Below are 260,608 nucleotides of genomic sequence, written 5' to 3'. Positions count from 1 at the left end.
ATGATAGGGTCCCAGGATGGGTCTGAAAATTAAACTGACAAAAGACAGATTGACAGGAAAAATCATACAAAAACTTTTTCAAGTACGCTTCACACCCAGTGCAGAGCCCAATGCGGGGCTTGAACTCATGACCCTGAGATCAAGACATGAGCTGAGAGGGGCGCCTGGGTGGTGCAGTCGGTTAAGCGTCCGACTTCAGCTCAGGTCACGATCTCGCGGTCCGTGAGTTCGAGCCCCGCGTCGGGCTCTGGGCTGATGGCTCAGAGCCTGGAGCCTGTTTCCGATTCTGTGTCTCCCTCTCTCTCTGCCCCTCCCCCGTTCATGCTCTGTCTCTCTCTGTCCCAAAAATAAATAAACGTTGAAAAAAAAAAATTAAAAAAAAAAAAAAAGACATGAGCTGAGATTAAGAGTTGTACGCTTGACTCACTGAGCCACCCAGGCCCCTCCAAAATTATGCAACTTTTATTAAATTTTTACATGCACTTGGAAGCCTTCGCAGGAGATAGAGACCTGAAGAAGTGAACAGAACACGAAGCTTTATACCTCTCAGACAAAGAAGCAGTAAATTTGTAAGGATTTGACAAGACAAATCCTTAGGCTAGGGGTAGTAAATGGTGAAGAAATCACGAGGAAGATAAGGGTTAATTTAACAAGGTTTGTTTCCACAGATTTCTCAGCCCCAATCCCCTGGCCTATAATGATAAGAATGTCTTCCTTCCTCCTGGTACAGGGAGGGTACCTTTCACATGGGGGTTTTATGACCTGTTTTAGAGAAGAAGGGCAAGGGCCCGGGGGCGGTCAAGGCAACCTTCCTCCTTCCCCTGTTTCCTCAAACTCCTTCAGCCTAAAATATTCAATCTGCCAAGGTGCTGTGTTTTGGGGTCGCATGTTCTGAACACAATCACTTGCCCACACCTCTGTCAGGGGCCCTTTTGCTAAACTCTCCTCAATTACCCCATTAGAGTATCTCCTGCCGGGCACTGACTGACAAGAACAGAAACCCTTTGGAGCCAGGAAGACAAGAATTCAAATCTTGGCCTTTTTTGCTCAATCGCTCAGATGGGTTCATCTCTCTGAGCCTCCCCTCCTTCCATGGTCAAGTGGAGATAATGACATAAATGGGCTTGTGGGGTGGATAGAATGGAAGAGCAAACGTGAATGCCCAGCACACTGTGTGTGCCCAGTAGTGCCAATCCCCTTTCTTCTGCTGAATGGAGCTAGTCTTTGGTCCCTCTCACAGCCTCCGTTGGCTTCTCTGACTCTGCTGCCCGTGACTACTTAGAGTGCCCAAAGTGGTGCTCCATCCCTGGTCTGCTCAGCCCTCATAATCCACATCTCTTCCTTGCTACCTGAGTAGCCCCAGAAGCATCCTCGAAGACCCCATTGAAAACCAGTGCATCCTTTTGTCCCATTCCTTGGGAAGTCTTTTTGCCCCTAAAGTAGGTGAAAACATGTTACCCAACAAACTCATCTCAAACTTTTTTCACCCAAACGTTACAATCCCAGGTAAGGAACTGGCTTGACTCTATTAAAATTTACAGCTCCTTGAAGTTTGAGGCTGAAAACAAATACTCAGGACACTTGGCTAGGAATTTCCCCATGGGCTGACCACTTAGCTTCTGGAATCCTGGAGTGGTGGGAGGCAGCACGGCAAAGAGCCAAAGCTGAGAGTGTGGCTTCTGGAGTCAGTCTGCCTGGGCTTAAATGTCAGCACCCCCACTCACTAGTTGTATGATTTAGGCAAAGAACTAATCCTCTCTGATACTAAATTTCCTCATCTATCAAATCAGAGTATACATGCCAACTTTGCGGGACTGGGGTGGCGATTACATAAAATAATCCAAAGTACTCTGTACATTGCTGGGTACACGATTCATACTCAGTGAAAGTTAGCTATTAATAATTTCATTTCTACTCCACACTACTAAGGACGATCCATGAGTGCACAGCTGGAGACAAGGGCTCCAGGCAGATGTCTTATCTATTGTATGTATGTATGTATGTATGTATGTATGTATGTATTTAAGAGAGGGCACAAGTGAGCAAGAGGCAGAGAGAGAGAGAGAGAGAAGTGGGGCTCACTGGAAGCAGGGCTTGAGCTCACCCAAAGGGGCACTTGAACTCACCAGATGTGGGGCTCGAATTCACGAACCGTGAGATCATGACCTGTGCCAAAGTGAGATGCTTAACGACTGAGCCACCCAGGCGCCCCTATCATATTGTTTTTAAATCTTTTTTTTTTTTTTAAAGTAGCCTCCATGCCCAGTACAGAGTCCAACACAGCCCAACACAGGGCTTGAACTCACAACCCTGAGATCAAGACTGAGCTGAGATCAAGAGTCAGACACTTAACCAACTGAGCCACCCAGGCACCCTCATGTTGTTTTTAAAATAAGATTCTTTTTTGTTTTAAAAGTCATGACTATTCATTGTGTAAAGTTTGGAAACTAGAAAAATATATAAAGAAGAAAATAAAGGTCACTTGTAATCTTACATACAATTACAACCACTAATTGTTTTTGGTGCCTTTTCTTCCAGATTGATATACATTTATGTATATCACATGTATTTGTATTTATAGATAGTTTTTATATACCAAGAATCTGTATACTGATTTAATCACTGCTGTGCCCTTTTCCTTGTGCCATTGGTCTCCTAAAACATGATTTTTAACTTAAAACCATCTGTTAGTTTGGTTGCACGTACATCTTTAAAATCATATAGTGTATAAAATAACATTCTAAGGGAGGAATATGGCTTTTTCCCACACTCACACTGCATGACATAATTCATTTGAATTCTTCCCATGTCTCTTGCACGTTATGATTTTAAAGATCTTTTCTCCCCAGAGCCACTTTTTGAGTTCTCTGTCAGTTTTCTAGAGGGTGTTACCTTCCCTTTCATGTAAATTGTTTGCGTTTCAGCACTTTTTAAACCTATTTGCAGTCACTGGAAATTTTATCCTAAACCACAAGTGAATATAGTTAGTTCTACCTAAAACAATTCAGTTTTTCTTTTTGAATACAGGATTCAATAGTAGAAGGTAGATTTTTCATGTGCTGTGTGATCCCTACAACATAACCATTTAGTTTGTTTCCTTTATTTTTTTATAGCTCTTTAAGAGTTTATTTTTAAATAGTCTCCACACCCAACGTGGGCCTCAAACTCACAACCCCAAGGTCAACAGTTGCCTGCTCTACTACCTGAGCTGGCCAGGGGCCCCAGTTCGTTTCCTTTAAATGTTACATTTCTAACAAGTTTTACATGATACAATATTCAAAAGGAAAGGTAATTTTTCATTGACATTTAATTTTCCTTCTTAAGACAGAATATTACCTACTTAAGCTGTTCCCTATTAATGGATACTTAGAGTGTTTTTTAATATCTCATGAAGCTGATTTTTGAAATGGCTTGGCGAGGAACTAGGAATGGGGAAGAAGTCAAGATCCACTTCAAGAGAGAACCTATACTTTTGATTGTACTTAGCAGCATCTCTGACTTCTCTGAATACTAAGCAAGTTCCTTCCACCCCCTTTAGAACCAATACTGTTCTTTGACTCTGGCTGGTGTTCAGGGGGCTGAAGCCCCAGGCCCAGGCGCCTCTGACAGGCAGGGAAGGAAGGCACAGGATGAGATAATTCTTCAACCAGCCCCTGTTTGTTCCTTGCTAAACTCCAGATGCCTCAGGCTCTACTGGCAGCAGGGACACAGCCCAAAGGATACGCCTTCAATCCAGCAGAGAATTTGGCCATCAGGCCACCTGCTCAAGCCTACACACCCCATGGTTTCTGCTGGCCAGTGCCCCGCCCCTTTGCCAGTTCCTTATATTACATAAATCAAGGCCTGAGACCAGCTGAAGACAAGTCAGGACTGAAAAAGGAAAGAGAATTAGAATAGGGGTAGCCAAACAGAGGCCTCTGGCCCAACAATGTGACATCTGGTATTGGAATTATCCCAACAGACAAATGCACCTTTGGTGGGCGACTACGAGAGACATTGACAGTTGATACTTTGGGGTCTGGGGATGTACAGAAAGAAAAGACCATTTCTCTCTCGAAAATTCTACCCAGTTGCCTAATACCTCAAGAAGCTACCCAGTTGGTTTTGCAGAAGTCATCCAAACCTGGCAGAGGGGTGAGTTTTTCTTGGTGATTGAGAATTCAGAATGTTCAGAATGAAGTTAGAGGCAAGAAACTGCTGAAGAAGTTGGGTTCCACCCAGTGGTATGCTGGTAAATGTTAACAACAGGTTCTCAAATGGGGGATGGGTGGGCAGCAAGGAGCCCTGATCAATAGAGTCTCCTAGTTTCCATGGTGTCACTGAATGCAGAGTTGTAAAGGTGTGAATTGAAGAGTATTTCCACCATACAGATACAATACATAGAAACAACTTCGAGAGCATAGATAATAGTATTGAGTAGTAAAATAGTTAAGATGTGATGTTTTAAGTAGTTATTTTACTCTGCTTTCAATATAATTATTTAATTGCAAGCTTATGTAATTTAATGTTTAATAAGTGTTTAACTGATGGCATGTAAAATTCCTGAAAATAAGTCAGCTTTCATAAGCCACTATAAGCCAGCAAATCATTAAATAAATAAATAAATAAATAAATAATCCAGCACACCATTTGGACTTCCAGCCTCCCCTGTCACTGACATGACCTCTCGGTCCCCACTCCAATGTAGAACTAGCAAAGAGACCTTGGGCAGAGTAACAAAGCCGTGTTGAATTTGAATCGCATTTGAACTGTTCCCTCGTTTCCCCATTTCTCTGATGACCCAACCTATATTAGTCAGGGTTCAACAGAGAGACAGAGTCAATAGGAGTTGAGATAGGGAGGGAGGGAAAGAGAGAGACAGAGACAGAGAGAGACAGAGACAGAGAGAGACAGAGAGATTATGGGAACTGGCTCATATGATTATGGAGGCAGAGTCCCACAAAAAGTTGTCTGCAAGCTAGAGAACCAGGAAGGCCAGTGATATAATTCAGTCAAGAGTCCCGAAGGTCTGAGAACCAGAATCTCTGAAGTTCCAGGGCAGGAGAAGAGGAACATTCCAATTCTGTCTTGTAGAAGAGAGAATTCCTCCTTCACCTTCACCTTTACTTCCATTCAGACACCCAACAGATTGGATTAAGCCTGCCCACGTTGGTGAGAATGGGTCTCTTCAGTCCTCCAATTCAAATGCTAATCTCTCTCTTCACAAACACCTAGAAATAATGTTTTACCAGCTATCTGGGCTTCCCTTTGCCCCGTCAAGTTGACACATGAAATGAACCTCACACAACCCTAACCTTTCTTTAAAATTTGTTTTAATGAGGGGCCTCTGGGTGGCTCAGTCGGTTGAGCATCCAACTTTGGCTCAGGTCATGATCTCGCACTCTGTGAGTTTGAGCCCCGCATTGAGCTCTGTGCGGACAGCTCAGAGCCTAGAGCCTGCTTCTGATTCTGTGTCTCTCTCTCTCTCTGCCTCTCCCCTGTTCATGCTCTGTCTCTCTCTCTCTCTGTCAAAAATAAATAAACATTAAAAATATTTTAAAAAAATTGTTTTAATGATAACATTTGGCAGATGTGCATATAAGCAAGGCATAGACATTACTATAATGAGCACCTGTGAACTATTCAGTTTGAAAAGTAAAACATTACAGATTCACCTGAAGTTTCCTGTGTGTCTTCTTCATTATGTCCCCCTCCCTCTTCTTCAGAGGTGACCACTGTCCTGAATTTGATGTTTACCATTCCCATGCTTATCTTCCTAATTTTAGTAATATGTATTTATCCATGTGTTTTTGTGCATATGTGGGTGTTTACATATGTATATGTGTATATGTATTGTTTCCAGTCTCTTTACAGATAGGAAAATTTAAAACACTCAGACTCCAACTTGCTTGAATAAAATATCTTTCTCATTATTACTTTTTTTTTTTTTTTTCTGTTTCTGGCTCTGAAGAATGAAGATCACCAAAAACAGGCTTATGGATAAAACTGGCCTCTTTATTTCTAGCCTAAGGATAATTTAGAAGGATGGGTGCATGGCTGGCCTGCAGGACTGGAATAAATGCTAATGAGCAAAGAAAAGTTGTTGTTGTGGGGTGCGGTTTTTTTTTTTTTTTTACTTCCAGATAATGGTCTGTCTTCTGTTTCACTGTGAATGCCATAGGTAGCAAATCATGGTTGTCACTTGAATTTCCATCTGGCTTTTCCTTGTCATTCTGTATAAATGCCGCTGTGAAGACGTCTTATTCATTGAATCCTTTACTAACCATAATTTTCATCCAAGAGTTTACATAGCATTTCTATTTTACCCCTTTCTTAAAATGACAAATATTGACAAACATCAAGGCAGGGAGATATTTTTTACGCAGATTGTCGTAAGCTAAAAATCACAAGATGGAGATTTGTGATTCTTTTTTGAACTTGATTATAAAAGTTTTTATCGAGCACTGTCAGACGCGTAAGCTGGGGAGAGACTTCAGATTTATAACTTGGTCCTAAATGGGCAACAGCAGATATAAAATCTTGGAATTTAATATCAGCTTTGAAAATGTTAAATTGAGAGTTCGAGCCGTTTTTACTTTATGAACTGGCACATTGTAGAATGCACGGGCTGTATTGATTTCTGACAGAAGAGGCTGTCTCTAAAATGGATTTGAGCCTTTTCATATTCCATTTCATCCTAAAGGCACATTTTAAGCGATGTCCTCTTCATTTCCATTTAGTGTGTGCGACTTAATTGAAGAAGAAAGAAAACAGCTTTACAGAGAAGGACCTTTTCCAAGAGCCTGTTGGGGTCACTACAGGGGTGGAGAATAAAATTAAGGAAATCTGCTAAATGACCTGAAGTTCACGCCATGGATTTTTTTTTCCCCCAAGTATTTCAGTTCAAAGCAGATTCAAAACCATTTCCTTGGGCTATTTTTGAAACAGAGCGACAAGAGGAAAACAAAGTCCTTTGTGTCACTCCTCAATTTTTTGGCCCACCATCCCTGCCTGGAGAGGTCTCCTCACCACCTCTGCCTGCCTTTCTCACTTTCTGGGAATGCAGTTCTGGGCTCAAAAGTCTTGGAGATGGGGACCCCAAGCAACCTTGACCTGGTAAGCAGTGAAGGACAGGGCTGGGAATATGCTTATCAGGGCAGAAACCATGTTAACATCAGTTGCACATGTCATGGGACAGTTAACCAGGGTAGCTTTTACACTCAGGATTCCAGCCCACTGGTGTCTGTACAAAGACCCAAGATCGGTTGGCAAAAATGCCATCCTAAGCAAGTTTTGGTATAGCCTGTGATTAAAGGTTGTTGGAAAGGAGCCTCTGCCCCAAAGATATACTCTGTGTTGATTTTCTATGATTGCTGTTACAAATTACTGCAAATTTAGCAGCTTAAAACAACACAAATTTATTCTCTTACAGTTTTGGAGGTCGGAAGTCTGAAATGGGTGTTGTGGGGCTGAAATCAAAGTCCATGTTCCTTCTAGAGGCTGTAGGCAAGAATTGTCACCTTTTCTAGCTTTTAGAGGCTTCCTGATGTCTTGGTTCATGGCCCCTTCTCTTTCAACTTTAAAATACATCAATCCAACCTCTGCTTCTGTTGTCACAGTTCCTCTCCCAGCTTCTGACCCTCCTGTCTCCCTTATAATGACCCTTGCAATTACATTCGCTCTATCTGGATAATCTAGGATAATCCCCACATCTCAAAACCTTTAATTTAATCATACATGCAAAGACCCTTTTTCCACATAAGGCAACATATTCACAGGTTCTGGGGATTAGGGCGTGCGCATCTTTGATGGAGGCATTATTTAGCCCACCGCACTTAACCAATACTAAACTGAAATGCTGCCTTTTGAGAGACTTTCTTTCAGGCCTTACATTTTGTATATTTAAGAGTCTTTTTTAAAATGCAAACACTCCTGGTAAAGTGATGGCAAGACAGCCATCTTGAGAGAGCCCTGGCCAGCTCTTGAGTTCTTTCTGCCCTTAATTCTTCTATCTACTGGGGCTGACTTATGTTGGTTTATGGAAGCCCCTGTGAGGTGCGCCTGCCCTAGCCCTAAAACCATGAGAAAACAAAGAAAATAAGATTATAAGATTACATTTATGAATCCATCATTTACCTGATCAGAACAGAGATACCTAGAGTCATCTGAAAGAGAAAAAAATAGCTCTCACAGCTGGAAGAACACTGAGTAACCAGATGAAGGGGATTATTCTGGATGGTCTCAAGCAGAAGCAGGGTGGCCTGGAAGGAAGTGTGGGAAAGAAAAAGCACAATGCTTGCAGGCCCATGTAGCAGGGATCTCTGCCCATCTAGAGCTGTTCTCCTTCTTCCCTACATTGCTCTGTGACCCGAGAGGCTGGCCTCCACAGATTGTGACCTAAGAGGCTGGCCTCCACAGATCGTATCAAGCTCTCTGGCTTCTACTTGGGTTCAGCCAATGGGAGGCACAAGCAGAATCAAAGGACAGGAGGCGCGAGAAGCCCAAGTATTTCTTCCTCAGTTCCCTCCCTGCTAGACAGCTTTGGCAATGATGTGTTTCTTCCCATACCGAGGCCTTGGATCCTGTGGAACTGCTCTCTCCCTCAGGGCCGCAACTACCGGCTTCTCCAGCTTCTGACAACTGCTTCTTCCTTTTGCCCTGGAGATGGTAATTACTCCCAAGGTTGCCAGATTGGGGTTAGATCAGGGGTGCTTCATCATCTCTTGTTGGCTTCAAAACACATTGGAAAAGAATTCCTTCTTCAGCTCTCTGCAATCACTACACTCTTTGGAGTATGCTGTTTATCTCCTGGCCTGATGCCTGCCATATTCCAGCACTGCCCAGAAGAGAGTGAGTATGCCGAGCTTGATGGGGGCATACGTCCAGCCGTTCTGGCAGGTACTTCTTTCTGGTAAAAGTGGTGGCCCCAGACCTTAGTACTCCATGCCATTAAATTCTGGGCTTCTCTGCCTGACACCCTCTCTGCACTGATTTCAGAAGCCCTGAACAGCCAGTTGCTGCTTTGACTTCATGCAACTTCTCATTCTGTGCGAGACGAAGCACTGAGTGGGCTCCAGTCACTTCACCAGCTTTATGTCTTATTGTACATTAATAAATTGGCTTTTTTATTTGTATTGCTCCCTGAGCTTTGTTCCTATGAGTGATCATCGCTCATCCAGTCAAACTGAGGGCATGAGACAATGGAGCGTGTGGAGTAGCAGGGCTGGGAACAGACCAGGTGCTGGACCATAGTGAATGCCCCAAGGTAAATGCCACCTTGCCAGGCTGCCTGGTGGCCAGGCCCTCTGGCATCTCTTGCAATATCTGTCCCAGCACACACTCCTTGCAGACTTCTATAACCTCTAATGTCCTCCACTGGGCCAACATTTCATGATCCTCCCCCAAGCTGTTATCGTCTAACACCTTGCAGGGATTATGACAGCTGGCTCAGAGCCAGAACACGTGGAAACAGGACACGGCTCAATGCCGGAAGAGGGTGGGATGTGGGAGGGGGACAGGTGAGGCGATGAGGCAGGAGGAGGTTGACAACAAGGGGGCTGTCAGCTTGACCTGCTTCACTTTTCTGCAGCTGCCCCAGGGAGCTCTCATTCCCTGCATGCCCTCTATGGGTGCAGGTTCTGGTCTCAGTTCTGCTACTACCTGTGTGAACTTTATCTCCTCTAGATATCCGTTTCCTCAACTGAAAAGTGAATGCTACAAATCCATGAGTCCATTCCACCTGCATTTGTCATGTATGTTCAAGTATTGCAAAACACATGCATATCCTAGTGGCATTTAGCTGGGAAGTAGAGATTCAGTCTGAAGTGGGCTCTTAAGGCTTTAGGTTTAGAGCCCAGGAGGTCACATGAACTTAGGCTTAGAATCCAGCTCTACTACTTATAAGGTCTACTATGTGACCCTAGGCAAGTTATTTAACCTCTCTGAGCCTTAATTCCCTCATCTGTAAAGCAAGAACAGTGCTGCCTACCTTACACAAAGGTAAAAGATTATATGAGATAATATATGTGTGCCCCAGACCTAACCCAGGGTCTCCCGCCAGCCAGTCTCTGCATGAAGTTACATTTGAAGAAGACAGTCCTAGAGGCGAATGTAATTCGTCCTGCTTTCTGATCACAGAAGTATCACTCAAAGATCGTAAGAGAGGGTCCAGTCTATAACCCACCGTAACCTTTCATAAAATATCTTTTATTCTTCTGCCCAATTGCCCTGCCCCCACTAGAAATCTCACAGAACTCTCCCAACGGCACTTGACTTACCGAGTCTAGCCAAACAAAACGAAACAAGCAACAGAAAAGGATGCGCAGTTTAATTTGATTTTCAGATACACAACAAACCTTTTTTTAAGTACTAATATTTCCCATGCAATATTTGAGACATACCTATACTAAAAAAACATACTAAAAAAAAAACTAAAAAAACATATACTAAAAAAACATATACTAAAAAAACATACTAAAAAAACATATACTAAAAAACCATACTTACACTAAAAAAATTACTGGTTTACCTGAAATTCAAATGAAACTGGTGTCCTGCATTTTATCTGGCAACGCTCCCTAACACCCATCTCACAGATTTTGTTTTTCTGTTCTTCATTCCTCCCCATCCCATATTTGCGACACAGGTTGACGGAGCTAAGTTTCTCCCACTTCATTTTCAGATTTTCATCTACGCTCTGCCCGGCACCGGCATCCTCCACAATGAGGGAGAGCTTTGGAGGGGGCCCAGCAAGAAGAACCCTTCCCTTTCCCCCTGCTTCCCTGGTCCTCCCTCTACAGCCACTCCCCCAGTCCTACCTTTGCAGAAGCTCAGTAGCCAGGAGGACCTGAAAGGGTAGGAGAGGAGAGAAGCTCACCGGCAAAGACCAAATTTTTGTTAGTGTTAGGGAGTGGAGGTATCGCTCACACGTTAACAAATACGGTACTTAGCTCAGGCTCTGCAGTACGGTAAACACAGACGGCCTGCTCTTCGTCATCCTTCTCCTCCTCGATATTCGGAGCGAGACCTCCTTTCCCAGCCTCCTAGACCAAATCCAAGGCCTCATTCTCCATAAACACTCCAGAGACCTTAAAAGAGGCCCGCCCACCTCGGGGCTCCTGCTGAGATGCTGCAGGAGTCCCAAGGCCCCTGGGTCTGGATCCACACCAGCCCGTGGTAGCCTCCGCTCCAGGATGGTCTCAGCTCCATTACTTTGAAGGCCCAGGTGGTCACAACATCGCTTTGTTCTCTGGGTCACGTGACCCACCCAGAAAGCTCAAAATTCCCAAAGGCCCCTGATGAGCCAAGGGGTTCCTTCTGGGAGAGTGGCCTTGGTTCTCTTTAAAGGGGCCGCTGGGCCGCTGTTGCCAAAGGCAGTACTCTTCCTCCATCCTGGGGCCACCTGAGGGAGTTAAATTCCCATTTCAAAAACAAAGCCCACTGAACTGGAATAGTGTTGGTCCTGAGTGCCAGCAAGAGCCTTGCCTCATTCCCAAAGGGGTACTGGGTCCATTAAAGCTTTTCACAGCTGATTGCTCACCTGTTCTTTATTTTCCACTTCACTCGGTGCACTAAACAGTGTCCCGGAGAGAAGGACCCAGCAGAACACATCAATAAAATTGAACATTTCCCCCTCAATCCTCTTTGAGGCAGACCCTCCAGGCTGTCTCGATGGGGAGATACAGCTTCATTTCTTCCCTTTTTTTTTCCCTTCTTCTAAGAGTGGGAATCCAATCTGGGACAGATCAGACCCAGGGCTTTAAAAAAAAAAAAATGGCACCACAATCATTTCTCCTTATAACTACCAAGGGGTTTCTCCGCCGTTCTTTCTTCCTGTATCATTGCTACTTCCCAAAGAGCATCACATAAGAAACAGAAAGAACAAAAGAAGAAGGCTGGGTGGCATGGTACACTTCCTAATTTCAATTCATTTCAGCAAACATTTGGTCTGAGGAACCAACCCACCACAGGGGATACAAAGCAGGGTAAAGCCAGAGCCTGCCCTCCTGAGGCCCACCGTGTGGGAGACTCAAGACATAAGCAGCACGAAAGCAGCACTGAGAGGGGCTGTGTGCACAGGAGGAACAGGGCAGGACGAGGGATGGCTAGAAGGTCTCAAAGAGACCTTCAGAGAGGAGCAGCGCTGTTGTTTGTGTGTGTTGTTATTGCTGTGGCTTTTGTTTTTGTTTTGTTTTCTCTCCTTTTCTATCCCCCCTGCGCCTTCTAATCAAGCCCATCCTTAGTCTACTGGGTTGGCTGAGCTTGAACTTGGTAATCCTCCAAACCCTTCAGTATTCCTCCCACCGTGACTCTAGAAAACAGACCGTTTTGTCTAGCTTTTCCTATAGATGTTTCTGTCCAGAAGAAGTGTAGCATGCAATATATATATATATATATATATATATATATATAGTTGTTGTTTTGGGGTGGTTTTTTTTTGTTTGTTTTTTTAACTGAGCATTTACTATGGTAAGCACTAAGAAAATGGTTCTGGAAAATAGTCATGAGCAAAAACACCTAGAGACTCCCCCCTCGCTCCCCGCCCCGTTCATGGTGCTCACAGAGCAGTGGTTCAGCATGGAGTTAAGATTACAAATGCACATACTTTGGAGGTGAAAAGAGCTGGGTTGTCTTATCGTCCATGAGACTGTAAGTTAATTAAATTCTCTGTGACTCAGTTTGCTGATGTGTAGATCACGGACAATACTACCCGGCTCATAGGTTTGTCATGAGGTGTTGGCAAGGTGTGCAAGGTGTGGGCGCATGGCAGGAGCCCCCGCTAGTGGTAGAGATGGTATTCTAGTGCCACACATTTGGCACCTCGTGATAACACTGACGACACTACCGTGCTTTGCTGTTCTCACATTGTGTCCCATGTGTCTGTTTCATTTCACCCACAACATCATAAGCCCCTTGAGGACATAACAACAACCGAGCAGATCATAAGTGCTCAACAAATAGCCATTGAGTTCGGATCGCGGGAGACTGTGGAATTTTTCTGCAAAGCCACGGAGGTTTCCATTTTAGGCAAGAGCGAAGGGGGCCGGAGAATTTCCATGGCCGAAATGCCGAATGCACTTGCTCGGCGGATAGGGCAGAGGGAAAGGCAAAGTGAATTTCGACGGTGCTGTGACAGCGTCCTGTGACAGAGAGCCTGCAGAGCAGAGGAGAACACAGCTGAATAAACCCGGGGCATAGAGGCGAATGCAGCTCCACAGGATGAAAGATAGCAGGAGGTCCGTATGAGACTGAGAAGGAAACTGTATTACTGCCCAGAGAGAGGCCAGGGCCGCTCTCTAGGTGGGTGGTGCTCGGGGAATCCCACGATGTGGGATCAAATGGAACAGCCATTGGGGACAACCACCAACTTGGAAGGCAGGAAAGGTAGGTGATCAGTAAACGAGTAATTGAGTCAAAAGATGCTTCTCTCCCCCCCACCCCCCTACCACCTCCGCCCACTGGCCCTGGAGAGGAGAGATCCCTACAGGTTAGCTGGCAGAGAGAAAGTGGTCAATAAATTTTTGCCAATGATTATTTGAGTTCTGAACATCAGAAGCCTATAATGTAGCATTTAAAGGGGATTATTTAGGCCCATCTCTTTGCTTACATGTCTGGAAACCAGTCCAGAGAAGTGAAGTGACTTGCCCAAGGCCATACCGGTAGTAAAGAAGTTGGGAATCCTTGTTCGGATCCCCCAGGACTGGGCTCATTGTTCATTCTTTTTTTTTTTTTTTCATTGCTCATTCTTTAGGCAAACCAGTCTACAATGAGTAGCAGTTCTGTTTCTTGTGGTCAGGGCCCCAGCCACACCTTGACCTCCATTCAAGCTCAGATGACTTCAATGTGGAATTTTCTTTTTCCCAAGTTCTCTTCCAACTGAGTAATGTGGTTGCGTCAGCCTTGTTTTTTCTCCTGTAGTTCTCAGCCTTGTTCTCTCTCCTGTAGCTCTTTAAAAAAAAAAAAAAAAAACACAAAACTTTTTTTAATGTTTATTTATGTTTATGAGAGAGACTGAGACAGAGTGTGAGTGGGGGAGGGACAGAGAGGGAGACACAGAATCTGAAGCAGGCTCCAGGCTCCGAGCTGTCGGCACAGAGCCAGACGTGGGGCTCGAACCCACGAACAGCAAGATCATGACCTGAGCGAAGTTGGCCGCTTAACCCACCAGCCACCCGGGCTCCCCTCCTCCCCCGTAGTTCTAAATATGTCTTTCAAAGCTAGAGAAACCTCAGCAAGGAAACCAACGTGACTGTCTTCAGACGACAGAAGCCTTAGTCAGGCTCAGCTATTATCAGTTATTAATATTGTCATTAACATTATTTGGTCGCCAACTGTTGGCTAGGCCCAGGCGGTGACAAACCAACAGCTAAGGTGGCCCCCATGGCGCGCACCTAGAGCAGGCCTGCCACTCTGTCCCTTGTCAGACACCGCAGGTCTCCGGCAAGCCCCCACAGCAGGCACAGGAAGAAAATAAGCAAGTTGATGCCGGCCTGAGCTGAGTCATCAAGGCTCAGATGGGAGAGTCTGAGGGAAGGTGGCTGGAGCGTCCTGGCTCTGTGAGCAAACAGCTGAGATGGAGGTTGTAGAGAAATCACTCCCTACCCCTCCCATGGCCGGAGCGCCCCCCCTCCCCCTGCAAGTGATCCGCAGAGCCCAGGGTGAGCCAGGGCCCCTCAAATTGGCATTTTATTGCTGAATTTTAAAAGGTATCGGTCATTGCCAATCTTCTGTTTTGTATCTTTTAATCGTTTTAAAATTGTGCGTTCTGTGCCCTGAGGCCATTTGAACACCAAGGGCAGCACTTTATAAAACAAATAGATAATGAGCTGTATCCCCTTCCCGGCAGGATGGAGACGTAGGCAGCAGGGGTGGGGTAGGAGGGGACACAGAGAGAAGCCTTCTGAGGGTTTTCGGCCTGCAGGGCCTCACTCCTGCTGATCAATCCTTCCCTTATTCCTCCTATGGTTTCACGCTGGGCTTCTGAGCACCAGCAGGAGCCAGAAAATTGGAAGCAAGGAAGTTCGGTGCTGCCCAGGCCAGCCTGGCAGAGCCAGCTTGAGAAGGCGGGATTCCTGCAGGGACTGTGTCTTTACAGAGTTGTAGAGAACACAGCCCCACAGTCACGGGGGGAGAAATATGACTGAAAGGAAAAATCGAGATCTGGGGGCTCCTGGGTGGCTCAGTCAGTTAAGCATCTGACCCCCCCCCTTTTTTTTAATGCTTTTATTTACTTTTTGAGAGAGTGTGAGAGAGTGTGAGTAGGGGAGGGGCAGAGAGAGAAGGGACAGAAGATCCAAAGTGGCCTTTGCACTGACAGGCCAACAGCAGCGAGTCCCATGTGGAACTCAAACCCACGAACCGCAAGGTCATAACCTGAGCCAAAGTCAGACACTCAACTGACTGAGCCACGCAGGCACCCTATAAACATCCGACTCTTGATGTCAGCTCAGGTCATGACCTCACGGTGGTGAGATCGAGCCCAGAGTCGAGCTCTGCGCTGAGCATGGAACCTGCTTGGGATTCTCTCTCTCTCCTTCTCTCAAAAAAAAAAAAAAAAAAGCAAGAAAGAAGGAGATATCGGACAACAGATGTCCATAGCACACAGGCACACAGATTTGGCTACTGTGTGTTCTGGCAGGATGTAGGAAAGAGAAGTGAGAGCCAGACAAAAAGTCCCAGAGAACAACCACACATTTCACATTTGCTTGGTGCTCTGTGGTTGAATCAACACTTCCCTTCCCTGGAAAATTCTGCCTAAGTAATATGGCTTCAGGGAAATGAAGTCCCAGGCCATTTTAGGAAGGGAGACCTATGCTTGCTGAGAAACACAACTGTGAGTGATAAAGGGAAAGAGAGCCCTATTTCCTGACTCATGAAGGCAATACAGTATTTAACAAATACCATTTGCTGATGAAGTTCTGACAAGGCCACTCAATAACCCATGATTCTGACGACTCCACTTAAGAATCTGCTTGAGCCCAGACTTCAGCTGCTATTAATAGAGGTCATGTTGTTGGCAGGCTGAAGCAGGTTCTGTGCACAGGAGAGCAAATACCAAGTGGGGGACCCAAGACACCACAGGTATTTCAATCTAAGTCACGACATCATTTCAGCCCAATTCCACTGCCCTCGGGGGCATGGCCGACTTCCTGCCATCCCATCTTCATTTCTACCTCCTAAATAATACTTCTGGTGCTGTTTCATTAGATTATGAAAGGAATATACATACTTATTTCAGGAAACTCAAATAAAAGGACAGAGTCCCCATATCCTGCTCAACCTTGCTGCAAACCCTCATGTCCTTTTCTAGGCATATATGAATGAATATTGTACACGATTTTTAAGCGGAATTATACTGTTTTATAACATACATTGAAAAATACCTCTCTATGCTTATGATACACTTCTATAGCATCAGTTTTATTAAAATCAAGGGTTTTTAAAAATTATATGGATGTACCATAAAGTATATTTACCCAATCCCTTATTGTTGGACAGCTAGATTGTTTACAAATGTTATTATTATGGGGTTCTCTGGAGTCATGTCAAGGTAAAACAAACACACCCCTGGATAATGGGGTTACTGTAGGGTAGTGTAATGGCAGAATGTTAGGGTAAGAAACAGGGGCACAATACAGAAAAGGGGCTATGAGAGAGAAGAACTGCCCTCAGAAAAATATTATTTCTGTCTGACATCATGCAGACCACAGCTGGAACCCTGGAGTTTTTCTGGGCTCTTCTCCCAGTTCAGTGGAGATTTTGCCATTTGAATGACATAAAGAAGCCTTATCCATATGGGTCCTGTTGTTTCCATGTGGTGGTGGTAGATGGGTCACTAATTCCATTAGCTTTGATTATGTATGTTTCAGTAAATAACTAGATAATAAATCACCCCACAACTTACTGGCTTAAACCAATCATCATATTTGCCTGTGATTCTGTGGCTCAGCAAACAGGGCTGTATCGGGTAGTTATTCTGTTCTACAAGCCATTTTCTGGGGGCAAGCACTTGGCTTCCTTTTACATGGTGGCTGGGCAGTAGGTCTAAGCAGAGCATTCATATGTCTGGCACCTCAGCACTTCTCTACATGACCCCTCTCTCTCTCCATGTGGTTAGCTTGGGCTTCCTCACCACATGGAAGTCTCAGGGTAGCCAGACTTCTTACATGGCAACTGTTTCCAAATAGGACAAAATTGGAAGCTACTGATGTCTTTAAGGCCCAGCCTTAGAAGATACACAATGTTACTTCCAATGCATTCTATATGTCAAAGCCAGTCTCAGGGTCAGTCTTTTCCAAAGAAAAAGGAAATAGGCTCTGCCCCTGGATGGAAGGTGAGGCAAAGAATGTGCATCCATCTTAACCTACTACAGTAAATCTGCTGAAGACAAAAGGGTTACGAGGTTCTTGCGTAATTAAGAAACAGAACACTATGGCGTTGCAAATCACTAAGACCCAAGTGTGGACTCATCCAGCGGGAAGAGATTCCCCCAGTTCTGAGCAATAAACCAAAAGAGACCATTACCAGATGGCATGTGGGAAATGGAATCTTTGGCAGAACTCACAACCAGGAGACGGTAGTGACGCCGATCCTGCCCCACGGCCCTCACCCACAGTGCTGGAGGAGGGCTCTTCAGCCCAGCTCCTTCCTCTGCTATGGAGCTTACTTACTCCTGGGTTCCAGCAAGGCACCTGCTTCTCCTTTTGCAGATTCCTCACTCCTTAAGTATAGTAATTCTTTCCCAAGCCTGCATTATATGGGTTTTGAGATCTTTGCGAGATCCTTTGCACTGAAATTACAAATACTGGTTCTGCAAATGTTGATATGCTTCCTCAGACTGGCAAAAGAAAAGAAGACATAGGCTGCCTCATGAAAATAGTGAATTTACCGTGTAAGAGTTGATCATTTCTTTTCATATGGGGGCCTTGAAAAAGCTAAAATCCCTCGCCCGTCTTGGGCTCTAGAGGTCTGTGTAAATCAGCCACTCACTCAGGGAAAGACCCTGACTGCCCCCCTCACAATTACTGTGATGCCACAGGGAGTTTCTTGGTCACACCTACTCCCATCTGATTGTTGGTTCTATAGTTTCTTACAGGCTTGTCCAAGTGCTGGGCTGGCCCACACTTAATATCAAGTCATTCATTGCCTGATTCCCACTGGACTGATAAAAAAGATGCTGCCATTTGGGCAGTTCCTTGCCACTTTATCTGAAATGAAGCCATCTGTGGGATACTATGCAGGCAAATGGGCCACATCATGGGCAGGAAGTTGCATCGTCTATTGTCATCTACACACAACCTTGGGCCAAGCCATGGAGGTCTACTCTGCAGAAATGTACAGACCGTGGCCTCTTTAAAGGGGGCTTAGACTTGGGGCGCCTGGGTGGCTCCGTCAGTTAAACTCATACTCTTGATTTCTGCTCAGGTCACAATCTCACGGTGTGTGAGTTCAAGCCCCGTGTAGGGCTCTGTGCTGACAGCAGAGATTCACTGTCTACCTCTCTCTGTTCCTTCCCTGCTTACTCTCTCTCTCAAAATAAATAAATAAACTTTAAAAAGGGGTGGGGTGGGGGGCTTAGACTTAGTGTCTGTTTGCACTCCAAACTGATCAGATAAGGGCTGACCAGCTCTTTAATATTTAAAGTTTCTTTTTCACAGTCCAGCCTGAAGCCTTGTGCCCATTCGATTTGTACTGCCACATACCTGGCTGATGCTGGTGAATTGAGACAAATATCATCTATTCAGAACTGAAAATGACTCCATTTTTCCCTATGCCTCCCTCCAACCATAAGGCAGTGCTCTAAAAGCTGGGGGTGGGACAGATGCCTGCTTCCCTGGGAGAGGAGAATTCCACCCCCCACTGCAGTCCCTTAGGCTTCTCTTGTTATATCGTCCCTAGACCATTGGGAAGGAATCAAGACATTACTTTATTCGATCAGGATCATTTATAAATAGCAGAACCACTTTCTGCTTCACTGCAGCTCATGATATTGAGATGAGTGAATTAAAGTAAACGGCTATTAGAGAAAGTAGGGGAGTGAATTTTAATGTAACGTATGGCAGACCTTCCTTCGGAATCTTTGCATATTGTAACCATTGTGTAGGCAACGGGGTAAGCACTTTGGAGCTTGTATACCTGGTCCTCGCACCTGGATGCAAGGCTCTGGATGGGCCAGACCAAATGCAGGCGGATGGGGCACTGGCCTCACGTCCCTCCCCACCTCACCACCTTCTGAGCCTGAAGTTAGCAGGTTTCCTGCTGAGTCCTGAGTTTCATCTGTGGCTCCAGAGAAAGAAAGTGCCCCCTTCTGCAGAGAAATGTTTTGTCTCTGATAGAAGAGGCCCTTTCACCAGGTGCCAGGGTGTCTGGAAAAAGTCTAGGAAAAAAGAGGAAAGAGGTGTGTGTGTGTGTGTGTGTGTGTGAGAGAGAGAGAGAGAGACAGAGACAGAGAGAGACAGAGAGACAGAGACAGAAACAGAAACAGAGACAGAGATTGGAAGGGACGGAGGGATTGAGAAAGAACATGAACTCAGTCCTGGGCTTTCTTACAGTGTTGGCTCTCTGCCCTCACTGAGCTGGGTCAGTACATCCTGCTGAGAACATGCCCTCCCTTCCCTCAGAAACCTAAAAGGACACTTTGACTTCATTCACCGGTCTGATTTGGACATTGCAACAAATACGCTTATCCCAGCTTTCTGTTTGGCCTTTTGTGACACCCTTGAGGGGGTAGCTGCGTCTTTTCGCTCTCACACACACCCCCGCCTCCTGCATTAAGGTTGGATTCTCTTGCTTAACGCAGAGAGCCGTGAGGACCTAAATACTAAGGTGTAGCATCAGAGTGAGGGAAAGAAATGAGGGGGAAGAAAATTCACTCAAAAGGACTTTGCGTATGCAGATGGGGCTATTTTTTTTAAACTTTATTTTGAATTCGTTTCAGGCTACGGAAAAGCACAAAGTTTTTTTTGTTTTTTTTTTACAGAAAACTACAAAAAGTGCAAAGAATTCCTGTATACTCTTCATCTCATTTGCTTATCACTTTCTCTCTTTATATACTTTTTTCTGAACTAGTTGCAAATAACTTGAAGATATGATGCCCCTTTATCCCTAAATACTTAAGCATGCATTTCTAAAAAAAAAAAAAAAAAAAGAAGAAGAAGACATTTTCTTTCCTAACCCCAATACATTATCAAAATCAGGAAAATAATATTGATATAATACTATTATCTAAACTACGTATCTTTTTCAAATGTTGTCAGTTCTTCTCACAATGTTCTTTATAGCAAAAGAGAAAATTGTTTTGCTCCAGAAGCCAATCCAAGATTACCCATTATCATGTCTCTTTAGGTTCCTTCAGTTAGGATACTTCCTCAGTCTTTGTCATTCGCGACGCTGATATTTTGAAGAATCTAAGCCATTTATTGAATAGATTGTCCCTCATTTGGAGACTGATGTTTCCTCACAATAAGATTCGGGTTGTACATGTTTGGCAGGAATACCACAGAGGTGATATTATGTCCTCCTTAGCACGTCACATCAGGAGATACAGGATATTGATCTGTCCCCTTGTGATGTTAACTTTGATACCTGATTCGGGCGGGGTCTGCCAACCCTCTCCACTCTCAAGCTATTATTTTTCCCTTTGAAATCAACAAGCATTTTATAAGGAGACACTTTGAGATTGTATAAATATACTGTTTCTCATCAAACTTTGACCCTCTATACATCCATTGCCAGTTCTTGCCTGAATCAATTATTGCTACGAAAGTTGCCAAATGAGAATTTTCTAACACTGTTATTTCGTCCATGCTCAGTAGTTGAAATTTTACCATACGAAAGGGCTTTTTCTTTTCCACCATTTATGTATTCGTTTATATCAGTATGGATGTATAGTTCTTATTTTATTCCATAGATTTTAAACCACTACTACTTTTTTTTTCAAAGTTCAAATGGTCCCAGATTTGGCCAGTGGGAGCTCCTTCCAGCTGTCTCCTTTTGTCCTTGTGACATGTCCAGGCAGGGCTATTTTTGAGGGCAGATGCTCCAGAACTCTGGCCCAGAATATTTCTCTAAATTGTGGAAGTTTAAGTCACACACAAGAATGTCATTTTTTAATATTATGATAAAACACACAGTATATGCCAGTGACGTTTCGAGTTCCAATGGAGTAACAAAAGGCTTATGAACATACATTTCATTGTCTTTCTATACACCAGACTCATTTTGTAAGTCAAGGCTTGACTCCTTCTCCCACCTCCTGGTCTCAATGTGAGGCCAGTCCACTTCATAATAAACCCACTAAGGAAATAGAGGAGAGAGAAGAGTCAGGGAGGTGGAGAGAAACAGGAAAGGAAAGGAGAGCAGAGGAGAGGAGAGGAGAGGAGAGAGAAAAGCCTTTTTTCTCGTCATCCTTGAGAGTCGTGTGGCACCTGCAACTTCCTCATGTCCCCTTGCACACTGACCCCTCTAGGGAGCAACCCTCTGCTGTCACAGGCATTAGTGTGGACAGAATGCAGGACATTTCGTCAGAGGTTAGAACAGTCACCTTCATCTCCAGAAAACAGCCTGGGAGACAACACGGGCTGTGTGGAAGGAACTCAGGTTTCCTCACCACAGCAACACCCCTGGAAGGGATGGAAAGAAAGGAGAGAAAACCCTGGGTTTGTGATGTCCCCTCCCTCTCCTCACTGGGTCTCGCACCACGGGCTGGAGGAGCTTCCGGCAGAATTGAGTGCTGGGGAAAGCCTGTGATAAATCAGCTCTGTCTTCACTAGCCAGGGGGTTGCTATGGCAATAGGAATACACTGTGGGTTTTAAGAGATGTAATTTTCTGTGATTCACTGTATATTTTTAGCCATTTTTCTTCCTGTATTGTCTCCCTGTGGCAATTGCCTATTAATGCTGGCCTGCACCAAGATTGGACTAAACGGTCCATTCTCAGAAGTGATGAAAGCCCTGGAGATCAGTAAGTACAGGAGGGTTATGGCCCGTGGATTTAAGGGTAACCTGGGGAAACAACCGGCTTGGTCAGGACACGGATTAATTAGCTTGGGCCATGCCGCATCTAAGGAAGAGTAAAGGAGAATGAAAAGCCCCAGAAATACGGTGCCGGGTTGCTTGGAATGGGAAACTGAGTCACGCTCCTCACTGCAGTCAGGGTGCTCACACGGTGTCAGGGGCAGTTCCCTAGCAGCAGAAAACCCCCTGAGCGAGGGAAACGAGGACCCAGGTTTCTGAGCAAGGAACTCTAAAAGCATACTGACCTCCTGTTGATTTGTCATTCTTTCCTTTTCTTTCATCCCTTCCGCTTTCCTTCCTTCCTTTAATTTTCTCATCTTTTTGCCTTAGAATTTGGTGGAGGGACCGAGCGGAGGTGAACATTCAGTCAGTCCACTTGGCTCTTTGTGAGTAGTTGTCTCAGGAGCCTTTCCATCTGGAGCAGCAGAAAACCCAACCTAAACTGTTAAGCACAAAGAGAACTTACTTTCTCTCATAACTGAAAAGTCCAAGGGCTGGTCTCAGGCACAGCTGTTCACGGGGGCCAGTGACATCATCAACATCTGGGCTCTGTGTCACACCAAGTTCTACTGATGTCTTGGCATTCGGGCTGTCATAACAAAACTCAGCTAATGGAGGCTTCCGTGAAGTGCGGTTTATTTTTCTCACGTAAGAAGTCCAGGGAGAGGGGTTTTTTTCCCCCGCATATAACAGGTAGCCCAGGATAGCCACCCATGACATTACTATGCAGCAGCTCATTAATGTTACCAAGAACCCAACCTCTTTCTTCATTTCAATTCCACCATCGTTAAGGTCACAGGAGGACTGCTCTGGCTGCAGGCATTCAAGGCAGAAAGAAGTAGCTGTATCTGATTCTTTTATCTAGAAAAGCAAATCTTTCCCCAGAGCCCCCAGTCGATCTCTGCTTCCAGCTGATTTGACACATCAGTACCACCAGAAGGCTAGGAAAGCATATTTTTAGTTTTTCCTGGCCCCTAGAGTGGAGGCCATTTTTTGTTTGTTTGTATGTCAAAGAGAAGCCATACCCAGGAATGTGGGATGGGTCAGCCCCTTCACCAGAGGGTCTGCTTTGTTACTCCACTGTTGTCCTTTCCCAGCTGGGAGGGGAGAATAGAAAAGCAGGGCAAGAAGCTTCCTTCTAAGGCTGTGATACAGAAGTTTCGCTCATCATCTCTTCTGCTCCCGTCCCCTTGGCCAGAGTCTAGTTACGTGGTCACAACTAGCTGCAAGGGAACTTGGGAAATGTACAGTTTGCATAGCCATGTGCCCAGCCAAAACGTGGGGAGTTCTGTTGCTAAAATGAATAAGGGGAGGAGTATGGCAGGACAATTAGCAACCTCCTCCAGCACAGTTATTGGAGAAAGGATGTGCATGGGTGTTGGTTTAGCCAGCCAACCTCTTCTGCATCGGCCTCATTCTCAGAGAGGCTTACCTTTGTGGAGATTAAGACAACTTCAGCAAACCAGCCTCACACCCTCCAAGTCCCTTAGTGAAAGAGCCCGACGTCTTTGCAGTTGGCCCAGTCTCATTACATCGGATTGGATCTTCTGCCCATCCTTGAACCCTGGGGATGCAATGCAATGCTCTGATCTGTCATACCAGAGTCACTTGCTCCACCAAATCACAAGACCTTTCTGAGCCTCAGTTTGCTCATCTGTACAACAGGCATAACAATAGAAGCTACCTCACAGGGTCGGTGGGAGAGTGCCTCCAGTGGCCATTGTCCATAAATGCATCCTCCCTTGACCCTATGACCAGACTCACCTTAACAGTGTCATTTTAGAAGATATAACTGCTACAAAGCAAAGGAAAGCAAAGACTGTTGGGTGGCTGGCCTGCATTTCATCTCCTAGTACGTCCCAAAGTAAAAATATCTATCTAGCACTTGCGAGGTGTTCAGCACTGTGTTGAGCACTTTCCTAAGTTCCATCATAATCCTCAGAGTAGCTCCATGGGAGAGACACTTTCACTATTTTCACTGAACAGGTGAAGAAGTTCCGGTCCTTGCCCTGAGGTCACAGCGCAGTGATGGAGCCACAAACCTAGGACTAACTGAAACCCCACGCTCTGCTCCCTCTTCTTGTGTAGAAACATGTAATATCACACATTTATGGAATCGCGGGAATCTGGCCGGCTGTGGCAGCCATGAGAGAGCACAGCTTAGGTCTCCCTTGGAGAGAGGACGTGCTACAAGGGTGTGGTGAGCTAAAAACTGCCAGCCATGGTGCCTTGGGGATCCCACTGAGGCCTTGCTCTCCCTGAGCACAGCAGCAGTCCGAGAGCCCAGCCAGGCCTGCCCAGTGGGGACTCCCCGGCTCTTGGGCTTCCCAGCTGCCTGGCCATAACTTTCTTGGAGCTGCGCTTTCTTCCTACCCAAGCCTCTTTCATGTCCTCTCTCCTCTGGTGAGTGTGAGGCCTGCATGGCTGCCTGAAGGCTCTCTTTACCTAGCCCTCCTCCCTCACCCTTCAGCCTTCTCAGGTGTTCTTCCAGGTACGTGTATTGCATACCTACTTTCACCTCGGCATCTCTTTCTCAAAAGACCTGAAATGACACACTTCTTGGACCCGCCTTGACTCACCGCATGGGCTAGGCCGCAGGTATGTATGTTTCCGAAGGTTCTTGAATGTTTAAGAACAAATGAGCAAGGAAAACACTAACTCAGATTGTGGGGGTGGGGAGATCTAATGTAGACCAATTAGGAGGCTTCTGGCCTGGCACTTAGAGAGCGGGATCTCCTTCTCTACACAAGACTCCAAATAGGAGAATGGCACTGTTGGTCTTACAGGAGTGGAAACCCAGTTGCATAGTGTGTTGGAGGGAGAGAGAGTAGGAAGGGTCTGAGACTGGTCTGGAGTCACATGACAGGGTTGCAGATAGATTCCAGTCATTCTAATCCTCCATCCAGAAGCATCCAATGCTACTTACACAAGGAATTGATTCTTTACAGAAAGAGCAAAGGCAGCTACTTAACTCAGCTGAAGGGAGAAAATGATCAATTGAGCAAAATACACTGGCTTTAGACAAGGATCTCCAAACTGAAGTGGGATTACTCTTGCTGCTCCTGGGAACACTGCCCTTGGGCCACAACAACCTGTCCCACCCCCAGGATGGTGTAGGCTGAGTACTTTTTGTAAATTGTATGCAGTGATTGCTATCTGGTGGCCACAGAGCCGGATACAACCTACAAACATGTTTGCTTTAGTCCCCAGAGTGTTTTTTTATAAAACCTAAAATTCGTTGACAAGATTTATCGATTGGAATATTTTACATAAAAATCTGGAGGCCATAGGGCGCCTGGGCTCAGTCGGTTAAGCATCCAACTTCGTCTCCGGTCATGATCTTGCGGTTCGTGAGTTCGAGCCCCGCGTGGGGCTCTGTGCTGACCTCTCAGAGCCTGGAGCCTGCTTCAGATTCTGTGTCTCCCTCTCTCTCTGGCCCTTCCCCTCTTGAGCTCTGTCTCTCTCTCTCTCGCAAAAGTAAATAAACATAAAAAAAATTTTTTTTTTAAATCTGGAGGCCTTGCTTTTCCTGAAAAATCAGCAAATTTAATCATACTCTGCCTGCACGTCCACTTCCTGCTTCAGACAGGATCCGAATCTCCACCGCTCCTATCTTATCACACCTGAAGTCATTTGAATTCATAAAGCCAGGCTTAAACTCCCCAGGACAGCCAACCTCCCTGATTTTGAGCCCTCGGATTCAATCATGAGCCCTGGAGAGGATGGGCTGCAGGTAACTGTAAGCTCTTTAAGAAAAGTGAGTTACTGGAGCACCTGGGTGGCTCAGTCGGTTGAACGTCAGACTTCAGCTCAGGTCATGATCTCCCGGTTTGTTTGAGCCCCACGTTGGCTCTCCTGTGTCAGCTCAGAGCCCACTTCTGATCCTCTGTCCCCCTCTCTCTGCCCCTCTCCCGCTTGCACTCTTCCAAAAATAAATACATCCTTTTTAAAAAAAAAAGTGAGTTACTAAGCAAAGTAATAGCATAAATAGGATTTCAAGATGGAATCCTTTAAAAAGTGGTTTTTAAAGCACTAACAGGAACGAAGAGCATTATTAGCACAGGAGGTTTGTCAGCAGTGACAGCTGGGCACGGGTAGCGGCCAGAGGCAGAGACCCTGAGTTGAGAAAGATGGGCCTTCTGTCCTGGCTTTGCCCTTACTGGTGATATGACCTTGAATGTTTCCTTCATGTTCAGATCAGGTGCCTGGTGTTGTGACAAGAACCATAAGAGCTAACAGCTGCAGAGTGCTTATTACCTACAAAGCAGCCTGTTAAGTGCTTCGTGTGCATCCCTTCATTTCATACCAAGCCCGGAGGTCAAGTACTGGTGTTATCACCAGAGCACAGGAAGGTTTTGTGACCTGTCCAAAGTCAGAGAGTCAGGAATTGCGGAAGCCAGAATCTGAAGCCCAGATGCGCTGACTCCAGAGCACACACGTGTATTTATCTTCCACCTGCCTGGCAGGATCCTCTTGAGAATTACACAAGGTGATGTCGGCCAAGGGCTTTTTGTAAATTGTAAAGTGGCCCAGCAATGTTCACTGTGATCACTTGAACACTACAGTTTTTCCCCCAAATTGGTGCTTTGTCTAAAAATCACAAATTTAATTTTTTAATTCTTTCAAATTCACGGATTTTGATTCTTTGAAAGAGAGCGTAGAAGGAAATTGGGGCTCAAGACACATCATTAGTCCTGCAGCGCCCCCTGCTGACAAGAGTCATGAAAACTATGCAATTCTAACTGCAGGTGACATTGACCGCTCTGACCCCTTGAACAACTATTTCTGGAGCACCTTACTTTGTCCTGGGCATTGCACTAGCTGTCACATGGTCTAGAGTATAGGAATGGAGGACAGGGAAGGTCCTTTTCCAGCCAAGCCTGGATTTAGACATAAGAAGATATAAGCTGATACAAGGCTTAGTTAGATAGGAGCCTCTGTGACTTAAATATAGGAAAAGAAAAGCAGAGAAACCACAGGCAAGGGTGACCCCACTTCCCATCATGACATCACGGAAAGGAGACCAAATCCAGGTGCTGTTGTCATCATCTCCTTCAAAAGAGCACAGGATACCCCAAATCATGAGGTCATGGTACTCCCGTTCATGGGCATGTGTGTAAATGTTTAACAACCAGCTCTCTGACACAGGGAAGCCATGGTCTGTAGTGTTTGCCAATTTCCATGGTGTAAATACTCCCACTATGACCAATTTCAAGCTACCAACATGATGATTCACAAGGTTCTTGAAAATTTAACAACTGGCCTTGCACGAACTGGTAGGAGCTGGCTCCATCATACCACTTCTTTTATGTCTAGAGAAAATACACCCTCTCATCTTCCTTCCCAATCAACTAGACTCCAGAATTCTTCCAGCTGGTGCACATCAATGAGCAGGGACAGATCAGCCTCCCCCCCCCCCAGCAAGGCTGGCCCCAAACAGAGAATGAGGGGTACCAGCCAAGGTCCCCTCAACATCTACAGGTGGCTCCAGCCAGAAGTCCATTTCTCCTTCCATTCCATCCCTCCCTCTTTCCAGGCCTTCTCATTTCTTTTTTTTTTTTTTTCTCTATAACTTATTTTATATATAACAACTTTAAAATATTTATTAAGTATATAATCAGTTCAAGTCACTTCAGGGTAACAAAATGAATCAGACCTGTCAGGACTCCTACCTTCGAGGTAACAGTAGTCTGGTAGTTGGATAAATGTCTACAGATTATTCAAATGCAAGATAAAAAGTGATACATGAGTCACAACTGACAACATAAGATTTAAAAAGTGTGGTTACTAAATGCAATGTAGTATCCTGGATTGGATCCTGAGACAGAAAAGGATGTCAGTGGAAAAACCAGTGGACTCTGAATCAAGTCTGTAATTTAGTCAATAGTATTCTACCTTTGTTAATTTCTTAGTTTGGACAAATGTGCCACCGTTATTTAAGAGTTAATCTTCAAGGACACTGAGTGAGAGGCATGCAGGCATTCTCTGTAATGTCTTTGCAACTTTTCTGAAAACTGAAAATCATTTGCTTAAGAACTTGATTACAGAGTGCAGACATTTAGATAAGAAAGACCCGGGCGGAGGATGGCTATAAGGGAAAACATCACGGAGCAAGCATAATTTGTATTGAGTGGATACAAAATTAACACACAAAACCAAAGAGGAGGTATATTTTAAGCAGAGTGAAAACATTTACAAAGGAAAAGAGGTATAGTTCTGACTAACTGGAAAATACCAAACAGCAATAGCTCTTCCACAAAATGGTTCTAAGTGTAGTCTAGATCCATTTCCCTGTTAGTAATTGGGGGACCAATTACTACATCTAGGTTTTGCATCATGTCCCAAATTTCTTGTCTATCACTCAGCCCAGTTCTCGCAGAGACTCAGGCTTTCTCATTTCTAATCAACCAAAGAAAGAGGGACTGCCCTGAACATCATGACCAGCCCTGAAAGAGAACATCCTTCTGACATCACCTTCCTGTCTTCGCCTCCAAATTCCCTCCCCAGAGACTGGATCCGCCTCAGCCCAGAAGCTCCCACCCCAGCAGAGGGCACCTCCTGGCTCCTGGCCGAGCCCTGGATTTTCTGGTGTGAGGAGGGTGGCCTACCCTGGACTACAAGCCACTCACTTTTTTTTTTTTTTTTTAACGTTTACTTTTATTTTTGAGAGAGAGAGAGTGCGCGCGAGCAGGGAGGGTCAGAGAGAGAGAGGGAGATACAGAAACTGAAGCAGGCTCCAGGCTCTGGGTTGTCAGCACAGAGCCTGACGGGGGGCTCGAACCCACAGACCATGAGATCATCAACTGAGCCCAAGTTGGATGCTTAACTGACTGAGCCACCCAGGCGCCCCTGCCACTCACTTTATATAAAGCCCAAGGAAGAAGGCCTGTCTTGGGCCCAGGAAAGGAGGAGGAATGCGTGGGTCCACGCATGGCCTCAGGGAGCAGCTCTCAAATGTCCCCAGCTAGAGAGGTAAGCCCAGCTAGCTGCCAGGAGCCCCAGAGGACCCAGCTGCTGAGGGCGTGCTTTCTTCTCCTCCTCCTTCTCCTTCTCCTTCTCCTCTTCCTCCTCCTTCTTCTTTTTAATGTTTGTTTGTTTTTGAGGGGGGAGTGGCAGAGAGAGAGAATCTCAAGCAGGCTCCACACTGTCAGCACAGAGCCCAGTGCGCGACTTGAACTCACAAACCTTGAGATCATGACCCGAGCTGAAAAGAGTTGGACGCTTAACCGATTGAACCACCCAGGCACCCCTTAAGGCATGCTTTCTACTCATCCCAGAAATAATCCTGGAGCCCACCACATAAACCCCAAAATCTCATGACCCCAGCTATCTGAACACCAGCCCCAAACCTCCACCTCCCATGAGATTAGCTGTTCCCCTTCCTTTCTCCCCCAATCTGCCCTCAATTTCTGCCTGCAGCCTCAGTCCGCCCATTCCAAGACCCTAGTATCTGAGCAGACAATAAAACCAAAGGAAGAAGACTGGCTTCCATTCTGACTCAGCCACTTGGAGTTGTATGCCCTTGAGAATGTTTCTAAACCTCTTGAGGCTTGTGTTCTAAAGCCTAAACAGAAATAGTCATCAGTGCTGTCGAGAGAACGAAATTAAAATGTGTGCAAAAAAGACTTCATAAGTCAGAATGTTAGATAAATGGTTATTTTCCTGCTGCAAAGAGGTATTTACTCTGTTTTTTCTCCTTTTAAAAAGAACATGAATTCTTTGTGGACAACTTGAAAAATACATTTGAATAAAAAAAATAAGTAAGAATCACTCAGAGTTCACCGCTATGCACATTTGGTATTTTCCCCAGGTCTCCTTTTCCTATCTGTATAGCTATGCCTTGGTTACCAGAGAGGGTGGGGGCACTTATGGCTCAGGGCAGTGTCCTCCTCTCTAACCTACCCTCAGACCTGCTACAGTATCTCTCTCCATCCAGGCCATAGGAAAGAAGGCAGACTTAGTCTCTCACTAGAAACAAGGCAGAGGGGCCTGTTAGCTCCCCAAATGAGGAGATCTTAGAAACAGAACCTGTTCTTCCCGATAGAGACCTTCAAACTTTGTACTCTGCAAACCAATTTGGAAAGATCATACGCACTTATGGATCACCTTGTTTGCCCGGCCTCCTTTACAAAATAAATTTTTAAAAGTTAAAAGACAGGGGGTGCCTGGCTGGCTCAGTTGAGTCTATCTTTGTGCATGGTGTAAGAAAGTGGTCCAGGTTCATTCTTCTGCATGTCGCTGTCCAGTTTTCCCAACACCACTTGCTGAAGAGACTGTCTTCATTCCATTGGATAGTCTCTCCTGATTTGTCAAAGACTAGTTGGCCATACATTTGTAGGTCCATTTCTGGGTTCTCTATTCTGTTCCATTGATCTGAGTGTCTGTTCTTGTCCCGGCCCCATACTCTCTCGATGATTACAGCTTTGTAGTATAGCTTGAAGTCTGGAATTGGTTTTCTTTTTCTGGATTGCTTTGGCTATTCAGGGTCTTTTGGGGTTCCATACAAACTTTAGGATTGTTTGTTCTATCCCTGTGAAGAATGCTGGTGTTATTTTAATAGGGTAAAATAGAATGGTTTTTAAATAAAAGTGATTTGAGATGAAATAGTAAACATCTGTGCTGATAGCTCAGAGCCTGGACCCTGCTTTGGATTCTGTGTCTCCCTCTCTGTGTCCCTCCCCTGCACGTGGTTTGTCTCTCTTTGTCTCTCAAAAATAAGTAAATGTTAAAAAAAAATTTTTTTTTAAGTTAAAGGAGGGAGGCTTTTGGCCTAGTAAGGCACCCACTGCTACAGCCGTATTATTAAACCGCTTGTGTTCAGGCCCTTTACAACGTGGAACTGCATTTGCTGTAGGAAATACTTTTGAAAACCTCACACATCTTTCGGTGGCTGGCCCATGAATCACCAGAGGAACCCATGTAGAACAAGAATGCAAATTTGCTCCTCTGGGCTCTCTCGGTATCTGACAAAATGTCATCTTTCCATCCACGTTACCGAGATTACCTCTCGCTTCTGCCCTAAAACAGGTGTTTCTTGGCTGTCAGAAACTGTCTGGGTCTCCTCTCGTCTGCAATGACGGTGGCAGGCAGCTGGCGCCTCCTTCCTGAGCCCACCTCACCCTCACTTCTTCAGTGTTCCAGCCCAACCTAGAGACTCAGGTCTCTGAATCCCTGGGCAGGGGCAGATGCTCATGGGACTTAAAGTGCATTGTTAGGAGAATGTGTCCTAGGAGCCGAGTCCCAAAAGTCACTTCTGACTAGGTGCTAGCCGAGCTTGTGGTTAAATATTTCCACTCCAGATGTTTCAGGCTAGATGGTGATGAAAACCAAGGGTGAGCCCTCTTCCCTTAACTGCGTATGACAAACAGGGGCACCTGGGTGGCTCAGTCGGTGAAGCTTCCGACTTTGGTTTAGGTCATCTTGCAGTTCATGAGTTCAAGCTCAGAGCCTGGAGCCTGCTTCGGATTCTGTATCTCTCTCTCCGCGACCCCCCCCCCCCCCACCGGGTCCCGTCCCCCCATTCACACTTTGTCTCTCAAAAATAAATAAACATTAAAAGAAAAAAATGTTTTTTAATCCAAAAAAATGCGTACAAGTGCAGCAGCTTCTCACCACTTCTCTCCAGATGCACTTAAGTGCAAGGGGCAGAGAGGGACATCCATTCCGTTGGTCTTCTCGCTGCTCAAGAGAAAGGTCTCAGTGACTCCTGTCTCCTAAAGGAGGGTTCAGCCCCACCCAGAGGACAAGTCCAGTCGTATTCCTTGAGAGTCCGTCCTGTGTGTGGGAGGTCACTAGTGTCCACAGTAGAAAACCTGGGCTTTGGACCCAGGCTGACTTCAGCTTGAATCCCAGCTCCATCACTCCCCTGGAACTTTGGCCTCAGGCAAGTGCCTCTACCTTGAGCTTGAGGAGGGGGCTGTGTGTTCCGAGGAAAAGAAAGCTTTGCAGGTGCTTAAGGAATGGTACTGAGAGACCAGGAGCTCCTGATACAGGGCCACACTCAAGAAAGCTGCAGCAGTGACAATCAGCTGGGCTTGGCAGAGATGGTTCTCGTTGGTCTCCTACCCCCCTCGGAGGCCCTCTCAACGTTTATTTATTTTTTTGGGACAGAGAGAGACAGAGCATGAACGGGGGAGGGGCAGAGAGAGAGGGAGACACAGAATCGGAAACAGGCTCCAGGCTCTGAGCCATCAGCCCAGAGCCCGACGCGGGGCTCGAACTCGCGGACCGCGAGATGGTGACCTGGCTGAAGTCGGACACTTAACCGACTGTGCCACCCAGGCGCCCCAAGGCCCTCTCTTCTCTAAACTTCCATGGTCCTGCAGCGGCCCTCCCAAACTCAGCGCCCACCAGCCAGGACCGCCCTTCCCTCAGCGTAAGCTAGGCTTCCACGTGGCTAAACCCGAGGCCTTTTCCCATCTCTTGACCAGGATCCCCTCATCGAGTCTTCCATCTAGGTGAGGTGTTGGGCCCTCTCCGGCTTTTGACGAAGCACATCACCTTCTTGTGATATCGTCTTTCTCTGTAGGCTCATGTCCCAGCACCCAAGAACAGCATTCTCTGATTCCAGTCCAGGGCTCCAGAACCTACTTCAAAATGGGACAGGATCCCTCCAGCTCCCCCACCATAACCATGCACACAGCCCTCCTCGTCCAGGGGCAGAAGTCAATGTAGACACAGAAAACCAATCGAAGGACAGAGACCACCGGGATAATTTAATTCTGTTTTTCAGCGGTCACCACCAGAACCCAGGATGTCCAGCTCATCCCTTATCTCCAATTCTCTTCTTTGTACAGCTCAGATGTCACCTATCAGTGAGGCTACCCCTGGAAAAGTACAGCCTCCCCACCATTTCCTCCTACCCCCGCCCTGCCACACCCTATTGAATGCAGTCTACTCTTCCGCCAAGAAAAGTTTCAGAAAAGCACTTCTTCTCCCAAATTCTCTTGAGATGTGACTCAGACAATGTCACCCTGCCAACTTCTTGGAGTCCTTCCTTCAGGAAACCAGACTTCCGGCCCCTCCCCCAGTTCTGGGAGCCAAGGAGCTCTGTTGGGTCAGTAGGATCATTGTGGGAAGCAGCCATCATCACATCCCTCACGTGGGGGCCAGCACAGCAGTTAGGACAAGGCAATTGTCAAAGATCCCCATCAGCCAAATTCGGAGCCCCTTGGACGCTTGGAATAGTAATGAGGTATAAACCTCTGCTTGTTCCCCCAGTCTCCAGCCCAGGTTACAGAGGACCCACAGACCTGCGGAACAGGAAAGCTGCAGAACAAGGGAAGCAGCTTCTGATTGGGAAAGTGAAAGGCACCACAAGCCAAAAAGCTCCAATTACTTGTAGGGGCTGGCCTGGGAGGCCACAGCCAACTGCTTTCAGCTGGGAGACATTGGAGAGCGTGTGGAGACATGGAAAGTGAAATCGGACCCTTCTGTCCCTCTGGCCTCCCACGCTGTTGGCTGCTGCTCATTCAGTCACCCACCCCAAGGAGGAAGTCACCTGCTGCCCCCGCCACAAACACTTCCTAGACCCAAGGATCACAGAGTAAGACCACCACTTCTTCCAGGCCTGCTCACCTGCTGCTGAGAAGGGGCCTCACCTACCTCTTTGGCCCCTTTTCCCTGGTGCCACCAGAGCCCCAGGCTGAAGGCTTCAAGCCCAGTAGGCACCCGGGCACTGTGGTGGACATTGCCAGGCTGCTGATGGAGCAGGAGGAGGCAGGGTCCTTGCTCTTCAAGGTCCATCAGAAGCACCTGGAGGACATAAAGCTGTTGGCAAGCACCAGGAGGCCCACACTCTGCAAGATTTGCCCAGCCAGCTGAGCAGAGTGAGGGTCCCCATTCACATGGGTCAGCACACATTTGGGGGAAAGGGATAGACTAGGGGGTCTAAGCTGGAGACAGGTAGAGATAGGGGAGGGAAAGGAGGGAAGGAGGAGGAAGAATGGAGGAGGAAGGAAAGGGCCTCTCGAAGGCAATGCCCAGTGTTAGTGGAGTGGAATGCTTTCCAGCATAAGCCACCAGAGAGCTGCCCATCATGTTCACAGAGTTATCATTAAAACCTTTACAGGAGGGGCACCTGGGTGGCTCAGTCGGTTAAGCATCCGACTTTGGCTCAGGTCATGATCTCGAGGTCCGTGAGCTCGAGCCCCGCGTCAGGCTCTGTGCTGACAGCTCAGAGCCTGGAGCCTGCTTTGGACTCTGTGTCTCCCTCTCTCTCTGACCCTCCCCCGTTCATGCTCTGTCTCTCTCTGTCTCAAAAATAAATAACCGTTAAAAAAACATTTTTTTTTAATTAAAAAAAAAAAAGCTTTACAGGAGAAAGTCATTTTTCAGGTGGCCCAGTGGCTGAGGGATCCAGAGTCTGTAATACGTAGGTTCAGATCTGTGCTCTGTATCTTCCCCTAGGAGTCACCTTAGATAAATGTCTTACCTTCTATAAACCTCCATTTCCTCATCGGTAAAATGATGACAGTAGCTCCTACCTCTGAGCGTTGTTGTAAGGATTAAGTGAAGAAACGTTTATAAAACCCTTAGCACCTTGCCTGCCACACAGTAAAGTCTCGATAATTACTCCCCTTTTAATTTATTGCCATTGTCATTAGCGGTGGCTAAGCATCTGCCTTATAACAGAGCCTCACTTCCCACGGCCAGCCTTTATGAAAGATGCGTGTCCAGCCCTAAAACAACCAGATCTAGAAAACCGAATTCAAAAACTGCTAATGGTGGTGTACTAATGGTTCCATTTACGGGGTTCAGTGGACACTTCTTGATCTAGGAAGTGTGTAGCCAGACCCACGGCCAACATGCTCCATTGTGACAAAAGCAGACAATTTGATTTCCCTATTTCTTCGTTCTTTCTTTTTTTCCTCATGGTAAATTTTCTCTGCTTTCCTCCCAGATGGGATCTGCAAGGACTGGGGAACCTTACTGAAAGCGTGGGGAAAGCATGGACACAACATGGCCAGTTCCCCAGGCCTGCTCATGGCTGTACCTGGGGCATAAGCCTTCCTGCTCCTCCCCGAAATATGCACAGAAGTCATGAAAATGCCACAACACATTTCATGCCTCGGGGCTGAACTGTGGGGTCTGGAGGTGGGCCCAGCCCTGGCCCCCTGAAGCCCTGCCTTTGAGCTCAGTGTTCACAAGGCGACCTTCACATCTCCCAACTGGGAGAGGATTGCAGTGTCTCGAGCTCTACAGTTGGGATGCGGCAAAAAAGGAGCCCCAAGCTCTGTGGCATGAGTTCTGAGGTGCTGCAAGGACTGCTCCCCAAATCTCCCCTCCACACCCTTGTCCTGACACCCAAAATTTAGACCAAAAAGGTCACTCTTCGGGTTACAGGGCTGACAAGTGGGTTTCACTGTAAGCGCCAACTCCAAACAATTGAGAGTAGGATTTTTTCCAGAAAGGTTCTGAGACCTTTTCTGGGCTTAGCAGTAGGATGTTTGTGATCAGTTAGCACTGTCTTTCGTGGGCACTGGAAAAGAAGAGCCAGGGATTTTGCTACAGAATTGTTATCCTTAAAATTTTTTTTCGACATTTATAGTTTCAGCTCTATAGCCGGGAGAGAACACACAGGAACTTGTTATGACTAACAGCCATTATCAGCAGAGCCCTAAGGGCATAAGAGTCAGGACAGGGAATTTTCTTTCTTTTATTAAAAAAAATTTTTTTTTAACATGTATTCATTTTTGAGAGCGAGGCAGTGTGTGAGCAGGGGAGGGGCAGAGAAAGAGAGAGAGAGAGAAAGAGACAGAATCTGAAGCAGGCTCCAGGCGCTGAGCTGTCAGTACAGAGCCCGACATGGGGTTCAAACTCATGAACCATGAGATCATGACCTGAGCTGAAGTCAGACGCTCAACCACCTAAGCCACCCAGGCGCCCCAGGACAGGGACTTTCTGATGAGGGGGTTTGAGGATGGCAGGCTGCCTGAGAGCTGGTGTTGCCAGTGAAGGAAGACAAGCCCAGATGGGGTGCAGATGGGAAGCTGGGATGGTCTTGGAGCAGCCCCATTCCTTGGGTTTCTTGGGAAAATGGAGCGCCTCCAGATGGGTCACCAAAGCAAATTCTAGTGCAGCCCCGTATTTCCTGCCTTTGAACCCTATCCTCCTGCCAGCCTACAGCACTCCCATGCCCTTTGCCTGGAGGGGATTCTAACTCCAATGTTAGTAGCAAGCATCATGCACCTTCTGTCTACCAGCTTTAAGCTTGATGTCTTCACACACATTTAATCCAATCCCTTATGGTAGGATTTTTTAAGTTCTCTAACTTTATATAATATTGATGTAATTATTTTTAAAAATCACGTGCTCATAGTTTAAAAAAATTCACATAGTACAGAATGGTCTAAAGTGAGGAACATCAGTACTCTCCGAGCCCTGATCTCACTTTCCAGAGATAACTACTCTTAAAAGTCTCTTAAAGGAAACCCATATTCACAGCAGCATTATTCACAACTGCTGGAGAGGTAGAGGCAACTCTAGTGTTCCTCAACAGGCAAGGGGAGAAACAAAACGTGGCATATACGTACAAGGGAATATTACTGGGCCATAAAAAGGAATGAAATGCCGACACAGGCTGCAGCATGGATGAATCTTGAAGACATCATGCTCAGTGAAATACGCCAGACACAAAAGGAAGTGTTGCATGAATTCCACTTTGTAGAAAGTCCCTGGAATAGGCAAATCCATAGAAACACAGAGTAGAAGGGTGCTTACCAGGTGCAGGGAGGAGGGGTAGAGGGAAATGAGGAACTATTGCTTATGGAGTAGAGCGTTTGTTTGGTCTGATAAAAAAAAGTTCTGGAGATGGATAGTGGTGATGTTTGCACCACACTGTCAATGTAGTTAGTGTCATTAAATTGCACACATAAAATGATTAAAATGGTAAATTTTATGTCATGTGTGTTTTAGCCCAATTTAAAATAACAGGAACGGCAACCACAAAAGTTGGTCTGTTACGCACTTTTCCATGAGGAAGTACAGGAAATCCTCCTCCCCAAAAATGGCCACGTAAGCTGCCACCATTCCAGGTGACCTCAGTAGTCAGTGGGAAAAATTATAATTGTTCTCCGACCTTTAAAATTTTTTTGTTGCCAAAACACGAAAGGCTCTCTTACTATCAGTTTTAAATACAGAGGAATTTTTTTTAAAACAGTAATTCTAAAAAAATAGTAACACTAATACTTACATGGTACATCAGTTATTTAACAATTTTTTTTCAACGTTTATTTATTTATTTTTGGGAGAGAACAGGTTCCAGGCTCTGAGCCATCAGCCCAGAGCCTGACGCGGGGCTCGAACTCACGGAGTGCGAGATCGTGACCTGGCTGAAGTCGGACGCTTAACCGACTGCGCCACCCAGGCGCCCCGGTACATCTGTTATTTAAAACAGTAGGAATGTTGGGAGTAATGTGTTCTATTTCTTTATAAAGAATTTACAAGAAGAGTTTGAACAGTGCTTGCCTTCTTCTTCTCCTGCAACTCACAACACAGAGCGGGCATCATTTATACGCTTGGTAACTTTTCATGTTCCTTTGGATCTTAACCTCCCTGTACCTCAGTTTCCTTACCCAGTAGAAGGGGGGGAATGGTACCTGGTTCTGAGTGGCTTTGTGAGAATTAAATATGTTAATATGGGAACTCAGGGCAGTGCCTAGGGCACAGCAAGCAAGTCCTCTATATGGTCGTGGCCCTGAGTTCTCACCCGGTGCTGAATGCTGATCTCACCATGCGGATGAATTCATTTAACCCTGGAAAGGGTCCTCAGTATTTCTGCTTGGCGTGGGAGGAAACTGAGACCAACCCACGTCTCTCACCCCTAAAGCAAGGAGGGAGACTTCAGTTCCAGCCCCCAGACCCATGCTTTTGCCACCACACTGTATGCCACCAACATAAGTGGCCTACCGCGAGACAGATGCCCTAAAGTAAAACAAACAAACCCTTGCTTCTTTGTGGCCTCACACCACACCCCGTGTTCACCCGGTAGTGCCTCAAAACCCCTTTGGTTGCCTCGATCCAATTGCTTCTCAGTATCAGCTGCCACTTTTTTATTTCAGAAATATCACACCCAAGTGTGCAGGCTGCATTGGAGCATGGGGACCAACACAGTATTTGGACTATGGGTGAAAACAGGAAGAACCGATGAGAAAGGGAAGAAAGGGACAGGTTCAAGAGATACTTAGACAATAGAACCTAGTGACAGGTGCACACGGAGCTTGAAGGAGAGGACAAATGCCACATTTCTGGACTGAGCCTGAATGACTTCTGTATCCTCAGTGAAGTAACAGGCGAGTCAGTGTGGAGACTTGGGTAGGAGACCTAGACTGGCGGCTTGCCCCCTGCAGAACTGTTACCTTGCTATACGAAGAAGGTAATCTGGATAACTTCTGTTTTAAATGTTTACTATTTCATCTCAAATCACTTTTGTTTAAAACCATTTTATTTTACCCTATCAAAATAACAGCAGCATTCTTCACAGGGATAGAACAAACAATCCTAAAGTTTGTATGGAACCACAAAAGACCCTGAGTAGCCAAAGCAATCCAGAGAAAGAAAACCAATTCCAGACTTCAAGCTATATTACAAAGCTGTAATCATCAAGACAGTACGGTACTGGCCCAAGAACAGACACTCGGATTAATGGAACAGAATAGAGAACCCAGAAATGGACCCACAAACGTATGGCCAACTAATCTTTGACAAAGCAGGAAAGAATATCCAATGGAATAAAGACAGTCTCTTCAGCAAGTGGTGCAGGGAAAACTGGACAGTGGCATGCAGAAAAATGAACCTGGACCACTTTCTTACACCATGCACAAAAATAAACTCAAAATGGGTGAGAGACCTAAACATAAGACAGGAAGCCATCAAAATCCTTGAGGAGAAAGCAGGCAAAATCCTTTTTGACCTCAGCAGCAGCAACTTCTTATTCAACATGTCCCCACGAGGGAAACCAAAGCAAAAATGAACTTTTGGGACCTCATCAAGATAAAAACTTCTGCATGGGGAAGTAAACAATCAGCAAAACTAAAAGGCAACTGATAGAATGGGAGAAGCTATTTGCAAATGCCATATCAGATAAAGGGTTAGTATCCAAAAATCTATAAAGAAGTTATCAAACTCAACACCCAAAAAACAAATAATCCAGTGAGGAAATGGGCAAGAGACATGAATAGACACTTTTCCAAAGAAGACATCCAGATGCCAATATGCATGAAAAAATGCTCAACATCATTCATCATCAAGGAAATAAAAATCAAACCCATAATGAGATACCACCTCACACCAGTTAGAATGGCTAAAATTAACAACTCAGGGGGCACCTGAGTGGCTCAGTAGGTTGAGAATCCGACTTCAACTCAGGTCATGATCTTATAGCTTGTGGGTTCGAGCCCCACGTCAGGCTCTGTGCTGACAGCTTGGAGCCTGGAGACTGCTTCGGATTCTGTGTCTCCCTCTCTGCCCCTCCCCTGGTTGTTCTCTGTCTCTCTCTCTCTCTCAAAAATAAATAAATGTAAAAAAAAAAATTTAGGGGGGCCTGGGTGGCTCAGTCGGTTAGAGCGTCTGACTTCGGCTCAGGTCACGATCTCACAGCTCTATGAGTTCGATCCCGGCATCGGGCTCTGTGCTGACAGCTTGGAGCCTGCTTCGGATTCTGTGTCTCCCTCTCTCTCTGCCCCTAACCTACTTGCATTCTGTCTCTGTCTCTCTCAAAAATAAATAAACATTAAAAGAAAAAAATTTAAAAAAAACAACTCAGGCAATAACAGATGTTGGCGAGGATGCGGAGAAAGAGGACCCCTTTTGCGTTGCTGGTGGACAGGCAAACTGGTGCAGCCACTCTGGAAAACAGTATGGAAATTCCTCAAAAAAGTTAAAAATAAAACTACCCTATGACCCAGCAATTGCACTATAAGTATTTATCCAAAGGATGCAGGTGTGCTGTTTCGAAGGGGCACATGCACCCCCATGTTTATATCAGCACGATCAACAATAGCCAAAGTATGGAAAGAGCCCAAATATCCATTGATGGATGAATGGATAAAGAAGATGTGGTATATATACACAATGGAGTATTACTTGGCAATCAAAAAGAATGAAATCTTGCCATTTGCAACTACGTGGATGGAACTAGAGTGTATTATGCTAAGCAAAATTACTCAGTAAAAGACAAATATATGATTTCACTCATAGGTGGAATTAAAGGTGCAAAACAGATGAACATAAGGGAAGGGAAGCAAAAATAATATAAAAACAGGGAGGGGGACAAAACACAAGAGACTCTTAAATATAGAGAACTAAGGGTTGTTGGAGGGGCTGTGGGTGGGAAGATGGGCTAAACAGGCAAGGGGAATTAAGGAGGACCCTTGTTGGGAGGAGCACTGGGTGTTATATGTAGGGGATGAGTCACTGGATTCTATTCCTGGTATCATTATTGTACCATATGCCAACTAACTTGGATGTAAATTTTAAAAATAATAATAGTAAAAGAGATATGGCAGAAAAAAATTAAGAAAATAAAAAACTATTACAGCCACCGGTTATCGAAGATTATGTTCTAAGCATCACACCAGGGTGGGGGCTTTAATATTTTATTATATTCGGATTAAATTTCAAAAAAAAAAAAACCATTTTGTTTTAAATTGCCCATTAACAGGGCACCTGGGTGGCTCAGTCAGTTAAGCTTCTGACTTAATTTCCACTCAGCGCATGATCTCACAGTTTGTGAGTTTGAGTCCCACACTGGGCTCTGTGCTGATGGTGGTGAGCCTGCTGGGGATTCTTTCTCTCTCCCTCTCTCTCTGCCCCTCCCCCATTCTTTCTCTCTCTCTCTCTCTCTCTCTGTCTCAAAATATATAAACTTTTTAAATAAATAAACAGATGAATAAATAAATTACAGATTAACTCTTAATAACAAATGATAGCCAAAATTTTCCTCATAAGTTATTATCTTTCCTAAAACAGCCCTTTGTCATGTCAGCTACCAAAAGCTTCAAGAAGACGATCAACACTCTCAAGGTTTCTCTCTAAGCATTATGTTCCTTAGTATTTGAGTGACTGCTATGCATAAGACTTTGAAGATAAACTGAGGCATGAGAGAACTGACCTCAGCCCTCAATCTTTGGTGTAAAATACTTCAAATCGAAAGAATAGTGTTTGAATAGTAATACCACCAGTCCCTTCCACTGACTCTGGTTTATATCCGGTGTTTGGAAAAGTGATTTATCTTAGGTTATAACTATTAACAAATCTTCAAAGCAGCTTCGGGACCTTCTGGATATAGACATTTAAGGGTAAGAAGAGTTTCATCTCTTAGGAAAAGACATGACTGAAGAGGTTGGACTTTGCAAGCAGATAGACATGGGTTTAAAGCAGGGCTCCAGCATTTACGGGCTCTACGTATAAGTGCACCCCATTCTGAGTCTCAGGTTTCTCATTGGTAAAATAGGGAATAATCCACCTCACAGGATCAGTGTGGCAATTAGGTGAGATAACACACAAGAATGACTTAGAATGCCTGACACTTGGAAAGTATTCAATAAACAGTCACTGACATCAATCATTTATTCCTTATTCATTCAAAGCCTTCAGCCTGGACAGGTGAACTAAACTTAGTTACTGCCTCCTATTCCCCATGTTCTCCATCACTTTGTTCAGATCAGAGCCAGGTTGATCAGGCAGAAGAGATTCTACCCCCCTTTGTCTTGAATTTTTTCCTGTAAATGATGCATTATATATTCTTTATTTGGTGAGAGTGCCTCCTGGCATATGACCAACTTCTCCCCCCAAGTCACATGGCTGCTGAAGCATGAAGTAGGAACCAGAACTTGAGCTAAGATCTATTACCATCCTTGTTTGCTGATTCCTGTCATCAGTGATTAATAGTGACAAATTAAGGGAGCATAAGACCATAGTTAGATTTCCTTTTAGCATAGAGAAATGCACACAGTAAAAATTGACTGTTAAATTTCCCCAGATGATTTTTACATATTTTCAACATGCTTCCCGTAAAGCATAAGTCATGCAATGGGGAACCCAAGTGTTGGCCATCTGGCTGTCTCCAAACCCTCCACTTGGCTCTGGTCACTTGCGTGACTGGAAACCCAAAAGGTCCGCATGCTCCCAGTGGGACTATGTTCTCACGGCCACCTTTCATCCGATTCCTTGTTTATGCTGAAATCTGAGTCTCGTTCTAGCTTTGCCTCCTTACTACTGTTTCATTCCCTCAGCTGGCATAAACCCAAACAAGGAAAGCAGTCCCTTTTGCTTTTAATTTGCCAAGGCAACGTCTGGCCCAACACAAGGCTGTTCGTGCAGCAGCTTTCTACCAAGGGTATGGAAATAAAGGTGTGGGGACGTTTTCTTTTAAATAAAAAGAAGAAAAGTGATTATGCGTCAGGAGAGCTGGGTTCATGGGTATGCAACTAGTGAGGTTTCACAGGGCCTTCTGCTCAGAGGGGTCCCGCGCTTGGGGTTTCGGGCTCCATTGCCACTATCTTGAAGTCTTCATAGTTTTATCTTTGAATTGGTGTTTGTAAGTGAAGTCTGATAGGTCAGTGGAGGGTGTGCCCGGGACTCAGGCTCCGTCTTGCCTGTCACCAACTCCCTGCCTTTCTGGACCAGGGAGACCTTTCTGGACCTTTCTCAGCTGACCCACAATGATCTTCCATCTCTGCCTGGTGTCCCCAGCCTCCTCCCCACCCTCACCCACTGACCTGCCCTCCACCTCCTACCTCTCCTCAGTCCACCATGCGTTGGGGCAGAGGGGCACCTGGGAAAAAGAGATGCCTGGTCCGACTTCCCCACTCCTGCCTTGGGCGTGACGCATGTGGGTCCTGAGGCTGGTGTAGGGGGAGCCTTCAGTCAGTGCACTTCGCGCACATGCACCACAGTCCCAGAAGTGGACCCCTGCTGCCAGCAAGCATCTGTGTTCGTGGTTTCCCTATGCCCGACTTGACATTACATAGCAAATTAAAAACAGCATGACAAATAAAGAAAGAGATTGTAGTTGAAAGGAAACAGCTTTGTATTTTGGTACCTCTAACGGCAACCTTTGCTGCCTTCTGAACATTTTCATCTTGCAGTGGGCTCCACCAATTATCCAGCCAGTCCCCGCCATCATCGTTCTGATGTTCTGTAGCCCTCTCTGCCCCCGTCGGGAGTTTCTGGTCCACTTCCCTGCCAGGTTACTTTGATGCTTCCCAAAGTCCCATAGACCCTCCTCATCTCCCTCTTTTCCTGTCCTGTTCACCTCTCAAGCCCTCCTCCTAGGCTAGCCCCGAACTCCAAATCACCCCCACAGCGCTATGCAGAATTACTTAATGCTCTCTTTGTTTTCGTTTTCCATCTTCCAGATCAGCTCCTGGAACCTAACGTGTCATGACCAGATGACCCACTAGAGTGCTTTATGAAACAAAAAACAAGGTTCCCTCTGACAGAAATTCTACTACGAGTTTGGTTGTGTTTGTTTTGTTTTTTGCTTGAAATATCATTAACATACAGTTTCAGGTGTACGATATAGTGATTCAAAATTCTGTACATTTCTCAGTGCCCATCATGATAAGTGTACTCTTAATCCCTTCACCTATTTCACCAATCCTTCCCATCCACCTTCCCTCTAGCAACCATCGTTCATTCTCTGTATTTCAGAGTCTGGTTTTTTGCTTATCACTTTTTTTTTCTTTGTTCATTTGTCTTGCTTCTAAAATTCCACTTATGAATGAAATCATACGGTATTTTTCTTCCCTTGACTTATTTCACTTAGCATTACACACTCTAGATCCATCCGTCTTGTTGCAAATGGCAAGATCTCTTTTCTTTATAGCTGAGTAACACTTCATTATATGTACGTATATATACCACATCTTCTTTATCCTTTCCTCTGTTGATGGACACTTGGGTTGCTTCCTTATCTTGGCTATCATAACTAATGCTGCAAGAAACTTAAGGGTGCATACATCTTTTTAAATTAGCGCTTTCAGGGGCGCCTGGGTGGCGCAGTCGGTTAAGCGTCCAACTTCAGCCAGGTCACAATCTCGCGGTCCGTGAGTTCGAGCCCCGCGTCGGGCTCTGGGCTGATGGCTCAGAACCTGGAGCCTGTTTCCGATTCTGTGTCTCCCTCTCTCTCTGCCCCTCCCCCGTTCATGCTGTGTCTCTCTCTGTCCCAAAAATAAATAAATGTTGAAAAAAAATTTTTTTAAATAAAAATAAAAAATAAATTAGCGTTTTCATTTCCTTTGGGTAAATATCCAGTAGTGGAATTGCCGAATCATATGATAATTCTATATTTAATTTTTTGAGGAACCTCCATACTGTTTTCCACAGTGGCTACCCCACTTTGCATTCCTACCAACAGTGCACAAGGGTTCCTTTTCCCCTTTTCCCCTACATCCTCACCAACACTTGTTATTTCTCATCCTTTTTATTCTAGCCATTCTGACAGGTGTAAAGTGATATCTGCAAGATTTTTAAGTAGCAGGATTTTTCCCGATTGTCTAGATGGAAATCACCAATACTTTTCAGCAGTATTTATTAATAAGTTACATTCCCTGATGGGGTTCCTGGGTGGCTCAGTCAGTTAAGCATCCAACTTCAGCTCAGGTCATGATCTAGCAGTTCGTGAGTTTGAGCCCCGCATCGCACTGTGTGCTGACAGCTCACAGACTGGAGCCTGCTTTGGATTCTGTGTCTCCCTCTCTCTCTGCCCCTCCCCTACTCACGCTCTGTCTGTCTCAAAAATCAATAAACATTAAAAAAATTAATAAGTGATATTCCCTGAAGCATTAGTCCCACAAAAGAGCCCACCAAAATAAAGTGAAAGAAAGAAAGAAAAAGAGATTCCATAGCCAATAAGTTTGGGAAACACTAAATACTCTGCTTTCCTCCTTCCTGACACTTTTTGTCGATTTCCAAGTCGCATTAGCTTTTTTTTTTTTTTTTTAATTTTTTTTTTCAACGTTTATTTATTTTTGGGACAGAGAGAGACAGAGCATGAACAGGCGAGGGGCAGAGAGAGAGGGAGACACAGAATCGGAAACAGGCTCCAGGCTCCGGGCCATCAGCCCAGAGCCCGACACGGGGCTCGAACTCACGGACCTCGAGATCGTGACCTGGCTGAAGCTGGACGCTTAACCGACTGAGCCACCCAGGCGCCCCCGCATTAGCTTATTAAAAGGACTGTTTTTCTTTTTTATTTAAAATAGTATCTCCCAACTTATTTGTCCATGGAGCTCTTCCTCCTCCCCCCCCCCCCCCCAGGGGATAGCTACTAACTGCCCACTTTGCAAGCATTCCCATAGAACTGGCAAACTTTTTCTGAAAATGGCCATTGTAAATATTTTAGGCTTTTAGGGCCATACATTTTCTGCAACTACTCACCTGTACCCTTGTAGCTCAAAAGCAACCATAGACATTGTAGACAATGTATAAGCTGGCTGTGTTACAAAAAACTTTATTTATGGACACTGAAATTTGAATTTCCTATTATATTCACATGTTACAAAATACTCTTCTTTTGATTTTGTTTCAACCATTTAAAAATGTAAAAACCATTCTTAGCTCAAGGGCCAAACAAAAACAGGCAGTGGGTGGTTCTTGGCCAGCAAGCAGTAGTTTGCTAATCCCCAACTTAGAAGAAGACCAAGGAAAAAGAGTTACTTGGAAACACAAGTTGGATACAGTTTTCTACCTTAACTGTTACTGATTTTGATTTTTTTTCTAACTAATCATTTTATATTTTGGTAATTTTTTTTACAGCATTGTTACCATTTCCTGCTCAGATGGTTTCAGCTCCTGGTGGTTAATCTTTAATTATCTCATGTCTGCTGCTATCACTCAGCACATTCCCTCCTGGTCAGAGCAGGATAGCTGTTTGGACGGCCTGCCTCTGCCTTTCATGTTCCCTCTTCATTCTAGCCCTGGAGCTGCTCTGTTACTTGTCAGGAATAGAGTCTGGATGCTGCAGAACTAGTCTTGTTCATTGATCTCTCCCCATTTGCCCATCTAAAGATAGGCAACTCCCCGAGAGCCCAACACCAGGGCCAACAAAGCAAACCACAAGGCAGACAGCCACATGCTTTGCGGAGAACTCGCTCATTTCCAGTCTTTTCGTAATTACGCCCACAGACACGTGTTCTTGACTTCATGACACATTCCATTCTCCTCTTAGTAATACATGGGCACATCTATTTTTGAACCAAAATGAATTAAAATTAATTTTCTGAGAAGTTCATAATTAAGATGATCCCCTAAGATAGCTGGAGATGTCCTTGAAGTTGCACAAGCTCAGTCTGACATTACACTGCATGATATACACTGTAAAGTGCTTGAGTACATTTATGTTTTCTCTCATTTTAATTTCCTTATGGTGGGCATGTGCTAGGAATAAAATCAAACACAGAGGAAATTATAGGGCAGCATCTTTGGGCGGGGTGAAAAGGAAAGATGTATGTGATTGCCTTAGTGTTCATGCAGCATCTTATCTCTATTTTTATTTTATTTTTTTTTAACGTTTATTCGTTTTGGAGAGACAGAGAGAGACAGAGTATGAGCAGGAAAGGGGCAGAGAGAGAGGGAGACACAGAATCTGAAGCAGGCTCCAGGCTCTGAGCCGTCAGCACAGAGCCCAATGTGGGGCTTGAACTCACAGACTGTGAGATCATGACCTGAGCTGAAGTCGGATGCTCAACCGACTGAGCCACCCAGGCGCCCCTATCTCTACTTACTTTAGACACCAACAGCAATTGAATGACAGAAAGTCACTCGTGAGTTTGAGAAACTCCATCAATTCCTGAAGGACGCAGAACAAATCTGTCCTGAGAGGCATTCACAAAGCCATTTTAAGAAACCAACATGAAAATGTGAACAAAGACTTACATGAGAGGTGTCTCCTTCACTGCCCGCGCTCAGTCAATAAAGTCTTAAAGGAGGGTGCACTGGGGGACTGAGAATCAGGGTGGCAGCAGTGGGTGGGTGGCTGGCTGGTGACACTCACTATCTTTAGGCAAGCGTGTGGTTTGGCTGATCTGTGGAAAGATATATGAGGGAAACCATCAAAGCAATACTCCAGGAGGGAAGCCATTGGTATTATCCATGTTTAAAGCTCCCTGAAGAACTTAGACCTCACTCGAAGGAAGGAGAATTTGAATACCTGACTCTTTGATCACTTTTGACATAACACTCTCAGAATAATTACATCTCAGCACAACCACTGCTGTGATGAGTGGCTGGGGCACTGGGTGGTGAATCTGAAGACAGAGACTGTCACCTTAACCGTGCCACTAACTTGCTGGCTAAGCTTGAATTTCCTAAGATGCTTATTAGCATATCAAGGCCCTGTAGCTCAGTGGTGGAGAACATGGGCTCTGAGCCAGACAGGTTCCAAATCCTGTCTTTCACCTACAAGCTGGGGAGCCTTCTTCACATTACTCAGCCTCTGTCTCTGGGTTTGGTTTTGCTCTTCTGTAAGCATTTGACAAATGTTAGTTATTCTTGTGAAGATTAAGAAATGCCCTCCTAGCCCTACCTCAAGGGGTAAAGAGAGAGCCAGGTCTAGCCCAGGTGGAATGAGGATCTGGGAATTGGGGGGATGCGAGCAGAAAACTCTCATTAGATGCAATGAAGACACTGACAACAAGGAGGAGACAGCGTGCTTACTGAGAGTTGATGATATTCCTTTGAGGGTGGTATTATGTGCACAGAACAAACGTGTGAGGGCTGTTGTTCTGATTCTTATCAGCTCCATTTTGCAGATAAGAAAAACAAAACTTGAAGAGATCAGGCAAATTGTTCGATGTCCCAGAGCCGGTAAGGGGCAGAACCAGTATTCCAGCTGGCGTTCTCTGACTCTAAAGTGCATTCGCTTAAACCCTACACAGGCTAGGGACCATGCCAGGGTTGGGAAGTTATTGCCTAGAGGGTACAGAATTTCTGTTTCAGGTGATAAAAAAGTTCTGGAAAACAGTGGTGATGGTTATACAACATTGCGAACCTACTTAAGACTACAGAATTGTTTACTTAAAAATGCTTACAATGGTAAATTACACATCACATATATTTTACACAAGCATACACAAAAAATGCCAGGCAAGGGGTTGAAAGGGTTTCTCAACAATTTGAGGTCAAAGACAGATATGGACGTCAGGAACCAAGCTGGAGTTAGCAACTGAGAAAAACGAAAACCAGAATGTACTTTTGTCCCTCCCACGCAAAGAAGATAGTTTGTAAAACTCCGGAGCAATAATAAACTTAAGTTTTTGAAGAAAGGTTTTTGCGGCCTTGGAAGCCCAGATTCAAATGTACCACATTTAGGAGCCATTTCTAGAACTTCATAGAGAAAATATATTTAAAAAGCCGAAGAACTATCAAGGAGGGAGAGACCCCACCTTTTAAGTTAAGAAAGCCTTAATCAATACAAGAAGAGCTGTGTCTGTTGGACGCTATTTCTTTCTTATATAATTAAGACTTAGAATACGCAATGTACTTGCAGAGTAATGAGGGAAGTTAAATAAACATGTGAAAAAGGAAAATAGAACAGATAACACCTCTGCAAATCCCACAAGAGAAACTTACAATAAGCAGGTTATTTCCAGTCATAAGAGAGACTATGAAGCAAAGGCACAGGATGAATGCTGGTTTACTTTGTTACGAAGGCTGTGGATTATCTAGGAAAAATCAGGGGGTCTCATGCAAAGCAAGCCTGGGGTTGCCACTAGCAGCTACCTGAGCCTAACATGTTTTCTTTATTTTTAATTTTTTGCTTTTTAACTTTTTGTAATGTGTATTCCTGAGAGAGAAAGAACACAAGTTGGGGAGGGGTGGGGAGAGGGAGACACAGGGTCTAAAGCAGGCTCCAGGTTCTGAGATGTCAGCACAGAGCCTGACACGGGGCTCGAACTCGTGAACCGTGAGATCATAGCCTGAGCTGAAGTCTGATGCTTAACTGACTGAGCCACCCAGGCGCCCCTGGCTTTTTATTTTAATTCCAGTTAACATACACTGTTATATTAGTTTCAGGTGTACAATGTAGTGGTCCAACACTTTCATACTCATCTGGTGCTCATCACAACAAATGCACTCCTGAATCCCCATCACCTGTTTCGCACCACACTTTGCTCCCCTCTGGGAACTATCAGTTGGCTTTATAGAAGAGAGGGAGCATCTTAAATAGGTATTGGCGGGGGCAGGGCAAGGGGGAAGGGCTGTGGTGTCATCAAGATGTCATAATTGCTTTTGCTTCCCAATCTAGAGAGTGAAACAGTCTGAAAATGAACAATTAGGCTGGCAGGCTGCAATATGATTAACAACACCTCCCTTGTCTCCTTTCCATTTAAGGCATCAGACCGGATTCCATAGAACTTGGGAATGGCCGTTGTTCCACTGGAGTAGTGGCTCTAATCCAAGGTATTGGTCATTATCAGCCGCTGGAGGCCTGGAGCTGGTAAGAAGATGGTTCACTGAATTCCTTTTAGACTGGTGTCCATGTGGCATTGAACTCTGGACCAGGGCCTCCCTCCGGACTTCTTCTGTGGGAGTCCAGAACACATGAGTGTAAGAACCTGAAAACTGTGGTCTCCACAGAAGAGGAGGTTCTGGAAGGGGAGCTGTTTATTCCTGGCAGGGACTGCCCCCTCTGGCCCCCTCTCTGGCCCTCCATGGGCAGCTGCTCTCCCTCAGAGCCAAAGAGATATGCTCATCATATACCCAAGACCCAGCCCTCTCTTCTAGAAAACAAACCCAGAATTTCCTGCCCAAACTGCCCTGAGCCTGCTTCCAGGACCTGCATTCACCCCTTCTCTGGGTCTGCTCTTCTAAGGATAGAACTGCACTCGAGCAAATAGTCCCCCAACCCAAGGCCACCAAGTGGTGGCCAAGGAGCTTGGACATGTAGGCTGGGGTGTCTACAACACATGTACACAGGCCCTCTCACAAGGCAGAGCAGAGCCAGGACGGGGTGGTAGGGGGGAGAGAAGGAGGTGGTGGTGTAGGACCTGGGCAGGCACTCCCTGGGCTGCTGTGTCCCTGTGCAGAATCCTGAGAAGTCCAAGAATTGTTTCCATTTGAACCTGACCTTCTAGGTTGTTATGAAAGTATCTGTGGCATAAATACGTGTTATTTTGTGAAGCAGGTCGCCGGCTTGATGTATAACTTTTAAAGAGGTAGACATATGGTGTGTGGGCCCAGAGAGGATCTCTTGCTCTGGGCCCTGCAAATGTGAGGCCGGGGCTGTTCCTCGGTTGCACCCCTCTCTTCCGTATGCCATTTCTGGGAGGCAGAGTGTTCAGTTTGCCTGTCTCCCTCTTATACCTAAGAAGAAAATCAGCTCATCCTTCATTTTTAAGAGGTTCTCCCAGGGGTGAAAACATTTGAGCTAAACCATTATTTCCCAAGTTACTGGGCCAGAGGACCAACACTTTGGAGTAAACAACTGTGTCAGAGCAAACAAGTCAGTCATCTCCTGCACAAGTTTGAAGGTAATGAAAATTCCTGCTTGCTCTTGGGGTGGCCACTGTTGATCTAGAAACAGAGAAGGGAGGCCAGACTTCTCCCTGCAGCTGGGAAGCAGCCCTGACTTTTTTTTTTTTTTTTTTTTTTTTTTTTTTTAACTCTAAGGGAAGATACATGTGGAAGGCACCTGTTGGCTGGAGCTCAAAGCATTTCCCTTTTTCTGTCCCTAGAGATTGCTCAGGATAACAAGCCCGGTGAAGCTATCTAAATGGGCACTAGCCTGTGCTACTTATGGAAGGGAAGGGGAATAAAATATCTGGCAAACCCTGGAAATGAGGACAGGTTTGACAGTAGTCTGATGCCCTGAGTATGCAGAGAAGGCTCCAGGCAGGCCTCCTGCTCACATTTCTTACAATCCCAGAGTGTCCCGAAACCCTTCAGAAAAGCACCTAGGTTATTCATACTCACGGTGAAGAGGGACAACGCAGGGAATCAGGCCCAGGGAGAAGGAGCAGTGAGCAGTGGGTGCGGGCACAGCGGTCAGGCCGAGCTGAGCCGTTGGCCTCAGGATGGCAGTAAAGATCAAGCCTGAGAAAGACTGGCTCCTGAGGACTCAGCTAGGAGAGGAGCCAGAACCCAGGGGACGTGGGGCACTTGCCCAACTCCCAGCAGTGAACACCTCCTTAAATTCCGTGCCCTAGGCACCCTGCTTGCCTGCCCTTGCCTAGCAGGTGTTTCTGGGACCCTATGCTGACCACACACCCCTGGATTTCCCAGGTGTGCCCTCTCCTGCGAGAGGAAAAGGCACGGCTGCCGCAGAGAAGCAGTCCTCTGACAGCCAGCGGCTCCTGGAGCCTGGAGCAGGCCTCCCTCTCCGGAGGAGCACTCATCGGGCCACAGCCTTGTGGGACTCAAGTCTGCTTTCCCAAACTGACCTCATCCCTACTTTCAGCTGCCTGCCCAGCACTCCGTCTGCTCTTCTCTTCCCAGGGGATGTGATCCCAGCCCCAGAAACAGCCAGTGTGTACCTCAAGTGGTGGGTGACCTGAGCAGAATGAACACAGGGGCAGCCTGTCCGTGCCTTCCAACCCGCAGTGCTACTCCGGCTTCTTTGCCCTCGACACTATGGGGTCTCCTCACATAGACACTCCTAGGACACGGAGGTGGCCTGTGGCATCTCCTGGGGGCTTGGCATGGTCAAAGAACCTGTGTATCAGAAAGACTGTTTTGAGGCACCTTGGTGGCTCAGTCGGTTAAGCGTCCGACTTCGGCTCAGGTCATGATCTCACAGCTTGTGAGTTTGAGCCCCGCGTCGGGCTCTGTGCTGACAGCTCAGGGCCCGGAGCCTCTGCAGATTCTGTGTCTTTCTCTCTCTCTGCCCCTCCCCCGCTCACACTCTGTCTGTCTCTGTCTCTCAAAAATAAATAAACATTTAAAAAAAATTAAAAAAAAAAAAGAAAGATTTTCAACTAAAACCTGACGAAGCCTGGGGTATAGGGCTCCACGGAGCCATTATCTGGCTCTCACAGACCTCCTCACTGACATCTTCCCAGAAGACAGACCCAGGAAGACTCCAGTGTCTTTGGACTATGAAGGAAGCTACAGGCCATTCTACAACGTGGAGAATTTCACCCTCGTCTCCACCTTCTCAGCCACATGTACTGAGGAAACCCTTCCTTTGTTCCGGTTGCCTTCAAAAGGCACCAGTATCAAAAAAAAAAAAAAGAAAAAAGAAAAAAAAAGGCACCAGAATCACCCTCTGCTCCTAGAAGGAAGCCACTTCTGAGCATCTCCCTTCCAGAGAAGCTCAGGGTGTGGGTCACAAGCATCCGGGAGCTGCCCTATCAGCCATCTTTGCTGTTGCCAGGAGAACATGAGATTTCTATTGCTTATGGGACAATTTGTGTCACTGGCAGCAAAGCAGAAATAAAATGAGCAGGACACCCCTAACCACGCAGCTTCCTCTATTTTTCTGTGGTAGTCAGACTTCTCAGAGCCCATTCTTTTCTTCTTTCATCCTCACCAAATGCCATGTAAAATCCCACTTTGATCTCTCAAATAAAACCCAACTGACCTGCTTTAAAAATTCTCTTCCGAACAGTGGCAAGGAGAGTAGGTGAAGACAATTGTGTAGCCACAGAAAAACCTTTATAACAAAGGCATTATCAATAACCATGTTTAATGCATACCTGCTATTTTCATAGCAAGATGTGATGTGGTGGAGGGCAAAAACTATGACTGCGTTCAATATAGTGTCTTAAGTCTATTCCAGACAGACCGAACCACGTGAGTATACCACCAGCTAATAAAGATTTTTCTTTCTAAGTTTCAAAATATGTACAGCTGATATGTTCGGTGTGGCTTTTTTTAAGGACTGGCAAAATGAGAGGCACTGTCCGCTCTGGTCTAGATGGTGCTTTCATTTCCATTTATAGGAATAAGGTGGGCATTATAGAACCTCGAGACAAAGGCTGATCAAAATGTATTAAATGCAACATCCACACTGTTCTCTGTCCCCTGCCTGAGGGTGGGATTCTTCCATTACCTGCACGGTCCCTGGTCCCAAAACTAGGCAGCTCACTGGGATTGGGGGTGGAGGACAAAGGGGGGCAGCCCATACCTGTCAGGAGGGGAGCTGGTCTGCCTCCACTTATCACTTTCCTCAGAACAGAGATTGTCCTCCCATGGTGACTCTGTCAAACTCTCACACCACATTGGGACCTGACAAGCTATGAGTGTCGATTTAAAATATAAGGCATGTATGATGTCTAAGCAAAGAGCTATTTTAACAGGAAATTTGTGAGACATTGTTTCTCTTTTTTTATGGCAACTATCAGCCTATCTTCTGGGAAGGGCATTGAGCTCTTGGAGTTCATGTTCAATCGCAATGGATAGCACCATAACATGATGCTTAAACAACATAGACTCTGAAGCCTGACTGGACGGACTGGATTCAAATCCTGGCTCGGCCATTTGCTGGCTATGATATTTTGGATACGTCACAAGCTCTCTGTGCCTCACCTGTATGGAACTAATGACAGTCTCGCCTCAGAGGGCTATTAGAGGTTTGCATGAGCTACCATTTATACAATTCTAAGCATATAGTTAGTACTATAAAAGAGTTTGTAAAATTAATATATAATTGCAAGTCTATTCATATTATATGCCTCCCACAATAAGATTAAAATCATTTCTTGGTAGTGTTAGGAGGGCTCGGGCCCCATAGGCGATTTCCTAAGGGTCTCCCATAACAGAAGTTCAAAGACATAATGTCAGCATCACAGAGCTGAACAAAGTCACAGAGTTAAAACAACACCTGATGTAGACCTTCATCTTAGAAAAAGCTACGCAAAAATTACCCTCACATAAGCCCTGTACAAATTGAATTACTCCCTGAAACTACTATAAACAGTAATTATTTTAACAGAAGGAATTTAAATTAGTTGTACTTTGAGGTGGGTTTTACAGATATCCCTATATTGATTTGGACATGAACACAACTGGGTATTTTTTTAACTAATTTATGGAGATGAAATTCACACGATTGTTTTTTAATCTTTAAACCACCTCGTTGAGAAAATTGCTGGAAACAGTATCTCAAGCTTTCACTTGCTTGCAAAGCTATTCCCAATCTGCCCAACATGAGCCCTCCAGGCAAGATTTCACCACCTCACTGGGTAAATGAGAATGACCATCTTGTACTATAAATATAGTAATTCATACTGTGTGAATTGGATGTTTACTATGCAGTTATTACCATGTTGTGAAACTGTAATTGGCAGATTTTTACAAGACCCTTCCTTGTGTATTGAGATTATTTGAGTGAATCATCTCAGAAGACCTAAGTAGGAAGCACTTAAAGATGACCATCAGTATTGCCAGACAGCTCAGCTGTGAACTAGGTGTGCCCTTATTACTAACTTGTACTGAAAGAGAATGAGAAGCTTCTAGAGGTTCCGCAAGGTTGGGTTTATTGGAGCTAGAGTTTGTCCTTACGTGGAACCAGATGCATTTGTTGGACCAGTTTCCCTGGACTAGGAAACAAGATGGCGACCACAGTGACCACATGGCTAAGTTCAGACAGAGGAACTGGGAGGAGAGGAAGCCAAACTAGATGCCTGCAAAGTGATTCTAAGGCCTTTAAGAATTAACATGACATTATTTTAAGTGCAGGAAACTTTTGGCTACGTACAAATCTCAGATATTTTCACAGAATTTATTTAGAATAAGAAACAAGACATGGGTGGCTTGTTTTTATGTTGTATTATCAGACATTATTTTCTTTATATAGTACCTTGTTTTTTTATAAAAAATTTTGTTCATATTAACTCCTTCAGCTCTATTAAGGGAGTTTTGTCCATGCTTCCCTTGGAGTGAAAGGGGTGCATGTTCCCTAGGGCCCTGAACAGTAGGGAAGGAGGAATAAAAAATGAGAGAAATTAAAGAAAAGACAAAAACTGAAGAAGGAATCTGCTTATCATGTCCCCTAAGGGTCTCCCTCTAGCCATCCTCCTGGTTCAAACCTCTGATCCAGGGGCCTAATCCCCAACTCTCAGGAAACAGTCTTCTCTCTGCCTCCTGCGATCCCTTCCTATTCAAAATCCATCTCATAACCAAGACCTTTCCAGTTGTGCCTTGTTTGTTCAGTCCTTCTCAGTCCTCCCATACATCTTTCTTCCTTCTTATATCTTCAAACATTTTTTAGAGCTGCAGTTTGCCTCTACATTTGTGTTTTCTCTGTGTTGTTTTTGTAAGTATTCTGTGCCACATAAATAATTTTTACACTGTCCTATTAGATTTGAAGTTCTTTGAAGATGAATAGCTTCTATCTCCTTTGTAAGTCTCTGCCACATCATTTATGTTAAAAAGTTTTCAAAAGTAAAATATCTTATTGTTCTTTTTAAAAATGCATCACTGGGGTGCCTGCGTGGCTCAGTTCATTGGGCGTCCAACTCTTGATTTCAGCTCAGGCCATGATCTCAGAGTTCGTGGGATCAAGCTCCTTGTAGGGCTCTGCGCTGACAGCACACGGCCTGCTTGGGATTCTCTCTCTCTCTCTCTCTCTCTCTGCTCCTCCCCTGCTCGTACTCTCTGTCTCAAAATAAATAAATAAACTTTTAAAAATAAATAAATAAAATAAAAATTCGCAACTCTTGGGTACCTAAGTGGCTCAGATGGTTAAGTGGCTCAGATGGTTAAATGTTGAACTCTTGATTTCAGCTCAGGTCATGATCTCAGGTTTTGTACTGAGTGTGGAGCCTGCTTTAGATTCTCTCTCTCCCTCTCTCTCTCTGTCCCTCTCCCGTTGGTGCACGTGCACCTCCCTCTCTCTTTCTCTATTAAAAAAATGTGTCACTCTGGGGCGCCTGGATGGCTCAGTCAGTTAAGCATCTGACTTTAGCTCAGGTCATGATCTCATGGTTCGTGAGTTCAAGTCCCACATCAGGCTGTGTGCTGACAGCTCAGAGCCCGGAGCCTGCTTCGGATTCTCTGTCTCCCTCTCTGTCTGTTCCTCCCCTGCTCATGCTCTCTTTCTCTCTCTCTCTCTCAAAAATAAATAAATATTTTTTTAAAAAAATGCGTCACTCTAAGAAAAACCCAAACAGAACAAAAAAGAAGAAAATTCATAATTCCAACTCAAAGAGATACTAATCTTTAACATTTCAGAATACATTCCCTTGGGGGCACCTGGGTGGCTCAGTCAGTTAAGCACCTGACTTCAGCTCAGGTCATGATCTCACAGTTCATGATTTCGGGCCCCACGTCAGGTACTGTGCTGACAGCTCTGAGCCTGGAGCCTGCTTTGGATTCTGTGTCTCTCTCTTGCTCTGCCTCTCTCCCACTCAGGCTCTGTCTCTGTCTCTCTCTCTCAAGAATCAATAAACATTAAAAAAATTAAAAAAAAAAAGAATACATTCTCTTGGTCTTTGCATGTACAAAAGTTGACAGAAAAGGGGTCTTGCTTCATATTCTATTTTACGACTTTCTTCTTTTATTTTTATGTTGCTACACAGACCTACCTCGATCTTCAGAATAACCATATAATATTCCAAGGCACAGATGTTTCATAATATTATTGATCTATTAATAGATACTTAGATTACTCCAAGTGGACTTTTAGGTTATAAGAAAGCTGTGAAGGATGACTCCCTTGTTTTAAGCTTAAGTTTCTGGGTAGATAGATAGATGACAATAATGCCAATTAAGATATAGAATACCAGAGAAGTAGCAGGTCTTGAGTAGACAAATTGCTTCTTTTTCCAAACTATCTTCTCTTTACAATATTATAACCATTAAAATCACAAACCAATGTCAATACATTACTGTTACCTAATTCTCATGCTCCATTCAAGCTTCACTAATTGTCCCAATATCATCATTTATAGCAAAGGGACTCAAGCCAGGATCGTGCATAGCATTTAGTTACTATGTGTCTCCAACTTGCTTCAATCTGAAATTGTTCTCCAGTCGTTCCTGGTCTTTCACAGGCTCAAAACTTTTGAAGATTATAGGCTAGCTGTTTCCTGGAAAGTTACTTATTTTGGGTGTGCCTGATGCATCCTCAAGATTAGATTTAGATTATGCATTTTTGCCAGGGATATCATAAAAGAGATGCTTTGTGCTCTTGATTACATTCTATCACAAGTGCTTAAAGCCCATTCGTCCCATTACTTGTGATGTTAATCTTGATCACTTGATTAGGTGCTATGTGCCAGACTTCTCCATCGTAAATTTACCCTCTTTTTCCTTCTTAATCATCAAATATTTGTTGGGAGGTATTTTGAGGTGATATAAATCATTCTTCACTCAACTTTCACCCAGCATGCATTTCATGAGGGTTCTTGACTGAATTATTTTTATTATTTTGGTTGCCAAAGTGATTTTCTAATTCTATCATTATTTTACATTCATTAGTTGGCATTCCATGATAAAGGAGAGCTTTTCCCTCTCCCTCTTTATTATTCATTGACTTATTTCAGCATAGACTCACTGATTTCCATTTTATTAAATGGATTATGATCTGCAATTATTATTATTTATCTTGATGCTCAAATTATTTCAGATTTGACAGGTGGGAGCCCCATCACACTGGCTTCTATGTTCTTTTGACATATCTCCATTATTCTTCTAGAACTCCTTAATTTCTGATGCAAAAACATATTCCAGACTCATCTTATACTTTCCCTGCCCTAGCCCTTAAATCAGTCACTTCTCTAAAGAGCCTAGGTTTCCTTTGGTGGAGAATGTTATTTAGAAGTCAAGATCTGGGTAGTAGGTATGCTTATTCCTTTTGGGATGTTACTCCTCCCAGAGGTGCTCTGAGGCTAGAAGCTCGGGAGATCTATACTTCTGCATCTATTGATACATGTGAAAACCGTAAGTCTACACAGTTACCTTCAATTCTATTCCAGTACCACAAGATTCATTCATTTTAGTTACCTTCCTCTCCATATCATAATTGCCTTTTCTGATAGAGAAACACCTATCTTTCATTATTCTCAGTATGTTTATTTTATCAAGCCCCATGTGTAACCAATCTTCTGTTGTTACCATCATAGCCCTGTACGGATGCCCTCATCATCTCACCTACTCTGGGCCCACCCTTACCCCTTCCCCTTGCATAGAGGGCCCTCCTCTCTCAACTAAGTCCCTAACAATCCTGTTGGGCCCTCACCACTCCAATCCATTGATGTGCCTCACCACATTTGGGCTCCTATGTCTATGACAGGTCTCTGAAACTCCCACTCCCCACTGATGAATACTTTGTTTGGCACAAGCTAATGGCTTTATACTAAATTATTCAAAAGTGCTGAAAGGAGGAGAGGGGAAAAAGGTCCATGGCAACTAAATGGACTGTGGAATCTTAGACAAGAATAGGGCCATTATTGGGAAAGTGGTAAAATTTGAATAAGATATATGAATTAATTAACAGTAATATATCAATGTTATTTTCCTGGTTTTGATGATCATGTACAATGTTAACATTAGGAAAATCTGGGTGAAAGATAAATGGGGAACTCTCCATACTGTTTTTTTGCAATTTTTATGTAAGTATAAAATTATCTCAAAATAGAAAAAAAAAGTTTTAACTATTGCATTCTCTTTAGGCAAGATTCAAATAATGTAGAAGTATTCAAACTAAAAAAATGAGGAAGAAAATAATAAAGAAATAGTACCAATTTTACAAACCCTCTCAAGAAACAGAAGAGGCAGAACACGTCTCCCTTCATTATCCTGATATAAAAACCAGAAAAAGATATTACCAAAAACTCTGAGATAATATGCTTATAAATCTAACCATGACAATTCTTTTTTTTTTTTTTTTTGTAGGTTTATGGTTTTAGTAACACAAATACGACATGCACATAAGCTGTCTGATCATTTACTTTGCTGCACAGCCTGGCAATGGGACCGATGGCCAACGGGGCTGCTCTTTCCACCATGGCTTCGTGGTTCTTGGAGGAGACATTGTGAGCAATCTGCACAGTAAGATTTGTTGCACGTCAGTGGCACCTCAAGCTCCTTGAGGTTATGGACTAAAAACTTCCAGAAACCACTGGGCAGCATGTGCTTTGTTTTCATGTTGCTCCCGTAACCAATGTTGGGCATCAAGATCTGGCCCTTGAATCTTCTGCACACTCTATTGTCAATGCCTCTGGGTTTCCGCTGGTTGCGCTTGATTTTGAGCTATCAGTCTGGTGCCAGATGAATTTCTTGGTCTTATTTTTAAGAATCTTGGGCTTCACCAGAGGTCTGAAGGCAGCCATGATGCCTTCAAGAACGAGGCAGAGATGGTGTCAAAGAGTGCTGGAAGGAGGCTTTCCTGCTCAGGGCTTGAACATTGTTGCAGAGAGTCTTCCAAACACCAGCTACAGAGCAAGCTGGGAATGGAATGGGTACCTCTGCCAAGCTTGTTTTCCCTCTCATCTCCAAAGCTGGCAGAATACCAACCACTCTCCAGACATGATCGTGGGAGGTCTAAACATAACAATTCTTTTTTTTTTTTTTAATTTTTTTTTTTTTAATTTTTTTTTTCAACGTTTATTTTTGGGACAGAGAGAGACAGAGCATGAACGGGGGAGGGGCAGAGAGAGAGGGAGACACAGAATCGGAAACAGGCTCCAGGCTCCGAGCCATCAGCCCAGAGCCTGATGCGGGGCTCGAACTCACGGACCGCGAGATCGTGACCTGGCTGAAGTCGGACGCTTAACCTACTGCGCCACCCAGGCGCCCCTAATTTTTTTTTTTTTAATGTTTATTTATTTTGGGGACAGAGAGAGACAGAGCATGAATGGAGGAGGGGCAGAGAGAGAGGGAGACACAGAATCGGAAGCAGGCTCCAGGCTCTGAGCCATCAGCCCAGAGCCTGACTCGGGGCTCGAACTCACGGACCGCGAGATCGTGACCTGAGCTGAAGTCGGACGCTTAACCAACTGAGCCACCCAGGCTCCCCTAAACATGACAGTTCTTAATAAAATTTTGGCAAATCAAATCCAGGGAAAAAACATATATATTTATCCAAGCAGAATCGATCCCTGGAATGCAAAGTTGGTTCAACATTCAAAGAAATCAATAGTGTAAAGTCACCATATCAGTAAACTAAAAAAGGAAAAAACATAGGGTTATCTCAATAGATTTTTAAAAAAAGCATTTGCCAAGGGGCGCCAGGGTGGCTCAGTCGGTTAGGCATCCGACTTTGGATCAGGTCATGATCTCACAGTTTATGGGTTCAAGCCCCACATCAAGCTCTGCTGTGACAGCTCAGAGCCTGGAACCTGCTTTGGATTTTGTCTCCCTCTCCCTCTCTGCCCCTCCTCCACTTATGTGCATGCATGCATGCACACGTGTTCTCTCTCTCTCTCTCTCAAAAATAAATAAACTTCTCACACACACACCAAAAAAAAAAAAAAAAAAAAAAGCATTTGCCAAAATCCAGAACCTTTTCATAATAAAAATACTCGGGTAAGTAAGAATAGAAGATGACTTTCTCAAGCTGATAGAGGACATCAAACTTAATGGTGAAAAAAATACTTTTCCTTTAAAATTAGGAACTCAGCAAAATGTCTGTTCTCACTGAATCAGTGCTCTTTAATAGTACAATAGGCAAAATAAAGAAATAAAAGACATATACTTTAGAAAAAAACAATATTATCATCCATGTAGAAAATCTCAAAGAATCTATAAAACAATGAATAAAATAAGTGAGTTTAGTAAAGTCAGAATACAAGGTCAATATACAAAAAGCATATTTCAAGATACTAACAGTAAACAATCAGAAATTAAAATTTAAAAGATAACATTTACAATAGCATCGGAAAACCATGAAATTCTTAGGAATAAGTCTAAGAAAAAAATGTAATACCTATTGCTGAAAACTGTAAAATATTGCTGAGAAAAATTAAAGAAGACCTAAAAAAAAAAAGAGAGAGAGAGAGAGATACTATGTTCATGAATCAAAAGACTCAATATTGTTAAAATGTCAATTCTCCCTAAATTAACCTAAAAATTCAAAGAAACCCCAATCAAAATCCCCGCCTTGCTTATTTTTTTAAGAAATTGACAAGCTGATCCTAAGATCTATATGGAAATGCAAAGAATGTAGTCAAAACTATTTTGAAAAAGAACAAAATTGGAGGACTCACATTATTGCATTTTATATCTCTTACGAGACCATATTAATCAAGACAGTGTGGTTTTGGCATATGGACAGACACATAGATCAATGAAACAGAACAGAGAGTTCAACATGACTCACACATATTGGTCAATTGATTATGGACAAGGATGACAGAGTAGTTCACTAGAGAAAAGATAGTCTTCAGCAAATGACAATGCTGTAACAATTGGACAGACATGTACGAAAATGAACTTTGACCCTTACCTTTACCATACATAAAAAGTAACTCAGTCGGTAAGTCTATAGAGATAGAAAGTCTAGACCTAAGAGTGTGGGAGGAGAAATATGAAGTCACACTACTAATGGGTAATGACATTTCTTTTTGTTTTGATAAAAATGTTTAAAATCAGATTATACTGATGACTGCAACTCTAAATATACAAACAAACATTGAATTGTACACTTTGAATGGGTTAAATGCATGGTATGTGAATTATATCTGTTTAAAAAGCTGTTAAAAATGAACACAAAATGAATCATAGACCTAAATGTAAGAGCTAAAACTATAAAGTTCTAAGAGAAAATACAGAAAAAAAATATGTCATATTGGGTTAGGCAAATAGTTTTTTTTTTAATTTTTTAATGTTTTATTTATTTTGAGAGAGAGAGAGAGAGAGAGAGAGAGAGAACAAGTGGGGAGGGGCAGAGAGAGAGGGAGACACAGACTCCGAAGTAGGCTCCAGCCTCTGAGGGATCAGTACAGAGCCCAACATGGGATTTGAACTCACAGACTGTGAGATGGTGACCTGAGCCAGAGTCAGCACCTAACTGACTGAGCCACCCAGGCACCCCTAGGCAAATAATTCTTAAATAGGACACAAAAAGGACAAACTACATACAAAAAAAAAAAAAAGAATAAATTACACTTCACCAAATGAAAAACCTTTGCTGTTCAAAAGACAACATTCAGAAAAATGGAAAAACTAGTACAGACTGGGAGAAAATATTTGCAAAAACACACTTCTAATAAAGAACTTATATCCAGAGGCGCCTGGGTGGCTCAGATGGTTAAGCCTCTGACCCTTGGTTTCAGCTCAGTTCATGATCTCATGGTTCATGATCTCACGATTCGAGCCCTGCATCTGCACCGCCCCCTGCCCCCGCCACTTGTCTCTCTCTCTCTCTCTCTCTCTCTCAAAATAAATAAACTTAAAAAAAAAAACTTATATCCAGAATATATTAAGAACTCTTACGGTTCCATATTAGGAAGATAACTCAGTTTTTTAATAAATGAAAGATTTGAAGCACTTCACTGAAAATAATATACACATGGCAAATAAGCACATGCAAGGTGTTCGATATTATTAGTCATTAGAAAGATGCAAATTAAAACCATAATGAGATAACACTACATACCTACTAGAATGACTCATCCAAACAACTGGTAATAAATAAAGCTGATGAAGATGTGGGGCACTGTGGGAATGCAAAATGGTACAGTGACTCTGAAAAATAGTTTGCCACTTTCTTATAAAATTAATCATACATTTAATATATGACCCAACAATCTCACTCTTAGGTATTTACCCAAGAGAAAACTTGTATCTACATAATGACTTGTACAAAAATGTTTACAGCACCTTTATTTGTAATTCGCAAAAGCAGAAAACAAGCCACATTGGTGAATGGATAAACTATCATACAATGGAATACTAATCAGTATGAAAAAGAACTAACTGCATGGCCAAATCCCAAATCATTAAGCTACTGAAAGAAGCCAGGCATAACAAGCTATCTGCATACTGTATGATCCCATTTATTGCCATTTAAAAAAAAATTTTTTTTTAACGTTTATTTATTTTTGAGACAGAGAGAGAGAGAGCATGAACAGGGGAGGGTCAGAGAGAGAGGGAGACACAGAATCTGAAACAGGCTCCAGGCTCTGAGCAGTCAGCACAGAGCCCGACGCGGGGCTCGAACCCATGGACCGCGAGATCGTGACCTGAGCCGAAGTCGGACGCTTAACCAACTGAGCCACCCAGGCGCCCCTACCATTTTTAAAAAATAAGATCGATGGTCACTTGGGGCAGGGAGTAAGGGTAGGAGATTGACTGCAAGGAGGCAGAAGAGAACTTTCAAGGGTGATGGAAATGTTCCATATCTTGATTGGGATGGTGGTTACATGACTGTATAGATTTGCCAAAACTCATGTGACCACACAGTTTGAAAAGAGTGTTTTTACATATATATGTATAATTACTTGGTAATTATATATAAATTTGACTTCAGTAAAGCTGATTTTATTTTCTTTATAATTCTTTTTTTTTTTTTAATCCAAGTTAGTTAACATACAGTGTGACAACGATTTCAGGAGTAGAATTTAGTGATTCACCCCTTACATAGAACACTCAGTGCTCATCCCAACAAGTACCGTCCTTAATGCCCATCTCCCATTTAGCCCAACCCCCCACCTAACACCCCTCCAACAACCCTCAGTTTGTTCTCTTTATTTAAGAGTCTCTTATAGTTTGTCTCCCTCTCGCTTTTTATCTCATTTTTCCTTTCTTTCCCCTTATGTTCACCTGTTTTGTTTCTTAAATTCCACATATGAGTGAAATCATACGATATTTGTCTTTCTCTGACTAATTTTGCTTAGCATAGTACCCTCTACTTCCTTCCACGTTGTTGCAAATGGCAAGATGTCATTCTTTTTGATGGCCGAGTAATATTCCATTGTCTATATATACGCCACATCTTCTTTATCCATTCATCAGTTGATGGACATTTGGGCTCTTTCCATAATTTGGCCATTGTTGATAGCTCTGCTATAAACATTGGCTTGCATGTGTCCCTTTGAATCAGCATTTTTGTGTCCTTTGGACAAATACCTAGTAGTGAGTAAAACTGACTTTAAAGAAAATACCAAAGAAAATTGGGGGGAGAAAAGCAATGCATTCTCTTTAGGAAAAATTCAAATAATATCGAAGTATACTCAGTAAAATAATGAAAATCCCCACTCTGCCTTCTTTAATCCCATTTGTGTACGTTCTTTCTGATAATTTACCCATGCTCTTTCCTTTGTAAAAAGAATCTACATGTGATGCTATGCCATGTATTGTTTTGTAACCTGCCTCATTGGAATCACTTTTCACTGTGGACATCTTCCCGTTATTCATCAATACATAAAAATCTCTATCGTCTCCCACCTCAGCACATCTCACTGTGAAGGATAGAGTGGGCTTTCCAGAAATGTCGTTGACCTTCTCCGCTTGCTATGAGTCAACTGGCCAGAGAGGGTCGGTCTGACCGTCAAGAGGAACAGACTTACTCCAGCAGCTGTCAGCCTCCAGAGGACACTGTGTTCTTTGGACCAGTTACCAAACCAGCCAGGTCAGTTTCTCCTCCTATTTCAAAGCAAATTTCCTCTCATTCTCCTTGAATTGCCACAACATTTGGCTTGTAATCATGCTACAGAGGTGGGGGAAGTGTGGCCTAGAGGAATACCTTTCTATAAATACAGAACAATTGTTCACACATTATCATTTCTATTTATCTATTTATTTTAACCAGTATGCTTGCAGTCTGAACTATTCAATTGATCCTCGAGAGACTTGTTCAAGGTCACACAGGCCCTGGCAGTGACGGGAAGGAAGAGCGTGGGGTGACTGTGTTGTTTTCAGCCAGCAACAGGTTGTGCCAGTCACTGCCATCCCTACCAAGCCCAGAGCAGAATGCCAGAAGCACGGAGTTCAGCGCTGACATTTGGAAGAAATGGTTGGATTCTGGAAAGTTATATGACAGCCCCAGCAGCATTTTCCCTACTCACCCCTGGAAAGAGCATCTGAGTGCTCTAGATACCTCAAGATCTCCTTCGCAGCTTCAGGGAACCAGCATCTCCAACTGCTGCCTTTCAATACCCTGACACCCCTTGAACGGCCACCTCTGTCAAGTGCATGACAACTTCAAACTACACTGACCACGGAAGGGGTCTCAAGCCACACAAGGAATTTGCAAGCCTTTGCAAGCCGCACTTCTCCAACTCGCTATTCTACGAACTGGAGCCAGCAGGGAGTAACTTAATAGAGATAACGGCAGCTATGCTATTGTTGATTAAAAGGAATGGTTTGGGGTGCTATGACTAGGTCATTTCCAAGGTTCCTTTCCATTCTAAAGCTCTCTGTTATGTTCCTAATCAAGGCAGCAGTGCTGCGGTGAAGAGCACACATTTCGGCATCAGAGAGACTTGGTTTCAGACCCTGGTTCTGCCACCTACCAGCTAAATGACATTGGGCAAGTTACTTGACCTTGCTCAACTCCAGCTTCTGTCATGTTCGCTGGGCAGGGCTTAGCACCGCACCCAACTCAGCGGAAATGCTCGGTGCCGTGGCTATTACGATCTCTATTACACAGTAAGAGCTTCATCTTTCTGGGAGTACACACAGAAAGTTTTTCTAGTTGCAAGGATCCTTTCTTCTAAAACTATCCTGAGTAGAATAAAGGAGGATGTGATCATCTGAAGGAAAGGACTGGTCAGTTTCTTTTTATTTTTTTACTTTAGGAGATCTGAGTGGCAGCCATAAGGAGCAGTTGTCAGAGGTAATCACTGAAGATAAGTGAGGGAGAAGTTCAGGGACTGCTCAAGATCACAAAGCTAACTAATTTGCCAATCCATTCTTAGCCTCAAATTTCTCCTGTGTCCCAGATAAGCATCTCATTTGAGGCACCACACAGCCTAACTCTAGCCCTGCTCTGAGAAAACATTGGCATTAGAAGTATCCCTTACAGTGTCTGTGTTGTATCAATATTAAGCTATCATTTATTAAGCACTTACGATTTGCCTGCACTGTGGTCTAATCGTTGTTCATTCAGTCCTTAAAACACCCTGTGTGTATCACTTCCCTATTTTATGGACGGAGAAACTTAGGCACAGAGAGGTTAGTCACCTTGCCCAAGGTCACACAGCCAGTAACTGATAGAGTCACAGTTCCACAGTGAATTGATGCTGTGGGTCTGAGGGGTTAGAATGTGTGATTTACAGGGTCCCTGTCAGCTCTAAATCACAGCTAAATGGCCCTTAGGATTCCAAGACACTCTGAGGCAACCAACAATGAAAGGTTGCCCCCCTAAAACTCTGCCTCCTTGTGCTTCTGTGTGGTGGCAGGAATGGACCCACATCAAAGCAGGAGGTTGGGTGGCTCAGTCGGTTGAGTGTCAGACTTCAGCTCAGGTCACGATCTCACAGTTTGTGAGTTTGAGCCCAGCATCGGGCTCTGTGCTGACGGCTCGGAGCCTGGAGGCTGTTTCGGATTCTGTGTCTCTCTCTCTGCTCCTCCCCTGCTCATGCTCTGTCTCTGTCTCCCCACTCTCTCTGCCCCTCCCCCACTCACACGCGTGCTTGGCCCTCTCTCTCTCTCTGTCTCTCTCAAAATAAACATCAAAAAATTTTTAACTAAACTAATTTAATTTACTTTTAAAGAAGCAAGAGCTGGAGAGGGAGAACCAGCTCCAGCTCTTGGCAGAAGACTCTTAGCCTGACCTTCTCAAACTGGAAGGGAAAGGTCATTCCATTGGACTTTGCTGCATTCAACGGCAAGAGGCTTTCGTCCCAGAATATTCTCCAAAGAAATGACGTGTGACTTATAGCATGATTCGGAGGAAGCTGGGAAGGCTGAGAGCAGAGGACTGAGCCTGGTAGGGAAGCCCTGTGGGTTTGGATGGAAAGAACAGCAACAGAAAGGTCTAGAGTTGCCAGGCACAAAACTTAAGTTCTGCCCAATGTTCCTGGGCCCGGTTTTTGTGTGCAAGGAGAAACAGAAGGGAGACTCTGATGAACGCTAATAACTAGTAATTATAAGGAGCTAAAAGGCCAGCATAAGGGAGCAGTTTTTAGGGTACAGTGTCTGGAATCCAATACACCTGGATTTTATTCCCTGTTAGTTCTCATATAAGCTGGGTTGCTTTTGTTTGGCATGTTGCTTACCCTTTCTGGGCCTCGTGTCCTGACCTGTAAGGTGGAACAATAAATAGGATCGTTGTGAAGATTCCCGTAGAGCATGAAACCCAAGGCCCCGGGCATGGTAAGGGCTCGATAAATGTCTGCTAGCGTTAACTGTGTTCCTAAATAAACAATATTCTTTGTAGCATTTGCTCCAAAGACTCAGTAAACCTTCTCAGCTGATTTCTGTGGGTTCTGTGGGCTAGTTTGGCAAACAATTCAGAGCTGTCTCTCAGTTGCCCTTCTCAATCCTGGGGAAATTGCTTTCCACCCGCTTTTATAAGTGATACGTAGACATTTTTATTCTTCAAAATGTTGTCATACACTCATCCATTGCTGGGGGGGAAGCAAAATCGTACAGCCGCTTTGGAACACGGTTTGGCAGTTTTTGATACAGTTAAACATACACATACCATGAGACTCAGTGATCCCACTTGAAGGTATACATCCAAGAGGAACGAAAACTGATGTTTGCACAAAAACCTGTTTGCAGATGCTTATGGCAGCTCTATTCATAATCAAAACTGGTCTAAGCTGGAAACAACCCAAATGTCCTTCAGTTGGTAAAAGGCTAAACAAACTAGTGCCTCTCTCAGTGAAATACTACCTAGCAGTCAAAAATATGGGCCAGTGACCTATGCATGAATGAGTCCCAAATGCAAAGCGAGAGAAGCTAGAGCCGACAGGCTACATAATGTATGATGTGATTTCTGTGACATTCTAGAACAGGCAAAATTATAGATACAGAAAACAGGTCAGTGGTGGTTTTCAAGGTCTAAGGGGTTGACCAGGAAGGGGCACAGGAGAATTTTAGGGGGTGATGGAATTATTCTATCTATTGATTGTGGTGCTAGGTTGCATGACTATACCCATTGTCAAAACTGACAGAAATATATGCTAAAAAGGGCAAATTATACTTTATGTAAATTATACCTCAATTAAAAGAAAATCAGGTGCACCTGGGTGGCTCAGTCGGCTAAGTGTCCGACCCTTGGTTCCGGCTCAGGTCATGATCTCACAGTTCGCAAGATCGAGCCCCTTGTCAGGCTCTGTACTGACAGAGCTTGGAATTCTCTCTCTCCTCTCTCTGCCTCTCCCCTGCTCGTGCACGCACTTTCTCTCTCTCAAAAATAAATAAACTAAAAAAAAAAAAAAAAAAGAAAATATTGGTGCACACATATTCTCATTTTATTCCCACATCCTCATCACCTGGGCCAAGTTCTCTCATTTTTGCTGCAGGAAGGTGAGGCTTATGTAGGGAGGTGGAACCAGGACCCCAGGGCTCCTTCCTTGGAACTGCTTCCATTCTGACTCGATCAGACGCCTCAGTGCTGTAGCCCCTGTATGTCTCTCTCTCATCCTCCCTTTCCTATGAATGTCTAATGTTTTAGGCCATCCACTTAAATAACGCCAATGATTAATCAATGGATTTGTTAATTAAAAGTTTGGCAGTGGGTATCTGAATTCCACAAAGCTTCAGAAAAACGTATTTCTTCCAAGGTCTCTAATTTTGTCACGGGGAAGAGACCCAGGACACCCTTTGGAGGACCCACAGGCCCGGGGGCATGCACGGTCCCCTGAAGTAATAGGAACCCGGGGCTTATAGGCAAATACTCTTGCTACGGTAAGCGGCAAGCGAGCAGCAGGATCAAAGCTGCAGAATCTGTCACACTGAAACACTGACTTCCAAACTACCTCTTGGAATACATTTTTGCCTTTTGGAGCGTGTCACAATGGAGACTGATTAAATTATTTAAAATAGGTTATTGTCCCATTCAACCTCAAACGTCTCCATTAAAAACCTGTGATTTTTGTTTGTTTGTTCTTTGTAACTGGGGCTTTGATTACATGATGGAACAAATAATATATGTAAAATCGTTTCATTATATTAAAATTTCTCCTAGAGGATATAAACCCTGAAATCATGATATATGAAAATTGTGAAATAACGAAAATGGTGAAGTCCTGTATATCGCTAATAGCAGCCAAAATGATCAACGAAACGAATTCCAATCAAGGAAAGAGCTTCCGATGTCAACGAGGAGGCTAACCCTGGCGCGAAGGAACAAAACACCCCCTGCTGGCTCTTTCTTTTAAAAGCTATGAACCAATGCCTCTGGTTTCCTGACAAAGGAATCAAATTAGTTCAAGGACTACAAGTAAAGTATAGGCTAAACACAGACTGGCCCTCGACATAATCTCCTCCTCTCCATCTTGACCCCTAAGTCCTCTGAATTGTTGAACGCATTCTGAGAAGAATTCAGAGCCAGGCATTATTAGCAGGGACCGCCCTGCCCCAAGCACACTGTGTGGAGTGGAGACCCAAACAGTCTCTTCGTTGTCCATCAACCCAGGGATGTTTAGGTCAGGTGGGGAAGCTCTACGCAGCCCCCAAGGCTGGTAATACAGATAGTACAATCTTCGTGATTTTTTTTCTCAGACACTTCCAAGAGTGCATTAACATTTATCCATGTAGTCTATAAAGTATGATGGGGTTGAAATAAATTATTACAAGCTTCAGTTCCCACACTATTTGTTGTACCCCCCCCCCCCACCACCACCACTCACCAGCTACGGTGCTGGGTGCTGTGGATATGCGTAGGAACAAAATGGGCATGGTCCCTGACCTCATAAAGTTTATAGTCTAGTGGAGTGAGAGTCCATAAATAAGTCAACAAACACCAAATCAAAACAGATAGGGGATTGTCTTAGTCCATTCGTGCTGCTATAACAAAATACCACAGACTAGATGGTTTATAACAACAGACGTTTATTGTTCCCCGTTCTGGAGGCTGAAAGTTCAAGGAACTGAATAGTCTAGTCTACAGGGAAGAAATGTATGGGAGGAATACTCTGGCCTTTCTACTCCCTCTTTTATTCCCCCTGGGAGGAGGAATGACTCATGGGCTTGCAGATTGAGAGGAGAAACTGGCTGCCTGGTTCAGCCCAGTCTCCTAAATCCAGCTTTTCAGAATCCAGGAAGACTTCCTAAAGGAGGTGTTGGCTAAGCCCCAAAGGATGAGAAGAAAAGGAGGGTGAGTGGTAGTAGTTTAGGGGAGGCAACCCTCAGGGCAGAAGGGGCAGTATGTGGAAATCCCTGGATGCAGAAAAAAACATGGCCCTTGGGGGAACAGGCAAGACATTCTGCATGGCTGGATTTGTAGAGGGTGAGAGAACAGGAGCTAAGAGATGAGGCTGGCAAAGGAGCCAGATCACAAAGGGACTTAGGTGCTAAACTACGGAGTCTAAGTTTATCGTGAGGTCATGGAGAGGGATAGAAAGGTTTAATAGAAAGAGTAAAGATACTTCATTTCTGATAGATCCATCTGGGCTGTGGAGTGGGGAATAGGCAGGAAAAGGACTGGAGATTCCAGCCCTCTCTGAAATTGTAAGAAGAGGAATCAAGTGTCCTTTGCAGTGTTAGAAACCTTTGTCTTGGGGCGCCTGGGTGGCGCAGTCGGTTAAGCGTCCGACTTCAGCCAGGTCACGATCTCGCGGTCCGTGAGTTCGAGCCCCGCGTCGGGCTCTGGGCTGATGGCTAGGAGCCTGGAGCCTGTTTCCGATTCTGTGTCTCCCTCTCTCTCTGCCCCTCCCCTGTTCATGCTCTGTCTCTCTCTGTCTCAAAAATAAATAAACGTTGAAAAAAAAATTAAAAAAAAAAAAAAAAAAAGAAACCTTTGTCTTGACCTTCCAGATCCAGTTGTCCTGGGCCCCGGGTCTGAACTCCTTTCAGAGGGCCCTCTTCATACAGCCCCCATCCCAGCTCTGATAACCACTCATGCTCTCTCCCCTACAGGTCTGGGGTAGGCACCCCAGGGGTTCCGTGCAATTCCTTGTGGTTTCTTTACACCCTGCCCACATATTTGTAAACAACCTTGTTATTAAAAGCTCCTTGAACATCCTAATTTGAGTGTGCCAGCTGGTTCCTGCTGAGCCCAAGGTTATACCCTTTCCCCTAAATAAGGAGAAAGCAAGCATAAGTGACTCGGGAAAAGGATGGGACAGTCTTCCTAAGGATAATGGCTTGAGAAGTTTGCTGTTTAGGAAAGATAACAGACCTTCCGAGATAGTGGTTGTCTTTTAATAGCCCTACCGTTTGAATGAGAATGATGCCGCTCACTTAAAAAGAAGAGAAAAATCATCGGAAATCCCACCTCCCGGAAACAAATGCTATTAAATGTTTGCTGGCCATCCTTCTACACATTTCTCTACAGATATATACTCCTACAGACAGGTTCGATTTTGAGTGAGTCATACTCCAAATGCTGTATCAAACCTACTTTTTCTCACTCATCCATAAGCCTCAAGTTCTGAGTTGCCTGTGGAATAATCCAAGTAGATGCGTCCAGAAACAAATTGAAAATAACAATCTAAAGTTGAAGAGACTCAGTCTTGGGGTCACCATCAGAGAGATGACCGTGAAAGCCGCAGGAGGCGGAGGATCCCATGAGGCAGAGGGTGGGAGGGGAAGAGGGAGAGCCACCAGAGCCACGGTAGAGCCGCTGAAACTCAAACAACAGAGTGGGAGGAGTCAGAGGAGGCAGATAAGGAGGTTTGAGGAGGGGGGTAGTTCTTGGCCTTTGAGAAAGAGGAGTGGTGGATTTAGCAATACAGGGTAGCTGGTGGCCTGGATAAGAGTGATTTTAACCAAGTGATGGAGTGGAAGCCACACTGTGGAAGAGCTCGGGAGAAAATGGAGGTAGTCTGCCCTCCCCACTGGCTGACCCCTCGTCCCTCATCAGAGCTTCTCAGACTCTGCTGTGCAGATGAATCACCTGGGACTATTGTCATATTGCAGACCTGATTCAGTGGGTCTGGGGTGTATTTCTAGTAAGTGCCAAGGTAATGTGGCTTTGGCTGCACATTGGAATCACCTGGAGAGCTTTAAAAAAATACCGTTGCCCGCTTCTTGCCCCCAGAGGTTCTGACTTAATTGGTTTGGGGTACAGCCCGAGCATCAGAATTTTTAATAGCCCCAGAGTGACTTTAACTTGTAGCCAGTGCTGTCCTATAATGCTTTGCACATAACTGGCACCAAATAATTGTTTGTTCTAGTTTCTAATATGAGTTAGCCCTTGTTTCTAATATCCAGCTAATTAACTCACCCAGAACTACCTTCCCTGTCTGCCTTACAGCCCCTCAGCTCTTACAAAGATCTGCTTTGGTCTGTATTCCCCCACTCGATGTGAAAGGAAGACTAGGAGACCAGAATATTTAGAAAAGATGAGTTTAATTGCAAGGATATGCAGACTTCATTAGGATTGAATCACTAAGTAAAAAAATACAACAGCTATTTAAAGGAAAAATGTAAAGGGAAGATTACCATGTTGACAACTGTCTTTTAAGCACTGATGATATGCTCACATGGGGAGATATGTCACATATCTCCAAATTTCTGGATTCAAAGGTTAGTGATAAAATGGTTTTCATTAGGGAATCAGTAACTTAACGGAAAAGCTCGAAATGTCCTTCATTTTGGACACCGGATGTACAAGAGTAGTTCAGTTACTTTACCTCAGGATTGAAAAGTGTCTTGTTTTTCCTTCCTGTAGGACTTGCTGTACACTCTTTAAATGATGGTGCCGCAGTATTGTTTTTGTTTCTATAGATGTGAGCTGCATGAAGTCAGGGACCCGTCCAGTTTCATACACTATGACATCCCCGTGCTGGCACATCGTAGGTGTTCAATATGATTTTAACTGGATAGAGTGCGGTTTCCCGTTTTGATACTTTTTGCAATTCTTAAATACGGCACTCTGAACTGTGCACTCCCTAATCTACGTGGGCGACAACAAACTCAGAAGGGGTTTTACTTCCAAGTAAACGGTTGATGAAGGTCGGGGGTCAATGAATGCAGGAGCCTCACGATGAGTAGCAGGCATGGTTACCCCGCGTGAATGAATACAAGATTCTCAAGGCTGGGAGCGGTCCGTCAGCAAGGCCGGTTATCCTGCCTGTCCTGTAACACCACTTAACACCTGCCATTGACACCTCCCCACAGCCAGATCCCAAAGGTACGCACGGGCATTCGGAGCCGCGCCCCCTAGTCTGCAGCAGCAAGATCTGCACCCCCCTCCCCTCCCCCGCCCAACCCCGGCCCTAGTGGGTTACGCCCCAGGGCGCAATGCAGAGCAACTCAGGCACCAAAAAGACAAAGTAAAACTAGTCGTACGAGGAGAGGCATCGTTATTTAGGCAGCCGGCTACTCCCCCAGAGCCTCCACCCTGCCCCCTGGGCCCGGCGCCCAGCGCTCAGACCATGCCCGGCTCCTGGAGCCCCAACTCCCTCCACGTGTCCTATCTTCCCAGCAGCCTCCTCTGCTGCCTTGGGAAGAAAACCTCCTGACAACTCGCGGTCTGCGGACTACGACTCCCAGCAGGCATCGCGCCGCTTCTCTCTCCGCCCCCTCCACAGGACACGCAGGCGCCCTGGGCTCCGTCAACAGGTTGGGCTGGCGACGACTATATGCAGTTCCTTATGGGATTTGTAGTTTTACTGGCTCCAGCTGGGCCGTCAGTCAAAGGGACGACAACTACAAGTCTCGGCGGCCCCAGCGTGACGGGCCCGGTCACGTGGCAGGGGGCCGACCGGGCGTGCGTGCCGCCGTTGATCCGGTGCTGCAGTGAGGAGGTGGTTCTCGCCCGTGTTGTGTGTGTGTGTGCGTGTGTGTGTGAGTGTGAGTGAGAGAGCGAGTGAGTGAGTGAGTGAGTGTGTGTGTGGGGGGACTCGGCTTGTTGTTGTCGGTGACTTCCCCCTCCCCTGCACCCCTCCCCTTTCCCCGCCGCCGCTGCAGTGGCCGCTCCCTGGGCCGTAGGAAATGAGCGATAACGATGACATCGAGGTGGAGAGCGACGTGAGTCCTGGGGCTTCTTCCTTCCCGTACGGGTTGTCAGGCGGGGACAGCGGCCGGGGCTCTCCGCGGGGCGACGGCGGCAGGGGGTCGGGCAGCCTCCTCCTCTTCCCCTTCCCCCCCCCTCGCCCCCCCCCCCCCCCCCCGCCCTTGACTGGGACCGCCTCTGTCGCGCTCCCGGCTCGCTCCCCTCCGGGCTCCTAGCCGGAGCGGCCTTCTGGGACTGGAGGTGGGGAGGAGACACGCGGCCTTTGGGACCCCCACCTCCCCCCGTGGAGGAGGGTGCTGCGGCCTCCCGCTCCCACCCTATCCCGCTCAGGATCCGGGGGACTGGGACGGGGTGCGCCTGGGATCCCATTGTCCGGATCCCGGGTAAGGGGACGACGCTCAGGACCTGCCCCCTGGGTCCGCGATCACCCTCTTCCCGTGACCCGCGGATCCTGGGGGGTGAGGGAGAGCGGACAGGGGTTGGGAGTGCCCAGATACCCCGAGCTGGGTGCGAGGGGGAGGAGACAGTGCTCTAAATCCCCTCCGGCCGATGTCGGATCCTGGAAGGAGGGGCGGCGCTCGGGACCCCCCTGCCCCGCTACCGGATCCCGCTGGGGTGATGTCGGCGTGGGGTGGGGAGGGAGGGAGGGGGGTCGGGCCGACTCCCCACCCGCCGCTTCCTCCGCCGCCGGCATTTTCTTTCTTATTATTGAATGTGAAGTGTAAAAATAACTTCTATATTTTCTATTTTTTTTCTCTCTTATTCCAGGAAGAGCAACCGAGGTTTCAATCTGCGGTACGTCTCCTACTCTCCATTTCATTTTCATTTCCGTTCAGTTCTAGTCCTTTTTGGGGTCAGAGAGAAAAAGAGATTGTTCTATTATTTTTAATATTGTAGTAAACTCTCCTGTTAACCGCTAAGGTGAGGCGGGGCCTTGTTCTGGGGTTCTAGGTGGGGGGGGTCGGGTTTGCAAATATCATCATTCTAGACTCAGGTGGTAAGTTTCAGTGGACTGTAGGTGAGTGAAAGGAGCTGTTTGCAAAGAAATGAATCGTTCAGTAGTTTTCACGTGGGTGATCTAGCTGTCACTTTGTAAGTGTAAAATGAGAAATGTGTCATTCTGAAGTAAATTGTATTATTTTGGGTCAAAGTTGTCAGATTTACTTTGGAACAAGTAGGTTCTAAACAATACATGCGTAGTTGTGTGAGGCTGAAGCCACATGCGAAAAATCATCTTTAACCAAAAGTCATGTGATTTCTATAGGCCTATAGAGTCTAGCACAACCTGGTATTTTTCTAATGCAGAAATTAGAAATGTAGAGGAGCCAAAGGTTGAATAGGAAAGTGTCACAAACAGTTTATTGTGGTCTATTTGCGGTGAAGGAGAGGTATAAAGAAAATAGAAAAATTGTTGAGGAAAGCGTGGCATTGTAGAGACAGATTTGCTAAAAGGTGGCGGTTGAGATCATACAATGTTATCAGTAATTTCTCAGGGTTTTGATATTAATGTTCTCAGTAGATGTTCTGTGGATTTAGATAGACACTAATCTCCTGCCTTTCCAGTCTGGGACAGTGTGGTGGGTGTTCCATGAAGAGATTAGAGAAAGAAAAAAAAGAATAGACACAAAATAAATCAGAGTCAGAGGAAGAGAAGTACATGAGAGTGTCTTAACATTTGACAAATGGGAACGGTACAGAGTTTATAGAATGGGGGGTCAAAAATTCAGATGCCTCTGGGGGGCCCAGGCAGTAAGATCATCAGGAATAAAGTAGAGAGCAGAGGTGAGGACTAGGGCTCTGGACAGCACATGTCTTTACTGAAAAGACAGCCATTAAACTCCAGTGGGTTGTTGTTATGTGGGAGTGAGGGCTCACTGTTGCCAGATCTTCCTGTTTTGAAGAAAGATTAGAAATCCAGATTTTTTTACTTTTCTGATTGTTGACATGATGTTTGGGGACTTGTTAGAATTTGCAGGATGCCACTTTGATGCTTCTGTTATCACAGGATAAAAGCACGTCCACTGCCTTGTACCTACTGTACAGTAGAGCAGGCAAAGTTTCTGCAGGTTCTCCAAGCAGATAGGCATTAAGAAAAATGTTTATTGAGAGCTAATATTTCCGTAAAATCTGGAGTATGAAGTTGTTCCATAAGATTTAAAAAATTATCCCTGGGTAATAGTCACAAAAAAGATTTTGCTCTATTTTTCCTTGAAGTATTGTCAGATACTTACCTTTACACATGTATTTGGAAATTCAGTTCCTTTTTTTTAGTTACTATTACCCTTAATGGTGTGAATGTTGAGTTTCGTGTTTAGAACCCAGTCTTTTTAAAACATTCCCCCCCCCCCCCCCCCCCGCCAAGTTTCCAGTTATAAAATGTATTCCAGGGCTTGATCACGGTTGGAGGATAGGGATTGGTTAGGCCTCCTTTGCAGAATCATTATTTGAATTAGAATTACATTGGCTTTCCAGTGAGAGAGTTTTCTTTGTGAAAGTTTGGCTTACAGTTCTTGAAAGCTTTCTGCTTTTCAAAATATCCATCCACATGGGTATTGATGTAAATTGCTTTATTAAATTATTAAAATGTTTCCACTCTCCTAGAATGCTAATGTCATTGTTTTTCTTAGATATTTTTAGTTTGGTGTTAAGGTGCCTAAGATCTTTCTCTTTGATTTTGGAAGGTGGGCAGTGGGAGTGGATTTGATTCTGTTTTTAATTTGACACATCTATTTGCTGAAACTTTTTTGTTTAATTTTTTTTCATGTTTATTTTTGAGAGAGAGAGAGAGCGCGTGCGGGTTGGGGAGGGTCAGAGACAGAGGAAGAACAGAATGTGAAGCAGGCTCCAGGCTCCACACTGTCAGAACTGAGCCCGATGTGGGGCTCGAACTCACAAACCGTGATATTATGACCTGAGCCAAAGTCGGACACTTAACCAACTAAGCCATCCAGGCATGCCTTTTTGCCGAGACTTTTAAACATTATCTGGCACAAAATAATCATAAGAGCATGGAAAGAAGAAGCAACAGATAAATTTTTATGGCATATCAAACAGTTATCATGAACAAATAGGGTAAAAAGGATTTCGGGGTTCTTTTCTCTGTGAATACATCACTTTATTTCCTGCCGTTTAGTATAGATAATACATTTTTTTTTTAATTCGGAGGGAACTATTCATAAGCTTTGTATTCAGAAAAGGTTGTGGACTGTGAACAACCAAATATTCAGGACTACAGAAGAACTTCTAACAAGTTATTTGGAAGGTTCTGTGGGTCCTGATGTAAAAAGAGACCCTCATTTGTCTTTTATGAGGTCACTACAGTAGATACAGCCTTACTGTGTGAGAAATTTAAGATTCTCTGCAAGAATAGTTAGGAAGTGAGGTTAACTCTAACAGAAAGTGAAACTGATTTGGTGAATTTTTTTTTCTGTTGCCTCAGTGCAAACGGAAAACAGCTTCTCCAGTGACCAGTAAGCTTTGTAAAGGAAATAATATTTTTATTACTAAATTTTATGCATCTCACAGTCCCACTGGTATTATCTTACTCTTTTTTGGAGGGAAAAATCTGCATTTTAGAGAAACTTTTCTAGGACGGGTATGTTTCATACGAAGTAAATCCTTTTGTTTTATTTCTGTTTGGGAAGTTACTTTTGGAAAAAAGTGAAAGTAGACGAGAAATGTAGGGTTAGTGTGTTAGGAAACTCAAGGCTTATTATCCGTATCAGCTGGATGTGTTAGAGTTACAGTATATCTGTTAAGGGGTATAGAAACAGATCTGTGCAGTTTCACGTGTGGGTCTTCCTCCTATTAAATATTTTTAACTTCGTAGTGCTCTGTGCTTTGTTGGGAATTACAGTCTACTTAGAAGGGAATGAGCTTGGTCGTCTTTGAGATTCGAATTTACTTGGAAGCCACTGTCTGTTTTACCTGGAATTAGTTGCGTAGAAGTGCTGCACGCTGCATGTAATTTGTGTGTGCTTCAGAGTGTTGACAGTGGTACAGAAATGCCAGGCTTGCTTCTTAAATACGCCTGTTTGTTAGAGTAAAAGGTGTTCTTATGTTTTAAAGTCCTTTTTCAAGATGCCCGTAATGGCGAAATTGTTGATCGTGGAATCTAACTTGGTTTTCGATTAAAATTTCATGACCAAGGCATTTTTAATTTCTCAAATGGCTGTAGTTTGAGAGCATATTTGGATAATAGCATTCCCAAGTTCTTTTAGGCACCAAATGATGCCAAACAAAACAAAACAAAGCAAAAAACAAAAAAAAAAACCCTCAAAAACACATGTATTTAGTTGAGTTTAGAAATGTATAGTAGGCATTTGGCTTCTAGCAGGAGAGGTGTTGGGAACTTGAAATTTATATCTTCCTATTAAGGACCTTAGTGGTTTCTCGTCACAGCTGCCCATTATTTCATGTTGCAGTTTTCATGTTGATTAAAATGAGTTAAGTTGCTTAGAAATTCAGTTTTATTTCTCCTATTTGCTTCCCATCAGAAGTAATAAATAGATCTTTTCTGATGAGAATTTTGAACTGTGTATTTTCCATGGTTGTGTTTAATAAGAGTAGCTTATTAACAGTAAGCAACATTATCTCTCCTCTAAAATGCAATCTTTGAATTTCTTAAAGGCAGTACGTGTTTAGTGAGCAACTTTCAGTATATGCTGAGCATTCTTTGTATTGGAGTTAAGAAGATTCTCCTTATAGGTGGGGTTAGATGTCAGATAGCCCGGAAATGGCATCGTTCTCGAAAACCTTGTGCATCCTTGAATAATGGAGCATTTATTTGCCCCTGCTGTTTGCCTACCTAGAATTTGTAGGAAATGAGGCTGCTAACTGATGTAAGGCCTTGAAGGAAGATACATTCTCTGTGCAGTAAGTTGGAAGGAAATAATTTAAAGAGATTTCCCTCGATTTTGAACACACCTCCTTAGCTTGAATGACCTCCTGCCAGTTTAGCAACTTCTTGGCTAGCAAAATAATGTTTGCTTTCAACATATAATAACACTTAAGATACACGTGCTTGTTAGTGTCAGAGGTGGACAAATTGTAGGTGAAGATTTTTACTCTGGCTGCCAGTATGGAAAGTTTGGTGGAAATAAAACTGAGAGGCTGGATAAAAACCTTGGCAGAGATGTCAAAGCTGGAAGCGATTTGGTGCTGGAGTTCCTGTTGAGCATCTGTGGGCCACTCTTCAGTATCGCACAACCCTTTAGGATTTCTGTTAGCCTGGGATGCCCTGAAGGAAAGGTTTTTTGGCAGAAACTGCAAATTGAGTGTAGTTGAAGAGTGGCAGCGTCCAGCCACTGCTCCTATAGGATGTAAGGAGGAAGGCATTTGCGGGCCAGCTGTGTAGCCCAGGAAAACCTCTGCTGTCTTCTAGAATTTGTTTGGTCCCATTCATCTTCATTCTCAAACATCTCAGTATGGGCAACAGAAAGCTGGCTGATTTCTTGAGTTGAGCTTTATTTAAGACACACAGTTGTTTGGCCCTTCCCGCACCCCACTCCCACCCCCTTGTTTTAAACTAGTTTTGAGTTTGTGGGAGGATCTCAGATGCTTTACACTGGAAGTCTTTACCCTGTTTTTCATTCTCAACTCTGAAATCTTGGCTCTTTCGAAAAAGGTTTCCAGCAAGTGAAGACTGTTAACAAAGCAGTGATAAGCCTGGCAACTGGCCCTCCATTTGGATGATTTGGAGCGGGGGGGGGGGGGGGGGGGGGGGGGCAGGGGAACATTATTATCGGGCTGGATGGATCTCTGTGGTTTGGAAATGTTTCCTGAACAGAATTCTCAGCATTGTGTAAAGGTTTTTCATATGGTCTTTCAAGCCACTAGAGGTATCATTTAGTCTAGAGTTGCCTGGAGTTAGGCATGTTAGTTCTGCATATTTTTAATTTGCTCTTTCAGATGAGGCCTAGGGAGGAGACAATACATCATTGCCATTGTCTCTGAGAGCTTTGAAATTGACTCTGGTTAAGAGTAACTGCTTGGGATGGACATGGCAACAGGGATTGGTCTAAGATTCTACCCTTCTGCTAGTTAAATTGGGCCTGGAACCACCACAGAAATTCCATCCACTACTTCGAGAACAACAGTCCCCAGCCTAGGCTTTCTACCAGGCAGTGGACTGCTGCCTTTCCTTGTTGAGCCAACTTCTCAAACTTGGCTGGCTCCCCAGATAAGAAGCCAAGATTTCTGCTGATGGTCCACAGCCAAGTTCACTTAACAATCCTCTAACCAAAAGACTTGTCCATTTGAGTCCTTTCAAGGCTCAGTGAATGGGAAGGGGTAGTGCATTGTGGGGATGATTTTGGTGTTAGATTATACCTGGCTCCACCTGTCTAGTGCAGGCCTGAGTGAAACCAAGTTCAACTTGATTCTAACCTTTTGAGATATGTAGGACTCTCCCAGAAAGAAAACAGACAATTAGGATTTTATTTGTATCAACGAGAGGAATTGTGGGTAACTCTGCTGTCACTGCTTCTGTGCACAGCTCTTAAGCCGGGAGGAGGGCCAGGAATCAGGGTGATTTAGTAGACAGGAGTATCTTGGGCTGCTGCTGGAGACCAAAGCTGTGCAATTAATTTGCATGTAAATAAACCATCTTAGGGAGTAGGTAACAAATGCTAGAGAGGCAGATGTCATCTCCACCTTCTCAGTGCTTTAGGTAGAGTCAAGGTTAGAACCCAGCCCACCTTACCTGTGTAGGTGACTAGAGGGGACAGTAAGTTAGGAAAGGACTGGGTACTTAAATATGTTCAATACTTCCAAGTTATTTCATACTGCTGTTAGAAGGCATCGGCATTCTTGTTCTAATGCTGTGTGGTGCAGCACACCTACCTCTAGCCTTAAGTTATCTGGTGTCCAAGCTTGATCATTCCCTCAGTGTCCCCCTAGATTTCATATGTCATTGGAGTTCAGCAAGCACTCACTTTACCACGAATTCAGACTTTAACAAGGTTAGGAGGGTGTTAGAAGTGCCCAGGCATCTGCCCTGAAGATGAGTTGCCATGCCATGTAGAAAGAACCATGGCCATGATGGGAACCAGGTGTCCGATTCAGCAGAGCTAGAGGTGAGGTGTTGTGCTTGAGACACCAGGAAGGGACTTTGGTTACCACAGCTCCTCCCAGCCTCCTCTTCCTCTGTAATGACTCAGACTTAGGCTTATACAGTAGAATTCTAAGTCCTTTCATTCCCATGACTTGTCTTTATAGATTTTTGCCTGTGCATCTTGTCTAGTACAAGGATTCATTTGAGGCATTCTTGTCTAAGCCAAGTTATTTACTCTTGTTGCTTCATATCTAAAGTGCCCGGTGCTCTGTCTGGGTAGGTTAAAGCTACCCGAAATTTCCATATACAGACTTGCTCTTTGAGTAGCTCAGCGCAACCTTGTGTATTCAGGGTAAATTCTCAGAGTATATTATTCTCCATAATTCCCAAAGTGTGGAAGTGATCAAGGTTCTTGCTTTAGACTAAGTTAAGTGTCTGTGTTCCATTTGGAGGAAATGCTCTTTTATTAGGGACCTGCTGAAGCTCTCTTGCAGTGCTCTCCAGCACTCTCTTTTGCCTGAAGCCAGTGTATTTTGCCACTTGTGATTTGTCACCAGTCTTTGTCGCTCTCCAGCTGATAGTTCTTTGTGATTCTAAGCAGGACAGGATAAAGACTTCGGTCCAGTCTGTGGGTATTTAGATACTGCCAAATAAGCTTGACCTGCCACAGGTGCCTGAGGAAATTTATTCAGAGCCTGTGAGTGTCAGATGATTTGCTGTCTAAGAACAAACTTTCTGGCATAGCCTGTGTGAGGGGAAGCCCTTGGCAGGATGGCACCGTGGATCCACTTTAAAAAACAGGAACTCAGAATGTACTTGGTGTCTTTATCATCTCTGTCATAATCTCAGATTCACGCATCTGGCTTTTCTAGAGGTTTTAGTTTCGATTGTATGATTTGGTGAGCAGGTCTTAAACTAGTCCCTTTTAGCAAGCTGGAGCCCAGAGCAGACTCATGGTGATCGGTTTCACATGAAAAGCACTGCACCAGTGACTTTACTCCTTTCCTGGGCACCCACCATGAGGAATCTCTTACAGTGGGGGTGATCACATTTTATGAAGGGGCCCCTCTGGAGCTTTTCCCTGGTCACTTCCTAACCATGGACTGGCGGCTGTTCTGTCACATAAGTAAGTTGTGGGGGAAGACTGATGTTGCAGGAGAGTTGCACTTTGTCCCCATGAATAACTTTTATTTTACTTATGCATGAGCTGGATGCATCGAGCTACTTTGGATGTTCCTGTCGCAAGCCTTGCTCACCCCTTTCTCCCCCTTTAGCAGATCCTAATTCTGGAGACTCCTAACTGCCCACCTCGACAAATCCTTCCCAGCCCAATCGCCAGGGACAGCGCTGACAGCATATACTTCCAGGCTATTCCCCACCCACCTATACCAAGCAAAAGGAACGACATTGCTAATGTGCTCTTTTTCCCATTCTTCTAGGCTGACAAACGGGCTCATCATAACGCACTGGAACGAAAACGTAGGGACCACATCAAAGACAGTTTTCACAGTTTGCGGGACTCGGTCCCATCACTCCAAGGAGAGAAGGTGAGTTTATGGAGAAACTGATGGCCACAACTAACTTGGAACTTGCTGTGGGGCTTACCAGGCCACTCACCTATCTGGAAGGAAATTACATGGTTTCCTTACTTTTTGATTTTTGGGGTATCATTACACACCTACTCTGTCCTTAGCAAATAACGACAGATAAAATGGAGCTGCTTGTAAGACATTAGTAGGAGTTCTCTTTTAAAATCAGTATTACTTGTAAAAAAAAAAAAAAAAATTACTCCTTCAAGAATTTATTATAACTATAGTATAGGGAGCAGCCCATAGAAGTTTGGGATAACACTAAGGATTTCTGAGGTTAGTGATTCCCTAGACCTCCACGAGAATTTCTTTTGTATAGTTTGAAGTTAGTACTTCTTTTAAATGAGACCTCTCAGGAATGTATGTGAACCAACCTGGACACTAGTGATCTCCCAGTTCCAACAGCTGTTATTTCAAGGCGTATAAAGAGCATGTTAAGCCATGGGACAAAAGACTTAAGGAAAGAGACATGTTCATACGAAATGGAGGGAAAATAGTAACTGATCTTCTCCTGCTTCCCTCCGCCCCACTGATGGCCTTCCAGAAACTAATGTTTTCCCTGGAGAGGTAGGCACCAGCTGTTTCTACATTTGAAAAACAAAGTTGGAAGCTTTGAGTAAAAAGCGTATGGGTTGGGGTCACTTCTTGGAATTTGGAGAAAACATCTGTTTGCACAGTTAGTTATATCCTGAACACAGAACGTAGCCAGCTGCTCTCTGCAGCAGTTCAGTGGTAGAAATGGCGGACTGGAAAGAGGACCTGTGTATTTCTGTTTAGTGATACAGTGTTTAAAAAAACAGCTGTTTTAAGAAAAATCATTGCTCTCAGGTATACTTTCCGTAGCTCTCCTGATTCAGTTCTGTGGGTGGGGGTCCTGAGTTTGGTTATCCAGAGCCAAATTTGGAACCATTATAGTTTCACTTTGTTTATACTGTCACTCTGGTAAATCATGTGCTTTATACCTTATCTGAGGTGTGGCCTTGTATGTGGCTGAAGCATGGAGTAAGTCTGACCTTTATGAAAAAACAAAACAGGCCAGTGAATACCTAGTATTGCAAAACCAGAATTTGTCATGGGTTAGGCCTACTTAACGTGGACTTGCTTTAAGTGTCCTTGAACTAAGGTGCTTACCTAGGATAACAGCATTCCTAGACACAACACCGTCTAAGCAAGACAGGAAATCTTTATGATGGGGAGACAGACTCATTCTTTTCGTCAAAGTACACACATGCAAAGGATTATCTCTTGTGTTTGTTTGAGCTGTTGACAGTCAGTGCTTACTCATATGCCATGGTATCGATTAAAACGACTTTGGTGAATTAAATGGAATGAGCTCCCTTCTCTTAGGTCTCTCACATCTAACCAGGAGTGGCACCTAGGCAATGTTTCCCAAGAAGTGGCCTTTGGATCACTCATGTCAGATTTACTACTGATTCTTAGACATTCTTAAGTTTGAGGACACTTTGGGAGAGGTTGGTCATAGGAGCTCAGCTGTACCATTTTCCTTATCCAGCCTATTTTGCATTACCATAATAATCTTCCTTAAGTCCTTAAAATCACAGTATCCTAAATCCTCTTGTCTCCTTTCTTCAATGAAGTTGATGATTTGAATTTGGTAGCCTCTTAAACTGAATAGTCATTCATTGTGGCCAGTTCATTTATTCACTCAGTCTGTTCATCGAATGCTTATTTGAGGTTTTTCTACATGGCAGGAACTGTTCTAGATGCTAGGGAGACAGCCATGAACAAAACACACAAGCAGAAGTGCTTATTCTGGTGAGGAAAAGACAGAAAATGAGCTAATAACGTAAAATATATATAGCCTTTCAGTTAAGTGCTGTGGAGAAAATTAAACAGGGAAGGAAGTTTTGCAGTTTTCAATAAGCCAGACAAAACTCACTGGCAGGGCAACATTTGAAGAAAGGTTTGAAGGAAGTGTGAAAGAAAGAACCATGTACCTATCTGGTGATGAGCAGTCCAGGCCAAGGGAAGGCAAGTGTAGTAGCCATAAGGCAGGAACCTGGGAGCACTGCCGGGCCTGTCCAGAGCCGAGGCCAGAGTGGCCAGGCTGGAACTGCAGGGATGGTGACAGGAAATGAGGTCAGAGAAGTAGCAGGAATAGGGGAGAAGAGCAGTCAAGGGGCCAGGTTATGTGGAGCCCATTAATAAAGCCCTAGTGTGGGAATTTACCAGGTGCCTTTTTAATTTCAGAGTCCTGTTCTGTGTTCTAATCCAGATATTTCACACGGAGCATGAGTAAAGTAACCCTGAGCCCCTTCGCATCTGAATTCCACCGTCTACATTGTTTTCCTTATCTGCCAGCATTGTTTCATAGATGCTGTAGGGAGTCTAGCAGGAAGAGTGCTTTGTCTCTCAGTCTTCCCTGTGCTCATTAAATGTTGTAATTTTTTAAAAATACGGTATTTGAACCTAAAGGAAATTGGCTAATTCTTGATTTGGATTGCAGTAATTAAGGTTGTGACATTGTGTAAATAATCGTGAGTTTGGGTGAGCTTCAAGTGGATTCTTGCAGGAAAGCCTCCAGGCTCCTTTGATTTGAGCATTTTTAACTTCCATGTGACTTCTCACTTAATATTTGAATCATCTGTCACGTGTCCTAAGCCTTTTGATTTTTAATGCAAAACCAGTACTGAGTGAATTGGATCCTAACCAAGAATGGGGGATACTTGTATTAAAAAAATAGCTTTAAATGTGAGACCCAAACTCTATCCTCGGCTTCCTTTATTTATACTGTTATCATAAACATTATAAAAAATGATCACCTTCTGTGTAAGAAAAAAAAAATCAGTAATCAACATCTGTGATGCAATGTAAAAGTAAGCACAACAGTTCTCTGAGGTACTATGCTAATAGAATTGGACGTTTGCTATTACTGCTGTTCCTGCCATCATTACTGTGTCAGACATGAGGAAGCAACTTGAGATCATGGTCCCTGTCTGTAGCTGAACAGGGACTAGAACGCGGGATTGCCAATTGCCAAGGTCAGTCTTTCTACCATATCTTGTCTTTACGTGGGAGCTCCCTCAAGGTAGAGCCGGTATTCTTGGCAGTATGTCATTCAGGGGCTATTGCTAGAATACTCTCCTCTGAGGTGGTATATGTAGGTGCCACTGAAGTGCAGACAGTTGAGGATCATTTAACTCTGTACGTTTTTCTGAGTCCACATAGCTTCTCTGAGAAATAGACCATTGTAGTTGGTGGTCCATTTGGGTTTTGCCATAGGTCGCAGCGTTAGCAAGTAGACTCTTGAACTCTGTCGTGTAAGTTTCTTGTTTCCCATGTAGTTCTTCCACTGGACATCCCACAGGGAAAGGTGAGATGGAATTAGAACCATCAGCCAGTCAACCAGAGTAAGGGAGTAACGACTGTTCTCTGGGAAGACATTACTTTTCTGGAACAGAATTATTCTTTGTTTTAAGGGCAGTAGGTTGGGTGCTAGGGAGGGTTACCCGATGGCTTGCTGGCACTGAACTCATCCTGTTGATGTGGATTCAAGACCTGGTGGCCAGCCCATTAGTTTGCCTTCACATGGGGATATAATTCTTCCCTCCACCCCATAAGTTAGCCCCAGCATCCAATCACACTGTCTCCTTAGCGTGGTTGACTTTAGTGATAAAAGGTTCTATTGCAACATTGCCATTTGTAGCTGTATGGTGGTTTATAGAAATTTCTCATCTTTTAAGTCTCTTCCTAAATGTGTTTATCTTAATGTTTATTGGTTTCAGGCAGTTGTGCTATGGATTTCTCCTTTCTGGATAGAGCTGTGTTAAAAAGAGAGAACATAACCTAAGATGAAAATAAAATCGGGGTTTCTTTTAGTGAGCATTAAGTTCAGAATTCTTTCCTTTTGGATGAGAACATGAGGGCACCGCCCCAGTCAGCTCCTGCCATAGACTCTGGCACGTGGTAATTCCCAGTACGTAGCTGTGGAGTGAGAGTGCCAGAGGAAACCGTGGGCTTGCTCAGTCCTTGAACAAAAGAACATCAGCCAACATGGTTGTGCTCACCTGTTTAGTTAAGACCCAAGACCTATGTGAGTGCTGTAAAGGTTTAAAAGGTATAATAGTGTCTTCTCTTGAAGGTCTTGCTCCCTTGTTGGGAGAGAGGATTATATGTAATACCTAGCAATAATAAGGTAACATGCTGAGCATCGAAGGAGAGGTTAAAATACTGAGCTAGTCTGTTTCATTTCCATGAAAGCCCGCTTCCTTAACATGTTAAGGCGTCTGTCAAATAACTCACTTGTAACCGGGAACCTGACAGTTCTTATAGCTGAAGGTCAGTGTCCTGGTAAAGTCACTCAGCACTGTGACCAGGGCACTTACCCCAGTTCTAATTGTTTGTGTAGCTACCCGGTGAATGTCTGCCCGTCCTCCACACCACACCATAAGAAGTACCACGAAGGCAGGGAAAACAGCTTCTGGTCGTATTGCTTCCCTCAGTTCCTGGCACAGGAACTGTGCAGAGTATTTGTTGACTAAAGGAAAGAGGCCCCCTGTCCATCCACTCCGGCCACGTTATACTGGGAGAGGCTCATTCTGGTGGGCGCCTCTTAAGGCGTGCAGTTCATTTGGCAACACTGTTTCTACATCATATGGGGCTGTTGAAGGGATTATGTTGTAGATGAAAGTAAGGCACATCCCTGCCCTTTTCACCACCTTACTCATTATTACCTGACCAGACTCCAACCTGTGCAGTAATTTGCTTCACAACTAGGTTTTTCAAAAATTTAATTTTCTACCTTAAATTTATTGTCCGTGGTTGCCCGAGTCTCCATTAATCCCTGGGTTCAGCAAATGTAAGTGTACTGATTTATTGAATTCCTTGTAAACTGTTTCTGTGCTACTGAAAACCTTTCCAGGGCATTTCAGTGCCCCTCAAGGTAAGGATTGGTATTTTATGTTCTCTAAAGAAGGTGCCCACCTTGCCCTCCTGCTTTTTCTCCCCCTTCCCTGACTGTGGAGCAGTGTACACCCTCCTCTTCTCCCCCAGAAATGTCATCTGTTGGAGTTCCTTCCTTCTCTCAAGACCCAACTCCAGCCTTACCGCCCGGATGACATCAGGGTTTCACAGTGAAGAGACCCACTCACAAGGGCCCCCCAGCCTGTGCACTCTTGGCTGCTGGAGTGCCTCCATGTTCTCTTTGCCGGGGCCTGTCTGCCTGCCTGCCTTCACGGCTCATATCAAGCAGTTCACCACCCAGAGAACCCCACAGTATTGCTCCCCCATCAGCCCCAGTGGTCATGGGCTTCATGGGGCCTTGCCTATGTCTCCCTTTTCTCTGTGACCATCTTATCACCTAGCTAAAGGGTGTGCTTCTCGAGGGCAGAAGCCTTGTCCACTCTTCTGGAAGTGTCTGCAGTGCAGAGCAGGGGAAGGTTCACTCCTATGGAGAGGACTAGAGAGCCAGGAAACCGTACCTAATGCTTTTCCATCTCGAGATTTGAAGGATACCCAGTTGGTTTCCAGGGCTTCCCTTCAGCATTTCTTTCCTTGCAGCAAAATTACAAAAGTTTAGGAAAAATGGGAAGAGGAAAACCTCCCCTTCCTCCAACCTATAGCTTTCTTTTGTTCTAAGATTTGAAGAGAAGTGTTGCCCAACAGATGTTTAATGTGAGCCACAGATACAATTAAAAAATTTTTTTTTAATGTTTGTTTGTTTTTTGAGAGAGTGAACAGGGAGGGGCAGAGAGCGAGGGGAACAGAGGATCTGAAGCAGGCTCTGCACCCTCAGCGAGAGCCTGATGTGGGGCTCAAACTCACGAACCGTGACATCATGACCTGAGCTGAAGTCAGACGCTTAATTGACTAAGCTATCCAGGCACCCCTACAATTAAATTTTCTAGTTGACACAGTAAAAAAGTAAAATAACAGATGAAGTTAATTCTAATAATATATTTTATTTAACCTAGTATGCAAAAATAAATATGACTTCAACAAAATCCAGTATATTTTATGCTTACAGCACAGCTTAATTTAGTCTAGTCACATTTCAAGTGCTTATTAGCTATTTGGACGACCATGCACTTTAAAGGCCTGTCTCCCCACTGGACACCCCACTTTAATATGACTGACATTGGGTGCCATCTTAAAGTGAACGTCAAAAGAAACTTGCCTTTTTTAGTTCTCCCCCAACAAGCTGCTATTATGAAATCCATGGAATAATTGATGGCATCTAAGAAGCAAGGAGATGATGGTATCACCAATCTGTGTATTCCCTTCTGGTTTCTTCCTCTGCACGCCTTACATGGGAGAAATGTTACAGCTTGCTGTTTTCACGTACCATGCCTTTTGCCCAGCTGATGATGTATTCATATATTTAGTCATTAGGCATGTTTCTGTTGGCCATTTAGGTTGCTTTTCATTTTTTGATTTTATAAATAATGTAGTGATGACCATTTTGTTGCAGGTGACTGTTTCCATAGAGTCGATTCCAAGAAGTTGGATTGCTAGGTCTAGGAGTAAAAACATCTGGGTTTTGCCATTTGTTGCCAGAATTCCTCTAGAGAGGATTGTTTTCATGTCTTCATTCTTTCCTTTCTTTTTCTTTAAAGCAAATTCAAAAGACTAGTCTTTTAGGGGCGCCTGGGTGGCTCAGTCGGTAAGTGTCCGACTTCGGCTCAGGTCACGATCTCACGGTTCGTGAGTTCGAGCCCCGCATGGGGCTCTGTGCTGACAGCTCGGAGCCTGGAGCCTGTTTCAGATTCTGTGTCTCCCTCTCTCTCTCTGCTCTTCCCCCACTCACACTCTGTGCCTCTCTCAAAAATAAATAAACATTAAGAATAAATAGACACCTTATTTAAAAAAACACAAAAACAAAAACAAAAGACTAGTCTTTTGACAGTGTTTTGAAAGTACTAGTATTACCATCACTGGAATTTTTTTGAAGAGGGGGAATTAATTTAGTAGGCAGAGTTAGTAATTAATTTTGTATTTTGTTTATTACCTGGAAGATTAAATCCTTTTCCATATGTTTACTTACTAGTTGTACTTCCTCTTTGGGGAATGTGTGCTCCTGTCCTTCATGGTGAAACCTTGATGAATAAGTGTCACACCCTCATCTCAAACTACCAAGGGCACAACATGTTTGAAACATGATTTGTGTTGACTCTTAAACAAATGTCTGACTCCTGGCTTTAACTAAGCCCCGTAAAGGGTATGATGCCTTCCCATAGTAAGCCACAAAATAGTCTAGGCTGGGGAGGGCTTGGTAGCAGGAAGCTTTGAGGGTGGCTCTGATCCCACAGCCTCCCTTGTTGGCATTGATGGGGGTTCCATTTTGGAATGAACCACTTTAATGCAGGCCCAGATTTATTGTGCAGATTCTTTAATTTTTATTTTCAGAAGATGACTATTCCAAATGGAAATGTATATAGGCTTTTGCCCTAGCTTTCTCTTTACCTTAATATGTGTAAAAGGTTGTGCAAGGTGTCAGAAAATAAAGGTTTTATGTCTCCTAAAATATGTAGTGCAAAACAAATGTCAGTTAGTGAGTAGTTCTTTTTTCATTCCCCAGGATGTGGCATTTTGGTTCTTGAGGGAACAAGGCAGTGGTAACATCTGATTTTGACAGTGAGGAGGGAGGAGGAAAGGTGATGAATACGAAGGTGATTACTTCTCGAGTCAGGGTTAGAACCCCAGGGAATAGCAATGGTGTTCCTAATGTGAACATTCTAGCACTACTCTTCTCTTCCTTACCTCCCTCCGCCTGCTTTCTAAAATAACGTGGCTTTTTACACAAATCCAGATTACTGTAATAAGCTTTACATCTCCAGAAACATGTGGAACTGTGCCTTATTTAAAAAGTTTTGATTTAGTAACCTTGGATTTTATCCGAATGTCAGTGTTAACTACTTCAAGAAACATTTGGGGCCTTAAGAAGGTTCTAATTAGAATGAAACTCTTGGGTTTGGATCCTTTTGTAAAATAATGTAGTCACTTCTTGCAACACATGAGGTGGGTGCACTGTGTTCCCAAATGGAGTTCTAGTCAAGTGGGTGCCTCTCGAGGCTGAGTTGACCCTTTCTTCTGTCTCCTTATTGCTGTGGCACAAGCTGGAAAAGGGGCAGGAACCTGCTGGGCCCCTTGGCCACACCACAGTGGGTCTTCTTTGTCCATATTGGTTTTATCCTTGTTAGGTAACGAGGCTAACCGCACTGTTGAGGCTGGTGTTTCCCCTCCTCCGGGGTCAGGTTCAGTCCTAGATAGATGCAAGCTATCTTGCATCCTTAGGCTTTTTCTATTTGTCTCTTCTCTGCTAGAAGCCTGTTTGGTTTTTACTTGTCTTTAAAAGAAAAAGAAAAACAATCTTCCTTCAATGCTGCTGTTATTACAAGCTACTTTTTTTTTCATTTCTTTGTCAACCTAATTTTAAAAAACTAGTCTTCAGCTTCAGCTCTATCCCTGCACTCATTAACTGTGCAGGGGTGATTTACCTAAACTCTGACTCCTCCAAGGAAACCATCCTCCCTGGGTCTTTATCGACATCAGTGTGGACAAATCACATGACTCTTTCGTAGTCCTTTCCCTCCTGCTCAGACTCTTCTCTCAGACCATGCTGTCAATGCATTTCTGTCCATCTTTTTTATTAGTTCCACAGTTTCCTCTGTGCTCCCAAAATAGAGGTGTCCTGGAGGCCTTGGTTCAAATCCTGACTCTACTACCTGCTACTAGGCAAGTTAGAGCGCTGTGCCTCTGTTTCCTCATTTATAAAATAGGGGACGTAATACATCAGAAGGTTGTATGAAGACACCTGGCATTAAATAAGTGCTCAGTAAGTGTTAGCTGCTGCCATTCTTATCATCGTCATCATTTGTACTGCTGTAATGCAGCTGGGGCTTTGGAACAGGACCTGGCGGGGCTGTCCAGTGAATTTTTGCATGGCTCCCACAGGTGAAGGAGGAACCCGAGGAGCCACTTTACATTGACTCGCACGGTCACATAAGAGGCCCAGTACCTCTTTGGTCCCCCCAGCCACAGTGTGTGCTGTCTCAGGGCTGTGTCCAGACCATTAAAGAGATCGGTTTCTGCTCAGAAAGGCGGAATCAGAATTTGTGCCTCCTAACTGTAAAACCTAGCAGGGAGAAAATTATCCCAGTTCCTAACAGGTATCCAAAGGCAACAGTCCATCTGTGGACACAATGACTTACCAAGTTCGGTCTGCTCAGTCACTCACTCACAGATTGCTGACTTAGCTAACCCTGCATTTCAAAAAACAGAAACCGAAAGCCCTGGGCCATTCCATAGTCCATGCTCTAAAGCCTGGGGCCGCACACAGTCCTACCATAAAGCCCAAGGTTCGTGTCTGTTTCTTTTTATTGTTCACATAGTAGAAACTCCTAAAGGCGCGAAGGGCCTGCCCACACCTTAATCTTGTGGCCAGGCATGTGATCATATGGTTTGGAAAGTCAGGAAGAGGGGATTTTAGATGTCTAGCATTTTCTCATCTCAACCTTTTGCTGTTCCTCCAGCGCCAACCCCCACCCCCCCCCACCCCGGACTAGATACCCATGTAAATTTGGGGGAATTCTGTATTCTGTGCTTTAAGTTTTCTCTCGTTGGATTTTACTTGGTGAGTACTCTGGGAAGGGCACAATTAATAAATTAATTGAACCATTCTTTTGGACTTGGCTAAGAGGTGGCCTGGGACGCTTCTGCCTTCAGGGGATAATGGAAGGGCTGTGCTTAGCCCTCTGGAGGCCTTGAGCCGGGTGTATACCAATCCCACCTTCTTTGGGGACCTCTGTGTTCTGAGCATCTGTGAATTTTATCTTCATGTGAAAACTGCCCTGGAATGGAAACTTGCACCACTCATAGGATCTTTTTCCCTTTTTGGTTTGTTGTGCTCTGCTTACTGCTCACTTTCACTTCATGGTTTCATGTGTAAATATGTGAAGAAGAAACTGGTCGCACACAGGCTGCTACTCAGTGTGGTATTTCATTAAGAGTCCTCACCAAACATTTTCAATCTTGCTTCTTTCCCCTCGTCCCAGCTGCAAATGAGTAGTTAAATAAGGGCTAGTGTTGCTTTCTGGGAACTGTTAGTGGGAAAAATAGGCAGACTTAAAGAGAGACTGGGATGTGAATATGCACAGCAACTGGATCCTGATGGGGTGCATAGAATTTGGAAGGCTGATTGGGGTCTCAGAGAATTTCTAGTCAGATAAGAAACAGCCACAGAGAGGGGCGCCTGGGTGGTTCAGTTGGTTCAGCATCTGACTCTTGCTTTCAGTTCAGGTCATGATGTCACAGTTCCTGGGATTGAGCCCCGCATCGGGTACTGCACTGACAGCATGGAGCCTGCTTGGATTCTCTCCCCGTCTCTCTGCCCCTCCCCTGCTCACACTCTCTCTCTCTCAAATAAATAAGCTTTAAAAAAAAAAGCCAGGGCGCCTGGGTGGCGCAGTCGGTTAAGCGTCCGACTTCAGCCAGGTCACGATCTCGCGGTCCGTGAGTTCGAGCCCCGCGTCAGGCTCTGGGCTGATGGCTCGGAGCCTGGAGCCTGTTTCCGATTCTGTGTCTCCCTCTCTCTCTGCCCCTCCCCCGTTCATGCTCTATCTCTCTCTGTCCCAAAAATAAATAAATGTTGAAAAAAAAAATTAAAAAAAAAAAAAAAAGCCACAGAGAGAAAGATTATATCTGCAGTCACAGAGCACATTAATGACAGAGCCCAGAATGCAACTGTCTCCTGGATGCCTAAACTCTTCCTTGCCACTCTGCCACCTTTCCTACAGTGCTACTTCTAAATTCCATCTCTAGGGGCACCTGGGTGGCTTTAGTCGGTTAAGTGTCTGCCTTCGGCTCAGGTCATGATCTCGCAGCTCGTGAGTTCGAGCCCCATGTCAGGCTCTGTGCTGACAGCTCGGAGCCTGGAGCCTGCTTTGTGTCTCCCTCTCTCTGCCCCTCTCCCACTTGCACTCTGTCTCTCTCTCTCAAAAATAAACATTAAAAAAAAATTCCTTCTGTAGTATCTAGAGAAGCAGAGTATTTTCATTACTCCTTTCTAATTATGTGCCCCCTTTTTTTTTTCATTTTATCCCCTAATAATTAGACCTAGTAAGTCCCCTTCAGCAGAAATGGGGAACAGCAACTGAAGTAGCCTTGCAGCCAGAGTTGCAAGCCCCGGTGGCACGGTACTCTCATTCTTCCTACGGAAGGTGCCCTATTCAAGAAGCACACCTGGCTCAGTCTCCACTCTCATGCCTATGCCGTGCTGTTCTCCCTGCCCAGAGTGACCCGTTCCCACAGATGTCACCCTGGGTTAGACCAGGCTTCACTGTTTCAGATGGGAGCGCGCACGTGTATGCCTGCGCACACACAGAGGCCGAGGCCCATGCCTGGCACACAGTAGGTAATCACCCCAGCCAGAAGCCATCTTTCCCATGGCCTTTCTAATCTGTGCTACTCAAGTTACAGTTGCTGGTGCTGCCCTGTGGTTTGTCTGTGTATAGATATATTTATCTCCTCAGCTAGAGAGTAAGTAAGCTTCTGGGCTAAAGAAGTCATGACTAATACATTTTGTTTCCCCACAGTGTCTGCTCAGTTCCTTGCATATAATTTGCACCAGATAAAAATGGTTGAATATGAACAATTTCCTTTTGAGGAAATTGCCTTAAGCATGCTATAAGAGGAAAGCCTGGAAATTCTAGTACTTGTGAGGACTGGTGAATAAATCCAGGCCTTGCAAACTTCTCTGATGCCCAGCCCAGCCCGAGGTATATAAATTGAGATTGTCAGGATTTAATACAAGTGGATTTAGTTTTGCTATCCTGAGTGTGGATGTTTTCTCTGCCTTTTCCCCCCTGTTGTGTTCTGGTTGTCAAGGACCCGCCAGGATGGTAACACAGAATTGTCGAGTACTGCCCTACCCCGAGTAAGAAATTTTGCTACTCCTCAGAAGCCTCGGTGGCCTGAATGCCACACTCAACTTCTAGACTGCCCTGCCTTGGGCATCAGTCCTCTTGGCTTTGTACCATTCTACCTGTTTGGCTAGTTGGCTGCTTGGCCATGAGTAACTCTGGCCATGCTTGCAACCTGGAGGGAATCTTCCAGGCATGTTTGGCCTTCAGGGGCAGAGTAACCTGACATCCATTTTAATGGCTTATCAACTTGTTCCTCTAACAGGGCAGTGCCTAGGCTGCCCACGGCTGTGGTAAAGGTGTGGTTGCTTCCTGAAATGGCCCAATCTCATGCCCTTCCTGTGTTGACATCAAGCTCTGACAGCTTTCACAAAAGCCTCTTTAGCCAGGAAGGCTGAAATGGTGACACAGCAGCACAGCTCAGTTGGAAATAGGTAACACAGTCAGGGTTTGTCTGAAATCTAGGGACCTTGGGGAAAAATTTTGAGCCTCCTCCAACTCCCGAGCTGGCTCCCACCGAGATCTTGCTCTTGTCTCACTGGACCAGCTGTCCGTAGTCACACCCTAGCAGAGAGTGAGTAGCCTAAGCTCTCAGCTAAGTAGTAGTTCAATGTTTTCAGACATGGCCAGGCCGAAAGTTGGAAGCAATCTAAAGAACCAAAGGGGATGGGGGGAGTACAAATTCAGGAGTCAGATGGATCCGAGTTTGAATCCAGGCTCTGCCACTATCTAGCTGTTGACTTTGGCTAACCGAGTAAACTTCTCTGAGCCTCGGGTCCCTGGTGGAGCCGCCTCTCAGAGAGTGCTGCTGCATAAAGCACTCGACGCCTTGACTGGCACAAAGAAGGCTCTTAGCAGCGATTCCTGTGTTTCCTCAGCCTTGTCCCACCTCACCCTCCAGCTTCCATTCCCCCGTGCTGCTGTTGCAGAAAGGCATGGTTTCCTCACCGCTTGGACTAGGTCTTTATTTTGTCCCCTTTGCTTTTTTTCATATTGCAACAGGCATCCCGGGCCCAAATCCTAGACAAAGCCACAGAGTATATCCAGTATATGCGAAGGAAAAACCACACACACCAGCAAGATATCGATGACCTCAAGCGGCAGAATGCTCTCCTGGAGCAGCAAGGTGAGCACGTGAGCCGGTGGGGCAGCCGGCCCTGCTGTGCTCCGGCCAGGTCAGGGCTTCGCACCTGGGCCTGCAGAGTCAGAACCAGTCACGGAGTGCGTGCTCATAAGCAGCGGCAGCCCTGCTTCTTGGGCCTGAATAGTTGAGTGTTAGAACCATCCTGAGGAAGGACCTGAGCCGCCAGTGAGGGAACAGTGGAGTCTAGGGGTTGGACATTTGGAGACTTTTTTTATGACCTGACCTCTCCCCTTCTTGGGGCTCAGGTGCTCTGCCTGCGGTAGGGGTCACACCTGGCATCAGGTGTCTCAAAAGAGCTTTGAGGTCCTTGGATTGGAGTGTGCTTTGTAAGTACCAGAAACTCCAGGTGTTCAGGGACAGTGAGCCCTCCCCATTGTCAATGGTAGTCCAATCAGGGCAGCCTATGGGCCAGGCCCATGCTGTTCTCCAATGCTCACACCCACCTTTTCCTACAACCACAGGGGAAAGCGAGAGCTGATCAAGTTCTTTGTTCCTGGGGAATTCACTTCTCTTCCTCCCTCATGGAAGATGCAAGTAAAAGGAAATGCAAGTAACCACCTGGGTTAGAACACCTCAAATAAAATAAAATAAAATAAGATAAAATGAGTGGGTTGACCTTCCAGGCTCAAGATGAGCTGAACCCCGAGGGATGGGCAGTGGGGGGCAGTATCGGGTTGGTTACTGGGCCACGCAGCCTGCATGGAGGGGCTGTGTGTCGAGAGGCCCAGGTATGCTGTGTGCATTGGCGACTTGCTTCCAAGTGTCCAGCTTGTCTTTCCAAGTGGATCTTGTACGAGAGAGCTAAGCCAGAACTTTTCTTTGGCCGACATCTTATGTCATCCTTCCCTGCTGTTGTGTGGCCTTCACACCCTTGTGGAGCCTGGCATCGCCAGGCCATCTTCTCTGTCATTGTGCTGCTGGGTCCCACAGGGAGCGTATGCTCCTGTCTCTACAGTCGACTTCCGTGGCAGGATGGTGACATCACAAGCCTTCTCTTTAGGGTTGGGAGGCATTGCAGAGTGGCTGGCCATGTCCACTGGGCCCCCAGGTCTGGCTGGGAAAGGAGGAAGGAAATGAAGTGTGTGGGTGGAACAGGCACCAGAAGGGAGTTACTTCTGAGCCACCCTGAGCCTCGGGGGCCAGCAAGCCCTTCGGAAGAACAGGCTGGACCCTGAGCTGAGACTCGGTTGCTTCCCTAGTCTCCAGAAGGCTGTAACCCGCTCGCTTGGTTGCCTTTCAGTCCGTGCACTGGAGAAGGCGAGGTCGAGTGCCCAACTGCAGACCAACTACCCCTCCTCAGACAACAGCCTCTACACCAACGCCAAGGGCAGCACCATCTCTGCCTTCGATGGAGGCTCAGACTCCAGCTCGGAGTCGGAGCCCGAAGAGCCCCAAAGCAGGAAGAAGCTCCGGATGGAGGCCAGCTAAGCTCCGCGGGGCAGGCCAGCAATACAAACTGTCTGTCTCCTCCATCGTCCCATCCTCCTTTCAGTTCATCCTTAGAACCCTCAGAACCATTTAAGAGACTCTTGTTTTCCTCTTTTCTCTTTTTTTTTTTTTTTTAATTTTATTTTTACGTAGAAGCTCTTGGACAACAGCTCTCGTTCTCCTTCCCCATTTCCACAAGCTTTTTTTTAATGTTTCCCTTCAGGGATTCCCTGTCCCCACCAGGAATTTTTAAACCAAAATACCCCAACTTGGCAGCTTTTTCTGTGGAGGACAGACGGCCGGCCGGACCTCTGAGCACATGGTGTCCTGACCACCCACCAGCTCCTCCAGCCCCGCCGGGCACATGCCCGGAGGACTCCTGCCCCTCCCAGGCCTTTCCTCCCAGGCCACCCTCACCTCCGTTTGATAGACTTTGTGAATCTGTGGACTGCTCTACTTTAAGAAGATGACCAGTTTGGAGTAATCAGAATTAATCCCCCTTCTTTTTAATTTTTTGTTTTTGTTTTTTTCTAAAAAGCTATTTATCGCTCCTATTGAAAGGCCAGATCCTTGAAGAAGTTTGTGGTATAAATACAAGTGGGGACAGATTTGCAGCACAGAGTCTTTGGCCTGTTTCACTCCTGCTTCTCCCAGCCAACCTTAGGGAGGGCTGCGTGACACTCGTGTGGTATGTGTGGGGGACAGCGGGCAGCAGTGAAGTGGTAGCCGCCAGGGGGTGGTAGGGGGTGGGACAAGGAGGGAGGATCGGGTCGGGTAGAGGTTTTGTATTGAGGGCCAGTGATGATGTTTTGATATTTATTTCCTGCTACTGAAATTTGAATCTGAGTGAATTGTCCCTATTTCTGATGACGTCGGTATTGCAAAGCGACAGATTCATAAAGTAATGATCAAATCTTCCTTTCTTTCCGTGTGTATTTCTAAGAAATAGAGCCAACTGATTTTGTATGTAAATACCAAGAGCAATTTACCTGGTACTAAACCCGCACCCCAGTGCGGACCCTTCCCCACCCTGACCCCATTCCCGTTCCAACTGTCCTGGACCCCGTTCCCATTGTGTGATCCAGCCCTGGTCCTGGCTGCGGTCAGCAGATCCCAGTGAAGGGTTTTGTGTGTTTAGGCCTCATTTCTTTGTCTTTTTCCTACTCCGTTCCTGGCATTTGCTGATTTCTAGTGTGTACTCTGTAGTCTCAGTCCGTGTTTGATTCCATTCCATGGAAATAAAAAGTATGTTGTACATACTGCCCAAGAATTGTCTTGCAAGTTAAGGCTTTCCCCTTTACTATAAGACTATAAATAAAAACTTATTTTATCCTTCTTGGTGGTGGTGTCTTCTTGCCCTTGTAGAGGCCAAGACGGTTAAGGAAAGAGCCCTCTGGAGGCCATGGGGGGGGGGGGGGGGACCTGAGAGAGAAGCAGAGGTCACTTACGTGGGCTTGCAGAATGAGGAGCTCCTCTAAGCCAGAGCACCCCCCTTTTTGTTCTCAGGGCTCAGCTCCGCTGGGCCGGCCAGGGAGTGGGTAAACCAGTGGTGGTGACTTTGCTCATTGGATAGAAGCTTTTTTAGTTCCAACAGGGATGGGGTTAACCAGGGCAACATTTCTAGATACAGCTCCTGCTAAATAAATGGCCCTTGGGGAATTGGTAGCCCAGAGCTGTGTGTTTGGGTTTCTCCTGGTAATGAATGCCCAGTTCAGAAGTGACTGGTGTTCTCCAGGTCCTTTGAGTTTCTAGAGAGTTCCACCACAGTAAGAGGAGGCAGCAGAGCTGCCAAGCACTAGTGGTAAAGGAGGCTTCAACAGCACCGAGTTAGCTCTACTCGGCCTAGGGACCAACACTGGCCTCAACTCGTTTGACCTCGAAAGGAGAGTTTATGGCCAGAACACAGCTCAGCTTTGGTTTTCCTGTCTGGCTGACAAGAAATACTGCTATTCCTAGACCAAGGGAGGGAGTGAAGTTAAATCAGTTCTTCGATTTGTCCCTCTCTTTAGAATGGTAATGCTGGGGCTTCTGTCAACCAGATGTCAAACTCAGAGTATCTCTTTTTAGTTAATGGGAGTTGACACGTAGGCTGTGTTTCTACAACAGGCAGTTTGGAACATGACCAAACCAAGCCCCCAAAACCATGATTGCAATTAGGAAACCAAGGATACTGGGAGGACAACATCCCATTTATTAAAGGCACCCCTTTCTAAGATAGGAAAGAGACAAGAATAAGAAAATGGGAACGAAGTTGAGTGATAAGGTCGAAGAGGCTAGTAAGCCCTCTAAGTTAGGATGCCTTCCTTTTTTTTATTGCCCTTTACCATATCTCTTTATATGTCCAGCCTTAATTATAAATCTCAGACACAGCTAGCTTGGTCAGGGTGGGCCTTAGAAGCAAGCTGCAGGTGAAGGAAAATGTGGTCCCGACATGGAGTGAATGTGCAGCTGGGCTCCTAGGAGGTGGGGAACAGGACGAAGACCAGTCGAGCCAGCACGATGATAGGTGATGTCCCTGAGAGCCTGGCTTTCAAAGAAGTTGAGTTTTAGGCTTCTCAAAATTTCAGTAAACCAGTTGGAAGAAAAGGGCCACAACGGATAGCTGGTTCCGGGGAAAATTTGATCCAATTGACTGACATGCCGAGCAGACTGGCAAATGGTGGAGGAAAGCCGGTGCCACTGGGAGCAGCTGCCTGGAAAGGAAAGCAAGGTAAGAGACCCAAGCTGCTCGCTACAGGGGATGACCCAAAGTCCCAGCCAAGTTTCTTCTGGTCTGTCTAGGAAACCAGTGTATGTACCCCCCCAGAACACCGACGTTTGATCACGGGTTGCTTTCACAGTGCCAGAGAACCTGGTGACCTGCCTGGTCACTGCAGCAGGTGGCTTCACTGAGGGTCCTGTTGAAAGCCACCCCTTATTCTTTTGCAATGGTAAGCTTGATATTTTCCTACCTTTACGATTGCCCTGAGTGCAAGGGTTTTTTTTTTAAATGGCCCAGTTTTTAAAATTCTTTTTTTTTTTTAATGTTTTCATTTATGTTTGAGAGAGAGAGAGAGAGAAAACGTGAATGGGGGAGGGGTAGACAGAGAGAGGGACAGAGGATCTGAAGCGGGCTCTGTGCTGATAGCAGAGAACCCGATGTGGGGCTCAAACTCAGAAACCGTGAGATCGTGACCTGAGCCAAAGTCGGACGCTCAACCAACTGAGCCACCGAGGCACTCCCTCAAAGTTCTTGGTATGCTAATCCCATATGTAGAGTAGTTGTGAGTTTAGCAAAGAATTACCTCAGCTCGCAGAGTTCTCATCTTAGCTGGGAGAGGTTTGAAGAATGAGACTAAGTGGATGATCGGAGTGGAGCTCTGACCCTGGCTGAAGAAAGCAGAATTCTGTTTCTAATAAGAGAGTACTTTATGCTTGGGTTCTGAAGGCAGACTGCCTGAGTTCAAAATCCTGGCTCTGTCCATCGCTGGTAGTCTCCGGGGAGTCCCTTCTCCCAGCCTCAGTGTCCTCATCCATGAAGTGAGGAGAATAATAGTGCTACCCTCACAAGGTGGCCGTGAGGGTTAAATGAAAGAATGCTTCTGATGTGCTTGACCTCGGGTCCACAGGAGCACTCAGGTGCTGGCGGTCATTATCTCCTGCGGTCAGCCTCCCCTGGAGTACGTGAGGGTGGGTATCTTGGTGTCCCCCCCACCCCCAGATGTGCCCTGTCCTTACAAGGTTTGACTCCCAAAAGCAAAATAACGCAGAGAACGAAAAGAAGCTGTTGAGGAAAGAGGCAGAGCCGAGCTGAATTAGCCAAGTGGGTGTGAGGCCAGGCTCTTTTTAAGACTGCACTTGGGAGAAAAGCGGGGGGAAGGAAGAGGGGTTTGGGGAGCCACCCACCTGACAGGACTGCCTTGATGATGTTGCCCTTGTCCCACTGGGGCTCTACACTCTTGAGGGCCGGCTGAGGGCTGTCTAGCCACCCACTTTTGAAGCCCCGAGCAAAGGCGATGGCACGGGGCCACACCCGTTTTTATGCCACACGCTGGCGGCCGCCTCTCTGGTTGCCGGGCAGGTCTACAGGCCAGCCAGAGCAAGGCAGTGTCTCAGGACTGTTTGCCAGGCTCCGTTCTGGACAGCCTCCAGGAACACGAAACTAGAGCCTTTCTTTGTTCAAAACAGTTTCTCTAGCCTGAGGAGGAAACCTGGGTAGGGAGCGGGAGTTTGCCAACCTCTACATCGGCCATACATGGTGAGACCTGGGCCCCTTCTGAAGGGTCCTGAAGCGTGGATCACGAACAGGCAAAGACAGACGTCCTTCAGCGTTTGGGGTTTTACTAAGGCACGGACTAATTCGTACAGTGCCGGGCTGTCCTTGGGAAGGGGACAGACAACAACAACAAAAATATTTTCTAGTTAATTCCTGAGGTAGAAGTCAAATTGGCCAAATACCCTATTCCTGGACAAGTTTGGATAAGCAGGCTTAACCGTACCCAGGACCAGAGTGACGGCATCAGGCAGGCCCCACTTGAGTTTTGGAGGCTCTCCCAGCAAACCATCACCAGCTGCTAAGTGTCGTCACTGCTTCATCAGGGTCAGTCAGGGTGGGGCGGGAAGCCCGAGGAGCTTCAGGGCTAGCGCCTGACTGGCTAGGTTAGGCCACAGGCTCTGAACTTGCCCATCTGGATTGGCTCTGGGTGACACTGCCCTGGTTTCCTGAGGCACAACATGAAGACAGCAGTGGCACACAGTGCCATTGTGAGGCGTAAAGGCCTAAGTGTGAAAGTCCTTGAACTGTGCCTGGCGCTTGGTGAGTACTCCGATGTACTTAGGTCTGGCTGCCATCACAGGTCCTGGGCCGTGCAACCATTTCTGTTTGCGTTTTGTTGAAATACGGAGTGAATAAATTCTATCTTGCAGCGCATTAAAATCCTTAAAGGAAAGTAAATTTAAATTTACTTACTTAAATTTAAGGAATTTAAATTCCTCAAAGGAAGTAAATACATGTTGAATACCAAGGGGTGACTTCTGATGGAACTCTAGCAACACCACAGATCTATTCCCTGTGGAAAAAATCTGGACTTGGGAAATGAAATATATCCTTGCTGGCTGGATCAGAACCATTTACCATTACCATACCGGTTACTTCTCCCCATTCTCCATTCTGGTTTTAATTTGGATTTCTGCAGTGCCTGCTGGCCCACATCATGCCACGCCCAGAGATACTGCAAAAGCCCATCTTGTGACTGCTGGATGTTTCCTGCCAGGGCCTGGTTACGATAGTGGTTGAGCCCTTGTTTTTCAGCCTTCCCTCCCAGGGCACCATGAGCAGAGCTGCCTGGAGGGGTGAGGTGGGCACAGCCTAGCCTGTTGGCTCCACGTGGTCTGACGACTAGACCCCAAGGCCCACGGGCTCCAGCTCACGCTGGCTGACACGTGTATACCTTGTGCACACACACACACACCCAGCAGGATGGGCGTGTCTAGAAAAGAGCCGAACAGGTGGCCCTGGACAGTTCACAACCAGCTGGGCAGGCTCCCTCCTGTGCCCTGTGCTGGATGCCAGCTGCACCAGCAGGCCTGTTCTGACTGCCAGGCCCCATTTAGGATTGTTTTCCTCTGATGTCCATGGCAGAAGTAGGGTCCTTTCATACCTATAGAGCCTTCTCTGGGCAAAATTGTCCAGCACAGTGTCTATTAATTTTTCCCAGTAAATTAAAGGCCGTGGGCGAGGGAGGGGGGAAGAATCAAGGATCCAACGTTGAGAAATCTGTGCCAGAACCTTCCACCCCAGTGCCGAACATGGTTAAGAGTTTGAGCCTCCCGCCAAGAAAACCAGAAAGCTGACGGCTACCATAGCAGGCCAGTAGAGAAAGGTACATACTCCGTAAGCTGGCTCCTGCAAGGGCCCAATGAGCCGTGCAAAGTCTGGTTCAAGAAATAACCAAATGGGCGTGCAGAGCTGCCGCCCACGCCCTCCCTCCTCACCAGCCGGAGGAGTCCAGCTGGCAATGTGGCTCCCACGCACATGCTTGAGAGCTTCATTGTTTCTTATCTCCCGGTGCCATCAACAGCTCGGAGGTGGCAGGGGCAGATCTGGGGCTAAAGGACAGTGGCCGATGGCTTTAGGCCAAAGGCCACGGCAAGGCCAGCCAGCTGAAAGAAGGAATGTCACGTCCACAGCAAATACCTACCACAAAGCCAGCGGGAGACTTCAGCTAGAGGAACTCTGGTTCAAACAGCTTGACTAGGTTTCCCTGCAGGAAATGAGTCCGGGGCCATGAACACTTAGGCAGGCATTTCCAACTGGGGGCTCCCATGAGGCCAGGGACTGGTCTTAATGCTCGCCGCTGCACCCCTATCACAGTGCCTGGTCTGTCACTGGATATACTACAAATACACAAATGAGTGCATGCCAAGGGACTCCAGCCTCTCAGTATACGTTCATTTCTGCACACTTTTAGGTCACTTCTGGGGTTGCCTCTACCTGAGTTCAACCCACAGGTGTTTGAGCAGCCCATATCCTCAGCCCAGCACTGTGCCAGGCACTGGGGAGACTCAGGCAGCTAATGAAGCCCGGGCCCTGCCTGCAGAAAGCTCAGAGGAGGTAGAAACCAGACTCAAGCACATGGATACCAAAGGAGTTCTGAAGCTGGGCCCTCGATGAGAAAGTTGGCATGTGGCGGGACAAGGAACAGGGCCAGGCCATCGCTTCCCAAGCTCTGGTGTGCCCCCCTTCCTCCCTCCCCACAAGAGCCCAGCAGAGGCTTTGGGTGAAGGGAAGGTGGGCCAGAGCCTCCACTCTGCGGGGACAGGATCACCCTTCACATTCCACCACATTCACTGGCTAGCTTGGCATCCAGACCATGGCCGCCACTGCTCCCAAGAGGGAGGGGAGGACTTGAGTGGATGAGCCAGCAAAGCGTCAGCCTTCCCGGGAGCACAGCATAGCTCTCCTGGGTACCCATTCCATCATACCATTGTCATCCCCCTCTGGGGGTGCCACTTGCAGGACCCTCCCCACCTTCCTGCCAGGCACTTAGTCCGCACGCCTCGGGGGCAGATCCCCCTACAGTCCCAGGGTCCCCCCTGGCCCTCCCCTTGAGAAGACTATGACTCTAGCCTGCTCTGACTTGGGAGCTGAAGTCCTAGGCTTCTGTCACCACCTTTGTCCTATCAGCTCAAGCCATACACAGGTACAGCAGATGGCACGAAGTCTCACATCCAAGATCACCAGCGTGCAGTACTTTTTACTCTGGACAGAATGTAATGTGACCAAAGATTGAAGAGCATAGTATACTGAACCCCAATGCACCCGTTATCCAGTGTCAACGATTATCAACAGGCCCATACTTCTTGAAAGAAAAGGGATGACAGAATGAGGATATGATGATGATGACGCTATTTTATAAGGAAGTGTGGAGATGTCAAAGGGACACAGGAACCAACTGAAAGAGTTAATGGCCAAAGCTGGAATAATTTGAGCAATAAAATAAACAACATAGTATGGAACATAACCCAAAGCGTTAAATAAGTATTCACAAGTCCATACCAATATAAACAAATGAGTAGAAAAATAAATAAATGGAGAAAAGACAAACCTCCCACAGAATTCCAAATAACTTATGTAGATACCCTACCTTCAAGGATGTGGGGCATAGCTCTCCGCTCCTTAAATGTGTACTGTGCACGTGGACTTCCTTCTAAAGGGCACAGTCTGGAAAGGGGAAGAAAGAGGAATCTTGCAGTGCAATAGCCCGACACATGCTTTCAGCCAGGTCTCAACATTAAAAGCCCCCGGGACAAGCCATGTGGACCACACATACCCTTGATAGGATGTGATGAGAGGGCACCTGGCCTCTGTGGCCTTACCCCCAAAACGCACAGCCCTACCCCGATCATGAGAATGTTTTCATGCAATTTCCAAGTGAGAGGCCATCTACAAAATACCTGACCGGTATTCCTCAAACTGTCAAGGCCACCCACAACAAGGAAAGCCTGAGAAACTGTCACGGCCAAGAGCAGCCTAAGGAGAGTTGACTGAATGTAATGAGGTGTTCTGGATGGGATCTGGGGACAGAAAAGGGGCATTTAGGTAAAAACTAAGTTATTCAAATAAACTATGGACTTTAGTTAATGGTAACGTATCAACATTGGTTTATTAGTTTCGACGAATGTTCCATATTCACGTAAGATGGCAACAGTGGGGGAAACTGGCTTAAGGGACATAGGGATCTACTATCCTTGCGATTTTTCTGTCCATCTAAAACTATGCTAAAATAAAAAGGTCGTCTTTTTTAAATGCATCGTTATGATTATTTTGCAGGAGCGGTGTTTATGCAGGAGGGGCAGAGGGCAGGGAAAGTTTTCCATTAAGCCGGGCGAGCGATGAGCACTGTGTCCCCGCCTGCCTGGCTGTTCTTGGACGTACACAAGCAGAGCAGTGGGAGGGGAGCATCGGCCACCTGGCCTCCTTCTCTGAACCTCCTGCACCAGCTGGTGAAAAGCAGAGTTGCCGGGAAGTGAAAGAGGATGTCCAGTCCAGGAACCGGTTAGGCAGGCCGGGCCAGGCTGCAGGGGGCGGGCTGTCTTCAGAGCTACCAGAAAGACTGACTCACCATAGCCTCGCTCTGCACTGGGGTGGCACCCATTTGGTGTGGGGATCGTCGCTCTATGCTGAAGACTTGGCAGAGCAGGAGACGAAGACCGAAGAGCGAGGCCAGCCTGCCCTGGCCACTTGCTGTCAGCATGCTCGTCCTGGTAAAAGATGGGGGCCGGCCTTCGGGGTCTCTGTCATCCAGCCCCCGAGGTAACCCACACACGTTTCGGTACTGCCTCCATCCCCGAGACCACGCACTCCACCTTCCTTTAGACACCTGGGGGGATGGAAGCTCCTGGGCAGCAGGTCTGGGTTCAGGTTCAGACTCCACTCCTTGATCGCCAGAAACCTTGGGTGATTCACTTAAGCTCTCTGACCTGTTTCGACAGTTGTAAAACGCAGATACTACGGCTGCCTCACCCACCTCATGAGGCTGAGTCAAGGATCAAATGAGGAGAGGCAGTAGACCAGGAGGAACTCTCTTAGGGGTTATTCTTCGGGTGGATGTGGCAAGGGTGATCCGTGCCCTTCAGGCAGCAGGTAAGAACTTTCACGGATAAGAGTTTTGTATGTGTTAGGATGCTTTTGGTTGCGAGTCAGAGTAAATCCACCGCAGGTTGGTTCACATAGCTGAAAAACCCAGAAGCAAGACAAACTGCAGGAGAGGGGTGATCAGGGTTCTGGCCATGCTTCTTAGTGAGTCAGGGAGTCTGTGTGTACTGGCTTCTGAGACTGGCTTCCTTGTAGGTAGGAAAATGGTTGTAGGAGTCCCAGGTCACACATTCTACCATCCCTAACGGGAGAGAGGTGCTTTTCCTCTATCATCAAATGTCCTGGGCTTCTCTCCGGTTTTTGTAGGCCACATGCTCTATTCTGCATCAATCAATGAGGCCAGGGCAAGCCCTTTGACTGGTGTAGGCTTCTGTTCTTGCCAAAGAGGGATGGATTAAAATGATCGCCTTAGGCCAATCAGGGCCTGGTCCTGGAGGTCGGAAGGAAATCACATTCACACGAGACTATTGGCTGCCACAGTTGGGGAGGGGAGGAATGGATGCCAACCGTGTCCACCACAGGTTTCTATCCCAGTAATAATCCACTGTTGTAGACAGCGGTGGTGGTTTGTCTCTCTAGCATCCATTTCCCCGCTTTGACTACAACCCTAATTTGGACTCGGGGCTTCGTTCCTTCCCCATTCTTAGACTGTGTGCTTCTGATGGAGCCCCATTTCCCACTCATGCAAGAAGCATGTGATCAAGACTTAGGTCATTCAGTGCACTTCAATCTGGCCACTGGATTGCTTCTCAGAAAAGCACGTGGCTTGATCAAAGGCAGTGAGACGCAGTGACACTTGCTGGGAAGGAAGACTGGGACAGTGCCAGCTGCTCGTGTCTGCTGAACTTCACCCTCAGAGGATGTACGGTCTGCAGCTGTTGCTGCTGCCATTTGACAGTCACATGGAGAGAGCCTGAGGTTGGAGCTGATACAGAAAGACCGAGGAAGCTGCTAAAGCCATAGAGCCAAGCTAATTCCTGGACGTCTCAGTTTAAGAGTCAACACATTTCCTCTTTGTTTTAAGCAAGTTGTAACAATGTCTTAAATCATTCAGTTCTTCCTGTTTCGTGGCAGTGAATGCCCGAGCAGCACACGTGGGTGGCTGGAATATTTGGTACAAACTCTACCAAGCACATTTGCCTTTTGAGACTAGTAGTACATGGACATAGTATTACATTACATCTCAGCCATGAAAGATGTGGAAGAATGCTGAATGAATATGGATGGGATTTGGTCTAGAACACAGGTAGGCACACTACAGCCCATGGGCCAAATCTAGCCCACCACCTGTTTTCATAAAGTTTTACTGGAACACGACTGCACTTTGTCTATGGCTGTTTTGTCCTACCATGGCCGATCAAAGTTGAGTAGTTGTTTGCAAAGCTTAAAATACTTACTATTTACAGAGAAAATTTGCTGCCCCCTGGTGTAGATGGTAGACTAATAAATAAAACATTAGCAAATATTCCCCCCACCCCCAAGTTATTCCTGGGCTCCCAAATGGAAGCAACATTGAGTAGCCCTCCATCATAGACTTCTATCTGTATCATTAACCTCAGGCCTGATTATTAGCATTAAGAAAGAAAACTTTCATTGAACTGGATTTATCCCAGACAGTGAATGACAGACATCGTACACAGTAGTCCTGGCCAAAGAGTGCCTCGGAAGCCTGCAGACATAAAGAACATTTCTTTCCCCACCCCAGACCATTACCCTTCTCTCAGAGTTGGGGTGCTGAAGCTACTGGCGAATTCCTGCAGGAAGCCCAGTGACCTACTTCCATAAGGAGGTTGGATGAATGAAAACCTGGTTGGAAGATGAGACCAGTTCTTCGTTTTATAATGGAATGTCAGCATCGTTATCTGTACATCTACCATCTGAAGCCAATGGATTCCACTGCTGCCAACAATATGGAGCACTCAGAGCTCCACCCTTAATTCTATCAAGCTCCTGACACAAGTACAATAGATGGTTAACATTGATGCAATCGCCAAGGTCACATAAGCAACCACCTTGCCAGGAGTCTCTAACCTCCATCTCTCTGCTAAGTTAAGTCACCAGGAAGCAACATATCAAGATCTAAGGCTAGTCCTCAACGGAAGGCCATCGTGGAGCTGTTACTTAATATTATGGCATATGCTTTTGTGGGCGGTCTTCATGAGAAGTGGCTTCATCAAGTAGAGTACAGCATTGCCCCCAACACAGTGGCCAGAATCTGACTGATGGCTTCTAACTCAGAAATGATGCTGCGAAGAGAAGGCAGTTTAGGAATATCATTGACTGGTATTGTTATCTCGGGGGCGTCTGCTTATCCAGGAGGCTCCCCTTCTGCTCACACGAGGATCTAGCAGGCCTCCCAACTTACACAGGATTCAACGTGGGTCTGAAATGGGTCCAAGGGGGCAGTTGGGGTCCATCTGGACATCTGTGGTAGTTCTGTATTTCTTTATTGGTGAGGGAGATATTTGGGGTAACCCATCTTGAATGCTACGTAAGTGCCTTCTACTTAAGGATACACATGATAAATCTGTTTATCTGAGAATTTATCTCCAGCACCCACTTTGAATGCTGTAAAAGTCAAGAAATCCTCCAGACCCAACTGGGAGCAGAAAGGGAGTCTCATGGTTATGCCAGTGTAAACCCCCTGAGACAAGAATGCCAGGGCGCCTGGGTGGCTCAGTCGGTTTGGCATCCGACTCTTGATTTTGGCTCAGGTCATGATCTCACGGTTCATGAAATGAACCCCATGTCACGCTCTGTGCTGCCACGCAGAGCCTGCTTGGGTCTCTCTCTCCCTCTCTCTCTGCACCCTCAATAGTGTCCTCTCTCTCAAATAAAAATTTTTTAAATACCAGTAAATGACCCTCTCTCCTCTACCTAGGCAAACTTCACCTAATCCTGGGGCCAGCTCAAACCCTCTCCCCTTGGTATAAAGCCAACTCATACCGAAGCAATCCCTTCTGTCTCTAACCACATCAATTACTACAATTAATCCCCTAATACCTTGAGGCTGCTGGTGTTAGAGGGTTTGGCCTTTTGTTACAGTCATGGGAAGGATGCATTTCAATGTGCTGCTTTGTGGCCCAAACTGTTTTGTTATCTGGGCAAAAAGAGCACGGGGGCAGGAATTATATTCCAAGATGAGGATACCCTCTTCTCGTTCATGGAGGGTCAGGACACAGAGTATCTGCCTTGTTGGCCTCCCTTGAGAGAGAGTCTCTCACCAGATGAGAAGGAAAGCCAGGTGACCACAGGATTCTGGCCCGTTCTGTGACAGTCCCCCCGCCTCTGGTCAGGACAGCCACCTCCACCTGTTGCTGAATTCTTGCCTTCGGACTCAGGAGCACAGTCTCTGCTCAGAATCAGACAGACACACAGACACCATGAGACGTGGCGTACAGAGGGCTGGGACAAAAGTAAACAGAACTGGTTTGGGGAGCTTGGGAGACAGAGCTTCTCCCACTGCTTGTTGGGCCCACGGTGGCATCCACTGGAGCAGCTGTCTGAGGGTAGAACCCAAGTCAGATCCCTGCAAGGTCTGAAATGTCACACACACATGGGAGACCGGCAATCCGCGAGCAATCTTCAGTAACTCCCAACAGTGGACACTCTGAGGGAATGTTCTTGGGACCAGTCACAAATGAGAGACATCAGAGAAAATGTTATTCTTTTATTATTTCAAGGAGGTAATACATAGCCCAATCCGCCAAAGCAATAGGGAATGAGAGGCAGCAGTCGGCCAGAGTTTTGAGAAGAGCCTCGTGCCGCACCTCCAGGCTCCTGTCTGCTCGCAGTCCGGGGCTGCGTACATGAAGGCCAGGTCAGCCGCACGGAGTGTGCCGTGACTGTAGCAGCGGACAGATGGCCCAACTCAACGCCCCGCTGACCGAGAAAGGGTTCCCCGTGAGCAGCAGAGGCCCTGCCAGGCTGAGCACGCCGGGCGGCACTCAGCCCTGCCACAGCTGGCTGAGCAGCCAGCCTATCTAGCACTTGATTTTATCTCTGTGAGACTAGAGTGGGCAGGATGTGAATAAATCCTGAGTCAAATTAAGGTGAAAGATTTAGTAGTGTTAATACTCCAGATGAGAGAAGACAACACCGTCTCTGAGGGTGATGGGCTGGGAGTCTGAAGGAAGAAAGATGGAAACACGCACAATGGCCACAGGCTGCGGGTGCGGCCTTGAGGACACGAGAAGGGTATTTCACATACATGATGGGGGGCGGGCACTGGGGCTGCTTCCTCGGACACAGAAGTGAACTAGAGGTTCATTTTCCACTCATAATTGGTTTCCTGGGTCTAAGTCACCACCCCTGTGGCTGAAGCGAGTCCCGCCCTGGGGAGAAGCGTGGCTCAGTTCTCCAGTGCGGAGGGGGAGGGACTCACAACTCAAGGAGATCTTTCTCCCCCACCCCCAGCTCCTTTCCCTTGCAAATGACTGAGGTGGAAGGTGAGAGGTAGGGCATCTCCTAGTGAAGTCCCACCATGATTTTTTTCTAGAGAATTCACTGTGATGGGACCAAAGCTCCCCCTCTCCCCCTCGGCACGGAATAGACTTATTTCCACTCAGGGGAGGGCACCTTCCTGGTGACTTAATGGTGGCGTGCAGGGGGGAATCGCAGCAGTGACTCATAGACACCGTTCATTTCAGTACGACTGTCCGGGCCGGAGAGCTGGCGGCGAGGGACTGGTCCTGCCCAGCATGCACCGTTCCCCAACAATCCTGGCCAGGCCAGAGCCGGGTTTAGATGCCGCACGGGCTGACAGATTTTTGGTTTGATGGAAGTGGAAAGAATTTTTTAAAAACCACGCCACTATTTTCTCCAAACCCAGGACCATCAGTTTTGTTTTGTTTGACAAGAAAAGGACAAAGGACCACAGCTCCCTAGTGGCCAAGGCTTCTGCAGCACGGAATGCAGTATGTATCGAAATGTATAAAACTGGGTCTGACCGGGGAGGTGGGTGAACATAGAGCCAGGGGCCCTGGGTCTTCTAGTCGGTGGCAGTCTCTGCTGGTGCCTCGTCGTCATGTTCCTCAAAGCCTGGGACTGGCTTCTGCAGGAAGTGCATGGTGGCCTGGATCACCTTATCTGGTCCAATATTGTACACAGGGTGAGTGGGCTGCTGCAAAGAGAACAGATGCCGATCAATCACCCCAGTGGTCCTTGCGACCGTGCACAGACTTGAAACCTTTACATGCACTTGTAAGAATTTATCAGAAGAAGGAATCATCAGAGATACACAGGGAGGTTTATCACCCCAGGCCCTGATGTTCAACAACAAGGTATTTGTAAAAGCATTTAATGCTACAAGGGATACAAAGGAATATTACACAGCCGTTTAAAAACATGCTTTCAAATGTTTAATGGTAAGGGCAAATGCTTATAACGTATCATGTGAGGAAAACAGTATATACAATGTTATCCCAAACTTACTTTTTGAAAATGTGTTTGTAGATGTGATTTATAGGCAGAAATTGGACATATGCCAAAATCAGTCCCGTGATATTTTCTTATACTTTTGTATATATTCTAATTATTAAAACGTACATGTCTTTATTTACATTTGTAATCAAGGAAAAGGACCACAACGCTATGATGCAGTAAAAGCATCAGGCCATATTTAAACTCTTTTATAGTAATCTACTACATCATAGAAATCCAAAAGAAACTTTAGGTCTGAGACAGGGCACAACTGGAGGCCAATATTCAGGACTCATCCACTCTGGGAGAATGAAGGAGGGGACAGAAATGCAGGAGAGGTTTTAAAACTACTTTTAAAATACTATGGGGGCGCCTGGGTGGCTCAGTTGGTTAAGCGTCTGACTTCGGCTCAGGTCGTGATCTCATGGTTCATGAGTTCGAGCCCCATGTCGGGCTCTGTGCTGACAGCTCAGAGCCTGGATCAGGCTTCAGATACTGTGTCTCCCTCTCTCTCTGCCCTTCCCTCAATCACGCTCTGTCTCTCTGTGTCTCTCAAAACTGAATAAACGTTAAAAAAAAAAAAAAAAAGAGAGAGAATACTATGAGCAACTCTATGCCAAAACCTATAAAAGTACAGATAAACTGAATAATTCTATAGAACAATATAAATTTTCAAAAGAAATTCTTTAAAATTTGTATGAATACATTTTTTTAAAAGTTTTTATTTATTTAGTTTGGTGGGGGGAGGAGCAGAGAGAGAGGGAGAGAGAAAGAATCCCAAGTAGGCTCTGTGCTGTCAGCACAGAGTCCAATGCAGGGCTCAAACTCACAGAACCATGAGATTACGACCTGCGGCAAAATCGAGTCAGACACTTAACCAACTGAGCCGCCCCAACTTGTATGAATAAATTAAATCAGTAATAACAGTTGCTTATTCTGCTCCACCATTCCTCCCCCAAAATATCAGGCAGGCCTGGATGGTTTCTCAAGCAAGTGCTACCAAACCTACAAGAAACATAATCTCTAACTTATATAAACTTTTTCAAAGTCTAAACAAAAGGCAGGGGTGGGGGTGGAGAAGAAGTACCCATCTAATTTTATGAGGCTGTGATATTATCCTGAAATATAAACTGGAAAGAGCAATACAATAAAACAAAAATTCAGATCAGCTTTTCTTATGAATACCATGCAAAAAAAAAATCCTAAATAAAAATACTAGTCAGGGACACCTGGGTGGCCCAGGTAAAAATACTAGTAAAATACTAGTCAGTCAGTTAAGCATCTGACTCTTGGTTTCAGCTCAGGTCATGATCTCGTGGTTTCGTGGGTTTGAGCCTCGTGTTGGGCTCTGTGTTGGTGGCGCAGAGCCTGCTTGGGATTCTCCCTCCCTCGCTCTCTGTCCCTCCCCCACTCGCACTGTCTCTCAAAAAAAAAAAAAAAAAAAAATACCAGTCAAAAATGCTAGCAAACTGGGGCACCTGGGGGTCTTGGTTGCATGTGCAACTCATGGTTTTGGCTCAGGTCACGATCTCACAATTTGTGAGTTTGAGCCCTACATTGGGCTCTGTGCTAGCAGTGCAGAGCCTGTTTGGGATCCTCTCTCTCCCTTTCTCTCTGCCCCCCCCCCCCCAAATAAATAAACTTAAAAAAAATACTAGCAAACTGAATCCAACAATGTATTAAACACACACAATCACGCTGTCCTCTGACCATAAGAAGGGCTGATCCTAGGAATGTAATGTTACCATCAGAACATTTATTAACAAAATATAGCACAGTCAAGGAGAAAAACCAGATGTAGAAAAAGCCCTCAGTAAAATTTAATATTAGATTATGATTGGAACAAACAAACAAGAAACAACCTGGCAAACCAGGAAGAGAGGGTTAAGTAACATCCTTAACTTGATAGGAGGTATTTATCAGAACCCTGCAGTAAGGATCCTACGTAATGCTGAAATTATAGACACCTTCCCATTACAACCAGAAGCAAGACAGGAGCGCCCCCCCTATGACCACCTCCAGTCAACACTCTATGGGGGTCTTAGCCAATATCCCAAGGCAGAAAAAGAAATAAAATTCTTAAGAATCAGAAAGAAAAAGGCAAAACTGTCCTTATTTGAAAATAACATCATATGCTAAATAAAAAAAATCCAAGAGATTCTACAAACTATTACAACTATTAAGTTCAGCAAGGTGGCTGCATACAATTAAAATATAAATATCATTTCTGTACATTAGTAACAACCAGTCACAAATATAAAAAAATATTCTGGTCACAATAGACACAAAAAGTATAAATTTCCTAGACATAAGTCTAACAAAAGATGTGTTAGTCTTTTATGGAGAAAATGATGTAAGACCACTAAAGGACATGAAAAATAATCTGAAAGATCGTGTTCACAAATGGAAAGCCGTAATATTGAAATGAAGTCTGTTCTCTCCCATTAATCTTAAATCTAATGCAATTCCCATAAAAATTCCATTATAGTTTTTTTTTTTTTGTCGAACTCGATAAGCTGATCCTAAAATTCATAGGAAAAAGCAAAAAGAAAGAACAGCAAGGCAATTTTGAAGAAAAAGAACAAGGGGATGGGACCTGCCTACCTGCATTTACAATTTGCTTAAGAGAGTACAGACAGGCAAACAGACCAGAGGAACAGAACAGAGTCACCTCATATACAGAAACTCGAGTACGTGACAGACATGTGACACACATCAGTAGGAAAGTTGTAAACTTCCGTAAGTGGTATTGGTCAATTGGTCATCTACATGGAAAAAATATAAAATTATATCCAACCCTCACCACAGACAAAAATCAATTCCAAGAGAATTAAAAATCCAGATGGGAAGAGCAAAACTTTAAATGGTTTGGAAGAAAATATACGTATGACCTCAGTGTAGGGAAAGATTTTTTTTTTCTAACGTTTTATTTTTGAGAGGACACAGCATGAACGGGGGAGGGGCAGAGAGAGAGGCAGACAGAATCGGAAGCAGGCTCCAGGCTCCGAGCTGTCAGCACAGAGCCCAACACAGGGCTCGAACTCACAAACCATGAGATCATGACCTGAAGTTGGATGCTTAATCGACTGAGCAACCAGGTGCCCTGGGAAAGATTTCTTTAAAAAAAATTTTTTTAATGTTTATTCCTTTTTGAGAGACAGAGAGACAGAGCATGAGTGGGGCAGGGGCAGAGAGAGAGGAAAACACAGAATCCAAAGCAGGCTCCAGGCTCTGAGCTGTCAGCACAGAGCCTGATGCAGGGCTCAAACCCATGAACTATGAGGTCATAACCTGAGCTGAAGTCAGATGCTTAACCAACTGAGCCATCCAGGCACCCCCAGGAAAGATTTCTTAAGTACCCCTCCACCCTCAAAAACCAAAAAGGCAGTAAAACTGTTCACTATAAAATTAAAAATCTTCTATTCAACAACCAAGAAACCCACTAAAAGTGAAAAGACAAGTCACGAACTGGAAGAGATTTACTACACACGTCACCGACACAGGATTAGTATTGAGAACACACAGAGAACGCCTTCAAATGTATAAGAAAAGGGCAAACAATTAAAATTACAAATCAGCAAGCAAGCAAGCAGCTGGCAGGCAATTCACAGAAGACATAACACAAATAAATGGTCAACGAACATTTGAGAAGATGCTCAACCTTACTACGAATGAGGGAAATGTAAAAATAAAACTGAGATACCATTTCCCATCTATCAAATGGCAGGGAGGAAAAGTTGGACCACAGAGCAACTCATCTGAGTACTGTGTGAGTGTAGAACGACACAAGCCACATGGGCAGTTGGGGGGGGGCGGGGGTGTTGCCTATGAAGATGAAGGTGTGTGTGCTCTTCAACCCAGCAAGTCTCTCCTAGAGAAACACAAGAATGTGCACTGTGACTCCGTTTGCAATGGCACAAACCGAAACCATCTCAATGTTCGCCAACAGGAGAAGAAAAATCAGTTGGGGTACATTTATACAAGGGAATACCATATAGTTGTTAAAATGTTCAAGTAGAGCCACATACGTGAACGCGGGTAAACCTCAAAAGTGTAACGGTCAGCAAGAACAGCAATGCACAATAAGTGATCCAATAGCTACTGTCCTAAAAGGCATGAAAACATTCTCTGTCTATATTGTTTATGGATACATACATATGTAGTGATAGCACAAAAAACTTATCTGCAGGCATGCCAAATGTCAAACTTAGGACAAGGTGATGCTGGGGATGGAAGGAGACTGACAAATGGAAAAGGGGTGCATGGGAGGCGAATATGGAAAAATGTTAAGACTTGAAAAAGCTGAGTGGTTGCAATTCCGATTTTGTCTGGTTATCAGTGAGGCTGAGCATCTTTTTATCCATACTGGCCATCTGTGTTCCTTCTGTTGGAACTATTCTGTGACAGTCTGCACAGGCCCTGTGATTTGATGGCCGTGGACGGTCTTAGTTGGATTCATGTCACAGGCTCACGTCTAGGCTCAGGGGTGTTTCCCGCGGCCAGGCTGGTCTAGGGCTGGATGTGGGGCTGAACATCCTGCCCGCAAGGGGCTGACAGCTCTGGGAGGCAGCAGACAAAACCAAGTTAAACACACGCTACAAACTGCAACTGAGTGCCACGAGGGGCACAAACAAGGCACGGTGGTGGAGCACTGTAGGGAGGCCTCCTTCACAGAGGTGGTCTGGGAATCTTCTCTGGAGAGACGGCACGTCACTGTAGGCTCCAGAAGACAGCCAGCCATGCAGCGAGGACTGTGTGGCTGCAGATTCCAGAAACCTACTGCCTCTTAGTACATTTCCTCAATGGAACTATGAATAGAGGTCTGGGTCTGACGCAGGGATAAAGGCACAGAACCTCTGTCTCAGACTGGATGCCCCCACCTGGAACCCTGAGTTTGCCTTAAGATAGTTCCCTCCTGGGTCCCAGGCTCCCTCCCGGGCGGCTGCCAATGGAGGGAGGGTGGGGGCTGCGTGCTCACAGACCTGCCCACAGGAGGCACATGGATAGTTGTGCAGGACACGCGTGGCTGCTCCCCTCTCTTGGTATGCCCCCATCCTGGGGACCCTGTGGAGAAGCGCCATCAAGCCCCCCACCCGGCCTTACCAGAGCATTTTCGGGCACACCCAGGACCACATCGTGCAACATGGCTCCACTGCCGAAGTGCTGGGCTATGGACAGGCCGCTCAGGCAGTAGCAGGTGTGGTAGAAGTCCCGAGACCTACAAAGACAAGGTGGTTCTGAGCAGGGACTCCTCCACTCCCACAAATCCCCCCAGGCACAGCCTCCAACAGGAGACTCAGGCCTGGAGCACACCCCCACATCCCAGGCCCAGGTCAAGCCGTGGCATTTCCGAGCCCCACTCTTCAGCCCTGCACCCTTGTAGTCTTGTAGACTTGTAGTCGGTCCCCCCAGGGTCTCCTCCAGCTGTCTTCCAGAAAGGACTCTCCAGGGTAGTGCTGGTGCTAAATTAATGTATTTCTCAAAAAAAAAAAAAAAAATCCTACCAAAATGCCTAGAAATGAGCCAAATTCTCCCTGACAAACTGCTAGGGACCAGCCTTCAGCTGGGCCTTCTCCTGGATGCTGACAGTCACAGGGTGTGTGCTGGCCCAGTAGCAAAGGGAACAGGACTTATCTGATTTCCCTTTTATTTTTACTGTGGCGCCTCAAGGTATTTAATCTATGCTGCAATAGTTGTGATTATAATCTGTTTATGACACTCAAGGGTTTTAAAGTCCTATATCCTGTTCTATTTAAATCAGTTTCGTTTAAAAAAAAAAAAAAAAAAAAAAGGCAAGAAAAGCCACCAACCTGGCAATCTATGTACCTACCCAGAGAGGGGGCTGCATGGAAGCTGGGGGAAAAGATGGGCACTGGGGGGTGCCAGGATGGCACTGGAAGGGGTGCTCCCACTGGGAGGCTTCTTCCCACAACACACTAGCACCAAGAAGCTGGATGGAAAGGGAGCCCCCTCCCCCCTGCCCCCAGGCTTTTAAAGGTCAGTGGCTGTCACCCTCTGGTTCTGGGGAGGCTTGAGTGGCACACCATCTCTCCCCTCCCTGCCCCTCCCTCTCCCAAGAGAAGGCACTCACTTGCCAGGCTTATCCAGAAGCCCCCCGGCGGGGCACTGGCAGCACATAAGAATGTACTCCTGCAGGGCCTGCTGATGAAACATCCAGTGGCTCATGCTGAGGGCAGGGTCGCCTGCAGAAAGGCATAGCGTCAGGGCATGCCCGGTGGCATCCAGCACGGTATGAATAACGTCTTTGTATTTTATTACCCACTGGGGACAGTTAAGGTTTCCCTCTATTATTCCTGGACTAATTTTGAAAATTACATTCTTGGGACACTTGATATCTTCGCCCATGTCCCATGATATGTCCCTTCTCCCGACCTTTGACTTGAGTCAAAGAGCAGCAGTGCAGAACAATACCTTGGGGTATACGCCCTTACCGTGAATGCCTGTCCTAAACCACATCACGGACAGGCGTGGGCCAGCTGGCTATCTCTGCCTTCCAGATCCACCCTCTCACTGCTCCTGACTCAGTCCACAACTCCCTCCTCTGGGCCTCTTAAGACATTTCCTCTAGCACATCCCTGACTCTAACTGGCTAAGAGAACTCTCAACAGGGGTAATGTCTGTTCCTTCTACTTTTCTAAACCTCAACTTAATGTATCTCCAAAGGGCATCCTCCAACTCCTCTCTTGGCCTCAAAAACTGTTCCTAAGAAGGATTACTAGGAACCGCCAGGATTTCTGCATCATGTAATAGGGTAGGGCACCTGAGTGGATAAGTTAAGTGTCTGACTCTAGATTTCGGCTCAGATCATGATCTCACAGCTTGTGAGTTCAAGCCCTGAGTCGGGCTCTACACTAACAGCAGGGAGCCTGCTTAGGATTCTCTCCCTCTCCTTTTCTACCCCTCCCCTGCTTGTGCTTTCTCTCAAAATAAGTAAATAAACTTAAAAAAAATATGGCAGCAGGAGCAGAAAATGGCAGTTCTGGTTATAATGCTCATGTATGAACAAGCAACTGGCCTTCTTCATTCTGAAGCTGAATCAGTATGGTCGGAGAATTCCGTGGGCCGCATAGTTATCAAATGTAGATGACAGAGACTGCCAACAGATGGATGCTTCCAGAAGCATTTACGTGGGAATTTTTTTTTTTTTTTAAATATACACATGCATTAAGTCCTTGGTCAATTTTATACTTGGATACTCGGGCTACTACAAAGATAGCAAGTAATCTGTAAATAGCAATTAAAAGCTAATTTTTCTTTCTTCCAGTCTGTTTCTGTGCATTTTTCTATATGGTTATTATAATTTTACATTTTGCATTCTCCATTTAACACTATAGGCATAGATTTTTCTATGCTGTTATCATACTGTTGATTTTTCCTTTGTAATTTCTTCTTTAAAGAAGCAAATTTAATAGCTACTGGGATTCGAGGGGGGTAATGATGAAAATTCTACAATTTATTATGGTCATGGCTGCACAACTCTGATTACACTAAACACCACTGAGTTGTATATTTTAAGTGAGTGAATTGTATGGTATGTGAATTCTATCTCAAGAAAGCTGTTACTTTTTCTTTAAAAAGCAAATTTACTAAACTTTAGGATCACTGCATTAAACATCTGTACAAAATATCCTTTTATTCTATATCCTGTAGGAAATAAAAGACTATTATAAGGTAAGTGCCACCCTATCACTAAAAGCAGAATGTGAAAAGAAATTGCTATGTTTATTATCAGACAGATTACAGAGTGGGTCGGTTGCCTGCTACCTTATGGAAATCTACAAGCTCCGAGTCCACAAACTCCACCAGGAGCTTCCAGGGGTCCTGAATCTGCATAGCAGCTCACACAACCAGAGACGAAGGCAGGCGTGATGACGGGTGCTGCTTGTGCACCACAATCGGCCTTTTAGTCCTTTATACCTATCCCTTCAATTACAAATCCCCATTATTATGTCATTTTGCTTTTCAAAGATTCCTTTTATCTAAGAAATCAAAAGTTTTCCCAAACAGTAACTGACCGGTTCAGCCACATGCAGCTCAATTTCACAGGTGGACAAATCCAGGCGTGGAGTATGTCCCAAGGAACACACAAGCAACGAGTAACCATCAATCTAAACCCAAACTCACGGGCCTGCTGCTTTCTTACTGCTCCACAGAAACCAAATAACTCACTAATTTAGTCAGCATTGAATATTTTTAAGATCTTAGTAATTCGTTCTTCGGGGCGCCTGGGTGGCTCAGTCGGTTGAGCGTCCGACTTCAGCTCAGGTCATGATCTCGCTGTCCGTGAGTTCGAGCCCCGCGTCGGGCTCTGTGCTGACAGCTCAGAGCCTGGAGCCTGTTTCAGATTCTGTGTCTCCCTCTCTCTCTGACCCTCCCCCATTCATGCTCTGTCTCTCTCTGTCTCAAAAATAAACAAACATTAAAAAAAATTAAAAAAAATAATTCGTTCTTCTACTCAACTGCTGTCTTCTATACACATAAGGCAGCCACCTCCATGGAACCACTAACGGCCACTTGCTCAGTAAGGTTGTGTGTCGGTCCTTTGTTATCTCTTTAGCCAGCAATGTGATCATCGCCTTTGCAAAATCTATTTGGTCATTTACTAAGATAAAAGCAGTAATGCACGTGGTTAACAACAGCAACAGAAAAGGCAGAGTGTAGTACAGAAGGAAAAACAATTCAACACGTATGTCTCCCTCCCTTCATCTCCCACCCTCCTCCCAAAGGTGCCCATTGCTAAAGGGGTTTTGCTTGCTTCCAGGAAAAGCTGTGGAGAGGTTGGTCCGTGTGCACAGAGACCACTCTAGGCCTGGCCCTTTACACTTTATGTTGTGTCCTGGAGAGTTTTCCAATATTAGCTCATTGCATCTAACCACGGGATGGGGAGATCACAATTTATTCAACTATTAAACTTTTAATGAGCATTTGGTTGTTTGCCATTAAAACTCCACTTCAACACACATCCTTTGCTAATATCTCTGCAGGTAAATTCCCGAAAGTGTACTTGCTGGGTTTAAGTAATTTAGACAAATCTCCAAACTACCCTCCAAAAAAACCGATACAGCTATTTACACCCACACTGACAGTACAAAAGTGCCTGTTTTTCCACACTCTCCCCAACATCGGGTACCGCGTTTTCTCCTCTCTGCCAACGTGACAGTAAAAACGACCAGTGTCCCACTGATTCTATTCACATTTCTTTCACTGCCATCTTTTCGTTTCATGCATGCCGCCTGTGCTGGTTAGAAGCAAGGCTCTGACGGAGGCGTAGGTGGCGATCGGGCATTATAAGGCAAGTTGCTCACCCTTGCTGGTCTTTGTTTCCTCATCTGTAAGATGAGGATAACAACAGCACCTATCAAAGCATTGCTCAGAGGATCAAATGAGAAAACACCTGTGGAGGACTCCGTTCAGTCCCTGGCTGAGGCTGAGCGCTTGGCAAGCCTCAGCGGCAGGGAGGAGCGGCGGTCCGTAGAGGGGGTAACACAAGTAGTAGCTCTTTCCTGCCCGTCCGGAATCTGCCTGTTCAGATCCTCTGCCTGGTTTTCAGTGGGGCTGTTCATCTGTTTCTTAGTGATTTAGGAGCCTCTCAACTTAAAGAAATTTAGCCCTTTGTCATTTGTCACAAATAATTTGTCCTACCTTGCTACTTGTTTTGTTTATAGAATTTCTCTTCTTTTATAAGAGAATTTTCTTTTTCTTTTTCTTTTTCTTTATGCAAATTAATTGTAGAAAATCAGAAAATACACATAAAAAAAGAAAGAAAACAAATATTGCGTGTCGCTTCACAGTCCAGGTGCCTTCTCGTAATTTTTTGGAGTCAACTCTTCGCTAAAAATGGAATTATATACAGACTGCTTTGAAACCTTTGATCACAGTGTATTACGAAAATCTTCGCACACATCGTCTCCTTGCGACTCCCAACGTCGGTATTCTGCCCACCACTCAAGACACTGCCCTTCCCTTCCCACTGCTGCTGAGAAGTGGGTGAGCTTCAAGCCCAACACAGGCCTTCTCCTGGGCCCTGACAAAAGCTGCAGGGTCCACGATTCACAGGCAGCGCTTTCCACAGGCAAAGCTCTGAATGTCATTTCCTCCAGGACCTGTGCTACAATAAACAGAATGTCAATTGGGGCCCCTCTGAAGATGCTGGCAGGGAGCACTCTTCTCACAGCTCTCCTGGATTTTCCTGGCATCTCATCCCTGCCAGGGACAGGTTTGGGAAAGGCTGACCATTTTACCAAGGGCTTGACCTCACTAGTTTCAAATAAAGAAATCACTAAAACCCTAAGTTATTTTTGCTTTGAAAACACTGAAGTTTCAGGGAATTCTTGACCTCCCAATCATAGTGGTCAAGCCAGAGACCGTGCAGGCTCCAGAGTCAGGGGGATGATCTATCCTAACGCCCTGAGACCCTAAGCCCAGGGGGCCCAAGGCAAGGAACCTCAGGACAGACCGACACCGGCAGAATGGGAAGCCAAGGGGGCGCCTGGGTGGCTCAGTTGGTTAAGGATCCGACTTTGGCTCAGGCTCAGGACATGATCTCACGGTTCATGGGTTCAGGCCCTCATCGGGCTCTCTGCTATTAGTGCAGAGCCTGCTTCGTATCCTCTGTCTCCCTCTCTCTCTGCCCCTCTCCCACTCGTGCTCTCTCATAAATAAAATAAACATTAAAAAAAAAAAAGAAAGAATGGGGGGCACCTGGGTGGCTCGTTCCATTAAGTGTCTGGCTTTAGCTTGGGTCATGATCTCACAGCTCATGAGTTCGAGCCCTGCATTGGGCTCTGTGCTGACAGCTCAGAGCCTGGAGCCTGCTTTGGGTTCTATGTCTCCCTCTCTCTCTGTTCCTCCCCTGCTCACACTGTCTCTCTCTCTCAGAAATAAAGATTGCAATGTCTCTCTCTTTCTCCCAAAAATAAAGATTAAAAAAATAAAAAATAAATTAAAAAAAGAAAGAAAGAATGGGAAGACAGGGCCGAGACTGCGTTTACTTCAATTCAGCATCCAAAGTGGCCACAACTCAGATGAAACGAAGAGACTAAAGAAAGGCGCTCAGAAAGAACAGCCAAAGAAGGAAGAAAAGCATGGGTCAGGGGGCCAGACAATAGGAAAGAATCTCATCTTCCACATTTGAGCAATTAATTACCCAATTATTAAGGCCAAAGAAAACCTTCCCTCTGGGCCAAGGGGTCTCACTCCAAGAACACATCAGCACCCAGCGGGACAGCCATGACTTCCCCTCCCCCCACCAGTTTCCTCAGAGACACGCTGCTCTCACATAAAATAAATAAGAAAGATGGTTCAGGAGTCAGCGGGCGACCTGAGATTTCAAATGATCAAATAAAGGAAGGCTCCCCGAAGTTGTGCTTGCTGTCTAACTGCTTTGGTTTTGCCTTCCGATCTGCGACTCCAGAGAAACGAACCCAGGTCTCTCCACTCCAGTCATATGGGTGGAACAGACTTTCATTTAGGATTCTTCAATGAATTTAAAATACAACAGTGCTGACAGCAGCAACTACAAAGCCAGTCAGACCTGGTGGATCTTTTCTCCTGGGGTTCTGCCTCTCTGCCCCTTTGTGCCATTGCCTTCTCAGTCACTGTTGTGACCGCGACGCACACAGTGTGGGTTTTCAGTTCCGATATGACCGATACGGGACGCTGCATTGGAAACTGTGGCTTCACACCCGGCTGAGGTGGCAGTCACCCTGGGGCCCGGACACGCACCTACCTCCTCCTAGCCACAGACAGTTTGCAGCAGCAACTGTGACTCAACTAAACCACTGGAATTAAAGCCTAGTCTGCATGTGCGTGCAGGAGACATGGCGGGGGGGGGGGGGGGGGCGGTTCACACAGGGCACTCAAAATCCAGGACAGACAGACAAACACTCTGGCTTCCTGACTTGGGCTAGCAGCCGGGGGAAGTCACCCAGCCCCTGCCAGCAGCTCCCCGGGCTCACCTTGAGCATGCAGTGCGCGGTGCAGCAGGGGCAGCAGCCCCGCCTGCCAGAAGGAGTAGCAGCCGTCCACCAGCTTGTTGCAGCGGCCCTGAAATCCACCTTCGAACCGCATCTGCCGGCTTGTCACCCATTGCTGAGAATGAGACAGAGAAGGGAAAGGTGGGTGTAGGCCAAGTTCCCATCTCTGGGCTTCTTGGCACTGGAATTCTAGTCCTGGGGCTGTTCCTTCCTTCCCCTCACTGCCGCGGATGCGGACTGGACCATCTAAGCTGGACTCTTGGCAGGGCGGCCAGTACTGATCTCTGCTTCGTGCCCAATGGACAACTAATCACCTTTTCCCGGGTTTCAAATGGGTTCTGAGGCTGACAGAATAAAGACATCAAGTTGGCCTATAAGGAGACCTGCAAGTGTCTCTCAATAAACAAGGCTTAACGAGGAAGTTGAAGGCAAGTGGCTCATTTCTAACCACTTTCCCTTCTCAGGGAAGTTTATTAAAAGCAGATAAATGGAATTGTGTGCTGTGTCTCAGTGGATGATCTCAAACTGTTCCTGACTTTGACTTGGCACCTGAAGAAATTCATCCAAGGTTTCTTAGCAAGTTACTTGCAGGACCAGAAGCAGAAGCCATTATCCCAACCGCCAAGGACGGCTCTGTCAGCTCTAGCCTCTCTGCGTCTCCAGGGAAACCTGGCTGGCTAACAGAAGACAATCTTTTACTCTGAACTTGTAAGATGGTTCTTGATGTCACTCAGCGGTCACACATGATGCTGCTGCCCATCCCTGCTTATCTCCAAGTTTTCTAAACACACTCTGCTACCAAGATCAAGATAGCCAGGGGTTTCGTCCTCCAGAAACGAGCAGAACCGACTGGCTGAGCAGATAATGACATCTCCATTTCCCTCCCAGGCAGTTCCAGACACCAGCCACGGGCTTTCACAATGGAAAGGTGCAGAGTAGGATGTCTCCCCCTCCCCCCACCCCTAGGTTCTTACTTGACTGAGTTCCTGAAAGGAGCTATGGAGGACCCTTTTTGGAAGGGGGGAGGGGATGTCTTTAAGTTACCAAGTGTGGAGTTTAGATTATATCCCTGTTCAAGGCCATACTCACCCATAAGAGTCAGATCTCAAATTCTTAGAAGAAAGACATAAAAAAAACTACACTGCAGGTGTAGGCACTAATAAATCACCAGTGAGTCTTAAATGAGCCAGTGCTTTAGGGATGATGTCATTTAATGAAAGCGGTGAAGCATCACTCAAGAAAAGAGAAAACAGGTACTACAGTGGGGAGTCCATTCTTCATTTTCACTTACACCACAGTCTAAGGTGTTCTTTTTAAATATTTTTTTAAATTTATTTATTTATTTATTTATTTATTTATTTATTTATTTATTTATTTATTTATTTTTGAGAGAGAGAGAGACACACAGCACAAGTAGGGGAGGGTCAGAGGAAGACACAGAATCCAAAGCAGGCTCCAGGCTCTGAGCTGTCAGCACACAGAGCCTGATGATGCGGGGCTCGAATCCATGAGCAGTGAGATCATGACCTGAGCCAAAGTCAGACACTCAACCGACTGAGCCACCCAGGTGCCCCAAAGGTTTTTGGTTTTTGTTTTTTTGCCCAGACTAAGGGTTTTTAAGCTGGACTACATAGTTTTTTCCAGTGTCTAAGCCCATGGGTTTACTCTGTTTCCTTCGGCCATATGAATTCATAAAATCCTTCAGATATGGGTCCTAGTTCTCTCAAAGCAAAAGGAGGGGACGGAGTGGTTTGGGTAAGAAGGACACTGGCATTTATTGAGCACCTACTATATGTTATCTCCTTTAACCTTCAGAGTCCAGAGTTCTAACCCCTCCTTTAACCTTCAAAGAACTGTTATCTCTACCTTACAGAGGACAAAGGAAATTGAAGTTAAAACGGACAAATTTCCTAAGGTCGCGTAGAAGTGGGAGAGACAAGGCTCAAATCTAGAGTGTTGCCATTGTAACCGAGCCTTCTGCTAGTTATATTCCTTATTTCTTCCCAGGAAATGGGGCTTTTCAATTTCATGCCTTATTGGTAATCAGACTCTTAAATGTCTAGCTGGCCATTTCAGCATGAACCTTCAAGGAAAGTGTGCTATAGGAGGCATCCTGTGGGTGAGGACAAAATACTACTGGTAGTATATCCGTAGAGTCTAACAGAAACTTTCTTGGAAGCTCATGATGGATCTCATGACAGTTCCTATGATGAGCAGCTGACATCTGAGCTTGGGGAGAGGAGATGAATGTCCATTGCAGCTGGTTTGCTTTGAGGTCATGGTTGGGAGTAAATGCTTCCCAAAAGACGTCTCGGTGGCACTGCATGCGTGTATGTTTGTACACTAGGCCTCTGATGATAATTTAAGAATAATCTAGTGAATCAGAATGCAGTCAGCTTTCCTTCTCGATATCTATCAGGAGCTTAAAGTCCAGACATAAATGCCTAAGGCTACCTGCTCGATGCAACCACTGTGCTCTGCCCAGCTCATTTGAATGTAGTTACTAAATGTTCACATATTGCAGCCGGTAATAACAGCTTGGCTTCAAAAGGCCTGAGAGCACTTCTCATGACTTTTTCTCTTAGCAGATTCCTTCTAAGATACATGATGACCTCCAAATTTAAGAGACTGAAGCTACAGTCTCGGAAGCAGGAGGCAGGTACTCTGCCTCATTGCAGATGTTTGAGGGACTCAGGAAGACTGTGGAGCTGGCCTAATATACTATAGAAAGTTCAGAGCAGGAAAGATGGAAAGGCAGGAAGAAAGGAGCCAAGACCCAGGCAGACGCCCACTCCTCCCACTTTCTCCGACCAGTGCTGAGCGCCCCAGCAATTACGTTGAAAAGCTTCATTACGGGTCATTCAGTTCGTGGGCTCAGAGCAGGAACTCTGTTGGTCCTTCCCACAGCCAAACAGTCCCAAAGCACTGTGAGTCTGACCAGTCACATCACCAGCAGCCTGGGGCCTGAGAAGAAGAGGAGTCAACAGACACTTACCAATAGGCTCTTCAAGTTCAAGGAGCGTTCCTTTTTGAGGATGACCAGTGCGGCCAGGCCGCAGAAAGTGTAGCCACCATGCGCTTCCATCCCTGGAACCCCACCAATTCCACCTTCCCAATTCTGACACCTGGGAGGAGATGGAGAAGAGCAGGTTGAGTGGTAGGTGTCAACCCATGAGTGGCCGGGTAGAGTGGGTGGGCACAAGTGCAGAACCACCCAGGTTGGCAAAGAATGAGTTTGTTCAGATAATGACATGAACCATCACAACTATGAATGGAAAGATGCCAGCTAATTAACTTTTGGAAATGCCTTTTCCTCCAAAAAAAAAAAGGGGGGGGGGACTCAGAGAAACAGTCTACTTATGCACAGTACCTCAAATCTTTTAGGAAAAAAGTAATAAAATCATACATACAGTATGACAACCACAGGTTAGAATAAAAATGAAAAATAATTGCTATTTAGGGCAGGTCTATTGCTGGTATTTTTTCTCTTTATTCTTCCGTATTTTCAAAAGCTTGCTATAATAAACATATAAAACTTTATTACTATCGAAGTAAACTTATTTTTTAAATCATAACCTCCTATATATTCAAATTACTCATTTACTATTATAACAATTATTCCTTTGGGGGTTAGACTATATATTAATAGTGTATTCTCTAGTCATAAAAACACGCCTCATCTTGCAACCAGCAATATAGGGTCATTTTTAGGAATTCATCCTAGGAAATAAGTTAAAATGTGTTCAAAGATAAGATTATAATATAACAGTGAAATATTAGAAACAACTCAGGAACTCAACAGTAAGGGACTGGTTATATAAATTATGGCCTATCTGTACTATGGAAAACTACACATTTAAAACGATGCTATGGGGGCGCCTGGGTGGCTCGGTTGGTTAAGCGTCCTACTTTGGCTCAGGTCATGATCTCATGGTTCATGGGTTCGAGCCCCACATCAGGCTCTGTGCTGACAGTTCAGAGCCTGGAGCCTGCTTCAGATTCTACATCTCCCTCTCTCTCTCTCTCTGCCCCTCCCATGCTCGCACTCTGTCTCTGTCTCAAAAATAAATAAAAAACACTAAAGTAAAATAAAATGAAATAAAATAATGCTACGAAGGATATTTAAAGATGTTCCCAATCAAAAAAAGTTACAAAATGGTAAGGTACTGTATAATTTTCCCGGAATTCTAGAAAGACATACACCAAAAGAGTGGTTGATGGTGGATTACAAGTGGCTTAGATTTTCTTCTTTTTGCTCATTTTTAATAAATATGCTTTTCTGTGTAATCAAGACATTTTTTCTTAGTATATATTCATATGACAGTGTAGGACTTTACTTCTGATGACCTCCGAATATGTACACACTCTACAGGCGTGTCTGCCTCACAATCCCAACCGCGGTATAGGTGCACAGGTGGATGGGCACATGATCCGAGAGCCGGCAGAACCTCCGGATGGCAGAGAAAACAAGCAATGATACCGCCTGTCTTTCAGGCACCTCTCCCTGGAGGCCTTGCATCTTGGGAACTCACAGGCCTTTTTCAGAGCAGTCCGCAGGCCCAGGGACATCACAGAGCAGGGCGCCAAGTCAAAAACTGGCTACCACCCCCTGTACAGATTCTTTAGCACCTCCATCCCATGACCCTGCTGCTGCCTAAGTGTCGAGTTTTCCTTCCAACACATTTGGCTATGTGGAGCAGAGGAAGAGTCAAGTTTGAAAAGTCTGATGGGCACCTCTTAACATTTTCCTTTTTCTTAACTTTTCTGAACTTACCTTTAAACAAATTTTTTTTGAATTAAAAAAAAACCAAACAGATAGTGTTAACAAGTAAATAATGAAAAGTAAATCTCCTGCCCAAGCTGGCTTCCTAGTCCCTCTCACCAGCAGTGACCACTGTCAGTTTGTCTCCTCCTCTCTCTCTCTCTCTCCACACACACACGCACACACACACACACGCACACACGCACACACGCACACACGCACGATTTACGTTCCGCTTTCCCTCCCTTTTATACGTGGGAGCAATTTTAATAATTGTAAATTAGTAATTTTAGTAAAATTCTTTGGGAATGTCTTCTAGCTAACCCTAACAGACTGAGCATAAGCCCAATAAAATGAAAAGAATTTAAAAAGGGATAAACCCACAAGGGTAAAGAGCATAGGAGAAGATATGAATACAGACAGGAAATAACAAAATTTCGAAAGCCAGAAAAGGGGAAAGATAAGAACTAACGGACTTAACAGATTAGAGAAACCTAAACCAGCCCGGGGATAGGAGGCAACAGAAAGCAAGACGACATGCTCCAGTGCAAGGCCCAGGAACTAGAGGCCCCACGATGCCTCAAGAAGTGGGATGAGTTGCAAACAAGTTAATTGGTTGCAAATGTATATAGGAATCAATGAGACCTCTGGGTATGCAGCAGAGGACAGGAAGTTTCAGGAGTTTAATCAAGAGGATCTGAACTCCAGGATGTCCAGCACAGCAGAGCAGGAAGGAGGCACCACACTGAGCAGGGGATTAAGTGAGAATCTATAATCTGACCACAAACACCCCCTACCCCTTTTCCTCCTACTAGTTTACAAAGCTGGCTGCCAACCTCATACCCCAACCAGAAATCTGGAAGCTGATAAGCCCAAGAGAAAAACCCAATGGGGTGAAAGGCTGAACCTAGCCTACTCTGGCACATGTAGCTCCCCATCAGCTTTTTAGCCCTTGGCTTCCAAATATGAATATGAGACATTTCAACAAAGTCTCTAATATGGAAGAGAGAGACCAAAACAGATGAACAAAAATACGTTGGAGAAATAACGTAGGGAACAGAAGGAAACTTTTTAAAATTGTATCTTTAGATAAAATATTATATGAAATAAAAACACTTTAAGAATAAAATGTGCCTGAAACAAGAACAGGAAAGTATGTAAAAAAGAAGTATTCCTTTTATAAACGAGGCTAAAATAAGCTCTGGAAATTTTAAAATAGAATGGCAGAAATAAAAACTCAACAGAAGGATTAGAAAATAAAAGGTAAGGGACTCTCCCAGAAAGTACAGTAAGAAAGATTAAGGGTTAAAAAATAGGCAAAAAATTGTGAAAAATTAGAAGACTAATCCTACTGCTAGGAGGTTATAAAATGGGCAAACACTGAAAATAGAGGGAAAGAAATTATCAAAGAAATCATATAGTATAATAAAGATTCTGGAACTAAAGTATTTGCAATTCCAGATTGAAGATACATACTGAGTACCCAAAAAATGAAGAAAAAAAAAATCTGTATCATGGTTCATCAGCCTGAAGTTTCCAAACTTCAAGAATACAGATTCCAACAACTTCTAGGGAGGGGGATAAGGTGGGAAAGAGAAAAAGAGAAACAAAACCAAAACATACAACGGATTGGGAACACAATGGCACTGGGAGGCAGTAAAGCACAGTGGTTACCATAACAGATTTTGGTCACCTAAATTTCTTGTAATTCAGCTTAATATCAAATTCAATATCCCGCCATTTGACATTTAAGGAAACCATGACATGGAGAAGTGAAATAATTTGTCCAAGGCACAAAGCTAGTAAATCACGAGACTGGGATTCAAACCCAGAGTTTTCTCCTCCTGCAAATAACAGCTACATGCTCTGGACACAATACACAGAAACAATTCCTGAGGGCTCAGCAGACTGACAAAAGGCAGGCAGATTCTGGTGGGGATTTAAAAGTTGGAGCAGACAACAGCAGACAGGCAATCTCTTCCCTCCCCTCCCCTCCCCTATTTTTTTCTTCCCAGTTTGCCCTGAGGATGGCTGTGGGCCCCAGTGGTGGCAGCAGCAGGTCAGAGGGGTCAGTGGAAGGCAGCTGAAACGAATGGAAAGCCCACCATTTTTCTGATAAGAAGAACCAGGCTGAAAGAAACTAAGGAGGAGTACCAGAAAGAGCCAGAGAAGGAAAACTCCTAATTCCATGTTTAAACTTCAGTGAAGTTTCTACATGACTCCCAATCACACAGGTGCTGGGCAAAATGAGGGCAGCTTCTGACCCAAGAACTGATCAAAGAGCTGAACCACAGCCCAGTGCAGGTGTGACAATTCACAGTTTGCATCTAACCAAGTTGATTGCCTGCTTAAATAAAAACAACACTCTTTAGAGCAATCTAACAGAATCCAGTCTCTATAATGTTAACATCATAATGTCCAAAACACAACCCTAAAATTACTTGACATATGCATAATCAGGGAAATGGGACATGCCAACTCCAAGATACCCAGATGCTGAAATTACCACACAAGAATTTTAAAGCGGATGTTATAACTATATATTTACCTCAGGGAAGTAGGAAAAAATATATATACTTATAAAGAATAAAAAGATGGGAAATCTTAACTGAGAAACAGAAAGCATAAAAAAGAAACAAATCCAGGCAGGTTAGCTCAAAAGCCTATACTCTCAATCTCTAAACTACCTTACCAATCTCTAGCTACCTTACTAGTGAGTATTACATATCAGGTCTTCAGTAGATGTTGGTTATTAGTATTATCAGCCTTTTTAACAATGACACTGGAAGCCAGAAGATAATGGAGCAACGCTAAAAAATTCTGAAGGATGTCAATTTATACAGTTTCCAATTTAGAAATCTCTCACCAAATAAACTATCAATCAAGTGTGAGAGTAGAATAAATAATCTTAATCTTAAAATAATGCATAATCTTAAAAATTCATCTCCCAAGTGCTCTCTTTTGGAATCTACTAGAGTATGTGCTTCATTAAAATGAGTAAGTAAGCCAAGAAAAAAAGAGGACAGGGGCTTCAACAAAGGAGAGAAGTGAAGTGAATCTCATGCTGAAAGGAAGCTTCTGGATGCCTGCTGTGCAGCAAGCTGAGAGCAATCTGTCCAGACTGAAGCAGAAGAGCAGGGGGCTCCAGGAAGGATAACTCAGAAAACACACACACACACACACACACACACACACACACACACACACACAGAACTGATACATCACCGAAAGTGTTTGTATTGAGAGTAACTTTATAGCTCTGGCAGAAAATCTGGGAATAAGTCCATAATCTATACATTAAAAAAAAAAGAGGTAATGATTAATTCTAGGAAAATAAAAATTATGTAAGACAGTAAATCTGATCATATTTTACCATCTGATTTACCTGCAAACTATATTTTCACAGTAATAGGTACTACTTTGATAAGAATAAACGTGTAAAAAGCAAAATAATACAGCCTGGATATCAAGTACATAGGTATCTACTATACATTTTCTTTACTTGCTTTTAAATTATAAAATATTTGAAGCATCTAGGAAAGTCTAGCAAATATATAGAACATCCATGCATCTAACACGTAGCTTTAACTTAGCCATATGTGCTTCAAGTCTTTCTTTTATTTTAAAGAAATAAACCATTACAGATACAGCTGAAGTCTCCTGCGGAGATGTGTAAACTTCTCTTGATTTCATGTCCTCTGCTCTCCCCCCAGAAGTAACTGCCATCCTGAATTTGGTGTTTATTCTTCCCAGGCATGTTTTTATATTACCACATGTGATTCTTTCCATAAACAGTACAGAATTATTGTGCATGTTTTCAAATTTTAAATAAATGTGCTAATCCGCATGTTTTAACATCCTTTATTTTAACTCAGTGTTGTTTTGGGGATTTATCCACATTGATGCATGTAGCTCTGGTTTGTTCATTTTAACCAATTTATACGGCCATGTGACCCTACCACACTTTACTTCTCCATCTCGTGCTTATGAACATTTAACTAGTTCCTGGGTTTCTGCTATTACAACCACGTCATATGTTTGTGTCTTTCATGCATATGTGTGAGTTTCTGTAGAAGTGGGATTGCTGGGCATCAACAAGGGCATCTTATTACCGAAATCCTCCCTAAACTGGTTAAATCCACTTAGATGCCCAAAAATACTGCTAGCCCAAGGTTTTGAGCCTTGCCAATCCATACAATTACACAACACTGAAGAAAGTTCGGAAAAAAGGAAACTTTTACTGTATGTTTGAAATGCACAATCCTACAACCCTAATCCATCTCCTGTCATTTTATATTCCCTTCCATTCCTTTTTCCACTTTCTTTACTTTTTCAGAATCTTGATCACCTGCTTTCTAAGAGGCCAGGACAGACCCCAGCATCTCTCACCTCGCTATCCATTCGGCGGTGCCCTCAAAGAGATCTGGGGTGATGATGTTGGTCAGAGAAGCCACGGAAGCAGCACAGTATGCACTTCTGTTAGGATGGAAACACACGGGGACAACGTGAGGCTTTAAGAAAGGGATGAAATAAGGTTCACGGAGCTTCTCAGGAGGGTTGCCCTCTGCTTGGTAAACTGTAACCACCTCCTGTCCTCACTCTTGGCACACAGTCAGTCCTCCTGGGTCTCCAACTGAGAGGTGTGACATTCTATTTGGATAGGGCTGCTCACAGCATGGCTTCAGTGAAAGAACATGACATTCTAGTCTCCCTACCTCCACATGGTCAAATCTACATCAGAGGAAATAGTAGCCAAAGTGAATTTAGCTCTTTCAAAGACCTCCAATGGTTCCCAAACTTCCACGGTGTCATTCAAGTATTTCTGATACGCTCATTTATTGAGATGTCAGTCATGTTTTAGATCCAGGATTTCTGTTTATAGCGTGGACACATTAAAGGTTAACTATATATTTTTTCTGCAACAGACACTCCAGAGCAGGGCACCAAACCCTAATGGCCAGAAACAGATGAGTCCACTCAGATACTTTCCTTAGGCCTTTAAAGGGAGAGAAGCGCTTTGATTTCAAGCAGTACAGACACCAGTACAGACACACACACACATTTTTAAATGAAAAAGAAAGAGGGGCGCCTGGGTGGCTCCGTCGGTTAAGCGTCCAACTTCGGCTCAGGCCATGATCTCACGGTTCGTGAGTTCGAGCCCCGCATCAGGCTCTGTGCTGACAGCTCGGAGCCTGGAGCTGTTTCAGATTCTGTGTCTCCCTCTCTCTCTCTCTGCCCCCCCCCCTGCTCACGGTCTGTCTCTCTCTGTCTCTCAATAATAAATAAATGTTAAAAAAAATAAAAAGAAAAAGAAAGAGAACGTCTTTTTTTTTTTTTTTTTTTTTTTTAATGTTATCCTACTTGATTTGGAATAATTCTTGCCACTCTGCCCTGCCAGCCCTAATTCTTCCCAGGACACATCTTATTTCAGCTTCTCCCTCTACTATCGAATATAGCTACAAACTGTCTTTTCTTCCCTTCTATGCCCTTTTCCAATGTCCAGCATCTCAGCTCCATTTTACACTGAAGACAACTGTTTGTTTTAATTCTGCATACAGATCCTGTTTCTAAGGGCTCCTAAGGAATACAAAAGGAAGGAAAGAGAAGGGTCTAATGTCCGTTATTGTTCAATATGGACACGCTCCTAAGCCGAACTTACAGAGGTATTCCAAAAAGAAATCTTTGCAGAAGCTGCAAGCACTATTGTGCGACTAACATCTTTATCAGCCCGCTCATGCTGGCCACAGCACAGCAGAGGCTGAGTTACCCCGGCAGGCCTCAGAAGCACACCAGAGTTCCCCATGCCAAACGTTCTCATCTGCCATAAGCTAACTTCAGAGGCCTGAGCTAATTTCTTTCAGCGTTTCAGCCTCTCAGAGGGGTTTCACAGCATTTGCTCCTGACCCCTAATGGAACCTCTGAGGTAGGGAGGTGGCCAACAAAGTAGTTTGCTTCTCACAAAGGGAAGAACTGAGATGTGAAGCCAGCAGCCACAAGTCCCCCACTGAAAAGGGAAGGGAACAAACACACCTTTTTCATGCAGTTTCTTCCTCTCTCCACCCATCTGCTCATCACATCTTTCAAATTTGTCCACTCCTCTCCATATGCTCTGCTGTCCCCCAAATCCAAGTCACCATTACCTGGGTCAATCTCCTGCCTGGTCTTTCTCCATCCAGCCCTGAAACTGGAGGACTTTTACTAAAACACCACAATCTCTTCACTGCAACTGGAGAAGTTGTCATAAAATACAAACCAGATCAAGTCACTCCCTACTTAAACCTAGTCCGTGGCTTTCCACTGCTCTTAAAATAAACTCCCTAGCTCTTAAGGAGATCCCAGGACCCCTCAGTCTGGTCCCAGCCTGTTCTTCCAGCCTCACTTCTACTGCCCCCCATGCCCTCTGTACTTCAGCAACACTAAACTGCTTTCTCGAACACACTCTTGAACACACTCCCTGTCACCTCAACTTCTGTAAATGCTGGGTCCCTGTCTCCCTACTATCCTCAAAGAATGTTCCAAGTTATAAAACCTGGATTAGGAGGGCAGTAATAAATAATTACTCCTTTCTTAAGAACCGGGAAAAAATCGTACTTGCTAGGAGTTCTACAATCTGATTATCGGCAGCCCTCCAGTGCCATAAACACTTGAATAAGCTCATCCCAGACACTTATTAGGAGCTGTGACAGACAGGAAAGATCAAGAGACTCCTCTGTCTAAGCCAGGATAAGACATGCTAGCCTCCAGATGCCCATCACTGCTGCTTCTCTCCAAGTCAAACCCACTCAACAAGCACTGTGGAGTCCTGGCTGACACTTTTAGGCAAAGGACAATTAAATAACAAGCAAGAAATGATGGGAATTGGGGTACTAGGAACCAAGCAAAGCACGGAAGCGTTCACATCTCTGAGTCTACGCAAGTGGAGAGCATGGCTGGAACAGAGCATATTACTGGAAGAGCGTAGGTACAGGGTTCCTTGGTGGCACAGATCGATTCTAGTGGAGAAGTTTCCGAGCATTTGTCTAGCAGATATAAATAAGAACACAGAAAACACTGGAGCTAGAACAACGAAATTAGAAAATAATTGTATCTGAAAAGGTATGTGATATAATGCCAAAGCAATCTTGCTTTTGTCTAATAATTTCAGAAATTTTAAAAAAGCTAAATTTCGAGACTGTGCACACTCAGTTGTACCATCTGTAGAACAGAAATGAAAATGTAGTGTCTTTTGGTTGCGGGGGTGAGACAACTTTTAGCTTTTTCCTTAAGAAGAGTCAATTCAAGGGGTGCCTGGGTGGCTCAGTTGGCTGAGCATCTGACTTTGGCTCAGGTCATGATCTCACGGTTCATGGGTTCGAGACCCGCGTCAGGCTCTGTGCTGACAGCTGGGAGCCTGGGGCCTGCTTCCAAGTCTGTGTCTCCTCTGTCTCTCTGCCCCTTCCCTGCTCACACTGTCTCTCTCTCTCTCTCTCTCAAAAATAAAATAAACATTAAAAATTTTTTTAAAAAGAGTCAACTGAATACTGTTTTTCTTCATTAGTTATATTGGCTTTGTTGGCATTTTCAGGGTTTAAAAACACAAGACAACAGGTCCCAAAGGGAGTCACTTATGCTGAACTCCACATCTTAATCAGTTTCAGCTCCCCAGAAATGAAATCTTAAACCAGCCAATCAGGAATCACCTGATGAGCACTACTTAGGTCACTGGCCTGACAGAACCCTGCTGTCCCCTAAAGGAAAGTAACCTTGCAATAACTGGCCCACTTTTTTTGCCTAGTATAACTTCCTTTTCACACTCCTTTCTGCCTATAAAAATCTCTCGTTTTGTATAGGTCCGCAGAGTATATTTCTATCTGCTAGATTACATGCTGCCTGATTAGAACAGATTTTGCTCAAACTCTTACATTAAAAAAAATATGCTTCAGTTTGTTTTTACAACAGATACTGGGATATTATGATATAATAAGAAACATACACAGTAAAACCTTGGATTGCGAGCAACTTCTTCTGCAAGTGTTCCGCAAGACGAGCAAACGTGTAATAAATTTTAACTTGATAAACAAGGGATGTCTTGCAATACAAGTAGTACGCGACGCCAGATGTCACAGGATCACAACTGAGCCAATGGTTCTTGAAATTCGCTTTGATATACAAATGCTTTGGATTACAAGCATGTTTCTGGAATGAATTATGCTCTCAAACCAAGGTTTTACCATACTGGTTTTCTCCCAGATTCCTGGAACAAAGCTCCTAAAACCCTTGGAATTTCCTGAGTGACAGGGGTGATAAGAGAGTCTTTAGTTATTCATAATAACTGCATCTGGGTGGCTCAGTTGGCTGAGCATCTGACTTTGGCTCAGGTCATGACCTCACGGTTCGTGGGTTCGAGCCCCGCGTCGGGCTCTGTGCCTGGTCAAGCACACCTGAGTTATGCTAATGAGGTGATTCCTGGAGGATGGCCTGCCTGCCAAAGGAACTGACCACATCATCAGAGGGTTGGAACTTTCAGCATCATCGTCCCCCTGACGAGAGGGGCTGCAGATTGAGTTAATCACCAATGGCCAATGATTTCATCAATCATGTCTACACAATGAAACTCCCATAAAAACCGTAAATGCAGCTATTTGGGGAAGCTTCCAGGTTGGTGAATGCATCCATGTACCTGCCAGGAGGGTGGCATACCCCAACCTCACGGGTACAGAAGTTCCTGCGCTTTGGACCCTTCTCGACCTTGCCCTATATACCTCTTCAACTGGCTGTTCGTTTGTATCCTCTATAATATCCTTTGTAATAAACCAGTAAGTAAAGTGCTTCCTTGCATACTGTGAGCCATCCTAGCAAATTATTGAACCTGAAGAGGGGGTCATGGGAACCTCTGATTTGCAGCTAAGTCAGACAGAAGTGTGGGTAACCTGGGGACACACTACTTGTGACTGGCATTTGAAGTGGGGGTGATCTTGTGGGACTGAGCCCTTAACCTGTGGAATTTGAGTTAAATCTAGTTAGTTCATGTTAGAATTATTTAACATGAGGGAAAAAGCACCTGTTTGGTGTTGGAAGTGTTGTAAGAAACAGTTTTTCCAGTGAAGAACTTATTTTAGGTTCAAATAGACACATTACATGTTTTTTCCTCCTCCTTTACTTTCGAACCAACGGTTAACCCAGAAAATTAATCAACTTGTGTAGAAGCTAAACACATTTACAAATAAGGCAATAAGATGGCTTTGCTATAGAAAGCTCAAAAACACATATTTCTCTAAGGATTTGGTATAAAACCTCAGTAATCCACCGCCTTTGAGAAATGACTCAGTGAATTTCGTATATGCTTCAGCAATCTCCCACCAGATGAGTGAGCTTCTTGTGGGGTATGTTGGACAATTCTAGAGTAAAATAATAATTTTGGGCCAACTGGTTCCAATCAGTTACTGAAACTCTATTTCGCTGCACTCTACTGGCCCCCCAAAATTTTTGCACCTCCCAAAGCAATTCTCATTCAGGTAATAAACATTCTCCTGAGTTCATCAAATTCATTCAGAAAATATTTACTAAGTTCCTACTGGGCTTCCTTCTTCCTTCCTATCCCAGAGAGGTGAAAGATTGTATTACACTATACTGTTATTATATATTATGTATGGTATGTCATTTTATAACAACCAAATATGTTTTGGATTTTTAAAATAAAAGCATTTGATTTTGTTCCTGTCTTGCTTATATTCTGACACTTACATAAAAGAGGTCAAGTGACAGTGACACCTGAGGACATCTGTGTCATGTTTGCAATGATTATGAGCCGTGTCACTGACACGCCATTCTATGTCATTCTGTGAGACAAAGCAGCAGCTTTTCCATGTTGTTCCTTGGGTTTGGCATCTCTAATGACAGAGAAGATCTAGAATCTACTGACACAGTGGCCTGAGGAAAACCCCACTCACCTCACATCCACCTCACCTCCAACGTGCATGAGAAAAGAGCCATCAGGTTGCTTCAACGAGTACAAATACTGAAGAAGCTTCTCTCTGAGACACAAATAGGGGAGAGGGGGGAGACAGCAATGGTCAGTGCAGCAGCAGCAGGCGGGGACCCTTTGGGGGTCCGGCACTGCTGGCTTTGGCTGTACCTGTTAATGACGTCATAGGCTTCCTCGGTGCCAATGATGCATAGTGCATTGACTGCTGCATACGTGGGTGCAAGGTGTGGGTACTGGCCAGGGCCCCCTCCAAAGCCACCTTCTGGACTTTGACACAGCTCCAGGAACTGACACACGCTAGGTATACAGCCAAAGGGAAAAACAAAGTCAGAGAACATTCATTTCAAAACACCAGACTCCACCAGAGTCTATGCCTTTTCCAACATCCCCCCCCTCCTCAAAAGGGAAGAAAACCTCTCCTCCCACTTCCTGAACACATATTGAATATAATTAACCTTTGAAAAGGGCCTCTCTGCCCTATTTTGAATGCCCATCTTTCTGAGTTTTGTATTTAAGCACCTGTCTAACCATAAAGCAAGGGATGTAAGTCAAGCAGAAACAAATAGACTTTCATGGGATTGGGATTAAGTCTCATACTTCTTGACCAAATTCTTCCCATTCTTTTCACTCAGTTTACCACCCTGGATCTGTGGAACCAGCCCCTTCTCCTTGCCTTTGGGGTTTCCCCCAGGCTTTGAATTTTGCCCAAACTGTGGTGGTGCCCAACTACTTCTTTCTATGCTAACCATTCTGGTCTAGAGACACCACCTAGGCTTACCCAGAATATTTAAAGAGATGTCGTCTCACTCCCATTGCCCCTAAGCCCCAGGGGCTTCTGACTTTTCTTCCTACCGCCACCAAGAAACCAGCTTTTCATGGATTCTGCCCCCACGGTTAGGAGAGCGAAACAGAAGTGGGCTTCTGTCACGCTCATGCCAAATGTGGCAAACTGCGGCACTGCTGACTCATATCGTAAAAATGCATCCTGGCCTGTAGGCTTTTGGGGGAATTTTTCACACTAATCTACAGAAGCTCCAGTTTCCTCACTGAGGGAAACTGTTTATTGAGGGGTTGCCTCCAAGCATGGCATCAGGTTGCCCAGAAGTTACATTTTTGCCTCAGGTCAAACCAAGGGAGCCCCTATTTATCCGAGGTCCTCTGAAGTTCACCAGGAAGGGGTGCCCCAGGAAAGCCCTGGTCATCACGCTCTCTCCCCACAGCTCAGCTGGGCTCACTGGCTTCCTGTTAGGACAAACCTCCATTTAAGAGAACACGTTGGAAATCTGTGCCCTAGTGCTCAGGCAGCCTTCTTTTCTCGGACTCCTTCATCTTATTCTTTCTTTTCTACTGCAGCCAGAGGGGCCAGAGTCTAGTCAATCTGCACTAGGACACAAGTTTACTATTGCTTTTCCACATCATATCTGATTACTTGATTTCAGACCTTCCACTATCTGGCAGCGACGGCAATAAAAAATGCTGCTGACTCGCTGCTGGGGTCCTGAAGCTTTCCCGGGTCTCAAAAACAATACTCATTCCCTTGTACCTGCACCTGCAATTTTACTACAGGAAACACAAGGACTGAAGCTGAAGTTGATCATCAGAGAAGAAAGACAGTTCTGTGGCCTATTTGCAACAGCAATTTTCATGGAGAAAATTAATTTGTTCCTAACATATTTTCCAAACCTTCATCAATTCATATCCTATTTCCTGGAAACAAATAGCTAATAAACTCATGTCCTGACAAAGGTTGGCTGCACTAGCGTGCAGAAAGTTCTTCTCTGTATCACAAAAACAAAAGGTTTTAGTTGATATAAAACTTAAGAGCACATTTAAAAAAATGAAAAGGATAAGAGTCACCTAGTTACCCATTCTCTTTCCCAGTTCCTAAGATAGAATCCTGCCAAATGCAACACCCCAGGCCCTGTAGCCTAAGGTCTGGTCAACTGGGATCTGAATGTACCAGACACCTTTAAATCATTCCTCGATGCCAACCTTCCTCAGCTGATATGTGGCATCTGACTGGCCGTGGGGCTATGCTGGGGAGCAGGGCTGGGCTTTTCTGGACTCTGAGACGCTTCCATATCACAGAACATTCTGCTCCAGAGGCTTTCCAACTAACACCTTAAGGAACTGGCAAACTGACCATGAAGCTGCCAGCTGTCATTAGCAGAGTTCTCAGCAACTCTGAAAACCAAAATGTGAATGAGACTTCTATCAAAAGGGGAAGGAAAAACTTATCTTAGAGACCAGAAATTCACCAACTAGTAAAAAAAAAAAAAAAAAAAATTCACAAGCAGGAGACATGGTGCAAACACGAAGAGCAGTCGACTTTGTAAAGAGCGTGCGTTATGCAGTATTTTGTCACACGACTAAAAGATCTAGCAGATCTGTGTTCTTTCAAGTCAGCAAGGCATTTTGTTCTAGCAAAGCGGGAAACTATCTTTTATATTAGGGATTTCCAAACCCAAAATGTGTGCATCACAATCATGGGAGAGCTAATAGAGAAAAGAGGGGCCCAGGCTTCTTGAAGCAGGAACAAGCCTGGGCCTCTGTATTTCCACCAAATTCCCAGATGACGTGTGTACACACAAAGTTTGAGAACCACAAGTCTTGGCTGAGCAATTAGAATCACTTGGGGGATGTTTTTTAAAACCCAATGCCCAGGTCACACCCAATACCAATGAAATCAGGATCACTGAGGGTGAGACCCAAGTGGCCACAGTTTTTTTTTAATTCCCATGTGACTCCAATGTACAGCCAAGTAGCAGTGCCTCTCAAACTTGAGTGCACATGGAAATCACCTGAGAACCTGCTGAACTGCAGTTCTGGCTCAGAAGGGCTGGATGAGCTAGAAAGTCAGTACTTTTAGCAAGCCCCAGTTGATGGTAATGCCACTGGTGTGGGGAATCACATTTTTGGTAGCAATGTGAAAGATCTGTGCTGTCCAATAGGTAGTGACTAGCCACGTGAGGCTATTTAAATTTTAAATTTAATTACGTTTAAGAATTGATTTAATTTTTAGCTCCTCAGTCATACAAGCCACATTGCAACTGTTCAATAGCTACACGTCCCTAGTGGCTACCACAGAATAGAGAACATTTCCATTGTTGTGGAAAGTTCTACTGAACACCAACACTCTATCATTCAACTATTAAAAAGTATGTAAAACCTGGAAGAAGACCAAGTTGAAAGCAAGAGTATCAATGATTTACTTCTAAGGAGTTACTAGGACTTTCAGGTGATGGCTGAAGATTATGGGCATTGCTGTCACCAACTTGAATGAAGTACTCAAAACCGTGTACAGAGAACAAGCAAAATAATACAAAAGGAGCAGAGAAACACCGCCAAGGTGAGAATTAAAGTCCGGAATAATATAAGACAAATCAGAAGCACATAAGAATACAACAAATGAAACAAGTACAAGTAATAAATAACATACTCAGGGATGGCAGGAGTGGGGAGGAGTACAGCATATCAATATACAACGGGAAAGGACTAGGAATACAGGAGAAAGAGGACCAGAGATTAGGACCCATGAGTTGTGGACAAAAACGACAACACTTAAGAGCATCATAGACGCAGCGCTGGTCACAACTGTATTTGGCTCAAACCTCCATTTTCCAACTAAAAGGAGGTTCAGGTTAGAATTATAAAAACACAGGTGCCTGGGTGGTTCAGTTGGTTAAGCGTCCGACTCTTGATTTTGGCTCAGGTCATGATCTCATGGTTCGTGAGTTCGAGCCTGCATCAGGCTCTGCACTGTCAGCGCTCAGCCTGCTGGCATCCTCTCTCTCCCTCTCTCTGCCCCTCCCCCACTTGCTTGCATGTGCTCTCTCTCAAAATAAATAAATAAACTTAAAAAAATAATAACTGTAAAAATGGCCAAATATTAAAAGGCTTAATATTACAGGCAACCACCACCATGAGGAAGCTACCCAGCAAAATACCTCAGGTATAAAGGAGCGCCTGGGTGACTCAGTTGGTTGAGCATCTGACTTCGGCTTAGGTCATGATCTCAAGTCTTGTGGGTTCAAGCCCCACATCGGGCTCTCCGCTGACAGCTCAGAGCCTGGAGCCCGCTTTGGATTCTGAGTCTGCCCCTCCCCCACTCACACTGTGTATCACTCTCTCTCTCAAAAATAAATACTAAAATTTTTTTAAGTTTAAAAAAATACCTCAGGTATACAAAGGGTAGGTACGCAAACTTTCTGGTAGAGAAACAAACACTGAAGCTAGTTTGCAGCAGCAGAATTTAGAGAAGATTTAAGAAAACCTTCAGCACCACAGTAGGTTACCATGGACAGACTGAAGGCCGAGAACAAGTTAGAAAGATCACAGCTTTGGGAAAGGAATGGTCATCCTTGAGCAGGACGGCTTGCGGGGAGATGCCAATAGAAGATGGATGCATGGACATCCAGCTTCCTCTAGTACTAAGGCTTTTGAATTTCATACCATAAAACAACTCCAGCTTAGTACGAGGGAGAGAAGAGCTCCTCCCCTAGCAGAGCACAGCAGTGAGCAGGTGGAAATGACAGGCTCCCCACCGATTCCAGGAGGCGGGAGCCGCCCATGGAGTCTGACACATCGTCTGACTCCATCAAGCACAGTCATCCTCTGGAAGCTGCTGTTCTGGAGGTAAGGTCAAGTCTAGAGTTGGTTATTGTAGAGCAGAGTTTCTCCACCTTGGCACTCTGATATTTTGGACTGTGTGGTTGTTCGTTGTGGGAACTGTCCTGCGGAGGAAATCTGGGAGCACCCCTGCCCTCCTCTACCTACTCGACACCAGGAGCACCTGGCCAAAAAATGCCCAGAACGCAGAGGACTAGGTAAGGTATCTTCACAGAAAGGTAAGGCAACAAATTACATTTAAAAATTAAAAGGAAAAATATTTGAAGAGCTATTCAGGGGATCAGCTACGAATAACTTTTTGAAGGGGAAATAGCAAAACAGTGACACACGAAAATTTAAACTAATGAACATTTGGAAAAACTTTATAAGCAGAAAAGTCTTAAAACAATGAAGTGAAAGACAATTTTTAGATCTTACAGAAGCTAGAAAACTAACTTCAACAATGCAGCGGTCTCCCTGTGATTTCACTTTACTCTGTGTGTTATGTTACGGTACTTTTCAATAACGAAGCATGGGATTCTCATTAAAGGACGCTTCCTTCCTTCCGTTAAAATCATTAACAAATGTACTTAGTTTGGTACCAAAATATCAATTTATTTCAGGTAAACATACATATCAATTTGTGGATGCAACCTCTTAAGAGAGGCAAGCTACGTTCCTACCTATGAATATGTTGTTTTTGAAAGATCTGAGACCAGCAGTAAAAACCTGGTCTTGCTGGCTTCTCTTAACAGTCACAGTAGCTGAGAAAGTGATTTTGTCCACTAGAGGGAACTCAGCTTGCCATCTTGTTCCCTAAACAGAAGCGCAAAGGTGAACGAAATAGGAGAGAGAAATGTGTGTGTTTGTGCGTGTCACCTGCACTAAGTGGCAGAGTGGGGAAAGAAAAGGGCAGGAAAATAATAAAACTCCAGAGCTAAACTCTGCACCTTAATAAGTTATATGAAGAAGAAGGGGACAGAAAGCTGACCATATTTTCAAAGCATTTCCTTTCTCTGTGCAAAATACATCCGATATCAGAGAGTCTTTTTTTTTTTTTTTAATTTTTTTTTTTTCAACATTTACTTATTTTTGGGACAGAGAGAGACAGAGCATGAACGGGGGAGGGGCAGAGAGAGAGGGAGACACAGAATCGGAAGCAGGCTCCAGGCTCCGAGCCATCAGCCCAGAGCCTGACGCGGGGCTCGAACTCACGGACCGCGAGATCGTGACCTGGCTGAAGTTGGACGCTTAACCGACTGCGCCACCCAGGCGCCCCCAGAGAGTCTTTTAAAAATCCCAGCATTTTTACAGAAATCATTAAGATTTCTCATATCTTACTAAAAATAGTTCATTTCCTTATAGGTCAGAGCTACGAGGCTCTGTTGATAACAGATATTATCTGGACCTAGACTGAACTGTCTGCTAGGCATGAAACAAAATACATTGTTGTTGGAAAGCCTAAGTAATTCTTTAAAAGTCTGTTAAATCAGAAGAACCACATGTAAAGATTTTAAGGCAGCTGTAAAAGCAGAAATTCTTAAGTCATTAGCTACCAACTGGTTCGTGAAATTAGAACAAAGTAGCTTTTTAGTTTTAAAACATTCTTTTAAGTACGAAAACAATAAATAAAGTTTTAGAACATGGAAATAGGCTTAGGAAAAAAAACAGAAGAAAATTCACCTTTAACTTCACCATCTAGAAATAACTATTGCCAAGTGTGTATATACCTTTCTGGTTTTCTCTATGCATATAACCAGCCATATATACATATACACATACATATATATGGCTGGTTATATATTATATATTATATATTATATACATGTATTATATATAATATATATTATATATATTATATATTTATATATGTTTTTATATATTTATATATTATATGTAATATTATATTTTTATTATTGTATATTTATGTATATATATATATATTTTTTTTTTAAGAAAAAGAGTGCATTAATGGGGGATCGGGACAGAGGAAGAGAGGGAAAAGAGAGGGAGAGAGAGAGAGACAGAGAGAGAAAGAGAATCTTAAGCAGGTTCCTCGCTCAGCACAGAGCCTGACTGGAGCTCCATCCCACGACCCTAAGATCATGACCTGAGGTGAAATCAACAATTGGATGCTCAACTGACTGAGCGACCCAGGCGCCCCTAACCAGCTATGTTTTTAATCTACAGAAGTTGAATCTTTTTAACTATCTATTTTCACTTAATTCATGGGTATCTTTCTATGTAAATACATGCATTTTTATATACAAATATATATTTCATATGCATTTGGTTTTTATTAAAGTAAAATCGATAAACAACATTGTGTTAGTTTAGGTGTACAACAAAGCAATTCAGTATCTGTACATACTGTGAAATGACCACTATAATAAGTACAATTAACATCGTCAAGTTTTTAAATGGCTGCACAGTATTTCACTGTATGTATTGTACCATATTTTACTTAAACTTCATATACACTTTAACACATCCCTACTGTTGGTGTTTAGGTTGTCGCTAGTTGTTCACTGTGAAAAGCCCTTTCAAGGGGGCCCTCTCTTCCTACCTGATGTTGCCACGAGAGCTGCTCTGACACTTATTTCCTCAGCAAAGTCTCACCTATCAAACACTAGGTATACAACCTAGAAAGAAACTCAAAATCGATGCTGACCCCAGTTTGACCTGAGTGCTTCCTCTTCAGCAACTACGTCCTCCTCAGGGGCCCACCTATACTTCCCTCTTCCAGAATCTTCCATCGCTTTTTTTCTTCTCTCGTGTACGACTCTCGCATTTCCCCTAGTGTGCATCCTGATTGTGTATGTGTGGGGGAGAAATTTTCTAAACAATCCACAACCCCCAACTGGTATTTCAAAAACACATGGGCCTTTATTTTGACAATTAAATTCCTGTTATTGCAGAAACTGTGTCCAATTCTACTTCCAGAGCCAGAAGCACCCAGGCTTGCAGCAGCCGCATGATGAGGACAATGCATATTTTTCCTCTCTCTCAGAAAGCTCCGTACATATCACAGGGGTTAATGGTCTAATTCTTCATTATCTTCCCTATCCATAGTCATCACAAGACACCCTGCCCAGGAAGGCAAGAATGAGAGGTTATTGTTAAGGCAGAACGAATGAGACAATGTGTGGTTCTGTTCTTCTGACCTGACAGTGTGACCCCAGGCAGGGGCAGGGGGACCGGGGGGGGGGGGGGGGGGGGGCTGGACTAGCCTGCACGCACCCTTGCACGGCTGTCACTGCTGCTGTGGAAAAACGGACCTGGCTCGCGGGCCTTTCCTCCCAGACTCCTCTCCTTCAGGAGCACCAGGGGAGCAGGTGAACTCAAGATGCCTCCAAGGGAACGTGCTTATTCTCAGTGAGACCTGGAGCATTAGATTCCATTCCTGGCTGCCCTTTCCCACCCCAGGTATCCCTAAAGTTTCTTCTTTAAAGTATAAATTGTGATGAGCTTCTAGGGATGAGGTGCCACACTCATTCCCAGAACACCATCTGCACCAGCAGTTTGGGAAGAATCTTAGTTGCTTAGATCTCTACTCATAAATCAGAAGTTTGAGAATATTCTGAGTCAAGGCATTTGGGCACCAAGGGTGTAACCCATCTAGGACATCAAGAGCTACACTATCCCCCAGGCACTGGTGAAGGGGGATGTCTATGGAGGTGTTTATGAAAGGCAAAGGCATTTTTGCTTATTGGCTTGGCACATGCTTCCTCACAGAAGCTATTCAAATGCATACTGTACTTTCTAGCAAAATCACGTCTCTCAGAATTGATGATGAAGAATTTTCTCCAAGACCAGAGCAAGAGCCAAAAGAAAAGGCCACAGAAGAAACCAGAATCCTTCTCTTGGGAGTTCAAAGTCTTGTTCTACCCACGAGCTCACAATAGGCTTCTAGAGTGGAGGAGTTTCAGGAAGTTACTGGGGTCAAGAGGAGGGCAAGGATTTCTTTGTAGCATGATGTGTTTTTCATTCAAAATCAATAAAACAGAAACAAAACACAAGGAACCCCCCAACTCAAAACAGAATTTCAGACAACAGCCCAGGTTCCCTGAAGCCAGACTCACTCTGTGGCCACCATCTGGGGGATGGGTTCATCTAGTAGCTCCAAGCTGTGCAGAATCCAGTAGCAGAGCCATGGGCGGCTGGCATCCAGACACTGTGAAAGGCACAGGGGAGAAAACACACCCCTTGTTCAGAATCATTCCAAGATGCTGCTGACAAGGCAACATCTGTCTCACCCCAGCAGCTTAGAAAGGGGGAGGAAGGCACCCTATGAACAATAAATGAATGAAGGACACTTTGCTTTGTGGCCCCAGCCAGCAGCTGAAATGAACACATGTGCAGAAAGGACAATGGGACAAAGAAGTTTACCTTGCCCCCACTGGGTCCTTCCCTGACAGGCACCTAAGGAAGGCTGAGCAGAGGAGTGCCCACATGCCGGGAAGTTAAGTGATGCTGTCTTCTCAGTATACTCTCAGAAAGGGATTTCCTGGGATTAACTCACTCACTGATTCAACAAATATTTAGCATGTCCTTGTGTGGGCCAAGCATTGCATTAGATACTGCGGGCAAAATAATGAATAAAATTCAGTTCCTACTGTTGAGGTTCTTCGGATATAGAATGTGTGTGTTTATCTGCAGAGGAAGAGGGCTCTGGACAGATGCATTTAAGCACAAGTTACCTTATCGCTTTACGGAACAAGATGGCACATATCACATGTATACATGTACCTGAATAACAGTATATGCTGTAATGGGCAGAAGCAGAATCCTGAGGGAGCACATGAAGAGCCTAATTCTGCCTGGGGGGCTGGGAAAGGCTTCCCAAGGTCATATGTGAACAGCTTTGGATCCTGATTCAACCCACAAACCTGTACTGAGCATTCAAGACTAGGCAGGCAGGTAGTATTATTATTCCAGTTTTCCAGATTAAAAGTTATATAAATAAGGTCCAGAGAGATGAACTTTTTCCAGATTACAAAGACATCAAATGTCAAAGCTAAGACAGGAAGTCAGGTTTTTGGGACTCCCACACCAGTGCTCTTTCCAGTGGCCCAAGCTGCCCTCCTCATAAATGTGCTGACCATTCTGGCTGTGGTGAGGCCACCACCTGGGGAGCAAGTGGTGTGGTTCTGGCCTGTCTGGGTTGCAGTCCCAGCTCTTCCGCTTACAGTTATGTGCTTTTGAGCAATGACTTAATCTTCCTAGGCCTGTTTCCTTATCTGTAAGAAATACTCACCTACCTCACCTAGTAGCTGTGAGGATTAAATGAGATAAGGCATGGTAAGCTTTCAGCCCTCTGTTCAACTGTTCCCTGGTACGGTATTAACTGTATCAGGGCTGACTGCACCCTAACTACAGAGGACTCACAGCAAAGACTGAAAATGTTGAGCCAAGGCCAGGTCTAGCCCGGGGACCTGTTCTGCTTGTTCCCTGTAGCGTGTTGTTTTTTTAATTAGAATTAGTTGCAACATTTAAGCATTGGGAGATTCACACAGAAATCTGGCTTCATTTGAAAAAAGCAAGAGAGAGAGAGAGAGAGAGAGAAATCTGGCAAGCCTGGGTCTGTGTTCCTGGATAGCAGCACCTGGCAGCAACAGAGGAAAAGCAGAGGGCCTTTGGTTTGCCTCAGTCTCCCTCCCACCCGCCCACTTCTCATATTTATGCCACCTGCTTGGGTCTACCGGCATTTCAGTTGGACAATCCCTGCTGCAAATAATCAAATGTAGACCCCCAAATAAAAAGCAAATGAAAAGCAAGGCTGCTGTGTGTAAAGTAAGGCAGAAAGACTGGGGCCCTCCTGTTGACATTTGTCCTCTGCCTGCCACCTTCCCAACACCCTCCCCCCCCACCTCCTCCACCACCACTGCCCTCCCCTGAGGCCCCTCGGTAGAACCCTCTGAGGAATGGGATTTAAAATGCACTCTAAGCGTGGGCATTTTTATAGTGCTAAACTGTGTTAGCCCTCGCTGGGATTTATATGCTGATCCTTTGGCCAGCATAGGAATGAGATCGGCTTATAGGGCAAAGGATTAGCGATGGACAGGTAACTGCCTTTCAGCTAGCTGGCAAGGGGCATCCAGCAGAAAGCACGAGAACCCCTCACTGTGATCTAACGGTGCAAGAAAGCGCCACCCCATCTAGGGTGCTCTGTCCTTGGGTTGGGGGTAGTGGGGGGGGTGGGGAGGAGAAGACTGGAAGAGACCTGGTTCTGCGCTTTCAGAAGTGGGAGTCCCAGACCTGTGGCCCAGGCTCCCCACTCCCCATGAACCTACTTCCTGCCACAGCCTCGTGGTACAAAGAGTGACTCTGCAGGAGGCCAGGCCAATGGGTGTTTTACATTCCAACAGAAAAAAGGAGGACTGTCTGGCTGACCATCTGACGGAGCTCCTGGGCAGTATACTTACCTCATAGGCGTCGGTCAGCTGTCGAAGGCCTCTTTTCAGGTAATGGAAGTGCTTCTCCCTCTGCAAAATAAGCCTGGAAAGACATGGAGCTTGATAATCTCCACCCCGCTACACAACACGGGTACACACACATACACTCCCAGCTTTGGGACAATCCCCCACCCCCTACCACCAACAAGTATGTAACCAGCATCCCCTTCAGCTCCCAAGGGTAGCTAAACTAGAGAGAGGCGGCCAGCACCTGAATGTCCCTAACACATCTGAAAACGTGCTGGCAAATGTTCTGGGTGAGTTCCTCTCCTTCATGGTAGGTGACTCTGGGCTAAGTGAAAAGCCACAGTGAATACACAGGCCAGGCGATGACAAACCGTCCAGAAAGCTCCTGAAGGGTTTCACTGTGAACACACATCTTGTGGCTCCCCACCCTGTAAGCAATTCCAATCTGAGCCTCACCACTTTCCTGACTTGGTTAGCCTCTGTCATTTCAGTCATTTCTTCTGGGGTCACTTCTCCGAGGTGGGTCGTTCATACCCTGCCTGCCCCTCAGCTGTGCGTCTGTTATTCCCTCCCTGAAATTCCACCTCCTGCGTGCTGACCCACTGCCCTGGCCAGGGGATCATAATCGTATTCTGCAGCCAGCCGCTCTCCTTGGCACTGACGTCAGCAACACTGGCCTGTAAGGTGGAATGTGCCTCCTGTGGCCACCTGCATGAGCAGGGCAAAGGACAGGGGCTGCAGGGGGCCACACTTCTCTCTTGGTCTCACAGAAGAGGCCTGTGTGATTACAGAAGGAATGAAAAAAGAACAGAACGGCAAGACATCCCCTGTGCTTACTGATAACACAAATTAAAAAAGAACCGTTCTGTTTTCTAGGTGATCCATTCCAAAATTGTTTGGGGCACCTGGGTGGCTCAGTCAGTTAGGCTTCTGACTCTTGATTCGGCTCAGGTCATGATCTCATGGTTCGTGGGCTCAAACCCCAAGTCGGGCTCTGCACTGACAGTGCGGAGTCTACTTGGGATGCTCTCTCTCTCTCTCTCTCTCTCTCTCTCTCCCTCACTCTCTGCCCCTCCCCCATTCACATACATGCACGCTCTCTCTCAAATAAACTTTAATGAGTTTTTTTTTTGTTTTGGTTTTGTTTTTTGAGAGAGAGACAGACAGACAGAGCCTGAATGGGGGACAGGCAGAGAGAGAAGGAGACACAGAATCTGAAGCAGGCTCCAGGCTCTGAGCTGTCAGCACAGAGCCCGATGCGGGGCTTGAACTCACGAACTGCGAGATCATGACCTGAGCTGAAGTTGGATGCTCAACGGAGACATCCAGATGCCCCTCTCAAATAAACTTAAAAAAATAAATAAAATAAAATAAAATAAAATAAAATAAAATAAAATAAAATAAAAATAAAACAAAAATTGTTTATTGAACTCCCACCATACCATGCTCAGAGTAAAGCCATTAATGTAGTCTTCACCTCAGAAAGTCTCTCAGTTCAGTACTGGAAATGACTTAAAGACACAACTGGCTACGACATAAAAAACAAATGGGTAGATTTCATGAAGGAAACAGATAAAATACTACCAAGGCTCTAAAGCCAGGGGCTGGGGGCATCTCATTAAGAAAGGAACGATCAGGAAAGGTCGTGTGGAAGAAGAGGAGTATAAGGCGGGTGGCCACGGTAGAGGGAAAAAATGTTTATTGGTAGAGAGGGTGAGGAGATAGTAGCCAGAAGGAAAAGAAACGAACAGGTTCAGACGAGTGCTGTCCAAAAGAACTTTGTCAGCGATGATGGGAACGGTATCTGTGCTGTCCAACAGGCAGCCACCAGCCACAAGCGATTACTGGGCGCATGAAGTGTGCCAGTGTGACTGAGGAGATGAATTTCAAATTTTGTTGCATTTTAGTTAATTTAAGTTTAAATAGCTGCAGGAGGCAAATGGCCACTGTATGGTGGAGCACAGGTATAAAGTGTGCCAGAGGTGTGGGGGAATCTGGCCTGAATATTAGGAATAAAGAACAAATGGCCAAAAAGGCAATGCAAGCCCTTTTATAGGGGTCTGGGATGCCAGCTAAGGAATTTCTACTCAATTTTAGTAGGCAAAGGTAGACCCTGGAGGTTTTCTTCTTCTTTTTTTTTTTTTTTCCACTTCAACTGTGTTTATTTTTTTATCGAAGCATAGTTGGCACACAATGTTAACAACAGTTTCAAGTGCATAACCTAGTGATTCAACAAGTTTATGCATTATGCTGTGCTCACCACAAGTGAAGCTACCATCTATCACCAATATCTCTGTCTGACTAATTTCACTTAGCATAATACCTTCTAGGTCCATCCATGTTGTTGCAAATGGCAAGATCCCATTCTTCTTTTATGGCTGAGTAATATTCCATTATGTATATATACCACATCTTTATCTATTCATCTATTGATGGACACTCAGGGTTGCTTCCATATCTTGGCTATTATAAATTTTTTTAATGTTTATTTATTTGAGGGGGGGTGCAAAAGTTGGGGAGGGACAGAGAGAAAGGGAGACACAGAATCTGAAGCAGGCTCCAGACTCTGAGCTGTCAGCACAGAGCCTGACCTGGGGCTCAAATCCACGAACCATGAGATCATGACCTGAGCCAAAGTCGGACGCTTAACCGACTGAGCCACCCAGGTGCCCCCGTATCTTGGCTATTATAAATAATGCTGCAATAAGCACAGGGATGCATATATCTTTTCAAATTAGTTTTTTTTTGCTTTCTTTGGGTAAATACCCAGTAGTGGAATTACTGGATCATATGGTATTTCTTATTTTAAATGTTGAGCAACCTCCATACTGTCTTCCACAGTGGTTGCATCAGTTTGCATTCCCACTAACAGTGCAGTAGGGTTCTTTTCCCACTACATCCTCACCAATGCTTGTTATTTCTTGTCTATTTCATTCTAGCCATGTATAAGGTGAAGTCCTGAAGGCTTTGAGCTGAGAAAAAAAATGAAAAAAACTAAGCTTTTAGAAAAATTTTCTGGCAGCAGTAGGCGTTCAACATGTATTTACAAAGTAGACTGAGTGAAAGCACTAAGCGTGGAGAGAGATGAGGTGGGAACACTGGGTAAGGCAGGTGCCAAGAATCTACCAGAGTAGAAGTCCTTAGAGCACTCGGGGCTTAACACCATGGTGACCCATGGGCAGGTGGGCTGTATGGCACGGGAAGTCTATGTGGGTGAGGACGTCAGTCGCACTGTTGGAAACATATGTGAGACTCAGGAGAAGGCTCCAAGTGACACAGACAGACTAGGAGTCATTTACCTGCATGCAGGTGACAGGTGAGGCTGCAGGAGTAGAGGACAAAGCAGAGAGAAAAATCTGTATGCTGAACTGGGGGAGGACCCATCCTTAAGGGCTTAGAGGCTGAGGAGCCAGAGGAGAGAATTAAAGAATGTTGCATATGTGGGAGGAGGACAAAGGCAATGTTGTGTCCCAGGTGAAACAGGAGGAGGGACCTCCATGGAGGTATTTAACAGTAGCAGATGACGCGGCAAGACTGAGGAAAAAGAGGACAAACGATAAAGTGGCTGGTGACCTTAGGAGAGTTCAGGGAGCAGGGAGAGCAGATTCCAGATCACAAAGAAGAAGAGAAGGACAGACTCACTTTCTCTTTCAAGGAGCTCCAAGGGTCAGGACTCAGGGAGTGCCCACTCTGTGCGGGCCGAGCATCCTGCACGGATCAGTGGACACTGACCCTGCTCCCCAGAGCTACAGCCCTGTGTCCAGAGGTGGACACAGATGAGCCACTGGCAGCTGGGGGCCCATCCGACAAACAGAAAGCCTGATGGGCTCTGGCAGCACACAGGAAGGCACAGAGGATCAGAACTAACTTCCCAAAGGACACAGCACTACGTCAAGAAACGAAGGAGAGGGGCGCCTGGGTGGCGCAGTCGGTTAAGCTTCTGACTTCAGCTCAGGTCACGATCTCGCGGTCCGTGAGTTTGAGCCCCGCGTCAGGCTCTGGGCTGATGGCTCGGAGCCTGGAGCCTGCTTCCGATTCTGTGTCTCCCTCTCTCTCTGCCCCTCCCCCGTTCATGCTCTGTCTCTCTCTGTCCCCAAAAAAATAAATTAACGTTGAAAAAAAAAAATTAAAAAAAAAAAAAAAAAAAAAAAAAAGAAACGAAGGAGACCCGGGACATGAGTTAGCCAGCCAAAAAGAAGGGGATGGGGCAGGCGCTTCAGGAAGGGAACAATGTGGCACGTTTGTGTAGGGTCAGTTCAGCGGGAGCAGAGGTACAAGGTAGTGAGCCATGAGCAATCAGACGGGAGAGGTACAGAGGTGTCAGACCACGCAGGACTTATAAATGCGTGGGGAGTTTGACTTTAAACCAAAGAGCAAATGGGAGTCACTGTGCTTCAAGCATCAGATGGCCCTTGAAAAGTCCATGCTAAGTAAAAGAAGCTGTCACAGAAAGACCACATATTGTATCATTCTGTTTATACGAAATGTCCAGAAGAGGCAAATCCACAGCTGAAGTGGTTGCCAGGGGCTGGCTGGGAACAGAGGGATGGGAGGGGGATAGCTAAAGGGGACAGAATTTCTCTGCGCGGTGATGAAAATGTTCTAAATTAACCGTGGTGATGGCTGCAGAACTCTGTCAATAGACTAAAAACCACTGACTTGTACACTTTAAATGGGTGAATTATGATATCCGATATCTGAATTGTATCTCAAAGCTGTTACAAAAAAAATAAAAGACAAGTAAAAAAAAAATCTTTTTTTTTTTAAAGTTTAGTTATTTTGAGAGAGAGAGAAAGAGAAAGTGCAAGTGGGGAAGGGGTAGAGAGAGAGAGAAGCCCAAGCAGGCTTCTGTCAGCATGGTACCCGATGTGGGCCTCAAACTCACGAACCTCGAGATCATGACCTGAGCCACCCGGGTGCCCCCCAAGTAAAAAAATTCTAAGGCAGTGGCTGAAGTATTTTAGGCATGGGAAAGACATGGTCAGATCTGCATTTTCTAGATGGCAGGAGTGGCAGCAGGCTGAATGGGCTGGGGTGGGGTAAGACTAGTGACAGGAAACCAAACCCACAATCTAAGTATGTCTGTGGTGTGTGTGGGGGTGGGGGGGGGGGGAGAAAGACAACAGAGCGGCAGCCTGATGGGGCACTGGGGGGAAGGCAAGTGGTTCAACCACAGAAGAGGTAAAAAATGCTTGAGAGCGAAGATGTTGAAGATGCAAGAGCCCAGAGAAAATCCACCAGCAAAGACCCCCAATGAAGAGGGAGGAGGGTTGGGGTGGAGAGTTCTGGGTTCCTTCTCCAGGCTTCCTGTTTCTGTTTTCCCAGGAAGAGGAGGGATTTGCTTAGGTGCGCAGTCTAGGAGAGTCTGGCAATAAGGAAGGATGCTCCATTCTCACAGACAGACATAATGAGAGTGTGAAATTAGACAAATACAGGACTTGGAAGTGGGGGAGGGGGGAGGAAACTCATGCGGGACAACCTGGAGTTCTCAGGAGTCAGGGGCAGGAGCAGGGGAGAGTTGTGGCTTGGTCACTGGGGGAACGTGTTAGGAAACGTACAAGAGGTGAGGATAAGAGGAGCGCCCGGAGGTAGTGAAGGCCTCACTGGAGCGGGTGGTACCACTTGTGGTGAAGCCACACGGCAGGCGCCGTCACAGCCCTTTGCTCCTTGGAAATCTCAACGGGACCCTTCAGCAGAAGCAGGGAGACGGATGCCATGGGAAGGACCAGGAGGGTGGGACGAGAAGGAACAGAACGAGACCAGGGAACTGGTGAAACAGCTCACAGTCATGCTGGCCCAGGCCGTGAGGCTGGGGGGGTTGGCAGGATGGAGTGCAGACGAGGAGAACCGCAAGGGTCCACGAGGCCATCCGTGAGGGCGGGCTGAGAAACCCCAAGCCAGGTGGGGGCAAATACAGAAAGTGGAGGCAGATCGCCCAATTTCTAACTCGGAAAGGACTGACTCACAGTGGGGTTTTCTACAGGTCAGCCCTCTTCTGTTGAAGAAACAGTCACGGGAATTTGAATACGCCAAATACCTTGAGATGCTAAGCCACAGAGCGAGGGGAGAAGGGAAAGCCCAAGAGATCACCAGCCACCTCATTCAGAAATGGGAGGCCAGAGAGCATTAAAGGTCTCCTCTAAAGAAGGTTCTGTGATCCTGAGCACAATGCGGGGGAAAGGGACCAGGTGAGAAAGGGATGCATGTACTGCGATTCCCCGGTCAGTAGGCCTCCCCACTCCGATCCGTGTAACTCCGAGGAGAGCTCACACCTGGCTTCAGCACCTGTGCCCAGCACAGCGCAGGCTCTCAACATCTGTTTGTCAAATGAACAGAAGAAAGAATAAAGGCACCGTAAGGACAGTTTCCGATGGACCTAATGAGACTGTTCTCCCTGGATATATGTCCCTTCAACTTAAAAGAATGATAAACCTCCAGGGGAGTTCAGGTTCACTCAGAGACAGCAAGGAGAGGGGCGGCTAGACTGGCTCAGCGGTCAGCTCTCGCTCATGCTCACACCCACCGTGCTGAGGAGACCCACCGGCCAAAGCTGACTTTCATGGTGGGACTGAGGATTCTGAGAGAGCCCAACTAGGCACCTAAGCGCGCACCTAAATCCCTCCTCTTCCTGGGAAAACGGCAACAGGAAGCCTGGAGAAGAAACTCTTTTCCTTGTCTTCTCAGCACTCCTCACTTGACAAGCAAGGGGCATTTCAGTCACTACAAAGCGAAAGACCTCAAGGGCAAATGCTTCCCTGCTGAGTCTGACTGACTCTTCAGGATCCTGCCTCTGGACACTTGGAACCTCACATGCCCAGAAACACCTAATTGAAGCGAGTCTCACTCACCTTTTATGCAGCACTGGGTTGGCCCCTGTGGGCAGGTTCCCCCACAGCGCCCTCCTAGCTGACCCTCACTCACAGCCAGGCCCTAGCAGCCCTACCAGGAGGGAACTGATAAGTTCCTCTGGCTTGTTTTATCTGAAGACCAGCCACACGCAGGAAAAGAGGAATTCTATGCGGAAAGCATTTCCACCAGGGAAACTATTCTCTTTCATTTTTGTCCACTTAATCATAAATACACACACAGAGGCATGCACCCACATACATGCTAATGCCGATACGTATAGATTACTCTAAAATCTTGCAAAAGGTTTCTTTGTTGGGGCGCCTGGGTGGCTCAGTCAGTTAAGCATCCGACTTCAGCTCAGGTCATGATCTCATGGTTCGTGGGTTCAGGCCCCACATCGGGCTCTGTGCTGACAGCTCAGAGCCTGGAGCCTGCACCAGATTCCGTCTCTCCCTCTCTCTCTCTCTCTGCCCCTCCCCTGCCTGCGCGCTCACTCGCCCCCTCTCTCTCTCTCTCTCAAAAATAAACATTTGAAGGAAAAAAAAAAGTTTCTTGGTTTATATAGAACTTCAAGGGCCACAATGCTAATTGACTGAATTTCAACTTCTCTGAGGCTTATGATTGTTTTAAATTTTTTTTTTTCAACATTTATTTATTTTTGGGACAGAGAGAGACAGAGCATGAACGGGGGAGGGGCAGAGAGAGAGGGAGACACAGAATCGGAAACAGGCTCCAGGCTCTGAGCCATCAGCCCAGAGCCTGACGCGGGGCTCAAACTCACGGGCTGCGAGATCGTGACCTGGCTGAAGTCGGACGCTTAACCGACTGAGCCACCCAGGCGCCCCGGCTTATGATTGTTTTAAATTAAAGGGTCATATATCCAACTTCTTTTGGCCAGCCACAAATTGTATAAGAGCCTTACTGTTTTGCACTCAACTGTGTCCCCCAAAATTCATATGTTGAATCCCTAACCCCTAGTATGATTGTATTTGGAGACACAGTCTTTAAAGAGGTATTTAAGGGGGCACCTGGGTGGCTCAGTCAGTTAAGCATCTGACTCCTGGTTTCAGTTCAGGTCACGATCTCATGGCTTTGTGGGTTCAAGCCCCGCACCAGGCTCTGCACTGACAGCGTGGAGCCTGCTTGGGATTCTCTCTCCCTCTCTCTCTGCCCCTCCCCCACTTGTGCTGTCTCTGTCTCTCTCAAAATAAATAAACAAACTTGAAAAAAAAAACAAGAAGTATTTAAGGTTAAATGAGGTCTGGTGACCTTATAAGAAGAGGAAGAGACACAAGGGAGGAGCATACACAGGAAAGGCCACGTGAGGACAAAATGAGGAGGTGGCCACCTACAAGCCAAGGAGACAGACCTCAGGAGAAACCACCCCTGCTGGCACCTTGATCTTGGACCTCCAGCCTCTAAGATGGTGAGAAAATAAATTTCCGTTGTTTAAGCCACCCAGTCTGCGGCATTTCATTATAGCAGCCCTAACAAACTAATACCCTTGCCATTCCTTTATTCTCAATTCACCTCTTCCAAAAATCTTTTCTGTGTAATGAGTTAAAACAGAAAAGCTAGGGCTCCTTTCCTTCCTGAATAAGTCAGCCCTAAACCCGTGCAATTAGGTGAAGCAGAACAACACAGGCTCTGTGCAGGAGTGGGGCGATGGGGCAGGGAATCCAAGTGGATGAGAGGGCCACCTGTGTGGCTGTGCAGAGGGGGACAGGAGATGGGGACACACAAGAGAAATGATCAAGTAAGTAAACATGCTAAAGATATTGGGAGTCCAGTTCTGCTGTCCAAAAAGGAACTTAGAAATATATGTAATTGTATATTGTAAATACAACATAATTTCTTACTATGGCTTGAATCCCATTGGGTTTCAAGACCCTTCGTGATGTGCCTCTACCTACTTCTCTCCAACCTCAACTCATGCCCTCACCAAGCTCCAGTCCCACTGCCTTCTTTGTGTCCTTTTCTTTGCAGTCTCAGGACTCCAGCTAATGCTGTTCCCTCTGCCTGGAACACTCCAACCACCTCCCAAACTGACCAACTCCTACTCTCCCTCTGGGTCTCATCCTGAGAGCCACTTTCTTTGAGAGGCCTTCTTCTATAGACTGAATGTTCGTGACCCTTCAAAATTCAGGTGGAGATCCTAATCCCCAGTGTGATGGTATTAGGAAGTGGCATCTCTGGGAGGTGATTAGGCCATAGGAGTGGAGCCTCATGAAGGGATTAGTGACCCTATAAAAGAGGCTCCAGAGAGCTCCCTCACCCCTTCCCCACGTGAGGACACAGTAAAAAGATGGTCATCTATAACCAGGGAGTGGGCCCTCATCAGACATCAAATCTGCTGCTGCTTTGATCTTGGGCTTCCCAGCCCTAAAAATAAATGTTTGTTGTTTAAACCACTCAGTCTATGGTAAATTGTTGTAGCAGATGGAATAGACTCAGACACATTCTCTAACTTCCCAACCTAAAATACATCCTCTCTGTTCTTCTCTCAGAGCCTCCAGTTCCCTTCTTTGACACTCATCCCATTGGTAATTCTGTATTTGCATTTGTTTGTTTAATGGCTACCTCCCCCATGAGGCTGAGAGCCCAATAGGGGCAGAACCTGGGTCAGCCTTGACCACCCTATTTCCCAAGAGGAAAATTACATGTGAATATGTGTGTGTGTGTGTGTGTGTGTGTGTGTGTGTGTGTGAGAGAGAGAGAGAGAGAGAGAGAGAGTGTGTGTGCTTAGTTGATGCATCTCAGATTTCTCACTAAAGCTAATGTAGTAAGTGGAAAAGAGTAAATTCACAAGTGTGTGGAATAGTGAGAATAACCACGGGGAATGAAAAATTAACTTTCACGGGAAAGCAGGCTACTGGCAAACAAAAGTGTTGAAAGCATCTCACTCCAGGACAGGATGCAGGTTTCACAGTTTTAGAGAAGGAGGGAAATCATTTATAGAATAGGGAATAATTGTAGGATGGATCAACATTCAGCTTCAGCCTTGAACTTCAGCCAAATCTGGTAGATATCTGGCTGTGGCACTGGAAGGTTCAATGGGCAAATGTCTCCCTCAGCATCATTCCTAGCATCCCTGGACCTGTGCGTGGTCAGTGGTCCTGAGTGTGTGTGCGATTCTATCACACGGATCGGTATCATAACCTCAAAGACAAACAAGCCATGCCGTTTAGATTTATTGCTAATAACAGAATATTCAGCTCAGCTAAAAAAGAAGCTTTGTTCCTGCATTGTGTCATGCTTTTTACATTTGACATCTAAAACGTTGAATATTGAAATGGTGAGAATATTTTAAAAATTTGCTAAATTTTCAGGTTTATTCTTTCATCCTGGAAGTTTGTTCTAGGACGTGATATCTGGCTTTAGCCTTCTATTGATATGTTGATTCATATCCACCATTCACTCAGCCATTCAGCAAAATATGTAACATCTCTAACATTAATTAGTGTGCTGTGACATAATGAAATGTTTACTGGCATCCTTTAAAACACTCATTTTTAGAGGCAACAATGACAAAATGGGAAATGTCAGATTCCTGAAATAAACCCAGAGCCCTGATATATTCTCTTTCTAAGAGGATCCAAACCCAAGAGGAACATTTTTGTTTTCCGCCCACACCTGACCTAAGACCTCTGAATTCAGGGGATTTAATGGTTTTTATTGTCCTCCACAACCACTTCCAAAACACAACTTCTTCCTTCCAGACTATGTAACCTCCCATTCCCCCTCAGAATAAAAGAAAAGTCCCAGGGCTCTATTCTGATGGTGGGTGGAAAGGGATGTCAAATGATCAAAGGTCCCTTTGGAGACCCTGGGGACATGTGTGCACAGAGCCTTAGACAGTAGACAGAGACTCAGCCCAATCAGGTGAGTCACCGGGGAAGCAACTGCTAAACACAAAGACCCACCGAAAGCAATCACGCCCCTCACCACCACCAAGTCCCTCCGCCTCTGGGGAAGACTCCCCTGGACTGGGCGGAGTTGGTGCCCACCTGCCCCCTTCAGTTGTTTATTTACTTTTCTGTAAAAATACTCTGCTTTATCTTTAGCACAAATGGCAGATTACTTCATATATTTTTCTGTATTTTTATTTTTCCATTTAATATATCTTAAGAGATTATTCTAAGATAGAAACCATATTTATTTTTTTTTCAACGTTTATTTATTTTTTGGGGACAGAGAGAGACAGAGCATGAACGGGGGAGGGGCAGAGAGAGAGGGAGACACAGAATCGGAAACAGGCTCCAGGCTCCGAGCCATCAGCCCAGAGCCTGACGCGGGGCTCGAACTCACGGACCGCGAGATCGTGACCTGGCTGAAGTCGGACGCTTAACCGACTGCGCCACCCAGGCGCCCCCGAAACCATATTTAAATAAAAATCTGGAAGAAAATAAATGTTTTTAAAAACCTACTTTAAAAAATCTTTGGATTAAAAAATTTTTTTAAAAAGTGGGGGTGGGGGGGGGCGGGGAGAGCACCTGGGTGGCTCAGTCGGTTAAGCGTCTGATGTCAGCTCAGGTCAGGATGCCACCTCTCCTGAGTTTGAGCCCCCTATCAGGCTCCGTGCTGACAGCTCAGGGCCTGGAGCCTGCTTTGGATTCTGTCTCCCTCTCTCTGTCCCTCCCCTGCTTGCACTCTGTCTCTCTCTCTCTCAAAAATAAAAATAAAGGTTTAAGAAAAAATTAAAAAATTTTATTATTTAAGTAGAGGTGACATACTATGTTATATTAGTTTCAGCCCCCGAGCTGTCTAAACAAATGAGCTTCATTTCCTAATCTCCAGCTGTGGCATTCATTTATTGAGGCCTGACCTTTAGGTTAACACAGAGATTTAGTTTAGCAGTTCAGGAAAACACTCCTTTCATTAGTTGGTAATTTCCCTCTTTCTTTCCCCAGGGAAGAAAAACAAAGATAACCTTCCTACCTGCCTTTCCCTTTTTTCCAATTTGCCTTTTCCAATGATTTTCTGCCTTGGCTCATCAGAACTTCCAGAAGAAAATCTCTTTTTCAAGGAAATAGTGGCACACTACAACGGTGGGGAATAAAAGCCACAAGGTTCACTCAGGCTAGAACCATGTGTCACGCTTCAGTCAGTGAAGGCACCCAGGTGCAGGGGCTTGGGCAGGGGCACCTGCCCTCCGCTCCCTACGGCCAATCAGCCAGCAGCCCCGCTCGCCTTGGCCCAGAGGTGGTCCAGACAGCATGCTGTGTCACTGAGGTAAAATGATGGCCACACACAGCTTCAGACTACTGATCCATCCTGATGGCTGGAAAGGAGATACAGTCCAGTTCTAGAGGAACAACTCGTGACAGGAAGAGGCATGCTAATAAAGGGAGGAAAGAACCTCAGAAGGCTCTAGTGTGATATGGTATAAGCTAGAAACAAGAGAAAATAAAGGTTCAACTTAACTAATAAGTTTCTGCTTATAATCCCCTTTTTGGAATCTCTGACATCAAATTGCTTAGAAAACTTTAACTTGCTAAGTGCCAAGGAAAGCAAAATGGCGCTGTTTATTTTCTCCCCAGAAACTGAATCCCTGGGAGCAGCTGCACACTTAGCAACAGGGGCCAGGCTGGGAGAAGCCGCAGCTCGGCCCATCCTCCCATCGGATCACAGCATACATCGAGAGAATCCATCCTTTGCTGCCCCCTTGGGCTCTACGTCTGTTTCAAAGTATAATCCCAGAAAGAAAACCACCAGAGTAGCAGGTCACAACTGAGCAGCAGAAACATGAATTTCCTCTCCCCATCTTCAGAGCTCAGAGTTCAGGCCTTGAGGGGTACCCCCACATAACACGGGCTGGCTCAGCTTGAGGGGAGCATCTCCTCTAAACCGCTAACAGAGGAAGGGCTTGGGGTCACATGCTTATCCAGGGGGCCACAAGGTCAAGAAACCCGTCTCATGGCAGACTTATCCCCAAGGTTGAACAGGCTCGTGGAGGAAAGAAGAAAGGCTCACAGAGGAGGGGGTGTTCTCCCAGATCCCCTCAAACTCCTAAATGCTTACCTTGGTACAAGGTGGTTGAACTTGTAAGAACTGAAGACGTCTTGGATCTTCTCTTCTACTTTTGCCTGGTAAGAACGCAGGAGATGGGAGAGAGAGAAAACAAATACCAATGAGCCTCTATCAACTTTTTCTTCCTGTTGCCACAAATGCCCACTGGTTGCAGTTGTCTGGTGTGGTTTTGTACTTCACGATACTGTAAGACTAGAAACAGGGACTCGGCAGGGTGACAGGCTCAGGACAGAAGAAACAGAGAATGATCTATACCAGGCTGGCATTACAATCGACTTCTGAAGTAAACCATCCAAATATCCAAACTAATGGCAGTTCTGGAGTTTGGCACACTGGCATCAGTTACTTAGGGAGCAGACAAGGCATTTTGCTTGAGAGATTTACGTTCGTCTGCTCTATGAAGTTCTTTAGGTGTTCACTTAACTGGCCATTCACAAATACAAAATTAATTCCTGCCAAGGGTCATACTCCTTATTGGCAGATCGAACCGTTTAAATACAGATTGAACAGTATTAAAATTCCCTAAGGGATTTACAAGAACATCATCGATCACTGAAACACCAAAGAAACAGCCCGTCTGGTCATTGGTCCTAAGTCACGGAAAGGACTCCACAGTCCCATAACATGAAGGATCTCGGAAAATCAGGTCACAAAAAAAAGCGGATCCCCCGTTTCCTCTGAAGACCTATCACAACACGGTCACACAGTTCAGCTTCTGTAAGGAAAGGGTCCAGCAATGCAGGAGTGGATTGGTTAACAGGATACAGGGTTTCTCCTTCACTGGCATCCCTGTTCTTTGTAGTGAGGCATGTCCTCATTGAGGTTTCAAGACACATAATAATGTCCTCTCTGGGAATTTCAAAATGTATTCTTTATTTCTGAATCATCCACCGAGTTAGAGCATCTAGTCCCTTGACGTGTGTGCAAGAATTATTTGTGATGAGGAGGGGAGCGCTGATGTGAATCATCTAAAATGGCAGCCAGTCTCAAATCATTTATACTTGGTTTTAGGATATACTTTGGTATTTGCCTCCGAACATGAGTTTGAGGGATAATCTGGCTAAGAGTTCACAATACTTCAAAAAACAGAAGTCACTGTGAGAATCTGACTCAGGAGGTATGAGGAAGTTGTCCCAATTCTTCACTATTCCTTTCCGAGACACTCACACAGGACTAACATAAAGCACCAGCCTAAATGGAACACAGACTGCATTTCTTAATGACACCTTCCTTAGCTATAAGCTGAAAGGGACAGAAAAATATACAAAAAACATACGTCAGTAAGATCATAAAGATTTGCCTACAATATACTGTTAGAGCTAAGTGAATTGATGAGTTCTGAATGAAACAAAACCAAGTGGGAGGAAAACTCACTTCCTTTACCCCAGTACAAATCCACACGACTTAGTAATATTCCAGGGCAAATGGATGAGCCCATCACTTCCTTAGCATTCTGACATTGAGACCCCTAGGAAGAAAAGCATTCAGCCAAGAGACCCACCTCAGCTCCCCCTAGTACAACACAGCAGCCAAGTACTAGATGAGGAAAATGGTGGTTTATCGCTAAACTTGGACACCTGACAGACATAAAGCAGAAAGTGCTTAAAATATTCCCAACACAGTGTCATTTCTCTTTGGATTTCCTAATCACTCTTCTGCAGAATGAACAAGTGATATTCCAATGCAGTTAGTAACGAAATCATGCCTGAAAATCTAACTTATGAATTCTAATAAATACCTGAGTGTTATAGGTCAGCTGTTCATAAAAATGGACAAAGAACAATTCCCTTTATCTTCTCTTAAGAAATGGCATATTTTTGGGGTGCCTGGGTGGCTCAGTCAGTTTAGCGTCCGACTTCAGCTCAGGTCATGATCTCGCGGTCCATGAGTTCGAGCCCCGCGTGGGGCTCTGTGCTGACAGCTCAGAGCCTGGAGCCTGTTTCAGTTTCTGTGTCTCCCACTCTCTCTGACCCTCCCCCATTCATGATCCGTCTCTCTCTGTCTCAAAAATAAATAAACGTTAAAAAAAAAAAAAGAAATGGCATATTTTTGGGGCGCCTGCGTGGCTCAGTCGGTTAAGTGGCCAACTTCGGCTCAGGTCGTGATCTCACAGTCTGTGAGTTCGAGTCCCACGTTGGGCTCTGTGCTGACAGCTTAGAGCCTGGAGCCTTCTTCAGATTCTGTGTCTCCCTCTCTCTCTGCCCCTCCCCCATTCATGCTCTGTCTCTCTGCCTTTCAAAAATGAATAAATGCTTAAAAAAAAAAATCTTAAAAAAAACTGGCATATTTTTCTTTTTGAAAAAAAATTTGTTTTAATGTTTATTTCTTTTTGAGAGAAAGACACAGAGTGTGAGTGGGGGAGAGGCAGAGAGAGGGAGACACAGAATCTGAAGCAGGATCCAGGCTCTGAGCTGTCTGCACAGAGCCTGACGCAGGGCTCAAACCCACAAACTGTGAGATCGTGACCTGAGCCGAAGGCAGATGCTTAACCGACTAAGCCACCCAGCACCCAAGAACTGGCATATTTTTCTAATGGCTTCATTGAGATATAATTCACACATCATTCGATTCATCTACTTAAAGTGCATGATTCAATAGCTTTTGGTCCACTCACAGAGTTGTGCATCCATCACCACAATCAATTCTAGAACATTTTCACTACCCAAGAAAGAAATGCTGCACCCATCAACAGTCACCCCCAACCCTCCACCCTCCCTAGCCCCTGTCAACCACTCATCTACTTTCTATCTTTATGGATTTGTCTATTCTGGATATTTCATATAAATGTAATCACATGATATACAGTCCTTTGTGACTGTCTTCTTTCACTTAGCATGTCTCCAAGCTTCATCCATGTTGTGGCATGGACCATTACTTCATTTCTTTTTATTGCCAAGTAAAATTCCATTTTATGGATATATCACATTTAGTTTATCATTCATCAGTTGATGGGCATTTGAGTTGTGTTCCCACTTTGGGACTATTGTAAATAAAGTCACTATGAACATTCTTATACGGGTTTTTGGATGGACATATGTTTTCATTTCTACTTAGATACAGGCAGAGACCTAAGGCATGGAATGACTGGATCATATGGTAACTCTAGGTTTAACACTTTGAGGAACTATTAGGCTGTCTGTTTTTTTAAAGTTTATTTATTTATTTTGAGAGAGAGAGAGAGAGAGAGAGAGTGCCAGAGGGGAGGGGCAGAGAGAGGGAGAGAGAATCCCAAGCAGGCTCCTTACTTGTCAGTGCAGAGCCCGATGAGGAGCTTGAACCAAACTGTGAGATCATGACCTGAGCCCAAGAGTTGGATGCTTAACCGACTGAGCCACCAAGGCGCCCCTAGACTGTTTTCCAAAGCAGGAATACCATTTTACATTTCCACAGGCAATGTATGAGTGTTCTACTTTCTTCACATCCTTACCAACACATGTTATTCTCTGTGGGTTTGATTATACCCATCCTAGTGGCTGTGACGCAATGTTTCATTGATTGCAATTCTCTGATGGCTAATGATGTTGAGTATCTTTTTATGGGCTTTTTGGCCATTTGTATATCTTCTTTAGAGAAATGTCTATTCAGATACTTCATTCTTTTTTTGTTGTTGTTGTCCTTTTATTACTGAGCTGTAATAATTCCTTATATATTCTAAACACAATCCCTTATCAAACACATGATTTACAAAAATTTACTCCCATTCTATGTGTTGTCTTTAGGAACTGGTATATCTTACAAAAGGATCTCTAGAGCTCACAGTATGGTTTCTAGAGTACAACTTTAATGTTTATTTATTTTTGAGAGACAGAGGGAGACAGCACGAGCAGGGGAAGGGCAGAGAGAGAAGGAGACACGGAATCTGAAGCAGGCTCCAGGCTGTGAGCTGTCAGCACAGAGCCCAATGCAGGGCTCAAACCCACGAACCACGAGATCATGACCTGAGCCGAAGTCGGACACTTAGCCAACTGAGCCACCCAGGCACCCCTAGAGTACAACTTTAAAAATAATGCTTAGCAATTAGCCTGCAAATGTTTTGACAAACAGTAATGGATTAATATAGAAATTAAAAAGAACTCATCTGAGGGGGCGCCTGGGTGGCTCAGTCGGTCGTGCATCCGACTCTTGATTTCGGCTTAGGTCATGATATCATGATTATGGGATCAAGACCCGCATCAGCTCCATGCTGGGCGTGGAGCCTGCTTAATAAAGAACTCATCTGGTGTAGAGAAAAATCAAAGTAATCTCCACAACATGCAACATCCTTTTTTGCCTTCCCTTCTCCCCACATAGCCTGCCAAGTGTTATATAAAATCTGAGTAAATTTGTTACTGAGAAGACGTAAGCATTCTTTGCTCTGATTTGTGTAGCAGAAGGAAAGCAGATAAGCTATTTGTATACAAAGGCATTACCATAGCAGGCCAGAGGCTGCTATCCTTAGAAAGGCCAGCTTGAAAGGTTGACCCTTGGATGCTGTCTGGAAACCTGAATTTGGAGACACTCCCCACCATTCCCAGAACTGATGAGTGGCTCACTGTCCTGAAACTGCATACACAATCTTGTTTATGCTGAACAGCTACTTTCTTTCTGGGAGTCTGGAATGTGGAGACGTGTTGGGCAGAAGGTATGTATGTGACGAACCCCCACTAAAAACCATGAGCCCCCAAGTATCTAACAAGCTTCTCTGGTAGACAGCACTTTGCATGTATTGTTACAATTTGATGCCCGAGAAATGAAGCACGTCCTGTGTGACTCCACTGGCAGAAGACTCTTGGAAGCTTATGTCTGGTTTCCTCCAGACTTCACCCTGTGAGCCTTTCACTTGCTGATTTCGCTTTGTAGGCTTTTGCTGTAATAAATCCTAACCACGAGTACAACTATATACTGAATTCTCTGAATCCCTGTAGCGAATCAACTCGGGGTAGTCTTGGGGACCTCCAACACATTAGGAGATTTAGAAATTTAGCCTTTGGGATAGAATTAAGGGAAGCAGTCCTAACAACTGTTTAATATATACAGGCAAGATCTATAACAAAGTTCCTTTTAAAAATTTTATCAAAATCCTCACTTTAAACACAGGAAAAATGACATTAACTATTAAAAAAAAAAAAACCAAAGTTACCTCAGTCATGAAAACTCTGAATATATAGTTCTCAAATCAGAATTAAAAAAAAAATCAGCTTCAATACTGCATAGGGATGCTGAAGCGTGCCCACTTTCCCTGAACTCTCACTTTATCTTGGATTTCCACACTTCCTTTCCACCCCAAAGGAACAGACTATTCTATTCTAGTCAATCTCTCCTTTCAGCATGAGAACCCCAAAAGGCAAGGCAGTTACCAACGGGGACAATACAAACGCTGATTAACAGCCACATAACAACAGATCATTTTCTTTTGCATAAATAGCAAAGGGCCCATAGGTTCATCTCCCTTGGGCACAGGGCACACAGTTCATGACCATGTTAATGAAAGTGATATGACTCTTTTGGGAGGAGGATGACGGCGTAAAGCATCTGATCTGTTTCAGAAACATTGCTATATGAAACGTTACAAGAAACATCACCAGGATTAGTCACCAGAAGATTTAGTTTTAAGGGATTAGCTCTTCAAAATTTTTAAATAGCCTGGAAAAAAAAATAACTTTGACTAATTCAAATCACACACACACATACACACACACAAACACACACACACAAAGACATAGAAAGAATCTTGACAGGGGGGTGCCTGGGTGGCTCAGTTGGTTGAGTGTCTGACTCTTGATTTTGGCTCAGATCCAGCCCTGTGTTGGGCTCTGCACTGACAGCGTGGAGCTTGCTTGGGATTCTCTCTTTCTCTCTCTCTGCCCCTCCCCTGCTTGCTCTCTCTCAAAAATAAATAAATAAACTTAAAATAAAATAAAATAAAATAAAATAAAATAAATCCTTTAATCATCTATATGACAGAAATTAGGTAGAGGGTAAACAGATGCTATCAACTGTTCTGTATATTTAATATTTTTTATAATAAAATGTTGGATGACGTGATTAAGGATCAAAACAAAACAGAACACTTAATACCCAAATTTCACCATGACTACTTTAAGAAAGATTTTTGAAGCATAAGAAAGATTTTTGAAAAGATAAATACATTTGCAGACACATATACAATGCATCCATATCCTAACCTGGCCTTGACTTGTACTTCTGTGGCCATCTTTGCCTCACCCCATTTTAGCAAGAATCCTACAAATTGGTTTAGCCAGCATCCCCCATCCTTTTTTTTTTTAATTCTGAAGTTAACACACAGTGTAGTCTTTTTTTATCTAATAATTTATTTATTTTTTATAATTTACATCCAAATTAGTTAGTATATAGTAAAGCAATGATTTCAATAGATTCCTTAATGCTCCTTACCCATTTAGCCCATACCCCCTCCCACAACCCCTCCAGCAATCCTCAGTTTGTTCTCCATATTTATGAGTCTCTTCTGTTTTGTCCCCCTCCCTGTTTTTATATTATTTTTGTTTCCCTTCCATTATGTTCATCTGTTTTGTCTCTTAAAGTCCTCATATGAGTGAAGTCATGATATTTGTCTTTCTCTGACTAATTTCGCTTAGCATAATACCCTCCAGTTCCAACCACGTAGTTGCAAATGGCAAGATTTCATTCTTTTTGATTGCCAAGACATAGAGCGTAGTCTTAACTTAAGGAGTAGAACCCGGTGATTCATCTCTTATGAATCCCCGATCCTTAATATCTGGTCATCCTCAGTATCTGACCGGGTTCCTCATCCTCCACTGTCCCCCAGTGATGTCTGCTTACCCTGGCCTGCCTTGAGGAGGAATCCTGCTAAATTGGGTTAGCTAGAATTTCTTTCTCCTGACGAGTCCTCTTAGTAGGTTTCCATCCACCAATCCTTCCAGCTTGCTCCCTGACTATAAATTCCCACTTTCCCTTGTATTCAGAGTTGAGCCCAATCTCTCTCCCCTACCACAAACATCACCATGGTAATAAAGTCTTGAATACAGACTTCCTTTTACAAGCGTCACAAGTAATTTTTCTCCTCATAATACTACCTATTGGGATGCCTGTATGGCTCAGCTGGTTTCGGCTCAGGTCATGATCTTACAGTTTGAGAGATCGAGCTCCGAATCAGGCTCTGTCGCCTGGTTGGGATTCTCTCTCTCTCTCTCTCTCCCCGCCCCCACCCCGGCTTTGTCTGTCCCTCCCCCGCTCACGTGCGCAAGCACTGTCTCAAAATAAATGAACATTTTTTTTTTCAACGTTTATTTATTTTTGGGACAGAGAGAGACAGAGCATGAACGGGGGAGGGGCAGAGAGAGAGGGAGACACAGAATCGGAAACAGGCTCCAGGCTCTGAGCCATCAGCCCAGAGCCCGACGCGGGGCTCGAACTCACGGACCGCGAGATCGTGACCTGGCTGAAGTCGGACGCTTAACCGACTGCGCCACCCAGGCGCCCCAATGAACATTTTTTAAAAACAAAAATAAAAACAAACAAACAAAAAGAACACAACACCACCCACACCCACCAGCAGAGTCACTAAAGTTGAAAAAACCAACAACACCAAATGTTGGCAAGTTGTGGAGCAACCAGCACTCTTATTATACAATGTGGGTGAGGGTATAAAATGTACAACCACTCTGGAAAAGGCCAGCAGTTTCTTATAAAACTCAGCATACACCCACCGCATGATGCAACAATTCCACTTTTAGGTCTCTCCTCAAGAGAAATGAAAATATATGCTCACAAAAAGACTTCTACAAGGATGTAGCATTGACAGCAGCTAATATCCAAAATCTAGAAGTAGCTCAGTTGTCCAAGAAGAGGGGAATAGATCTTAAAAATCAACAACTGTGTTAAAAAGAAAACCACAGGCCCAAATAAAGTCACTTATGCTAGGCCATGTCACCAACCTGGGGCTTGATCATCTAACCTAACTGCACTTTCAACCTCCCCTAGAAAAGTAATCTTAACCAGTCAAGCATTTTCTGGTCAGTGCCAATAAGGTAACTTGTCACATGGGCCCTCTCCATGGACGTGGCCATGGAAAGGGTGACTGCCCAAAATAAACCTTTCTTTCTGTGTATGACTTCTTTGTTCTACTTTTAAAAACTTCTCCCTTTCTGTAGCTCTTTGGAGTTCCTTTCTACCTGCTAGAATGGATGCTGCCCAATTAATGAATTGTTTAATAAAGCCAATTAGATCTTCAAATTTATTCAGCTGAATTGCGGTTTTTAACAGATCAGGTGGGATCCAAAGAAAAACCTGTGATGGCATGAGGAGACAATGAGAAGCACAGGTGTGGTGCCCTGCAAGCCCTTTTGAGTTCATGGTCTTTCTTACCATTCCTGAGGGCCACTGGCAGGCTCCTCTCCGTGGAGCTCCCCATCTGATTGGCTTCCCAGTCTAGGGTTACTGGTCAGTCTAGCCCCAGTCCTTAGCCCTTGGTTCAATCCGCAATTCCACGTCGGAATCCCTTCCCTAGTTCCAGTCCACAGTCTCCATTAATGGAGTCTGCTGGCTTAATCCAGACTGGACGTTACCGGCGGTGTGCACAGGGCCTATTAGCCAATCTGCAGTGCCTTCTAAACCCCAGCCCTTGGTTCCGTCTTCAGATTCCATGCGGGGAACTACCGGTGGCAGCTGCAAGTCTCCCTTTGTTTGGAATCAGCCCACAGCCCCCATTCTTTGACGTCTGCTGGTTCAACCTTTTCCCCAGTCCCTAGTTCTCTGGTTACTGCTGGTGTCCACAGTTCCATTTCCTCAGTACTGTTGCTTTCTGTTATGTGCACATGAAGTAAAAGCTTAAGTCAAAGAAAATAATAAATAAATAAACAAACAAACGAATGGGATCCTTAAAATCTAAAGAATTGAGTGCCCACCTTCTGGTGCATCTGCTTATTTCATATCTAAGAACTATGGTCCCAGAAGCCATAAATAGATGTTTACGTTTTGAGTCCTAAAGAACTTGGCTTGGTAACTGTTAGGAGCCCCAAAATAATGCCAGACAGAAAAAAGCCAGTCAGAAGCACAGAATACTCTCCATTCACGGATAAGTGGTAAAAACCAACTAATGCATTTGGTACTTTCTCTTCCACAGCTTCCATCCAAAGCCAGTCTAATGATGCACTAACTTTCATATCATGGACTATCAAGCCCCTTCTTCCACATCTCTCCCTCTCTCTCGGAGGAGGACCCTTCCAAAAAGCAGATTCGCTGCCTGAGACCCATGCTGATGCTGCAGATACAGTGAGTGAAAGAATTATTAGATTCAATATAAGGCCAGGATTTCCCGGGAAAAAAAAAAAAAACCCTCAGGAAAAAGAAGTCATTTTATAAGCAATCCTTACAATGTACCTCTTCCTATAGGAAGTCCTCCCAATCCCTTTATTTTAAATACAAAATACCAGTTGCGGTTGATGTATCAGCCTAAAACAACCTCAGTCAAGGTCTGGTTTGGGCTGCTTATAAAAAATAAGCTGATGGTACGAAGGAAAGATGACAAATTAAGCACAGATTTAGCAATTATTCCTGAGGCTACGAACTCACACTAAGCGCCCACTGTAAACCCTTTTAAAGATCATTTTAAAAAGTAAATAGTAGCTGAGTTGCAGTGATCACAGATATACACCTACGGGACACATTGTAAAAGAATTCTACCGTTACAAAATTGGGTAGTTGTAACTTGGGATAAAATTATTCTTACCCATAATCAAAAGGGATTTATCTCAAAAACCTGAAAATGTGCTCTGGAAAAATACATTGGTTGATCCAAAATGTGGCTCCAGCAAGATAAAAATACTAAGGGCAAAAATGTATGTGAAGATTTTGGAGAAAAATTTGTTATAAATAAAGAGGAAAAACACTATTTCTAAACTACTGTGATTTTACAAAGTATGTGATTCTAAATAGGTACATGTACCTAAATTTAAAATGTAAATTTTGCAAGTAGGCATTCGATATGTTCACCTACATACTTAAAAGTACACGTATTTTCAGGGCGCGTGGGTGGCTCAGTCGGTTAAGTGTCCAGCTTCAGCTCAGGTCATGATCTTGTGGTTCATGAGTTCAAGCCCCATGTCAGGTTCTGTGCTGACAGCTCAGAGCCTGGAGCCTGCTTCAGATTGTGTCCCCCTCTCTTTCTCTGCCATCCCCCACCCCGCCCACTTGCACTGTCTCTCTCTCTCTCAAAAAAACAAAAAAAATTAACATTAAAAAAAATACACATATTTTCAAGTGGACCAAACCTTTTTTTGTTTGTTTGTCCTTTTTAATAGGAAAAATGGAGGAATTTGATATTTGGAATTGTCTTATAGTTGAGCAACATGGTACATGCTGAATTTCAATAAAGCAAAACTGATTCACCACAGCTAGCCTACTAACCACATAACCAAGCAGAGCTCTGGTTCCTTCTGTCAGAAGCACAAAAAACTAATAGGTTTGATCACATTTAGTGACTTGTTTCACCCCCATTTCATAATCGTTCAGAGATTATAACTTGAAACAAGTCAACAGTAGGTGTCCAGGATTCATTCCTGGACCCTTGACGTCCCCTCCATCAGGATCTGCAGTGGCACAAGGCTCAACACTTGAAGCCAACTCCTCTGCCTATCTCTGCATCCCTCCCCACCACCCACCCCCAATTCCATTGGCCTCACCCACCCAGCTGATCTAATTTCCTACCACAGCCAACCTGCTCCCTCCATTCCCAGTAAAGTGGAGTTTTCCCTCCTAACAGCTCCTCTGACTGGAATAGCTGTCCCCCAACTCCATCCTTTACAACCCAACATTCTCCATGAAACTGTCCTGACCACCTCCTTAGCCCACAACACCCTGGCCTCCACTCCCTAAACCCCTGTGCAACGCAGACATAACTCAGCACTTACGTGCTCTTGTAAATTATTCTGTGGTTGCTTCAGGTATATTCTTTTTTCTAAGAGAAAATAATTGTGAGAGCAGGAACTAAGACCAATGATCCTTCCAGATATCCTCCACAGTTGATTGTTACTTGACTGAATGTTGTCTAATGACCTCATGCCATTTCAAGTGGAGGATGCTTTGGTCCCTGTTCAAGGACAAATTAAAAGAAAAACAGGAGTAGTGCCTTCTGTAAACAACTCTTTTTGGCAAACCTCTGAGACTGTGCCAGTATTAACCTATGGCCTGAGTCACAGAGCATTTGCCAAGGGGTGATTGCGGGTAACACAAAAAAAAGAAGATGACCACATCCTGCTTTCTAGAGTTGCAAAAGGTTTTCCATCCACCCAGCCCATCAGTGAAAGAGCTTGTCAAAGTAGAAATCTTTAAAAATACCCAGAACTTGGCCACTCCTCACTGCCTCTACTACCACAGCCCTGACACCCATCACCTGGAGCACTGCAACAGCCTCCTACCTGGTTTCCCTGCACCTGTCCTCACCTCCCCACAATCTCCTCTCAACAGGGACCTACATGGGCCTGTTAAAATACTGGTCAGATTGAGTCAAAAGTCTAAGATCATAGACCAGTCTGACTCCTGGCAGGAAAATAGAAGGCACATTCAAAGTGGGTGATTTGAGGAGAGTTTATAAAGGAACTAGTTACAAAGGTGTGGGCAAACACTCCTTTCCTAAGGGAAACCATAGGAGAGTACAGTACTCTGGGGCAGGCAACACAGGGCTACTCGGTCCCCTCCTAGGCATGGAAGTGTGAAGAGAAGGAGTGAAGAGGGCACCAGGGAGCTCCAATGGAAGGTGTCTGATAAGAGTTGTGAGTGCCTCCACTCTAAACACCCTGCAGACCGTGCAATCCTGCAGGAAAGGAGTAAATGTGCTGATCTCATTCTCCCTCCCTCTCATCCCCTATCAATACAAACACAGCCAAATACACTCAGAAGACATAATGCAAGGGAACCTGTCCATGCAGGTGACCTCTTGGGGCACATTTGTAGACAGGGTGGAAAAGGGTAGAGTGGATCTGGGGAGGTAAACAGAAAACTATCCAGCCAAATGGCTTCCCATCACAATCAGGGTATTCGAAAGTATACTTACAATGGTCTGTAAGGCCCTACAAGATCTGACCTTATCTCCTATTCTCCTGTTTACTAATCTCTCTCCTCACAGTGGCTCTCCACTCACCGGGCACTAGAAGGCCTCAGGTCCTTTACACTTACTGCTTTCTCCGCCCAGAATGCTTTTTCCCCAGACACACACGGCTTGCTTCCTTACTTATTTCAGGTCTCAGCGCAAGTGGCAGGCACATCATCAGAGGCCTTCCCTTACCTCCTTATATAAAACTCTTCTGCTCCTACCCGACCCTTTCCTGGCGTACTCCATGTCTCTTATCCTACTTTCTTTTTCTCTACAGCACTTCTAAGTAAATTAGATAGATACATAGATAGATAGATAGATAGATAGATAGATAGATGGATGGACGGATAGATTTCCCCCCATTTTGTTGACTGCCTCCCTGGCCCAGAACAAAGTTTCATAAAGGCACCAACTTGGCCTGTTTTGTTCACTGCCTTATGTCCAATGCCTTGAACAGTGTGTGGCACACAGAAGGCACCCAAGTAGTCGTTGAACAAATAAAAATGTGAATGAATAGTACAGAAGAATCCATAGCTAAGGGCTCTTTATTGTTTATAGGTTTAAATTCCTATAATCAAAGTGTTGTTGAACAAATAATTAAGTCTCCTGATAATCAGATAGGAATCAGGAGACAAACATTTGTTCCTATTGGCAATGGCACAAAATTGAACCCTGTTGGTAAATCCCTATGAATAAATGGACAGAACCGAAAGAATAACAGTAGTATCTTCTGTAGACAACTCCTCCTGACAAAGTTTCTTATGAATATATATCATCATTAACCTACCAAACTAGTACTTCTCTAAGCCTCGGTTTTCTTGTCTGTGAAATGGAAAAGGATTGAATGATACAATCTATATGGTGGGCATTTAGCACAGAACTGGGACCCAGTAAATGGATACTACTGATTTTTAGTGCTGGCACTGAGGTAACCATTAGTATGAGATACTATATCATCTTCCTACTCTCTGGAACTGTTTATCCCAGACTTTTAAAATGTCAGCTGGAAGAATGACATGGAAAAGACCTATAAGATGCTCTATTATCGAACACACAGTAGAGCCTAGATTTGAAAGACACCATATTATAACCATGTTCCATATCAGAAACCTAGCTTCCACACCTGGCCCAGGCCTTGGCTGACCCTTTGGCAGCCCAGAATCTTGCTCATCCATTTAAAACAAAAAAAATTTTTTTAATGTTTATTCATTTTTGAGAGAGAGAAATATAGAGCGTGAGTGGGGGAGGAGCAGAGAGAGAGAGAGAGGGACACAGAACTCGAAGCAGCCTCTAGGCTCTGAGCTCTCAGCACAGAGCCTGATGCGGGGCTCAAACTCATGAACTGTGAGATCATGACCTGAGCTGAAGTCAGATGCTCAACCGACTGAGCCGCCCAGGCACCCCTTGCTGCATCCATTTTTGCATCACTTATTATGCCTAGACATTTAAAATATAAGTGCTAGTGTTTCTTGGCAGGAACTAAGCAGGGGCACTTCACTGAAAAAAAAAAAAAAGTAGTACAGGAAAAAGAGAGCAGATCAGTGAAACTCCTGTTAATGTTCCTGTTTTTGACTTGCCCCTTAAACATGGAAGTCTGTTCTGGTCTCTAAATGAACAGACCAACTTCTGATTCCCTTTTCTCTGCTAGTATTCTATCCATATTCTAAAGTGCTGAGTCAGTTCAGTTAACTATATAAAAAGTAACTTAATAGTGTTACATCACATACCAAGGAACAAGCTTGACCTGAATAAACTCTACAGTCTGTTACTTAGGAACACTGCAAAGATCCTGTAGGTTTCATTGGTGGAAGATTTCTTTGCAATCTTTTACAAAAGGTTTCTGTAGAAAGACACACTGGTGGGCTAAGCTGGGGGGCTAGATTCAAAAGGTAAGGGTTTCCTTTCAATCCTAAAACCTATGTAGCATAAATTCCAGTTACAATATTCTTTCTGCTTACCATGTGTATAATTGTCTATTCAAGTCCTTGCTTTGTTTTTAATTTATAATTATATCTATAGTCATAAATATACAATATGATAACTATCACTATGAATTTTGCCTAAATACAGGATTCCAAATTCAGGTATGAAAGTCAAAGCAGGTCCCTCCAAGGTTAAGCCTGGAGACTGATCTTAATACGAGATCTTATTTAGAAAGCAGCCTGATGCTTATTTGTTAGTGCTAAAAAGAACCATCTCAACCACTTCTAAGGACAGGCAAACATTTCCACAAGAACTTGGGAACAATTCCAATTGCAGAAGGAAAAGGAAAACAAAACTAGAGTTCACTACTCATTCCTCAAGCGCTTTTCAAAGTGATAGGTTTGAGGCCTCAATGAATGAAGGATACGTCGTCTAAAATTTCATTTTAATTAGCGCGTTTCAAATAGTACTGTTTTCCTGTCTGTTTTCTTCAACCAGGTTGTGCCATGCCCATGGTCAGGAAAGGTTTTATTTCTTTGTACTTCCAGCGTTGAACATCGTGTGTCCAATACTTTGCTGGTGCTCAAATAACATGCCCACCCACGAGGTAGGCCCTACAGGATCTGGCCCCGTGGGTCAGTAATTAAACAGATCATGGAATGGCATGACCGCAGTCTGGCCGCTCCTCTTCCCCTCTGTGTCCCCAAACTACGAGCAAGGTGAGGAAAGTGCACTATCCATCCGAGAACCTCCCAATGTCCCGGCGGAATGAAACAAGCTGCCTGACCCGCCCGGGGTGCTTCAGTCCTCCAAGGCACAGAACACTATTCTCTCCGCTTCCTTAAGCAGAGAGGACCCAGGTACTGTCCTCTCCTCCAGACCCAACCCTGAGAACGACCCCTCCCCAACCCGGCCCCACAAATGCTCCATTCCCAAGCCGAAGCCTGGGCGCCCAGAACTGCCCAGAGCTTCCCAGAGGGGAGGCGCCGCGGTGCACTGTGGGAGTCGTAGTTCCCCGGTGAGTTTCGCACCCCGACGGCCCTGCGGACCGGACTCTCGCTCCCAGAAGCCCCCGCGCGGGCGCCTCGCTCAACCCGGCCGCCTCACCTGTTCTATGGACGTGACTGTTTCCACCGAGTCGTCCTGCAACCGCTCCCGCGCGTGCTCCGGCCTCAGACTGTACAGCGGCTCTGACCACACAGGTGAGGAAGATGGAGGGCAATAGTAGGTGAAGGAACTCGGAGAAGCCATGATCAGGAGAGCAGCGGGCGGTGTATAGTACTCCCTTCGTCAAACAACAACGCGCATTGAAACTCAAACGGGCTAAGGCGCTACGGAGAGCGAATAGAGTCAAAAAGTCTTTGAACGCGAATTTCTCTCCACCCACCTACACATCTTAAAGGAGAGAGTTATTGGGATGCTTCCGCCCCCCATTGGGCAGAGTTGCTGCTGCAGGAGACTCAGCTTCTTGGCGCGCAAGGAAGGGAGGACGTGTCTGTCCATCTGGATTTCATTTCAGAGAGACGGTGTAGGACGCCTCGGTTCGTTACGCAAAGTAACACACGCACGCAGGCACACTTCAATATTGTGCTAATTGCCACTTAATTGTAATGACAGTAGTTCGCAGTTTCGAGTGCCCAAGAACTGTGAGTGTAACCGTAAAAACATTTGACAGCTCTCCTGACTCAGACACTCTATCACTAACAGAATTCTGGACACCTTTGGGTGCATGACAGCCGCCTGGGGAGAAGCCGGTGGCTTCTCAACAAGGGAATTGCTTTCTCGTTACTGGCGCGATGATGGAGGGAAGGGGCGTTGTAGTTGTTTCCTATCCCCCAGGGAGTTACGATGCAGTAGTAGGAAGTAAAGTGCAGTAGCAGGAACAAGTATAAGTGAAACGACAAAGGAAATATTCAGTAGTTTTGGGGGGAGCACCTACTCTATGTCAAACACTGCGCTAGGCCCCAGGAATACAAAAGTGAACAAAACAAACAAGGCTCCTGCCCTTGGGAACCTTAGAGTCTAGTGGAATAGACAGAATTAATGAATGAACACAATATATGAAGACTTGTGATAAATGGTATGAAAGAAAATAACAGGGTCTACAAAAGAGAGGAAAGGAGGAGGGGACTAATTAGAGTGAGTGGTCAGGCCCAGCCTCTTTGACATCTGTCTGAGACCCAAAAGATGACAAGGAGCCATCCACATGAACCGTATGAGCTCCACTAGAGGAAGGAACAAGTTTGAGAGAACATTGCCACGAATATACATATGTATGTTTATTAATTCTGATAATTTAATCTGAAGGTGTTCAGAATAAAATTCTTACTGAGTGGGATTAATCATCATATACACCTCCATAAAAATGTTAAAAGTTGTGATTTTAGGAAAATCCTATTTTGGACAAGGAGTAGAAGAGAATCTCTTTAAGGGCCCACATCAAAAGGACTACATCAAAATTATAATACCAAGAGTCGCAGCAGGGCAGAGGTACTATATTAACAGACTTTCCAGATAGACTCAGACAACCTCCTGCCCAGAGTACTTTACTCTGTTCCCCCTCATTTCCAAGTCCCATGTCTTGGGCCCAAGGAGCTGCGGTGTGGTATTTCACAACCAAATATTCTCCTCTTATCTGTTTCTGGTGTTAAATAGAAGTGCTCAGTGGGGCGCCTGGGTGGCGCAGTCGGTTAAGCGTCCGACTTCAGCCAGGTCACGATCTCGCTGTTGGTGAGTTTGAGCCCCGCGTCCGGCTCTGGGCTGATGGCTCAGAGCCTGGAGCCTGTTTCCGATTCTGTGTCTCCCTCTCTCTCTGCCCCTCCCCCGTTCATGCTCTGTCTCTCTCTGTCCCAAAAATAAATAAACGTTGAAAAAAAAAAATTTTTAAATAGAAGTGCTCAGAAAGATTCTAAAGCTGAGGCTGGGATGGCCTAAAGGCCTCAGGCCGGTACACTATCACCATGCCCATTTCAGTGGTAGTGTTGCTGAATTAAATCCTGTTGGTGGCAGGATGTTTCTAAATCTGAGAATAAGAGGCTCTGTGGGTTAGGGTCAAGGATATGGCTGCACTATACTTCCCTCTCTATTGGTATCTTATTGTCTTTCCCTTAGTTCTGTTTTGGGAAAAAAAAAAAGGTCTGATAAGGTCTGAGTCACATCTAAGGATTCAGCCTTTGTAAAGAGTTGCTTTGCAGGCTAGAAATTTAAATTGAGCTACTGAAAGAGTAGCTGGAATTGTTTTGTAACAAATTGTTTTACCTGTTACAGGTGCACCTAAAGCAATTGCAAATTGTATTTGAAAATAGAAATCCGTTTCTGAAATGCAGTCTCCTCTACAATAGGATCCGAAAGGGACATGGCAAGAGTCTCCTGCAGGATGCTGTCTATTCATTCAATAGGTATTTATTGAGTACCCGTTATGTGCTGGGCACTGAGTTAAGTGCTGAGGAGACAGTGGTGAAAAAGCCAGACACAGTCTCAACCCTTACAGGGCTCATGATTTACCAGAAGAAACAGACGTTAAACAATTGTTACAAAATTGACCATTTCATTACAGTTGGGGGAAATGGCATGAGGGGGAAAAGAAGCATAGGCCATTGTGAGATTGTGTAACAGGGGAAACTTACTACGGTAGCCTGGAAGATCAGGAAAGACTCACATGAGGAACTGAATTAATAAAGGCAGGGTGAGGAGACATCCCAGGCAGAGAAAATTCAGTGACAACCAAAAAAATCAAGTGAAACAGAATGAAAAATATGGGGACTTTGTACTCTCCATAGCCCTGAGACGACTCTTCAGCCTTGGATCAGCAGTGGCCCACCAGTTATCCTTCCTCTAGGTTTGATAAAACCACTGATTCGAGAAGCAGAATGAACGTAAATACTGGCAGTATGGCAAAGGATGATGTACTTAGAGGAGAAAATAATGATAATTAATAGCAACTCCAGCTTGGACTACAGATGGTTTGTGTTTATTTTACTCAAATGCCTGATCTCTTTCTAAATTAAGCTGTGAATTATAGTTGTTTCTTTAAAAATTAATATAAAATGTTGATAGTACTGTTTTGTACTTTCAAGAGCAAGAAAACAAGAAAAAAAAATAATGACCTAAATAAACCACTAGAGGTCGCTCCTGACCCTAGAGGAAGCTTCTCCAGTAGGCTTCAAAACTGCTCTCACTGCATTAGTCACAGAACCCCATATGTCGGCATGAATTGTTTCTTTTAATATAATATCTTGTGAAAGTATGTGATCATACACATCTTGGGAAGATTAGAATATGGAAATAACTGATCTATTATCCTGCTAGATCATTCAATTTCCTCTCCACATTTCCTCTTCTACCAGCATTTGTGACCTCTTATTCTGTCCTCCCTGGTCCTCCTGTTTCCCTGGACAGAATGACTGCCCAGCTCTTTCTGACATAGGGCCAGCCCCCCCCACCTCTCCTCATGTGCAGCCCCGCCCCTCGTGCCCCACCCCAGGATGTCACTCCAGCAGTTCTCCCTTGCCTCTCTTAAAACATCATATCCCTGTACTTGATTATGTCCATCACCCTCAAACAGGCTACTTCTCCATTTTGGGGGAGGGAGGGGGAGATATTTTTAACCCTTTTGCTTCCACCCTCCTTCAGCTACCTTCCTATTACTCATTTCCTCCCTACCAATGTCTCTAATTCCTCTTCTCCAAGTACCTCTTGAACCCATTCCCATAGGACTTCCCCAGCAACTCTTGTCAAGTCCCAGTGAAACTCCATGTTGCTAAATCCAAGGGCCAGTTCTCAGTCCTTCTCTGTCTTCCTGCTTGACTTCCTAGCAATATTTGTTATTAACATTCCCTTCTCACCGAAATATTTTCTTTCCTGTAATGTCTAGCACTAGCCTTTGCTAATGCTTCATCTTCCTGACACCTTAACTTTGGAGCACCCCAGGGCTCTGTCTACACTCATCTCCTGTGAACTCGATTAGTCTCAATGTTTTAAATACCATCATTGGGTTGAAAATTGCCTCATTTATATCTCCAGCCTGGATCTCTCTCCTGAAGTCTGAGTTCATATCTAATATCCTGTTTTCATTTTCACTTACATAGCTAACAAGCATCTCAAATAGTATGTCCGCAACAGAGCCTTCTGGCCTTCCCTTCCAAACCTACGCACTCAGTCTTCCCCATCTCAGTTATGCTAACTTCATGCCTCCGCTTGGAGTCCACTCTTGATGCCTCTCTTTCTCTCACTCCCCATAAATCCTGTTGACGATATATCCAGAATCTGACCACTGCTTACCGATTCCATTGCTAGTGTCCCGGTCCAAACCGGGTTACTGTTACATGGATTCTTACACTCATCTCTTAATTCCTCATTTTCCTTGTTTGTGCTCTTGCCCCCCATGCAGCTGAGTATAAACTCAAAAGCCAGACTAAACCCTTTCAATATAAGCAAAGTTACCCTTTTGCTCAAAGCTTTCTTCTCATCTCACTCAGAGTCAACATCAAGGTCCTTAACCATGGCCTAGAGGGCCCTAATGAGCTGGCCTTTTCTCCTTGTACTCTCCTACTTGCTCACTCTGTCCCCCTGCAGGGGCCGCCTTCCTTTCTTTGTACACTCCAGGCACATGCCAGCCTCAGAGCGCTTATGCTCGCTATTCCCTCTCTGCAATGCTCTGCCCCCAGGTATAGACGAGGCTTGTCTGCCCACATCTTATAGTCTTTACTCAAATTCTTTACTTAAATTCCTTTAACTTCAGGCCTTTCCTGACCTCCACATATAAATTGAAATGCCATCATCCTGCACTAATACTGTCTTTATTTTTCTCCATAGCACTTTATCACCAGCTGACAGACCTTATGTTTAATGCATTTATTTTATTTACCAGAATAAAAGCTCTCAAGGCAGAGATTTTTGTATTGTTCAGTGCTTATTCTCTGGCACGTAACAGGCATTGAGTAAGTTAAATGATTTGAGTGATTTCCAGTCATTATAATAAACATTTGAATATTCATTTCTGTAACATACTATAGAAGATAATAACAGTGAACATAATCCTAGCCTTATCTTTCAGGAGCTCACTAGCTAATAAAAATAGATACTGTATAAATATAAGATAAATAAATATATTTAAGCAAATATAAAATATTTAAAACTATAAACAAAATAAGACAGTATATATACAAGCTACACTGGGAGAATAGGAAAGGAGCAGTTAATTTTAAAGTTTTTTTAAAGTTCATTCATTTATAATCTCTACGCCTAATGTGGGGCTCAAACTCATGACCCCAAAATCAAAAGTCACATGCTCTTCTGACTGAGTCAGCCAGGCACCCCAGGAGTAGTTAGTTTTAATCTATTTAATGAGGGTAGCACTTTAATATGTAACATTTGTATTTAGTAATATTTTCAGTAGAATAAATATTCTCTGGTAATAATTTTTTAAGTTTATTTGTTTTGAGAGAGAGAGGGAGAGAGCACACCAGCACAGGAGGGGCAGAGAGAAAGGGAGAGAGAGAGAATCCCAAGCAGGCTGTGCACTGTCAGCACAGAACCTGTCGAGGGGCTGAAACTCATGAACTGAGAGCTCATGACCTGAATGGAAATCAAGAGTTGGACGCTTAACTGACTGAGCCACTCAGGTGCCCCTCTGATAATTTTTAAATGACTATGCTAGAATTTGGAAATTGTGAAATTCTATTTTTTATTCTTATTTCCTGTAGCACACAAAAGGAAATATAAAAGGCTTCAAATCATTCATAAAAAAATAGCTTTCTGAGTACAATGATTTTATGGCACAGGGAACAACTGCGCTTCTCAGAAATCAATAAATCGCCAGTTACACATACCTGCATTATTTTATTGTGTCATATGTTTGATATAAAATTAATCAAATTATATATTATTCATCATTACCTATACTCTATTACTGAAAACCTGTATGAAAGAATTGACTCTTAGTCCTGGTTGATCGTGGCAAAAACTATTTGACCAGCAGATACAAAATTGAAGCCAGTTAAAGAGCACTGTTTGCAATGACAAGCCTGAGACCTGACTTGAAAAACTGTTGAGAGATAATGCGAGGTATACACTCCAGAGCGTACCGGTGACTCTCAACCCAGGCTGTGCCTTTGAAAATACAGATTATCCCAGGCACCAGCCCAGGCCCACTGAGTCAGAATCCCTGGGGCTGGAGCACTGGCACATGCATTTTTTAATGCTCCACACGTGATGCTGATCCACAGCTGGGGTTGGGAGCCACCGGGAACCTTTCTGTGTGGCAGAAATGCTGGCTGTCCACCAGAGTTCTGCTCCCCTTCCATAGCAGGTAGTCACAGCTGGGCACTGACTGCCCAGCAGTCCCCCTGGCATTTAGGCAGGGCTTTGTGAGTGAGTTCTGACCAGTGGAACGTAGGCAAAAGTGACATCCACCACATCCAGGCCTAGCCCTTTAAAACCTACTTGACCGTCTACTTCCTCTCTTCCCCTCTCCCCCAGCAGGATGTCAGTGCCCAGGGCAGCCCTCCATGTTCAAAAGAGCCTCATGCCAGGTGTCCTCAAAGTTCAAAATCTTAATTAACAAAGAGATCTTTGGTGTTTTACTCTGCTGGACAAATGACCATAATCCCTTTATAGTTATTTTCTGGATAAATGTTGTGACCTCTTTCAAATGCACATTTAAAAAAAATTTTTTTAATGTTTATTTATTTCTGAGAGAGAGAGAGAGACAGAGCGTGAGCAGGGGAGGGGCAGAGAGGGGGAGATACAGAATCCGAAGCAGGCTCCAGGCTCTGAGCTGTCGGCACAGAGCCCGACACGGGCCTCGAACCCACAAACTGTGAGATCATGACCTGAGCTGAAGGCAGACACCTAACCGACTGAGCCACCCCGGCACCCTCAAATGTGTATTCTCACTACTCCTTTCAAATAGCCTTTTTCAAGTTTGGAACTTACGAGCACAGGGTCAACTCTCTCCTTCCCTGTTAAGTGTCCCAAAGTTTTGTCTTCCCTACAGGGTGTCACAAAACCCCTCCTCCCCTGCTGTGTACAAGACAGTCATAGAGGGGGTCTTAGGTGTATAGTTAGAAAAAGAAAACCTGTAGTCTTGAAGTGTGAGGGCCCTGGAATGTGGTACTTCCCAATCCTTAGTTGGTGAGCACTTTCCTCCATCCTTCCTGCAAGGCAGATCTTACAAAATGCAGTGTGTTGCTTTTAAATTGAGTCCACAGTGGGGGTCTTTATTGAAGATAGCAGATCTCTGCCACCCTGGGTGCCTAAATGACTGTGGAACACAGCCATCCCCGCTCCCACCTCCTTGCTGCCCATCAGACTTTACCTAAGAGGAAAGTCTTTATATGTGAGCACCTGAGATTTAAGGGTTTATCTGTTACAGTATCCAACATTACCTTAACTGATACATATAATGACTCATTCCTACATAGATTCCTAACTGCAGGTTATATCTTGTCCTTCCCAAACATAGCTTTGACCGTAAAAGTTGGGTATGACATACATTGCCTGGTTGGTGGTTACTAGTTATATATCTCTCAGTTCTAGTCTCATAAAGGGAAGAATCTTCTGAGGTTTTCCCGTCATGAAGTCCTCCACACTGACATGCCAGACTACCTATTAGGAAGCCACAGGAAAGACAACTTTCATGTCCTGTTCTGAGATAATGAAATCACTCCTAAAAACTCTGTGCACAGGAAATATCTGATGAGGCTTGTGGATTTATTCTTTGTCATGGGCTGATTTGTGTCTCCCTATTTCATATGTCAGAATGTGACTGTTTCCAAAGATAAAGGCTTTAAAGAAGTAAGGTAAAATGAGGTCTTTGGGCCCTAATCCAATGTGACTGGTGTCTTTGTAAGAAGAGGAGAGTAGGACACAGAAAGGCACAGAACATATGAACATGAAGATGGCCAGGTGGAAGGAGAGAGGCCTCAGAAGAAGCCAACCCTGCCAGCACGTTGACCTTGGACTTCTAGCCTTGAGAACTGTGAGACAATAAATTTCTATTGTTTAAGCTACCCGGTGTGTGGTACTTTGTGATGGCAGTCCAAGCCGACTAGTACGGTCTTGAAGGTGGTGGCCAGGACAGCAAGGACAACCGGAAGTGGTACTGTGGGACATTTTGTGTTAGCTTGAATTAGCATCATGTTTCTTTCCTTTGGTCCCCAACCCCACCCCACCCCGCCCCCCACCCATCACTTCTCGGCCTTTTGGCTAAGATCAAGTATGGTCCCCAACCCCAGTATGACAACTTACTTTCTCCCCTCTTCTATTATTATTATTTTTTTTAACATTTATTTATTTTTGGGACAGAGAGAGACAGAGCATGAATGGGGGAGGGGCAGAGAGAGAGGGAGACACAGAATCGGAAACAGGCTCCAGGCTCCGAGCCATCAGCCCAGAGCCCGACGCGGGGCTCGAACTCACGGATCGCGAGATCGTGACCTGGCTGAAGTCGGACACTTAACCGACCGCGCCACCCAGGCGCCCCCCCTCTTCTATTATTTGATTCTCTTTCCCCCTTTCTCTATGAGAGAGAGAAAGGAAAAAGGATGGGAGCACCTGGCTGGCCCAGTCGGTAGAGCATGAGACTCTTGATCTCGGGGTTGTAAGTTCAAGTTCCTTGTTGGATGTAGAGATTACTTAAAAATAAAACCTTAAAAAAAAAAAAAAAGGAAAACGAATGTGAATGAACAGAAGACAATACTGAGATGATGGGGAAAGGGAGCTGTCCTGTTTCTTCTAACCCTGAGATAAGGCAGAAATCCTCCTACAAGGTGATCACATCACTTATGTCACCCAAAGTTGGAAACGTGTGTGAGACTGGAAGATGCATAGGGTTGTGCTAACCGGGAGTCTCACGGTCCAGGTGTGTTGGCCTCAGCAGTGGGCTGCCTACTGGTACATCTCTCCAGTTATTCAGCCGTTGCTATGGCAGATCCCACAGTGGTGCCCCTTCTGGCTGTTCAGGGAGCATGCTCAGTGTGATTGGGTTGGGGGTGGCAGGAAGCAGGGGCAGGCACTTGTCTCTTTGGTAAAAGAATGACTATCACATAACTGAGAGACTGATTCTTTTTTTCTTTTTAATGTTTTTATTTTTATTTTTGAAGGAGGGAGGGACAGACCATGAGCGAGGGAGGAGCAGAGCGAGAGGGAGACATAGAATTTGAAGCAGGCTCCAGGCTCTAAGCTGTCAGCATGGAGCCCGATTCGGGGCTCAAATTCACAAACTGTGAGATCATGACCTGAGCTGAAGTCGGACGCTTAACCGACTGAGCCACCCAGGCACCCCCTGAGAGACTGATTCTTGAAGGCTTCCTGTGGGAGAGACATCCAGCAACCATTCCTCAAATGTCTCCCAGTTCTACTGAAATCTGTCCCAGTGCAAGTTGACCTCAACTGGGGAGGATGCCTGCATGTCCCACTGAGTGCTGAGGTAAGAAGGTGGAATTAGGTGTTTCATTTATAAAGTCCCTGGTTAAAGCAAACTTTGTTGTCTTCAGTAGTTTGTATGGTTATTTTGCTAATGTTGTCCTAAAATTTCAGCCCTTCAATCTCACAAAGTGTGTGAAACACACTCACATGCACACACACACACACAAAGAGAGAGATGTATTTTTTTTTCAATATATGAAATTTATTGTCAAATTGGTTTCTGTACAACACCCAGTGCTCATCCCAAAAGGTGCCCTCCTCAATACCCATCACCCACCCTCCCCTCCCTCCCACCCCCCATCAACCCTCAGTTTGTTCTCAGTTTTTAAGAGTCTCTTATGCTTTGGCTCTCTCCCACTCTAACCTCTTTTTTTTTTTTTCCTTCCCCTCCCCCATGGGTTTCTGTTAAGTTTCTCAGGATCCACATAAGAGTGAAAACATATGGTATCTGTCTTTCTCTGTATGGCTTATTTCACTTAGCATCACACTCTCCAGTTCCATCCACGTTGCTACAAAGGGCCATATTTCATTCTTTCTCATTGCCACGTAGTACTCCATTGTGTATATAAACCACAATTTCCTTATCCATTCATCAGTTGATGGACATTTAGGCTCTTTCCATAATTTGGCTATTGTTGAGAGTGCTGCTATAAACATTGGGGTACAAGTGCCCCTATGCATCAGTACTCCTGTATCCCTTGGGTAAATTCCTAGCAGTGCTATTGCTGGGTCATAGGGTAGGCCTATTTTTAATTTTCTGAGGAACCTCCACACTGTTTTCCAGAGTGGCTGCACCAGTTTGCATTCCCACCAACAGTGCAAGAGGGTTCCCGTTTCTCCACATCCTCTCCAGCAGAGAGATGTATTTTTGAAAGTAGCTGAGCCAGGATGTGATTGGACAATCCAGATGTCTAGCAGCTTGGACTTCTGGATGATTCCTTTTTTCTTTTTTCTTTTTCTTTCTTTCTTTCTTTCTTTCTTTCTTTCTTTCTCTCTTTCTTTCTTTCTACTCAATGTAAGCTACTGAATTTGAGGTCAACCAGGCATAATGAAATATCCTCTTTTTTTTTTTTTATGAGTATGAGTATTTCCCTACATTCATTCAGGAAACCTCATTCCCTTTCCCATCTTGCCTAAGAAAAGCCATTTTCTTCAAAGTGGAGTTTCTTCTTGCACTAGGAACTTACCTCAGGTTGCATATTCTTTCCTGTTTGGTGGACAGAAGCAAGCAGAGAGCCACTAATGGTTCCACTAAGCAGGTCTGTGGAGAGTATCTACCATTACGATGCCAATCAGTGGGAAGGCAGCTCAAGTGCCCAAAAGGGATCAGGTCAAGTTGAACCTGCACTCCACACTGTGGGTGGTGGTGTGGATGAGAATCACAGCAGGAAAACATCCCCCACCATCTGTGGGATACACTTACCACCCATGTATGCATAAGGAAAACATTACGGTGTGGTTTTGTCCCTCAGCATTTATTGAGTACTGTCAAGTGCTGAGCTAAGTCCTTTCCACACATTATTTCGTCTTTCCAACAATCCTGTGAAGATATCCCTATTTTACCGATGAGGAAACTGAGGCACAGAGGGGGTACAGTAACATGCGCAGGGTTGCAGACAGTGAGTGGCAGATCTGTGGCTGGAACCCAAGTGAGCCCAACTCCAGAGCCCCAGCATGCACCTGAAACCCAGCGTAAACCCAGTGAAGAGAAATACACCTGGAAATCTTAATGGAATTCACAGGGTCTATTTTCTCAACTTTTAATGTCAACAAAGTAGCTATCAGGTTCAGGAGGTTTTCCTCTGTGTTATAATCACATTGCCTGAAATACAATTCTTGAAGTGAAGAAGATGGCTTTCCTTGACCTATTTCTGAAAAATACATTCTCTATCCAATACTCAGACACACACCTTTCATCATTTTTTAAAGACCTAATGGGTTGGGCTTGTTCACCCCTAATACCCTTTCTTAGGAATACACAATTTTGTAGACTCCAGAAAACATGTATTTGCCTCTTTCTGGCGCTAACACCTTCAGTGGTAGTAAATCGGTCTTGAAAGAGGCCCATTCATTCTTTGGTGCCGTTCGTATACACCAGCAGAAATATTTAGTGGTCTGAAATGATGGATTGGCGTCCTGAACACCTTACCCTAAGCAGCTTAAACCCAAAACAGATACTTTTACCTGTAGGAAGGATTGTGCCTTCGGAAATGTTTTTATGATTATCGATCTTCTCTTCCTAGTGAAGAAGGTCAGCAGAAATTTTTACTCGTTTAAATTAAAACTGGGGTGAGGGGTTGGGGGCGGGCGGACACAATCACACAGGGTTCCGGGGAAGCCAGATGTCAGACACAGAATTCTGGCAACACGGTCGAGTGTTCCTGGAGACGGTGCCTTCAAGAATAGACGGGTGTTTGAATGCAGACCCTGATCGAGGCCTTCAGACCCGGGGCGAGCCCAAGCGGGGACCAACTCTGCTCCCCCCTCCCCCGACCCGGGAAGGGGCGGGGTCCCGGGGCGGGGTTAGCGGGGCCAGATTCGGGATAGGATTTGGGGAGAAGTGATGGTACTCGGAAGCCGAGTTTGGTAGAGGTGGGCTGGGTGGGAGCTCACCCCAACTCCCGCATTTAGAACAGCCGCACTGTTTCCCTCGGGTCCCACTGTTTACCGTGGGTGGGAGGGGGCTGGGCTGCAGCCCCGGCCGCGCACCCTCCCGCCGAGGAGCGCGCCCGCCTCGCCCCCGCCCGCCCCAGCCGCGGGGTCGCCGCGCTCCGGCGCGCGCTCCCCGCCCCCTCTCCCGGGACGCGGGCGGCGACGGCGGCGCAGGGGAAGGGGCGGGCGGGGGCCGCCGTCGTTCTCTCCTCCCACCCGCGCTCCCGCCGCGCAGCGCTCCCCGGCCCGGAGCGAGCGGGCGAGGCCGGCGCGGGGGCCGGCCCGGCTTCCTCCTCGCCGCCCGCGGCCGTCCCCGGGCGGGCGCGCGCCGCGATGGCAGCGGCCGAGCGGGGCTGAGCCCGCCGCCCGCCCGCAGCCCCCGGCCCGCGCCGGCCCCAGCCATGGCGAAGCAGTACGATGTGCTGTTCCGGTTGCTGCTGATCGGGGACTCCGGGGTGGGCAAGACCTGTCTGCTGTGCCGCTTCACCGACAACGAGTTCCACTCCTCGCACATCTCCACCATCGGTAAGGGGCGGTGGCCGGAGTGGGGGAGGCCACCCTCCCCACCGCCGCCGCTGGGCCGGGCGGCCCCCTGCCCCAGCCCGGGAGAACTGGCCGCCTCCCCGGCTAGAGGCGTTGGCGCGGGAGGCCAGGACCAGGGGAGAGATCCCGGTGAAGGGCCACCGCCTGGGGACTTGAGCCCCGGGTCCTGGAGGTGAGGACGTCCCTGCTGTTGCCCGTGATTAGGGATAGGTTCTCCAGCCTTGCGGTAGGGAGCCTTCTCATCGGAGCCGAGACCACCGGGGCGAGTGTAGGCCTGGGGACCCCGAGCTGGGGCAGCGAGAATCGCAGCCACTGAAATGACTTCCCCACACCCGCAGGTGGAGAGGGGGAGGGGAAGTAAAGCCTGTGCTCCGGAAGAGGGGTTCAGGGTGGGGAGCCGCGTCACTGAGTCACTGGGTACCCTCCGTTCAGGGGCGACCCAATGTGGAGCCTGGCGGGGAAGACAGGAGGAAGGGAGGGGCCAAAGGGATTGAGTTTCCAGAGCACAGTTGTGAAGGTAAGCCACAAGGTGGGACACCTGGAGGAGGGCGTACGTTCGTTCGGTGAGCGTGTTTGCGTGTGGAAGGGGCACTTTTTAGCCAGCTCCAGAGAAACGTTTGGATGAAGAAATGTTTTGAAGGAGGCCGAGGAGGAGAAGAATGTCAGGATTACTGGTCCACACCTGGGGATCACATGGCTGGCAGGACCCACCTTACAGTACATCTCTGATCTGGCAGTGCCAGATCCTGTGCTTAGAGGGACAAGACCTGGTGGCTTCCCAGAGACGACTGCTCTGGGAGGGAGGGAGCGGCCTCCCCTCTGAGGGAGTTTCTGCGCCTTGGGCCTTGAGGGGCCTCTCCTCTGGGAGGTCTGAGTTGAGGCAATTCCACCACAGCTAGCAGCTTTCCCCCCTTCCGTGGGAGAGGGCCCCAGCACTCAGCTCTCACTTGAAGCTTCCACCCCGACCCTCCCAACACACGTTCCTTGCCAAGAGAGACGAGGGAGCAGGTAGAGCCAGGAGGCACAGAGCCTAGTGGTGAAGAGGCCGGCTTTGTTGTCACGTGGACCTGGAGACCTCGCTTTGGGACAGTGTGACCTTGAATACCACTTAAGCTTCTGAGCTTGGTGCTTCTCATCTGTAGGATGGGAGTGATAACGGTCCCTACCTCCTGAGGTGTTGTAAGGGTTGAATGAGATCATGTTTGTAAGAGCACTTAGCACAAACTTGGACACAGGTGATGCTAGGTGTTACTGTTGTCATTGTCCTTGAGCTCGCAGGGTCTCATCCTCTCTTTGCTTCACTATCTTCAAGGGACCTAGGGTGAGGGAACAGATAACATCCTTCTTTCTCAGGGGGGCGGTGAGGCAGGCTCCTAAGAGTTCTGGAGTGGGCTGGGCCACTGCTGGGATGAGAGATATCTCAGAGGGATGGGCGGGGTACTGGGAGCCGAGGGAGGGCTGCATGCCTCTAGGGAAGGCTCAGGGCAGAGGAGGCATTGGGGAAAGGCCTGGGAGTGAGCAAGGGAGGGGCTGAGGAACCTGATGGGATATGAGGACAGGTTGCAGGCTTGGGGACAAAAGGCAGGAGGTTAGCACTTAAGGAAACTTCCCGTGGCTATTTTTTAGATGGAGTTGGTGCCAGGAGCTGCTGAGCTATTTCAGAGGGCTGTGGGCTGCTGGGGGGGGCGGTCCCCAGACTTTGCCTGATGAGCAGTAGTTTGCACCCTGTGTCCTGGCCACATTTCAAGTCCTAGGAGTGGCCTATGTTTTTCCCTAGAGCACTTTATTCACCCACCCCATTCAGAAGCTCTTGGGCTCCAGCTCAGTTTTGTTAGGGGAGCTAGTCTCCCCTAGGAGACGTGTCCCCCTTTCCCACAGACACGTGGGAAATGAGGGAACTGATGTTTCAGAAGGTGACCCTTCTAAGGCTTATGTTTTCCTTAAGTCCCTTGCCCCCACATGGTTAATCACCAGCCCTTCTCATGTTTCTTCCACCTCGTCTTCTCCCTTCTTAGACACCTCCTTCCTGCTAGATAGACAAATGTGCAGTTTCCCCACACAGGTCACAGGGGCTTGTTCAGAGTCCCCCTGGGGCCAACCACTTTGGAGGCAGAGATGAATCAGCAAACCGAGTGGGAGTCTCTCTGTGGCACACTCCCCACGCCACCTCCTCAAGGCCCTTGGTGTATTGACCTAAAACCCGAGCAGGTTCTCTCTTTGCTTCTGAGGGTTGGGTCTACCTTTTGCCAGGATGCAGTGGACTGTTTAGGAGTTTGGATTTTCTGGAAAAGAAAGAAACCTGTCTTTCTTCACACCAGCCTTTTAAAATCTGCCCACTGGGCATTCTTTTTGAAGCTAACCTAGGCACTTGTGAGATTCTACATCGTCTTGGGCATGTTTTTTCAGCATTAATTAAGACTTAGGGAGAGAGTTGGATGGTCAAGAAAAGCTTTCCCTTCAGTGATACAGAAAGTTTCCCATGGAGTTGGAAAGGGCAGCCAGGAGACAAATTAAGGAGCCAAGAAAATGGGTACTACCAAATCATATTCAGTAATTTGTCCATTCAGAAAAAATGCGTGTGTCCTGTAGCTGGGATCAGTGCTGGAGGCTCCAAGGTGAAGAATACACATCATCACTTCTCTCCCACTGCTCCTTGTCTGAGACACATTCTCATACCATGCTGGACCTTGATCTAGGCACCTTTCCCAGAGCTACTTTTGTGAATGGGGAAAATGAGGCATTTCACCAATTATTGCCAAGACAGAGTTCAGATTCTTGGATCATGTGGATATCACCTAGGCTGGCACTTTTGTGATTTACTGTTTATGCCATTTACTGTCAGCCTGACTGACATTCCAGAGAAGGGCCTGCCAGGGAGCAGTGAAGAGACCTCCCAGGGAGGCCCTTCTTCTTTCTAGTCAGCAGGTGGCCTTGAGCTGGATGCGTGCCCCGAACAAGCCTTTCCTGTGCAGCTGTGCCCACCCAGATGGGGGTCGTGTACCAGTGCGCAGCTGATGCCTTAATGTCCTCTACTGTGTCCTCACCTGTTAAACTAATTAATTAAAGATTCACTACAAAGCACCAGGCCAGGCATTTTAGAGACCTGTTCAGTCCGCCTTTTCCTGCCCACAGAAGCCCGGAATCTAGCTGGGGAGACAGCACACAGGCAAGAAGAGGTCTGGTCACAGTGAAATCTGGAAGCACTTGGTGAAGCACTCGTCAAATGTCAGGGATCAGTTATGATCATTGTTACTGTTAACCAAGGTCTTGCGGGCATTGTCAGCAACTAAATATCGATGCGAGGGTACAGGACACAGGCAGTGGCTGGTGAGGGGACCGTGAGTGCTACCGCTATTACAGAGGTGCTAGAGGAGGCCAGATGAAGAGGCCCTGCTTGACTAGAAGCTGCAGGGAAGGCTCTAGAAGGAGGGAGGCTGAGGCCAGCCCTTGCAGCGTGGGCTGCTTTTCAGTTCCTGGAGAGGAAGGAGCAGATGGAGTAGAGACGACAGAGGTGGGAATTCAGTGGGTGTTCATGGGATTCTGGGCAGTCTGGCTGGAACCGAAGGGAATTTTTAGGGGAAGAGTGAGAACATTCCTCCGTTTATCTTCCTGTCTCCCAGACCATACTTTAAGTGCCTTGAAGGTGACACCAAATCTCGTTCCTCTTTATTTTCATGGTCCTAGTACAGGGCCAGGCTGGAACTTTGTAAATGTTGAATGAATGGATGAATGAGGGCAGAGAGTACTGAGGGCCTGGCTGAGGAGGTGGGACTTGGGCCTTCACAGTGGCAGAGGTGTCTGAGCCAGGGAATGACATGGTGAAAAGGGCCCTCGGGATACTGGCTGGGAGAGAGAGTTGAGACCTGCAGCAAGGAAACCCGTCAGGGGCGGCGGTGGTGGGTGGTGCCAGCACGAGGGGCCCTCTCAGCTCCTTCTCTCTGCCAGACTCCCCTCCTGTGACACTCCTGCCAAACCGCACACCCCTTTCCCTCCAGGAGTGGAGAGTCCTTTGAACCAGTCAACTGGCAACTTCTGAAAGGGCCTCATGTGACCGGTGCTGCCCGCCCAGGCAGGGAGCCGGTATCATCCCCAACGTGTGGTGGGGCCCTTGGGTTCCTTTCTGCATTGGTGGCCGGGAGTGCCCTGTAAGCCACTAATCCAGCTGAAGGGGCGGGCCTTCTGTTTGGTTTTCCGCCTCCCACCCTTGGTCTTCCCCAAGTACAGAGGTCACATGGTCTCTGGACCTTTTTGTTTTAAACGCCACCTGGGTTCCAAGGTGGCTCCCCGTGATTTTCCAGTTTGACTGGTTGAACCACCCACCGCTGTGGCCTCAGGGCTGATTCCTCAGGCGGGCTTGACTGCTGCAGGATCCCCTTTCTTGGAAGTTCGGTTTGAACTGGCTTGGGCTGCCTGGGGCCAGGGCTGTGGGTGACTGAAGGGGAGGGAGAGGGCTGGGGAAGACATGGGGGGAGGGGCGGTGCGGGGGCATGGAACCTAACAAACATGGGACAGTTGCTTGGGCACTCAGGGGTCCCCACACCACAAGGAGCCCGGACCTGTAGGGACGGGGGAGGGCCAGGGTGCGTCTGTGTGCCTCACTGCAGGGAGGGCGGGAAGGGGAGAGCAGCCCAGGGCAGAACAGAAAGAACTCTGACAGGCACGAGAGTCCCCATGGCCTTGCTAGGTTCTGCCACCTTCAGACACTTATTCCACATCTTTTTCCTTAGTCTCCACATCTGTGAATTGAAGAGAGTAACAGAATCTTTCTTAAAGGTCATTGTGAAGATTACAGAGGCTAATGGATCTAAAGCGCTTGGCAGAGCCGACAATAAAATGGTGGCTGGTTATATGATTATTACCATTATTATTCTTATTATTTGTTAGTCCTAGCTCATGAGAAAGTTGTCAAGATTAATATGCTGCCAGTGATGTGCTTCGAGGCCATCCTCTTTGCCACTCACGCATTCAGGGGTTTGGGCACTGTTGACTGAACACGAGGTGCCTGTGAGGGGTTGGGGATACAGAAGTGAACAAACAGGAGACAGGGCCTCGGCTCACTTCCCTGGGGTCACAGGAGTAGGCTCTGGGTTTCATCGCTGCTTCCGTGCCAGCCCCCGCCCCCCCCCTTGCCCCAGCAGCTCCAGGCTCTGGGAAGGAAGAGTGAGTTGGTGAGGAAGGAGGTGGGGAGGTCAGGAGACAGGTGGCCTGAGAGGACAGCAGAAGGGCTCTGCCTCAAGGCTTGGGCCTCTGCCTGGTATCACCCTGCCTCAGGCCCCCTTCCACACACCCCATCCCCCAAGAATGTGATCCCCGAGAACAGCTCTGAAACCCTCAGAGGCTTTCCTTTCAGCTGCTCTGCACATCTGTGCCACCTTGCCGGCTCTGCAGAACCACCCCCAGCTTTGAGGGCCCTGGTTCCTGCCCCCTCCTCCTCCTCCTCTTCTCCTCCATCCTCCCCCGCTCCCCAGACAGCTTGGTGATGAGCTGTGTAGCATGAAAGTCGATATTTGGCCATTACCCTTCTATCCTGATTGCCAGTTCTTCTCAGAGTGCCTTCTTCTGTAATCTAATATTTGTGCCTGTTTCCCTGTAAAACTGCCAATTTTCTGCACAGGCCTCTGACCTCTTGTTGGCTCTCCTGCCCGGGCAGTGTGCTTTGTCGGGGGTGGGAGGCACAGAGCTTCCTGGACATTTAATTCCTCCCACTGAGGAGGAGAGGATTAATCATCAGCCTCCTGGTTTTACAACAGGGGAAACTGAGGCCCCGAGAAAAGCGATGGCCCACATCTTGAGTGCAGGCCGCCCAGACTTGAAACACCTCTTCTGCAGTTGGCTTATCCCAGAAGACCCTTGCACAGCCCGCCAAGGGTTGGCTCTCTCCAGTGAGCCAGACCTGTGCCTCCCCCACCCACCGAGGGCTCCGGGATGGAACCATGTTCATGCCCCTGCTGTTGGCCAAGTCTGCCTCCTTGACGTGACCCTCTGGGGAACTGTCAGGGGTGAGGATTGAGGAGTCTGGCTGGGGGACCTTTGAGAGTGAGATCTAAGGGTTGCCTCACATTACTATTTTGATAACAGATTTCCTGAGAACTGTGACTGGGACCCCATAATCTACAGAGAAGGCTGACAGTTGGCTTCCAAATGTGGGTTGTTCCCTGATTGCTTTGCCCTGATTAAAATTTGTTCTCGCTGATCTTATCTCCTGGAATGTACCGAACTTCATTCATTCACTCATTTATTTACTCACCCACACGTTTATTTTTTCTCTCCTGTATTCAGTTTTGTTGACTAATATGTATTATTATATCTGCTTTCTGCCAGGCAATGAGAATATGAAATGAATAAGATGCTGTGCTGCCCTCTGGGAGCTCAGAGTACAGACAGTTGGGAAGTCAGGCATCCAAACAGACAAGCAGAATAGTATGCAAAAGCCATGCCAAAATGCTTTGGAATCACAGGTGATAAATTCCTCCCGAGTTGGTTGGTAAAGGCTTCACAGAAGAAGTGACATTTGAGTGGTTTCTTCAAGACTAAGTAGGGTTCCCCAGGGGGCCGGGGGTGGGGGAGGAGGTGCTGTGGAAAACACCTCACGTGGGGCTTCTACTCTTCTGCCTGGCTGAGCTCACTGGTGGTGGCCAGACCGTGATCGTACCAACTTCAGTTCCACCACATCCTTGCTAGGAGTTTCCTTCGCTGGCTCTGTGTGAAGGCAGACACATCTGGAGGCCGTGGCCCCTATAAGATGTCTGCTCCTGAGGCTCCCAGCCCCCGTTTTTTTTCTCTGGGAACCTTCTGCTGCCCGTCAATATGGCCCTGCCTAGGAAGAGGCTCAGGAGGGCGGAGGGGTGAGTGCTCAGTAGCCTGGCGGATATTGGCTACCTCAGCTGTGCCCGCTGACCATTCAGCAGCAGGCTCTGGGAGGCAAGGCCAGGTCAGGGGTCTGCCAGAGGGAAGCAGGACAGGGTTGGCTGGAGCACACAGCTCATGTCACAGAGGCCCTAGGTAGGTTTGTGCACACGGCAGCGGGAAGGGCAAGGGCTAGGGAACTGCTGTGTCTCAAGCACCTGCTCAGTGCCCCTACCATGTGCACAGGAGCAGTGGACTTTACATACATGAGCCATTCAGTATAGAGATCTCATCATAAAGTGGGGTGAGGAGTCCCCAAGTTGGCCTTGCTGGCGTTTGAGAAGTTTCTTGGCACATTCTTCAGGTTAGATCCTATGTGCATGTGCACACAGGTGTACATGTGAGGCTGGGTCCCCATGAGATCCCAGAGCAGGGAACGGCCTTGCTGTGTTTCCCCTTTATAACAAAGGAAAGAATAATGGGGCTCCCTCTTCCTTTTCTGAGGAATTTCTATTTTGACTGAAGTGTGTTCCTGCCTGAGGGGTATTTGCTGTTGCACCTGCCTGGGGCCCCGGTCCCTCAGATCTCTGTTGTGTTGGTCTCTTGTCACACAGGGCTCAGCTCAAATGTCACTTGCTTTAAAAGGTCTTCACTGAGGAGCACCTGGGTGGCTCAGTCGGTTAAACGTCCGACTTCGGTTCAGGTCATGATCTCACAGTCTGCGTTTGAGCCCTGCGTCGGGCTCTGTACTAATAGCTCAGAGCCTGGAGCCTGCTTGGGATTCTGCGTCTCCCTCTTTCTCTGCCCTTCCCCCACTCACACTCTGTCTCTCTTTCTCTCCCTCTCAAAAAGTAAATAAACATTAAAAAGAAAAAAAAGGTCTTCACTGACCAGCCAATCTAAAGCAGCTTGCACATGGGTCTCCTCACTCTGTGCTCCATTATTCTGCTCCTGCCTCTTAACATCACTCTGAAAGTATTTATTAGTTGGCTTCCTTATCATCTGTTCTTCCTCCCTAGAATAGAAGCTTCCTGAAGACAAGGAGTTATCTGTATCATTCACTGCTGTGTCTTCTAGTACCTAGTTCCTGGCACATAGTAGGCATTCAGTAGCCGTTTGTTTGAGTGAATGCATAAATGAATGCATGCATGCATTTTCTTCCGGAGGGAAGTTGTAAGTAGTATTGGTGTCTTGGGACTCATACAATGGGAAACTCACTATGCTGCATGTGTGTCTGGGACTGAGAGAAGATGGGGAGAATTCTGCAAGGGGTGAGCTGCTTCCAGCAGCGCCTAGCTTTTCCGCTCAGATATGTGTCCTGGGGGGAAGCTCAGACATAGCAGGGAGCAAGGAAGTGTGAGCGGGGTCCTCCTTGGTGAATACAGAGACAAGAGATTGGAATCTTCGACTGAGGTCAGTATTGCCTGTCACTCAGAGTCACTGGGGGTGTCAAATGGCTGCTGGAGCGACCTTCCAGGACCATCTCACTGCTGGGGGCTCTGGAGTAGAGAGTTCCTAGGGCTCAGGCACTGGGAACATGCATCCCTTCCCAGCCTTGTGGGACCCTGTGTTCGACTGGGAAGCACTTCTACACGATGACGGCCCCTGGGGTTCTGGGCCCTGGGTTTCCGAAGATTGGTCCTTCAAGATTTGATGTGAAGGTGGTAGCCTTTAGAGTTGTTCTGGTCCCCATATCACCTCCGATTACATTGAGGGAGTGTGTGTGTGTGTGTGTGCGCGCGCTCACATTTGTTCGTGTCTTTGAAAAGAAAGGAGGGATAGAGTATCATTCTAAAATCTGCAGTCTTTCTTGCAGGTGGCATCTGAATCAGAGCCACTGACTCAATGTCCTGGAGGTTAAAACATGGCCTTGGAGTTAGAGGATCAGGGTTCTGTCTGCCAAAGACCAGGGCTGCCTCTTTTATTTCTGCTTCCCATCCCTCCCAGAGCAAGACAGTGCAAATGCTGAGTAATGCATTTGCCCAGAGAGCCTGGTGCGCCTTCTCCCCAGGATGAGACCAGCATGAGGGACCATCAGTCTGCAATTGGGTAAGAGGAGGAAGTCAGGTGGTGGCGTGTGGTCCCGCAGACAGCGAGGCTGTGTCCCTAGAGGGAAGGAAGGAGAACTCAGCAAGTGGCAGGTTTGGGGCAAAGATGCTCTCCCCACTCCCCTCACCCACCTGGTGTGACATTTGTGTGCCAAGAGCCTTTGTCTTGACTCTTCTCTTGAGATTTGTCTCTTAGGTCACCTTCTGTATCATTCTCCCCATTTGTCCCCTTACGTGTCACTCAGGGGGAAGATGGCGTCATTGGTCTCTTGCTGTTACGGGTCTTCTCTGTTGCTGAGAGAAGGGGGTTTTGAGATGGAGATTATTCTGATGCCTTGTCTGGACTGGCAAAGTCAGGCAGCCATCACCCCCTTCCCCCCCGCAGGGTCTGCCTTTCCCTAAAGCTTGTTTTGGGGTTGTTCAGGGTGACCTCTTTGGAGGTGACCTCCTGCCACAACCCCGTGAGCTCCACATGTCCAGCACATGCTGGTTTCCTGTCGAGGAGGGGCTGGGGGCCTTCCTGAGCCTTGGGCTTGGTAACTGGAGCCACCCTGGCTCCAGGGATTGGGTGTCTGCCTTGGGTTTCAGGTGTATTAAGTTGTTCCTGTTGTGGCATCTCATTGCTAATGAAAAGGCTCAAGTCACGCTGCGGGTCTTTTGGGCTGTGGTTGATCACAGTGATAACATTTGGCATCCAGAAGCGCCTTATTTCCACTTGAAACATGTGGCCCTTGGCAGGCAGGTAGGCTGGCACCTGATGTTAACCCATGAGGTGCTGGCCTGCCAATACGCACACCTCCTGACTTTGCCAGAATTTAGGTGGTAGGCAGACTCGGGAGCCATCCGGGCTCCGTGGTGGGTGGCATTTTCTCTTTTTGTTGGAACACTGTGGCTTAGTGCTGGCCCCTTGCCCCACCTCCTGCCCCACTCTCCTTCCTCTCCCAACATGAGCCCAGAGCTCCTTCTGTTCCCCACACTGTGCCCCCTGGGCTCCATGCTCTCCTCATTCCCTAGGGAACTGATAGCTTCTTCAGCTAACATTTCATAAAACTATGGGTCAGGCCCTGTGTTACTGGCTTTCCACCTTCTCTCACAATCATCACAGAAACTCTCTGACACGAGGGATTGTCATTCCCGTTTTGCAGGTGAAGAAAGAGCATAGAGAGATTAAGAAGCTTTCCTGAGAACACACAGGTAATGAGTGGGAAAGGCAGGATCGGAACCAAACTCTGACCACACCAGTGTATTCTGACTGACCACGCCCCTGTTCCTCCCTTCCTCCGTGCTTCCCAGCGCTCTCTTTGGAGGCAGGTGGTTATGGGAAAGAGTGTTCTTTCCCCTGAATGTGCCCCGTTCCTTTCTTTCCACAGTCTTCATGGCCCCTCACTGCTAGACCGAGGGGGCAGTAAGCTCGCCCCCTCCCCGGTCTAGCAGTTCACCACCCATGGTGAACCATCTCCCCTGTCCTGTCCCTCAGTCCTATCCCAGCCCCCGGTACTCAGAGGCCAGCTTTGCCCCTCCTCCTGTTCTCTGACAGCAGCCCTGTCACTGTGCTCCAGGGCTCCGGGTGTGGCCTGACAGTCTCTGAGGGTTGCTGCTGGAGAAGCAGAGGCTGTTCAGACAGGGACACAGCAGGAAGAGCCAGAGGCCATCGATGTAGTGAGGGCAACACTGTCCACGGTCCTAGGTGGCAGTCACTTAGCTGAGGAGCTTTTCTTGCCAATGTCCGTGACGCAGGCACATGGCAGGACACACGTCCCTGCTCTTGAGCCACAGGTGCCCATCCTCCTCATGCTCCCTGGGGCAGGGGGATGCCACCTATGGAATTACTACTTTGTGTCCGGCACTCTGCTGGAGTGGAGGCAGAGATTTTAAAAACAAACAACTTATTGTCAAATGCAGAATATACTGTCTTCCCCTTAGGTACTTTGCATCTAGTTGGGGCTGGAAGACAAAAAATAAGCAGCAACAAGCATGGAATTTGGGGGGTGTTTTCCTCCCTGCCCTATTGTTGAAACAGCTTGCCTGCTTGCCTTGGGGGTAGGGGACGTGAGGCAGCAGCAGCCGACAGCCACAGGCTGTGAATCTTCAGGTGACCCAGAGGCGCTTTCAGGCTTCGCCAGGAAAGGGGGATGTGCTCTGAGGGTACCCGTGGGCTGGAAGGCGGGGTCTGTGCCAGGATCCAGCACCCCAGCCCCGACTCTGGCCAGTGTGCTCTGTCTCGAGGCATCTCTGCTTCTCTGCACATCTGCCTCGTGTTCCTCTAGTTGCCAACTGACCAATCCTATCTGCACCATCTGGAGGGGGCTGGTTTGATCGGCTTAGCCAGAGTCCCTTGTCGCGGTTGGCCAGGTCACCTTGGGGGTCACCAGCAAGCCCACCGATGGGCCTCCTTTGGTCAGACACCCACCTCTGGTCCGGTTAGGAACTGCTTGTCCACAGAGAGCACACTGCACCCGGCCCTGCGTCCCTGCAGAGGCTTTGGGCTGGGCGGTTCTGGCCGGAAAGGGATGCTGGGTGTGGCAGCCACCACGACTGGCACCTCTGAGATGCTGAATAAGAATGATGAGCTTCACCTCGTGCTTTAGGCACTTGGTTGGCAGAGGGCCCCCATCTCCCTGACTTTCTCGTCCGGGGCTCCCAGTGTTCCCAAGAACATGTGCCGGAGCTGCGTGGAGGCGGTGTGCTTGTTTCTTCACACTACAGCGTTCCCTGGGCCTGGGAAAGGAAGCCGGCTCTCCTGTAGGGACAGTGACGTGGCACCGTGCAGGGTGATGCGTCTGGGCTTAGCGCAGTCCTCAACCGCGTCAAGGAACAGGGGTGTCCTGAAAATAGGTTTGGGCGGGCTTGCTCCACGAGTGCCCAGGGCCTCACTTCTAGATGCCTCATAATAGAACAGATACGGGGGGCATGCCAGGGTGTGACAGAAAAGGCAGTACGATTCTGCAGCCACTGGTCAAGGGAGCAATGGGTGGGTGTTAGGAGGCCAGTTTTCCGGTTCTGGCTCAGCCACAGGGTGTGGGAGCATGAGGACGCTATGTGGCTACTCTGTGCCTATGGTAGTAATCACCGCTCTTACCTGCCTCTCAGGGCTGGCATGAGAATTAAGGGCTCTGGATTCCCTAGCTAATGGGTGTGCAACGATCATAAGTGTCATTATGAGCCTTGGGTGTGGCTCTGCCTAGAGATGGGCTAGACAGTGGTTGTCAAACTTTAGTGTGCCTAAAATTTAGCAGGTCTGGGTGCACCTGGAGAATTGCATTTCTGATAAGCTCCCTGATGATGTTCATGCCGCTGGCCCCTGGATTAGCAAGGGCAATGGGGTAGTAAGGGACTAGACCATGTAACCGTTTCCACACCAAAGGCTCTCTGGGTTTGTTTTCCTGGCTGCTCTCCAGGAAGCTGTTATTCTGCAGAGGGATGAGAGAACGACCTCCTACTATGCGCACGACCTCCTACTATGTGCACGTGCTTCACATCCACTGCCTAATTCGTATCCCACAACAGCTCTTAGGAGGCCAGTGGTATTGTCGTTCTACAGGTAAGAAAACTGAAGCTCAGAGAAATAGAAAGTTGCCCAAAGTCACACAGCCAGTGCCAGAATCAGGATTTAGACCCAAGTCTTTCTGATTCCAACACTAGTGGATAGCTCTTTCACTATATCGTAGCTCAAACTTTCCTCTAAAAATCACCCATTACCCAGTTAAAAATATACGTTCCCGGGCCTTGCTCTCTTGAGTCTCATTCAGTGGGTCTAGACAAGTCAAGGTAGCGGCATTAAAAAAAAAAAAAAAAAATCACCCCAGGTGATTCTAAGGCTGAGCACCTGCAAAGCACACCTGGAGAATGGGAGAACACCCGTGCTGCCTCACCTGGCCCTTCAGGTGCAAAGCGTTAGTCCAAATCTCAAACTTCAGGATGTGTTAGAACACCTGGAGAGCTTGTTGAACTACAGATTCGAGGGCCCCCACCCACAGAGTTTCTGATTCCACAGATCTGAGGTGGAACTCAAGAATTTGCATTTTCCAACAAGTCCCAGCTGATGCTGATGCTGATGCTACGGGTCTGGGGACCACACCTTGAGAACCACTGTCTAGAAGCCGGCTTTCGAAAGTGTGATCCATGGGCCAATAGCATCGGCCTCACTTGGAAGTTTAATTCAGCATCTCGGGCCTCATCTCACAGCTACCGAATCAGAGTCTGCATTTGAACACAATCCCCACGTGATCTGCATGCACCTTAGAGTTTGAGACATGCTGCCCTAGAGGACCCGGAATGAGGACACACAGGGGATGGAGGTGGATGGAGAGTATTTCTCCTCCACATAGAGTTTGGAGATCAGCAAAGAGGGGCCAGACTGTTAGGATGAGCACCCAGAGGGGGCTGATGAGGAGCTGAGAGGCGAGGCTTGGGAAAGACAGAGGACTCTTTCCCCAAGGAAGATAGAACAGAGGCACACTCTGAAGAAATGAGGTAGGCCTCAGGAATGGCTTCATAAGGCAGCATTCATCTTGCCCCTGGAGAGTGGCGAAGAAATTCTGTGGAGTGCATGGCACCAAGGAGGGAGGGCTAGGGGACTGAAGCCTTCCTTGAAGGGACAGTGGCTGCCAGGCAAGTGATGGGTGAACACACCTCTGTATAAACGGGTGCCGAGCAGCTATGAGGGCCCCGCTAAGGTGGGAAAGCAGAGGTCTGTGAGTGACCCAACAAAGCCAGTGGTTTGAGTGCCCCGCAGTGCTCAGCAGCAGAGAAAACCAATAGCCACATGGGGGTGGAGGGGCCACGGATGGGCACCGTCATGGCGGGCCAGGGGATGATTGGAGGGTGGACACAGTGGGAGGTCCAGGCTATGGGACCAGAGAGAGTAGAAAGAATAAATTCCACTAGAAGATCACTGAGCAGTTCATCTTCTTTAAATTAAAAAAAAAAAAGGGGGGGGGGCGAGTGGGTGAGTGAGGAAGATCCCTCAAAAGGACTAGACTTCCTGTTTCTTCCTTAGTGCATATGAATAGCCAAAATTGAAGCATTTCGCTTCTCTGAACTCCACAAATCTTACTGGGTGGTCAGGAGGACCTAGGTTGTGAGACGATGGGGGTAGGGATGCTGTGGGCCCCCAGCACTCCTCAGCCTCGGTCCCTGGCCATGCAGCTAAGAAGTGAGGGAAGCTGGAGAAGGAATCCAAGCCCAGGGCTCACTCCCAGGATAGCTGCGTCTTCGTGTCAGTGCTGCCTCTTCTAACAGCTGCTCACATTCTCACACAGTGTCCTCCTGCCCGGCTGAGCCGGGGACCCACAGCTCAAGGACCTACAGAGAAACCAGTACAGTACAGTTAAGTCCTCTGTGTTTAGTCAGTACACAACTCTCGTTCCCCGAGAAGAGTGCTGGGGGTAGTCAGGGCTCTGACATCAAACAGGCCTGCCAATTTCTACCACCTGCTGTGCTGACCTTGGGCTATTTATCTTACCTCTCCAGGCCTTTGTTTCTTTTCCACTAAGCTCTGTAAGGTTAGAGACCATTTGTCTTTTTTTTTTAACCACTCTGTCTGCACCTAGCACTGTGCAGGGCAAGGGCACATAGTAAGTTCCCTTCTCTCTCCCTCTCTGCTACCTTGTGACCACTTTGCACAAGGCACTGTCCTTGGCCAGGCTTGCTGGGCTAGCAAGAGCTGGTTTGATTGTAAAATGAACAAAATTGCCGGTCCTCCTGCGAAGCAGGCTCTACACCATGAAAGAACAAGAATTTCCTGATTCCCTTCCATGCCAGGGATGGCGAGGAGCAAATTCTTGACAACTGTTTGTCTGGGGAGGCGTGGCATGCCACTGCCCCCACCGAGGCCAGGTGCCCTCCACCCTCGCTTTCTCAGCACACTTGGAAGAATGGCTGCCAGACATTGCCCATTTGGAAAAGTACAGCTCAATAGATATGAATCAGCTTGGGCAGGCGGAAAATGATTCACGTCTGACCAACTTGATTCAGCTTGGGCTGTCCATTCTGGATCTTTTTCTCCCCTCTAGTTAAATGATGATTGGCCTCGATGGTGAGAGGGAAGGGCCTGAATGTAATCTGCCTGTGTTCGTCGAAGCCTGGGGACAGGCTGGAGGAGGGGAGAAACATTCCCATTGGTTAAGAAGTAATGCCGAGGGAGAATAGCGGCGGTGTTGGGGACTCTGGTACCTCTCGGGTCTTTGGGGCTGTGTCTTTCGTGACTGCTGTCCGTCTGGAACTCTGCCTTTACCGTGTTCTCCATCGGAAAACTGGTTAATGGTGCCCATTCCTGACCTGTCTCCAGGGAGCACACAAAGACTTAAGCTTAATTAACCTACTAGATACAGCTCTTGAATCACCGGGCACAGTTAGGGCTGGGAAGAAGCATGGTGATAAAAATGTCTCCCTCATCCCTGCCATCTCTCAGACTCAAGCCTGTGTGCCGGTGCTGCTGACTCCTGCAAGTGTCCCCAGATGTTTCTGCCTTGGGCTGGTTTGCCAAATGCCTTGTTTCCTGTGTCTTGTGGCAGCTTAGCTCCTCAAGCCCTTGGGCAGATGAGCCTGAGAACCCTGTTTGTCCTCCCCTCCCTCCCCCAGTGACATGCTGTGGCACCACCTCTTCCCCTGGTCACTGGTAGTCATTTACAAGCACCCATTACGGATCAGGACTGTACCAGGTTATGATGATAACTGTAGTCAATTGACTAGCTGCCAGGTGCCAGGCACCGTGTCTCATCTGGTCTTCTCAGCCACCTTCTGAGATGACTGGGAATGTCGCTATTTTACTGATGAGGAAATGGAGGCTCAGAGAAGAAAGGTGTCCAAAGTCATAGCTATGAGTTAAGTGGCCAGAGTCAGGATTCAAGCTCAGGCCTGACTTCAAAGCCCATGCTCCTTCTAAATAAAGAAGTAAACAACAATGCCTCCTCCGGTAAGTGGGGCTAGTCAACAGCAGATCCACCAGGCCTTGGTGGGACTTTGCTAGGTGCCGAGGGCTGTATACACAGTCCTCTCTCTCCAGGGTCTGTGTGCCTTCCCCACATTTGTGACAGCACCACATTCCCTCCTGGTTATTAATAAGCAGAGAGGGGCACCTGGGTGGCTCAGTAGGTTAAGCATCCGACTTCAACTCAGGTCATGATCTTGAGGTTCATGGGTTCAAGCCCAGCATCGAGCTGTGTGCTGACAACTCAGGACCTAGAGCTTGCTTCGGATTCTGTGTCTCCCTTTCTCTCTCTCTGCCCCTCCCCTGTTCATGCTCGCTCTCTCTCTCTCTCTCTCTCTCTCTCTCAAAAATAAATAAAGATTAAAAAAATTAGGCATTAGAGTTCCTATTCCTAGGCATTAGAGTTCCAGGGAGGATAAGTAAATACCTGCAGTTCTCTCCAGAAGGATAAATAGGAAGACTTCATACCGAGGAGAGTGAGACACACTCGGGGGCTGAGCGAGGCAGCGATGGAGTGGACTCCCCCATACTCACTCTGCCTCCTCCTGCACTGCCTCACCCCTTTACCCATGGCAACTCTCATGTCAAGGAGGAAGGGAAGCTCCATTCAAAGCCCTGGATACTTTCTCAGGGCCAATTTTTGGTTCAGGAAGTCCCTCCTCACTTCATGCCATCTTTCTGCCAAATTAAGCCATAGGAAATCCCTTCCAGTGTGAGTGCCCTGGGCCTTTACCATTCAGGTCTCAGTGGTACCCTTCGTAACTTCCTTGCTCTCTTCCTTTCCCAGGCGTGGATTTTAAGATGAAGACCATAGAGGTAGATGGCATCAAAGTGCGGATACAGATTTGGTGAGTTGAGTAGGGGGAGGAGATGTGGGAGGAGAGCCCCAGGCTTCCACTGCCATGTGTAGAAATCCCAAGGCTGCATCTGGGATAACTGGCCACCTCTTCTGTGGAGAGAAGCAGATGTCTCAAAGCCCATCTCTTGCTCCTAGGAGCCTTAATCTCTTTTTCTTAAGAAACCTTATGAGATTGGCCACAAGTCACCAAGGGGCAGGAATTAGAAGGAATTGGCAAACTAACCAGTGTGGCTTTGTTTTCCGAAAAGGCTTTGCCCTTGGGCCATGCTGCAGTGTGGTAGGAGGGAGGGCTACCTGGGACCCTGGGGAGAGAGCTCCATCTAGCATGGTGCAGTTCCCACCAGTAGCCACAGGGGGCCGCTGTGGCTCTCTGGCCTGACGCTCCTGCAAGCCTGGCCTTTGCCAGCCTTTGGAGCTGCCTCCAGGTTGAGAAGGGTACATGTGTCCACCCTGTCTGAACACAACGGCCAAATTCTACAGAGTTGTCCAAGGCCCAGTTATGTTTGAAGCTCCTGGCAGTAGCTGTAGTTGACAAGACCCCATCAGCCCTGTCAGCACCAGATAATCAGGCCTCTCTCCCGCAGGGTCAGATATGCTCAGACCCCCTTGGGGATCCAGGCTCCTCTGATATTTCACCCTGTAGCTCCCCAGTTTTTCCTGCAAGGGCACAGGGTCTCCCAGCTCCTGTTCCTCCCTTCCCCCTCTGGTTCCATGGTCCCTGCTCCTCTGAGGGACTGGCTTTCTACTACAGGGACACAGCGGGGCAGGAGAGATATCAGACCATCACAAAGCAGTACTATCGACGGGCCCAGGTGAGCCACCATTTTCAGGGTTTGGAGGTGGGACGCTGCCATCCACACTCCCCACTCTGGGTGTTTGAGATATTTATGTCACTGACTCCCAAAATAGGGCCCTCAGATCTCCTGCTGGCAAGGGCAGTCTCAGGCAGTCTTGCGATTATTCATTGATCATTCATTCAATTATTAGTTATTCTCTGACCGCACACTACAGGCAAGTCCCCCACCGTCATCCCCAGCTTCCACCCTCCACCCTGGGCCAAAGACCCCAGTCAGAATATTTGGTTCCTTCCCACCTCAGAGAGTTCCGTGATAGGCCTAGGGTGCAATAGCTTTGGGGGTATGAGAGAGAAGGAGAAGTTTCGGGGTGCTGAGGGATCCTCAGTATGCTAAGCAGGGAGAAGGGAGAGTGGGACCCAGCATTTAAGGTACCACACCTGCTTCCGGCCCCATGACTGTGCACGGTCTCTGTGTGCATCTACCTCCCCCATTTCTCTCTCCTTCTCTCTCTCTCAGGGGATATTTTTAGTCTACGACATTAGCAGCGAGCGCTCTTACCAGCACATCATGAAGTGGGTCAGTGATGTGGATGAGGTAGGAGATGCTGCCTCATCGTTGGGGGCGGGGGAGGGGCACCTCAGAGGGGAAGGCAGAGCGAGGGCCAGATGGGAAGGGCTGAGGCTCTCGGGGTTGGTGAGCAAACACTCCCAGGAAACCTTGCCTTCCACGGCCCTGGATGAAGACCTCTGGGTGAGTAAGACATGGGGAAGGAGCCCAAGCTGCCATGCCATCCATGCTCTGTGCCCAGCCAGGACTCCTTGGAAATGAGTTAGGCCAAAGCCCACCCTGTGACCAGCTTCCTTCCTGAAATCGTGAGACTGGGGCTCTAGTCCTGGCTCTGGAGCCTCGGGCAAGCCATTTGAACTCCCTGAGTCCCCAGTTCTTCATCAGTAGAATGAGGGGCTGGACTTAAGTGCAGTGCCCTTGCCAGTTCAGATACCAGTTGTCCAACTCCAGGAAGCACCAGTAGTAGTCAGAGTGCCTCCTACTCTAAGCTGTCCCCATAGCAGCCCTCCGGGACCCCCGGGGTCAGCCGTGGCACTTGGGGAAGCCTTGCACCTGCACCCCATCAGCCTGCTCTGTCCCTAGGGCTCTTCAGCTTGGTGCTGGTATAGAGGCCAAGAGACTGTAGGGTGGGGAGACAGGAGGGCAAGGCAGCACTCACTGGCAGTTCTGCTTGTCCTTTGTCCCTAGTATGCACCAGAAGGTGTCCAGAAGATCCTCATAGGGAATAAGGCCGATGAAGAGCAGAAGCGGCAGGTGGGAAGAGAGCAAGGGCAGCAGGTAAGTGGAGCGAGCTGGCGAACCCATCCTTTGGGTCTTCTGCCGCCTTCCGGGGCCAGTCCTGAGGGCTGGGACCCAAGATTCTGTCCCTGTCATCAGGCACCCTGGCACTTTCCGAAGTTCCCTAAGGCACTAGGGGAGTTGCCATCCTTGAGAATTTGCTTTCTGCCCTTCAGGACTGATTTGGGGTCCACCCTGAAACAAAGACCATCCAAAAACAAAGACTGTCCACCTCTAAGTGCCCCAGAGCAGGATTACCCTCTGCTAAAGAGATCATCCCAATGTTCATGGTGAGGAAGGGCTTCAGGTCGCTGGCTTCTCCAGCAGCATCCAGGCATCCCACCCCGTCCTTCTATTGAAAGGAGTAGGAAGGAAAATGAGGGAATGCAGGGCCCACGGTCAGAGAGAAGCCATGGGGCAGAGAGGGTAGGAAGGTGGTGCCAAGGGAGACCGCCCTCCCAGAGCACAGAAGGATGGATACCACGGAGACGAGAGTCATCTACCCACTCCAAGGGCCTCCAGAGCTTTTCTCTCCCTCTTTGCGTCCATAGCGCTTAAGAGAAAATGGATCTTTTGGTATGCAAAAATAACACGTGGTCATTGAAAAATCTGGAAGTAGAAGCAAATCCTCCTAGAGCAGTATTTATCGAACACTGTATGCGTGGCCAGCGCTAAGCAAGTGCTTTGAGACGCATGACCCCTTTTAGTCATTCCGTGACTTTGGCTGAGAGACACCCTCTCCCCTCTTTAACAGATGGCAGAGCTGGGCTTAGAGATATATTTGTCCACAGTCGTACAGCTGCTGAGCGGCAGCGCTGGTGTCTAAGTCTGGGTCTGTTTGATCCCAAAGCCCGTGTTTTTTATTAATTTGACATCTTGCCCAAGATTTTGATATATTGACCTCCTGACGTATGAGCTGTGTGCACCGGGGGCAGGGGTGTGTCTGCATGGAGGCGGGTGGGGAGTGCGGGAGGGTGTTTGTGGAACGTCTCCATGCTCTGCTAGCCTGTGTCTTAGAAGGAGCTCCTGGTTGGTCTGAGAAGCGACCTACTGTGAGAAATTGTCACGACACAGCAGGGGCTCTGAGGGCAAAGGCAGAAGTATGTGCCAGGTGCTGTGGGCACCTCCCTTCCCTTACTGACTCCCTTTCAGGAATGTTCTTTTCTTGCAGCTGGCTAAAGAGTACGGCATGGACTTCTATGAAACAAGTGCCTGCACCAACCTCAACATTAAAGAGGTGAGCGCTCCAAAGCCCAGCTACCCTGCCTCTTGGGCTGAGTCCAGTAGAGTGGGGAGACGAGAGGAGGCAGCAGACAGGACGGGAGCCCGGGTCAGATGAGCCCCCGCCCCTGGGACAGTTACAGGGCTGCCTGGGGAAGAGGAGGAGGAGCCCGACTAACCTGTGACCCTTGGTTTCCCAGTCTTTCACGCGGTTGACAGAGCTGGTGCTGCAGGCCCACAGGAAGGAGCTGGATGGTCTCCGGACACGTGCCAGCAATGAGTTGGCATTGGCCGAGCTGGAGGAGGATGAGGGCAAACCTGAGGGCCCAGCGAACTCTTCAAAAACCTGCTGGTGCTGAGGGTCCTGCGTGGAGCAGCCGCCAATCCCCCTCCCCTCAGGAGGCCTGTGGCAGACAGGGAGTCCGGGCTTTGCCCTGCTTCTCCTCTCACTCGGGTGACCCTGTGGAATACCAGTAGCTGCTACTCCCCTGCCTGGCCCTGAGAGCAGCCCCGCTGTCATCTTTGAGCAGCCTCTGCCCCCAGCCCCTCCAGCCTGGAGTGGCTCCCTTCAGCCTGTTTCCCTGCCACGGGTCTGCTATGAGCCCCCAGTACGCTACGGGCACTGTCTCACCGCCCCGAGCTCCCCGGACAGCGGCCCAGTCTGGAGTACGGCCACTTGAAGGCCCCTTCTTTCTCAGTGCATCTTGCCTCCTCTCTGCTTTTTCTCTCTTCCTCCCACTTCTCTTTCTTGTCCCCTTCCCCTCCAGTGTGTTTTGTATCAAAGCCCCTCACATCTCTTTCCCTGTATGTCCTCCTGTGTGGCTGCTGGTGCAGCTTCTTTCTTTCCTTTCTCCCTAACCCTGTCCAAGGGAATGGACTCAGGCTCATGGGGATGTTCCATATTCTTCTTCTGGGAGAACCCCCCTGCTTTGTGAAGGGGCCAAAGCCTACAGGGTACTTCTTCCTATCTTCCCTCCCCACCGTCGCTTCTCATGCCATGGGCCTGCCTCACCAATGGTTTGGGGAAATGTACATCAAGGCAGGAAGGAGACGCCAACCTGGTGGTCCTCAAGACTGGGGCTGTCCCACCTTTCCCTGCCTGCCCCCCCACCCCCCAGCTTGGGCCTTGCTTGGCCGCCTGCCCACCTGCCTCTTGGGGGAAGTGAGCTCAGAAGCAGGTGCTTCAGAGAAGAAAACAAAATGTTGTGGGGAGGCAGGGATAAAAAGTCACCTCCGTTCTCTACCTCCCGTGCCCCTTGTACGCAGTTTCTCCCCACCTGGGCTCCTGAATTTAAAGACATGCACCGAGGCCTCAGGGCACCGCAGGGGCAAGGAAAGCCGGGGGCCAGCGATATTGACAAGCAAACCACACCCCCCCAGAAAGAGGAGTGTCTGGAGATGAAGGTCTAGCCCCTATATACCAGGTTAAAGCAAGGGGGAGGAGGCCAGAGACGGCATTGTGCACACCAGAGGGGAATATGGCAGGAGCAGGGCTCCCTGGGCCCCGGCTTCCCTTTCTGTGTAAGAAGGGCCTTTCTCCGCAACCCCCCGGCAAGTAAGAGGGGACATAACCACCCAACCCAGCCTTCAGCTCTCAAGGTTTCGCTGAGACTCAAAGTCTGTGGGAGAAGAGCTGTGACTTCATGGGGAGAGAGAAAGAAGGCCCTGGGTAGAAATGCTTGGTGCTGTTCTCTTCAGCCTTCCAGACAAAGTGCTCATCTTGCCCCTCTAGCTCCTGGAACAGGAGCCACCGGCACTGTGGCTACAGGAGGAGGGAAGTGGACTCCCTCCTCCAGAGCTCTTCATTCAGGAAGAAGTTCCTTTAACCCCACATGGCCCAAGAGTGGCTTGAAGGAGGTGCTTTAAAGAAGGAACAAGTCAGTTAGCAGCCCTAGTAGGGTTCCTCCCCACCTTCCCAAGGAGGAGGCTCATTCTTAAGCTACATATTAGCAGCATCACATGGCTAGGGCTGGAGCTAAGACAACACTGAACATTCATCAACTAAGGACCAAAGTCCAGGGCACACACAGGTGAAGGATTAAGAGCCCCACTTCCTTATTCCTCCCCCCCCCCCAAAAAAAAAAGTGGGGAAGAAATGACCAAACCTTTCCTTCTGACTCTTATCAGAGTAGGAGAGGGTAGCTCAGGATGTAGGGACAGGGATAGGTTAACCGTAGTGGAAGGAAAAGGAGGGCAGGAATAGTTATAAATTGTTAGCTAATGAGAAATTTAGATAAAGACTCTTTAGGATGAAGTCATGACTATGGCTGGGATGCTTTCTTGAGGACTGACTCCTCAGGTGTTAGACACAGCATCACACTGGGGGCAGGGAGATGGTTATGCCAACCCACAGTGTGCCCTCTGCCAGGGACTTCAGGGCGCTGGCTCCAACCTGGATCAGTATTGCAGCTTTCCCTGAGGATCAGGCAGAGCACCATTGCCTTTCTCTCCTAGCCCCCTTCGGACAGAGGGACTATATTTTTACTGTACCCTAGGGGTTCTGGAAGGGAAAGCATAGGGTGGAGATTCTATGAACTGATTAGCCCCATCCCCAAGGGCCACAGCTGGGGAGAGGTATGGGAGCCAGAGGGTTGAACTTTTAGGGTGCAGCTATGCTCACAAGGAATTGGAGTCGGCATCTCACCCCTAAACTTCTCCAGTCCAAGAGGTGGCCTGGGATCTGGCATTAGGCCCAGAGTTTTGCACAGGTACTTCTGCCTGTTTACTTATCACCTCTGCATCTGCTGTCTTGAGATTCAGCCCAGCCCCAGGCATTTCCACCTGCTCCAGAGCCCCCACCATCTCCCTGTGACGGGTGAACTTTGTGTACTGTGTCTCAGAACCAATATATGACTTGTGAGCAGGGTTCATCTATTTTAAACACAGATGTTTACAAAATAAAGAATATTTCAAACCAGAGGTATGGCTGCCTGTATGAGTCCCCGGGAGTAGTTTTCACTTGACGCTGTCAGATAAGGGGGAGAGGGAGAGGCAGTGCCAGTAAAAGAGGCTCCAGAACCCTATAAAGCAACAGTAGTAGAATGACAATGGAAGCAGCAGACCGTCATCTTCCTTATTGTACCTTTCCTGATGCCACCTGCAGGGGAGCCCAGCCATACCCCCGATGCTCTCTAGTGGGCCTACAGTGCAGAAATAAGATTGAGTCACTGGCAGGATGCTGAATATCTACGTCTGAAGGAGCTTTTAAAGCCAAGAACGTTCTCTTCTGTCTGGGATGGACAGGAACAAGTCTTCCTGAAGGCATGAGGAGGGATTAAGTAATCTTTCAGAAGTTTGTCCTAGTCCTGTGATTGGATACTCCACGGAAGCAAGGCAGACTGTGATCTTGGGGACCTGGGGGTGCCAAATACTATACTTTGGGGCACACAATTGATGGAAGAGGTAGAAAATGGGAGTCAGGATACAATGAAGGAGTCAAAAAAGGCAGGCTGTTGGTAGCTTAAGATCTTCACCTGCACTTCATAGTTATAGAAAACTTGCAATACTTGATCTCTTCCATCCTAACAATCATATCTGTGGGAGATCAGGAGAGTGATTATCTAAATTCAGCGGATAAGGCAACAGGTGCCTAAGGGCCTCATCTAACAGTGGCAGAGTCATGGCTAGAAACATCAGAATTGAAATCTCTGGAGGGAAAAGCATTAGTATCTCTATGGAGAAAAATCCTGATAAGTAATTCTCATTTGTAGCCAGAGTTGAGAACCATCACCTACCTGGACTCTTTGCCTTCTAAGCCAGTGCAGTTTCCAGAACAACTACTGCGGAAAGCCATGGGAATCACACACTTGTTAGTGCATGTCCAAAGTGATAAGCTTCTTGAGTTTACCTCCAACTCAAGCCAGTTTGAGGTAAAGTTGGAAACAAAATATTTTAGGAGAGTCTCATCAGTTTTATTCAATCATGAAAGGTGAGAGCCTGCATGACAAAGGGTCCTAAATTGTACTTGGAGAAAAGGGGTGGTGTGTCCCTAAGGAAGCGGGAGCCCCTACTCAGCTTAGGAACTTCCATGGTCTTCCTGGACAGAGGACCAGAGGGGCAGCCAATAAGAGATGTCCAGATGCCTAGAGAATACTGGGAAAGCTCCAGGCATGCAGATAAGCCTGGCAAGTTCATGTTGAAGTTCAGCCCACTGTCAAGGCCAAGTTCTTCTGACTCCGTGGCCTGGTAGGAACATTTATTGGGCTGTTTCTAGGAACTCTACCCAGTCTCGGGGCCGGGGGGGGGGGGGGGGGGGCAGGCGGGGAGAGACACACTTCACTCTGCATTTCCTGCCTCCTTTAATGGCCAAAGATTCCATTCCCACTCAAGTAATGGAGGCTTGTTTTTAGGGAGCAGCCAGTAGAGACACAGGTTCCCACGGACTCTAAAGACCTATGGAACAGGCCACAAAAGCCAGAAAAGCTGGACACTCCCTGGTGACTAGTTCCTCCATCTTCTCAGCAAATCAGATTCTCAATACCAGCTGCTCCCAAGCCTTGCTTATTTGTTCTCAAAGACAGTTCCCAATGGACATGTACCTGTGAAAACACTCTCTAGTAAACATTTGCATTGTTATTGAAATAACACTCTAAAAATCCCAAAGCCAGGTAGAGTCTAATTGCCAGTTTTACTGGTAGAGAAATTCAGACATTAAAAAAAAAACAAAAACAAAACACGAATTTGTTGAGCTGGTAGGTGCTTGGAAGAATGAAGCACACTAGCTCTTCCCTTAGGTCCTCACACGTCCTGCAGTACACTGCATATCTGGGGCTGAAAACATCATAGGTGGCCCGACTCGGTCTAGAACCATGGAAGCTTTGGCTCCCTGCACACTTCCTTCCGTGGGGGAATGACCAGCACCAGCCTGCTGTGAGCAGTCTTTGGGACTGAGTGTCTGAGAGAAGGCAGGTGCAGCTCATGCCCTTGGAGCAACTCACCTGCTCTGCGACTCCTCACCATTACCCCGACCATGACTGATGTCAGCCGCATGACCCTGTGGAGGCAGAGTGGAAGGCAGAGGTATAGCAGGCAGTGCCATGCAGGGGGGCAAGGGCGCAGGCGGTCTCCAGCACCAGTAATATCACTCACTGAAAGACTTTCCAAGACAAACTTCATCTCTTCTGCCTGGTGCAAGCTGAGCCACTGAAAGCCATTATTTCTAGAAAATCACACTGTCCTCCTAAGGGTCCCTTTGATTTTGTGCCCGTGGAAGGCAACAGCCAAAGAAAAACACATGCACAGTAATATATAGGTTTCAGTTGTAGTCTGAGTTGAGGGAACATGTATCCCAATTCTCTTCCTCATCTTTCAGATCTAGGCAGACCCTGACCTCTCAGTGGCACAGTTCAGAGCCTGGCCCTCCGCAGACAATAAATGTCTGTGCCAAGTGAGAACAACTTGCTGGGGCAGGTCGGAGTCAATCCTGCATCCCTCCCTCCCTTTTTTCCTCCCCATTTGACCTTTGGGGCTCTAGTTTCCTGCAAGTAGTGAATTATTCATGTTTGCACATAGATATCAAATTGGCCCTTCCCAGGTTGCCAGCAGGGTGGGGCAGGTAGGTGGCTTTGTTCAGAGTCTGTAAATAGGAGGAGCAACCTCCTTGTTGAAACAGCACTTACAGGTGGGTGACTGTTTTTGCTAAGTCATCCTGGGGATGCTCAAAGCCCCATTGTGAAATCCTTCCTGTCAGGCCAGGCTCCTCCTTCCTCCCCACCCCTTTAACAGACCCTTAAGCGGGCTCACACCATTCTGCAGGTCTCAGTCTGCACCTTCACCATGGCTTACATAGCCAAGTCTTTCTACGACCTCAGCGCTATCAGCCTGGATGGGGAGAAGGTAGATTTCAATACGTTCCGAGGCAGGGCAGTGCTGATTGAGAATGTGGCCTCGCTCTGAGGCACAACCACTCGGGACTTCACCCAGCTCAACGAGCTGCAATGCCGCTTTCCCAGGCGCCTGGTGGTTCTTGGCTTCCCTTGCAATCAATTTGGACATCAGGTGAGGGGTCCCTTGCATTGTACCCAAGGAGGTGGGATGGTGAAGCTTTGGTAGGCTAAGGGGAGGGGGAGGATGACCGTGTGTTGGAGTGTCTGGAATCACAGGTATGTTTTGTTAATCTAGGTCTTTAGGTACATGTGAATACCAAGGGGAAGTGTATGTGGTTCTAACTATGCTTAAACACTGTTTATTGTCTTTCCATTTCACTCCATGAGGGCTGGTACCAGGTCTGTTTTTCTCTCCACTGTAGAGAGGGCATTCATTAAATATCCGCTGAATGGATGAGTGGAGGACATAGATCAACAGTCAAACTAGGATTGGACTGACCCAGGGGACCTTAGTTCCAGCTAGACATGGTTTTGCTATTTAGTGGCTCTGTGCCCTACAAAGAGTCACTTGATTTTTCTGTTTTAGTTTCCTCATCTGTAAATAAGGGATAGTATCATTTATCTCACAGGATGACTGGGAGGTTCAGAGGATAAGATACACAAAAATACCTTGAAAAATACAAGGTAATATGCAAGTGTAAGCAACTGTATTATTTAGATTAAAGGATTTTGTTTTAAATCGGCCAAGTGGAGGGTGATTTTGGTGGAAAGCTAAGGGTTTACAATATGCACGTGTTTCCTCTGGGCATCACATGCACCTCTCTGGCTCTGATTTGTGTGTGTGTGTGTGTGTGTGTCCCATTTGGATCGAATCTCTGTTTCTGATTACTGGGTCAAGTTATAGATCTTCAGCCCACACACTTCAAGTTCTTTTCTATTTTCACTTATTATTTTAACAGCAAAAGCAGGCAGAGTGTCCTCAAGTGAACCCTCTAATTATAACCCCCTTAGTTCGATTCACAGCGGCGTGAAGGCAAGGAAGAGATTAGCAGGGATACAAGCAGGAAGGCTGAAGTGTCTTTGGCTAGTGACAAATGTGAGCTCGAACCATCACAGCTTTCATTGTTCCTTCCCGTCTCCATCTGTTTCTAGGCTTGGCCAGGGCAGGTGAGAGAAAGGGCAAAACCTCTTTAGGAGTATCTCTTCGGCCTGAGAGGTGCCTCCACCCTTTACACCATCACCTCAGGCTAGCCAGTGGCTGGAGGGAATCCATAACCTACCCGGTAGCCAGTCAGCCATTTGCACGAAGAGATAAGAAGTCTAATAGAGATCACCCCTGGGCTCAAGATGTCATGATGGCCTGGAACTGACTGTACTGATTGGTTCTAGCAGGTCAGAGGCAAGAACTTTCTCCCACAGGGAGATATCTGACTCCTAGACTCAGGGGGAGGGGTGGAAAATAAGGGTTTCTAAGGGCCTTTGGAGTTGTCAGGAGCGGGGAATGCCCAGTGGGAATAGGACAGGGATGGCCCTGGGGAGGGAAAGACGGGTAGCAGGTTCAGAGCTAAAGCATTCACAGCTGAGTACAGTGAGTGTGGGAGGCAGGAGTCTTGGGATAGCAGTCTGGAAGCAAAAGGAATGATAACTACACATTCACAACCTTTAGCCCTCAAGCACTTATTTCCTTAACTTCCCTTCCCCTGGCCTATTCCAGAACCCTAAACACTCTATCCTATTTAATTCATCCCTGTTTGTCACTGAGCGATTCCATTTAGAGTACATTCATTGTTATCTCTAACTCACTTTGCCTTTGTGGCACCTGAAAGCCAGATTTCCTCGGATGGCATCTTCACCAAAGCTTCCTCCTACTTACACTTCAGATCTAGGACAAAGCAAGATGAAAGCAAGAAGCTATAAATCCCATTTATATGAGCAGGATGGAGGCAGAGGCTATCACACTCACATATAACTAGAAGCCATGGAGGCAAATCAGGGCAGAGGGAAAGGGAAGGTGGTGGCAGGACGTGTGTGTGAGTGCCTGTGTGTAGGTAGTGGATGGGAGAGTTCTAGGTGGTAGGACTTGAGCCTTCTTTCCCTTTCTGTCTCCTGCTCTGAACTCAAGGTTCCTTGAAGTTTCAGACAGATACCCTAAAAACTGTCCAGGGTAGTTTGGAGAGAGAAAGAATCGTTCAAAGTGCTAAATCATTGACTTTAAGAACAGCCAAGCTAGGAACCGCAAGGACTTTCAGGAATGGCCTAGCAAACCATCAAACAACAGCTGTGAGTGGGAAAACTCCAAGTCAAGAGTAGGACAAAGCCAGTGAAGAAGGAAAGAGAAAGAACAGAGGAAAAAAACGCTACATAGAAAAGAATAGTCCTGGGAACGGCATATAGGAGGGTGAAAGATTTTTTGTGGATCCTTCATTTCCCCCTTCCCTCTTCCATGCTCTTTGTCTTTTTCCTCCCCCAGGAGAACTGTCAGAATGAGGAGATCCTGAACAGTCTCAAGTATGTGCGCCCTGGGGGTGGATTCCAGCCCACCTTTACCCTTGTCCAAAAGTGTGAGGTGAATGGTCAGAACGAGCATCCCGTCTTCGCCTACCTGAAGGACAAGCTCCCCTACCCGTATGATGACCCATTTTCCCTCATGACCGATCCCAAGTTCATCATTTGGAGCCCGGTACGCCGCTCAGATGTGGCCTGGAACTTTGAGAAGTTCCTTATTGGGCCGGAAGGGGAGCCCTTCCGCCGCTACAGTCGCACCTTCCCTACCATCAACATTGAGCCTGACATCAAGCGCCTCCTCAAAGTTGCCATATAGACACAAGCTTCTCAGCACACAGACCTATTCCATCCAGTCCTTAGGTATCTTTCCTTAGGATTCAGAATGCCCTCAGGAGATACTGCTGGACCAAAGCTTTCCCTTGGGATCAGCCCCTTTCATTGAAGAGCCTTGCCTTTCCGGTCTGCCTATCTCCCTTCCCTCCCCCCAACCTTCTGGTTGGTGATTCTACTTGGAGCTCAAGACTTGGGTGGATCTGGGCCTTCACAGAATGATGGCATCTTCCTAAACTGTATGGGCGGTGTCTGAGGAGTGTGAAGGGCTCGGAGCCAGCCTGCTAGATGAGTCCAATAAAGGGCAGGTGTGGAAATGGCCGGGCTCTCTGTGTCTTCTTCCCGGACAGAGGGTAGAGGGATGGTACAAAACCACAGGTGGCCCAGACAGCTGGCAGCACACAAAGGCTTGATAGAGGGAGGCTCTCTCATCAGGGGGACACCGTAATAACTGTCTGGTCAGGTCAGGGTCTGCGGTGGCAAGTGGAGTTGCAGGAAATCTGAATTATACTATTACTCTATGGCTCCTCCAGAACTGGGCAAAGGGTGGTGATGAGAGGTAAAGCAAAGGAAAAGTCAGTGGTCCTTCCGTGCGGTATACTGGGAGGTTCGTTAGAGGACTCCAATCAGGAAGCTGTTGCTATCAGTGTAGGTTCTGGGCCAACTATGCATGACCTGCACTTTGAGATGTTGCTGGGACATTAATTTGGTCAACTTTAACTGACAGCAAGGGGTATGGAGGGTGCAGTTACTGGGAACACAAAGAACACCTACCCTTTTCCCCTTGCCTTGCTGAGTAACATTTGCTTGTGATCCTTTGCTCCTTAAAAAAAATTTTTTTTAATCTTTTTTATTTTGGAGAGAGAGAGAGTGCGAGCAGGGGAGGAACAGAGACAGAGGGAGACACAGAATCTGAAGCAGGCTCTAGGCTCTGAGCTGTCAGCACAGAGCCCGACACGGAGCTCGAACCCACGAAACACAAGATCATGACCTGAGCTGAAGTCGGACACTTAACTGACTGAGCCACACAGGCACCCGATCCTTTGCTCCTTTTTACAGTTCACAGTCCACCCTTGTCTTTCTCAAACTCACATGTTCACAAATTCAGGCATAAGACAAACTGGTTTAGACATGAATGATTTCATTTTGAATTCCATGAGGGTGGGAATGGAAGAGGGCCTCCCTTCAGACAGTCAGACTGTTCATAACCTGCCAACATGAGAGCTATTCTCTGTGAGAACAGGGGTCTGCCAAATGGCTTTTGTAAGGATGGTGCCCCAGATTCCTCAGCTAGCACAGGCATACTCAAAAGGCACCAACACCTCCAAGGCCAGGTCCTATCATGTTCTAGAAAAGACACCTGCTGAAAGGCCACTGCCCTGTCACTTTGCCTTACAAACGTCTTCCTGGAAACTTCTCACGTTACCGTTCCTTCTTTGACCACTAGATGGAACATTTTACTTTTTTCACTGAAGCCCTGAAGGGACAGTTCTCCAAACTGGACACACTGCTTAAAAACCCCAATGCTGAGGGGGAAACCCCTTTCCTGTTATGTTCCCTACACTATTTTCTAAGCATCTGCATCATCTGAGAAGTAAATGTGGAATACAGGCTAAAGATCCTCCCTGTCTGACCCTCAGTTAAAGCTATGTCATCTGCGGTGCTTTATTTCAAAAAGGGTAACCTGAGCATTACAGTGGGAATCCCCTGGCATGCTTTTCAGGGCCTTCTGCTAAATTAAGGCTACCCTTACACTGACTCTTGGAAACGCAAGCCTTTCAAGATTCCTGTTCTTAAAGCCAACAGCTGGGGTATGGGTTTTTTGAGGGCAGGACGAGGCACTGATTTTAGAGGAATAACTGCAGGGATACATCACTTCTCTGAAGAAGTACAGAATACATATTGGAGGCTAGTATGATTTGTGCATCATCTCGATAGTGCTATAGCTTATTGCTATGTCTAGTAACAGAGCAACTATCCTGGATGTTGGCATTATGCCACAGGCAATTTAGGGCCTGATATGCCTGATATGTGTTGGGTCTTTTCCTTGAGGCTCAAGTTGAAGGAATTACCTAAAGATTCCCAAAGGATTAGGAATTACAGAAATGATTTTGCAGAGAGAGTCAGTAAGGGCCACAATGCTAGGAAAAGGGCTCCTCATTTGGGCAGGGGAAATGCTCCCTGCTTCAGAAGGGACCTGACCAGTTTGGCCCAGGAGGGAACAGGGAGGGCCGGACTGGGGGAACTTGTCTTACAAGGACATTTCATTTTTACTAAATCTTTAGTTGTGCTGTTGTTAAAATGAAAAGAAGTGAGAAATTGTTTCCTTTATTCCTCATCTTGCTTGTCTCCTTTTACAGCCTCAGCAGTATCAGCTTATGGTCATAAACAGACATGGCAAAGCTTAATATAATCAACCACTTTCAATCTTTTAATCAAATTTCCCTAGAGGCACTCAGGAGGCAGGGAGGTGTGTCATAAACAAGCTTTCCCGAAGAGCTGAGGTAATGCCACTCCATTTAGAGGAGGGATAGAGACCATCGCTTCTCTGAGGACTTGAACAAAAAAATAAAGCTTGGAGTAAATGATTTTAGGGAACCAAGGGACAAAGACTAAAATTTATTATTTCTATGACTATGTTCCCACAGCTATGTCTCCTTAAGAAACACTGAGCCAAACTCTAATTGGTGACATCAAATCTGATTTCTCATAATCACCATTACAACTGTCATCCAAACTATCATTTATTGAATATTTACTATATTCACACACTGCACTGAGTCCTTTGTATATCTTAGGTTACTTAATTCTCATACTGATTTTATGAAGAATTTTTGTCTCTATTTAAAGAGAAGGTAATTGAGCAAGACACCTGCCAAGGACAAAGGGCTCTAAGTAGAAGAGTTGAAAAGTTAAACCCAGGTCAGTCTGACTATAAAGGCTGTACCCTTTATTTCTGAGTGAGAGAGAGAGAGAGAGAGAGAGAGAGAGAGAGAGAAACAGAGTGCGAGTGGGGGAGGGGTAGAGACAGAGGGAGACACAGAATCCCAAGCAGGCTCTGAGCTATCAGCACAGAGCCCGATGCAGGGCTCAAACTCATGAACAGCTAATCATGACCTGAGCCAAAGTCAGACACTTAACCAAATGAGCTACCCAGGCGCCCCTAAAGCCTGTACTCTTAATCACAACATGATAGTGTTTCCCTCCATCTCAAAGTTCCTTCATAAAGACCACTGATAGTTGCCTGTAACAGCATTGCACAACTTAAAATCATTTTCATCAATTTCACTTACATTATATCATTTAAAGATTTAAAACTCTCTGGAGAAAGCATGATTATTTCTATTTTTCCATCGAAGAAGCAATGTACACTCAGTGACTTGCCCAGTGTCCCAACATGAGCAGGTGGCAAAGCTAATTTTAGACCTAAGTCTCCCGGTTTCCTTTCTATCCAAACACACCGTATCTACCATAGAGACTGTACTACAGTCAAGAAACACACAGCCTAAAATTGAGAGTCTCAAATTCAGTGAAGTAACTTAACCTTGCTCACAAAAAAGAATAAAATGGAAAGAATTCTTGATACCTTGATAAAAAACACTAAACATATAAGTCTTGGCAATTACTTATAAGTAATGAATCATATCTGGTTGTGCCCAGAATATATCATATATGAATTAATTAGTATTGTCAGAACCCAAGACCATTGGAGAAAGACTTGGCCAGCTAAAACAACACAACAAACATGTTGAGCTTTGAACTCCAAGAGCCTAAGTAGGCAGACTCCAGATCTATACATCATGGAACAAGTAGACCAAGAACGAGGGGCCAGAACAAGCCCACTTTCCCAATTACATCTATAGGTGATTTCTTTTCTTTCTTGTATCTCAGGAAGGAAAGTAAAGACTGATGTTTTTGCCTGGCTCCCCTTTATTTGAACAGAAAAATACAGATTCAGTGGAACTGGGTTGAAGAGGTCTTTATTTGATTAGACCCATAAAAGAATTCTAGAAGTAAAGAAAGTATCACAAAACACAGCACAAGGTTGGTTTAATAATGACATATGTGGATAGGACCTTATGTTTTAAATTTTGTAGGATATAGTCCAAAACAGATAATTATACAGTCTGTAATAGACAAGGATATCAGTAGGGGCTTATAAAGTCATACCCTTGAACTCCAAATGACTAAGTTGGAAGCATTAGCAAACTCCAAGAAGGGACAATTCAGAGGCTATAATGGGCTTAGTGCTGCTATTTAAAGTAATGAAGCATTTTCTCTGCTTTCTGGATCCATTTCACCAAACGATTTCCTCAGCAGGTCAGATATAGATTTGCAGAAAAGTGGAAAACATCTTCCAGGAATAACACAACTGATCCCTGAGGAGCAGATGACTTAACTTTTCTGAACAACAAATCTTGGTCTGATGTGCCTAGATTCCGCAGAGTGCTGTCACTGACAGTCTCAACTTGTTCCTAACCTTGCCAGACCCTTAGACTTCATGTGTGCCGAGCAGAAGTGTTGAGAGGGAGCCACTGTACTAGTTGTGTGACCTTAAGCTCCTTTAACTTCTTTGTGCTTTAGTTTCTTTGGCTCTAAAATTGGGATAACAATAGTACCTACTTCATGGAATTTTTTTTTTTTAATTTTTTTTTTTCAACATTTATTTATTTTTGGGACAGAGAGAGACAGAGCATGAACGGCGGAGGGGCAGAGAGAGAGGGAGACACAGAATCGGAAACAGGCTCCAGGCTCTGAGCCATCAGCCCAGAGCCCGACGCGGGGCTCGAACTCACGGACTGTGAGATCGTGACCTGGCTGAAGTCGGACGCTTAACCGACTGCACCACCCAGGCGCCCCAACTTCATGGAATTGTTAATGAGGATGAAGTAAGTGTTTAAAAGGGCCCTGGCATACAGTAAGTGCTCAATAAACCTCAGCATTAGCGTTCCTGTTATACAACAAAACTTCTCTGGTATCAACAATGAACACCTTGCTCACCTCACTTTAGCAAAGCTTTAGTTCAGAATTTCCAAATTTCTTGGATATGAAGAGGAAACAATTTTGTTTCTAATGCCTGACCCTTTAAGTTTTGGTCTCAGACTGAGAAGAATCAACCAAAGCCATCTCATTGCATCTAGTACTTGATATGCTTTCCAACACATTTTATATTCATTATTCATTTGGATCTTCTAACCATACTGTGAAGGAAGTAAAATATCAATTTTTATTAGCCTAATCTAATAGAAATGGGACAATAAAGACCAGAGTAACACTTTGCTTAATGGTTATACTGTTACCAATGGCAGAGAGGCCTAAATTCCAGGGTTTATAACACCCAAGCCAGTGTTCTTTCAACTACACAAGGTGAGATATTCTAAGATCTCTTTGGAGCAGCTGAAATCATTCTATTTACTTATCTTAATTAAAGTCTACACTTTATTCAGGTTTTGCTAGCTTTAACCAAATGCACTTTTTCTGTCCCAGGATCCCATCCAGGATACCTCATTACATTTAGTTGTCATGTCTCTTTAGTGAGAGTTTCCCAGACTTGTCTTTAATGGCCTTGACAATTTTGAGGAGTAAAGGTCAGGTATTTTGCAGAACGGCTCTCAAGTGGGATTTGTCTGATGTTTTTCCCATGAATAGACTGGAGTTATGGGTTTTTGGGAGGAAGACCACAAAGGCAAAGTGCCCTCCCATCATATCATATCAAGGGTACATGTTGTTATCAACAGGATGATCACCGAGGATGTTAATCTTGGTCACTTGGCTGAGCTAGTGTTTGTCAGGTTTTCCCACTGTTACTTTTCTCGTTTTGCATGCTCAATTCTACCCAATTCTGCTCTACAGTCGGGAGTTGCTATTTATAACTCACACTTAAGGAGTAGGGAACATCTACATAACATTATTTGAAATTCTTCTGCATGGGCAATTTGTCTACTCTTCCAATTCATGTATTTACTTATTCAATCATTCATTTATATCAGTAAGGACTCAGAGATATTTATAGTTTGGATTATAATCCAATACTACTTTATTCTGTTGCTCAAACTGTTTCAACTTTGGTCACAGGGAGCTCCATGAGTTGGCTTTTTTGCCCCTTTGACATACTCCCAATCATTGTGTTTTGTGAGGGTTTTTTTTGAGCACTTTCTTTGTGACACAAAATGCTCCAAGCTCATCTTGTATATTTACTGCCCTCGTCCTAGAATCAATCACTTTTCCAAGGAGTCCTGGTTCCTTTTATTGGAACCAAGATGTGGGCATTAGGTATACTCCCATTCTAGTTATATCTTCCAGCCATATAACTTCTAACAGAGATTCTTCATTCTGGCTTCATTCTGATGTGAACTGGGAACTTTAGCAGAGGAGCTCAGCATAATCCCCTAAATTACTTTTTCTTTCTAAGGATAGTTAAGTCTAAGCAGAAAAAAATATGCAACTAATTTCCATTATAAACTAAGTAAGACAAACCATCAGGCTTGCTATATTGTAAACCAACACAACATAGTTACTGAAGAACTGCAGGGATCCTCAGAATAACAGAGTCATTTGTCGAGGGTCATCAGGGAGAATACTGATAGTATCTTCAGCTTTGCCACATAACAGACACAGCATGGTATACTCCTAGAACAAGATAAAGTGCATAATTACATTGAGGAACAGGGAGAAAGACACTCCATAACTTACTCTGGTAAAGCTATTCTCTACAAATTGGAGTGGATATTCCTTCTGTACATTATATCAGTTTCTTCAACCCCTACCAGGGATGTCTTAGGTTTATTCTGTGTATCCTGAAATCTTTTGTTTATATAAATTGAATACAAGCTGATGCTCTATTTACTACATATACAGGAATGTCATCTTGGAAATGCATGGCTATATCTTGGATTTAAAACACATATTGGGCTTGGTTAGAAGTGCTGCTATTTAAAGTAGTAGTGAAGCAATTTGATTCCCTAAAGACAAATTCCTGTTTTTAGAGTTGTTCCTTTCTAGATTACTTAAGACTACTAAGCAACAAAAACAATTTTTAAAGTGAAAGAAAGGTCCCAAACTGAAAAACTATTTTTATCAACTCTAAGAAAATAAACAATTATGTTATATCCACTAGTATGTCATGCCTCATATTTAGATAGCTAACTGTCTGGAATTTGATCTATTTAAGAAGTTTATGTTTCTTGGGCTTAACAAATGTCCAGGCTGATAAAAAAGAATGAAATCTTGCCAACTGCAATGACATGGATGGAGCCAGAGAGTATAATGCCAAGTGAAATAAGTCAGTCACAGAAAGACAAATACCATATAGTTAATTTCACTCACATGTGGAATTTAAGAAACAAAGCAAATAAGCAAAGGAAAAAACAGAGAGAAATCAAGAAACAGACTCTTAACTACACAGAATAAACTGATGGTTACCAGAGGGGAGGTGGTGGGGATGGTGAAATAGGTGATGGGGATTAAGGAGGGCACTTGTTGTGATGAAGAGTGGGTGATGTGTAGAAGTGTTGAATCACTATATTGTACACCTAAAACTAATGTAACACTGTATGTTAACTTATACTTGGATTAAAATTTTTAAAAATATCCAGCCTGGTGACAGAAGGGATTTTGTTTTAGGCAAAACTCTTAGGGCAAAGTCCTGTTTTTACAGTTATCTCTTTCTAGAATAAATTATATAAACATATTTCTTTTCAAACCTTTGCTTTAAAACCTCTTTATCTTCTTTAAGAAAACAAATATTAATGCTAAATCTATTAGTATTTCCACACTTCCAACTGAGATTGTTAAGCTGTCTGGGAATTGATCAGTCAAGGCAGTTTGTGTTTCATGGGTCTAGACAGTCACTAGAGGGTCACAGAGATAAACAATGACGGTGGTTCAGACACTCAGACCTAGACAACTGGATTTCCATTTCCTATGAGTGAGTTCAGCAGGGAGCTTAGTTGTGGCAATGGAAAGATTGTTTCTTAAAGACCACACTTAATTTTGAGGTCTACTCCACACACACAATAGGGACAGAGGCCAGAGCTTAGAGAACAAATACAGGTCTCATAAATTAAAAAATGAAATAAAAATCCACCCTCTACAAGGTCTTTTACTGCTTTCAAATACTTCTGCTTTCACCTGCCAGACATTACTAGTAGTAGGATGTCAACCTATCACTGGAAACGAAGAAGAAAACAATAATAAAGTCAAAATGGGAAAACGGGCAAAGCTAGACAAACATCTGAATTTTCAACCAACGTATCCATTGACAAGTTTTTATTTAGTGCTTAAATGTTTTGCAATGTGTTAGGTGCACTGGCAGACATGAGAGAAAACAAGGACAAGGTCTGACCTCGCAAAATTTACAATCTAACTTGGGAACAAGAAAAAACCTAGCACGTGGTATAATCTGGAAAGATTATTAAATAAGTAACACTGATTACACCTATAGTCTTTAATTTATAGGTAGTCTGGAATCCAAATTTCACCATAGGTCAATTATTTGGAATTCAAAAGCAGTTTGCCATAGAAGTAAATGTTGTACATAGCAGTTAGGTTCCCAGGAAATTCCAAGGAGTCTTTTAAATTCGTATTGCACAAGACTACAGAATCTAACCATACAGAGCAGTGCTTCGGTGGGAAAATACGTCTAGAATTCTAGCTTGGAATGCCAGGAACACATCCCCCTGTGCTGCCAGGGTCAGGACATCTTTTATCAAAACTGGCCAAGTTGGGAGAGTAAGAATTCCTCCCAGTCATTCATGGAGACCCTCAAAGGCTCCACCTGGGCAAAGCATAGAGGTAGAGATTCGGAAGAAAGGGTGGATTGTGGGGAATTACCTTTGGGTAAAATCAGATCCTTTGTTTTATTCTGAGGGTCCCATGGCTTTTTTTCTATTACTACCTGCTATTTCTGACCCCAAGTCCTCCCATTCCCTGGTCCAAAGAGGAACAGAAGGCAATCTCACAGGTGCCCTTTTGTTTCCTGAGGCAAACACACAGTCCTTTTAGTGGTTTTTAGGGTGATGTGAAAAAACAAAGGATACCTGTAATCATTTACAATGTAGTTTCTGTTTTAAACTCTGTACGTCTGTCTCTACTTTCCCCTACTACTTGTGCCATCAGAAATCACTTTAACAATGATATTATGGTTATTTTAAAAACAGAACCCTTATCTTTTAGAGATATGTACTGAAATATTTAAGAAGTAGTGATATATTTGGGATTTGATTCAAAATAATCCTGTAGGGATGTGGGAATGGTGAGATACAAACAAAGCAAACTGAAGCTGGGTAGTGGAGGTTAAAACACTATCCTACCTACTTTTGCCCATAAGACATTTAAAACAAAGCAAAACAAACAAAACATTACCAATGGTGGGAATCCCACCTTGAACCTGAACTATTGCTTGGGTAAAATGGGGGCTGGCGTAGGGTGGGGACAAGGAAGTAGGTTACTGAAGCAGAGAACAAAGAGTACTTGTGCCAGGCAGGCTAAGAAGGAAGTTCCCAAGTGGCTATTCACATGAGTCAGTCCCCGTACAAGGAAAGGGAGAAAGCAGTATGGGCTGGACTATCGTGAACAAGGAGGAGAGAGAATTTAAGTTCTGCTTGAAAGAGGTAAGATTTAGTTGATGTGAAGGTAGAGAAACGGACTAGTCAAATCAAGGAAAAAGCATGAATAAGGACAGTGATAGGGAAAGAGCAAGCATATCCCATACGGAGCAGCAGGAGTGACAAGACGGTATGTGTAAGCAAGATTAACTTGAGGGCAGTGTGTAGAACTACAGTTTGGGGGCTGCTGCAGTAACTTAGGTTTGAGCGGGTATGGTCCTTGACATGAGGTATGGCAGCAGGGCCAAAAGGCAAGAGAAACAAAGGAAGACAGGAGGGTAGGCAGGGTGTTAGGGTTACAGAAGGACATTTGGGAGACAGCTGATGGGTTTCAAGTGAGCCTGAGTGTGTGTGTGCTCACTATTTGAGAAAGTAAAGAGAAGGTTCCAGATAAGAGACCAAAATTCAGGGGGAAATCAGGGAACAATAGGAAAGGAAACCAGGGGAAAAGCAAGAGGATTCAAAATTTTTCACATTTTTCTTTCTTTTTAAATCTTTTTTAAAAAATTTAAAAAGAAAGAAAAAAAATCTGGCACCATGAACCTGAAGGGAAGAAATCCTTCAAAAACAACAATGGTTGACAAAACCAGACCCACAAGAGATGTCAAAAGAGCTAAGGACTGACGTAAGGTCACGTGATTTGGCTACATGATAAGAGACCTCTGAGAGAACGGTTTTAGTGAAGTGAACATAAAAACCCATTTGTAGGTGGTTACGAGGAACACAGGGAAATAAGGAAAACAGGTTAAAGACCTATTCTAGTAGGTCAAAGATGTAGGTATGGGAAATGAAAACATTTTAAATTTATTTTTAATAAGTGAAGAATCAAGTACATTTAGTGTAAGAAATGGTTTAAATCCCAGGAAGGCAAAGATGATGCTAGACAAAGAGCAGACTGGTGAAGACATGTGGAAAGGGTAGCCCTTAGAGAGGAGTAAATAAGAATCTTCCTCTCTAATGGGACAGAAGGAAGAGTGTGAATTAGGGCAATGATGTGTGTGGTAAGCCAGAGACTAGGGGAAATAAGGGAAGGGAGCATGGGCCAGCCCCATGAGAACCTTGAAACAAGGAGCTTATATATTACACTGTAGCTAAAATGAACTATAGAAAGGCCAAAGAGGTGGTCTCAAGCATTGTTTTCAGAAAACTAATCTGTAGGACACAGAATACAGGTGGAAGGAAGCAGATGTTGAGAGAAGATGAGGTAGCTTAGTTTGAGTTTTTTTTCCAAGAGAATTTCACACTGTCCAGGCATTGTGAATACAAGCCATCTTCCTCTATCTTCTTCTTCCTACCCCAGAGTAATTTCTGGGGCAGCTTTGAAAATGGCTGTGTTCAGTCATAAAGGAAAATCAGGTAGAGCAAAGTCTAGCTATGATAGATAATATCTCAGTCAGGGCAATCTTCATATTCATTTAGGGCTCTAAAAAGCTCACAGGGACTCCAGGAGCCCTCTTTTCTTCTCATGAAAGACAGAGCTTCTCCTTTAAACCCAAGATATGCTCCTTCCCCTATTTGGCCACTATGCATTCATTGAGATCTTGATTTTGCCCTAAGTTACATATACCATAAAAATATTTTTTGAGGCATAATTTTTGGATGCTGAGGAGATGTGGTCAAGATGTTGTACAGATTAAGCAAACATATGAGACCAGATTCTGACAGGTGAATAAGTGAATTAAAAAAAAAAAAGAATGAGAGTGGTTATACTGTAAGATTCTATTATGGAAAATTATTATTTTTTTCTAATTAAAATACTACCCAAATTTGAAGCACTTAAAATTCCCTTGCCTGGGGCACCTGGGTGGCTCAGTCGGTTAAGCGTCCGACTTCAGCTCAGGTCACGATCTCGCGGTCCGCGAGTTCGAGCCCCGCGTCGGGCTCTGGGCTGATGGCTCAGAGCCTGGAGCCTGCTTCCGATTCTGTGTTTCCCTCTCTCCCTGCCCCTCCCCCGTTCATGCTGTGTCTCTCTCTGTCTCAAAAATAAATAAATGTTAAAAAAAAAAATTCCCTTGCCTGTTAAAAGGTCTAACCTGATATTTATATCTGATAGATGAATATGTAGTTCACTTTAAATAAGTAACTCAACCTGAAGGCTTGAAAAAGGAGGCAGTAAGGGACAGACACAGGTTTGTGTGTCTTCATGATTTCCCGTTTACCCTTGGTTTTTCCCCACTGTCTAGCTTTTCTTCCTGACCCTCAGATCTGTGAATCTTTAGCAGCTCAGGCATTCAGAAACCTTCTGTACAATTCTTTGTGTGCTCTCACAACTGTACAAGGCATCATATTTATTATAAATACTTATTCTCTACCTTTATAGTGGTCCAGGTTCTTTCTTCCAACCTTGATACATCCATCCTATCATTTCACGATGAATAATATTAAAATGTCTTACCACAATTGAGACTACAGAGTTGCTCAACTCTACATGCCTATTGGGGAAGACAAAGATAACCTCCTTATCAGAATTTCCATGCTCAGCAAGTATGGTGGCAATGGGCAGGCTAACACTCATAAAGCCAACAATTGTGCAATTACATAACTGGACAGACAAAAAAACAGACACAATAGTAACCTCAAAAGAAGCCACAATCTGCTGTTCTTTATAAACATAAACGACAGGCCTGAGATATCATTTGTAAGGCACGCATTTTGATTAGACTCTTGCGAAGACAGGTTTGAACAGATATACTCACATCTAAAGCGTCTCTCTTAACATACACAAGTAGAAGACAGGGATGGTCTCCTTTAATACCCGCTAATACTTCATTTATTAAAACTATCTAGATTTATAAAAGTGCTTTCATTATCCCCTCCCCCACAATAACACACTACATTTATACATTTACCTGAAATTCATCCATGATACTGAACGTGTACTCATGCCTGGCTACTACGTGATGACAATTCTTACACAGATCTGCCAAAACAGAGAGAGACTTAAATAATTAAGTCTTGGAAGATGTCTTAAGACAGTAAAATTTCTATTCTCTGCATGGTATTACTTTAAAAGAATCTTAAGTGATATATTTAACAGAGCAGCTGGAAACCCATTATAATATCTACCTTGATAAGAAATCCAGAATCTGTCACATAGCAATACTACATAATGAAGGGCCTCAACTCAGAGGTTTAACAAGCATATATTAATTCCCATTCTCAGAACCTATAGAAACTGCTAATAAAACCAAACATAAATAAAAAAGTCAATGCTAGACATTATAAAGTGAATTTAAAGGCAACGAAAGACTCTACTAGAAACATGATAATAATAATAACTATGATTTTTTGAGTGCTTACTGTGTGCCAGAAACTGTTTTAAATACTTTTTATCTGTTTATTTAATCTTCTCAAAACCCAAAGAAGTAGATACTTGTTATCACCTTTTTAAGGATTAGGAAACAAAGACACACCGTGGTTAAGTAATTATTAGCAAGACTGCCGAGCTAGGAAGTATTGGCAATAGAATTCAAACCCATGCATTCTGGCTCCAGGGCCCTTGCTCTTACCTACTATGTCCTACTACCTGGTACAAAATAAAGTTTAAAGGGTTATCTCTAAAAGAAAGAAAAAGATTTTTCTACTTTAGTACACTTTTGATAGTCTGATTCAATTCTAAAGGCTTAGTGTCTTTCATAACCTGTTTTCAAAATATCATTATTTGTACATTTATTCCTCATATTCAGAACATACCAAAGCACCAAGAGAGAAGCAAAATGGGGATGTGAACAGTTTAAATTCTTGTCACTATACCCTAAAATGTATATGGGCTTCCTTTACTAAATTAAATGGCTCTAAAATGTATATGCACTTAATTTACTCATAGAAATTCTTAGTGCCAACCTCAGAATTGATTCACGTTCATTATACATAGTTGATTGATTTGGTTTCCCAGTATTGAGGATGAGGAGTGGCATATGAAGGTAGCACAGCAAAAGAAATAACCAACTGACAATGAGATGGGAGACAAAAAAAAAAACACCAAAAAAAACCCCACGAGAAAGAAACAAGACAAAAAACCCCATTACATCCAGGGTCATTTAGTACAGCAGCAAACAGCCCTAAACACTTTAGTGGCTGTTGGAGGACATCACTGTATTAGACTACAGTAAAAAAAAAAAAAAAAAAAGAAAAAAGAAAAAGAAAACACACGAATGACCCTAAGGTTAAAAAAAGTCTCTATATCTTGTTTCAGAAGGCATAAAGGCTTTAAAAACAAACAAACAAACAAACAAACAAAAAATGGTACCTGAGTCATAGGCTTCATTTATCTGCAAAAATCACTCAGGCAGAGTATCTGATGATGCTATCATCATCTGTATTTTCCTCTTAAAAGACTAACTAGCATCTCTATGTTACAATACAATATTGAAATAGGCCTCATAAAATAAAATATATCAATAGGCACAACATATCAGCTTTTAAAAGCTGGTATCTCCTATCAGACTTGCATGAAAATAATCTACTTACGATCATAGGTAACTATTTCTTCTCCATCCTCCTCCTTCAAAGATTTGTTTGTGATCAGCATAAAATCCCGCTTATTGCACACTGCACAGCCTGTAAAGTTCAGCAAGAAAGATCCATTCTCCAGGCAGATGTTACCCTAAAATATTAAAAATAGGAATTTAATTTTCTTCTATTTCAAAACCCTTGGTGAAAATAATTAATAGACTAAAAATTTCTAAAGGCAAAAAAACATGGCTAGAATTTACTTGCTTGAAATCTGTACCAAGTAATTTTTGAAATTACTAGCTTTCCTCTAGAAGGGCTATTTATGGCAAATAAAACTGAAGCAGTGTTAAAGCTGTTAAGTCTCTGAGGACAGCAACTGTATCCGAGAGGACTAAATGCATATGGATTTTTAGAAACACACCGAAGCTTTAATAATATAAAATATGAAAAAGAAAAATTAGAAAAATCCAATAGCCAACAATATTTAAATGAGGCAGATCCTAAAACTAGAATTAAAATTGAACTAATGATAAAAAATGATCTTATACAATGTGTTGCTCAGTTGATTGTTGAAATAACATTTTCTGATGCCTTAAAAATAACACAAAATAAGCAAACAAGAATAAACCCTCAGCTCTATAGATGTGAATCCTTAAGGGTATGTGTGACTCAGGCAGTGAAGATAAGCTCTCAACTCATCAGCCTGACACCATGGCATTCAAGGGAGAAAGGGTTTTGCTTCATCACTAAGAAACTGTTAACAACTTATGCTCCTGGCTCAAGGGAGTTCTTTTCTATAGGCTTACCAGTAATTGTTCAGAAAGTCATTTTATAAATAATCTAATTCAACCTCATTCTGACCAATAGGGTATTTTTAACAGTTGATGTGACTAAAAACCAGTCAAATCAATATTTCTCCAATGCAGCTATGTGCCCGATACTGTGCAAAGCACAGGGAAGGATTAGAGGGTGAGTCATATCTTTCCACCTTTGAGGAGCTTATGAACTCTCAGGAAGACCAACTTTAAGCGATGCCACAAGTGAAGCCTTCCTGGATTCCCAGCACCACAGTTAACCTCTCCCTTTTGAGTGGCTCCTTGAGGCTATGTACTAAGAAAGAGATTTACTCTGTTGGGGCAAAGGGGGTGGAGAAGTGAGGAAATCAATCTAACTATGTAGTCGGGAGATACTAAATCATAGACACAGCAACTTAATTACTAAAGGTGGAAAAAAAGGCCTTGAGGTCAAAGTATAAATTTCCAGCTATTAAAAACAGGCGCTTTGCTTTTTTAAAAAATAAACTTCACTGAAGTATAATTTATATACAATAAAATCCACACATTGTAAGGGTATACGTGAATGACTTGTATACCAATATATATAGGCATATATTTCAACATAACCACTACCTCAATCAAGATATAAAAAGTTTTATCTTCCCAGGAAGTTCTTTTATGCTTTGCAGTCTATCTCCAACCCCTTCTCAGGTACCCCTTGATCCAATTTCTATCTCTAGTTATTAGTTTTGGTTGTTATAAAATTTTATATAAATAGAATCATGCAGTATACTTTTCTGCATCTAGTTTCTTTTGTTCAACATAAAGTCCATGTTAATCATTTACGTTGTTGTATGCATTGGTAATTTATTGCTTTTTATTGCCAAATCTATTGCATGGATTCATCTGTCAATAGACTTTCAGGTCCTTTTCAGTTTGGGGCTATTATGAATAAAGCAGCTACAAAGATTCATTAAGTCTTATGTAGACATATGCCCTTCTCTTGAGTAAACATCTAGGAGTGGAATTGCTGAGTCATATGGTAAAAATATGGTCCATACAAACTTTAGAACTGCCAGTTAGTTTTCCAAAGTTTCCCATTTTCCATTCCCACCAGAATTGTGTGAGTTCCAGTTGCTCCATATCCTCACCAACCTAGATACTGTGTCTTTTCTTATTTTAGCCATCCTAGTCATGTAGAGGTATCTCATAGTAGTTTTTATTTGGGATTTCCCTCATGACTAACAACGTTAAGCATCTTCTCAGGGTGCCTACACATGTGCCTTCTTTTGTGGAGTGTCTATTCAAGTCTTGTCCATTTTTGTTTATCTTATTATTTAGTTATAAGAATTATTGAGTTATAAAAGTTTTTTTTTTTTTAAAGTTTACTTATTTATTGTGAGAGAGAGCACAAGTGGGGATGGGGCAGAGAGAGAGAGGGAGAGAGAGAATCCCAAGCAGGCTCTGTGCTGTGAGTGCAGAGCCCAACACGAGGCTCGATATCATGACTTGAGCTGAAATCAAGAGGCAGATGCTCAATTGAGCCACCCAGTGCCCCATAAGAGTTCTTTATATATCTTAGATACAAATCTTCTCAGATCAGTATTACAAATATTTTGTTACTGATGTGTTTTTTAAATAATGTCTTTTGAAGAACAGTTGATTTTTATGAAGTCTAATTTATCAAACCTTTTCTTTCACTATTTGTATTTGTCTTCTAAGTCTAGTATTTTTCATCTGTGAAAAATATCTACAAGTCTCCAGAAAAATTTATGAAACCCAAATAAATAATTAAATATTTAGGGGTGCCTGGGTGGCTCCGTCGGTTAAGCGTCCAACTTAGAGCTTCTCAACATGCTAATCCATTATTTTTCTCTGCCACGGGTAGACTATTCTTGCTACCACTACCTTATTGTCCTTTTGCTAAGTTCAAAGTGACTTCTGTTCTTACTCCCCTCAGAAATATCTCATGACTTCGATAACCCCCAGAGTTGGAAGGACCTTTGAGATTTCAAATGGTCAAGTTAGCTTCTCCTGAACAACAGAAGAGAGTTCAATTCCTCTCCGGGTTGCCCGTTCCATTTTGAAAATCTGTTAAAGTTCTTTATTCTGATCCAAAGCCTAAACCCAATAACATCCACCCACTATTTCTAAATCTGCCTTCTGAAATTCCAAAAAGTTTAATTCTTACTCATGACAGCCCTTTAATTATTTTAGAACAGAATAAAGTCAGAAAAAAGTGCTTATGAAAGGCACCTTCCTGGTTTTCCAATCCCCTCATTCCTTTACTCTTTTTCTTATACTTTATTTTCATTTTCTAAATTAATTTATTCCTTGAAGCCCAGTCTTTGATTCTACTTGATTCTCCAGTCTTTTTCTAAGAAAACAGATCATTTCTATTTTGACACTTTTATTTGGCTAACTCATCTGTTTGAATCTTGCACCTATACTGCAATCTTATATTTTCACTTGACTCCTCGGGTGTTACATTCTCAATCTTGGATGAAACATGATAAAAACAACCTGACCACTTGCCCCCCAATTTTGGTTCTCTCTCACACATGCCACCAATTTCTGTAATGATACTTCCAATTTCCCAATTGCCTAGATTGAAAACCTAAGATCACCTGTAGGTCTTCCCTCCATTAAATTGGCTGAGTCCTATTAATTCTTTCTTCGAAATGAGGCTTTCATTATCTCATGCCTACCCTACTGTTTTCATGACTCCTCAAAAACTCTGTAGGGCTCTCCCTTTTACATTCCCCCCATCCCATAACCTCAACATACAGCCATAGACTCATTTCCCTAAATAACAGATTTCAGAATTATTTTCCTATTCACTTTTTTTGATGGGTGCTCAATGCCTAAAGTGTAAAACCTAAATTTCCTCATACAATTTTAAAAGCTTTTGATTGGCTCAATTCTTAAGAACCCAACCTAATCTCTTTAATACTCTTCACTACAAACACCTCCTTCACATGGTCTCTGAAAAGTGCAGTGTTCATTACTGGATTCATAAAAATTTATTTTTAAACTTTAAAAAAAGTATGAAATAGAATGCAATACAGAAAAGCATATGAAACAGCACAATGCCTCTAGCTAGTAGTCAGTAGTACCCCCAGTTGTGACAACTAAAACTGTCTACAGATAGTGCCAAATGTCCCTTGGGAGGCAAAAGTCACACCTAGTTGAGAACCACTGCTCTAATTCATTCCATTATTCATTCATGGTGTTCCATTCTATGGCTATATCCCACTTTTCCAGTCTACTCCTGCAAGTGATGCTCTTATGAACATTCTTACACAAGTTTCCAAGAACATATGTACATGCATTTATTTCTCTAGAATGAGAATTGCTGGGTCTTTCAGTATGCAAATCTTTGATAATACTAAACCTTTTTCCCAGGAGGCTGTACCATGACTGTTCATGTTACACCTCCTTCCCCAAAGCGTATTACTCAAAATATTAAGAGGCAGAAGCAGCTATAGATCTTCTGCCGCCCAACCATCACAAGAATCCTTGTTCTTATAGTCTCCAAGCCTCTGGCTCCTCCTTGCCTTCTTTTCTACCCTAGTCACAACTAGCCTCCAAGTCCCAAATGAAGTCTACCTTTCTTTTGGGAGAACAGCGCTATTGCTCTCCCCTTTCTCTAAAGCTGAATATCACTTATGAACTGTACTACTCATTTTTTGTTGTTAAATCACATACTCTAAACTGTAAGCTCTCAGGAGGCAATGAAGCTGCCTTTTATTTCATCTTTGGTATCTCTTTCTGGTCTAGCTACACACATAAATGTTCAATAAGTATGCCTTGAATAAATGAGAGTAAACAAGCTTCGGCAACCTCCGGAGATTGAGAGGAACAGGTATTTTTTTAAATACTCAGGAAATCTGATTTCTGGCCTTGACTCTCAGGTTAACAGAATGTGAAATTTATTTCCCCTCTCTGGGCATTAGTTTCATCTGCAAAACCGTGCTAACGACAGATGACCTCAGAGGTCCCTTCCAGCGCTAGACTTCAGTAAGAAAAGTGAATTTCACCAAATCAAGCTTGACAATGTCATCAGCGGTGGCGGGAGGCTGTCCCTTTGTCGTCGACTGGATTGTTGGTGGTGTGGGGTTTCCTTTGTTGTACCCTGGAACTTAAGAGAAGTGGGGCGACGGCTGAGATCAGCCCCCAGGGCGTGGACCGGCGGGCAGAACCGACGGCCACCGGCCGCCCCCGCCGTCAAGTGCCTAAATACAGCTACCGGGTCACCGGAATGGGCAGAGCGGCAGGGTCGTCCCGCGCTCGGCCTCTCAGGGAAGGCCGGCCCGGGGTATGAGGAGCCTCGGGGGCTGGCCACCGGCCAAGGGGGCGAGAAGTTCTCGGCGCCCACTCGCTCACCCGGTTGGGATACTCCTTCTCCACACAGCCCCCACACATCCCGACGCCGTTCACAAGGGCCGTCCTCTAGTGCTTCCGGAAAGACGAAGCCTCGCGAGAGCAAAGGCACGGTTGCCGCATGCGCCCCAAGTACTCTACCCTGGAGTGTTTGCTTTCGGGAATCTACTCGAAGTCTCCGCCCCTTAGCCCCTGTTGTGAGGGCAGGGTCTGGTCTCCCAGGCAACAACGGCCGGCCAAGAGTGGGACTTCGGAAACCTTCGGAGAAAGGGGGCGGGCCCGTGGACCCTGTGGCGGGAACCCGGAAGGGAACGCGGAAGAAACAAAGTTCTGATGTAGGCTCCCTCCTAAACCTAGGCTAGGCTGACAGAAAGGCGAGTCACGATACACACGAAAGGGAATTCTTTCTCGCTGCCTCGGCTTACCCCATACAGAAAGCTGAAATTATAGTAATTTAAATACCTTTCCATACCAGTGAGACAGGTGAATAAGCAATAACCGAAGCGTTGGCCAAGAGGCACTTAGAGCTCTGCAGAGAATCTCCTAAAACTGCTAAAAAAAAAAAAAAAAAAAAGAAAAAAAACCCACAAACATTTGAAATGTTAATAATAAATGACCATTATTTATCCCGTTAGCGATGGGAAACGCGTCGCCGAAGCACCTCAGAGGCTTGCACACACTGTGCAAATAGAAAATGGCGAGGTCCAGCCTATGGAGCTCAAAATGCTTGTGGTTGGTGCCCTGCCTTTTCCTTTTCCTCCGTATTGAAAGCATCTTACTTTTCATAGTGATGTAATTAACTTGAATACGAATATCCAAAAATCTGTCTTTGTGCTTCTGAACAACCTGTCATCATACCCAGCTACACCAATAGAGATATTTAATGGGAGCATCAGCCTCCTTCCTTAACCCTGCCTATCACAGTCAAGTCAGTGAGGAAATCAGGGAGCATATGAGACTCTGGGATCCAGGTTCTTTTTTGTTTTTTTAAGTTTATTTATTTATTGGGGGGTGGGGGGGTGGCACGGAGAGAAGCAGGCCTCGCAGCCAGAGCAGAGCCTGATGTGGGGCTCCATCCCACCAACCCCTAAGATCAACACCTGAGTTGAAATCAAGAGTCAGATGCTCTACTGACTGGGTCACCCAGGCGCTCTTGGGATCCAGGTTCTTTAAAGAAGAGATTAATAACCATTTCAAAGTTCACTCTATTCTTGGAATAATTTCAATGCCTTCCATTCTGTATGACATTTTCAACGTTTCAAAGTGTCATCATTTCAGTTTCTAATTTTATGCCTTTACAATCCTTATAAGAATGGTAAAAAAAAAAAAAGATGTGTCTCCCCTTTTCAGATGAGGAAACAAGGAAATAAGTGGTTAAAGGTCTTATCTGTGGTAACAAAGCTGCTGGTAGTCGCCCAGGACTCGGACTTAGTTCCTACCTTGGACTCAACTTCTTTTTAATACAGTAGGTAGTAGCCACATGTGGCTATAAAGCACTTACACATGTGGCAAATTTGATCTGAGATCTATTGTAAGTACATTCTACAAACTAGACTTAGAAGACAGTATGAAAAAAATGTAAAATATTTCATCAGTAATTTTTATATTGATTACATGTTAAAATAATTGCGCTAAATAAAAACATATTATTAAAGTTAATATCATCTGTGTTTTAAATCTGGCTACCAGAAAATTTTTAACACTGGTAGCTTGTAATTATATTTCTGCTTGACAGGGCTGGTCTATACAATTCTCTCTCTTTTTAAAAGTTTTTTTTAGAGACAGAGTGTATAAGCAGGGGAGAGAGGGAGAGAGAGAATTCTTTTTTTTAATGGAACACTTTGTTGCTTATTTTTTTTAGAGACAGTAGGGTACAGGGACAGAGAGAGAGAGAGAGAGAGAGAGAGAGAGAGAGAGAGAGAGAGAATCTTAAGCAGACTCCATGCTCAGCACAGAGCCCCATGGGGGTCTTGATCCCATGACTCTGGGATCATGACCTGAGCCAAATCAAGAGCCAGACGCTTAACCAACTGAGTCACCCAGGTGTCCCTCTTGAAACATTTTTAAATGTGTCCTCTGTTTTTAAAGCCTAATGCTGACTTTTAATCTTACTAACCACTGTATTTTATTCAATTCTATAGACATTTGTTGAGGACTTCGCCTTCAAGGAATTGTGTGGACAACAGGAAGATGAAAAAGACATTGTCCCTTCCTGTTCTCCAGAGACTCACAGTCTCTGGAGAGTGGGAGAGATAAGATGAGCATAAATACCTACAATTACTGGCAGATTGTGATTTAAGAGCACAAAATGGAGAGACTTCTTCTAGGTAGGGATTGGGAATGAGGAATTTGGGCCCTGAAGAATGTATAGGATTTCAAAAAGCAGATAATTTTAGTATAGGAATTTCAAGTGGACCATGCCAAGAAGTTTGGATTTTATCTCGCAGGTGATAGTGAGCCACTGGGCATTTGAGCAGGAGAGTGATATCAGAGTCGTGGTTTGGGAAGATCATTTTAACAGTATTTTATTGGGAATGATTGGAACTGGAAGAGATTGGACAAGGAAAGGCATACACTAACAGAAACCACAAGGGGGAGATGTATAGCTTTCTGCCTCATCACTAATAGAGAACAATAATGATTTTAAAAATCAAATAAATAAAAAATTACACTGCAGTCAAAGATCTCAAACAGTTCTTTGGCATGGAAAACAATCTACATAATTACCAGTGTTTTTTTTTTTTTTTAACTTCCCAGAGTGAGATGGTATCTTGTTATTAAAATGAGCAAGTGAATAAAAAGGTCATCTTCTTAGGTGTAAACTTTGAAGAGCTGATGGCTATCCACCCAATGAAGTCCTCTATTCAAATCTAACTGTATCCAGGGCGGAAAGGCAGCAAATGAGATGGGAAGAAGTCCACAGCACCAGAAATTGAAGCATGATTATTCCTTAAAGGAATACTAAGTTTTCCAAGGTTGACAGGTAGAAGAAAGGAAAATAGAGGCTACAAAGAAGTATATTAGCACTGGAAAAGAATGACCAAGCAGTGGTGTAAAATAAGTAAAATAAGCAAAAAAAAACAAAAAACAAAAAAAAAAACCCAAAAAAGTCTATTTTCTTTTCTCTTATAGGTAATTATTTAAAACAAAGTTTGCAGGAATTGTTTAAAGATTACCTTCTAATAGAATTTTCTCTGGGACAGTACCCATAGGAACCATTAGTAAACATATGATGTCAATAACATATATTAAGTATGCCCATGTGTTACAGTTTATGCATGAGGTTATTTCTTGGTAAAAAGAATCCATTTAAGAAACTCTAGATGTTAAAAATCGTTCAATTACATATGCTAAACTACCTCCCTGGGGCAAGATTAAAGTTTTCCCTTAAAAGTGCAATTTGAATCTTCTTTAACACCCTCTTTCTAGTACCTTTTTTTCTTTTGCCTTTTATGATGCCTGAAGCCAAGAGGCCGGAAGGATGCAGTGCTGAGCATACCTATCATTTTCATCCTTTGTTTAAAGGAGTAAGAAGCACCCCGGAGCCTTTATGGTACCACTGCCAGCCCAATTTCACAGATGGAGAGAAGCTCATCTCTAAAAAGAAGTTCATCTGCTTGGTGAAGGTATATGTGATTCTTTCCATTATCTCGAGGGAAGTGTGAAATAGGGGTGGTTTGTCTTTACCTGGGGTCACCTGCCTGGGGTAAATGAATTAGCAGCAATTCTGGCTTACCACTATGAACGCAGGTGAGTCTGTTCTGGCTGGGGTCAGGTATAACAAAGCTCCTAAAAGCTCAGAGCCGGTCTTTCTTTGGACTTTCTTTTATTTAGAATTCTCATGATTATTCAGATTATAAACTCCAGTTTCCAAACACATTATACTTTAAGACAAGGGAATTGCTACTGTTGCCCTTGACTTTGTTTCCTCCAGCGCTCCCCACTCTCTTTTCATATACAGATGACTATTTCCACATACAGTTTTCCTAACATATGTCAAAATCTATGATTTTCTTTGGGGAAATATTATCCTTCAAATCTTACATAGATTGGGATAGATCTAATAATCAAAATATAACTGTGTTTTAGATATGCTTTTATTTTATTTTATTCCATTTCTAATGTGTGCCCTAAGGATATAGTAAAACTCAGAGCAGAATTTTGTTCTCTGTCACCTATATCAACTCCGAGAGGTGAAGGAGGTTGGAATTTTCAGAGAAGCCAGTGGAGTGAGGAAATGGAGTCAAAAAGCTCCTGTTTTGTCCTGGAGAATGGCCAGCAGAGGGAGGGTTTACTTCAAGGAAATTCAGGCACAAAATCCATAGGAATCAAGAAGCTTGGGTGGTTTTGAAAAGAGTACTTTTGACTTAGAATGGAGAAAGGGTACATAGAAGCTGCAAGGAGTATTTGGGAAATAGTATGGTGATTTAAAGTTAAAATTTTTAATTTTTTTAAAAAAATTTAATGTTTATTATTGAGAGAGAAAGAGACAAGAGTCTCTTGAGCGGGGGAGGGGCAGAGAGCCGGAGAGGAAGACACAGAATGAGAAGCAGGCTCCAGGCTCTGAGCTGCCAGCGCAGAGCCTGGCACGGGGCTCGAACTCACAAACTGTGAGATCATGACGTGAAGTCAGATGCTTTTTTTTTTTTTTTTAATTTTTTTTTTTTTAACGTTTATTTATTTTTGGGACAGAGAGAGACAGAGCATGAATGGGGGAGGGGCAGAGAGAGAGGGAGACACAGAATTGGAAACAGGCTCCAGGCTCTGAGCCATCAGCCCAGAGCCCGACGCGGGGCTCGAACTCCCGGACCGCGAGATCGTGACCTGGCTGAAGTCGGACGCTTAACCGACTGCGCCACCCAGGCGCCCCATGAAGTCAGATGCTTAACCGAATGAGCCACCCAGGCGCTCCCCCTGATTGTATCTTAATAACAGGAGGAGGACCATAAGCAAGTCACCTATTAGCTGTGCTTCAACTTTCTCCTCTGTAAAATAATGACAATAATAAATACACCTACCTCTCAGGGTTGGTTTAAAAAATAATACACAAATGTTTTAGATATAGGGGTATATGCATATAACTCAAGGATGCTAAGAAAAATAATTCTGGCTATAAGCATGAGGTGATAGAAGGGAGGGTAATAAATTAGGAAAAGGGGATTGGTAACCGTGGCTAACAGCCTGCCTCAGGTAGGGAAGCTGTGTCTAGCTGAATTGGATAATAGGAGACTGTGTTCCTTAATTTGTATAAGGTGGCTTTGTGCATTTGAAAAGACTGAGTGAGCATGCTGTGGTAGAGACAACACTGTTGGGGAAGAGTTGTGTTAGGGAGGGAAACCATGAGGGAGAGAGAGAAGCCAGGTGCTTCTAGGAAGTAGACTTGGAAGTTCCCCAAAGGCACAAAGAGGCAGGAAGCCCTACTTTGGGCTCCTACCCAATTACAAGTTCCCAGTCCTTCTTCTGGTTCCTTGTACTTCGTTCTCTTGACAACATCTTCTTTGAGAACTAAGGAGAAAGTCCACACCAAAGTTTGAGAAAACTGAGGCATATTCTAAAACAACTACAGAAGACAGTGCCAAGAATGCAACAGTTATAATACATCGCCTTATGTCACTGCTTTATTTATTATTTTTTTAATTTTTTTTTATTTTTGAGAGAGAGAGAGAGACAGAATGTGAGCAGGGGAGGGGCAGACAGAGAGGGACACACAGAATCGGAAGCAGGCTCCAGGCTCTGAGCTGCCAGCACAGAGCCCAATGTGGGGCTCAAATCCACAAAGGGCAAGATCATGACTTGAGCCAAAGTCAGATGCTTAACTGGCTGAGTCACCCAGGCACCTCTATGTCACTGCTTTAATAGCTCCATGATGGGGGCACTGGGGCGGCTCAGTCGGTTAGGCCTCTGACTCTCGGTTTCAGCTCAGGTAGGTCCTGATCTTGCAGTTTCATGGGTTTGAGCCCCTCATCAGGTTCTGCACTGGCAGTGAGGAGCCTGCTTGGGATTCTCTCTCTCTCTCTCTCTCTCTCTCTCTCTCTCTCTCTCTCCTTCTCCCCCACTCCTCGACTCAAACTGTCTCTGTGTCTCTCAAAATAAATAAATAAACTTTAAAAAAAAACCCAAAAACTCCATGTTTCCATATTGCCTTCAGGAAAAAAACCAAGCTCCTTACTACAGCATTCAAAGCCTTTTAAAATATGGCTCCAGTATACTTGTCTCACCTTGTGTCTTGCTGCTCCCATCTCTCCTTCTGCTACTTTTCCTTGTAATCACACATTATCTATTTGTAGCCTCACCAAACTACTCATGGCCCTAATCTCACCAAGTTCTTCCAAGTTTTCTTTCTAGCTTTTTGTGTGCTGTTCCATCTGCCCAGAATGGCCCATTCTCTGCCTGTTGAGATCATACTCAGTCTCTCAGACATGGTTCCAATATCCCTGCTTCCATGGACACCAAATATTAGTTTCCTACTTGAACCTCCTGTAATAACACTGTATTCATCCCCCTATTGTGGAATGTAGTCACTATTTGAATGCAAACTCCTTTAACATGATGCTTATTTCCCAGCTTCTAACATTATGTTCGACACATAGTGGCTGCTAGTAATGATTGTGATTGATTCCAAAAGCTGAACATACAGTTTCACTCATCCCTCCACCCTACCCCTAATTCCATACACCATTTCCATGAACTATTCACCCCAGGTCGTTGCTTTCAAGGGTTTTAATATTTGAGAAGGAAAACAAAACAAAAAAAAAGTTTTTTAGGAGAAGAGTTTTGGTTTAAAAAATTGTTTTAAGCCAAGTATTTTCTTCTTTATGCATGAATAATTTATTGCTTAGTCATGTCTTCATGCTGTGCCCACCAAAAGGAAGATTCTACCTGAGGCGTGGATGACTCAACAAGAACAAGTACCCTAATGTCATTCAATTTAACACCTCACTGCTCTCCAGGAAATGATCTGTAAACCTAAGAGTTCAGTTTATCACCTTATTCCTGGAAGTTTAGCAACAACTTCCTAACTTCAATTGGTTGTATACACTGCTTTGTCTTTTTCTTTCATAGATTAATTGAATCTATAATGATCTGTTAATTTGGATTCAAGTGGGATAGATGACTCTTCTACCAGTTTGGTTTTTTAGTCTGCTCCAACTCAGTTAACACTTGAGATGCCTTTCATTACAGAATTTAAAATAGTGCCCCAAATGTAAATATAGCTCAGGAATTCCATTTGATTCAATCCATACAATGTTTGGAGTACCCATCCATGCCTGCCTTCGAGTTGCTTACAATACAGGGGGAAAGAAAAACCAGCAATCACAACATAATATAATAATTATGTTTAGGGATGCTATTGGGACCCAGAGAAAGGGCAGGCCTCTAGCCTACAAAAGGTTGGAGAAAGGATGTTGGAGAGATCTCAGCAAAGATTTTCTAAAAGAGTTGACATTTCAGCAGACTTTAAGAATTGATGGACATTAGAGAATATTTGGAAGGATATTCCCTAAACAAGGATACAATGTGGGCAAAAGTACAAAGACACGGAAACAAGTTTGGAAGGCTGGCGGGTAGAGTAGGTAGCATAGGGCTAAGTAATGTCCAGTCTTTTCATGAGAAGGATAAAGTTTTAACCCTTATGTCCAGGAGGCTGACTTCATAATTATACCCAGCCCTGGTAGCAGTTACCATGTAATGAACTAAAAAATTGCTCAGTCTTCTTCCTACTATATATCAGCATCACATTTTCCACCACAGTGGTTGTGTGGAGACCTATAGATATGGATTCACATCCCAGCTTTGTCACTTATTAGCTGTGACATATTGGGCAAGTTATTTAGCTTCTCTATGCCTTTTCCTTCATTTGCAAAGTGGGAATACACCTACCTCACTGAGTTGCTGTGAGAATTAAAGGAGATAATCCACTTAGCATAGGATCTGATATCTGTTAAATATGCCATAAATGTTAGCTATGTTAATGAAATTGAGTCCAGAGAATCTAATAAAAATATAAGCATAAGTGTTTGATGATCAAGGTGTGGTAAATAACTGCAGCCCCAGAGGATCTCAGAAGTAGAAGAACTCTCAAGAAGTTATCTAATATACACCTATGCATCTAAGATCAGTGCTTAAATCAACAGCATTTGGCCCTGCCTGCCACCAAGGAGCCTAAATATATATGACAAAAGATGGAGTTGGGAGAGAGAACAAAATAAAATCACAAGCAGAAAGAAGGGAATAAGAGATAAAGGGAAAAGGAAGCAGAATGATCAGACAAAGGGGATAAAAAATATACTTCAGTGGGCACATCTACCATTAGTTGCCAATTCCTGGCTTACATTTCCAAAGCAGATGGTGACTTTAGTTAAGATATAAAGAACCAAATGAAAGGTTTGGGAACTCTAAGAGGTCATATATTCAACTATCCCAGGGGCATTTGGGTGGCTCAGTCAGTTAAGCACCCGACTTTGGCTCAGGTCATGATCTCACAGTTTTTGAGTTCAAGCCCCGTAGCAGGCTCTGTGCTGACAGCTAGGAGCCTGGAGCCTGCTTCTGATTCTGTGTCTCCCTCTCTCTCTCTGCCCCTCCCCTGCTTGTGCGCTCTCTCTCTCTCTCTTTCTCAAAAAAAAAAAAAAATTAAAAAAATTATCCCAGAGAGGCATAGGTATAAAAAGATCTCAAGCAGAAGGAAGAAGGGCATCTCTGGGAATGTTTGGAAGTCATTTTTTCTAAGGAGTTCTTTATCAAACTTGGGAGAATATTTAGAAAATCTCTAGATAGGTTTTTGTGTTTATTAAGACGGCTGATGTCATGAGGGGCTCACAGACTGCTGAGAGACTTGCTTAAGCAAAAACATCAGGCCAAAGGTTTATAGATGAACTCTGTCTGAGAGCCAAATTTTCGACAAGTAGTTCAAAGGCAAATTTCCCTATATCATTCCATGTAAAAATAGATGACTGCTGCTTAACTCTAGTCACCAGCTTGGTAGAAGGAGTTTTAGGAAGGCCTACCCCATTAGCAGTTTGAACAAACCAGTTTTCCTACCAGGAGCTTTCCCACATCCACTCATACCCCCATTTGATTTTGACTTGGTGCTCTTTGGTAGCATGGCTCTCTGTTAAGTATTTACTCCCAAGAGATGATTCTGTCCTAATTCTTTCTTTCCCACATGTCTTTCATTTTTTGGTTTGTGTTCTAGTTTATTTTTGGAGCCTAAGTTATCATGACTGTTTGCTGTCTTTTTCTGTTTTTAGGCTTTCTTCCTTCTCCTTTGGTTACTGGTAGTTTAGCAGGGATAATGCTAAGCTGGGGCCAGATGTTAATTAAGCAAAATAAGTCAAGCAAATCAAAACTTCCAAATATTTGGTTTCAGGTTACTTAGTCACAGCAGCATTTTTGAAGATGTAATTTTATTTTGATGTGAGTTACATAAACCCTCTGGTTGGGTTGTCAGCTTTCTTCTGTGCGGTGTCGTAGCAGAGCAACGCTATGCTGTCAAGATAGAGAGCGAGGACATTAATAAGTAACGAGGCAGAGCCATGTGCCAGAGACTATGACCCAGCCCTCACCAAAAACTTGAGGAGATTGTGTGATAACAATATCTCTTTCTAGGGACATAGAAAATGTTGTCTTCCTGCCACAATGACAATTGGGTGAGTTTACTGCTCTTGGAAGTTTACTCCTAACCTAAGTTTCATTCCTACATAACAGTAAAAATATCATCATGATGAATAAATAATTTTTAGTGTCTATTATGTGTAGGACACTGGCAAGGCACCTGGTGAACAAAGAGGGAGAAGGCATGATTTGTTCTCAGAGGATTTACTGTGTTGAGAAGATAAAGCATGTACATTTAAATACATTTAACAAACGAAAACTACCACATAACACATACTGCCTGTCAAACGAGTAATATATAGGTAGCTGATTATACACTCCAGTTTGTCCTAGATAATACAAGTTTATACTTTGTTCCAATGTACTTATGCCCCCTGTAACTCTCAAACATCATAGTTTGGATGATAAATTATATGTTCAGCTTATATACAGACCTGTGGTCTAGGAATTAAGGGGAGAGAGTTTTTATCAATGGCTAGGATAGGTGGTAGGGAGTTCATGGAGCTGGTAGAACTTGAGCTGGGTCTTGAAGGAAGAGGTAGGACAGAGGCAAGAGAAGAGCATTCTACAGGAGAATATCAAGAACAAAAAGACCAAAATGGATGCGGGAAAAAAGACAGCCGTAGCACAACTCCAGGGCACCCTGTCCATGTCATGTTCTCTGTGAATGGTGCCCTCTGGACTGTGTAACTGTTGGCTCTAAGTGTGTCATATTTGGGGAGCAATGGGAAGAACACTTTAGCCGGAGAAGAGCATTTGTGGAGAGGATTTATGTGAGAATCGAAGCAAGCATGGAACAGATATTGGAGGCTATCAAATACCAGAATAAGATGTTTAAACTTTATCCCATAGTGGATTTGAATGTAACTGAAGAGTTTTGAGCAGACAATGATACTTACAACAAAATGGTTTTGGAAAATTAATATTCCCAACTAAAGTATTCAATGTATGGAAAGGAGAAGAAAGAGGAAGGGAGAAGAACTAGTTCTAAAAGTGTTGAAAATACCCAAGAGAGAGGTGATAAGAGTCTGCAGTAGTGGCAGTAGTAAAGGGTATGAAGAGACAGACTAGAGAGAGTTTGCAAAGCCAGGACTGATAGTGGGTAACTGGCTAACTATGTGAGGAGAGGGAACAATTAAGAATGACTTGAGATTTAGAAACTGAGTACCAAAGAAAATGATGGTATCTTTGATAAATGTGGGGGAGTTGAGAGGAGTTAGCTTTGGGGGGGATAGATGAGCTCTCCTCCAGACATGATGGATTTGAGACATCATTTGGAAATGTTCAAAAGGAAATATTAAATTGGAGCTGAGACAGGTGGTAATGGCTAGAGATGTAGATTTAGGAATTCTGTGCGGTACTAAATGATCATAAATACCATAAGATCATAAATAGCAGATAACCCACAATTATGGCTTAGGTTGCAATTGCATTTTGTAAAGTAGGAAGGAATACAATTTGCAAAGATAGCAAAAGAGAGATTCCAGAGGTGAAGGGAGATAGGACAGACAGTGTATAATCAAGAGAATCAAAGGAAAAGAAAGTTTCAAGCTTGAGAAGTTGATCTGTGGAGCCAAATCTTGGAAAGCAGTCAAGGAGGACTAAAACTGAAAAAATTCATAGCTTTTGATGGTGACATGGGTTCTTTGGAAGGTACAATTTTATGTAGTTGTAGAGGTGGGCTCTATATTATAGGAGTTAAGGGATGAAAGATTGTGATTCAAGGGATATAATGAATGAAGATTGATCTTATAAGAAATTTGTCAGTAAAGGGAAGGGAAAAATATGATGAAAGTCAAGGAATATCCAGCATTAAGGAAGAATTTTTTTTAAAGGATATGATAAAGAATTTATATTCTGTGTTAGACTGTAGATACATGGCACTTTATTTGCTTAAAATAAATCTTGATTTTTCAAGTTGCTCATAGTACCTTTCTTCTTCTGAATTCCAAGCAAGAGGCTTACTAGAACAAAGGAGGAAGAAAATATAGACAGGAAACTAACTGATAAAGGATTCAACAGTTAGTCATCAACAGGTGATTAAAATACACCTAATCTCTTCCACATAGCTGGGGACCCTTTTGTTTCAGGCAGAAACTATATGCATTTATAGCTGGGACAGACATTTTGATTAGGAAAGGACATCTCTAAAATACTGACTTTTTTTTTTTAGGGTTCTCTAATCTCCCTACTAACCCCCCAGTTAAAAAAAACCTTTGGTGGCCTACAGATGTTCCAGCCTGACATCCATCCTGCTTTCCACTTCCTTGACCACCATTCTAGTTCAGGCCCCAATTACTTCTTATTCTGACTACAGTAATAGCCTGTCTCCCGTCTCTCTCCACTCCAGCTATCCTACACACTGCCACCAGATTAATTTTCCCAAAGCACAGTTCTGATCCTATCTTGCCTTACTTAAAAGCCTTCGACAAATTCCCACTGTGAACTGAATTAGGTACAGGCTCCTCACTTTGGCTTTTGAAAGCCGGCCACAATATAGCTTTGGCTTACGCTTTCTGTCTTAATTCTCACAATTCCCTTATATTCAAACTGATTTACGGGCGTGAAAAAGAGACCGTCACTTGGTCCATCTATCTGGAGTGACCACATGAAATTTCCCTGTGAAAACAACAAGGGATTCACATATAAAGGAAGGTAGAAGAAGGTATGGGAGTCATTTTCACATCCTGTTAAATATGATCTTGCTGTCTGAACCCTTCCCCCAAATATTTTGTTTGTAATTTTTACATGGCATTTGCCAAATTCACTATATTAGAGTCCTTTGTGTGCTATCTCTACCCTATTGGAGTGAAAACAGTTTGAAAACAAAGACCTTATGGTCCTCATTTATTATTTTTTTAATGTTTATTTTTGAGAGAGAGCGTGAGCAGGGGAGGGGCAGAGAGAGGGGACAGAAGATCTGAAGAGGGCTCTGCTCTGACAGCAGAGAGCGATAAGCTCGACTCATGAGCTTAGACTTATGAGCTTAGACTCATGAGCTGTGAGATCACAACCTGAGCTAAAGTCAAACCCTCAACCCACTGAGCCACCCAGGTGCCCCTTAGTCCTCATCTTTAATCCCCTTTGGGGCATAGTAGTATACCTTGTACTGAGGGCATTCAATACATTTTTAAAAATTCCCTGACAATATTGAAAAGAAGTCATGGACTCTTAAGTAACTCTGCTTTTGCCTACCACCTCTCAACATGTCCTTACCCCTTCCTATGAAGATGCGAATGTTTTTATTTTTCAGTGTAGCAACTGCATGTCCTTTACACGGCTATGATGACATTGTATGTTGGATTATAAGTAGCTAGAAGACAGGAACTTCTTGTTGTTTAACCTAACATGTATGTAATGCTTAAAGATTTTTGTACATAAGCTCTTAATAAATGTTTATAATAATTTTAATGCTAATCCATTTGCAGAAGGTTATTTTATAAGTCAAAGTTTTTTTTTACTTGGTATAATTGACATATAGCCTTATATTAGTTTCAGATATACAACATGATTCGATATTTGTATATATTGTGAAATGATCACCCCATAAGTCTAGTTAACATCCATCACCACACATAGTTACATAATTTCTTTTTCTTGTGATGAGAATATTTAAAATTTACTCTTTTAGCAACTTTCAAATATGCAATACAGTATTATTAGCTATAGTCACCATGCTGTGCATTACATTTCCATGACTTATTTATTTTATAACTAGAAATTTGTATCTTTTAGTTCCCTTGGCCCATTTCACCCCCACCTTCCCACCTCTGGCAACCACCAATCTGTTCTCTGTATCTATGAGCTTGTTTTTGTTTCTTTATTTGTTTGTTTTTAGGTTCTACATATAAGTGAGATCATATTGTATTTTTCTCTGACTTATTTCACTTAGCATAATACCCTGAAGGTCCACCTATGCTGTCATTTTTCTAATGACTGGATAATATTCTATTGTATATATATATATATATATATATATATATATATACATATATACACATATATACATATATATACATATATATACATATATATACATATACATACATATATATACTACATTTTCTTTATGTATTCATTTAGGTTGTTTCCATATATTGGGTATTGTAAGTAATGCTGTAATGAACATAGGAGTGCATATCTTTTTGAATTCTTCCTTTCATTTTCTTTAGATAGACAGCCAGACATGGAATTACTGGATCATATGGTATTTCTATTTTTATTTTTTTGAGGAAACTCCATACTATATTCCAAAGTGATTGCACCAATTTATGTTCCCACCAACAATGCACAAGGATTCCTTTTTCCCCACATCCTCACCAACACTTGTTATTTCTTGTCTTTTTGATAGTAGCCATTCAAACAGGTGTGAAGTAATACGTCTTTGTGGTTTTGATTTGCATTTCCCTGATGATTACTGATGTTGAGTCCCTTTTCATGTACTGTTGGCCATCTGTATGTCTAGTGTTTTCAAACTAGGATGGAACTATATGAAAAGTTATGTATTAAAATATCAGTTTTTTTCTGGGGAGAGGGCCTATAGGCTTTATCAGATACTCACAGGGGTCTGCTGTCCAGGAAAGAGTAAGAACTAGCCTTATGAAATAATAAATTTGGAATTATTAACAATTCATATAGACATATGGATAATACATATGGAATTATGAAATGGAAACATTTTTACTTTGTCTCCATTCATTTCTTTCAAAAGAATTTTTTAAAGTACCAGTAGATGTTCCATGGACAACAAAACCAGCACAGATAGAATCACTTAGAATAATTCCTGATGCTGCTTCCAAACCTCTACTTTGTCCCTACTTAAGCTAAGAGTATTGCCTTTGGCCGGGTTGAAGAACTGAATGATGCAATCCCAGATGTGGTGTATAAGGACATCACCATCTGTCACATGCATCTTCCTCTCCCCTCCTTTTAGTATTAGAAGGCCTCCACTGTTTTCACAGGGGATTTTTACCCTTATGTTCACTATCAAAATTCCCAAATGATCCCTTGTTTCTCATGCCAGCACTCTGGCTGATCCCACAGTTTTGGTTAAAAGGTTTTGTTTTGTTTTGTTTTGAGAGAGAGAGAGAGAAAGAGCATGCGCATGTGGGAGCTAGGGAAAAGGGCAGAGGTGGGGAGAAAGAGAGAGAATCTTAAGTAGGCTCCATGATAATCATGGAGCCCAACATGGGGCTTGATCCCATGACTCTAGGATCATGACCTGAGCCAAAATCAAGAGTTGGACACTCAACCAACTGAGCCACCCAGGCATCCCAAATTTGTCTTAAGAAGAATAAAATCTCTTTTAACAGGACCAGTTTCAGACATGAGATCCATTATCTTTTCCTGGTAAACTTTAGAAAAGGGGAATGGGAAGTAAACTTTTCGCTTATTATTAAAACCTGCTACTTAGTTAATTTTCTGCAAATTCTTTCTCTTGCTGATTATTGATTTTTCTGTATTTTTTTTCCTTTCTCTGTTATTCCCTTTGGGATTCGCTTCCCCCCACCCCCAGTGACTTAATTTAGTTAATGTTCTAATTAGTGCAGCTTCTATTCCAGCAGATTTCCTGGGCTTTCACATCAGTGCTTTTCCATATGATAAACTCCATTAACAAGTCTCTGAACATTCACAAAAAAGGAAGCAGTCTTTTAATGCAATGGGCTCTACCTCATTTGCCCCTATCTTCTGGTCCAACTTTCTTGGCTATCTTAGAGCTTCTTCAGCACATAATTCCATCAACAGAGAATTAGGGTTGAGCCGTGGCATCAAAGCTGATGGCCTAACAGACTCATTTCTGAGTAAGTACTGTCCATGTCATCACTATAATTAAAAATATATTTTTATACCCAAGGAAGAGACCATCCCTTAGAGTGGGGTTTTTTTTTAATGCCATTTTCTCAGTAGTGATGTAGATTTGTCCTGATGCACTATTCCTTTTCAATTCTAATTTCCAAGACTTCTCCAGATATGATTAGAGTATAGTATAATCCAGGCTATGGAATAAAAAAACAAGTGAACCACAACAGACTATTTGATCTGACATTCTAAGCAATGGTTTTCACCTTTGGTATACATTGGTAGCGACTGGGGACATTAAAAAAAAATGTCACTTGGGTATCATCCTCAGAGATTCTGACTTAGTTGATCAGGGGTACAACATAGGCAGTAGAGATTTTTAAAAGCTAATATAGAAGTTAAAGTTTGAGGACCAGTTTAAAATAATCAACAGGACCAATAGTCAGTTTCAATCAATGAAGCTGAAACATGTCATAATACTGTCATAAGACAGTAGAGGGCAGAGTTGACTTAAACTTATATAAACTGTCTTAGGAAATAGCAAGTAGTTAATAATGTAACCTTAACTTTGTACTTTGTGGTCGTCTTTTGCCACAAAGCTTTCATTTACTGCTAAAGCCAAATTACTTTTTGTATATTGGAATTTATTAGGAGGCCCCTTAGTGATGCCTCATCAATAGGATCGTTGTGTAATGTGCACACTTTTGAGAGCACAAGGGAATTAATGATTCTGCCAGGATGACAGGTGTAAACCAGGATAGCCTGAGGTAAACTGTGACATATGGTCACCCTATGATCACCATGTCCTTTGTGGGATCCAGAAGAGCTAGAATCTGTAACATGGCTTTACTAATTAAACTAACCAGTAGTAACTATGTACTTCTGCTCATTGCCAAAGTCTTCGGTATTATTTTTGTGCATGCCCGTCTGTCATTGTTCAACATTATACCAGGCACCATGAACAATAGAACAGAAACTGAAGACATGCTGTTAAGTACCAGGCATTATACAACCTAGTTGGGAAGAGAAAACTAATGCATGAAGCTGCTCTGGTAAATAAAATTCAAGAACCTCCTCCAAATCCTTTCAGGAAGCAGAATATAAAATAGGTGATAAATAAACTCATAAATAATACTAACCCTAATTATGTATAGGCTGTCCTTGACTTAAAGTGATTCCACTTACAGTTCCCATTGTGGTCCTTAAATACCTCCAGCAGGCAGACCAGTTGACTTCCTGAGCTGCTGTGGGAGAGAACTTTAGAAATGTTCTTTCGTGTGAGCACAGCTCCTGTCCCAGGTGCCTAGCTCCTGAATAGTTAACCCATATAGCCATTGACCCCCAAATTGAGAATTAAGGCATTTAACTTTAGCATATAAGGCATGACACAATTGGTGGCAAGCAAAGACTACAGAACCAGTAATTTCAGTTGGCAGCAGAAGGCTCCCTCAGGTAGAGCACATCCGAGGCTTAACTTGCTTGGACTCACAGATCTCTCATCACATGCCGAGATCTCTGCTGGCTCTTGTAGTCATGCCCCACGCTTTTTGAATGACAACAACTGCAGTGTTGGCCTGTATTTAATTTATGATCTCTTGCAACATTTTGTTTTCCTACCAATTTTCAACTTGGGTCAAAACTGTCATTTGCTGTTCTGTATTTAGAAACCTTATTCTTCCTCCTTTGCTGAATTATGTATGATCCCCTCTTTAGTGGTTTTTTAAAAAAAATTTTTTTTTAACATTTATTCACCCTTGAGGGACAGGGAGAGACAGAGCACGAGCAGGGGGAGGGGGAGCAGAGACAGAGGGAGACACAGAATCTGAAGCAGGCTCCAGACTCTGAGCTGTCAGCACAGAGCCTGACGTGGGGCTCAGACTCACAGACCATGAGATCATGACCTGAGCCGAAGTCGGATGTTTAACTGACTCAGCCACCCAGTCGGATGTTTAACTGATTGAGGCACCCAGGTGCCCCTTTATAATTTTTTTAAAGTAGGCTTCATGCCCAAGGTGGGGCTTGAACTCATGACCCTAAGATCAAGAATCACATGCTCGACCAACTAAGCCAGCCAGGTGCCCCTGATTCCCTATTTGATTTGATTTGATCCATCTTCAAATACTTCTGCATTTTTTCAAATTTGAGTGATAAGTGATAATTATCAAGATTGATTAGGCAACATTAGGAAACTCAAATAGTTAAAGCACGGTAGTAAAGTACCCAAAGTTATGAGATTAATCCTGTCATAAGATGGTTAGCTTTGAATTAGATCCAATGGCCAGTCTGATGGCTTGACACATCTTCTCATTGCACATGGGATAAATTGGTGAGGGGGTGAGCACAGGTCAGGCAAATCCACTTCCCAACACTGGTGATAACTGAGATGACTGAGAAAAACAGATGAGCTGAGCTCAATTCATGTAACAGGAATAGTTCTTTACTTTCATGGCACATATTTATTTCATTATCTGAGTGTTGATGAAAATATTTAGGCATTGTTTTTCTTTAGGTCATTGTTATTTTGTTCTTGTCTTGGCCCTCTCCTTTATCAAAACTTGCTCGCAGAGAAGAGTATAATATTTGCTATTTACATTTTACTATATTTTTCGCAAATTGAAATATTATGAAAATATTTCCTAGTTACAGAGAGGGAAGGAGGCAAACCATAAGAGACTCTTAAATACTGAGAACAAACTGAGGGTTGATGGAGGGTGGGGGAGAGGGGAAAGTGGGTGATGGGCATCGAGGAGGGCACCTGTTGGGATGAGCACTGGGTGTTGTATGGAAACCAATTTGATAATAAATTATATTTAGTATTAAAAAAAAGAAAATATTTCCTGCTTATAAAATATCCAAACATTATAGAAAAATAGAGAAGGAAGTAAGAATTACTCTTTTTTTTTTAAAGGGCTTGATAAGCACCTGGAATTTTTTTAATATTTATTTATTTAATTTTGAGAGAGCCAGGGAGCTGGGGAGTGGCAGAGAGAGAGAGCGGCACAGAGAGAGAGGGGGACAGAGGATCTGAAACGGGCTCTGGGCTGACAGCAGAGAGCCTGATGTAGGGCTCAAACCCACAAACTGAGATCACGACCTGAGCTGAGGTCAGACACTTAACCGACTGAGCCACCCAGGTGCCCCAAGAATTACTCTTAATCCTACCATCTAGAAATAACATTTTTAGGAGTATCCTTTCTGATATAAAATACCATATTTCTTAGTCAAATAGAGATGATCTGATGCCTACGTTTATAAAAAGTTCAGCAGTATGTCATGACATCTTTCCCTATAAATATATAAAACCACATCATCACTTAACTGACTACACAGAATGTGTGTGTGTGTGTGTGTGTGTGTGTGTGTGTGTGTGCATGTATATACACCATACCTGGTTTAACCAATTCTGTTTTGATGGATATTGATTTCCAATTTTTCATTTTAATGAACATTATTATAGTGAACATCCAAAATGTTCTTACTATAAGTGTAAAATGTAGAGAGCTCGAGCTGAAAGAGGCCTTAAAGACTAGTGAGTTCAATGCTGCCGTTTTAAAGAAGAAAAATTGAGATGTAGAGAAGATAAGGGGGGAGTAGAATCCAGGTCTTTTCACTATGTCTACTGATTTTTCCAGTCCACCCTGCTAGCTTCTTTTAAAAAAATTGATTAGCTATTTTTTTTTAATTTTTAACGTTTATTTATTTTTGAGACAGAGAGAGACAGAGCATGAACGGGGGAGGGTCAGAGAGAGGGAGACACAGAATCCCAAACAGGCTCCAGGCTCTGAGCTGTCAGCACAGAGCCTGACGTGGGGCTCGAACTCACGGACCGCGAGATCATGACCTGAGCTGAAGTCAGCCGCTTAACCGACTGAGCCACCCAGGCACCCCATTTTTTAAAAAAAAATTTTTTTTAACGTTTATTTATTTTTGAGACAGAGAGAGTATTAGCTATTAAAATGCTACTAAACAGCATTGGCTTTATCTTACTCCAGTAGTTGAAAGGCTGTCCCTTAAAAACTAACTCTTCCCAAGGTTATTTGCATTTTAACATTTGTTCTTAGTTGTGAAATAAGTTTGCAGGTTCCTATAATCTTTGGAATGAGGGCATTCAGTATGATTTCGAGTACGTGAAATCATATGGGGAAAGCTCCTACTTATCAATTTCTGGCAGTATTTGGTAGAGGTGAGGAGTGGAAATTGAGAAAGATTTAGCAGGGGTTGGGGTCAGATATGGGATACTGATGTTCATGCATAACTTTGGAACCCTTCCAAAAGAGGGCCTACAGCTTTCACTTCTTTCAGTTTCTGCTATGGAAGGTCCAGAGTATATGCTTCATTAAGCGTATTTTGATAATTAAGATGATGGTAGAATAGAATAAGCAACGTGAGTTGTTGTTTGCACATGCTCAGCATAATTTGGGGCTAAATTCTTGACTTAGTTATTGATTTAAAATATCAGTCTATACTGTGGATAATCTACATTAAATATCATGGGAATGTGTTAATTCAAAAACCATGAGATAGTGCTTCCTGGATAAATAACTCTTTAATAAGTAAAGGATTTGGAGTTCTATGTGATTTTTTTGGAAAATTACTTGAACTCTGAGTATCTTGGTTTCTTTATCTAGCAATAAGGATAATGATAGCAATTTACTTCATGAAATTGAATAAAAATGATTATATGGCATTTGGTAAAAAGAAAATGATAAGTAATCCTTTAAAAATAGAATTTGCCTTACACAAAGGAAAATGAGGAAAAATGATGTTTTTGATAAGAAGTGGTTATCCTACAAAATAAATCATGTTTGAGTTGAATCATAGTTTCTTGTAGACTTTAAAGCATTGAAGAAATATCCAAACAGAAGTTAAGCAGCTGCAGAGATATCCCACAGAATGGAAAATGAGATGAATTTGCAGAGGTAATGTAGTCTTTTATTGCAATATCTTTCCAAACTTTATTGAAATTTTCCCAAGGGTCTTGGTTAATATTATGAAAAAAATATTTTGAATTTGGAAACTGCTCACTAACAAATAAAAGCAATTAAGACCATTTATGCTGGTAATAATTATCACATAAATAAAAATTTGTTAATTGGTTGAACTATAACTGTTGCTATCATTCTTTATTAACAAACTCAAGTTTTTTATTATTTATTTTTTCTTTTTTTAAGTTTATTTATTTTGAGAGAGAGAGAGAGAGCATGTGCATGCACATCAGCAAGCAGGAGAGGAGGAGAGAGAGAGAGAGGCAGAGAGAGAATCCCAAGCAGGCTCTGTGCTATCAGCACAGAGCCTGAGATGGGACCTGATCTCATAAACCACTAGATCATGACCTGAGCCGAAATCAAGAATCAGATGCTTAACCAACTGAGCCACCCAGGCACCCCAATAAACTCCATTTTTGTATTGTATTTTCTCTTCTTGATTTGAGTTCTGGCTTGATAAATATCTATTAAGGAAGAGAACACATATTCAGGTTTAGGTACTCGATTATCCACACACAGATTATATACTTTGTGGAGTACTCAAGATAGACTGTTAATGTCAAAATAACATCAACTCACTGCTTGTAATGCTTTTTGATCCACCTTCCTATGTTCTTAATCCTATGAGCTCAAGGCTTTGGCATATTGGAGGGTGGCCTTAATCCAAGGATGAGGTCTGAAAATGGCACTGAGAGGGTAGAGCCAACAAAGTCAAAATTCCATGCTGAACCATCACCATTGTATTTGCTGTGCCTTATTATGAATGACACTGGAAGACAGCAGGCTACTTCCCCCTTAGGTGAACTTGGTGGTAGGTGTGAACATGAAACCTACTTAATTTAAGATTCCATTTGTCACCTATAGTCAGTAAGTTAGGTGTGAATGTGCCAAGGTGGCTGAGGAACTGGTGAAATTCAGGCACAAATATTGCCAATTATTTTTCAGTGAATTCACTTTAAAAACCTCACTCAAACACCAAAAGGAAAGTGGTTCTCCTGAAAAAAAAATCACAAATATGTATTTTTAAGCCAAATAGAGATGATTTTGAATTACCTACTTCTTTGATCAATTTCCATAATTGCAACTCTCTTTTAGTTTCCATGATTTGTTTGCTAATTAATTCACCTATTTACTCATCAGGCCTTTATGAAGTATAAGTTGTAGTCAGGCACTATGTTAGGTGCTAGGAAACTGTAAACGATATTCTGTAAGCAATGGGGAGCCCCTGGATGATTTAAAGTCATGGAGTGGCATGATCAGATTTCCTTTTTTACAATGTGTACTTTGGCTACTATGTGGAAGAAGAGTTGAAGGAGAATGATACTGGAGAATGGAGAGCAGTTAGGAGGCTAACAGAAGCAGTTCGTGTGAGAAAAGATGGGGCTGAATGGTGTGCCCCCCAAATTCATATGTTGCTATCCTGACCCCTGGTACCACAGAAAGTGACCATATTTGGAGACAGAGCCTTTAAAGAGGTAATGAAGGTTAAACTGAGGTCATACTAATCCAATATGATAGTGTTCTTATAAGAAGAGATTAGGACACAGGCACAGAAGAAAGACCATGTGAAGACAGGGAGAAGATGGCTATCTACAAGCCAAAGAGAGGAGCCTTAGAAGAAACAACCCTGCCAACACCTTGATCCCAGACTTCTAGCCTCCAGAATTGTGAGAAAATAAATTTCTGTTGTTTAAGCCACCCAGTGCGTGGTGATTGTTATGGAAGCCCTAGCAAACTCATACAGCCTAAACAATGCAACTGTAGAAGAACATTAAGCACCTCCTGGCACTACTAGTCCATCAGCACACCCCAATATAAGCCTGCTATTACGTCTGTACAATCTGGCATCCCTTACGTAACAATCTGATCCTGAAAAGGGAGGAAGAGCTCAGGAGCAGCTATAGAAGGAAAGATGCTCATTTATTCCAAAGCCTGGCTAGTGCTTCCATGGACTAGTGGATGACAGTAGGTAAGCCTTGTTCTTCTGCTCCTTTCCATTATTGGTGGAGGAAAATTTGAAATTGGTGGCACCTGCTCCTTCAGAGGATGGTCATGTTGGTATTTGCACACTTGCTGCAGGCTTTCAGGTTCCTTACAGTGACCATTTGGTTGAGGCATCTAATGGGGAAGTTTGGTCCTTCATCTTCTATCTTGTAAATGTATTTTATGCCAAATAGAAATGATTTTGAATTACCTACTTCTTTGATCATTTCCACATTTGCAACTCTCTTTTAGTTTCCATGATTTGTTTGCTCATTAATTCACCTGTTTACTCATCAGTACTTTATGAAGTATATCTTGTAGTCAGGCACTGTGTTAGGTGCTGGGGAACTGGACACGATATTCTGTAAGCAATGGGGAGCCCCTGGATGATTTAAAGTCGTGGAGTGACATGATTAGAGTTCCTTTTTTACAATGTGTATTTTGGCTACTATGTGGAAGAAGAGTTGAAGGAGAATGATACCGGAGAATGGGAGAGCCCTGCCTCTGTTTTG

At 44.9% G+C, this 260,608-nt stretch overlaps 5 protein-coding genes, 1 long non-coding RNA gene, 1 other non-coding gene and 1 pseudogene across 17 annotated transcripts; 3 read left to right on the top strand and 5 right to left on the bottom strand.

Moving 5' to 3' along the window:
• Window positions 1-58,775: 58,775 nt before the first annotated feature.
• LOC125168368 (60S ribosomal protein L32-like) lies at window positions 58,776-59,210 on the bottom strand (annotated as a pseudogene).
• Window positions 59,211-59,282: 72 nt separating this feature from the next.
• LOC125169337 (small nucleolar RNA SNORA7) lies at window positions 59,283-59,422 on the bottom strand. Its single transcript, XR_007153645.1, has one exon. It is a non-coding gene; the product is annotated as a small nucleolar RNA SNORA7 (small nucleolar RNA).
• A 14,215-nt stretch (window positions 59,423-73,637) lies between these two features.
• On the top strand, window positions 73,638-98,323 carry MAX (MYC associated factor X). 4 transcript variants are annotated; one of them, XR_007153030.1, is made up of 6 exons: window positions 73,638-73,908; window positions 74,663-74,689; window positions 82,388-82,495; window positions 95,419-95,542; window positions 96,022-96,106; window positions 96,801-96,933. XR_007153030.1 is itself a non-coding variant. In XM_047863072.1 (5 exons), exons 1-5 carry the CDS (start codon window positions 73,873-73,875, stop codon window positions 96,986-96,988), a joined length of 483 nt encoding a protein of 160 aa, XP_047719028.1. In that variant the 5' UTR covers window positions 73,642-73,872; the 3' UTR covers window positions 96,989-98,323. The 4 variants fall into 4 exon arrangements, 2 of the variants coding, with proteins under 2 accessions (XP_047719028.1, XP_047719029.1); XR_007153029.1 differs by having other exon boundaries at window positions 96,022-96,122; window positions 96,801-96,927; XM_047863072.1 differs by lacking the exon at window positions 96,022-96,106 and having other exon boundaries at window positions 73,642-73,908; window positions 96,801-98,323.
• An 841-nt stretch (window positions 98,324-99,164) lies between these two features.
• LOC125168422 (uncharacterized) lies at window positions 99,165-101,669 on the bottom strand. 2 transcript variants are annotated; one of them, XR_007153130.1, is made up of 3 exons: window positions 100,874-101,669; window positions 100,273-100,751; window positions 99,165-99,681 (listed from the first exon to the last, which is right to left on the bottom strand). It is a non-coding gene; the product is annotated as an uncharacterized LOC125168422 (long non-coding RNA). The 2 variants fall into 2 exon arrangements; XR_007153129.1 differs by having other exon boundaries at window positions 101,467-101,669.
• An 8,105-nt stretch (window positions 101,670-109,774) lies between these two features.
• Window positions 109,775-177,496, bottom strand: FNTB (farnesyltransferase, CAAX box, beta). The gene is made up of 12 exons (XM_047860987.1): window positions 177,277-177,496; window positions 162,168-162,232; window positions 149,301-149,373; window positions 146,958-147,049; window positions 138,418-138,564; window positions 138,233-138,316; window positions 132,693-132,779; window positions 126,537-126,666; window positions 123,524-123,656; window positions 117,637-117,748; window positions 116,649-116,763; window positions 109,775-111,246 (listed from the first exon to the last, which is right to left on the bottom strand). Exons 1-12 carry the CDS (start codon window positions 177,418-177,420, stop codon window positions 111,115-111,117), a joined length of 1,314 nt encoding a protein of 437 aa, XP_047716943.1. The 5' UTR covers window positions 177,421-177,496; the 3' UTR covers window positions 109,775-111,114.
• Window positions 177,497-189,569: 12,073 nt separating this feature from the next.
• RAB15 (RAB15, member RAS oncogene family) lies at window positions 189,570-212,757 on the top strand. 7 transcript variants are annotated; one of them, XM_047860993.1, is made up of 10 exons: window positions 189,710-189,774; window positions 199,832-199,880; window positions 202,085-202,227; window positions 202,681-202,868; window positions 206,402-206,465; window positions 207,228-207,288; window positions 207,790-207,867; window positions 208,528-208,617; window positions 209,789-209,854; window positions 210,039-212,757. In XM_047860993.1, exons 5-10 carry the CDS (start codon window positions 206,419-206,421, stop codon window positions 210,195-210,197), a joined length of 501 nt encoding a protein of 166 aa, XP_047716949.1. In that variant the 5' UTR covers window positions 189,710-189,774; window positions 199,832-199,880; window positions 202,085-202,227; window positions 202,681-202,868; window positions 206,402-206,418; the 3' UTR covers window positions 210,198-212,757. The 7 variants fall into 7 exon arrangements, with proteins under 7 accessions (XP_047716944.1, XP_047716948.1, XP_047716946.1 ...); XM_047860989.1 differs by lacking the exon at window positions 202,681-202,868 and having other exon boundaries at window positions 206,405-206,465; XM_047860990.1 differs by lacking the exons at window positions 199,832-199,880; window positions 202,681-202,868 and having other exon boundaries at window positions 189,648-189,774; window positions 206,405-206,465.
• A 2,684-nt stretch (window positions 212,758-215,441) lies between these two features.
• Window positions 215,442-218,815, top strand: GPX2 (glutathione peroxidase 2). Its single transcript, XM_047860996.1, has 2 exons — window positions 215,442-215,835; window positions 218,134-218,815. The coding sequence occupies exons 1-2, from the start codon at window positions 215,614-215,616 to the stop codon at window positions 218,482-218,484; spliced, it is 573 nt and encodes a 190-aa protein (XP_047716952.1). The 5' UTR covers window positions 215,442-215,613; the 3' UTR covers window positions 218,485-218,815.
• A 5,910-nt stretch (window positions 218,816-224,725) lies between these two features.
• CHURC1 (churchill domain containing 1) lies at window positions 224,726-237,902 on the bottom strand. The gene is made up of 4 exons (XM_047860997.1): window positions 237,721-237,902; window positions 232,574-232,709; window positions 230,953-231,023; window positions 224,726-225,128 (listed from the first exon to the last, which is right to left on the bottom strand). Exons 1-4 carry the CDS (start codon window positions 237,757-237,759, stop codon window positions 225,036-225,038), a joined length of 339 nt encoding a protein of 112 aa, XP_047716953.1. The 5' UTR covers window positions 237,760-237,902; the 3' UTR covers window positions 224,726-225,035.
• Window positions 237,903-260,608: the final 22,706 nt, after the last annotated feature.

The sequence above is a fragment of the Prionailurus viverrinus genome, chromosome B3 (genome assembly GCF_022837055.1).
Source record: "Prionailurus viverrinus isolate Anna chromosome B3, UM_Priviv_1.0, whole genome shotgun sequence".
Taxonomy (NCBI): Eukaryota; Metazoa; Chordata; class Mammalia; order Carnivora; family Felidae; genus Prionailurus; species Prionailurus viverrinus.
The sequence above is the reverse complement of the archived record's forward strand: the minus strand, read 5'-3'. Positions and strand labels throughout refer to the sequence as shown.

Coding starts and splice junctions, on each gene's coding strand:
- RAB15 (XM_047860988.1), top strand. CDS start 189,651: ATGGCGAAGCAGTACGATGTGCTGTTCCGGTTGCTGCTGATCGGGGAC. Junction 207,868..208,527: donor GGGTCAGTGATGTGGATGAG/GTAGGAGATGCT, acceptor CTTTGTCCCTAG/TATGCACCAGAAGGTGTCCA. Junction 208,618..209,788: donor GAAGAGAGCAAGGGCAGCAG/GTAAGTGGAGCG, acceptor CTTTTCTTGCAG/CTGGCTAAAGAGTACGGCAT.
- CHURC1 (XM_047860997.1), bottom strand. CDS start 237,759: ATGTGTGGGGGCTGTGTGGAGAAGGAGTATCCCAACCGG. Junction 232,710..237,720: donor AGAAGGAGTATCCCAACCGG/GTGAGCGAGTGG, acceptor TTAATATTTTAG/GGTAACATCTGCCTGGAGAA. Junction 225,129..230,952: donor GTATCATGGATGAATTTCAG/GTAAATGTATAA, acceptor ATCTTGTTCTAG/GAGTATACCATGCTGTGTCT.
- MAX (XM_047863072.1), top strand. CDS start 73,873: ATGAGCGATAACGATGACATCGAGGTGGAGAGCGAC. Junction 74,690..82,387: donor AACCGAGGTTTCAATCTGCG/GTACGTCTCCTA, acceptor CCATTCTTCTAG/GCTGACAAACGGGCTCATCA. Junction 82,496..95,418: donor CATCACTCCAAGGAGAGAAG/GTGAGTTTATGG, acceptor ATATTGCAACAG/GCATCCCGGGCCCAAATCCT.
- FNTB (XM_047860987.1), bottom strand. CDS start 177,420: ATGGCTTCTCCGAGTTCCTTCACCTACTATTGCCCTCCATCTTCCTCA. Junction 138,565..146,957: donor CCCCAGATGGTGGCCACAGA/GTGAGTCTGGCT, acceptor CTGTATACCTAG/CGTGTGTCAGTTCCTGGAGC. Junction 138,317..138,417: donor GCCTATGACGTCATTAACAG/GTACAGCCAAAG, acceptor TTTGTGTCTCAG/AGAGAAGCTTCTTCAGTATT.